Here is a 243,793-nt window from a genome sequence, read left to right on the forward strand (position 1 = left end):
AAGTGTGTGCAGCTTGTGGTTTGTGGTTTTACAACCAAGGTGCCCAGAGGGAGGAGAACACAGCTGGGTTGGTGGCTGTGACCTTCGTTATTTCCATCATCATCATTAGGCAACAAAGACACTGTACATTTTGGGGTGCTGAACCCCACAAGTGTGATCCAAATATCAACTGCCTAAATATTTCTAATTCTCCCAGATTACTGAGGTCACAAGTCCAGCCTCAGTGCCAACTGGGAAACCACCATCCTCAACTATGTTCCTTATCTCCCCAATCTCTAAGGATTCCTGGGGTTGCTATTTCTTATTATTCTTAGTCTCTGCTCTGAATCTTACCTTATGTGACTGCTTCTCTTGTCTTCATAGCACTTTGCCCCATATTGGACACTGGTCTGCTTATTTCAGTTCTCCAAACTGCCAATAACACAAGGCTGAGCATGTGGCAGACTTTTACTTTGAGGGTATTTGCTATGGACTTAGTGTTTGCATCCTACCCAACTTCACATTTTGAAACCCTAATCCTTAATATTATGGTGTTTAGAGACGGGGCCTTTAGGAGGTAATGAGGTCATGAAGGTGGAGCTCTCAGGATGGGATTAGTGCCCTTTTAAGAAGAGACAAAGGGAGTTTGCTTCCTCTTTGCATGTGCACACCGAGGATAGGCCACATATGGACATAACCAGGAAGAGGGGCCTCACCAAGAACCCAATCATACTGACATCCTGATCTTGGACTTCCACCCTCCAGAACCATAAGAAATAAATGTTTGTTAGTTAAGCCACCCAGTCTATGGTAATTTGTCATAGCAGCCCAAACTAGACAGTAATAGAGTGATTACATGGTATAACTGTGGAGACAAAACAAGATATAAAATATTAATCATCATTGTTCTAACATTCATTACCAATTTCCTACCTTCACATAATTTTTGCTATACATATGACCTCCTTTTGTTTTGGCTGCCTTAATTTTTTGTCTCTGGTCCTCTCTATCTGCTAGCCTCTAGCCCCCAAAATTCCTGTTAATTTTTAGGCAATATGATTTAGTTTTTGGCCTGCTACTCTAAACTAGACATGTAATTGAGTATGTTTTAACAGAAATGATTTTCTACTGTGGGTGACCACTGTTTCATAGCATACTTTTAAGAAGCTCTGCTAACCTAAAAGGCTTTCTACCACGGGTGTCTAAAATTTAACAGTAGAGGGGGAAAAAACTAGAAGAAGCTCTGTAATTTTTTTCTTTTAACATGATCAGAATTTTAGAGAAGATTTCCTCTCCCTGGTAAGAGCACAACACATGGACTTTTGTTCTCCTTCCTTTAGAAACACAAATTAAACACAACGATCCTTATAGTTTTAATGATAACAGACTGAAACAATTCAGTGTAAAGGGATAAATAGAAAAATGTATTCATACAAAAAACTTTAAGTGATTTTATGAATCAGACTTTGTTGTCGAGATTTTCACATACCCAGTGTCTTTAATTTTTTACAACCACCTGGTGGGTAGTTTTTAGTCATTTAATTTCACGTATTGCTAAGGTATTGAGTGACATTCAGATAGAGATGTTGACCAATGGGCCACTACATTTCAAGTTATGTTCTCAGTTTGACAAGTTAATAATCTATTCAATTTCATATACTCTAAAATGATCTGGATTTCAGTAACAGATTCACACTACCTTAATCCAAAAAAGGCTGTTATATGATCCAGAATGCCAAAATTCTAATTTATAATAGGACACATCCCTCGCCAGTGAACATAACTTTTGTGTACTATATACTTGGGGACTACTTCCTTCCTCCTGGAATCAATGTATTTTGGGGTCACACTATTAATCAGAAATATATCATCAGAAAATAGGAAGAAGTATTGCTTAGAGATATTTTACCTAAATTCAGAAAACCTTGATCAGCTACGAGTATCCTAAAGTCTCTTCCAAGGAGACATTTTCCATGCAGGCCACCCTCTTTTCCTTGACACATATTTTCTTAAGATCAGTTAATATTACCGGTTAATACATAATCTAGACATTAATTCATGGAACTGAGAAAGAGTCCAATCCTCAGAGTGTTGGATTGCCCCAAATCATAGTTTATATACACTACAGAGAAAACAGAAGGCTGAGATTAAGTGACTCATTCAGTGTCCCAAGGGGAGCAGGTGCTTGTGTTTGCTTGTATACCACAGAGGGAGAGCCACTCTTTAAGAGAGGCTACAGCATTAAGAGCTATTCTAGGGGGAAAATGAAACAATATGAATGAGTAGACCCTTGATTTATAAGAGGAATAAAATTATTAATATGTAATCAGGACACAAAACATTGCTAAATGTATATTTATAGTCTGTTCCCTCCTTTCATTCTCATCAGAGGAAAAGATTCTTGCCCTCTGCATCAGACTCTGGGCTCTCCTTTGGGGTAGAGAACCTTAGTAATGGGCAAAGGAGAGAAAGAATTTAAAGAGATATCCAAGAGGCTGAGTTGATTTACCTAAGAGCTGGGAGTGGGGGAGGCAGAGGGGAGAGCAAAAACTTTTATGGGCTTTGTTTTTTTTTTTTTTAAAGATTTTATTTATTTATATGAGAGACAGTGAGTGAGAGAGCACAAGCAGGGGGAGAGGCAGAAGAAGAGGGAGAAGCAGGCTCCCCGCTGAGCAGGGAGCTCGATGCAGGGCTCAATCCCAGGACCCTAGGATCGTGACCTGAGCTGAACACAGATGCTTAGCCAACTTAGCCAACTGAGCCACCCAGGCACCCCGCTTTATGGGCTTTTTATCAGGAGAACATATTTTGCTACAAAATGGCAAGTGAGAAGCAAAGAATAAAAGATTCTAGAGCAGCTTCTATAAAGGAAGATCAGAGAACAGAAACCAGGAGTTTAAAAATTGTAACTTAGTGTAATGAATTAGATTCTCTTTATTGGTCTTTGCATAATGCAAGCAAAGAGTAGAATTATTCTTAATTACACTTGGCTACTTTACTGGCTTGTGTTTCTTTGAGTGAGATATCTTGGCAAGGCTAGGTCACTTGAAGCCCTGGGATTTATTTGGGTCATAGTTGGAGAAAAGACACATTGTACCTGAAAATTCATTTATTTGAAATAGGGTTGGGGCTGGCTTCATGGGTATGTGGCCAGTGCAGTGGCACAGGCCCCTTTATGCATAGGAACCCATGTTTGCCAACTGTAGTCTGAAATTCTTGATAATTCTATCTCAGAATTTGTGTTTTGTAAGTGAGGTCTGATGGGACAATGGAGCATGGGTGTAAAGATGGGCTAGTTGGAGTCAGGCCATGTCTGGCATAGTGGGTCATAGTGGTGGCTGTCCTAATGCCAATGATATGGAGCATTAAATGGCACAGCAGAGTACAGCCTCCTGTCCATTTTGATTCATGAACTAAGCAATTCCTGGTGTAGAGGTTTTAAGATCACTGGGGTCATTCATCTGCCCAGAGTTGGGCCAGTGGGAAGGGGGAAATGCTTGACTGACTTTCTTTAGGGTGGCTGGTGGGATGAGGAACCCTTGCTTGGGACCTGACACAGTGCCTGCACATGGTCCACTTCCCAAGGCCAGATCTTAAGGCCTGGGGGTGTGGGGTGGGAGTGGTCTGGGAAGGTCTTCTTTCTCCCCCTACAAGTATTCTTGTGGCCTGGAGTGCTCCTTTGACCGACTTTTCATTTGTGGGCATGCTTTTCCTGCTTCCTACCGCCTGTGTTTGACTTGTGCTTGTCTCTTCTGGTCAGTTCAGAGGACCTATGCAAATGAACCACTAAATACAAACTGAGTAATTCTGGTGATTCCCCACAACAATTAAATACTCTAATATTTCCATTTAGAACTGGCACTACATAGTATAAATATGGATGGTAACATTCGGGCTAGTAATTTAAAATTTTAGTTTTTCTTTACTTAGGATGACATTAAGTAGCACATATAAAACAACATGATAAGTAGAGAGAAATCATTGGGAAAATGACAAAATTTTATATTTTTATTTCATTTAATGGCATCCCTCCCCCCCTGTTTTTTGAACAAAGGGCTCTGTTTTTGGGGGGGTTGTTTTTGTTTTTCTGTTTTTTGCTTTGTTTTTGTTTTTTTGTTTTTTGTTTTTTGTTTTTTTTAAAGATTTTATTTATTTGACAGAGATAGAGACAGCCAGCGAGAGAGGGAACACAGGCAGGGGGGAGTGGGAGAGGAAGAACCAGGCTCATAGCGGAGGAGCCTGATGTGGGGCTCAATCCCATAATGCCGGGATCACGCCCTGAGCCGAAGGCAGACGCTTAACCGCTGTGCCACCCAGGCGCCCCAAAGATTTTATTTATTTATTTGACAGAGAGAGAGACAGCCAGCAAGAGAGGGAACACAAGCAGGGGGAGTGGGAGAGGAAGAAGGCAGGCTCCCAGCAGAGGAGCCTGATGTGGGGCTCAATCCCACAACGCCGGGATCACACCCTGAGCCGAAGGCAGACGCTTAACCGCTGTGCCACCCAGGCGCCCCCCCTTGCTTTGTTTTGTTTTGTTTTGTTTTTTTGCACTGGGACTCCCAAATTATGTAGCCAGCTTTCATGAGGGAAATTTGTGGCTAGACATTGCTAGAAGAAGGGAGAAGGCTGGCAGAAACTGATTCAGGCTTAAGGTGGAAATGTAGTCAAGATGCTTTACCACTGGAAATGATGGGATTACTTTGAGTGGATATAGTGATGCAGAACACAGGATCCCACTAGGATTCTATGGTATGGCATTTCAAGCTATGACTTCTACAGTGTATTTATGGAACTTTCATTTTTTGGGAAATGAATCATTCCATCAATTGCAGCATGGGGTGTTGCTTGAATACAGGGGCTATTTGAATATATTGACACTGCATTTTCCCGAGATCTTTATATAATTAGGATGGTGTTTGTGAGGTTGTCTACCAAAACTTGTGTTCCACCTTCCATAATGTAGAGTTGTCACTGCAAAGTAGCAACCCAGCTAGGGACTACATTTCCCAGTCCCTCTTGCATCTAAATAGGATCATGTGATTAGTTCTGGCCAGTAGAAAACAAATAAATGAAAATAAGAGTGTCATTTCCAGGCAAAAGAGTTTAAGAAATGAGTGTACTTTCCTTGCTTCTTCTTTACTCTTTTGTGGGTCAGATGCAGAGAGATCCAAGGCTTAGGGAACAGTAGAGTCACAAGATGAAGGAAACTTCAGTTCCCTAATTGACACACAGAAGAAATCTACCTGAAATGTGCTTATTGAACTTGGTCATGTAATGACCAGTAAATAAACTTCTCTTGTGTTAAGCCTCTAAATTTGAGAGATTTTGGTATTATATAACTGACCTACTCTAACAGCTTTCACCAAAATCTGTAACAGACTGTCTGTAACCTTTAAAAAAATTCAGTCTACACTCTGATTGTACAGATGAGGAAATCAAAGTCTTGGTACTTAAATTACTCTTTCATATAAATGTAAATAGCTGCTAGCAGAAGCAGAGACAGATACTAGAGCTCCAGTCTTCTAGTCCAGCTCACTTTCTACTTTCTGGTGATAAATTCTAAACTTAATAACTATTTACCTACGGCATGCTCTTGGAAGCATTATTTGGTAGAGAACTGCAATAGCATTTCTTACTTAAAAATCAGAATAGCACTAAACTACTCAATATATATTTTTTCATGTTATATTATTTAATTTTGTTAATCATAAAATCTTTTCCCTTTAAACATAATTTTAAAAGTTTCATAAAATTTTAATCTTTTGCTATGCATGTTTAATTTTAAATGAAAATCAAGAGAGAGCTTGATTCACTTACGAACAATTTTCTTTACAGCAAACTTTGTTAGAATGTGCATTAAAATCTTCTAAATGAAAAAAGAAATGCCAGTTATGAATGCTATAGTTTAAACTTGAATTACATTTTTGGAGACTGCCAAGAGATTTCTATGAACTCCATCACCAAAGATTCTGCTTCATCAAACAAAGGAATCAGATCAAGAAAGAAAAAAGCACAAGAGAAAGAATGTGGAAGTTGTCTCTCTGTTTGAAAATTGAATAGGAAAGAGTGAAAATAGTCTTGTGCCTCTGAGTTTTGGGTAAAAATCTTGGTCAAAGAATACTTTTGTAGGAAGAGAATGTAATGATAGGTGCTAGTATTAGTATAGAAAAATATTTTGGGTGGAAAATAGTGATATGCAGTATATGTTGAAAGTGGTTCTCCTGTGGGAGGATTAGGAAGTTTTCATCCTCTGTTAAGTATTTCTGTAATAATAGAATTTTGAGAATTAATAACTGCTTCCATAAACAACAAACTGTAATTGAGGGACAGAGACTTGAATCAGACTACGCACTGTGTCAGTTCTGCAAGATATTGAGCAAAGTGTTCTAAAAGTCTGTTGTATCTCATAGTTAAGGAAACTGCCAGAGGTGAAGTTTTAAGGCATAAAGTTGTCCATTTGAGAGAATTTAGAAGTGGTAACTAAAGGCTTCTGGCTAGCTAGCTAGATAGTTGTTAGGATTTTGTTTGTGACGTGGACATATCATCATGCCTTTTACTCAAATCTCCTTTCCTGGTTATTCAAACTCTCTCATAACTATTTTCACAGTTAACACTGGTTTTACTACATTCTTGGAGTGGGGGTGGAGATGGAGACAGGAAGGAGGAGTATTAACTGAGAGAGAAAGCATTCTTCAAGGCAGGCTATGATCTGCAGAAATATCTCAGAGGTATCTCTCTAAGGCACCCCTGTTCTTAATTTTTGTTGAAACCATGAACACCTCTTTGATGTATTGGGTCTAGTAATACACACCTTCTTCCTTTCCAGCCAGCCATATGAATTTATTTACATCACAAGCTTCTGCCAGAGGCCAGGAAAGAGATCTGTATAGTAATTCCAAACGCAGTCAAAAAAGGAAGTGGCTCAGTAGTTTTCATAAAAGTCAATGACACCTATCAAATGGCATTAGAAATATTTAGGAAGGACTATTCACAATTGCCTCAAACTGACATGATAGTACCTGTCTCAAATGAAATTGCACATCACTGGATGGTCTTTTAAACATTCGTTCAAAGTCATGCAGTCAGCAAAACAGTTTCAGCTGCCCAGAAAAACGGATGTTAAGTGGTGATTGTGCTTTGAAATAGAAATGAAGTCAAGGGTCTTCTACTGCTTTTGAGTATCCGAAAAATAAAACAATTTAAACGAAAACATTCTTTTATATTGCAGTTTTTTCTCATAACTCACATTGTGTTGTCTGTGTGTACAGTTCTAGCTATTTCTATAATTAGGAGAAAATTCTAAAAGCAGTTTCTACATAGAATTGCTAGTAAAATCAGCTGTATAACATTAAGCCTCTACTCACCTTATTATATTAGAAATAAGCTGTTAATTATAAAAACAACTCTATGCTGGGTAGGCAAGCATTAGATGATCAGCTCTTCAATTTATAAATTAAACAACAATAAATGTGCCATAATCCATCATACATTGATAGCTCCATTTTTTAAAACCAAGTTATCTTTTTTATCTAAAAGAAGTTTTGGTTGTTTTTTTTTTTTTTTTTTTTTGATTCTCAAAATAACACTCTCCTTTCTAATTTAATCACTAATTCTTATGTACTGAATTCGGACATGCTCAATAGTACCAGGAAGCATTTATTTTTGCTCAGTTGCATTCTTTTAACAAGTCTTAGGATTCAAGCTTTTAAAAAAGTAATTTGCTCTCATAATCTGTGCTTCTGCGATATTTCAATCCAGCAGCTTGGAGAGTCTTCCAGTCACTCTCGTGTGAATCACCCTCAGACCTTCCTAAATGAGAACAGAAGTCTCACTCAGCATTCTTTCCTCACTTTCAGGTAACAGTGACCTTTCCTCATTGTTTGAAGGCAACCCAAACTCATGATTAAGATGAAATCTACCGAGGATGTAGGACTGATGTCTAGCACTGGATATTCAAGGGAGTTTGGCCAACTCGTGTGTATCTGGATGTTTGTATGCATACATATCATATGTATGTATTTGTATCTTTAGAAGAGCAATATATATTTACATAACACTGATTTTAAAGGACAATTAATCTTTAGATAGTAATGAACATCTTCTCCATGATTATACAAATTTCTGAGGTACAATTTAGTCCAGTACTGTTTTGGCATGCAAAACACTGACAGCCAAAATCCTGTTTATCAAGTCTTAGGCTGTTGTTCACATGTTTCAAACAGTATTCCATATTTTTAAAAAAATGTATTAGAGCACTTCCTTAGAGATTGTATTAATAAGATTTTCTAAAATTTGAAAACCAAAAATTTAAAATCATCAACTGAATATATATCCCAATACTCATATTTTTGGCATTATATATTAAAACACCTTGATATTTTTGTAGAGAACTCTTATCCTAATGTTTGAAATCAGGTAGATATGATCTATGTTAACTATGAAAATAAGCATTCGTCTACAAATGGCCTTGACTTTGCCCAGGACTTTGCCCAGCATATGCTTAAAGGAATTAGGCAATGCATTTAATGGAAGTCAGGTGTTATGCCTTAAACACATAAAGTAGATTCTTTTCATTACCTAAACATGGGATTTTATGTTTGAAAGAGACCAAACTGCTATTGTTATCCATAGGTACTAGAATTTTCTTCGACTAAGTTCCATTAAATGGTAAATATATGGTGATTTGTCTCACTTTTTTTTTTAACAACTGTCTCTTTGTTACACATGCCTTCCTCCCTTTATATCTCCCCTTCATCAAGTTTCATTGGATATATCTGCTTTGTTCTGCCATCAAGACTTAGAGAACCAATCATGGTTTATTTCCTCAGGTCCCAAATCTAGGTTCTTAAAGAACCTAAGCTGATACATACAGATGGCTAACAGACACATGAAAAGATGCTCAATATGACTCATCATCAGGGAAATACGAATTAAAACTACAAGGAGATACCACCTCACACCATTAAAAATGACTAAAATGAACAACAGGAAAAAACAGGTGGTGGTAAGGATGCAGAAAAAGGGGAGCCCTCTTACACTGTTGGTGGGAATGCAAACTGGTGCAGCCACCCTGGAAAACAGTGTGGAGGTTCCTCAAAAAGTTAAAAATAGGGTTACCCTACAATCCAGCAATTGTACTGCTAGATACCAACCCAAAGGATACCAAAATACTGATTCAAAGGGTTACATGCACCCCAATGTTTATAGCAGCATTATCAACAATAGCCAAATTATGGAAAGAGCATAAATGTCCACTGATTGATGAATGGATAAAGAAGAGGTGATACACACACACATACACACACACACAATGGAATATTACTCAGCCATCAAAAAAGAATGAAATCTTGCCATTTGCAATGACGTGGATGGAACTACAGAGTATTATGCTCAGTGAAATAAGTCAGTCAGAGAAAGACAAATACCCTATGATTTCACTCATATGTAAAATTTCAGAAATGTAACAGGTGAATGAACACAGGGGAAAAAAAGAGAGGCAAACCATAAAACAGACTCTTAACTATAGAGAACAAACTGAGGTTTGCTGGAGGAGAGCTTAATGGGGGAATGGGTTAAATAGGTGACAAGTATTAAGGAGGGCCCTTGTGATATGCACTGGGTGTTGTTGTATATAAGTGATGAATCACTCAATTCTGCACCTGAAACTAATATTACACTGTATGTTAACTACCTGTAATTTAAATAAAAACTTGGGGAAAAAATAAAGAATTTAGGCTGATTACTTTACCCACATTAATCAACACTAGTATATTGGTACATTACCCTTTCCAGCTAAGCTCTTTGCAAACTTTTAATGATGATCCTCTCTATTTCAGTTTCCAGACTGGTTAGGTAGTAGAACTGAAAGGAATATAGAATTTGTAGTGAAAATATTTGGGCCAAATTCTGATTTTGCTACTGTACCCTAGGCAAGTGAACCTTCCAGAACTTTAGTTTTTCATCTATAAAACGGAAACATGGAGAAGATCCTGCAATATGTCACAACATGGAAGAGCCTGGAGGGCATTATGTTTGGTGAAATAAACCAGGAACAGGACAAATACCAAATGGTTCCACTTATATGAGGTATCTAAAATATTCAAACTCATAGAGAGTGGAGTGATAGTTGCCAGAGGCTGAGAGAGGATGAAATGGGGGGTTGCTAAAAACAGGTATAAAGTTTCACTTATGCAAAATGAATACTTTCTAGAGATCTGTTGTACAACATAGTGCCTATAGATAACAATTCTGGATTGTACACTTAAAAATCTGTAAAGAGAATAGATCTCATGGTAAGTGTTCCTAGCACAATACAATAAAAATTAAATTTTGAAAAAGCCAGTACACTTATACTTGCCTTAGACGTAATGGATACATTTTGGGGTTATCTGCTTAACTTATTACAAGCCAGTTGCTCTGAAATTGCCCACTGCCCACAGGCAGGCCATGGCAGCCATGTTTACAGTACCTGGCCCCAGCCTGCTGGCCAAAGATGATTGGACCAGGAAAGGATATCTTTTAAACTGGGCTGATTAGAGCTATACCCTCCTGGGAGCTTGGAGTCGGTACTGAGTAATTATAATTCTGCTGGTCTGGTCACTTGATCAGAGGAGGAATAAACTGGGAGTCTTGATGGTCAAGTTGGACATAATGAAACAGATGTACAGAGAGAAACAGAGCCAGAGATGAAGAGTGCAACCGTCAGGTCCTCCTGGCCTTCCCAGGTCCCAGTTCCACCTGTTTGTGAGGCTGGTTGCCCTTTGGGTTTCATGAGATGATGATGATGATGATGATGATGATGATGATGATGATGATTTTTTTTCTTAATGTTTAACATTGGTTTCTTTTATTTTCTACAAAAAGGCTTGACTGAGCCATCATAGATATGCTATGAGGATCAAATCATAATATTTGGGAGACTTTGTAAAACCGTATTGAACTATATAAATATAAATATATATACATATATATAAAGATTTTATTTATTTATGTGACAGAGAGCCAGCGAGAGAGGGAACACAGCAGGGGAGTGAGAGAGGAAGAAGCAGGCTCCCAGTGGAGGAGCCCGATGTGGGACTCGATCCCAGAATGCCGGGATCACGCCCTGAGCCGAAGGCAGACGCTTAACGACTGCGCTACCCAGGCGCCCCTATATAAATATATTTTTTAAAGATTATTCATTTATTTATTTAGAGAGCAATCGGGGGGAGGGGCAGAAGGAAAGGGAGAGAGAAAATCTCAAGCAGACTCCATGCTGAGCCCAGTTCAAGGCTCCATCTCACGACCCTGAGATCATGACCTGAGCCCAAATCAAGAGTTGGTGGCTCAACTGACTGAGCCACCCAGGTGCCCTGAATTATATAAATATTATCTATGATTATTATTAGAAAATGTCCTAATATTTAGGTGGGATGAATATTAGGACAGTGTGGGAGGTACTCAGAGGCAGATAGGATACTTCAAACCTTTTCAGTGTGCCATGTAGGTAGGTATTATTCTACTACTTCTAGTCAATTTTGTTTTTAGTCTAGAGATAAAGTGAAAAGAATAAATCTGGCCTAGAATTGGAGGAAAGTAGCCCTGAAAAATTGGGAATTGCCTAATTTAACATTTTTTTAAAGATTTTATTTATTTGAGAGAGAGAGAGAGAGCACGCGTGCGCACACAAGCAGGGGGAGGGGCAGAGGGAAAAACAGACTCCCTGCTGAGCAGGGAGCCTTAGCGGTGCTGGATCCTGGGATTGCAGGATCATGACCTGAGCCTAAGGCTAGACACTTAACTGACTGAGCCACTCAGATGCCCCTACTTTAACATTTTTAAGCCAAATATTTTTTGTCATCTAAATATTTTTGAAAGTGATTGGCAAAAATTTAATAATATAATAAACTGGGAGAATTACTGGAGATCCTAAATTTTCATATATAAAAACAGATCAACCAATAGAACTGAAATTAGTGATTGAGAAATGGAAGCATAATAGCAATTGTTAACAAATATGCTTTTTAAAAATGTTTTTTCTTATTTTTGTTTGTGACTTATAAATACATATTTTGTGTTCATTGTTTCCAACCTGAGGGCCAAGGATGCCTGCCTGAAGACATGGGAGTTCAGAGTAGATTTAGAGAAAATGACCTGTATATTCATATATCCATCAGGTATTATCTATAGATGTGATAAATACTTTGTATTAAAAATGGCTAACATTAATTAAACAATTACTTACTGAATTATATAATTTAATTCTCACAACAAACCTAGATTTTATTACCATGTTATAAATGAGGTATCTGGGACCTAGAGTGATTTGGTCAGTGTCAAACAGTGGTAGAACTGATTTACACCCAGTCAGCATGACTCCCAAGCTCTTAATTCACCATAATCCATTACTTCCAGTATAAACTTTATTAGGTTGAACCATATTAAATTGCCATTTGTATAGGCTGAGAACATGCAAATATTAGCAATTTCATGATTCAGCATTATTATTTTCTATTAGCTTACGTAAAGCACTAATTCATTTGGAAACATAATTGAATCTAATGTAGTTTAGCAACATATATTTTCCCATAATGAAGAAATTGAAAATACAGCTAATGTCTTATGAACATTAATGTCTTTGGTTTAATTGGGAGGTGACGTCTCGGAATAACAAGAGTAAGGGAAAAAGAGAAGTAAAGTAGGGAAGAAAGAAAAGCAAATACTATGTTGTAAATTTCTGAGCTGGCCGCAGCTTAACACATGCACAGACACACATGTACACAGAGCTAGTTACTCAGGCACACGGGGAATCTTTCTGTGCACACTGTACTCAGAACAGTCTGTGAGGGACTTGAGGACAAAGGACTTCATCTGCTGGTCACATTGTATTTCCCAACTCTCGCTGAGGTACCCAAAAATCAAAGTTCAACCTTTCTAGGTTAAGTTATTTGGTCTGTTTGGGAAGATCTCTCTCTCATCATCTGAGTCTGGAAATAGTGGGAAAAGCTAGAACCCTTCATGGGTTTGGTCTGACAGGCCTATATCTGCTATTGGTTTTGACACAGTAGGTTGAGTGAAGGTGGTGCTGACACCTAGTTCTCACTTGGGGGAACCCTGAGACAGCATTAGACTATAAGGCCAGGGCAGCAACAGCTGAGGCACTCCATTCAGCAACCAGTTGAGGACCAGAAGGCTGGGGTGAGCCAAGCAAATCTGGGCAAGCTCATAAACTAGATCTGGTATGGGAGAACCTCAATTTTATTTGAAGCTTTGAAGAATTCCTAGTAATCTAAAAATCATAGAAAAACATAGCATTTTCCCCCCTGTTAATAGGTTATTTTCTATTTTTTTTCCTTGGGTTGCCTGCAATCAGTAATTCCTAATGAAACCACAGTTTTATACTGTATGGTGACTAACATAACATAAAAAATTATTATTAAAAAAAGAAAATATTCTTTTTTTTTTAAAGATTTTATTTATTTATTCGACAGAGATAGAGACAGCCAGCGAGAGAGGGAACACAAGCAGGGGGAGTGGGAGAGGAAGAAGAAGGCTCATAGCTGAGGAGCCTGATGTGGGGCTCGATCCCACAACGCCGGGATCACGCCCTGAGCCGAAGGCAGAGCCTTAACCGCTGTGCCACCCAGGCGCCCCAAAAAAGAAAATATTCTAGGAAGCAATTAAAAATACAGCAAAAATCTAAAATAAAAAAAAAGAAACCACAGTTTTAATATCATGCTTTTAGAAATAATATAAGATGACCCCCCACCCCCTGAAATGATAGCAAACAAACAAACAAACAAAAACTAGTGTGCAATTTAGGAAAGATTGATTAAGACCACTTATCTGGTATAAAAAAAAAGAATTACATCATTCATAAATATTCAGGGCTCATCTCTATTTGAGAAAAGATGTTTGCAATTTTTAAAGCCTTCCAGTGACCATCACTTTGCCTTTTTTTTCAGTGACCACAAATTAAGTTTTATTGGAATATAGTCATGCTTACTTGCTTACATGCCATTTTTGCTTTTTTTTGCACAAAGAAGAGTTAAGTACTTGCAACAGAGTCCATATAACTCACAAGGTCTAAAATACTTCCTATCTAACCCTTTATAGGAAAAGTTTGCCAACTTGTGCTTTAGGTTGCTATCTGTATTCTGAGATTCCCCAAAGATTCCACTGGACACAATTTTATATAAATACAGCTTGCCATCAGGTGCCCAAAATAATTTTAGAATTTAGCTAAGATGCAAGAACATTACTAATTACCTGTTCTTAAAGCTCAAACTTATATTTGATTTTCTGAAAAGGAACTGGCATATGTAAACAAAATGCATACATGTATTCTTCTATCTGAAACAACTTAAAACTAGTTGAAGACTTCGGACATATGTTTCTTCCCACAGATAATTTAGAGCAGTTCAGAGTGAATCTTCTCAATTGGACACGAGCAGAATAAAGACAGGGTGTACTATTGGCCAGTTGAGAAGAGTTGGTTATTTTTTGCCCTGACAAGTCGTCCCACCTCTGGCTTTGAAGGCTTGTCTGAGTCAGCCACCTTTTCTCTAATTTCTTTTCCTAGACTCTTCCTGCCCCTCAAGATCAAACCTGTTTCTCAGATAATTTCACAAGCTAATCAACAGTCACTGTTCATAAGGGTGGGAAGGAAAGTGAGCAACTAAAACATGACTTTGCCTTTTATTCTTATTGGAAAGACAGCACCTTTCATGATACAGTGCCCCCAAACACTGCTATATGGAATGGATCCTGAGAAGTATTCATTTCCTCTAGACAGTACTTGCTCACATTTCTATTGTTGTTGGATAAGCCCCATTTCAGTATTGGCCAGAACTGACCTTTCATATAACTATCCATTCTGAATAGCCCATGGCTTGAGGTGTTAGGATGTCAGCCAAACTGAAAGAAATATAATCCTAGAACAGTGTGTATTTCTCTTTTTTTTTTTTTCTCTTTAGATAGGTTTTCAAGAAGAACGTAGGGATGGGCAAGTTGAATGGGGAGGAAGAGGCAAGAGAATGTAGAGTAAAAGGCATTTTCCGTAATCCTGTGTTATGATGTTGCCATTATAGTAGTAGTCATATGATGGCTGTCAGTAGCATTGTCCCTACTGCCCTGCTCAATGATATGACAGCAGTCTTTTCTGGTGAACAATTGACAAAATGATGTGTTTGCCTGTCTGAGTATGGAGCCTGCATGTGAATACAACAGTTACTTTTAGAAAAATCTTGCTTTTTCTTTTCTTTCATGAACAAAAATCCTTTTCCTACTTAAGACCTGCCACAGAAGACAGACATGATAGAAAGGTTCCCACACAGGGGTCTTTGGGTATCTGGAAACCTCATTTACTTGGCATGTGCCTTTCAAAATTACTGTGTTTTCTAGTTTTAAGACTATTTGTTAACTTTAATTGCAATTCACTGTGAAACTGGCTAAAATTCAATAGCTAAGAGGGCTAAAATTCAATAACTAAAAGGTCAAAATACAATTACATAAGGAGTGGGCAAGCTAGACCAGTTTGGAATTGGCTCAGGTTTTCATCTTATTCTTTCATGGTCTCAGATTTAAGTATTTCTTAAGTTTAGAACAGAATATTTAAAAACCATATACATAGGGGGGGGAGGAGTTAAGATGGCGGAGGAGTAGGGGACCCCTTTTTCAGCCGGTCCCCTGAGTCGAGCTGGATAGGTACCAGACCAGCCTAAATAACCACGGAATCAGCCTGAGACGCAGGATGATGCATCTGGATCTCTACAAATGAACATCTCCAGCGCTGAGTATTGAGGTACCAAGAGGGGAGCTGTAAACCGTGCACGGATATCGGAAGATAAACGGAAGGGGGAGGGAGCCGCCGCGTTTGGGCGCCGGGAAGCGGCAGCCACCTGCACGGGGGAGCGGGCAGACTCACAGAGGGCACCCGCGAGAGAGCGGACTGAGACTGGTGAGCTGTGAACGCGCGCGCCACCAGGCATCCCCCGGAACACCGGAATCCCGGTGTGCTCACGGGATCCAGACTGAGACCGGGAACTCCCGGAGCGCGCGCGGGGCGGCTGGCGGCTGGCGGGCCACCTGCACGGGGGAGCGGGCGGACTCGCGGTCAGCACCCGCGAAACAGCAGACTGAGACCCTGAACCGGGTGCACGCGCCACCAGGCTTCTCACGAAACTCCGGAATCGAGGTGTGCTCACCGGGCATAGACTGAGACCGGGAGACCCGGGAGCACGCGGGGCGGCCGGTGGCTGGCGGCATTAGAAACACAAAGGACAGAGACGCGCCGGCCCTGGAAGTGAGGGCAGGGTCGCCGAGTTGGTGCGCACATCCCGGGACGCCGCAGGGTTGAGCAGCACCAACAGTAACAGAGTTAAAGTGGCCAGAACATCAGTGGAGAACGGGCCGCAATCCCTCTGTTCTGCGACAATGCAGCCTCTGCTGCTCTGACCCTCAGAAGAGGCATAGCCGGCCGCCAGGGAAAGCCGCCAGAGAACAAAAGCCTGGAAATACCGGCTCAGAGAGTGCCCATCCCCATCCTCCCTCGCAGGGGACACGGAGACTCTAACCAAACAGGGTTGCCTGAGTATCGGCGCGGCAGGCCCCTCCCCCAGAAGGCAGGCTGAAAACTCAAGAAGCCCACAACCGGAGGCGCCTGGGTGGCGCCGTCATTGAGCTCCTGTCTCCGGCTTAGGGCGTGATCCCGGCGTTCCGGAAAGGAGTCCCTCATCGGGCTCCTCCGCTGGGAGCCTGCTTCTTCCTCTCTCACTCCCCTGCTTCTGTTCCGTTCTTGGTGACTGTCTGTCTCCCTCTCTCAGATAAGTAAATAAATAAAATCTTTAAAGAAGAAGCCCACATCTCTAAGATCCCTATAAAACAAGAGGCACGGCCTGGGACCCAGTCAATAATTTTGGGCTCTGGAAACCCCGCAACCTCTCTTCATCAGAATGACAAGAAGGAGAAGCCCCCCCCCCCCCAGCAAAGAAAAGACAGTGAGTCAGTGGCCTCTGCCACAGAAGTAACGGATATGGATGTAACCAAATTATCAGAAATGGAATTCAGAGTAACAATGGTCAAGATAATGAGTAGACTTGAAAAAAGTATTCAGGAAAATATTACTGAGAATATACAATCCCTAAGGGCGGAAATGAGAGCGAATTTGACAGAAATTAAAAATTCTATGAGCCAAATGCAGGCAAAACTAGAGGCTCTGACGGCCAGGGTCACGGAAGCGGAGGAAAGGGTTAGTGAATTGGAGGATGGGTTAATAGAGGAAAAAAATAAAAATAGAAGATGGTCTTAAAAAAATCCACGCCCACGAATGTTGGCTACGGGAGATTACTGACTCAACGAAACGATCCAATGTTAGAATCATCGGCATCCCCGAGGGGGTGGAGAAAAACAGAGGTCTAGAAGAGATATTTGAACAAATTGTAGCTGAAAACTTCCCTAATCTAGCAAGGGAAACAAAAATTCGTGTCCAAGAGGCAGAGAGGACCCCTCCCAAGCTCAACCATGACAGACCTACACCACGTCACGTCATAGTGCAATTCGCAAATATGAGATCCAAGGAAACAGTATTGAAAGTGGCCAGCGCAAAGAAATTTCTCACGTACCAAGGCAAAGGCATCAGAATTACATCAGACCTGTCTACACAGAGCTGGAATGAGAGAAAGGGTTGGGGGAGCATTTTTAAAGCTCTTTCAGAGAAAAACATGCAGCCAAGGATCCTTTATCCAGCAAGGCTGTCATTCAGAATTGATGGAGAAATAAAGACATTTCAGAATCGACAGTCACTAGCCAATTTTGTAACCACGAAACCAGCCCTACAGGAGGTATTACGGGGGGTTCTATAAAAGTAAAAAGGCCCCAAGAGTGATACAAAACAGAAAGTCACAGCCAATACAAACAAAGACTTTACTGACAACATGGCAGAATTAAAAGCATATCTCTCAGTACTCAGCCTGAACATTAATGGTTTGAATTCTGGTTTCAAACGCCACAGGGTTGCAGATTGGATAAAAAGAAATGACCCATCCATTTGCTGTCTACAAGAGACTCATTTCGAACCCAAAGATGCATTCAGACTGAGAGTAAGGGGATGGAGTACCATCTTTCACGCAAATGGACCTCAAAAGAAAGCTGGGGTAGCAATTCTCATATCAGATAAATTGGATTTTAAACTACAGACTATAGTTAGAGATGCAGAAGGGCACTATATTATTCTTAAAGGAAGTATTCAACAAGTGGATATGACAATTATAAATATATATGCCCCCAACAGGGGAGCAGCAAGATACACAAGCCAACTCTTAACCAGAATAAAGAGACATATAGATAAAAATACATTAATAGTAGGGGACCTCAACACTCCACTCTCAGAAATAGACAGAACACCCTGGCAAAAACTAAGCAAAGAGGGGCGCCTGGGTGGCACAGCGGTTAAGCGTCTGCCTTTGGCTCAGGGCGTGATCCCGGCGATCTGGGATCGAGCCCCACATCAGGCTCTTCTGCTATGAGCCTGCTTCTTCCTCTCCCACTCCCCCTGCTTGTGTTCCCTCTCTCGCTGGCTGTCTCTCTCTCTGTCAAATAAATAAATAAAATCTTTAAAAAAAAAAAAAAAAACTAAGCAAAGAATCAAAGGCTTTGAATGCCATACTCGACGAGTTGGACCTCTTAGATATATATAGAACACTACACCCCAGAACCAAAGAATACTCATTCTATTCTAATGCCCATGGAACATTTTCAAGAATAGACCATGTTCTGGGACACAAAACAGGTCTCAGCCGATACCAAAAGATTGAAATTATCCCCTGCATATTCTCAGAGCACAACGCTCTGAAATTGGAACTCAACCACAAGGAAAAATTTGGAAGAAACTCAAACACTTGGAGACTAAGAACCATCCTGCTCAGGAATGACTCGATAAACCAGGAAATCAAAAATCAAATTAAACAATTTATGGAGACCAATGAGAATGAAAATACAACAGTCCAAAACCTATGGGATACTGCAAAGGCAGTCCTAAGGGGGAAATACATAGCCATCCAAGCCTCACTCAAAAGAAGAGAAAAATCTAAAATGCAGTTTTTATATTCTCACCTCAAGAAGCTGGAACAGCAACAGAGGGACAGGCCTAATCCACGCACAAGGAAGCAGTTGACCAAAATTAAAGCTGAAATCAATCAAGCAGAAACCAGAAGTACAGTAGAGCAGATCAACAGGACTAGAAGCTGGTTCTTGGAGAGAATCAATAAAATTGACAGACCACTGGCAAGACTTATCCAAAAGAAAAGAGAAAGGACCCAGATTATTAAAATTATGAATGAAAAAGGAGAGGTCACGACGAACACCATTGAAATTGGAAGGATTATTAGAAATTTTTATCAACAGCTATATGCCAATAAACTAAGCAATCTGGAAGAGATGGAATCCTTCCTGGAAACCTATAAACTACCAAGATTGAAAAAGGAAGAAATTGATTTCTTAAACAGGCCAATTAATTATGAAGAAATTGAGTCAGTGATAAACAACCTTCCAAATAACAAAACTCCAGGCCCGGACGGTTTTCCTGGGGAATTCTACCAAACATTCAAAGAAGAAATAATACCTATTCTCCTAAAGCTATTTCAAAAAATAGAAACAGAAGGAAAGCTACCAAACTCATTCTATGAGGCCAATATTACCTTGATCCCCAAACCAGGCAAAGACCCCCTCAAAAAGGAGAATTACAGACCGATTTCCCTAATGAATATGGACGCCAAAATCCTCAACAAGATACTTGCTAATAGAATCCAACAGTTCATTAAAAGGATTATCCACCACGATCAAGTGGGATTCATACCTGGGATGCAAGCGTGGTTCAATATTCACAAATCAATCAGCGTGATACATCATATCAACAAGAAAAGACTCAAGAACCATATGATCCTCTCAATCGATGCCGAAAAAGCATTTGACAAAATACAGCATCCTTTCCTGATTAAAACCCTTCAGAGTGTAGGAATAGAAGGTACATTTCTCAATCTCATAAAAGCCATCTATGAAAAGCCTACTGCAAATATTATTCTCAATGGGGAAAAGCTGGAAGCCTTTCCCTTAAGATCAGGAACACGACAAGGATGCCCACTCTCGCCACTATTATTCAACATAGTACTAGAAGTCCTTGCAACAGCAATCAGACAACAAAAAGGGATCAAAGGTATTCAAATCGGCAAAGAAGAAGTCAAAATGTCTCTCTTCGCAGATGACATGATACTCTATATGGAAAACCCAAAAGAAGCCACTCCTAAACTATTAGAAGTTATAGAGCAATTCAGTAACGTGGCGGGATACAAAATCAATGCTCAGAAATCAGTTGCATTTCTGTACACGAATAACGAGAACGAAGAAAGAGAAATCAGGGAATCCATCCCATTTACAATAGCACCAAAAACCATACGTTACCTTGGAATTAACTTAACCAAAGACGTAAAGGACCTTTATTCTAGAAACTATAAATCACTCTTAAAAGACATTGAGGAAGACATAAAAAGATGGAAAGATATTCCATGCTCATGGATCAGAAGAATTAACATAGTTAAAATGTCCATGCTACCCAGAGCAATCTACACTTTCAATGCTATCCCGATCAAAATACCGAGAACGTTTTTCAAAGAACTGGAACAAATAGTCCTTAAATTTGTATGGAACCAGAAAAGACCCCGAATCTCCAAGGAACTGTTGAAAAGGAAAAACAAAGCTGGGGGCATCACAATGCCGGATTTCGAGCTGTACTACAAAGCTGTGATCACAAAGACAGCATGGTACTGGCACAAAAACAGACACATAGACCAATGGAACAGAATAGAGAGCCCAGAAATGGACCCTCAGCTCTTTGGGCAACTAATATTTGATAAAGCAGGAAAAAACATCCGGTGGGAAAAAGACAGTCTCTTCAATAAATGGTGCTGGGAAAATTGGACAGCTACATGCAAAAGAATGAAACTTGACCACTATCTCACACCATACACAAAAATAAACTCCAAATGGATGAAAGACCTCGATGTGAGACAGGAATCCATCAAAATTCTAGAGGAGAACATAGGCAGCAACCTCTACGACATCAGCCAAAGCAACCTTTTTCATGACACATCCCCAAAGGCAAGAGAAACAAAAGATAAAATGAATTTATGGGACTTCATCAAGATTAAAAGTTTCTGCACATCCAAGGAAACAGAAAAACTAAGAGGCAGCCCACGGAATGGGAGAATATATTTGCAAATGACACTACAGATAAAGGACTGGTATCCAAGATCTACAAAGAACTTCTCAAACTCAATACACGAGAAACAAATAAACAAATCAAAAAATGGGCAGAAGATATGAACAGACACTTTTCCAATGAAGACATACAAATGGCTAACAGACACATGAAAAAATGTTCAAAATCATTAGCCATCAAGGAAATTCAAATCAAAACCACACTGAGATACCACCTTACGCCAGTTAGAATGGCAAAAATAGACAAGGCAAGAAACAACAATTGTTGGAGAGGATGTGGAGAAAGGGGATCCCTCCTACATTGTTGGTGGGAATGCAAGTTGGTACAGCCACTCTGGAAAACCGTGTGGAGGTCCCTTAAAAAGTTAAAAATTGAGCTACCCTATGATCCAGCCATTGCACTACTGGGTGTTTACCCCAAAGATACAGACGTAGTGAAGAGAAGGGCCATATGCACCCCAATGTTCATAGCAGCAATGTCCACAATAGCTAAATCGTGGAAGGAGCCGAGATGCCCTGCAACAGATGACTGGATTAAGAAGTTGTGGTCCATATATACAATGGAATATTACTCAGCAATCAGAAAGAATGAGTTCTCAACATTTGCTACAACATGGACGGCACTGGAGGAGATAATGCTTAGTGAAATAAGTCAAGCAGAGAAAGACAACTATCATATGATTTCTCTCATCTATGGAACATAAGAACTAGAATGATCAGTAGGGGAAGAAAGGGATAAAGAAAGGGGGGGTAATCAGAAGGGGGAATGAAACATGAAAGACTATGGACTATGAGAAACAAACTGAGGGCTACAGAGGGGAGGGGGGTGGGGGAATGGGATAGACCGGTGATGGGTAGTAAGGAGGGCACATATTGCATGGTGCACTGGGTGTTATACACAACTAATGAATCATCGAGCCTTACATCGAAAACCGGGGATGTACTGTATGGTGACTAACATAATATAATAAAAAATCATTATTAATAAAAAAAAAAAACAAAAAACCATATACATAGGAAGAAAATAAGATTAATTCCTAGTATTGTGTGGTGATATGATCCGTGACAGCATGGTTTTTAAAAGTTCATAGTAAGAACTTGAGCAATATATTATATTTCATCTGCAATTTTTCTCCATCCCCCAGAATTGCACTACTTTTTTGAGGCCATTTTGGTTCCTCTGTATTAATCCATTTTTGAAATATTAGGATATGAAAATAGTCACACAGGAAATAGTGCATGCAAGTTGAAGGAAAAGACTGAAATATGAACATCTGGCTATGGTTTATTGATTAGCCCGTGACAAAAATTAAGTCCTAGAAATAGCTTGGGTCAAAGTACTGGAGGTTAAAATAAAATGCCAAATGCTTGGCATCAGTTAACTGAATTCAACATTATTTTCATTTTTTTAAGCATTTAATGCCTGACCAGTGATCTGGAAGAGAAGAGAACGTATCCAACTCTGTCATTGCCCTTGAATAAAGCAAGACACAGGAGGTAATTAGTGACCCTTACAAGGCAAAATGGGATGTTGTACAATTCCAAAGCAGTTCATATTTTTCCAAGACCCTCACTTCACAACAAGTGAGACATAGCTGGATCACATGTTATTTCTAAAATTTTACAGATAGGAAAACTGAAATTCCAAGGGAATATTTGATTTGCCCAGGATTATGCAAGAATAAATGGTGTACTGTGAGTTAAATAAGGTAACATTTTTCAGTGTGGGACTTCAGTGATAATGGACACAAATGTTATGAGCCAAAGGGCAGGACATGACCACTTAGACAAAGCTAAACATATAAAAAGAGGTTAATGGCAGCTATTTATGAATTGTCTTGAGTGAATTGTTTCCTCTCCTGAAGCTAGAACTGCTCAGCTGGCGCTCTAAAGTTCTAGCATGCCCGTTGCTAAAAAGAAGCATGAAAATAGGAACAGACAATTCATGGACTGTGTGTGTGTGTGTGTGTGTGTGTGTGTATACACATGTGTACATACACACATATATATACACATATATTCGGTAAACCAAGACATACATTTTTGTACTTCATCAATCATCTACTTTGTGCCAGACATTGTTCCTGGGTGCTAGGAGTACAACACTAAATAAACAGTAATATAATAATAATAATAATAATAATAATAATAATAATAATAATAAAATACATATTAAATTCATAGTTGGATATAATTTTTTTTGTTTCTGAATGGCAAAAAAAGTTTCAGATTATAATTTTTTCAAAGACTTATTTATTTATTTATTTGTGTGAGAGAGCGAGAGAGTGAGAGCAGAAGCAGGGGCAGCGGCAGGCTCCCCTCTGAGCTGGGGAGTCTGATGCGGGATTTGATCCCAGGACCCGGGATCATGACCTGAGCAGAATGCAGATGTTTAACCAATTGAGCCATCCAGGCATTCCAGTATAATTTACAAAATCATAAAACACTCATATACCATTTATGAAAACATAAAGTGGTACCAGTTTTTTAGAAAGAATTTTGGTAATATATTTCTAAAGCATTCAAAATGGTAGCTTTAGAACCAGCAGTTCAATTTCTAGGAATCCGTCCTAAGTACATAAGGATGTACCCAAATACTGTATATTTGAAAGTTGTTTAGGAGAATAGATTTTAAAAGTTATTATCACAAGAAGAAAAATTGATTACTGTCTGTGGTTTATTAACTCACTTATTGTGTTGATCATTTCACAATATATATACCTTTATCAAATTATTATGTTGTATACCTGAAATGAGTACAATTATATCTCAAGAAAAATTTAAAAAATGAATCTGTGGACCAGATCAAGAATTGTATATTGGTGGCCTAAAGGAAACCTGAAGCCCACAGATGTGTTTTGTTTAGGCTGTATATTTGTTTTGGTTTAGTTTTGGGGGGCAATGAATTGTATTAAATTTGCATTAGGTACACAAAGGTGAGGACAGGCTAATTCTTACTATCCCACACCCTCCAAACAAGACAATAAAAAGAGGAAAATTTGGGTGCATCCTGAGGGAATTTGAGCAGGGCTGATTTGAGCTATGTGCTACTTCCTGTACCTAACCACCTGTGAGATTAGGTCCTATGCCAGACAGCTCAAAGCATGGGCACGCCACTCTCCAGTGGTGACATGGAGTGTTACTCTCTACATCACCAATGGAGAGTGACAATCTTCTATTGTTCTTGAAACCCAATCAGCATGACCTTTCCCTGAACTTCTGTATTTGTTGTATGCCCAAACTATTGTTTGGAAGATCACAGCAATGGTCACTGTGTCAGTGCAGAGTTTGATGATTCCCAAGGCAATTGGTGCTTGCTGGAGAACCACTTACTGAGTTTGACAGCTTTGGTTTTGCTTGCGCTGTGTTCTTCTGTGCATAAGTAGAAATATCCTGAAAAGTTTCACTTGGTTTACTGGAATACCAAATATATGAGAATTTTGGCAAAACTGTAAAACATCTTGATACACTGGCTATTGTTGATAATTTGGGAAGGTTCAAAATATTCAACCAAACCTTCAGAAAATTATTATTGTTCTGGACTCTGTTAGACAAGTGGCAAGTTCCCTGAATTTACCAAGTTGGAGAGTCATGACCTTTTTCCTGATATCTTTGGGTGTTCGGTATATTCAGGCCCATTTTTCCAGGAACATGTGACTTAGATTATGTCCAATGAACCCATCAGTGTCAGCAGCAAATGGATGTCCCAAACCTACTTCAGCAAGGAAGATGAACTGAAGGGACTAACAGAAAGCAATTATTATCCCACTTAGTTACCGAAAACCACACAAATTAAAGTGACTGTTAAGTAAGATCATCTGAAAGCTGGAGTGCATGTATTAATACTCCAGGGGAGTTCTGTTCTAGCTAAGCACAAATCAGCCTTGGAAATCTGGCACTGGCAGTGTTTCATCTTGCGTTCTATTTCCTTAATCTATACACCTGAGATAGTTACCAGTGAAGTGTGAAAGGCTGTAGACAAAGTACAGTATTCTTATATAGAGAGACCATTGTAATGTATGTGTCATGCTTGATAAAATTGTGATGATTAGTGCTTTGGCTATGGTAGTACTTTTCCTATAGCAGATATTATAATCAAAAGAAAAGGAATATGAATAGTGGCATTTCCTTCTCAGGATTTAGGTCTTATGAATACCTTTAGTTATTCACTTAAATGCTATTTTTAAAACAGAAGAGAGCAGAATGGTTGAGAACAAATTTCATTAGTTAGGTAAATTGCATTATGCAAGGAGAATTAGGTAAAATGATTAGTCCCAAGATCAGGGAAATTGAAATATCAATTTGAAATTAAAAAAAAAATTAATTAAACTTAAGAATTCTGCTATAATTCAGTCACTTTTGAATTTCAGAGATATAAATGAAGTATTTGCTGTAAAAGGTATTGCAATTGGATACAGGAAATATTTACTTTTAGATAATATATCACAATAATAACAATCTAAGTGTCCATAGATGAATGGACAAGAAATGTATATATAGAGAGACAATGAAATAGTATTCAGTCATAAAAAGGAATAAAATACTGCCTTCTGTGACAACGTGGATGGACCTTGAAGGCCTTTATGTTAATTGAAATAAATCAGAGAAAGACAAATACTATAACATCTCACATATGTGGAATCTAAAAAAAGCCAAACTCATGTAAATAGTAGAATGGCGGTTATCAGGGTCTAGGGTGGGTTGGGGAATGGGGAGATGTTGGTCAAAGGGTATAAACTTCTAGTTATAAGATGTAGGTTCTGAGGATCTAATATAGAGCATGGTAACTGTAGTTAACAATACTGATTATATAGTTGAAAATTACTAAAATAATAGATCTTAAATATTCTTACCACAAAGAAGAAAGGTAAGTATGTGAGGTGATGGAGGTGTTAATTAATCTTGTTGTGGTAGTTATTTTATTATATATATTTGTATCAAACCATCACATTATACACCTAAACTTACACACTGTTATATGTCAACTATTTCTTAATAAAGCCGGAGAAACAATAACAAATATTGTATTTTAGATAGTTAATAAGAAAGTAATCATTAAAATGGAGAGAATTATACCCAAAAGAGACAAAACTTGATAAATTACATATAAAGTTTTTACACTGAGAAATATATATTAAAAATAGGAAATTAAGATGCATGCTTTCTGATTAATATACTCAATTACTTTGAAATGCTCAAAAATTAGCAAAGTAGAATGTGATACATAAAAAGCAAACATTTTATAGACATTAGGAACTACTATAATGGCAACGAGTATTTTTTCAACTATGAATTTGGCATATGTGTTTATAACTGATGTGATCTGATTCACAAACTCAGTACCATTAGGTGGACAAATAACAAATTTGTCCTTTGAGTAGGAAGCCCAGTCTTTTCTGCTTCCGAATGTCAGGTGAATAAGTTTGTGCCTGCCATTGCTGCTTAACTCCATGTGCTGCCACTGTTTCTTCAAAGATTGCCAGAGGCTTGTTATCTTACAATGATGTCTCAAACATGAAGTACCTTATAACTAGAAGTGTCTCAGCCTAGCAGGAGCATCACTGCAAGATGACAAGTTTTTTTCTACTGTCTTGGTGGATTGTCAGTAGTACCTTTTCCACTTAAAAGCATCATGATTTAAAAAGAAAATACACAGCCTCCTTAGTTTTTAAGGTCAGTGTACTACCTATTTCCACTGCACTTATTTCTCCTCAGATTATACTCACTTAACTAGAGTTGTTCTTTCCAGAGAGCTGCCAGCATCAACTACATTAACCTTTACCTCTGAACCTTAGACATTTGCTTGAGCCTGAATCAGAAGCTTAGACTCCTCCCTTCCTAAGGTTAATATTATTTCAGAGATCTCCTTGCTCTTCTGTCTCTACTGGCCCCGAGGTCTTGATCTACCCCAGTTGGTCTCCCTAGCTTTAAAGCCAGGTTTGGAGCCTCTACCCTAAAAACCTCTGGACTCACTGTGGAAATGTCTATCACAACCCCTGTGGTTAACTTCTCACATCAGCCCTCTCACATGATGTAACAGGTTTGACAAAGCCCCAGAAGATTTTGTAATAGCTAATCCTGGAGCAATGAATGTCTTGTTCTCAAGAACAATAAGCAAGAGGGCCATCCACTCATGTGACCCTTCGTAAGACAATAAAAGATCAGCTTTTTTTCATTTAAAATAATACACTACTTAACAATGAAAAAATAAATAACCCAATTAAAAAATTGGCAAAGGATTTGAATAAACATTTCTCCAAAGATGTATGAATGGCCAATAAGCATTATGAAAAGATGCTCAACATCATTAGTCATTATAGACATACAAATTAAAACCACAGCAAGATACTACTCATACCCATTAGTATGGCTATAATAATAATAATAATACCCAGACAAGTGTTGTAACGATGTGAGGAAATTGGAACCCTTATACATTGCTGGTGGGGTTGTAAAATGGTGTAGCCAGTTAGAGAAAATTTGACAGTTTCTCAAAAAGTTAGACTTAGAGTTACCCTATGGCCCAGTAATACCCAAGAAAAATAAAAATTTGTGTCCACACAAAAACATGTATACAAATGGTCATAGAAGATTATTAGTAATTGCCAAATGTAGGAACAACCCAAATAGCCATCAACTTATGGGTGGATAAATGAAATGTAGAATATCTATATAATGGAATATTATTCAGCCATAAATAGGAATGAAATACTGATATATGCTACAACATGGATGAAAACACTGTGCTAAGTGAAAGAAGCTGGACACAAATGGACAAATATTGTTATGATTTCATTTATATGAAATGTCTAGAATAAGCAAATATATAGAGACAAAGTAATTTAGTTATTTCCAGGGGCTGGGAGGAGAGGAAATGGGGAGTGACTGCTAATAAGCATGATTTTTTTGGGAAGTGATGAAATTTTCTGGAATTAGATAGCAGTGATGGTTGCACAACTTTGTGAATATACAAAAAACACTGAATTGTACACTTTTACAGGGTGAATTTTATGATAATGTGAATTACATCTCAATTTTAAAAATATATTATGTTGCTTTGAGTCATTGGATAATTTGGTTTTAGTTCAAGACTGATGAATTGTTGTTAATGAGTTCTTAGAGATGACGTTAAATCTAGAACTAGAGAGTGAAAGAAGTGTTCTGTATAAGGCAAACTTCATTTGCTAAATATCCCTTCACCCTGCTGCCTTTCCTCCCCTTCACACACCTTATACAGAATTTGTATTATACTTCCATTACATGTAATGTAATTCTTTTCAGATTGGTCTATCCAAGTAATCCTACTATAATATGAATACTTTTTCTTAAAAAAGAAGATTATAAAATAGGTAAACCTTTAAGATTACTTATTGTCATTCATTTTTCATAGGGTTTCCATTAAATAGTGAGATTCTTTTTTTTTAATAGTGAGATTCTTATAATTTAAAATATGGTATTCACAAAAATTGATTTGGATATACCTTAAGAGGTACATGACAAAAAAGTCATCACTATATGATAATCAGTCTTCTGAAAGGGGTTGCAAACTGGGAGCTCCAGGTCAACATCTGGCCTGCAAAGATGTCATATATTCACCTCAACTCCCTGATTCTATAGGTATTTGCGTTTATGACTTCTTTTGAAAATTTGAGTTTATCAGAATTATTGGTATGGTCTTTTTTCTTCTTCCATTTCAATTTTGTTCCTTTATTCCCTTGCTCCTTTCCATTCTTCTTTCCTTTCATTTTCTTTGTGCTTGCAAACTTGTGTCTGTCATGTAATTAGCTCAAATTCAGAGACTGGATTTAGGCTCATTAATCCCTTTATATTTGGGTCAGCATAGCCCAACTTGGGTAAGTTCATACATACAGAAACTCCCAATATAGCTTTCCATACAGATCGGGAGATTCATCCCTTTCTGTATTATATTAAAATACTTACAACTCTTATTATGATGGTAGTGACAGAGGTATCTCCATTTCCGCTTCCACTTTAAGTCGATTACAGTAATGATTTTTCTCTGTTACGTTACTCAAACAGAAGCACAAAACAGAGGCACTGGGAGCTTGGAGTGGCTAATGAGTTTAAGAATATTACATAATTTTCATAGATATGATCATCTGTCCTTCACTTAAAAGGTACATTTTTTCACATTCTCTAGTTGAGTTAGACAAAGGGTACTTAAATGTGAATCTAACATGGTCACACATTTGGTGTTTCTGGAAGGAGACTCTGAGACTGAGTTTAGTGTGTGGCATATTTACTGAGGAGTGCCCTGAGGGATGAACACCTGTGGAAGTCAACCTGTGATACAGGCCCTTGCACAGGAGCTCTGCAACTGGAATGGTCCTTCAGAATTGTTTCCCATTAGGCCAAGATGGCCAATCCTTTATAGCCCCACATCAATAAATTATTAGATGTCAGTTGTCCCAGTTAACCTTGGATAAGGAGATTTTCTGCAGCTGAGACAGTCCCTGATGAGACTGACAGCTATCTGCTGATGGAACTCCCAGAAGCTGGAGCAATAGGTCCTTCCTTCATTGAAAGGTATCTAGATGGTACATTACAGTCACCACCACAAATCACATGTAGAATATTGCTATCATTATCAAGCAATTAATGAATCAATCAATAGCTGGTTTATGCACATAGGAGATATTTAAGGAAATGAACTTCATTTTGTTTTTAGTCACTTGGTGATTGAATTTTAAGTCTTTTGCTTTCTCCTTTTCGTTTTTGAGCTGGGAAATCCGTGTGAACTGAAATGCCAACAACATACACTTCAACTCTTTGGAAATCATAATTAGCTTGTCCAGGAATCCTCTCATCTAAATACCAATACCCTTTTTAGGACTAGGAAGAAAAGTAAAATGAAGCTAATAAAAGCTGATCCCAGGAAGTATGAGCTCTTCAGGATGTGTCTCAGTCATGATACATCTGCTTTAGGTGTTCAGTATCTGAGCCCTTCTGAGTTTGAGTGAAGCTGTGACAGGCAACAGCTCTTCTCAATCTGGCCTAGATTCATTGATACACAAAAGGCTTGGTGAGCTGCCTGGGAGAGGACCACTTACTTTTTTGTTCTTTTTGTCTTTTTCTCCCTCTTCTCATTTTCTGCAACCCTCCCAACAGTATGTTGTATTTGAGAAACTAAAACAATAACTCACAAGTTCTGATTTGTGTCATCTCCAGAATATGAAAAAAAAAAAACCCTTGGGCAATGCCAAACTAAATAAATTTTTTCCCGTTCTGTGCTTCATTTGAAATGATTTATGCAGAACCTTTTTTAATAGTAATCTTTACGTTTCAAAGACTGAAATATTTGTTTTGGTTTTGAAATAGTCTCACAATCTTTGTCTTTAGAACTATACTTAATGTCTTTGCAAATGTCAAATCTTTTACATAAGGCTTTTCCTTATATTATTGAATACTAAATATGTATGCAATGAATAAAAACTTTACATTACACTTTGAAGTTCTTAAGCTTGCTAAAATTTATTTTAAACATACTCTGGATGTTAATAGGCCTGATATGCATGTAGTTATTTAAAATAACTTCTAAACCAGAGTCATAGTCAAATTCAAGACTTCTGAAACCACAGTATAAACTTGGATATAAATTTAAGCCAGATAATCTGCTTTTTACAGTTTCCCTACAGCAGGTTTGCTCTGAATCCTTTTTTTCCACTTTATTTCTTTAGGTGTGGACTTTATGTGTCTTTATTTTTAGTTCGAATGCTTCTGATATTTAAGAAGAAATCTTCCTCAACAGAAAAAACTATTGTGCTCCCTCCAATTTATAGTTTGCATGAACTGATTCCTTTGTATCTCTCTTACCTCTGCAATCCAGGCTACTTCTAAACTTTTATCAACCAGCGTCTTAGTTAAAATATTCAAAAGTTAGAAATAATGAATCCGTTTGGAGTATACATTCCTCTCTGTGCTTGGATTGACAAAGTATACTTAAGGATAGTTTGTCCACTCTAAACTTAGTTCTGTTCATCTAGTTACAATGCATATAGTTGTTATAGTCATTAATCCTTATAAAGACAGAGAATAAAAAGGTTATATCAATTAAATACAGACCAAAACTACACATTAAATACGAAATCAAAAATCAAAAGCTTGGGAAGCCTGGGTGGCTCCGTGGTTAAGTGTCTGTCTTCAGCTCGGGTCATGGTCCTAGGGTCATGGGATCAAGTCCTACATTGGGCTCCTTGCTCAGCAGGGAGCCTGCCTCTCCCTCTGCTTGCCACTCCCCCTACTTGTGTTCTCTCTCCCACTCTGACAAATAAAAAAATAAAATCTTTTTTAAAAACTCAAAAGCTTGCATGCCCTAGGGCATTGGGAGATAACTTTTAAGTATTTGACTTAATACTTAAAGTACTTGATTTAAGTATTTAAGTACTTGTCATTAGTTTGAATTGTAATGGGACTATAGGGGGCAGGGAAACATTGTTAGAGTATAGTTTCAGAATGGAGAAGGTGAATGACAAAGAGAAATCACTTGCTTGTTAAGTTTTATCAGGTACCACCTCAACATTTAGAAATACATAACTTTTTTACATGTACTAAGTTAGAATAATTTCTTTCTTTACTGGATGTTGCAGTACCATATCTGTGTTATTCCCGCACTCCTCCACCTTTTTTTTTTTTTTTGCATGCAGGGAAATGCCAGATGAGTTGGGAGAAGTGAGCCTCCTACCCTCCATAATCAGTGTCTGTGAGGGGAACAGAAAAGATTTACTGATGAGCATAATTTCACTACCAAATCACTAAGAAAATATTTCATTTCCAAGAACACTAACATAAAAAGAAAGCAAACTCATATATTGATGATGATTCAGTGTTGGCAAGGAAGACTACAAAGGCTTTTTCTAATAATGAATCATATGATAATGTCATGTTAGGTGGCAAATAACTCAATTACTCTTAATAATTTACAATTCCAGTGGTCAGCTTATATGTTGCAGATGTGAGATACATTAAAAACACATTTCATATTATTGCACAACATTTTGGTTAGCTTTTTCCATAAAGCGTGAATGCTTTTCTCTGCATTGGAGTTGAGTAAAAATATCCACTACTTCTCTAATACTCTGTCTTCAATCCCTGTCTTAGTCTGCTTGGGCTGCTATAAGAAAAATACCATAGACTGGAAGGGCTTAAAACAAACATTTATTTCTCATAGTTCTGGAGGCTGGGAAGTCTGAGATCAGGATGCAGGCAGATTCTGCGTCTGGTGAGTCCACTTCCTAGTGGTTCTCTTCTTGCTGTGTCCTCATGAAGGAGTTCTGTAGGATCTCTTTTATAAGGTCACTAATCCCACTCATGAGAGCTCCAAACTAAATCACCTCCCAATGGCCTTATCTCCAAATAACATCACGTTGGGGATTAGGTTTCAACATGTGAGTTTGGGGGAACACAAACATTTAGTCAATAGCAGTTTCCTTTATAATATACATTTTTCCCCACTCTTAACCAGAAAATATTTCAAACAATAAATTAAGATTGTTATTTTTTGAGGCACTCTCTGTATATCCCCTTCCCCTCCAGTTTGTGTTTGCAAATCTGTTAGACACTGAGAAAATATAATAGAATTAAAACTTGTGTTTCCTATTGGGGCTGCCTGTAGCCTATAACGATTCTTTGTGCAAATTTGAAATAGGTGCCCCTTCCCCTGGCAGCCACAGCCCTGCACCAGGGCCAACGCTGGAGGGCAGAACACAGGCAGATTGCAGTCCCTGCTTCACCTTCAGCTGGGCGCCTGTTTGGCATGACTTGAGCAGCAATATACAGGGCCTTGTTTCCACCTTCCTTTTAGGAGTGTTCACTGAAGTTGGTAGATAGGCAACAGGTGGAGCAGTGTTACTATTTACATTTAGTAAATGTGGGATAATGTGATATTAACTTGGGGTAGAAACCCAGAGAAGATCAAAAACATAGTGGAGACCAGGAAGACTGAATTTCTACTCTAAGTAAGAACTTTTGATTTTATTTCAAAACATGTAAGTCCACTTGGGTCTTGCTAAACATGGCTCAAGATAACCCTGGCTACCATTTGTTGAGAAGTAGAGGCTTCTTTCTAAAGCCTATGGGCTCCTGAGTTTCATCTACTCTCCATGAGAGAAGGAGGGGACTTTCTAAATGACTGTTATCAGACTTTCCACCACATGTTGGCAGATGGAGGTTCAAGCCAGTTCTAATTAAATCTGAGAAAATCAAGAAATGCCAGACATTATGCTAAGAATTTAACATATACTTGCTCAAACGATCCTCAAAACATCCTGTGAGGAAATTGCTTTTCATGTCATCCTCATTTTACAGATGGGGAAACTGAAATCTAAAAGAGTTCAGTAATTTACCCAAGGTCACCAGATGGTAAATGATAGAGCCTGAATTTAAACTGAGGCAGTGATCACAGGTATCACCACCTGGCCACCCTGCCTGGCTTTATCAGGTCTGATTCCACAAGTCTTACAGTAGGCACGCAAGCTTGGCAAGCGACTCCATGACCCAGCAGTTCTAGCATAAATCAGAAGGACTTACATTAAGATATTGGTATTATGAACAGAGTAGAAATAGCAATATGTCAATATCAATCGTGTGCTTGTTATTTCTTGAGGTGGACAGATACTGAACTGGGTCTGCTTATGGTATATACTACAAGATAAGCTATGCGTAGATGGCAGATGTGTAGCATATCGTCAACACATCTATAAAAACAGCTCAAATGTTCCTCAAAGCCCTTAAGGGCTTCCCTGATCCTATTTGTTAATTGGTGATCTTTTGAGTTAACATGTATTTTATGGCTTTTTCACGTATACTGCCATTCATACCTGCTATCTATGCCTTCCTTCTTCTTAAGCAGGAAAAGGCATGGGTGTAGGGGTCTGGGTAAGAATTAGGTATTAAGTTTGAAGCCTGGGGAATGTGCACAAGAGCCAATAGGAGGCGATACTCAGACTGGTTGAGGGGTCTTGCTGGTGTGGGTAGAGAGCCTGAGGTGGGAACTCTGAGGCATGAACCCATGGAGTTCTCGAAATGCACAGGCCAGAGAAGGAGGCTTCTCAAATGACTGATATTGGACTCCACACCAATTTCTGACAGATTTAGTTTCAAGTTGGTTTTAACTGAATCAGAGAAGGAAAATGAAGGAATGTGAAATTACCTCCATCCTCAATATCATAGGGAGGGAGACCACAGAATTTATAATCCAAGCTGAGATCCTTTTGAAGGTAAAAGGGCATTCTAATTGAACCATGAGAGACTATGGACTCTGGAAAACAAACTGAGGGCTTCAGAGGGGAGGGGGGTGGGGGAATGGGATAGGCCAGTGATGGGTATTAAGGAGGGCACGTATTGCATGGTGCACTGCGTGTTATATGCAAGTAATGAATCATGGAACATTACATCAAAAACTGGGGATGTACTGTATGGTGACTAACATAACATAATAAACAATTATTATTAAAAAAAAGGGCATTCTGTTACTATCGGCACGAACTCTGTGGGTTCCAGGCACATCTGCCATATCCATAGTTGTTTATCTTTGTGCAGTATTTTAGAGTTTGGTAGCATATCCATTACCATATATAGAATATAATACCTGTTTCACTATATGCATTTGTATAATTTATAAAAATAATTCCCTGAGCATCAACCACCATTGGCTCAGTTGAACAGCCATCTCCTTCTTGCTGGGTCATCCTTTAAAAAATATTTCTATTTGAAGTTTGTCAAGAGTCCCTCAACCTCAGCAATATGTGCATTAGTCTATTTTATAAATTGGGTTATCCAAAATCTGGGTCAGAAAGTTAAAAGTGAGAGGAAAAGCTAATCAGGGAAGTCAAGTCAAATCCTTAAATGCACACTACTCAGCTGGGTCTTCAAAGTCCTTGATAATGTATCCATCTAGCCAGTATTCCTCCTGCTTCTCTGTTCTCTCAACTCCTCTACCCCTGCCTTTACCACAGACTTATTTTTTATTTAAAGTGATTTATTTGAATTAACATTTTACCGTATCATCCTGAAATCACTGAATACAATGACTTATACAGAACCAAACTAGAATATCCAGAAATTTCTCTAAACTTTGTCTGAGAGCCTGAACTTTGTGGCAACACTGGCTCCATCTCTGCTACCGTGCTAAGCACATTCTGTCAGTGCTCAGAATGCAATGAAATTCATTAGCAATTATCAAAAAGAAAAATGTGAAGAACATTATAAATGAGCTTTGGGATAGTTTTCTATAATAATACTTACAGGGTTGATAAAAGCAGCAAACACTGAAAAGTGCCATCAGAAGTTTGTATTATCTATTGTGTGGTGAAGCAGAGCATTTTACATAGTGAATGATGGCCGTAACCAGACTCTGAGCAGTGTGTATTACTGTATTCTCTAGGCAATAAATCATTATCAATGTAGTTTCAACTATGCCTTTACCACACTTACCTTAATCTGCCTACTAACCTCCAAAATACCCTACTCACTTCTGCATTGGACCTTTGATCAAACTGAGAGGTACTGGAATGCCCTTTACTCCAGATCTCATCTGCCCTAATACTTGCCTAGCAGAACGCTATAAATTCCAGTTCAAATGATCAAATTATTGTAGCAGGATTATCTCCTCCTTCCCCAATGCCATGTTTCTGTGTTCTCCTATACTATTTATCATAGACTATTTTCTCTCTAGTCTATGGGTAACCATGTAATTTATTATCCAAATCAGGATACTTTTGAAAATAAAATGATGTGCTGAAAATAATTAACAGGTGTTAACTGATGTATAATAGGTATGAAACAAGTGAGATGTCGCATCAGCCAATTAGATATGTGCCTATCTGCTCCCACTAGAATGGGAGCTCCAAAAGGCAAGTATATTGGTCAGGATTGGTCACATTTACACTTCAGTAACAAACAACTCCAAAATTTCAGTGGCTTAATTAAAAAAAAAATCGCACTTTATTTCCAGCATGAGGCAGTGGAAGAACTAGTCCATACAGTTTCTCAGAATTCCAGCTGGTAGAGGGTCTATCATGGCACTGTAGCATCTAAAATAACTTTCTTGATTGTCAAGGAAGCAGAAGAGCAACAAGGAAAGTAATGAGCCAACTCTTTCTATGCTTTGGCCTTTCTTTTACTCACAGATAATTGGTAGAACAAGCCACATGGTCTTATCGAATTCCAAGAGGACTGAGAAATGCAGGAAAGCAGATCAAATGTTTCATGGGCACCATTACCTCTGTCAAATAAAAGATCCTTCAGGGCTGTATTTTTATGCATTTATATCCCTACAGTACCAAGCATAGTGCTCTATATGTAGAAAATACCCAGTAAATGTTTGTCATATTGACTTTGTTGAGTGGTTTGACTTGACCCATTTGCTTTCCTTTTGTATATTGTTTGCCTACTTTAAGAGGAAATCTGAATTTTTGAAAGTGAGGTTTATGTCTGGAAAACATACCTCTGTATATCAGAAACAAATGTTTTAAAATAAAACTGAAAAAAAAAAAAGATGAGGAAAGGGTGGGAAGTGATTCTTACCGTGAGACACTGCCACTCATCAGCATAAGAAGGCTCTTCTCTTTGCCAAAACATCTGTTTGCTATTGTGTAGACATGGCCTCCCCAATGTGATCTACATTTAAAAGTATGTTATTGTATATTGATCTATGACTAAAGGTCACACGTGGAATCTTGTGAAATTTACTGATGGCTTTATCACTGGGAGGTAGAACATAAAATTCATTCAAGTAACTCTCAAGCTGAATTTTGAGATTGTGTGCAAAGAGCCAGAGATAGAAACACATGTTTGTTCTATACACATGGGCAGTGGTACTGCATATGGGGTGCAGAACTTTTGGAGCATCTAACTGTGAGAGGACTTCATCTATGCTCACTTTGTATGGGACTGAGATGGGAAGTGGAAGGGAATTAGGGAAGAAACAATCTTTGATAGTATTGACAGCTCTTAACCCCTTGGTCTTTGAATTTATTCCTCTTTTTTCTTCTGTGACTCTCCTTCCTGCTTCTCCTTTTACTGCTCTAACCACTTTTCCTCTTTTTTTTTTTTTAAGATTTTTATTTACGCGTGATAGAGAGCACAAGCGGGGAAGTGGGGCAAAGGGAGAAGGAGAAGCAGACTTCCTGCTGAGCAGGGAGCCCAATGTGGGGCTTGATCCCAGGACCCTGGGATCATAACCTGAGCTGAAGGCCGATGCTTAACTGACTGAGCCACCCAGGCACCTCACTTTTCCTCTTTTCCTAGCTCCTCTTCCTTCAACTTCCCATTTAATGTAGTCCCCAAGGGAAGTTTATCAACTTACGTTTTATGTTTTTATGGGTTGGTTTTATGTGTTGCCTTTCTGCAGCATATCCAATCTATATTTACAAGCGATAAGTGAAGAATTCCAGTTTCCTAGTGCTCAGTGTCTAGGAAATACCAGCATAAATTTCAGAAGGCATAAGTCTGGTTCTGGCCTTGTAATTATCTCCCACCATGGACTTAGGACAAATTATTTACCATCTCCATGTTGTTTCCTTTTATGTAAAATGGAAATAAAATTTGCTATGGTTACTTTTGCAGAACTGTAGTGCAGGTAATACATAAAAATGGTGAGAAAGTACTTTGGTTTAACGTATAGAACTATTAAAAACATCACTCTAAATATTGCCAAGGCAAACAAATGTAAAACTATAACCCTGACTACTTTCCTTAACACCAGTTCTAAATTTGCATCTGTTTGCAGGACATTTATCTCCACATGGTTGTCTTCCAGGCACCTCAAATTCAACATTTTCAGAAGCAAATTTTTTTGGTTTCTTCCCATGGGATTTCCCTTCCCCTTGTCCTCTGCCTCCTGCATTTCTTCTTTTAGTTAAGGCATCGCCATCTTACCATTTTTCTCGATTGGGAGCCTTGAGGACATCTCTAACCCATCTTTCTACTGAACCTTCATACTTGCTTCTCTAATCAGTTTATATATCTTGTGGCTTCTTCCTCTAAAATGCCTCTTGAATACACCCACCATTTCCTTCAGACTGCTGCCACTTTTTTCCCCTATTCAGATTCTGATCTTTCTTTCTTTGTTCAATCTATCAAGAGTATATTACCTCTAGATCAATTATGGCTTGTTATGGGAGAGGACTAGTGCTTTGTTTTGGCAGTACCTGTGGACACAATCTATGCAATAAAAGATAGACCTGATATTTCAGTTCTTTCTGATGTCACTATGTGCCTCAGAGTCTGCAGTCATGATATATCTCAGCCAACTGAAATACTTTCCCTTAAATAATATACAGAGGCATCCTTGATGCCCTGGTCCAGGGGACTTGGCGCATGGTAAATCTTCTGAGGGTGGAAATGGGCTGGTATATTCCCTTAGTGCAACCAAAATTTTACCTGCAAACAAGGACAACAATTATGGGATAGCAGCAAAGCAACAGAACTCTGCTGGTGTCACTTATTTCCAGTACTAATGTCCATGAATTACAATGGGATTTTGGTTACTTAAGTTCAGGCAATGGTCTCCATATCTTATGTCTCAAGTTGTGCATCTTTGTACCCTGAAATATGTATCCATGGCAAAAAAAAAAAATCTTGTATTTACTTTGTGAGACCAGAAACAGATGAAGATAAAACAAAAACCAGCCTCAAAACTTTTTAGTGTTTATTCTTCATCTGTATGTCTCCTAAAACCCCTCATTTTTCACTTTTTATATGAAAACTTGTGAATCAATTAAAAACAACATCAAGTCTCACATGCAAACAGAAGAGTTGCTCTTTCTTCTCCACGTGTTTCAAATTAGTTCAGTTTGTTCATCAGTGAGAAATAAAACAGCAGACTAAGTTCCTGGCAGAGACTAATCTAGAGATATCAAAGTATTGAAAGATTAATGCAACGTTAAGACCCAGAATACAACATTAAGACTCAGAGTTGATAAGTTTCTTTTCCTTGGAATTCATTTGAGATCTTCCACAATGGTACATTGTAGTATTTCTAAAATGCTGTTTCTTCTACTTTCTGTTCAAGTGAAAGATTATACTGTAGGAAGGCACTGACCTTTCCAGTTTTATATTACTGAGGATATTGAGCTAAGAATTCATCTCAAAGTTAAATTCATAATCTTGAGATTGGTTTTGTTTTCTACCAAATCACAAAATTATAAAAATTAATTATAGCTTTAAAACTTAGACCATTTATCTTTTACTTTCAAAAAAAGCCTCCTCTTTAAAAGAGAATACTTACATAGCTCTGACTCTGTCCAGTCATTGTTCTAAGCCCTTTACATATATTAACTCATTTAATAGTCACACCAACTGTATAAAGTAGACACTGTTATTTTACCCAATTACTTATGAGGAAACTCCCATCTTCCATCTCATCTTGTTCCAACACGAAACTCCAAAGACCCACAGACTTACTCACTACACTTATTTATTCCTGTGTTTACTTAGGAGTTATTGTGGCATCATTCATTCGTTCTACAAATATTTTTAAGCACAGACTGTGAGCCAGACACCAAATAGACCTGGAGAACAAAGATAATGGCATGGACCCTGTCATAGAAGAGCTCATAGTCCAGTGAAAAGAATGACAAGCTAAAGGATGACTGCAGAGTGAGACCAGAGTGAAAGTGTAATGGGATCCTCAAACCAGGGGTGGGGGTCAGGAAAGAAAGTAGAGTGACCTGTGTCCTTGAGATCAAGTATGGGAGGACATCTGGTCCAAGGAACAGATTGCAGACAGCATGGAGATGGGAAAAGGCATTTGAGTAGATCTCTGTGGCTGGAGCGTACAGCATGAGAAAAGACCTTGAGCTTTGGAATTCAACTGAACTTACCTCTTCTACTACGTATTTGACAGATGACTTAGGACACTTATTCTAAGCCTCAATTTCCTTATCTGTAAAATAGGGGTAATAGCTATCTCAAAAAATCATGAGGATTAAATGAGATAATATATGTATATTTGTTTCCTATGGCTGTTGTAAAAAGTTACCACAAATTTGATGGCTTAGAACAACAGAGATTTATTCCTTCATGGTTCTGGAGACTAGTAGTTTGAAATCAGTATCACTGGACTGAAATCTAGGTGTCATCAGGGCTGTACTCCTTCCAGAGGCTGTAGAGGAGAATCCATTTCTTGTCTCTTCCAGCTCTTGGAGCTGCTGACATTCCTTGGCTTTTGGCCACATCACTTCAATCTCTACTTCCATGGCCACATTTTTTTCTCATCTTCTGTATTATTTCCCTTTGCCTATCTCTTATGAGGACACTTATGATTGCATTTAAGGCTCTTCTGGATAATCCAGGATAATCTCCCCATCTCAAGATCATTAATTTACTTTCTCTCCTTTTCCATATAAGGTAACATTTACAGGTTTCAGGTATTAGGATCTGATATTTTTAGACAGTCATTATTCAGCTTACTACAATATGTAAAAGATACTGGCACATCGGAGGCCTTCAGTGCATGCTAATTCTACCATCCCTATATTATGCTTTGACTGGGTCATTGATGGGTCCTAGTCTCTTACACCTGCTGGCCTTTCTATTTCTAAGTGATGGTTAGACAACTTTGGTATCCCAGATAAGTCTGTCACTATAAAGATAAAAGGAACACAAAGATTAGTAGCTTTGTGTTAATGGAGGAAATAATTCTTATTTATTTTGCTAATGCAGTCCAAACCATTAAGATTATTATGTTGAGGACCCAGTGGTGCATTTCAGAGAGGGCTTTTCTTCCATGTTTTATTTTGCCAGGCATGCCAATGGGCTTTGTATATGATTAGAGTAGATATATATTGATCTTTTTTTCTCTACACGTTACTCATTCTTCTTTGCCGATCAGTGTATGGGAAGAATAATCACTGCAGAGGTCAAATAGCACTTAGGAACAATTTAAGAGTCAAAGCACTAGGCTATGAGATTTGAGATAATGCTCAACTTTACACAGACTCATCAACTCCTACATTTATTTTGACAAAGAGACAAATATTTTCATAACTCACCAACCCTAAGTCAAGAGGGCAAACCGCAAGGATTTGAGATAAAATATTTATTGCCCTGAAAAAGTAAAAAATTGAATTCACTTATAGAATTACTGCTAATGGGATAATGAAGCAATTGTGATTCTTAAACAAATAATGACTAAAAGGATATATAATGTCAAGGATGTGACCCACTCCAGGTTCCAAAATTTGGCTGACTTGAAATTCTTTTACTTTGACCATTGGGCCTAATTTTCCACATTAGCACTTTAAAAGTCATCTCTTTACTCAAAACTGTGCCTCCTAACACATTTGCTGCCAGTATATTTGTTCCATATTGGTAGTCATCTTCATCACTCCTTTTTTTTTCTTTTACTCATATTGTATCAATAAATATATCTTGGGTAACTTCATGTGCTAGAGACATTAAGCTTGCCTCCAAGGAACTATTAGTGTTTCCCCCGAAAAGCAGAAGCTAGGGTAAGGACTTGAGGACAAGTGGTTTATTTGAACAGTTGATCCCAAGGAACAGGAGTGTTGTACTGAGAAGTTAAAACAGGAACTGAGGAAAGGCCAGTCCAAGAATTGTGATTAGGCTAGTTACTGCTGTGGGCAATTGCTGTGGGCAATTGAGCAAAAGTTATTGCTGAATCTTCCTTGGGACTCATTGAGGATTCACTTGGAAATTTTGGCTCAGGAGACAGTAAAGAGGAATATTTATTCATTGATTCCTGTCCCCCATTGGTCAAGGGTTCCTTGTACTTCCATGTTTGTTCATGCCATGCTTCAGAATGCCTGAGTGGCTCCCTGCAGCAGGTATCCCAAGTGATGGTGGTGCAAGTGCACTGGGGCAGAAAATGAGAGAGTTAGTCCTCTTAGCTGAGATGGATGAGGTGCCTCCAAGTTACACTGGCCATAGGTGATGGCTGCACCAGTGTCTGAACTGAAAAGATAGGCCATGAAAATGTGAGGCTGGGCATTATGCCCAGTACCTACATAGACAGCTACGAGTGCAAAGTATAAACAGTAGTTTATGATAGCTAGGTACATAATATCACAGGGTATACAGAAGTTATTGCCAAAGGAGTAATAGAGACAGAAAGTATATTTGAGAGTTTATTGTACAGTTTTTCAGGACTGGATGTTCAAAGAATTTTAACCAAAAAGGGTGGGTTTCAATCTAGAACTTGAAGGAGGAGTAACATAGTGGACATAAGTTGTGTTTTCCACTCAGCGTCCACTTGTTCTTCTTTTGGTAACCAAATAAAATTCTCTTTAAAGGATGTCTCCTCCTTTTCCCCTAGCCTTGTGCTTTGGCTTATTCCAGCCCAGGGGTAGAAAAGACAGGAGCCTATGCAAATCAGAGCATGGTGCTCCCTAGCCACTGGGATTGAAGATGAGAGCAGTTAGAATGAAATGAGATTTTCCTAAAATTTCTGGGCAAGAGATTTGCCTTATTTGCTGGATTTAAAGCCAAGATGATGCAAGGTATAGACTTGTTATAATTAAGCTGTTCCTTTAAGGGTAAAGCTGCCTGAGGAGGTGGAGTTGAGAAACAGAGAAAGAGAAACTAAGACCCAGAAATGATGTTTGAGTCCCTTGCCTCAAGTAGTACTTGAAGCCAGAAGTTCCTCTGGATTTTTCAGATCTATGAACCAATAATCTCCCTGTTATGTTTAAGTCGGGTTTAGATGGATTTTCAGTTGCTTCCAACAACAAAAACAGCAACAAATCTTATAATTCAGGCAACTTTTAGGCACTTTTGTCTTCCCTATGATTTATTCAAATTTTTAAATTTTAATTATAATGATTCCAGTGTTTTCTTCCTCAACCTTTTCACTTGAGAATGAAAAAAGAGAGGAAAATGTCTATTTTCAAAGCACAAAGAATCAAAATAGGGTAGAGGTAGGTAAAGTGTGACTTGGAAATTTGATTATATAATTTGGCAGACAGATCGTGTGCATGTCATATTTATAAGATATCTTGTAGTTCTATCATGTGGAAGAAAAGTACCCAGATTATAGTATCTTTCTCCATATGCCTGCACTGACCCTATAAATTTGTTGTTGGCTTTATATGAATACTGTGAAGGTTGCACTATCAATCAAGAGTCTAAACCAGACTGTCTCTGAATGACCTACAGTTCCAAGCAGGACACGAGAAAAGTGAAGATGAATTTGCAGAAAAAAAATTTATCCTAATGCCAAGAAAATCTTTAGACAATGAGATGGTTACTTACTTATTATATTTATTGGATTTTTCCTATCACTTACTAGCTTCTAGCACAGTTGTGCATCAGAAATCCTAAAGGTTGAATGGTCATGTCTGACGTTATAGCTCAGTCTATAGTAAACATAAAAAGTAAGCTTGAGATGCAAATAGCATTTCAAATAAAGCCAAGTAGAAGCCCTAGGAAGGAAATTGGCCATGGCCGTGCTGGTTTAGGATACTCAGTGGAAGGAAGCCCCATCAAGCTCACTGTAATTTCAGATTCTTAATATGAACTGGAAATGCAGCTACCTTTGTATTCAGACATTATTTTTTCATTGGGGTTGTCTAAACAGCTAGTGAACCATGACCACTCTACACGATCTTGGCCTTTGTCCTCTATGACGGACTTTACTCTTAGTATTATTGTTAGGAATGATTGAAATCACATGAGCAGCCATTTGTGCTGATCACATTTAAAGCTTCTATCTTATGGAAAACCCATATCGGATGGTCATTTTTCTTGACAGAAGTCATATTAGAAGCAGGACTATTACACTTATATATCTATAGAGTAAAAGTTAAATTAGAAGATTGAAGCTATTTTCTTGGATCCACAACCTTGGAACAATCTGGTTTGAAGGTCTCCACTGTCCAAATCAATCTCTATCCATCTTTTTAAAAAAACCCATATTAGGTCTTTGCACACACTTAGAACACAATACATGTATCTGAACTAAATTAATGATATAAAATGTGAACCTTCTTTCAGTAGCAGAATTTGATATTGTGTCCAAGTCTTGAGTAACACACTTAACATTTAATTTCTGTTATGTTTTAAAATAGATGAAAAAGAAGCTATTTTAGAGATAATATCTTTAATCCTCAACCCTCATATATAGTCATCTAATATATCTCTAGTTATACCAATATGAGTAAGAAATGATTTCTGAAACAAAATGAAATTTAATTTTTAAAAAAGGAATGCTATGCAATATTTGGCATAAAAATCGAAGAAGTTCATGAAATCAAATAACATGCCTCCCTCTAATAGAACAAAGAATCATTGCTTTGAACTAATGAGGAGGTGGCTTGGTTAAACAAAAATATTTATTTTGATTGGTTTAGGTTCTCAGAAATACCATATTAACATAGGGAATCATTTTGAAGATGATTTGGGTATTTAAAATTGCTCACTGAATAACTTGAATCTTTTCTGGTGGGACATTTCACTAATCTGATTTTTGATTTTGTTAAACTCCCGAGTCCTGTGTTTGGCCACATTAACCTGAGAGCATGATTAGAGTTAGAAAAGCAACTCTGTAAAAGCTGTCACCTTCCTACTGAACCATATCTGCAGCTCCCCTTGTGTCTCTGGATCACATCTGTTTACTGACAGAGGTCCAACCAATGTCCTCATTCACTCACACGGAACATCAGTGAGGGTTGCGTGTATGTTCTGATAATACATGTTGGCCCCAAACACATGTTGTACTACTGTTAGTCTTGAAGTCCATACAGAAATGACCTGGATTTTATCTACTCAACTCTGTACATCAAAATAGCTCCCATCCAAGTTCCTATCCTTGCAGCTTTACCTTCATGGCTGTAGAAAAAAACAACAAACCCAAATACTGCATTACAATTTGATTTTCAGATCTCAGGGCTATTTTAAGCTTGCTGAAATAATTAAGTTTGTATTTCTAGCAAAGTAAGCTGCTTTGGTAGAGAAGTTAAAATTTACTGGGTAAAATTAAAGGTCTTTCTTCCTCCATATTTTCCCCCCACCAACCCTTGACACCCACAAATAGAGTTAATTTTTTTTTTTTTTAAAGAGGAGCTTCTGGAGTTTAAAAAAAAATAAGACTATGGACTCTGGGAAACAAACTGAGGGCTTCAGAGGGAAGGGGGTGGGGAATGGGATAGGCTGGTGATGGGTATTAAGGAGGGCACGTATTACATGGTGCACTGGGTGTTATACACAAGTAATGAATCATGGAACTTTACATCAAAAACTAGGGATGTACTGTATGGTGACTAACATAATATAATAAAAAATATTATTATTAAAAAAAATAAGTATGAGATACTGCCTCAGATAATTTCAGCATATTTTATAGAGAAAGAATATAGAGTGTTTGATGATAGATACAGAATCCTACTTTTGTATTCAAGTAAATAGTTTTATTTAATGTGCTTTTCTTTATGATAGCTAAAAATAAGATTATGCCTTTTCCTTTTAAGACTGGCATAGATCTTCTCTTGCTTTGGTAACTTTTTCTAATTTTAAAAAAGAATATCAACATGTAACTATTTAACTTTACTTTTACTTAAAGCATATTGCTGTAGAACAGCAGTGGATACATAATGATTAACATTATGGTGACCTAGTTTGAGCCAAATTCTTTCTTTCTGCTTATGAGGAAGAGAGAGGTATGCAAATTACCACAGTCCCATGGGCAGCAAATGTAAGTAAAAGTCAAATGAGAGCCTGTGATTGCACCCAGGACACCAGTCACACACCAGTCTTTGCAAACGCATTTATTTATATGGGAAATAAAATAGATAGAAGCATCTATTTTCAACATAGTATTTCTTTTTTTTTTATTTTTTATTTTTTTATTTTTATGTTTTTTTATTATATTATGTTAGTCACCATACAGTACATCCCTGGTTTCCGATGTAAGGCTCGATGATTAATTAGTTGCGTATAACACCCAGTGCACCATGCAATACGTGCCCTCCTTACTACCCATCACCAGTCTATCCCATTCCCCCATCCCCCTCCCCTTTGAAGCCCTCAGTTTGTTTCTCATAGTCCATAGTCTCTCATGCTTCGTTCCCCCTTCTGATTACCCCCCCTTTCTTTATCCTTTTCTTCCGCTACCAATCTTCCTAGTTCTTATGTTCCATAGATGAGAGAAATCATATGATAATTGTCTTTCTCTGCTTGACTTATTTGACTTAGCATTATCTCCTCCAGTGCCGTCCATGTTGCAGCAAATGTTGAGAACTCGTTCTTTCTGATAGCTGAGTAATATTCCATTGTATATATGGACCACGACTTCTTAATCCAGTCATCTGTTGAAGGGCATCTTGGTTCCTTCCATGATTTAGCTATTGTGGACAATGCTGCTATGAACATTGGGGTGCATATGGCCCTTCTCTTCACTACGTCCATATCTTAGGGGTAAATACCCAGTAGTGCAATGGCTGGGTCATAGGGTAGCTCAATTTTTAACTTTTTAAGGGACCTCCACACTGTTTTCCAGAGTGGCTGTACCAACTTGCATTCCCACCAACAATGTAGGAGGGATCCCCTTTCTCCACATCCTCTCCAGCAATTGTTGTTTCTTGCCTTGTCAATTTTTGCCATTCTAACTGGCGTAAGGTGGTATCTTAGTGTGGTTTTGATTTGAATTTCCCTGATGGCTAATGATTTTGAACATTTTTTCCTGTGTCTGTTAGCCATTTGTATGTCTTCTTTGGAAAAGTGTCTATTCATATCTTCTGCCCATTTTATGATTTGTTTATTTGTTTCTCACGTATTGAGTTTGAGAAGTTCTTTGTAGATCTTGGATACCAGTCTTTTATCTGTAGCATCATTTGCAAATATATTCTCCCATTCTGTGGGCTGCCTCTTAGTTTTTTTGACTGTTTCCTTGGATGTGCAGAAGCTTTTTATCTTGATGAAGTCCCACAAGTTCATTTTTTCTTTTGTTTCTCTTGCCTTTGGAGATGTGTCATGAAAAAGGTTGCTTTGGCCGATGTCGTAGAGGTTGCTGCCTATGTTCTCCTCTAGAATTTTGATGGATTCCTGTCTCACATCGATGTCTTTCATCCATTTGGAGTTTATCTTTGTGTATGGTGTGAGAGAGTGGTCAAGTTTCATTCTTTTGCATGTAGCTGTCCAATTTTCCCAGCACCATTTATTGAAGAGACTGTCTTTTTTCCACCGGATGTTTTTTCCTGCTTTGTCAAAGATGAGTTGCCCAAAGAGCCGAGGGTCCATTTCTGGGTTCTCTATTCTGTTCCATTGGTCTATGTGTCTGTTTTTGTGCCAGTACCATGCTGTCTTTGTGATCACAGCTTTGTAGTACAGCTTGAAATCCGGCATTGTGATGCCGCCAGCTTTGTTTTTCCTTTTCAACAGTTCCTTGGCGATTCGGGGCCTTTTCTGGTTCCATACAAATTTAAGGACTTTTTGTTCCAGTTCTTTGAAAAATGTCCTCGGTATTTTGATCGGGATAGCATTGAAAGTGTAGATTGCTCTGGGTAGCATGGACATTTTAACTATGTTAATTCTTCCGATCCATGAGCATGGAATATTTTTCCATCTTTTTGTGTCTTCCTCAATGTCTTTCAAGAGTGATTTATAGTTTCTAGAATATAGGTCTTTACGTCTCTGGTTAAGTTAATTCCAAGGTAACGTATGGTTTTTGGTGCTATTGTAAACGGGATGGATTCCCTAATTTCTCTTTCTTCAGTCTCATTATTCGTGTATAGAAATGCAACTGATTTCTGAGCATTGATTTTGTATCCCACCACATTACTGAATTGCTCTATAACTTCTAGTAGTTTGGGCGTGGATTCTTTTGGGTTTTCCATATAGAGTATCATGTCATCTGCGAAGAGAGACATTTTGACTTCTTCTTTGCCGATTTGGATACCTTTTATCCCTTTTTGTTGTCTGATTGCTGTTGCCAGGACTTCTAGTACTATATTGAATAATAGTGGCGAGAGTGGGCATCCTTGTCATGTTGCTGATCTTAAGGGAAAGGCTTCCAGCTTTTCCCCATTGAGAATGATATTTGCTGTAGGCTTTTCATAGATGGTTTTTATGAGATTGAGGAATGTGCCCTCTATCCCTACACTCTGAAGGGTTTTAATCAGGAAAGGATGCTGTATTTTGTCAAATGCTTTTTCTGCATCAGTTGAGAGGATCATATGGTTCCTCAGTCTTTTCTTGTTGATATGATGTATCACGCTGATTGATTTGCGAATGTTGAACCACGCTTGCATCCCAGGGATGAATCCCACTTGGTCATGATGGATAATCCTTTTAATGTACTGTTGGATTCTATTAGCCAGGATCTTGTTGAGGATTTTGGCGTCCATATTCATTAGGGAAATCGGTCTGTAATTCTCCTTTTTGATGGGGTCTTTGCCTGGTTTGGGGATCGAGGAATATTGGCCTCATAGAATGAGTTTGGTAGCTTTCCTTCTGTTTCTATTTTTTGAAATAGCTTTAGGAGAATAGGTATTATTTCTTCTTTGAATGTTTGGTAGAATTCCCCAGGAAAACCATCCGGGCCTGTAGTTTTGTTATTTGGAAGGTTGTTTATCACTGACTCAATCTCTTCATAATTAATTGTCCTGTTTAAAAAAATCAATTTCTTCCTGTTTCAGTCTTGGTAGTTTATAGGTTTCCAGGAAGGATTCCATCTCTTCCAGATTGTTTAATTTATTGGCATGTAGCTGTTGATAATCAACATAGTATTTCTAAGCTAGAAATGATTTGCTACATGACTGGTAAATAAATGGATGAGGAAACTCAGGAATTTTGTGAGATGATGGAGCAATTTTACTCTTCTTTGATTATATACTGGTTTCTCAAAGAAAATGTGGACTTCTTAAGGCTAGGTACCATGTTGACTCAGCATCTGGTGTGCAGATTACTATTTAAGAAATTACAACCCATGCATTTATTCCATGTATATTTATTGAGAATCTATTATGAACTAGGCGCTGTGTTAATTGATGAGTATAGGGTAGTGAATGAGGGGGATGAAGAAAAGGATATCCTTCCCTAGGCATTGAGATTGTAATCTGTTTTGTAAATTTGGAAGAAAGAATCAGGCATAGCCAACTGAATGCTTCCTTCTATTTGGAGTCATCCTCCTGGCAGAGAGCATGTTTTATGACCAACCTTTTACCATGAGCTAATAGTGACCTTTACCTAGAGAGGGAGGCCTGATGTTTCCTACCTAATTACCAGATGAGTAAGATTCCTGATTTTGGAATGAAGTATCAGCATGCCTGTTTGATCTTATGCCCAAGATGTTTTTCTCACAAATATTCTCATCATTCAAAAAGTTAACACTTTTTCTACCTGACTTGTAAGTCTATCTCTTTCTAAATGGGTTCTAAATTTGAGTGGATAAGAAAAGGATAGTAATATTGACTCCTTAAAACACCAAGATAGACATATCTCTGGCACTAAACAGCGGGATGACCGATGTCAAATTACTTAACTTCTGAGTTTCTTTATCTGAAAATAAGACTAGGAAGTGATTTCTAAATTCCATGCCTGCTCACATATTCTGTGATTCTATGATTATTTATGGTAAAATTGTTTTAAAGTGTAATTGATTAAAATAATTTTTTTTTATTGAGAGTTTAGAAAATTTTTAGTTTTAAAACTTGTTATTGGTTGTGCAGTGCAAGTCCTTAGGACTATGGTCAAATTTGGGAAAATACCTGTCACAGTTTCTTTTACAAATGAACTGTTGTTGCATTGCTACAAGTTGTGCCCTATAAACATAGGAATTCTGCGAAATTTTATTTTGCATGATTTCTATCAAAAATTTTTAAGTATGACACATTTATCACTGTATTCACTATATTATTTAACACATTCTAAAGGAAATTTGTATATTGAAGCCTTAACCCCCAATGTGAAGACTACTTGAAGATAAGGTTTATGAAGGGTAATTAAGATTAAATAAGGCCATAAGGGTAGGGTCCCAATTCATTAGGACTGATATCCTTATAAAAAGAGGAAGAGACACAGGGATATTTGTATATACATAGAAGAAAGGCCCTGTAGGACATAATGAGAAAGTGATCATCAACAAGCCAGGGAGAGAGGAGTTAGGAGGAACCAAACCTGCCAACACCTTGATCTTAGATTTCCAGCATCTAGAATTGTGAGAAAATAAATTCCTATTATTTAAGCCACCCAGTCAGTGATATTTTGTTATAGCAGCCCTAGCAGACTAAGACAGAGGGGAAAGTTAAGTGGAAAGAGTCCATGATCTTAATTGATTTTGATTAAAATATCTTAATTCTGAAAGTTTTGCAAAAATATATGACTCAAGTTGTGTTTCTACTCAGGATGTAACAAGATGCGAGAGAACATTGACCCCACCCTGACAAATCAGAAAAATCTGTACAATCTATAAACTTACAACTTTTTTTGAGCCTATCAGAGAGTGAGATTACAAAGGCAACTCCGTGGGTTGAATTCCAAAGGGTGACAAACCCCCCTATGAAAGATGGACATAGGAAATATTTCACCTTTGACAGAGCATTGGAGGAAGAGATAGCCACCATAAAAGAGGGTCAGAAGAAAACAGCTGAAAATTCAACAAATTCTCAATGGCAGAGTTCAACTTAACTTGACAGTGTAGAGCAGGGGTCAACAAACCTTAGCCCATGAACCAAATCCAGCTTTCTGCTTACTTTTTATATTTTTAAATTATTGTGAAACACTCAAAAGAGTAATAGTTTGTGACATATGAAAATTACATGAAATTCAAATTTCAGCATTTATAAATAATTTTTTGGAACACAGCCACCTCATTGTTTACTTATTGTCTGTGTCTGCTTTTTGTACTACAATGGCAGAGTTCATTCATTGCAACTGACTGTATGTTCCGCAAAGTCTAAAGTATTTACTATCAGGACCTCAACATTTTTTGACCCCTGATTTAGAGCCCTGTGAGCCCTGGACACATAGAAGTTACACTTACTTGCCAGTTCTTTTCCATGCCAAGTGTCTACCACGTTCTTATGAGAAAGATTGGGCAGGGCAAGAGAACAGAAAAGTCCCTTGGTGATACGCAGACATAAAACTACTTCCTCTTCCCCAGAACTTTCTCTCATATGAGGAAAAAGCTGCAATTGCCAGGGGAATGCCAGGAAATCCTTCCAATCTCTAGGTCAGGAAAAGAGTCAGTACCTCTGAGGCAAGGGTAGAAGTAAACCTTCTGACACTAGGGGAGTTGTGGGGAACTCTTCTGCTCCCCCAGTCTCTGGTCCTTACTGAGGAAGAGGTAGAAGCAAAAGGCCTCTATTGCTGTTGGAGAGTAAGGAAACACTCTCATGCCCTGGGTTCTGTATTAAACAAAATAGAGATCTACTACCACTGGGGGAAGACTAATAAATTCCTCTTGCCTAATACCTCTCAGCTATACAAGAACTGTTAGACTGCAATAGGGGGAAGGGACAGAAATGCCAAGAAAGTCCCTCTTCTGAGATCCAGATGCACGGAGCCTGCCTAGACTGAGGCTGGACTGGAACAGTAGAGAACTATGCCTACCCACCATGAGCCTTGTACTAAGTAACCAGCAGTATCAATCTACTAGTTGGGGAGAGAAACTACCTACAAAGAAGCACTCTGTGTGATGTAGGTGTACAGGACTTGCTGAAAGGCATTGGTTGATCAGGACCATGGAAAAAGAAAAATCCTCCAACACTACAGGTCATGAATTGGGTATAAGATAGGAGCTGACCACCACTGGAGGAATTTGAAGTCTGTGGTGCATTGAAAGTAACTCAATCAATGGCAAACCCAAACTCAGCTCAAGTATTGAGTAAATTGACTTAACTCTCTGCGCTAACAGTGGTTCAGAAGAGGTATGTCCTGTTCCAACTGTAAGTACCACTTACCTTGGTCTCTACTAGTTTTTGTTTTTGTTTGTTTTTACATAAAATATTCAAAGAACTACGGAAAATTATGAGATATATTTAAATAGCAAGAAGAAGAAAACTTGACCTATTGTCAAAAGAAAAAAATAGTCAATAGAAGCTGGTGACGAGATGACTTACATGTTAGAACTATCAAAAACTTTAAAGTAATCATAATCAACATGTTAAAAGCCTTATGAAAAAGATGAATAAAATGAATAAACACATAAGACATTGCAGCAAAGAGATGAAAACCTAAAAAAAATTAAATGGAAATCCTACGAATAGGCACACCTGGGTGGCTCAGTTGTTAAGCGTCTGCCTTTGGCTCAGGGTGTGATCCCAGGGTCCTGGGATTGAGCCCCGCATCAGGCTCCCTGCTCTGCTGGGAGCCTGCTTCTTCCTCTCCCATTTCCCCTGCTTGTGTTTCCTCTCTCGCTGGCTGTCTCTCTCTATGTCAAATAAATAAATAAAATCTTAAAAAAAAAAGAAATCCTATGAATAATTGAAATATTATAGTTGAATAAGTCCTTTGGTGGGTTAATTAGCAGACCAGACACAGCAGAAAAGAAAATCAGGGATAGTCAATAGAAATTATGCAAATTGAAACATAAAGAGAAAAAAAAAACCAGCAAAAAAGTATAACAGTGCATCGAGGAGGTCTTGCCCACCATCTAATGGGCTAACTGTGTAAATGGAATCCCAGAAGGAGATTCGAGAGAGAATGAGGTGGAAGAAATATTAGAAGAGTTAATGGCAAGAATTTCCCCAGCTTAATGAAGACAATAAACCACAGATCCATGAAACTCAGAAAAACCCACAGAGGATATATACAAAGAAAAACACAGCCAGGCACATCTTAGTCAAGCTGCTATAAACCAAAAATAAAGAGAACATCTTAAAGGTAGGCAGAATGAAAGAATTCACTGCATGTAGACAAACAAGATAAGAATAATAGTAAACTTCTTGTTAGTAACTATGCATATCAGAAGACAGTATAGCATTATCTTTTAAGTACTGGGGGGAACTCTCAAGCTAGAGAAGACACAAATTATAAATTATGAAGATGAAGAATGAAAGAGAAGTCATTTGTATAGATACTACAGGCATTGAAAGGATAATAAGAGACTATTTTCTATCTTCTCCTTTTCTTCTTCACGTGCATAGATTTGATACCTTAGATAAAAAGGACAAATTCACTAAAGGCACAAATTCCCAAGTTCTTGCAGGAAAAAAAATAGATAATTTGAATAGCCCTGTACCTCTTAAATACACTGAATTCATATTTTAAAAAATTTCTTATTGGTGTATTTTGCTAAACATTTAAGGAAGAAATAATACCAACTTTGTAAAAAATCTTGAAGAAAATAGAAGAGGAAACACTTCCCATCACACTTTACGAGGTCAGCATTACTCTGACACAAAAACCACAGATTAATATTCCTCATGCACAAAGAAACAAAAGTCTTCAAAATATTAGTAAATCAAATTGTACTGTATGTATCATGATGAGATAGGTTTATCCCAGGTATGTAAATTTGGTTCTAAATAACTGATCAATCAATGTAATTTACCATCTCCATATACTAATAAGAGAAACCATATGTTCATCTCCATAGATGCAGGAAAACCTTTGACTAAGTTGAACAACCATCAGTGATAGAGTCACTGGAATATAAGAAAACTTCCACAGCCTGATAAATGGCATCTATAAAACACCTGCAGATAACATCATATTAAATTGTGAAAAAAATTAATGCTTTCCCTCTAAGATAAGAAACAAGGCAAGGATTTCCATAAAGGCATACAAGTAGGAAAGAAAGAAAAAAAGTCTTTATATAAAAATGACCTCATTGTCTGGAATCTCTCTCTCTCTCTCTCTGGAAAATCTAAGGAATTTATGAAAAAATTAGAACTAATAAGTGACATTAGCAAGGTCAGCACACAATTTTGCAAAAGAACAAAGTCTAAGGAACTATGCTGCCTGATTTTAAGATTTAATATAAAGCTACAATTATAAAAACAGTATGATATTAGAGAAAGAATAGGCATATAGATCAAATGAACATAATAGAGAATTCAGATTTATTAAGTCAGAATCTGCATCTTAATAAGATTCACAGGTAATTCATATATACATTCAATTTTGAGAAGCATTAGGCTAGAATAAGAAGAATGAATGGTGTTAATCTACAATACAAATGATCTCTTATTGGTTCACATCTCTTAAAATGATTTTACCATTGACTAGGTCCTCAAGTCTCCAACTTAGGTGTTTTCCCTGATTTTTCCCTTTGCCTCACCCCTTCGTCCAAGATCATATCTATCTGCAAGTTATGTTTGTTTATACCTCCCAAACAGGTCTCAATCCATCCATGTCCCTATTCCATGGCCACTGTATTCTAAGACACCATTTTCTCCCCTGTATTACTGTGGCCTTCTGATTTCTTTACTTCTTCCCCCCCCCCTACAGACAAGTTATAAAACAGCCAGAGTGATCTTCATGGAGCTTGTGTTCAAGTGGAGAAGACAGAATAAACACGTAAGTAAATAAATGAAAACAATCATTATTAACTGTAATAAATGCAATGAAGGGCATCAATACAGTGATGTGATAAAGAGGAGGCTACTTGCCTCCTGTAGATGAAGACTATATAAGTAAACTTGGGTTGTCCTAACAAAATACCACAGACTGGATGGCTTGAACAACAAAAATTTATTTTCTCACAGTTCTAGAGGCTGAAGTCTAAGATCAAGGTTACCTCAGAGTTGGTTTCTGGTGAAACCTCTCATGTCTTGTAGAGAGTTACTTTTTGCTGTGTTCTTACCCTGCCTTTCCTCTGAGCCCATGTGGGGCATGGAGTATACTCTTGTATCTCTTCTTCTTCTTTCTTCTTTCTTCTTTCTTCTTTCTTCTTTCTTCTTTCTCATTCTTCCTTCTCCTTCTCCTTCTTCCTTCTCCTTCTCCTTCTCCTTCTTCTTCTTCTTCTTCTGACACCAGTCCTATCAGATTAGGGCCCTTATGACCATTTAACCTTAATTACCTTTTTACAGGCCCTATCACCAATAGTGATACTGGGTTTAAGGCTTCCATGCATGAAATTGGGTGGGTGGAGATACAATTCAGTCCACAACAGGGAGACTGGGAAGGCTGCTCTGTAGAGGTGGGATCTGAGGATCTGAGATTTGAGGTGGAGCCAACCATGTGAAGAATAAGGAAAAAAGCATCATGGGTAGAGGGAACTCATGGACATAAGACACCTTCAAGTATTGGAGTTTTGGGTTATCAGGAAAAAAGTAAATCTAGCTATTTCCATCCTGGTCAGAGGTAAGACTTTACAGTCAGACCTGACATCTTCATATTTCTATTCAAAGTCACTCTACAGCATTTGAAATTGGCATTTGGACAAGGACAGAAAGAACAATCACAGGCAGGTGGGAATTGCAGCTTTATTTCCAATCCAGAACTAACACCTCTCTCCCTGAGACTGGTTCGCTTAAAAGTCATCTCAATGAAGGATGACTTCTTGGGACATCTCATTAAGTATTCAATGGCTATATGCCTGTTCCATTGATGGTGATTTAAAAGCATTACCATGAAGGAAGAGTCCTTAGACAGTTCTGAAGTTCTCATTGGCTGATGTACATGGAAATTCTTAATCTCAGACTAAGTCAACTGAAAAATATTTGACATCACATGTCAGCAGAAACTTCTTACGGGTGCCGCCTGCAGCTCTCCACTGTTTACCCAAGCAGCAGCACCCAGCAGACTATGGTTGAGACCTGCTCCAAGGCTGGAATGGGGAATGTGAAACACTGAAATTTTTCCACGTTTATTCAACCACACCCCATTTTCATTATCTCTGTGCAAGGAGGTGAACAGAGAGAACTACTAAATACCACAATAAGCATGATTTGTGCTTGATTCACTCTTTCCCCACTCAGTGTGATCGTCAATAACATCTCAGTGATACAAATGGGCATTTTGCTGAGTTCACTCCCAAAGAAGGATTGCTTTCATGGCAGGACTCTAAGGGATTGAAGTCTTAACTTAGACTCTTTGTGTGTTGTCCTACTGTTACTTTTTGGCAATCATCTGACCAAAAACTGTATTTAAAAAAATTATCTTAAATATTATTATAGTGCATAGATGCTGTTGTTTGTGAAAAAGAAATATACAAAAATAATACACACTGTATGTTCCATTGCCAATGGATAGGTTGTATTCTTTGATAGATTCTATGTCATACTGCTTTGGTATATAGTATCATTGGCTGGTTTTCTGAAGTAATGGCCAAGAAAAATTAATATTTATCTTTCTTTACATTGCATTCTGTGCAAACTCTACTTATATAAGTGATAAGTAGAATAGGACTATGTTGCTTATCCAGTTTTCTGTGGTTTAATTTGTATTTAGTTGGACAAAATTGGAAGAGGCTTTTATCAGATAAAGGGCTAGTATCCAAAATCTATAAAGAACTTATTAAACTCAACACCCAAAAACCAAAAAAGAAAAAAAAAAATCCAGTCGAGAAATGGGCAGAGGTCATGAACAGACGTTCTCCAAAGAAGACAGACAAATGGCTAACAGACGCATGAAAAAATGCTCAGAATCATTTGTCATCAGGGAAATACAAATCAAAACCACAATGAGATACCACCTCACACTGGTCAGAATGGCTAAAATTAACAACTCAGGAAACAACAGATGTTGGCAAGGATGCAGAGAAAGGGGAACCCTCTTACACTGTTGGTGTGAATGCAAACTGGTACAGCCACTCTGGAAAACAGTATGGCAGTTCCTCAAAAAGTTAAAAATAGAAATATCCTATGATCCAGCAAGTACACTACTGGGTATTTATCCAAAGTATACAAAAATAGTGATCTGAAGGGGCACATGCACCCCAATGTTTATAGCAGCAATGTCCACAATAGCCAAACTGGAAGAAGCCGAGATGTCCATCGACAGATGAATGGATAAAGAAGATATATATATATAATATGAATATTGCTCTGTTATCAAAAAGAATTAAATGAAATCTTGCCATTTGCAATGATGTGGATGGAACTGGAATGGTTATTATGCTAAGTGAAATAGTCAGTCAGAGAAAGACAAATACCATATGATTTCACTCATATGTAGAATTTAAGAAACAAAACAGATGAACGTAGGGGAAGGGAAGGAAAAATAAAATAAGATAAAAGCAGACAGGAAGCAAACCGTAAGAGACTCTTAACTATAGGGAACAAACAGGGGTGTTGGAGGGGAGGGGAGTGGGGGGATGGGGTAATTGGGTGATGGGCATTAAGGAGGATACTTGATATAATGAGCAGTGGGTGTTATATGCAACTGATGAATCACTAAATTCTGTCCCTGAAACTAGTAATGCACTATATGTTAACTAAATTGAATTTAAATAAAAAATTCAAAAATAAAAATAATGAGAAAAAACAAACCTCTGGAAACCATTTAATTATAATTATTACAATCAAACAGAATCTTACATTTAGGATTCAGTGATATGTAAAAATATCTAGTTACACATGAGCCTGAACTTTTAAAGTTTAAGTTTGTATGTTCAAATAATATACATGTTTATTTCAATTCAGCTTCTTTTCAGTGAATGCAATTTTTCTATGTCTATTAAAATCATTGAGAATCATTTAAGCCATTATTCCGTGAAACAGATTACCTTAAAACTAATACTGTAGATTGCTCAATTTTGGATGATACTTATTTAGTTGTAAAATCCACTCGCTGTATATGTTTTCAACAAAGCCTGTGTATTCTTCTTGGTTTTCTCCAAGGACCAATTTTGGGATCTTTTTCTGTTTTTGGTTTGTACTAATAATCTTTTTTTCTTACAGGTAATTCAAAGTTTACTTTATTACAGATGGTATTTGTCTATAGCTAAAAATACTTTCTAAGATGCACCCTAGCTCAATAGACTAGTTTAAAAAGCATCTTTAATGAAAACAACCAGTCACAACAGATTAACCAGAATCAAAACCCCAAAGAGCATTATAACTGGCTATTTGCACTTTACTAATCCTAGTTTCTTAAAAAATTAATCTAGAATACAAATGGGTAAGAAATAGAAAATCAATTGTGTCACTATATACATGATTTAATGGGACATGGTAACTTGAAGGGCTGCCACTGTGCTGTGTTAAAAACAGGATTTTGCCCATCTCTCTAAACACCAGATAAAACTGATCACTGAGTTTAATACAGTCTAGATTACCAAGTATGGAGTAGTTTTGGCTAAAACCTTGGACAGTTGGTTGAACAGGCAGAAAAATTAATTTTTCTACAGTCAAAATTTTATCTTTAGATTTTTATATCAGCATGAAGCCATAAAAAAAAATATCTGAGTGCCTACTATTTATGAACTGAACTAGATATCACAGAACAAAATACATATGACATATGATATGTGACATTAATGTATGTTATTATATATCATGATATATATTATATATTTTTACTTATATTATCATGAAAATATATATCAGTGAATAAAATATAGATTATCTACAATCATTAATTAAAATATGTAAACATCTGAAAGATAGTTTCATCCCTGATCTTTTATCATTTAAATGGGAAATGAATTGCCTTTATGAAAAGATTGTTATTGGAGTTTAAGAAAATGAAATAAAAATTCCAATTTCAAAAATAATGTGTTCAACTGGCAGTATTAGGTTGTTCTGAACATGTACTGCCACCCAATGGAGATGTGCCCCAATGGCACCAGTGTGTAGGTTTGGAGACCATACATCCTTTTGTGGAAATAATACATGTGCCAATCATTCAGTGTGGTAGGTTTTTTGGTTTAGAATGTACTAGACTGCCCTTGGGGAAGGAGGAATGGCAAACTTTAGGTAAAAATATTTTCTTCCATAAGCCCAAGGAAAAAAAAGCCTTATCCAAAATCAGATATGAGGCGACTATAGTGAAATAGTAAAATTGCCTATAAATATCTTCAGCGATATCAAGTAACAGTGACTGTCTCAGAAACATTACCAACATGCTGATAATAACCTTTTTGTATTATGTAGAAGTTGTATCATGAAGAATTGAGGCTGGGAAAAAAACATTGGAATAAACCACAAGTCTTCTGAGCTGCAGTCTGAATTTTCAGCGTGATCCTTTTGTTTTGGTTTTTTTTGTTGTTTTTTCTTAGAATCAACTGGTTCTTATCAAGGGTAGTTTGTAAAGAGTTCTGATTGCCCTAGAGGAGGAATGGATTAGAATGTCCCTCAGGGTCCCTTCCGCCTTCATGATTACATTTTCAATGCCATTGTTCAAGCCTCTGACAAAAAGTATTTAAAGATGGAAAAAATGTAATTCACCTCCAAAGTTCTTAAAATGACTTACGTTAGGTGCTTTTTAAAAGGTGTTGAATAGGGATTTTCACATTTTTATTGATCCAGAACTTGAGATAACAGCGTATCGTCCCATGGCAAGTTTTTAAATAAAAAGGTGTGCTGATACAGAGGCTTGCTTTGTTTAGGAAATCTTTCATTCAGTAAAAGTTAAAGTAATTTCCAGTTCAATGATAATGTTACTGTGGAGGCTCTTAATGTTCAAAATGCCACTTCCATTTTTCACATAGACCAAAGAAACAGAGGGGTTTAGGTGTTGGAACCAGAACTTCTTTTTTTAACTTTAGCTGTTAAAAAGGTCTGAGCTTAGTAATATCATTTTGGGTAGGCTGCAACATTCTCTAAGGCAACAACCGCATTACTGAATTTATAATTGGATTACCTTAACACCCTACTCGCCAAAGAGAGTAATTACCCAATAATGCATATTATGTGACTATTTAAGTTACAGTATGAAATGTGATAAGAAAGATTAAATTGGTTAAATGAAAAATGTTATGGTAAATTTCTTGTGTAGATTTCCTGAACAAGTGATTGAAGCTATGCTTTGTGTAGGCTTTGCAGTGTTTTTCTGTTTATTGAAGTCAGAAAGTGACAAACATGGAGGCGAAACTGATGGAACATTACATCAAATGATCATCAAGTGAATTGGTACATTGTTGCTATAATTGAAAATTACTGTTCCATTAAAAAATAACTATTACATTTTTTACAAAAATTATGCCAAAGATAGCATCTTTTAGCTAGAAGAAAGTTTCCATGATCAAATCAGATTACTTTAATAATGGTAAGGTACTCTACTAAAAAAGTTATAAACGTTGTATGTATGTAAGATACATAGTGATACTGTAATGACTAAACACATGGGAATGCAGTTGCTCTACGGGATCCTCATTAATAAAATTTGTATCAAAGGAAGTTGCTGAAGGACTACAGGGGAATCTAGATGTCCAAGATAAGGGCTCTTGTATCTCACTTGCAATTCACTGGAATTGAGAACCACTGGAGATGTGCATGTAAATCCTGACCATGCTTTTGACTTGCTCAAGTCACAAAAGGATCTGTCCTACCGCCTATTTATCTTACTCTTGGCCAGATTCTCGAAGTGCAGAAGTCACTTCCATTTTAATTCTTACAAGCTCCTCAGGGTACCAGTTAAAAAAAAATTGCTTTTACATAAATAGCTCTCAAATGACCTTGGAATTGAAAACTTTCTAAAATTGCCCAACTGACTCCCAGAGAGTAATTTATAAACAGAAAGTTACTGGTTTTGATCTGCATGGGGCCTACTCTGTAGATCAGAAGGTGAGTGGACTAATAAATATCTTCATAGACTATTCATATTTTGGATTTTCATGGACGGTTCATGTTTACAGCATTAGAGTTAATTCAATTTGCCTATTTTTTTCTATTATCTCTAACTTTGACTCCATCATTAATAACATCAATTATACATCCACTGTTTGTAGAACCCTCTGTCTTCCTTCTAGATTTCTAACCCCTTTTAAGGGAGATATTTTGTTTTCTTTTGACAAAATTTATATCTGTTCTTCTCCCTTCCAGTGGACTGAGAAAACAAAGTGTTCTATGGGGAAGAAATATTTAATGTGAAAAGATTTCTATTCTGTGACCCCATGTGGACTTTCTAATTTGGACAGTATATAATAAAATTGATTATTTGGGAGGATAAAAAAGAATGTTTGGATTCTTTTAATAAATCAGTCCTTTATGAATGGGCAAAAGAACACAACTAGTTAATGAAGGAATAACGGGTATTTCAAAAATTATGTCATACTTCATTTTACTTTTAGTAACAAAATGAAAACATTTAGAGTATCTTTCTCCAGAGCCATGCTTATCTTCCACTCCCCACAGATGCACTCATGAAAATCACCTTATCCTTTTTTTTTTAATTCTGAGACTTTTTCTGTATCTTTAAGACCATGTAATGTTTCTTGTTTGTCTGTTCCTTCCCGTGGTCATTGCCCAATGACACCAGATCCAGCCAACTTCCATCCACAAGGATCTGGGTTTGTCCATAGCTTATGTCTTCCAACTGTCCCTGATTTCTGTTCTCAGTTCTGTTCTCTGTGTCCTCAGCTGCAGCTTGTCCCTGGAACTATTCCCAGTTTTAGGAACTAGCCAAGAGAAGCTGACCCACAAGATGAGAGAAATAGAAGAGAGATTTCCTCAACTCTCTTAATTCTTTGGACCTGGGCACTGTTGTGGTAGGTAGTAGGAGCATGTCAAGTTCTAGCAATGCCCTTCCACTCTCACTATAGGCATTAGTCCCTTGAGTCTTCACAACAGTTCCATAAAGTGGATAATTCTTTTACACATTAAAAAAATGAGATTTCAAGAGGTTATATCTCACACTTACAATGGCACAGCCGATAAGAGAGCCAGGATTTGAACCCAGTTGTGCCTGACTCCAAGAATCATGCTCTTAATCACTATAGGTCACTGCATTCTAGACATCCAGATGTATAAACAGCACCTATGACATTCAGTTTTACCAGCTAAGCAAGTGAAATGCAATACAAATGACCTAATCAATTATATTTTGTTTAATATATTTGGAGTTTAGAGCTTTTTGAATTTAATGTATGAATATATAGTAGCTCATATTTTTGTGTAGTTATTGTGTTCTAGGCAAGGTATTTTACATATATTTTCTTCATTTAAGTCTCATAACCACCATGTAGAAAGGCAGGTACTATTATTATTTCCAGTGAAAAAAATTGAAAACAGAGGCACAATATGCTTAAATAATTTGCCCCAAATCAGAGAGCTGGGAAGAACCGAGAGTTGAACTACAGGTATTTCTTACCCACTGTACTTTACCACTTCAGATAGAATTTTATGGCTTCTATTATAAATGCTTTCTATGAGTAGATATTATGCAAAATGTTGTTTATGTTTATGCCTTGAGTCCTCATATAAACCTAGAGAGGTAGTACTATTATCTATCTCTTAAAGCTGAAGAAAACAAGGATAAGAGATTTTTAGTGACACAATAATAGGAAATAATAGTAGAACTAGTATTTGAACCTAGATTTGATTGATTCAAAATTGATGCTTATGGGAAATAATCTGAAAAATAAGAGGATGGTCCAAAATGGTGGCGTAGACAGATCCGGAACTCACCTCTTCACATGGACACATCAAATCTATATCTATATATAAAGCAGTTCCTCCTGAAGAAGAACTGAGGGTTGATTGAACAGCTTGTGCACAATAAACAATAGAGGGATCGTGTAGAAAAGGGTAGGAAAGTTGGAGACATGGTACCAGTGGGAACGCCACCTTTGACATGGCACTCTGCAGTAGGGAGGGATATCACTGAGGGGCCCACATGCACTCACTCACTTTGGGGCACAATGAAAAAAAATAATAGTATGGAAAACAACTAGACTGTAAGTGAGGGAAATCCATTTACTAACTCTGCACATCAGCCAAATGGGTGGGGAAGTGCTAGAACTCTCTCTGGGGTCAAGGGCGCTGATGAGGGTCACTTTTTTTGCTCTCCTTCTACCCTGATAGTGCCAGTAGGAGCAGCATACAGGTGCTCTAACTGGTCTGCTAGGCCACCCTGGCATGCCCTGGACCATTTGCTCACAACAGATCCAGCCCTTTTGCCAAGGTGGCCCCAGGACATAAAACTAAAAACTGGTTCTTTGAGAAGATAAACAAAATCAATAAACCTCTAGCCAGGCTCATGGACAAAAAAAAAGAGAATGCCCCCAAAATAAAATCAGAAATGAAAGAGAAGTTACAACTGACACCACAGAAATACAGAGAGGATCAGAAGAGACTACTACTAACAATTATATGCTAACAAATTGGAAAACCTAGAAGAAATGGATAAATTCCTAGAAACATACAACTTGGCAAGACTGAACCATGAAGAAATAGAAAATCTGTACAGACCAATTACAAGAATAATATTGAATCAGTAATTTAAAACCCCCCAAAAATAAAAGTTCAAGGCCAGACAGCTTCTTAAGTGAATTCTACCCAAATTCAAAGAATTAGTACCTATCCTTCTCAAATTATTCCAAAAATTGAAGAGGAAGGAATGCTTCCAAATGCATTTTATGAGGGAAGCATTACCCTGATACCAAAACCAGGAGACACTGCAAAATAAGAAAAGTATAGGCCAATACCCCTGATGAATATACATGCAAAAATCCTTAACAAAATATCAGCAAACTGAATTCAACAATACATTAAAAGGATCATACACCATAATCAAGTGGGACTTATTCTAGGGTTGCAGGTATGTTTCAGTATCTGACAATCAATCAATGTGATACATCACATAACAAAATTATGGATAAAAATTATGTTCAATAGAAGCAGAAAGAGCATTTGAGAAAATTTAACATCTATTTATGACAAAAACTCTCAACAAAGTGCATATAGAAGGAACATACCTCAACATGATAAAGGCCATGTTTGACAAACCTATAACTAATATTGTACTCAATGGTGAAAACCTGAGCTTTTTGTCCAAGATCAGGAACAACACAAGGTTGCCCACTCTCACCACTTTTATTTAACATAGTTTTGGAAGTCCTTGCCATAGCAATTAGGCAAGAAAAAGGAAAAAAAGGGAAAGGAAGGAGTAAAATTTTCACTGTTTGGAGATGACATGATATAGAAAACCCTGAAGACTCCACTAAAAAATTATTACAACTAAGACATGAATTCAGTAAAGTCTCAGGCTACAAAATTAACATACAAAAATTGGTTGCATTTTTATATAATAATAACAAGCTATCAGAAAAAGAAATTAGAAAACAATCGCACTTATAATTGCATCAAAAAGAATAAAACACCTAAGAATAAACTTAAACAAGGAGGTGAAATACCTATATTCTGAAAACTATAAGATATTGATGAAAGAAATTGAAGATAGCACAAATAAATGGAAACATACTTGTCATCATGGATTGGAAAAATTAAAATTGTCAAAATGTCCATACTCCCCAAAGTAATCTACAAATTCAATGTAATCTCCATCAAAATACCAAGAGCATTCTTCACAGAGTTAGAACAAAGAATCCTAAAATATGTATGCAGTCACAAAAGACCCTGAATTGCCAAAGGACTCTTGATAAAGAACAAAGCTGAAATTATTACTCTCCCTGATTCCAAACTACACTACAAAGATGTAGTAAATAAAAAACAATATGATACTGGAATGAAAACAGACATGTACATCAATGAAACAGATTAGAGAACCCAGAAATAAGTCCACACATATGTGGCCAATTAATCTAAGACAATGGAGGTGAAAATATGCAATGGGGGAAAAGTCTTCAATAAATGGTGATGGGAAAACTGGACAGCTACATGTCAAAAAATGAAACTGGACTACTGTGTTACATCATATTATAAAAATGATTTCAAAATGGATTAAAGACTTGAATGTAAGACCTGAAACCATAAAACTTCCAGAAGAAAACATAGGCAATAAACTCTTTGACATCATATACATATATATAAAACCAGTTTCCTCAGGCAAGGGCAACAAAAGATAAAATAAACGGGATTACATCAGACTAAAAAGCTTTTGCATAGCAAAGGAAACTATAAAGAAAATGAAAAGCAACCTATTGAATGGGAAAAGAATATTTGCAAATCACACATCCAGTAAGGGATTAATATCTAAAATATAAAAGGGACTTATATTTAATATAAGACAATTTAATATAAAAAAACCTCAACTCAATTAAAATATGGGCAGAGGGCTTCAACAGAAATTTTTCCAAAGAAGACATACAGATGGCTAACGGGAACATGAAAGATGCTCGACATCTCTAATCATCAGGGAAATGCAAATCAAAGCCACAATGAGCTATTACCTCACTCCTGTCAGATTGGCTATTGATACAGCCTTGAAAAGGTGGTGTCTCCCTTGCAAAACATGAAGCAATGTTAGATACACCGGGATAATTGTCTCCCAACACATAAAAGCAGTCTTGTAACAAACTGAATCTGTTGTTTACAAGGGGGACAAAAAGACCAAAATAACAAGTGTTGGTGAGGATGTGGAGAAAAGAGAATCCTTGTGCATTGTTAGTGGGAATGTAAATTGGTGCAACAACTGTTGAAAACAGTATGGAGGTTGCTAAAAAAAATTAAAAATAGAACTACCATATGATCCAGCAATTCCACTTATGAGTATGTATCTGAAGAAAACAAAAACACAAATTTGAGGAGATATATACCCACCTGTGTTCATTGTAGCATTATTTACGATAGCCAAGATATGGAAGCTACCTAAGTGTCCATCAAAAGATAAATGGATAACAAAGATATGGTATATAACATGATGTAATATTTCTCAGCCATAAAAAAGCATAAAATACTGCCATTGGCAACAGCGTGGAGAGAATTGGGGGATATTATACTAAGTGAAATAAGTCAGACAGAGAAAGGTAAATATGATTTTACTTGTATGTGGAATCTAAAAAACAAAACAAACAAATAAACAAAACTAAGCAGAAACAGGCTCATAGATACAAGAAACAAACTATTGGTTACCCCAGAGAGGAGAGAGGTTAGGGGGTGGGTGAAAGAGGTGAAGGGAATTAAAAGGTACAAACTTCCAATTATAAAATAAGTTGTGAGGATGTAATGTACAGCACAGGGAAAATAGTTAATAACATTGTGATAACTTTGTATGCTAACAGATGGTAGATTTATTGTGGGGATCATTTTGTAGTGTACAAAAATATTGACTCACTGTGATGTACACCTGAAACTAATAGATATTGTATGCCAATTATAGTTCAATAAAAAGTAATCAATCACTCACTCAATCTCCCAAAATAACTTTAAATAAATTCCTGAAGAGCAGATTCCAAAAAGACCTCCTTCATCCTCTGGCAAGTGCAGTCATCTTGGGTTTCACTTGAGGTCTTCACATAGCTTCTGCTCACGAGCAGTACTATTTGGAAGATGTAGTGTTTGAAGCATAAGAAAATATTTATTGAAATGATTTCTGCCTGTTGGTCATAGTTAAACAGTCATGGCATTAGCATTTTATTTTTACCTTCTATTTGTGGGATTAGATTATTCATTTTAATGCTTTGAGTCTTAATTGCACACAGGTTGACTGTCATAGGCAGACCATTAAAATGGCTGTCGCCTTCCACCCACTCCATCTTCCTAAAGTCCAAAAACCTTTCTACTGTGAGTGGTGTCTAGTCACCTGAGGCTATTTAATAGATCTGTTAATGCAGTTCTTCTGGCTTTTCTGGAAGTGCCACTAGCTCATTCCACGGTGCTATTAGAGTGGCCTCACATGATTATTGACCTGATGTGCCCCTCTGTGGTATTGTTCCTACCCTGTCAGCTACATACTCTGGCTTTATAATATTTGCAAATATGTAAAGTTTTAATCTCCACTCTTGGAAGTGACAGACCTTATTTGGGAATGAAAAGTACTGTGAGTTTTGTTACTTGCTCTTTTTTTTTTCTTCCTTCAGGCCAGATTTTGGACCCTTTTCCTGTTTCATATCATAATTCCCAATTGTATTGACATTCATATTTCCAAGTTGAATTTCATTTCACAATTTTTTCCCCATATTTCTAGCCCCTCTTTTTCATGGTGAATTACATTGTCTGTCGTTACAATTTTAAACAGCTGCCAACTCAACACATTTATCAAACTAGCAGGGGATATTGTTTACTCCCTGCCCTTTACCAGACCATGAATAAAGATATTAAAATAACTTGGTTCCACTCCAATACTATAGAGACCTTACTGGACACCTTCCCCTGTTCAGGGATGGCCATTTATCACTGTTTTTGGATGTGGTACTCTAGCTTATTTTCAGCCCATCTGACAGGGCTTCCATATAAATACATCTACTTCAAGGGAGATTTTTGTGTTGCAATATATTAGCTGTGATATTGCAGATCAGTTCTATTAGGTCTACTGAATTCTTTCCTTCACACTGATCTTGGTAATTCATTCAAAAGAGGGATTAAGTGTGCCTGGCATTATGCACACTGCATTTTGTTTAGAGTTCCATTATTCCAGATGTTCCAAATAAGCAGCTATGGGTACTTTTGATGAGAAAAGTAAAATATTCCCAGACACCACATTATGTGTACATAAATGCCAGAAGTGGTTGCTGACTATAAATATATATATATATGTATTTATGTATATATTCACATATATGAATTTATATATGTATATTCGTATATGTTCTCTGAGAGAGCATATGGTAGTGTGTGAAGCAGAACTATGAAAGAGGGAAAACATTAACCAGGTTGTCAAGAGATATTTCTTATACTTTAGGTTCTGATGCTAGATAGCTATTTGACCCAGTTTAAGACAATGATCTTATAAAGTCTCACTTTCTTCATATGTGAAATGTCTAGGTGGGTCATAATTATTTCTAATGTCCAATGTGGCATCTAAATATATTGTTGCATATCCTCTTTCTTTTTACCTTCAATTTTAGTATCAGGGCAAACAACAGTCCTTTGAGGTAGCCTGGGCAAACTGATGTGTTACATCTGAGTCTATGTCTTTCTTTTCCCCCCGGCATTAGATTAGGGGATTCAGGCTTTCTTGGCATATTAACAGAAAATATTTGATTCTGGAACTAAACCATACAATGGGAAGAAGAGGGAGGAGTTGCCAATACCATTTTGGTAGAACAGATGAGCTGCATTATATACCCTGCGCCGGAAGATTCACTTTTAAGTTTGCTCCTAAGGGTTCCTGAGAATAAAATGGAAACTTCCTTGTCTTTGCAGAGCTTCTGCCTTAGAAACTGGGAGCATATTTCTTTTTTTTTTTTTTTCAGATTTTATTTATTTATTTGACAGAGATAGAGACAGCTAGCGAGAGAGGGAACACAAGCAGGGGGAGTGGGAGAGGAAGAAGCAGGCTCATAGCGGAGGAGACTGATGTGGGGCTCAATCCCAGATCGCCGGGATCACGCCCTGAGCCGAAGGCAGACGCTCAACCGCTGTGCCACCCAGGCGCCCCTGGGAGCATATTTCTAAGTCAACTATCCAGTCCCTCATTTTAGGAGACCTAACTTCTTACAACTCCCAGTGTAGGGCTCTTTCCTCTGCATGCAAGGGAGGGAAAATCAAGAATTTATAGCCAAGGGGTGACCGTACCTTCAAGTTTCACTTGGAGCAGGAGCTGAGGACCTGCTAACTGCAGCTGGGTAAGCAAGAGGCACAAGGAGATGCCTCAGACATTCTCTGAGAGGGAGTAGGGAAGAATGACAGGGTCAACTCCCTGTCAACTGCCCCCCCCCCAAAAAAACAGAACAGAGGGCTTTGTCCTTGGATTTTCATGAAGGTTTAATTCACAATTTAAAGACAAGACAAGTGGCCATGACTTCTCACCCTGGTATTTCTCTCACAGTTTATAGTTCAGTGAAAACAAAGGTGAAGCAAACACTGAGGGGGCATGCTCACCCTCCATCCCCAGCCAAAGTGCAAGAGAGTTACAAGGTTATTTATTCATAAAAACACTAAAACCAAAGGAGAGTCTGTACTGTATTTAATCAAATGCATGTTATTTGAAAGCCAAGTTTCCCAGAGTAAATTATGTCCATTTCTATTACCAGTGAAATTTCCGTATTCTTTAATTAAGTCATCTGCAACACATGAAGTAATGAGATGCTGAATGTTTCAAAAATTATACAAATATTTTGCAATCACTGGATCTTAAAAACAGTTTCATAAACTATCGAATATACTAACTAAAAATGAGAAATAATCACCCATTTTTATAAAAAATGTATAATTGCATAGGAAAGTTACTGGGAGTATGCTCACTAAGATATAAAGTGTTTACCTCAGATTTTTAAAGTTTTGGATAATTTTTACTTTCTCTTTAACCTTTTCATGTATCATTTAAAGGGCATATATAAAAATTATTTTCTTACTCTAAAATGACAAAGCTTATATCTTTGAGAAGTATTAATAGAGGTCTGGCTTTCAGGTGCCTACAGATTTTTTACCTTGTGGTTCATGATAGGAACTTCCATTTCCCATCCATTCAATTTCTTCTTAAACCTCCATTATTCCTCTTCAACCCAAATCTAATGAAACTCCTTTTCGAATTTACCAATGATTTGCCCTTTTAAAAGACCTGATGTTATTTTATGTGTCTTAATTCCCCGAATTTTCTGTAGTCTAGAGCCAGCTGGCTATATATTCCTTGAATATTTCTTCCCATAATTTTTAATGACACCGAAATTTTCTCCTCCTCCTCCTTCATCCTATGTGAACATTCCTTCTCTATGCTATCACTGAACTGTAGCTATATCCCCCCCCCCTTCATTCACATCTTTGGTGACCCCATCAGCTTTGATGATTCTAACTCCTCAGGATTCTACCACATGGAAATTGATAGCCACTAGATGCCAGACATTGTGCTAGGTGATGAGGAGTCCATCAGAGATAAGACACAGCATCTTCAAGGAACTCACAAGAAAGGGGAGAATATTAGATTATTAGCTTGCTAATTTTAAAGGTAGAGTCACACAGGGAAATCCAAGGAAGGAGTACTTAACCCAGCCTGGAAAGTGAGGAAAACCTTCCTTAAAGAAATGGTCAGTCATTTTAGAAATACAATGCAAATCAAGAAAAGGAACAAAGACATGAGATAGCACAAAGTGCATGCTGAGCTATAAGCAGCCTGGTGTTGATGAGCCTGCAAGGCAGTTATGCCCACAGAGAGCAGACAGTGGAGGGCCTTGTGTGATGTGCTAGTGCTATGGACTGAATTGTGTTTCCCTCAAATTCATATGTTGAAGCCCTAACTCCCAATGTGACTGTATTTGAAAATAGGGCCTTTATGGAAGTAATTTTAGGTTAGATGAAGTTATAAGGGTAGGGCCCTGATCTAATAGGATTTGTGCCCTTATGAGAAGAAATGCTAGAGAGATTGCTCTTTCTCTGTACCATGTGAGGACACACAGAGAGGGTAGCCATTTGTAACCGAGAAGAATATACTTGCTAGAACCTGATTATGCTGGCACCTTGATCTCAGTCTTCCACCTTTCTGAACTGTGAGAAAATAAATTCCTGTTGCTTAAGTCCCCCCACTCTGGTATTTTGTTATAGCAGCCTGAGATAAGATAGCTAGGGAGTTTGAACTTCATCCTGCAGACCAGGGATTCTTTACAGAGAAGTACGACTGCCAGGGGCATTTTTGAAATTTGAGAGAGGGTGTTATTTTTTGGTTGTCACAATGATTGCCAAGTGCTATTGGCATTTACTGGGTAGGGGCCAATGGTGCTAGATGTCTTCTACTTCACGGAGCATTTCCATACAATGAAGAAATGTCCCACATCCAAGAAACATTTATGTAGGCGAAAAACCTATTTATCTGGGTCCAGAACCAATCTCCATTTTACATAAAAGTACCAAGTGTTTTTATGTAATTTAATATACACTGAAATTTTCAGGAAGGTCACTACCCTGTAAATTGAGAAAAATGTATTTTTAAAATGTGTAAACGTTATGTACAATTGCAGAAAAACATGCTGCCACAATAAAACCATTCTTGGTATTTATCTTTCTAGTTTGTGTACCTATAGCAGTCAGCATTTGCAATTGTCACGTGTGTGGTGTTTCAACATATAGGTGTAAACATATGTCTACTTTATTAGGTCTTTTAGTGGTTTTGTGTCTAGGCATTTACTATTGAAAGATATTTTATTATGTTACTTTTTAAAATTTTTCCTTCATAATACAGCTAGAAAAAATTCTAGTTTTTTGCTTTGTTTTGTTTTAAATGTGTACGGGAAGATTGTACTCTTGTGTAAATTATATATGAGGATAATAAAAAGGACATGGAAAAATATTTGTTATAAAAATGGAAGGATTAAGATCTATTGCTCTAGAAGATGGGGTCCTTGTGAAGAATTTTAAGACAAATATTTATATAACTGTATTCAGAGCCTTTAACTTCTTTGCCCAAGAGTTCAGAGGTGGGAAAGACACAAAAGTTCCCTATTACCTCCTTCCCACCCCCGTGTACTGTTGGCATAAGAAATCTTTGAAGCTCCCACTCTGCAAGTCACTGGATTGAGCCTTGGGCTTGACTATTAGCGGCATAAACCAAATGTAGGAGGAAGTCACTACTCATTTCAACATTACTTTAGCCAACCTCATCAAAACCCTGCTCCTGGCTACTGTCAATCTCAGAGGGATCATGATAACCCAAAGAACCTTCTGTCCCTTCTCTTGAGGAGGCACTTATTTCAGGATGAATCAAATTCTGCACTCATAGTAACCTTGGTTTTTTGCTCAGCACCTCATAGCACTCTTGATTTTGTGCTCAACTAAGGTAACGAAGTGATCGGTGTGTCTGATGCCACACTAAGTCACATACCAACAGCTCTGTGAATTGAATATCAATACCATGTAAGGGTCTCATGGAGGTCCACTCCCAGTTACACTGCATAATTCAGTTTCTTTGCCCTAGCCTAGTTCTGTGACTGCTGTTCTGGGAAAGTCTTAGGATTGTTCCATGCGATGAATGCATAATAAAAACTGAAAACACTGCTTCTATGGGCCGGTGGACTTTGCCTTGATGTCAGATATGAGACTGGCAAAAGGATCACATTTCACTCATCATCTCTCCCATTCCTACCAAGAGGAAGAGCATGTCTTTTTTTTTTTTTAAAGATTTTATTTACTTATTTGACAGAGAGAGAGACAGCCAGCGAGAGAGGGAACACAAGCAGGGGGAGTGGGAGAGGAAGAAGCAGGCTCCCAGCAGAAGAGCCCGATGTGGGACTCGATCCCGGAACGCTGGGATCACGCCCGGAACGTCGGGATCACGCCCTGAGCTGAAGGCAGACACTTTTAACGACTGCGCTACCCAGGCGCCCCGAGGAAGAGCATGTCTTGATGCTAGTGATTCTGGCCCACCCTCTCTCTCATTGCTCCCCAGATCCTACAGTGGAATCAATTCTGCTGCATGTTAAGGCTCAGATCCCTGCAGGGGAGTTAGAATGCTAGTGGATTTCCTGAAGATGGGCATTTGCTCCAGGTTGTGACAATAATAGATTCATTGGCATGGGCTGCACCTTGATTAGTAGACCAGGCACACTATCTACCCCAAGGGTCTATCTTGCATTTGAGATGTACAAGAATATCTTCAATACTTGTTGGGTTAGTGACCTAGGAGACCACATTCACTGAAAGAGATGTAGGGGAAATCCTGAGATGCTAGGACCATTGATCATGTGCTCCCCACATCATACTTCAGTCTTCACCTTCTGGCTAGAAGTCCCTAACTTGCTCTTCTTGTAAATGGGCTATACCTTTTGATTTTTTTCAGCAAAGCAATTCTCCTGTTAGCATTGTCTTGATTCTCCTACAAAGCCCCATGTAATCCCTGTGTCATAGGTTTTGAGTAAACATGCCACATATAAGGAAGCATATCTCCCAGTTATGGTCTCCTTGCCCCTATTTTCATATGAGTAAAAACTTTATGATTGACCTAGGGTCCATCTTCAAGGCAAGAAGATAACACAGCATCTTCTAACCAACCTCTTTTAAGCTTTTGCAATTTCTTTGACACAAATTTAAGACAGAATTTATGGGGCTCCCAACTATAATTGTGAGAGACATAGCATTTTCTGTGAAGAAAAAGTCTGTAAGGCTCTTTTCTGGAAATAGACTATGGCTTAAACATGGTCATACTCTTTTAACTGGTATCAATTTCCCTGATTCCTAAGCCCTTGGATCAGATCGTCAGATGCCCTCCAGAGATTTTTCAACCTCATCTAATTTTGGAAAGGTGATAAATGGAAGGTCTTGCAGACATGCCTTGTCTAGTATGAGTATACTCTAACACTATGTGTAGTGGAGGCTACAATGCCCCACCCAGATTCCCCCTCAGGAATGAAGGATTTATTACCCTAGCTGCTGGATGAGCTATCAAAAAGTTTTGGCTGTCAGCCTTCTTCAGGGTTTGCCTCAGTGAAGAGAATAGCCTTACTCAGTGTCATAATCCCTTTCTGGGGTAGCTAATATTCAATGTGAGGGAGCTATAAAAACTTTGTCCCTTCTTTCCAACTTGGGACTTCTAAAGGATTATCCCATCTTCAGAGTAACCCAGAGGATTAGCTGAGGCTTCTACTGATGCTGCATCTGAAATTGGCTTTTCCCTTTAACTGATCTTGCTTCTTTCCTTCCTTTCCACAGGTCCTGATCCTAAGAGCACTACCTACTAACATCCTATATGCCAGTCTTTGTCTCAGAGTCTTCTTCCCAGGGAATACAAACTTCAGTAGTTGGTGTTGGGAGTGCTCTGAGAAAGCAGATACTGGGATGTGATTTTGGGGATGGGTCACCCACCATTGTCCTGAACTGGGACAGTATGCATTGGACTAGATTCTGAGGGTACTGATCAAGAGAGAAGAAGCATAGGTTGAAAAATGGAGAAGTTCTAAATCTGGGATCACATTCCTAAGATACAGCATTTAACACCCTGGAGATGGTGCACACTAGTTACTAGGAGGACCCCTAGAAGCATGGGAAAGTGATGGCCCACTCTAAGTGAGGTGGAAGTGCCAAAATGCTATGGCTGGTGGGAAAGAAGAGTTTGGAAGATTCAGAGAAGTGGGCATGCTGGAGTGAATATACCATAAGGCAGAAAACCACTAAGACTGTGTTGCACAGGGGGGTTTGGAGGATAAAACACTTACTCAAGCAATAAAGCTCCCAGTCAGTCTACTGGATCCATGGAATATCCTGTTGCCATTTCCCTGGTCTCAAACGCATAACTGAAATAAACTAATTGGTACTTGTGACAGCCTGTATTGGTCCTGGGCCTCTGGAGTAAGAGCAGTCATAGTGGGAAAGGTCAAGTGGAGCCTCTGAAACTATCCCTACTTAAGTCAGGAGAGTAATCTCATATCTGGGGGTTAGACCAAAGCTATCTTTAAAGACCTAAAAGGTGCAGGGGTAGTGGTACCCATCATATCTCTGATTAATTCAGGAATCTGGTTCCTGCAAAACTCAGATCAAGAGGATAACAATAGATTACTGTGAAATCTACCAGCTAGTAGCCCCCATCCAAGCTACTGGGTCAGATGTAGTACTTTTTGCTGGATCAGATTAACACAAATCTGAGAATGTGGTAATTTGCCATTCATTTGCTGAATAAATCCTTTTTTATCCTTATCAGAAAGGAGGTTCAAGATCAGTTTGCCTTATTTGGGATAAGCCACAATATACATCTTCAGTCTTGCCTCAAGGCTATATCAACTCTCCTGGCTTTTGTCATCATATAGTCTAAAAAGATCTGAGCTTACTAGACATCCCGCAGAATATCACATCAATGACATCATATTAATCAGACTATGTGAGTACAAAGTGGAAGTACATTTGAAGGCCTGGTAAGATACAAGCACTTCAGAGGGTGGGAGATAAAACTTATAGAAATTCAGGGTCCTACCACCATTTTGGGTACCTGGTCATCTAGGGCATGCTGAAATATCCCTTTCAAAGTGAAAGCTGCATCTACTGCTTATTGTAACGCCCACACCAGTAGCAATTCCACTCCTACTAATACCGCTCCAACTAATATGGTGTGTGACACAAAAACTGCCAGGTTTGAAAGGGGTCCAGAGCAGGAAAAGACTTGGCATTAGTTCCAAGTTGCAGTGCAAACAGATCTACTGCACTGATCATATGATCTGTAAGACACTATGTTATTAGAAGAATAGCTGGTGGGAAAAGACACTGTATGGAGTTTATGGCAAGCTTCAGTGGGGAAATCATAGTGCAAACATCTTCAGTTCAGCCATGCCTTCTGTAGTAGCTTCAGGTGTGCTGTTGGGCCCTGGTAGAGACAGAGCACCTCACCATGGGACATCAAATGACCATGTTGCCAGAACTACTCTTGTGGGTATTGTCAAACCTACAAAACCCAAAAGTCAAGTGAGCCCAATGTCAATAAATCTTAAGATGGAACTGGTACTTCCAAGAAAAAGCACAAGTAGGACCAGTAGAGGAAATGTAGGTGCTGTGAGCTGGTAGGCCAGACCTCCATGTCATCTACCACTGTTGCACTTGTACCTTCCTCAGCTTACATTATGGGGGATCCTTAATGACCAAAGAATGAAGGAGGAAGAAAAAGTCCAAATTTTGTTTGCAGATAGATCACGTTAGGAATGTGAATGCAAGTCAAAAATGGATGGTGGCTGTGCTGCATCCTCACTCAAGTGTGGCTTTGAAAGTCAATGATAAAGGAAACTCTTCATAATGGACAGAGCTTCAGGCAGCAGACCTGGTTATTTACCTTATCTAGAAAGAGAAGAAGCCTGAGGTTAAAATATACATAGTATACACAGACTTAACTGGCTGTGCCAGATGATTTGGCTCCATCTTCAGGAGCTTGGAAATGAGAAAGTTTTGAGCTGTAGTAAATGGACCTATGGGAGTGGACATAAAGTGTGAAATGTCTTTGTATCCTATGCTATCCACCAAAGAGAACAGAAGAGGCACAAAATATCAGTTAATCAAAATGACTTGACAGTAAATATCAGCCAGACTGTGCCATTGGCTCCCCGATGCTGTCACAATGGACATGTGAATGGAGTGGCAATGTTGGCAAGGATGAAGGGTATGTGTGGACCCAACAGCATGAACTTTTGAGGCTGAACTAACCATTGCTAATAACAGACTAGTGCTGAATTGCCAATGGATTATTAGATATATGTGTCTGAAACCTAGGAAGAAAGGGTAGGATAGTGGTATACATTTGGTAGTTTACTAGTATAAGATTAGTATGTTATAGGCTCTGATCAAGGGAAAGATGGTAAAACTTGGGAAATAGCAATAGTTAAAGGAAGAAAAATTTTAAAGGGAGGCTGAGAAGGAGCTGTTAGAAGAAAAATAAATCAAGAGCCAACGGAGAAGAGGTTCATATAGAAAGAAGTACAAACAGATTAACTAAGTTGTGAATTAGAAAATATCCGTTGGTTTTAGCAACAAAGAGGACATTAAAAATCTTGGCTGGCGGGCGCCTTGGTGGCTCAGTTGTTAAGCATCTGTGTTTGGCTCAGGGTGTGATCCCGGCATTCTGGGATGGAGCCCTGCATCAGGGTCCTCTGCTGGGAGCCTGCTTCTTCCTCTCCCTCTCCCCCTGCTTGTGTTCCCTCTCTCACTGGCTGTCTCTCTCTCTGTCAAATAAATAAATAATATCTTTTAAAAAATTTTTTTGGCTGGAGCGATTTCAAAGGAAACTAGAGAATAGGGGACCTGAAATGTGATTGGTAACTGAAGAATACGATGAGTGTTAGTTGAGTTTTTAAAGCAAAGTACTACTGTGGGAGAAGAACAGAGGGGTGGTACATAAAGAGGAAAGTAATGAAGGTTTGAAATAGCTGCTATAGAAAAATAAGTTGGCCAATCATGTACACAAATAAAGATAGTCAAGCAGTGCTAAAGCCAAGCCAAAGTTGAAGTCCACAAATCTGCGTTGGCACCAACCAATTTGATTTATGTGCTTTTTCACTGGTGCTTGGCTTCTAGAAGTAGGGTCCAGAAAGCACATGGTTAGATTGATCTAGGAATTGGTATAAAGGTAAAAGTTTTTACAGTGGGTATAGTGGGAAAAAAATGGGCCACAATGTTCAGGATCTTGGCAAGTAAGATTATAGTATGATTCATCGTGTTGGAAAAAAAAAAAAGGGAAACCATGAGAAGGTGATGGTCTAGGAAGCAGAGAGAGAGTCCAGATGTCTAAGACCAAGAATTCTGGAAGCTAGGGAGTGAAAGAGATAGAGGTATGAGAGGTTATGGGCATACAGATGTGATACACTGGGGTTTGTTTATGCTTTCATAGGTCATTCAGTTCCTGCTGATGGTAGTGTCTACCTTGAGATGACAGTATACCATGAACTAGAGCCTTTGACGGACCACCAGCCTGGGTAGCCAGTGGCTAAAGTGCAATTAATTTGAAAACTGTTAGAAGTAAGGAAGTCAACAGAAGTTAAATATGTCTTCAACATAGATGCTGAGGACAACCAGAATAATGATAGTAATTAGCTTTGAACATCCCAGCAGCTAAGGCACAATGGAGACCCTTTGTCTTATTTAGTTCCTATCTCCTTAAAGAAAGTATCATATTGGTCTGAAGAGATGTTAAATTCTAGAAAAAATGTATTGGGTGAATAACTTTAAGCTTGACTCAAATGGAGTCTGACATTGCTCCAGGAGCAGCACCCGAGTTCTGTAACAGCCCGAGAGAGTACCACTACTACTCTTAGCATGTCCAGCAACTGGAAATGCTCCATCTTCTTTTCTAATTAGTCAAAGTGTAAAATTGCTGTTTTCTTTAAGTGCCCAAAAGATAATAGTAGGGATGTGCAGATAGGATGCCAATCATGTGGCTAAGATGTCTTCAAGAGCCTCTCTGCTGCTTAAACCAAATTCCATTGTCTATGGGAATTCAAAGACTTCCCAAGAGTGTCTTCTGATTCTGCAGGTGGTTTCTGTTTCCTTAGCCTCCCCTAACTCTTAGATTTCTCACTCACCTACACCATTTTGACCCCAAAGTGAAATTCAGTCTTTTCTGCAGTTTTTGCTAGTAAGACAACCACAAAGAAATTTCTCAAATTAACTATTCTTTCTGAGTCAAAACTTTAATATACAGCATGTAATGGGCGGAAAACCAAGAGATAGCACATAGAAAGCCATCTCAAGAGAGCCAAGCCATAGCCTAAGTAAAGTTTTGCTTGTCAGTTCTAAAATTTCATGTTTCTAAACTCTAAACTCTGAGACTTCATCATGATCATGATGATATCCAACTTTATCAACGTTTTCTTTAATCACTTGGTAATGCAAACAGAAACTTCCTTGTCTGTAAGTAGGAATTTTGTACCTATTGCTTGAAGGCATAGATATACATCATTTTGTTACTAACAGGAGGGTTTATAGGCCAGCCTATTTATAAGCCAGACTATTCTGTCTAGCCTGAATAAATAGGAGAAGGGCAGACTGAAGATGCTATGTGTTGGTATAATAAAAAATTTGCTATGGGGCAAGAGAACTTCACTGTGCAAAGTAATTATAGCTACAATTCTTAGAGGAGCTGGCAGGGGGCAAATGATTCTTTCAGTTTTATAACAAGAATGATCTTCTTAGGGATTACTCATTGTAGCCATACTTGATACTGTTTGCAGAGTGCACATGTGCTTAGAGAGTGGTGGTATTCCCTCCTAGGTATCAGGATAGGTGAGCAACTAAAGGATGCTGTGATGAAGAGAAAATCCACCTATTAGCCAAGTGCATATTGTTTTCAACTCTTGCCCTAATCAGATTTCCCCCAAACTAATCAGTGGTACTTTTATTAACTTACGTAGGTGGATGCTGTTTGGCAAATTATGAAACAGTTCGTTACACTTTTAAAAAAGTCAATAACACAACATCTGATTCTTGTTAACAAAAAGTTTCTTCCCTTGAATACTTTCATTACTTTTGACCGTGGACTTATAACCAGTTGTTATTTCCATCGACTAACCCAACTTTTCTAGTTTCTGGTTCCATGTAACTGGAGCCCAATAGATTTAATCACATTTAAAGATGACTTAAGTAGCTGAACTTTGCTTTAGCTTGAAGCTGTGAGTTCAACTGTGCCTTGATATGCATTAGCTGCCTAATCAATCACTCAGCTGGCTACACATTGTACCGTAGGAGAGTTTGTCTATGTGTTCATGTGAAAAATAATGGAACTGGTCCAGAAGAATACCCGGTGGACTCTCAAATCATTAATTTTTGGATTAGGCCTTTACTTTGGCAACATGTGTACAAATAAACAAGCATGACTGAAATTAATTTATTGCATTCAAGAGACATCTGTAATTCTGCAGTTACTCGGTGAGAAAGAATTAAACAATTTCAGCTTTGACCATTTCCCTTTTTATTCCAGCTAAACAAACCTCGCCTTCCCAAATTACTCAGATCCTCTCTTCCAGCTGATAGGAAAACAAAGGGACTCATAAATGAGCCTTTCTTTGTATTTGTAAATTTTAACACAAATAAAAACACAAGAACGACTTTAAAGTGTCCTAAAAGATGAGTTTAGAGACAAATTAAAGACTAATGCTCCTTGCTTCAAGTGGATCTTGGGCATCTGTGCCAAAGTAGTACAGCACATGCTATGTGAGAGAACAGGATCTGAGCGCATCCCTTTCAGTTCTGAATTATGAAGGCTGGTATACAAATCACCTCTGAATATCTTGTGGATCCTGAAAAGTTATATTCAACAAGACCTTATTTCAGATTTTCCCCCCTATTTTAATTTACTTCCCTTTTTTTAAAAAAAAAATGGGGGACTCTATTACTGGAGAAAGGTAAAATATGCAGTTTGTAAGATTATCATAGTGCCCTCTTATCTTATTAGGGGCACCCTCACCAAAACTCCCAGCTGGCTAAGGGATGGGTTGGCCTCTTCTGACTCGGGACAAGTAACCTAAGGCTAAAGGGCCTGATGCAGAAATGCATCAGGATAAATGACAGTCCTATTCCAATAATTGACAACTTAATATTCCAGGGTATTTGAGATTTCTGCCAAGATTAGCAAACTTTTTAATTCCAGGTGGCTAACTGGGAAGCTGTCCACAGGTACCAATATGTGTTATTGGAAGGCCTGCAGGAAGAAGGGAGAGGGAGAGAGAGAAGATAAATCCAGGTGGTAGGATAATGGAAGAGGAGAAGATGGGAGCCATTTAATAATGATGGAAGGAAGCTATCAACCTATGAACAGGCAACCTATAGAATGAGAAAAAATATTTGCAAACCATGTATCTGATAAGGGGTTAATATAAAAATATATAAAGAACTCATACAACTCAATAGCAAAAAAATACATAATCTGATTTTAAAATGAGCAAAATACCTCAAAAGACATTTTTCCAAAGAAGACCTGTGAATGACCAACAGATGTATGGAAAGGTGCTCAATGTCACTAAGCATCAGGGAAGTGCAAATATAAACCACAATGAGATACCACTTCACACCTATTAGGCTGACTATTATCATTCATTTACTGTGGTTGTGGTGGGGGGCATGAAGATGGAAAGAGATTTAAAGTGCATTTTTTTCCTTTCTACATAAGAATCTTTTTGTCACTTCATATTATTTTGGGAACTTTGTGGAAGTACATTGAATGGAATAAGTTCCACTCATTGAATACCCACTATGTATTTGCTCTTACAACATCATAAGGAGTCTTATCTGAATTTATCTGGGTTTATAAGGAAACTAAGCCTCCAAGAAGTTAATACATTAAGAGATTTATTCAAGTCAAACATATAATGGAAGGAGAGTTGGGCTTGATTGAACCTGGATCTGGCTTCAAAATCTGAATACCTTATAGTGGCCCCTTCAAAGTGCCAACTTCCCTGACTGCAAATTAAAATCTCTGCATTAGGTATTTAATTGTTCAAAGAGATTATCTTTCTTTAAGTAAGATTTAGTATTTCATTATATGAAAATGTCATTTTTTTTTTAAAATAGGCTCCACGCCTAGTGTGAGAGACCAATGCATGGTTTGAACTCATGACCCTGTGATCAAGCCCTGAGCTGAGATCAAGAGTTGGCTGCTTAACCAACTGAGCCACCCAGGTGCCCCACAAAATGTCATCTTCTTAATGTGGGTTCTATTCCATAGAATATTATTTTGTAGATTCATTTAGGACTTGGAGGACAACAAAGTGTCGTAGAAGGCAGACAGAGGGTCAAAATCCATTTAGCATTGTTTGGACAATTTCATGGTACATAATTTGCGCTTTCATTTTATTTTAGCTTGTAGAGTTAAAAATATGAAATGATTATTGACCTACCAAGTTCAAAATAATTTGTAACCCATCTTGTTCGAGAAAGGATTTCAGTTGACTTGAATAATTAGCTAAGTATTTCTTTACTCCTTCATCTCTCCTAACTAGATAGTTCCAGTCTTTGGGGCCAGCGAGTATCCTAGCCATCTTTATTTCTCCAGCAGTACCTAGTAGTTCCTGATATGGTAAGTGACCAACATTTGTTGAATTTATTCTTGCAGAGATGGCTTGACAATGGAGTGTACAAAGAAGAAGGACTTCTATAGAAAAGAGCTGTACTGATTGTCTCTCAAAAGAAATAGAATATTTTAGAATCACGGCTAGATGAAATGATTCAAGTTTGATACTCTTTACAGATTAGTAGTTGACCCTTTTGAGTGTTCAAATATCAATAATTCACATTGAATGAAGAACATTTCTATATTTAGATCTATCACTTTATAAATATTTTCCTAGGCCAGCAAGAATCATTCTACACTTATATTGTAATAGATACTGTTATTTCTGCTCTTTTATAAGGGAACAAAAGAGACAGGTGCACTAAGAAGCAAGCACATAGACTGTATTTATCTCTGGGCTCTGCTTTTATCTATTGACAATTTTATAGATGGTATTGGCTGCCTTCTACTTGTATTCTTTTTGCTTTTTATTTGTTGGCAGCTCTTGTTTATAGTTTGAGAAAATAAAAACGCTACCTGACAGACTTTGGTTTTACTTTATTCTTACGTTGTTTTTTACTTGCACAATACGAGTGCTATGATTAAAATGGCAATTAAAATTCAATACTACATTATATATTTAATGCTATATTACCCGTGACACAGTGAAAAATTAATAAGTGATGATGGATTAAGATTTCACTTGCTGTTGGGGCACCTGAGTGGCACAGCGATTAAGCGTCTGCCTTCGGCTCAGGGCGTGATCCTGGCGTTCTGGGATCGAGCCCCACATCAGGCTCCTCCGCTATGAGCCTGCTTCTTCCTCTCTCACTCCCCCTGCTTGTGTTCCCTCTCTCTCTGGCTGTCTCTATCTCTGTCGAATAAATAAATAAAATCTTAAAAAAAAAAAAAAGATTTCACTTGCTGTTAACTTTGGACAAGTTGTATCACCCGCCCCCCAGATTTCAATTTTAGCATCTGAAGAAAGAAGAGATCAAAGCAAATAATGTACAAGGACCATTGAAACCTTAGCATCCTAAGAATGACTGCACAGTATAGATTAGTTCATTACCTCTGTTTTTCCACTAGGAGAGTCAAGTTGCTTGTAGTTTTATGGCGTAGATGAGTTTAGAATACAGCTTTACCATTTCTACTTTCTTAACCAGAGATCAGCTTCAGGGCAAATCATATTAAGGTATTTTTTGTAGTATCATAAATACTCTTCCTTCAACCACTTAGGGTAGGCCTAGAAAGAAATTCTTTTTGCCATGCTGTTCCAATAATGGGGTAAAAGCTTTCAGAAATATTACTACTCTCACTGATACTCATGCTACTCTGACTATTAAAAAAATTTTTAGCCTCCTAAAACTGCCCAGTAAGGAGAAGAAATAGCCAGAATCAATCTAACTTTAGATGAAATCGTATGCTGATCCAAATACAAGTTAACTTGGAAGAAATTAAATGTCTTCACAGTGAACTTCTAGACAAAGTCTGTGAAAGTAGTTAATATTTTTCATAAGGGTATTGGGTGGGGAGACAACCTAGCTACAAATTATACTATAAGAGCTTATAAGTCCATAAATTATTTCTAAAAGATTATTGGTGATATTCTTTTGTTATGCAGAACAAATTTCCAGAAAGAAAATTACCAGGGTTGATATCTGATATCCAAGCCAGTTAAAAAACAAAACAAAACAAAACAAAAACAGGAAACTTATTACAAGTGCCAGTAAAATACTCGCCATTTCCCCTTCTTTAAATATGATTTCTTTTACTTTTTTCTTTTATGGGCTTCACTTTTCTGATGCTAGCGATATGTGATCAAAAAAATGTTATATGCTCCAAAGATGGAGATGAATTGCAAAAGCCAGCCAGGGAATTTATTTTAATACTTTAGACTACCCAGAGGATTAGAAAACATATCTTAGGTTTCTAGGGATTCTGGAATAAATTTGGATTATGCTGCTAGCAATGGGTAACTAATACTTTGTATACACTGCTAATATACACTATATTTTTATTGAGATATGGAAAAATCTCTAAAGAGCCCCTCATATCTACTTGGTCCAGAACACTCATTGTTGGGGCTCCTGGGTGGCACAGTCGTTAAGCGTCTGCCTTCGGCTCAGGGCGTGATCCCAGCGTTATGGGACCGAGCCCCACATCAGGCTCCTCCGCTAGGAGCCTGCTTCTTCTTCTCCCACTCGCCCTTCTTGTGTTCTCTCTCTCGCTGGCTGTCTGTCTCTGTCAAATAAATAAGTAAAATCTTTAAAAAAAAAAAAAGAACACTCATTGTTGCTTTCTTCAATTAGCAATAAAAGAGTTGCTAATCATTGGCAGATGACACTAATCAACTCTGTAAATATGTTCTAAATTCATTTGAATTTTATATGGAAATCAGTATGTTCTGAGTTATGTCCCAACCATCCAAAATGTAAATACCCAACTTTGAAATTAATGTTTACATATATGCTTATGTATTAATACTTAGATTTTTTAAAAGAAAAATCTACAGATAGTTTAAATAAAAATGTCTCATGAATGGATGAATGAAGTGCTGTTTGTATCTTATTTTATTTTATTTTTTAAGATTTTATTTATTTATTTGACACAGAGAGAGAGCACACAGCAGGGGGAACGACAGGCAGAGGAAGAAGGAGAAATAGGCTCCCCGCTGAGCAGGGAGCCCAATGCAGGGCTCCATCCCAGGACCCTAGGATCATGACCTGGGCTGAAGGCAGATATTTAACTGACTGAGCCACCCAGGTGCCCCTGTTTATATCTTATTTTAAAAAGTTGTGCCATAGTCTTATAATCTGCTCCATTATTGTGTGCTACTGTTGAAAGAGAACAGTAAATATTCAGAAATGTCATTGCCTTCCTCAGATAGCCTGAGTTTTGGAGACTTTTTGTTCTTGAAGGTTATATACAATTCTGGTAGTTTATCCCATGAGAAGGTTATGGCCTTTGTAGCCTCTCAAAAACAAATAAAATAAAGACCACTTTCTAAACTGTGATCACAGAAAGATTTGCAACCACTCGAGTCTGAAGGGCAGTTTGAACTGATGTGCCATTGATTAGCAGTCTCTCCCTACTCTGAATTTAGCAGACAGCCCATACGGACCTTGACTCAAAGAGCAGAAGGGTGACGGACATTTACAATGTAATTTGGATGCCCATGGATCATTTTAGTGTGCAAAACATTGGAACTTGGTAGCATAAATGGAGAAAGATTGGTAGATAGGTAAAGAGACGTGTAGATGGACAAAGATCACCAGAAATGATTTTTGTGACATTGATTTAATTCACACAATGAGAAATAATTATTTTTAAAAATACCTTCTCCAGCCAATCTGTAGTTCCTGGTTTTGGGTAGAAATAATAGGTGCCTGGGACTTTCCTATGCCCTAATGAATGTCAGATGTTAGGAAAATCTTGCAGGAGATCTGCACCAGGAATTCTTGTCTCTACAGAAAACTGCCCAGGTTTGGTTGGTACCCGTGGTACTGTCATCAAATTATACTTGACTTTTAAGTGCTAGTTTGATCTAAGGCATGGCTTCTTCTATTTGTAGTGATCCTTGCGACTACAGGAAAATCATGATTGAAGGTTATGCTGCATGCATCTGCTTTGTATAAATACTTTATTTCACTTGGAAAAAGTTCAAATTTTTGAGTGACCACAATTTTTGAGTATTATAGACAGACAAATGAGGCTCTGGAGCTTCAAGAGATAATAAGGAAGTGTTTAGTTTTTCAGGGATAACTGAAAAACGTCCCTTTATTTACATAAGATGTGGTTATCTTAGAGGGCACACATTGTTTGCTTTCTCTCAACTTTGAGCCAACATACACATCACTCTGATTTCCTGGAGTTTCTTCACTCCTCCTTCTGCCAAATTATATCCCAGTCTCCTTTCAAAACTATTTGTAAGACACACATCCTTCAGGGAGCTTTCTGGACTAACCCCCCAAGTTCCAGTTGCTTTCATAATATTCCTGTTGAGTTTTACTTTTATTTTTAAAGACTCAATCATTCATTCATTGATTCATGTAACATACGCACCAACTCTATGCTAGGCATAGTTCTAGGCACTTGAGATATATTAGTGGACAAAAAAAGAATTTCTTTCCTCTAGAAACATATTTCATTTAAAGAGAGTGTGGTGGTTAATTTTATCTGTTACTTTGCGTAGGCCATGGCACCCAGATATTTGGTCAAACCCAGTCTAGATGTTATTGTAAAGGTATTTTTATAATGAGATTATTCAGACTTTGAGTAAAGCAAATTACCTTTCATATTTGGGTGAGACCCATCCAATATTTGTAGGCCTTAAGAGAAAAAGACTGAGGTCTCCTGAAGAAGGAAGTCTCTCTCCAGGCTGCCTTTGCAGTCAGCTGCAACATCAACTCTTCCCTGGGTCTCTAGCCTGTTGGCCTACCTTGCAAAATTTGAACTTGCCAGTCCCCACAGTCAGGTGAGCCAATTCTTTAAAATAAGTCTCTCTCTTTCCACACACACACACACACACACACACACACACACACACTCAATTGGTTTTGCTTCTCTAGAGAACCTTGGATAATACAGAGATACATACAACAAATACTTAAGTAAATTACCTAGTATATTAGAAGATGATAATGTGAAAGAAAAATATGAAAAAAAGTAGAGCAGGATAAGGAGGACTGGGAATATTGGGGATGGGACTCAGGCTGTTTTATTAAATAGAGGAGACCTTGTTGTGAATATGAGATTTGAAAAAATATCTGAAGATACGGAAAGAGTTAGCCAAGGGGCTCTCTAGAGAAAGAGCATTTCAGGCAGACTGATCAACTGAAGCAAATTCCTAAGGCAGGAGTGTGTCCGGTATATTCAAGAAATACCAAGGAAGTCAGTATGGCTGGGATGGAAAGCACAAAGGGTAGAGTAGTAGGAGATGTGAGCAGAGTGGTAACAGAAAGCCATATGAGTTAGAACCTTACAGCCCCCTGTAAAGTGAGCCACTGTAGAGTGTTGAGCAAAAGAGTGATATAATTCTGATTTATTTTTTTTAAAAAGTTATTCTTGTCTGCTGTCCGGAGAACAGACATTAGAGGCCAAGAGTAGCAGTAGGGATGTATGTTAGGAAGCTGTATCCATCAGCTATTGTTCAGTGAAAACCATCCCATATTTTAGTGGCTGAAAACAAGAACCATTATTTAGCTCACAATTATGTGGATTGGCAAATTCCACGGGGCTGAAGTGGGCAGTTCTACTGGTCTTGCCTGCAGTCAGCTACAGGTCAGCTGGGTGGCTCTGCCTCAGGGAGCTGCCTAGCTGTTGACTTAGACAATAGGGATGACTGGGCCACATGTTTATTCACATAATGGCAGCAGGGTTTCAAGAGAACAAGCAAAAGTGTGCAAGATCTCTTGAAACCCAGGCTCAAAACTGGCACTTCTATCACTTGGGGGGCTATATTATATTAGTTGAAGCAAGTCATGAGGTTTACACAAATTGAAGAATTAGAGGAATAAATCCCACATCTTGATAGAGAAGCTCCAAGGCCAAATTACAAAGGGGTATGCTATAGCAAGGGGAATAATTGCTGCCATTTTTGCAAACAATCTACCATGGAGGCTATTTTGGATGTCCAGGGGAAAGATGGTGGTTGCTTAGACTAGGATGGTAGCAGTAGAAGTGGGGAGAACTGGTCAGAGCCCATATCTGTTTTCAACACTGAGGCAACATGATTTCTTGATGGATGGTAGAGAGGAGGGAAAGAGAAGAGTCAAGGGTAAGTCTGAGGTTTTTAGCCTAAATGACTGGAACGGTGGAATTGCCTTAAACAGAAATAGAGGAGATTGTATGTAGGACAGATTCCTGAGAGAAGACCAGGACTTTCATTCTGGCCATATTATTTAAAAAGTCTGTTAGATATCTAAGTAGAAATGTGAAATAGACAATTTGATAATAAGACTGACATTTGAGAGATAGGTTTAACCTAGAGTCCTCAGTGCCTAGTTAATATTTAAAACCTTGGGACTGGAAAATATCACTTCAGGAATGACTAAAGATAAAAGGAAAGGACCAAGGATTGAGCCCCAGAACTAATACACTAATACAATACTGATGCTAATACTAATATGATACTCCTGTTAGGAGTTCAAGAAGAAGAGCAAGAACTGATAATGGAGGCTGAGAAGGAACAGACAGTGACACAGGGAAAAAACATACTAAAAGAGGGCAGCATCCTAGAAGTCAAAGGAAGACAGTGAATTGAGGCATTTAAAATGACTATGTCAAATGTTGCTGACAGATCACCTGAGATCATTGCCAGCCAGATCATTTGAGGATCTTTGCAAGAGCAAACTTTGGGACTTTTCTGTTGTATTTTCTGTCAAAAAAGTATTTCCACATGGGCTATTACAGGAGTGGCAGTGGTAGTAGTAATGTAATAGTTGTGGTAGTAGTAGTGATGGTAGTAGTTGTAGTAGTAATGTAGTAGTGGTAGTAGTAGTCGTAGTAGTAGTGTAGTAATAGCAGCAACAGCAGGGCAATAGTGGTAGTATGGTAGCAGTAGTACAAGTAATAGTAATGGTGGTGGTGGTAGTAGTAAACAGTGTGGTGGCAGCAGCAGTAGAAGTACTATAGTCTAGTGTAGTAGTAGTAGTAGTAATAGCCACAGCAGCAACAGTGGCATGCTCCAGTCACTGTTCCACATGCTTCATGTGGATTACCATTGAATCTTCACAGTAATCCTTTTCTTTATGAATGAGGAGACCGAGTCACAGAAAGGAAACTAACTTTTCCAGAGTCACACAGCCAGTATGTGATGACTCCAGAAGTCACATGCAGACATTATGATTCCAGAACCTTTCCCCTCACCACTCTGCTATACTGACACTCAGGAAGTAGCAGCAGTGGCCTCCTTAGTGCTGGGGTTACAACACATTACATTTTAGGCATCAGATTCAATCGTCATTTATTACGAAAGCCAGGCTCCTGGTCCTGTAACCATTCTTCCAGCATATCTTGTTCTTATTTATTTACTTAATTATCTTCACTTCAACCTAAAACCAATTTGAAGCAGTTTGTACAAATTATCCAGCATAACTAAAGAATAAGTGATGGGCTGGGGCAGACACCTTGCTTTCATAGGTTATTCTAATACCTGACATACTTCTGGTAGGGAAATGATAACTTTTATTGCCTCAAAATTTGCTTGCCAACCAGTTTAAGAATGTTATATATAAATTTTGATAAAGTCTTTCATAATTGTCCATTTCTTCATAGAATAAGTGGTAAATGTCCTATATCAGTAAGTATAAGCAGCATGTCAAACTCTTTGTACTTTATATAATCAAAATATTATCTTTGAATTATAAACACATTGTAATTGTGAATAATACAAAGAATAAATACTGGTTTTTTTTTTCCAATTCCAATTTGGCCTTAGAATCACTTCCATCTATTTCATTTTTCTCTGAAAAAGATACTAACACACCTCCTATTCTTTCTAATAAGATAAAATGATTTGACACAATACAAAAATATGCCTTTGGCCATAAAATATTTTTGTCATGGTGGCCATTTAAATCCACTGTTGGAAGTGATGAAGCAGAGATGATGGTGGGGTATCTAAGTAGAGGTGTCTGTAGGCAGGTAGGTTAACTTTGGGTCAGTGTTGCCCACCTATAGCATGGTGTGGTGAACAAAGTGTGATTTTAAACCCATTTGAAGACAGGAGAAAAAACTGACACAAACTCATATTCCCGTCATCAAACTCTGCCCCACTTGGAAGTGAATACGTGTTTAAATGAGACATGTTCTTAATCTTCCTTGTTGCCTCTAGTCTCTCTGCTCTCAAATTCATTCTTTTCACCACCTTCAGATCAGTCATATTAAAGTCTCACTCTGTGTTATTTCTCTTCTTAAAATCTTTAACAACTATCTGTTGCCTGTAAGACCCATACAGTCCTCTGTAGCTTGGGCAGATGGCTAACTAAGGCACTGGCCATCCCCAACACTTTTCTTCTTTGCCAGTCCCACTATAAATGCTGAAAAGCAGAAACCTCTTTGTCTGCCTCTCCTTCAGCTGCAAGTGGCTGTTGACTCATTTTTAGACAGATATAAGACTAATAGGGATCCTGAGGAAGACTTTGCTTTTTTGATTAAAAGAACATATGTGGTACTTAGTATTCTGTTTTGTGTCTGCAGTGTAAATATAATGCCTGGAACTTCTGCATCCATCTTGTGACCATGAGGAGACATATATAAAGATAAAAAGTCCTTAAGGATGGCAGAGCAGAAGTAGAAAGATTCTGGTCCATGAGAACTCTGTTGAACTGCTGACACAACACTGAGACTGCCTGTTTTTAGATTTCTTGTTAAGAAAACAATAAATGTCCGTATGTTTTAATTAGATTGTCTGTTTCATCATTCCTAAGTAATACACCTTGGCATTCAAACACCTACACTATCTGATTTAAAGCTTTCCTTCCATATACAACCACCTTTTCTACTTGATCATTGTGTTTCAAAAAATCTTTACTAGTTTCCATTTCCAGAACTCTTCCTGGCTTTTCCTGCTTCAGTGGGTTAGCTCATGTTATTTCTTCCACTTGTAATTCTTTTTTTTTTTGGTATTCTCCCACCAACACCCTTCTCCCTTCTTTGTCTCTAGCCTTGCTATATGGTCTAGTCTTAGATGTCCAGCTTATGAAAACCATGCTGATCTTTCTGGAAATGATAGCTCCTTTCTTTAAATTCCTATGGAAGTTGACTGTGTATAATGAAGATCATACCAAACCGTAGAATATAACGACATATGTATATATCATCTCATCTTCTAAATTATAATCTTTGACTAAAATTTGACCCATTCGTCATGGGTAGGGGGTGTTGAACTTCAGAGTTCAATTTTTTTCCTAACTGAGTCAATGAATGAATAAAGAATTGGATTCTAAGTTTCTAAAATATAAAGTAGTATGGAACAACAGAATTCAGAAGTGGTGATAGAGAGAGGACTCCCTAGATAAAGCCAAAGAGCAGAGTATTCTCTCACTGCTAGAGGCCACAACCAAGTCCCCTCAATTATGGGACAACCTAAGTGAGGTTTTGGTCAATTGCAAGAAATGAAGCAACTCTTTGGTCTTAAGTCATATTTTGACTGTTGGGTGGTTGTGCTTTTCTGCATCGTTTTTGTTACATTTAATGAGAATTTGGCACATAATTCTATATATTCTACAAGGGAAACTGGGCCCATAAAATATTCTAATTAAAAATTGTATTCTTTGTGGTTTTATTCACATGTTTTCTTTGTATTATAACCTAATATGCTTGCTTAGAAAAACACATTTCATTGTTTTTGAGTCATTTCTCCATCTTGAGTTTATTAAACTTGAATTAAAATTATTCTAAAAACAAAGCTCTGTTTTCTACACTGGAACTTGAAAAACTTTTGAAACTAAATAAAGTTAAAATTCAAAACACCAAGCAAATATAAGTCTTAAAAATGCTAAGGCCTTGCCCATCTCAAATATAGACATTTATTACAGTAACATGGGAATCATTTTGTTCCTTAGTCTTTTCCAGTCGAGGCTGATTAATGTGATGTTAAATGCCTAATATTAGGTAATGAATTAAATTACTCATCCTGTGCCTAGCCCCTTCCCACCCACTTGTAGCAGCAAAGGGTGACTGAAGATAAACAATTATGTGAGTGGAAATAAATATACTTACCCATATGTACAGACAGACATATCCATGGCCTTGGAGAAAGAAAGAGAGAGAGAAAGAGAAAAGCTTCGGGGAAAAAATCTTTCAAATATTTGCCTCTCTCTCCCCATCATGTTTCATAAATATGTATTACAGAAGAAATAAAAATGCTTAGCAAATAAGGAAAGCCCGTTAGCACTCCCTAAGGACTGCTGTCACTACTAGATCTTGATGACAGCCAGCATTCTGAAGAAATATATCTAAATCATGGACTTTTTTTTTAAGTTAAGAAATCCAGAAAAGTCATAGGTCCTGATTACAGATTCTGGGATGAGCTCAGTAACAGTTTTTAGACATAGTGTCCTCTCAGTTGTAAACCCACATATGGGTCCTTTACTGGCCAACTTCAGAGCCAATTTCTTCATGCAAGCCTGGAACTCTATCTAGTCCTTTCGTATCTTTCAACAGTTTTCAAGGAGTCAGCCTTCCTTCTTTCCAGAAAGCAACCACCCATTCTTTCAACTTCATGTCACTAACATTACTCATCACAGAGGAGGAATAGACAAGGGTAATCATATATTTTTTTAATTTTGGAAACAGCCCAAAGGTTCCAAATTTCTTTCAAAATGATCTAAGTAGCTCCCTAGTATGTGACTGTCAATTTTTTCAGAGGTTATTAGAAGTGGTTTTTTTTTTAACTTTGTTCATTCATTCATTCATTCATTCATTCACTTCTTTATTCACCAAATATTTATCAAGCACCTCCTATGCAGTGGGTACTGTTCTGGACTTTGGGAATATATCAGGGGACAAAATCCTAATGGAGTTTGCATTCTAATGGGAAGAGATGATTACAGGAAAATAAACAAAAAACCAATATACCAGGTAGTGATAAGTAATATGAAAGAAACAACCAGAGTTATGGAAAAAGAGTAAGCTGGGTGGGAGTACTGCTATTTGCATTGTGTGGTCAGTAAAGGATGCTCTGATGATGTGCACCAAGCAGGAAATGAGGGGTATACCATGCAGATACCTGGGAGAAGAACCCTTCTGACAGAGCAAACAGGAAGTACAAAGATCCTGAATGTGTTGATGTGTTCAGGGAATGGCTGGAGGCCAGCATGGCTGGAGCAGAATGGCCAAGAGGTGGGGGTTGAAGGAAATGACGTTAGATATGACATAGCCGAGGCTAGATCAAGACCTTGTCAACCATTTTAAGGATTTTGGCATCTATTCCAAGTGAGATAGGAAGCCATGGAAGAATTTTTAGAAGAGGAGTGATATGATCAGGTTTAAGTCTTAAAGGGATCACTTTGTTGAGAATGGGCTGTAGAGCTCAAGTTCGGAAGCAAGGAGACCAGTTAGGAGACTACAACAATAATTCAAATGCTAGATGAGTTCTTGTCTTAGAAATTTATATATCAAGCCCTGTCTGCATTAGATGTTTAACCAAGATGCTAACCTCATAGCCAGCTTCTGGTTGTAGCATTTCCTCAGAACCATTCATAACCTGCTCTGATCTCACTTCTGTACATGGACCAACATCTCTTTTACCTACCTATATTCAAGTCAGCCCTGTGATACTATCCCAGGGAAGGAAGACATTTAGCTTGTAGGCTCTCAAAGTCTCTTCCTCTGGGCCTTAAATGTTTTTGAAAGAACCTGGCATTTGTATCTTTCTTCTCTTCCCGGGTATTTCTGATACCTCCAGTTTTGATACTTCTTCTATCTTTGGTCCACTTTTTAAAATATTCTTTTGGTCTTACCCATAGCACATTCAGCTATATGTTTCTAAAGCAAGTTCTGGCTTTAGTTGGATTTCAGTCTCTTTACCTGTTCTCAGTGGTGCCTGAAATGAGTCTTTCTGAGCTGATGTGTGTCCTGTGGCAAGTGACATCGTCCTAGGGGCACCAGTGCCTCATTCTTCAGCATTAGCAGAATTTGTCCTGCTTTCTTTGCCCCTCAGACTTCCTACAAAGTTCCTATTTCCAGTCTGAGAGATGCCTCTGGTTCAGAGCTCATTTTAGGAGCAGTAGTGACTGACAGACCCCGAGCCTTCATTCCATTTTTCAGTTCCGACCACCTTCTACCATTACCTATGCCAGAGGTTGCTGGCAATCCACCAGCCATATCAGCTCACAGATGTGTTTCATTTGGCCTATACAGTGCTGTTTAAAAATTTTGAATAATTGCCAACACTTAGAAATGATGAGATTTATATAAAAACCTGAAATTTTCATTTCTCTTGAAAATTGGAAGACTTGGCTAAACTAGGTATGCACACTCACATAGCACCAGTAAATGGGTTGAGTAGCAGCTGCGTCATTTGATGAGGTGTGTACTCTGCAGTTCTCCCCTGCCCCACCCAGCCCATTTCACTGGTTACATTCCCTGCCTGCTGATCCCTCTGGATACTTGAGTGCAAAGCCTCTCATTCTCCCAAACCCCAGTAGCCTTTCCAAAATTATTCTAGAAGTCTCCAATCCCTTGAAGAATTTTTAAGGATGAGAGTAATCATTTAAAATTATACCTTAAGGGGCACCTGGGTGACTTAGTTAAGCGTCTGACTCTTGATTTTGGCTCAAGTCATGATCTTAGGGCTGTGAGATCGAGTCTCACTTTGGGCTCCACACTGGGCGTGGAGCCTGCTTAAGATTCTTTCTCTCCCTCTACCCCTCTATCCCCCCCCAAAAAAATAAAATAAAAAGATAAAATTATACCTTGAAATAAAATTAACACCTCTCACCATATAGAAAGAATAAGAGGTATAATTTTATATAGGAAAGTACTAATTTCTTATACCAAAATAAGAATCTAAATTGATAACTGGGTAGTTGTCCAGTTTAATGCAACCTCTATAACCATTGGACATACGCCTTGACCTTCCCCTTGGCCCAGCCCTTCCCTGCTCCATTCTAGCAGTCTCCTGAAATAGGATTTATAGAAAGACCAACAGTGCAGTGCAACTGTAGACAGAGATACTGGTGCTGAATTTGCTATTGCTACTTCTGACCTAATGCCAAAGTTTTTATTGCTCCTTGATCCATTTTCAGGTGTCTGTGTGGTGAAGGAGGAATTCTCCAATATACCACTAGAGTTACTGAGTAGTCTCAACTCAGTGGGGGTAGAAATACATAAAGGTTTTATTTCTCCCAGTCACTGCCTTCAACCATGCCTTATTCATTTTCCATTTCTTGTCACTTAATACCATCTGGGATAGATTCCATAAATTTCCAGTCACTTTGAGCCATTAAAACTCAGTTATTTTAAAGTATCAATCTCAAATTTGATTTAAATCCCTTCCTTCCTTTGTGATCTTTCTTGTGTGGTCCACGTATGAGTCCTTCAGAGGGTCCTGTAGGACCCACCCACTCTGCAGTTCACTCTTGAACTCCACCTCTTCCACCTCCCATTTGCTTGTACCATCACCCTACAGCTTTTTGTTACTGGAGTCCCTTTGCCAGGAGGACACCACTGTGGGCATGGCCAGATACCTAAACCTGCTACTTTCTGTAGTATTCATTTGACCCACAGTCAACTCGCTCATCTTTGCCACCAAACAATAGTAGAAGAAACTGACCCCTCTCCCCCTTTGCTCTTTCTCTTTAGATGCTTTCTTCCCACCAGATAGGCACAAGGACAAATCAACCAGTTCACTGCCTAAGCAGTCATTTCACCAGGGATCCATCCATTTGGCCCTCTGCTCTGAGCTGTTTTCTTGGAGCCTCGGAGTCACATGCCTTGGTGGAGTCACTTCTCTTCTCCCTGGTAAAGGAGGAGTGAATCGTCTCTCATCTAAACCCTATAGTTTCCCTGAGTGAAAGGAATCCATTGACTCTCACCCTATCCTCTTCCCATCAGACTGGAGGAGGGAGGCAGTCACATGTGGGTGGGTCAGTTCTGCGGACTCTGTAAATCCTGAGGGAGGTGTCTGGCTGCTCTCTTCAGAATGCAGGGACTTCATGATTTCACATGTGTTGTTCTCTGTTCTGAGACTTGCTGCCAAGTTAGGAAAAGCCTGCTCAATATGCTGCTACACTGTTGTATTTGAGCTGGCTGAATCAGCTAGGGTACCTCCAGTTATGAGTGACCGAGAACTTGACATAAAATGGCTCAGCTAGTAGGAAGTATATTGTCTCACATAACTAAAAATGTCAAATAAAAAGACCTGGCTTCGGGCCCTATTGATTCCTGGCCACAGTGGTATCCCCAGGGTCCCTATCTCCACTCTGTTTTCTCTGGATAATAAATGGTAGGCGGAAGAGTCTCAGGGTTTTTATGGAGGCCCACTCAAGACTCATGCCATCACACATCAGCAGTGGAGAGTGTGCTTTCCCAGTTGCTCAAATAAAAATCCTGAAATGTGCCTTGGGTCATGTGCCTATCCTTGACCTAATCACAGTGTTCAGAGATGGCTGACGACACTTTGAGAGCCAGTTAAAATTTGGAATTAACTTTCCTTTATCTTTCCCACTTCCTATGATAGCCATCAAAGGAAACCATGGATTTCCCAGATCCACCCTTGTCCAAATATAACCTGTGGGTACTAGATACATCCCAGGACCTGATTCCAAGATGTAAGCCTGGTAAATCATGGAGTTCTTGCTGGGTTTCAGAGAGTCATGAAGAATAGTGGTTAAAAGTTTGGGGCCTGGGAATAAGATAGACCTGTATCCAAATCCTGGCCCTCGTAGGGCAAGAAACCTTGGGGAAGTCCTTCTCTGCAACTCAGTTTTCTCAGCTATAAAATGAGAGTATTGGTAATACCTAAATTATTGTGTTGTTAAGAGGATAAAATAAAATGTGCATGGTACAATTATTATTGCATAATGCCTGGAACAATTAGGAGCTCAATAAATACAATTTTTATTGCTAAACACTTCCTCCTTTGTGCATAGAGACCAACACTATGGAAAAACATGCTAAATTATGAAAGTCTTCCACAGTTCCTAGAAAGGACCAATTTGACACTGTTATCCCAGGGGGTAAACAGATTTTTCTGCCAATTCTCCTATTATTCTTTGCACACAGCAAGTGGAGGACTCAGTGTGAAAGACGAAGGGTGGAGGAGCCCTAAGTATGTAAAATGTCTTAAGTATTGAGAGTGTAGTGTGTGTGTGTGTCTGTGTTGTGTGTATACGTACTAGGAAGCTCATGCTAGGATTAAACTAGCAGAGATTTACTGATCATTTCCAAAGAGCAACATAGGATACATTGGAGTATCTGCCAAACTTAATTCACCTATGAATTCAGCAACACTCTCAAGACCCTGCTGAGGCCTTCTGCTCTTAGATTTATCCCCGTAAAAAGGGGGAAATTGAGGCATGTTGGTTTTGTCATTTAAAGCAAAGCAATCTTGCTAAATTTCACATTTGGAATAAACTGTAAAAATATTGATAGCATGAATTCATTTTTCTAAAGTACATTTTAATATTTATTTAAAAAAATTAAACAATACTCGACTTTAACATGAAAGATTTTTTTTTAATGGATTGGGAATGCACCTTCCTGAAACCTAAAATGTTCTTTTCTTGAGAGACAGTAAAAATGAAGGTGATCTTCCCAGGTATACTGTGTGAATTATGTTGAAATATTCGGTGTAACTACGTAAGTACAGAATGTAACAACAGCCCATTATTTCAAACTGGTATTTCATTTATTGAGAATAAGATATCAATTGGTGCCCTCTTGTGGAAGTGATTATGTTAGGTGTTGGAAAGGAAGATCTATAGACTATTGTGTTATACCTGTCCTAGATGTGTTTTTTCCAGGCGCTTTTGATGACTTCAAATTAATATGTAGTTTTGTTTACACGTGACGTGCAGGAGAAGATTTTAGCATGTAGCATAATTAAGGTCTTCACAGATTCACACTGTAAGACTATTTTTTCTTGAGTAGATCTTGATCTGTCGTCTGATTCAACTGTTCTAAGAACTTTAATCAGAATTCATTTATGTACATTTACATTTTACCTCAAAAAGTTGAACCAAATAAGTATATTAAAATACTAATAAATATACTTTCACAGGCTTTAACCCTGTTGTGCCTCCATCAGAATTTTTTCCTTTAGCACCTGCCCTGCTAAAGCTTCTCTTGATGGTTTTCCTCCAGGGATAGCTGGAATAGCTGACCCAGCTCCTGAACAAGTTCTGATCAAGTGAGAAAGCCTCTACCAACTTCATGGCCATGGCCACCTCCATCTCCTTAGTGGCTGGTCATCCCTACTATATGTGTCATACGAAAAAGAACAATTAGACTAGCCCAAGACTAAAAGTGATTCCTGAGCTATGGAATTCTCTAGTATTCAAGGAGTAGCTGGCCAGCTGCTGAGTAGGCTTATGGACGATTGCATTCAAGCTTGGTTATTTGGATTCAGTGATCTTCACGGTCTCTTTCAACTCTGAGATTCTAAAGCTCTGCCTTTTATTCTTTTTTATTTTTTTAAAAGATTTTATTTATTTATTTGACAGAGATAGAGACAGCCAGCGAGAGAGGGAACACAAGCAGGGGGAGTGGGAGAGGAAGAAGCAGGCTCATAGCGGAGGAGCCTGATGTGGGGCTCAATCCCATAACGCCGGGGTCACGCCCTGAGCCGAAGGCAGACGCTTAACTGCTGTGCCACCCAGGCGCCCCAAGCTCTGCCTTTTAATCTGATGGCCAACCCCACCGAATAAACTGACCACTTCAGTGGCTCCTCTCCAGTCCCAAGATGGCTATGTAGACGTGAACCTACCCCTCACAGCAATGGTCTGTACATTCCTGTGGAATTGCTCTATCAAGTAAACCCTCAGAACCTTCAAAGGGCCAGTCAGAGCGTACATTAGGGCAGTGGACCATAATAGAGATATGAAGCCCTTTCACCATTATTTTAAAACAGTTATAAATAATCAAGGAATGTATAAATTATCTCTAGCAGGCAACTGTCAGGCAGAATTATAGGTGGGATGCTGATCCGTATAGGAAAACAGGCAACATAGAAAGTGTAGGTATACAGATTCAAAGGAGTGAAGCTTGATGTGTATGCTTTGGATCACAAAGGACCCAGATACAAACCGTAGCTCTGTTACTCATGAGCTGAATGATACTAGGTAAATGTCTGAGCTTCCTTCACCTGTAGAATAATGAGTATACTTACCCTGAAGGCTTGTGGTAAGAATTAAATGGCATAAAAAATGCAAAGCACAGAGCACGTTATTTAGCACATAGAAGGCTCTGCAAAAATGCTGGCTATTCTTATTAAGGGAATAAATAATATAAAAGGTAAAGTCATGGCCAGAAATGGTCCTTGATGTTTAAGGCCTTAAGAGGCATGGAAAAAAAAACACTAAATAAATATTTCTTGTATATAATTAAATTATGTTTACTGAAGATCTCTAATACGCTTACCTTGTGAATCAGCAGACTATCCCTCCATCTTCCCAAGTATTTTATCTTTGATTATTGACTGGGGCACATTTCAATCTCTCAGCATTTGGATTCACACAGTGTAAGCACCCTTACCTGACTCAGAACCATGTATCTGTACAAGCAGAACACTGTAATTTGTACTTCACCTAGCTTTTCATTAGGTCATCTCTGAAACCTGACAGCAACACCTTTCAGGAAACTACAGCTTTAGACCCCCACAGGGAGAGATCTATGGAGAACCTTGATGGATGAGAACTGACTATTCTTCAGTTCAAAATCCAAACTGTAAGTTTGGTCAGGTCTATAAATTGGTGATTACAGTTTATTCAGTAGAGGATAATTTCTGGAGACTTAGTAGCATTCAAAGGATACAGAACTGGAGAAAAATTCTGTTGGAGAATGATATTTATAATTATTAGCTAAAATGGTGCCATCATCAAAAATTAACAAAACAGGAAACAACAAATGTTGGTGAGGATGTGGAGAAGGGGGGGGGGTCCCTCTTACACTGTTGATGGGAATGCAAGCTGGTACAGCCACTCTGGAAAACAGTATGGAGGCTCCTCAAGATGTTAAGAATAGAGCTACCTACAACCTAGCAATTGCACTACTAGGTATTTACTCCAAAGATACAGATGTAGTAAAAAGAAGGGGCACGTGCACCCCAATATTCATAGCAGCAATGTCCACAATAGCCAAACTATGGAAGGAGCTGAGATGCCCTTCAACAGATGAATGGTTAAAGAAGGTATGGTCCATATATACAATGGAATATTACTCAGTCATCAGAAAGGATGAATACCCACCAGTTGCGTTGACATGGATGGAACTGGAGGGGATTACGTAAGTGAAATAAGTCAAGCAGAGAAGACAATTATCATATGGTTTCATTTGTATGTGGAACATAAGGAATAGCATGGAGGACATTAGAAGAAGGAAGGGAAAAATGAAGGGGGGCGGAATCAGAGGGGGGGATGAACCATGAGAGACTATGGGCTCCAGGAAACAAACTAAGGGTTTCAGATGAGAGGTGGGTGGGGGGATGGGTTAGCCAGGTGATTAAGGAGGGTACGTATTGCATGGAGCACTGGTTGTTATATGCAAACAATGAATCATGGAACACTACATCAAAAACTAATGATGTACCCTATGGTGACTAACAACATAATAAAATTAAAAAAAAAAGAAAAAAGAAAATAAAATGGTGCCATCATGTGGCAAGAGCAAAAATAGCATGCACTCAGCCAATTCTGAAAGTAGCAATTCTTGATTGATTTTAATTAATTGATTTTGATAATTGGATTAATTGATTTTAATTAATTTCAATTTAAAATAACTTATTTCTGGGGCACCTGGGTGGCTCAGTGGGTTGAGCGTTTGACTCTTGGTTTTAGCTCAGGTCATGATCTCAGGGTGGAGAAATCAAGCTCCTTGTCCAGATCCATCCATGCTCAGCAGGGAGTCACCTTCTTTTCCTCTCTCTCTGCCCCTCCCCCTGCTCATGTTCTCTCTCTCTCTCTCAAGTAAGTAAATCTTTATTTACTTTTTTAAGATTTTATTTACTTATGAGAGAGAGAGAGAGAGAAAGAGAGCACCAGCACGGGGAGGGGCAGAGGGAGAAGCAGGCTCCCCGCCCAGCAGGAGCACGATGTCGGGCTTGATCCCAGGACCCTGGGATCATGACCTGAGCTGAAGGCAGATGCTCAACCAACTGAGCCACCCAGGCGCCCCTAAATAAGTAAATCTTTAAAAAATAAAATAAGATGTATTTCAGATGTATTTCAAATACTATACAAAGTGAAACTTTATTATTGTTTTTTATTTGGTTGACTTTAAATACACATAATTCAACTATGCATAAAATGTAAAAGCCTTTTAATTTAATTTCTGTGATCTGAACCTAATGTAGACAACAAATGATAAATTGGACTCCTGAAGCTACGTGAAGCATGAAGTCTGGGGGAATAATGTTAAATAAATATTCGATTGCTTTGCTTTGCTTAAAACTCTACTAAATAGTTTGATTCCTGAGTAAAAATAAATATATAGAGTGCTAAGAGAATTGACCAGCATTAAAAATATAAAGGCCAGCTTTTGTGGTCAGTATGGCAGGCTGACTGCATAAAATTGATGAAATTTCAACAGGAAAAATTCTCAATGAGAAAGAGAGAAAGAGACACAGAGAGAGAATGAATAGGTATCAGTGAGTACCTGGAAGAAAAAGTGCAGTTGGAGGACTTGTAACTAATGAGCATAGAGGGAGTTGTAACAGTCTAGAATGTCTAAGGAGAAGGGTACAACTGAGAAAGTTTAGATTAGGCCTCAGAAACCTGGAGCTGGAGAAAAAGCCCAGTGGTGTGTGGAAATGAGAACACACAGCAAAAATAAGATTTTGGGGGTAGTCAGGTGATGGGTATGAAGGAGGGCACATGTTGTGATGAGCACTGGGTGTTATATGCAACTAATGAATCATGGAACACTACATCAAAAACTAATGATGTACACACAGTGGCTAACTGAACATAATAAAAATAAATAAATAAAAATAAAAAACTAATTTTATACAAAAATATCAATAAAATCTACACTTAGAAAAGTTGACCCCTAAATTCCCAGTCACCACCCTCTCTATATGCACAGAACTCCAGGTAGCCAGACACTTATGCCCCCAGAAACAAATTGGAATATATTTTTCTGGCTTCTATTCCAAAATGCTATGGAAAAAGCCTCTTCTTCTGGCTAAGATGAGTAACATGGACAATATTTACCCTTCCAATTGAAACAACTAAAAAAATGGACAAAATATATGAAACAAGTTCTTAAGATATTGAGAAAACCTTAAAAAAACGACAGAGGGGGAAAAGCCACAGTAGGTATAGAGAAGCAAAGATAAGGTAACAGAAGAGAAAATAAAAACTAGAAAGCCATGGAGAAACAGTTTCAAAGTACCAAAAAAAAAAAAAAAAAAAAAAAAGAAAAAGAAAAAGAAAACCCAACTCAACCTAGAATTATGCAATTGTTGGATATAGTGTTCTATATGTCAATGAGATCGAATTGATTAATTGTTGTATCCAAATCTCTATTCCTACTGACTTTTGTCTGCTTGTTTGTCTATCAATTGATAGACATGTACTGATAGACATGTGTTAAAATCCCCAACTGTGATTGTGGATTTATCTACCTTTGCCTTTAGTTCTGTCAATATTAGCTTTGGTATTTTAAAGCCATGTTATACAGTATATACTAATTTAGGAATGTTATACCTTCCCCTTGAATTGACCTTGTTTTTTTAAGGGGGGAGTACAGAGGGAGAGGGAGAGAGGATCTTAAGCAGACTCCTTGACCAGAGTGGAGCCTGACTTGGGGCTCAATCTCACGACCCAGAGATCATGAGCTGAACCGAAATCAAGAGTCAGACACTTAACCAACTGAGCCATCCAGGTGCCCCTTGAATTGACCTTTTAATTATGATGTGATATCCTTCTTTATCTCTTACACTTCTTACTTTAAAATCTATTTTGTTCTTTGTGAATATAGTCAAACCAGCTTTCTTTTGTTTAGTGTTTGCACAGTATATCTTGTCTTCACTCTTTTCTTTCCGATCTGCCTTCTCTCTTCTTGGGGTCTATTTCCCTGTGCCGAGGTTTGGAAAATTCCCTTAAGGAGAAAGCTTACCACATGTGCTTTCCTTCCCTCAATGACCCTAGCTCTTGGAACCCAGTGCGTGCAGACGGTTGTTTAATATATCTTTCCAGATTTTAATTTTTTGGGAGAAGGTAAGCCTCAATCCAGCTACTCAATCATGACCAGAACTGGAAATGTCCCATCTACTGTCTAGCTTCCAACACTTTTCTTTTGTTGTCTTTCCTATTCTCCTCACCCTTGTGGGTTTATGCCATTTTTTTTTTCTCCTTTTACCATAGTTTTTCAGGCAGAGAAGAGGTAAACATACATGTTCAAACTGCCAGGTTTAATAAGACACTCTCATCTATGTTATGCTGAAGTTTTGCCTGAAATCGGTTCCTTGCACGTTGCTCGCTTTCTCATCCTTATTTTTCCCCACTTCCTAACCAATAGTTTCCTAGGATCATTTCCTTAATAAATATATGTGTATTTAAATTCTCATTTCAGCTTGTGCTTCTGGGGAACCAGGCCTAAGGTATTTTATTATATGGTAGTATTTACATCTTAAATTAAAATATATTTACATTTTCTGACCGTAGTTTACATGATTACTCAAGTTTGGTTAAATATTTACATGGATTTAAATTTTGCCACCAGTCTTTTTTCACAATGCCTTTCATTTTTATTTCTTCTTTGGTCAGATTTTGAGGAAGATTTTACAATACGGTACAATGTGTAATATATTTCTCAAATTCTTTCATTTTTACCTGTTGTCTTTTTTTCTTTGAATGACAATATGTCTGAATGTGAAACATTTTAGGCTCAGTTTCTTTCCTTCAGCAGTGGTCCATGTCTTCTGTTGATAAATGTTATTGTGAAGAAGTCAAAAGGTAGCTCAATTTTCTTCCACTTCTAAGTAACTTAAAAAAAATTCTTGAATATCTGAAGAAATTTTATCCTGAAAATTCAATAAAGACGAGGGAATATTTTCTTGTCCATTGTGATGTTTCAGAATTTTATTAATATACACTGTGCCCTTTGAATCTGCAGCATAAATTCCTCCTGCATTTGGGATAATTATCTTTTATTATGTTCACTGTAATTGTTTAACCTCTTTTTTTCTCTGTGTTCATTATAATATTCTCCAGAGTGTCCTCTAGACCTGTACTTCCATAAATAGCTACTGGCCATATGTGGCTATTTAAATCTAAATTAATTAAAAACTTCTCATTGTAAAATTTAGTTCCTTGATTGCATTAACTACATTTTAAGTGTTCAGTAGTCATTGTGGCTATTCTATTGGTTAGCACAGTTATAGATCATTCCAATCATTGCAGAAAGTTCTACTGGACAGTGCTACTCTATACTAATAATTGAGTCTCTGCTGCTTGTTGTATTTATGTGATGTATTTATTCTTTGTTCTGTACTGGTCATATGTTAGTCCATAGTTAATTATATTTCCATATAATCTTTATTTCTATTTTGTATTTTTAACTTACCCTTGAAGTGTAAGGGACACAAATTTGTGTCCTTATAAATTCTCTCATAAAGTACTCTGGGAGAAGGTGCAAGGGGTTTGCTTTCTACTATAAGATATTTTTTCATCTGTCATTTACATACTACATTTTTTCATATTAGTTTCCATCAATTTTTGCTGAAGTATATTTTCCCTTGTTTTTTATACTTTGTTTTCTGTTTCTCAATTTACTGATACTTAACATGTAAAGATTTGTCTAAATGTATTTATGCCAATTACAATATGACTGAATTCCCCTTTCCTCCACCTCCATCCTTTTCCCTCATTTTATGAGTGACACTGCAAAGGTCAGCAAATATGGCGTGTACTACAAATTGGCCCATCTCCTATTTTTGTAAATAATTTTATTGAAACCGAGCCACACTTCTTCACTTACGTAGTGTTACTGGCTGCTTTCGTGGTGCAATAGCAGAGCTGGATAGCTGTGACAGGATCACATGGCTTGGGATGTCTAAATATTTACTATCTGGCGCTTTACAGAAAAGGTTTGCTGACCCCTGAGGTACAGAGAAGGAAGCATCTATAGCCTGAGGGCATGGGGTGGGCTGAGTAAATGGTTGGAAGAGATTTTTTTCAGCTAGGCCTGTGTGCAGCCTCTATTGGCCAAACTAGGCTCTGTTCTCTTGCACTTTTATTAAGGGTCTTCATCTGGGTTAACTTTATCTGGGTTAACTATTAAAGGTCTCCATCTGGGTTAACTTCATAATATCTAGGATATCCCTTTACATCCAGGGATAAACTTGAGCTTCAGATCCTCCTCAATTTCTTGTTGAATTTGGGCATCTGGAACTTTTGCCACTTCTGAAGAAAGGCAGTAATACAAGAGGTCTTACCGTGTATTCAGGCATCAGTTGTTTCTACTTTAAAATTGCTGACTGGTATGTGATAGGTGGGGTTGACTCACTTCTTGCACACCTTTAAGACAAGGAGGACTTTTCCTGGGCTGTCCCTAAGGATTCTGGGCTCAGCCTCTCGCTGCTCCTGCAACTGCCTCAAATCAATTTTTTATGTCTGAAGGGATGTGTTTCCTATTTTTATAAAGATTTCTTTGTCACCAACTCTCCTTTGGTAAGATTTTTCAGGTTTTTGTTTTCCTCAGTTCTCCCTCTTAAAGAGTATTAAGAAAGTCAGTAATAGGAGCTTTCTAGAGCCCACTCCACGCTCCTTAAAAGAGCCTTTGTACTTTTCATTGGCTAATAACCCCTGTGTGGTGTATTTTTCTGTTTTTTTTTTCTTTAACTTATTTGTTGTGCATATCTTAGATTATGGAGAAATGAAATTTTGAGATCTGGTTTTCCTCTGCCATCTAAAACTGGAAGATTGTATATTGGCTTTAGAATGTGGTCAGTGAAAAGCTGACCATTTGCTAAAAGCTCTTTCGTATTTGCTTTCCACTTACACGGTGAAGGATTTGCAAGTGGAATAGCTAACCACAAGGGGGCGTGCTTCTTTTGACTCATTGCTTTGAATAAACTATCGTTTATAGTGTATACAGGTTTTTATGTTTTTGTTGAAAACAACCAATGAATAAAATTACACAAGAAGAATGTGTTATTTTGTAAATAATTTCATTCCATTGCAAAACTGCATCAACAATATTTTGTATACCTACAAGGTGCAAGGCACTCTGGTAAGCTGTTTATTAGTTGGGTAACCTGTTAGAAGAGTAATTCCAGATGAGTTTATGTTGAACTAGTCTTTCAAAAAATAACTATTGCATAATCCATTTTTTAATGAGAATGTCAAATACCACCAAAAATATATTAAAGATATTAGTCAAGTGTCTACAGATCTCACACCACACAGTTGAAATTTCTTCAGATAGAGATATTTTCACTTTTCACAAGTCCGGCTACACCTAATAATAAGGGCCTGCATATGGACTGAGACTTGAAAATCTATTCCTTCTTTTTTTAAAAAACCTTCCAGAATCATAGCATTTTATTTTTATTTTAAAGGTTTCACACATTTGAGAGAGAGAGAGAGAGAGCAGGCACACGAGTGCGTGGAGGGGCAGAGAGAGAAGCAGACTCCCTGCTGAGCAGGGAGCCTGATGCGGGATTTGATCCTAGGACCCCGAGATCACGACCCAACAGACGCTCAACCCACTGAGCGACCCAGACACCCCTATTCCTTCTATTTTTAAATATAGTATATGAGAATAGTCTTCAACTTGCCTAAAGTCACTGAAGTAACATTTCATTAAGAGTTCATGCTAATGAGGTAAAATATATTACCAGATACCTAGGACTAGACACTATTTAATAGCTGAAAATTATGGCAGGAAATATTTAGGAAAACTAAGGAATTTATTGTCTCACATAATTAAAAAGTCCATGGATAAGACTTCATTGGCCTTCTTTTTATTTTTTTATTTTTTTAAATGATTTTTTATTATATTATGTTAGTCACCATACAGTACATCCCCGGTTTCCGATGTAAGGCTCGATGATTCATTACTTGCGTATAACACCCAGTGCACCATGCAATACGTGCCCTCCTTACTACCCATCACCGGTCTATCCCATTCCCCCACCCCCCTCCCCTCTGAGGCCTGCAGTTTGTTTCTCATAGTCCATAGTCTCTCATGTTTCATTCCCCCTTCTGATTACCCCCCCCTTTCTTTATCCCTTTCTTCCCCTACTGATCATCCTAGTTCTTATGTTCCATAGATGAGAGAAATCATATGATAGTTGTCTTTCTCTGCTTGACTTACTTCACTTAGCATTATCTCCTCCAATGCCGTCCATGTTGCAGCAAATGTTGAGAACTCGTTTTTTTCTGATAGCTGAGTAATATTCCATTGTATATATGGACCACAACTTCTTAATCCAGTCATCTGTTGAAGCATTGGCCTTCTTTTTAGACTTATTTGTGCTCAGCCTCCTCAAAATGGCTCAGAGCAGATGCAGAATCATATCTTTAAAAGTGTGTGTGTGTGTGTGTGTGTGTGTGTGTGTCTTTGAATGTGGCTTTCCACTGAAAGTAAAAGCCATACTTGGCTTTCAGGACCTCCCAGAATCTGTATGTCCAGGTTCCCTTTATGCTCTTCAAAATCATCTCACCAGGCTTGCTTGCTTGCTCTCTCTCATTTTGTATTTTTTATTTTATTTTAGTTTTACATTTCAGCCACACTGGCCTCTCTTTTATCCTTCAAACATGTGGAGTCTTTCCTACCCAAAGCCAGGTTGCCTCTTCCCCCAGCACTGCACACAGCTGGCTCCTCTCATCCTTCAGAGGTCATCTCAGGTCAGGCGATGTTCATTCCCCCCTGATCCTAACGAACCTGTAACCTGATCCTTCCCTACTCATTTCCTTCCAAGCATTCATCACAAACTGTCCTTATTTATTTATTTATTTATTTATTTATTTATTTATTTACATACAGTGTCTTCCTAACTAGAATGTAAGCTCTATGAGGCAAGGACCTTATTTTTACAGTTCATAGACATGTCCTTGGTGCTTAAATAACAATAAACACTCAATATATATTTATAGAATAAACAAATTACTTCTAAAATCAAGCAACACAAACTTTCAAAGAAGAAAGCAAAAGTATTTTTTAAGTCATCCGTAATTCCACTGCCCAGATACAGTAACTATTATCATTTGGTGAATGTTATTCCATCCCTTTTCTCTGGGCATTAAAGTTACATTGATATAATTTTTTAAAAGATTTTATTTATTTATTTGACAGAGAGAGACAGCCAGCGAGAGAGGGAACACAAGCAGAGGGAGTGGGAGAGGAAGAAGCAGGCTCCCAGCAGAGCAGGGAGCCCAATGTGGGGCTCGATCCGAGAACCCTGGGATCACGCCCTGAGCTGAAGGCAGACGCCTAACGACTGAGCCACCCAGGCGCCTCACATAGATATAACTTTTAAATGCAATTATACTTTGTACTATTTTTCTTTTTTAGATTTTTCTTTTACTTCAATTTAACAACAAAGTAGGGAATTACAAATCATCAGATTATTATTTATCCACAAGACATAGCTGCCCCTAAAGGATCCTTCTAAAATTAAGAAACAAGATTATGAAAAATATTAAGAGGCTTGAATTGTATTTTGTAACTACATGTTCCAATTTGGGGCAGTTTCTATAACTTTTTAAAAATTATTTCAATGTTATTTACATTTTATTGCATAACCATAATCCCACAATTGCTGTCTTTGTTTTATTAAAATTTAAATGGATTAAAATCTCCAGTTGCTTTGTTTTTACCATTAACTTCTTTATTACTGAGTTTTAAAGCTTGATTACTCTCTTTATTGACTGGATTTTTTGCCTGAGGAGATTTTGTAAGAAGGGCTCTTGGATATTCTATTTTTTGAGATTTTGCAGATTTAGGAGTATTAGGCTATGGCCTTTTACAATACCCATTTGGCGGTACTTAACATTTTGGGTCATGCTTTTGTTCTCAGCCTCTTTTAGATATTGCACTGTCTTCTGGCATTAGCTCTCACCGAGAAGTCTAAGGCTGATGTCATCATTCCCCTGTTTTCCTATGTTTGTGAATATAATTCTTTATCCTTGATGTTTAGCAACCGTATAGGAATATATGTTGGTGTTAGTCAGTTCTTGTCAGTTTTTCCTCCCATGGCCTACTACGTGGTATCTAGCCTCATTTCCAATACTTCTTGCAGGGGGCGTGTCCACTTTGCCAACTATTTGCCCTTCTGTGAGCTCATAATGCTGCTTTATATCCCTCTGGCTTAGTACACCTTAGTGAAATTCCCTCATCCCTACCCTCACTCTGACATTGCTGCTACTCATTCTAGCAGATTTAGCTTAGGCATGCCTCTGTGAAGACTTCTAGACTATACTCCTCAGGTGACCAGCCACTTTCCCCTTACCACCCCTGTGAAATGTAACATGTACCTCTAGTATTGCATTTGGTACACTGACTTACCATTAATTGTTTATGACTGTCTCACATCCAGCACTGTGAATTCCAAGGGGAGGGGCGCCTAGCTTATATTCACAAAACTGTGTAAGCAATTTAAAACAGAGTTCTTGCTGATAAAAAGTTGGAAATGTTGGATGGATAGATAGCAACTGGACAAATTACTAAGCAGCTAGTAAACCGGGAAAGTGTAAATCTGACACAGTTCGATTGCTCTGATAAATTGAATGCTCTGCCTATGAGGGACATTAATCATATGCCGGATGTCGGGGTAGATAAGTATCAAAGACAAGCCTACAAGTGAACGAGGGGGAAAGGCGAACTTCCATGACGCAGGTGACAAGCGTCCAGTAGAGACCGATGTCTGCTCCCCCGCACTTCGGCCTCTCATCTAAGACGACGAGCATGAACGGCCAGCCCTTCCCGCACTGCAGGATACCTACAGCTGAAGCTCGCCACCACTACCCACCAGCAAGTGAAAATTGAGCTTTTCGCGGAGCGGTCCGCAGCTGGAACCCCGCAGTGAGAGCAGCGGGGCGGAGCTAGTTTTGCGCAGGCCCTGTGTGGGCGGAAAGAGCCGTCAAACTGCGCCTGCGCTCTCAGTCGGCCCTGCTCCGCTTCCGCGGCCGGAATACCAGACCCGGGATCCGGGCGGGATGGTGTTGCGATGTCAGGTAAGGGTGGAACGCCCTCACCCGTGCACCTTCCCCCTTTCCTTCCTCCCTCCACAGACCTGGCCCTGCTCAGCCAGAGTCGAGTCTTACGTCCGGTGCTGCGCCCACTACCACCAGTGTTGCCCCTGCTGGCTGCGGAGACTTTACTTCGGCTGCCCGAACGTAGGTCAGGTCCTCTCCGCTAACTCTTGGTCTCCGAGGTGACGGCGTCAGAGGTTTCTAAAGGCACCCACCACTTCGCCCCATGCTTCTACGCTTGTACGTTTTGGCAAAGACAGTTTTCAAGTTCATGCATTTAACTAAGAGTTCTTGTGAAAAAAGGTGCTTCATATATGCATTTGCAAACCCTTGATGATTTGCAAACCTCTATTTCGTAGAGAATAATTTGCACACTGGGACAGGTGGGTTATTTAATTGGCCGGATTACTTAGATACCAGGCTGACGGCATAGGTTTGTCCTAGGATATACCAGTTTAACCTGTATATCAAACCCACCTGCCTTTACAAACGTCAGGGTTTGTATGTTGCATAACTTAATCCTTGGCAGCTGGGTTCGCTGTAATGTGGGCCGGAATCAAAGGTCATATGACAACCGTGAGAGACGTGTCTCATATTCTTGGTTATTTATTTTATTTGTGTAATTTATATCTTGACTCAGACATCAGTTCACTGCTTAAGTGTTTATAAAACGTGCTATAATTTTATGTCAAATAAAGAACAATTTCATGGTTTTTAAGAAGGGTTTTGTTGTGTCATACACTCATAAAACTAAACATTTGGTAATTAGTCTGAATTGTGCTTAAAACGAAGAGTTTTGAAATTTTGAACTTGTAATTATACTAACATTTTTTTGGTGTGATTTAATTATCCCTAACTCATAAAATTTGCCTTTGATTAAAGTAAGTGGAAAGAATATATTACTGTTATTGTTAAAGGCATTTCCTCTCCTTTACAGGTTGAAGTGTTGTATTTTGCAAAAAGTGCTGAGATAGCAGGAATTCGCTCAGAGACGATTTCTGTGCCACGAGAAATAAAAGCGTTTCAGCTGTGGAATGAGATAGAAGCGCGGCATCCTGGGTAAACATTTGCAGAATGCATATGATTAGCACTTTTTAACATTGAAAAATGTGTAAATGATTAGAGAAAAAAAGCTAATTTTTATTAATGTAAAAAAGTAGACATATTTTTCCAGGACTGCTAATAAATTCTGGTTTCTAAAAATGCATGATTTCTTAAAGTAATTTTACTAAAAAAAAAACCACAATGAGCTGGAATACTGCCAAATAATTTACAAAATACTGATGTGGGTTCTGCATTTTTATAAAATTAAATGAAATTGTTACAAATTAGGTTGAAACCCTGTGCTTTAAGTTTTATGTCCCGCCCCTTCTTTAGAGAACTCAAAGTAGAAATTTCTGAGATTAAAAGAAAAGTGAAAGCTCACAAACTGTAGCTACTGCTGAATCGAGGATTCATAATATTTGATTTTTTCTGGTTCTTGAAAATCTGTAATTTACTGCTATTGTTCCTACCTCAAGTCTCTTTTGCAACTAAGTGTAATTATGGCTTATTTGAAGGAGTTCCAGGAATTTTAATTGTATTACTTAAGTCTGTATAGATTTTAAACTGGGAAGTCCTAGTGCATGGTAGAAGATACTCCACAATGTGGGTTTAATGGGAAAACTATTTCTTCATTTCTTATCTTTTAAGTTGCGCTTTTTTTTTTTTTTTTTTTTTTTGAGAGCATGGGGAAGGGGCAGAGGAGAGGGAAAGAGAATCTTAAGCAGGCTCTGCACCCAATGTGGAGCTCTACTCGAAGCTCGACCTCACAACCCGGAGATGGTGACTTGAGTGGAAATCATGGGTTGGGCACTTAACTGAGTGAGCCATCCAGGTGCCCTTTGAGTTGCTTTTAAAGTGCCCTGATAATCAATGAAATTGGGTGGGGCCTCTGTCCTGCTCTATCTTGAACTTTTTACCTATTGGGAGACAACTGGTCTTGTGGGGAAATTCTGAGATACACTTAGTATACTTGTGTACTGAGAAGATCTTCTAGGGAGGGAATGTGCTGATTTGGAAATCTCTCTCTTTTCTTGAACTGGTCTGAATGTTGTATATAATCTAGTCTTTTTTTGGGGAGGGTTGTTTAAATCCCTGAGACACAACACTCATTGAAGTGTTGTTAGCAGTTTACTGTGTTCTTTGTGGTGAATATGTTCTTCAGGGGAATTGTACTTTCTCTGCAGAATATGAATTGGTTTAATTAGTAACTTCGCAGGTGGTACTTCATGAAGTAATATTTAATGTGGTATTTTTAGTTGCAGCTGAAGAGATTTGAGGTCTAACACAACATTGATACTTCTAATTATACTTTTTTCCCCTTCAGATTGGCTGATGTCAGAAATCAGGTGATATTTGCTGTCCGTCAAGAATATGTCGAGCTTGGAGATCAACTCCTCCAGCTTCAATCGGGAGATGAAATTGCCATTATCCCCCCCATTAGTGGAGGGTAGTGCTCAGGAGCCACTTGGGTGTGTGAGCTATGTTTTTCTTAACCAATTTTGTGGAAAAGGATCACATAGATGATAACTTGTACATGATTTGCTTTAAGTATATACTCTTTGTAAGTCCGTGTGCACCAGTAAAGAGTTCTTGCTATAATAGTTGATGTAGACAGACTTACACATACCTGTGTATCATCTCTACATTTGTTCTCTTATAAGCAGTTTAATTGTATGTCAGTTTGACATGTTCATTTGCTCCACTTAAAATGGTTTATTGAAATTTTATTATGTGTCAGGCACAGTGCTGGATGCTGGAGTGTTAATATTTCTATTTTGCAGAAAGGAAAACAAATTCAGAGAAGTTAAAAGACTTGTCTGTGATCACATGGCTAATAAGTGGCAGAGCCAACATTTGAATTCAGATTATTGGATTCTGTGTACTTTTTCACAAACATGTTTATTAATATAGGATAATAGCTGTCCTGGGTACAGAGAAATGTAGAAAAATTGCATAGCCAAGAAGTAAAAAGATCACTGTGCCTAACACGAAAGCTTACCATTTTCCAGGTATAAAGAAATGCTTGATTATTATAGCTGTGTTGCAGGTAGCTCTAGGACCCAGTGCATCTTCCCAAACAGCATAGTCTTTATTGTAAGATGATGAATAAGAATATCTCTTAGTATAGTCTGAGAGACAGACTGAGGCTCTATTGTCAACTGAAGAACAAATAATGTAGAAATTAACGATTATCCCTAATTAAAAAAAATTTTAAAGTTAGGAATGAAAGAAAACTTTCTTAATGTGATAGAGCTTTTCTCCAAAATCAAGAGTAAATACCATACTCAATCGTAAAACCTCGGTTTCATTAAAGAAAGGAACATATCAAGGATGCCCGTAATTTTTTTCACCAATTTTTTTCTCCTCTCTGCTGGAGGGCATTGCCCCCCTGCTCAGAGTGAAGAATATATATTGCAAAGCAGATTGCCCATCTTGCTGATAAAACTGGATCTTTCGTAGTCCTACTATTTGGAAATAACAGAATTTCTTGTTAGATATGTATCTCAGTTTTACTGGGAAACTGGTCACCATTCACCATGATTTTAGAAAAATGCCATTTTTTTTGAGTTTGGAATTTATTCAGAAAATAGTATGCTGCCATTAAAGGTGTGTGTGTGTACATGTGAGGGAGAGAGAGAAGATTAAAGGTGTTCTTTGGAAAGATTAGGAAGATGAGTCAAACAGCATTATGTATTGTTTGAAGGTGTTTGACAGGATTTGTAATGTGGTTTTAAAATCCATGTCCTTATAGAACCAAGTTGTAGGAATTTGGTATGGTTCCAAGTTCATAGAGCATAGGCCATGTTTGGGTTACCTATGAAGTTCTTGTAAGAAGCTTAGGTGGCATGTACAGAAGGTTGAAACATCTTAGAATGTGGAATGTAAATATTTGTGCTTTTCTTTCTTTTCAGTAGCTGGAAGTACAGGGAAAAGAACGTTGCATTTAGTGAGATTCCCTGATTGGAATCACCTTGAATGAGTCCTTAACTCCTCTGAGCCTTCTTTCCCAATGTGCATAAAATCCCTTAGGATTTATAATTCTATCCAGACTCCTCATCCTGCAAAGTCCCACCTGTGTGCCCAGTCTCAGTCCATCTGTTCCCTCCTTTGAACCCTGGGTTCCAGCCTCCCCTTAGGTTCTGGAGCACACCTTGGTCTTTCTTGTCCCAAAGGCTTTGCATTTGCCATTCCGTCTGTCTCTGCCTGGGAGCATGTTCCTCTGTTTCCTTACAGGACTGCTTGTTTATCTTTCAGGTCTCACTTCTAAATACTATCTCTTGAGAAAGGCTTTCCCCGATGCTCTTTCACAGCCCCCTTCCCTAGCATCTATCCTCTGTCTTAGAACCCTGTTTGTGTTACCCCTATGTATAATTTTTCTTTATTGCTTTGTTTCTTCCATTCCAGTGTACGTGCCCTGAGGGCAGGAGCCAGGTTTTTTGTTCCCTGGTCCTTGTCTAGTGCATGGGGTTGGTCTCTTAGTATGTAATAGATGCTTGATGACTGAAATGAGAAGTGCATGGCAAAGGGCTTTGTAGGACATCTGGCAAGAGGCACGCAGTTCATTTCCTTATTTCCTCAGTTACTTAACTGGGATTATGTCCAGTTGTAAAATGAGCCCAGTTTCTGTGGAGTCAGCATTGCTTCTCCTTGTCCTCTTTTTGGTTTAGGTGTGGTGCACGGAAATAGAGTGGTTAGAGGCGCTGTGCTTGTGGATGGAGGTGTCGCTGTCTGACCTATACGGTGATGGGAGATAAGAGCAGCAATTCCAGAATTTGGAATAAAGTGGCACATGAGAGGTTACATTTTAAGTGATCATGTTAAGGGTAAATTCCTTTTTATAGACTGCTTGAGTCATTAGGGATATTTATAAACATGCTGAGTTTTGGTAAAATTTTACACTTGCTTATTTTTATCATTCTAGCCCATCTAATGTACAAAAAATATAAATTGAAAAGCAGTCTGTAAGTTGGGTGTCTTGCCTCTAGTACCAATGTTAAGGTTTATTAATATCTTCTAGGGAAGATCTGAATGAAGTTGAAGAGAAATCTAAAGATATAATAAAATTCACTACTGAGAAGCTCTCCATAGATGAAGTCTCACAGTTGGTGATTTCTCCACTCTGTGGTGCATTATCCCTATTTGTAGGTGAGTTGTCATTTTCACAGTATCTGTTGACTGCACAAGACAAGAGAAATTAGCAAGTGTTGCCCACTGAGAACGGTAAGTCAAGATTACCCGTGGTGGTGGGTAGACATTTTTTTGGTTCACATTTTGTTTTAGTAATCTTCAAATTAACCTATGTTAAAGGCATTAAAAGAGTAGGATAAAAGTCGTAATTAGCAGGGAGAATTCTGTATTTTCCAAATATTGAGGGGGAAAAAGTGGTGATGATACTAACAGCGATAATTCTGGGAGTGTAATGTTTCCCATCTTCGTTTGTCCTATGAGTATTTTTGGTATGCTTGCCTAATCAGTGCCATTTTATTTCCTTATCTTTGTGATAATTATTTTTTCTTTCTTTTTTATTTTTTTTAAAGATTTTATTTATTTATTTGATGGAGAGAGAGAGCACAAGCAGGGGAGCAGCAGGTATAGGGGGAAGAAGAAGCAGGCTCCCCGCTGAGCAGAGAGCCTGATGTGGGACTCGATCCCAGGACCCTGGGATCATGATCTGAGCCAAAGGCAGATGCTTAACTTACTCAGCCACCCAGGAGGCCCTATTTTTTATTTTTCTAACCGAGTTTTTATTTTTAGAAAATTTGAGAGCAATTTTTAGACAAATCGGCATGCTGCTTATCTATTCAAAAATAATCCTCTTTTCTATTAATGTGTTATTTCTATTTTAAGGAAAAACCTTATTTTAATACTTTTCTTTCTTTTTTTTTTTTTTTTTAGGGACTACAAGAAATAACTTTGAAGGGAAAAAAGTCATTAGCTTAGAATATGAAGCATATCTCCCGATGGCAGAAAATGAAATCAGAAAGATCTGTAGTGACATTAGGCAGAAATGGCCAGTCAAACACATAGCAGTGTTTCATAGACTTGGGTATGATTTTCTTTAGCAATTTAAAAGTTAATTTTAGTTGTTTTCCATCTTTGTACTGATTCTGATTCTGGAATCTTCCATAGGAATCCTGTATTACCATGAGAGGAAGGTTTGTGTATTATTTTGGCAGACAGAGTGGAGACACTCTGGGTGTTACATTGTAACATTTGGAGAGCGGCTGATGCTGTAACAAAGTCCAAACGTGCCCAAACTCTAAGGCTGCAACAAAGTCTAAACGTGCCCAAACTCTAAGGCCCCAGCACAGATGGCTTGTGCTAATGTGTGCTAAAGTCCTGAAGGCCTTTTAAGAATCGGTTCATAATCTGGACTCAGTTTGTATGACAAGTTATTACTAGATTATTTTTTTTTTATGTAAATGCCTTTGAAGGTCACTAGATTAGTTTACCTTTTCGTACCACTAAGAAGAGTGGAGTTCCACGCTTTAAAAAGCACCCAGCAAACAAACTGAGGGCTTCAGAGGGGAGGGGGGTGGGGAATTGGGATAGGCCGGTGATGGGTGTTAAGGAGGGTACGTATTGCATGGAGCACTGGGTGTTATACACAAACAATGAATCATGGAACATTGCATCAAAAACTGGAGATGTACTGTATGGTGACTAATATAACAAAAATTATTAAAAAAATAAAAAAAAGCACCCAGCAATAGAGACTCCATTCTGTTATTTTCCATTAGTTGTTATTTTATTATTAATAATGATAATTTTATTAACAATTTTATCAGTTCTATTAATATTTCTGTTTAATATTTTAAATTCTACATTATACTCCTGGCACCGTGCCTTGTTTGAATCAGATAGAATCAGTGAAAGGCGTTTTTCTCAGTGCCCACCAGACAGGTTTAATGGATCGATGCTAACCAGTTAGCCACAACCTCAGCATCCCCTCTGCTGAGTGCAGTTGGGGTCAATTACTGTTTTTTTAACTAATCTGGAAGTTTATATAACAGAACTGGATGTTTAGTTATAAGAATGTTTTACTGGAATTGTTTTTTCATCTGTTTAGTAGCTTCTTTAACTAGATTCAGAAGAAATGGCATTTTTTTCCTTCATTTTGTTAAAGCTTAGTTCCAGTGTCAGAAGCAAGCATTATCATTGCTGTGTCCTCAGCCCATAGGGCTTCATCCCTCCAAGCTGTGAGCTATGCCATTGATACTTTAAAAGCCAAGGTGCCCATATGGAAAAAGGTAAGAAAATACCTATTTTTGCCATTTGGATATGATTTTTGTCACAAATTTTTAAAAGATAAGGAACAAGATTACATATAGAGCTTGTATTCATGGGTCTTCTCTCACTATAGAATCATGTTTTCTTTATCTATGAAATAGGGTTTTTATGTAATATTTCCTTTCTAAGGTTTGTTAAACATGAAAAGAACATGCCCCAAAGAATGCGTGGCACAGATTAGGGCTCAATAGATGGTAACAACTAGAATTCCTAGTCGGGACTGTTCCATTGGTTCATACATGAGTTCATTTTTTTGGATTAGAATTCCCTTGAATATCTTTTGGAGAGTGGGAATAAATGCACGGCTATTTATGCAATAGCTAAAAAAAAAAAAAAAGTTTCTGAAGGCAAAAGAATGAAGAACATTCTAGAATTTCTTTTTAGGAAATGAAAACGGTGGAGTATTGCCTCTTCGGAGAAAATGCATAGTTAGTGGATTTTTAAAATATAAATAGGAAATTCTAGCTCATTTTCTGTCAACACATCAAACCAATTAATAGAAGCAAATCTCTGGTTAAAGAGGACCTTTTTAAGGGATGAAAAGCCCCAACTCCCTAATTTCTTCCCTGGTGTCATAACAACAGTGGGCTTATTCTGAATTTCAAACTCTTAATTGCACTTAAGAGTCTAGAATTGCCCACAGCATTTTGGCTGGTGGCAAAGCTGAGGAATGAATTAACTGCTCAGATGAGAAGGCCAGAGCAGAGGACCAGAGGGTGAGTCTTTCCTAGGATCCTACCACCTCAGTGGTGGAGATGAGCAAATGGGACTCTGACCCCGGGCCTGTGAAATTCAGTGACTGTATTTTCTGAGTAAAAACTGAAACCCGTTCTTATAAGGGGATACTTTGAGATTTGAAGATAGGATATGTGAGAGAAAACTGTCTTAGTGAAGCTCAGATAGATGGCGGCTTTGCTCTGAACAAAGTTGCCGCAATTTTGATGGACTACATGAGGCGGTTCCCTGAATAGAGTGAAGTAGGAAGAGCATTCTACATTGAATTGTGAGCCTGGGAGGCAGAGGTGGTTTTCTTTACCAGGGAGGAAGAGGGGACAGGCAGCCGGTAGAAAGTAGATGAGAGGGTGGGCCTCCAGGGTGAGAGTGGGCAGGAGTTGGGGCATCGTCTCGTTTTTATACTTTGAGGACGAGCTGAGCTTTCTATTTACTTTTCTGCCTATGGAGGGTGAGACAGGTAGACAGGTGTTCAGAGGAAAGTCGAATTTGGATTTCTGTCCCTCAGAAATAGAGTCTGACAGGAGAGTGAGACGAAAGAGCTATACATTCTTGTTCCCCTCCCTTCCAAGAAGTATCTAAATTGTTGTGGGGGTTCTAGTCCCACCTGGCTTTGAGGTCACTGGTGATCTAGGCAGGGGGTAGGCAGGTGGGTGGGGCACACTCACAGCTGTCAGCAGGGTGCAGCCCAAACCCGCTTAGGAACTTCTGAGGGTGGTCACTTAATTTCACACCGAGGGAAATACCCCTGCTGCCTACAGAAAAGCTTGTTTAGAAATGTTGAAGTAGTAGATATGTTTGGAAAGGAAAAAAATGTTTAAAACTAAAGATCTTCCATTTTCCCTGCACGACCTTCTTGCTCAGGCTGTCTCCTGACATGGTTCCAAATGGAATTGTTTATTCCATTCTGTGGTTGTACCTTGTCTTGTTAGGTCTTCTTGTCTGTTGTTTCTCCCACTGGATTGGGAGTCCTTAAGTGTAGGGAGCATATTTATTCATTTTTCTACTCTTAGGGCCTCATACAGACGTCTGTTGGATTGTTAGAAGAGTGGCAGATTTAAATAGGTGTGATGTTCATTTGCCTCAGTTATTCAGGTGGAGTTGACTTTATTAAGCCACTCTGTTTTGAATACCTGTTATGGTTCTGTTTTTCAGGAAATGTATGAAGAATCCTCATCATCTTGGAAAAGAAACAAAGAATGCTTTTGGGCAACCGGTGATTAAATCACACATTTTTCAAGAGTACTAAAATTAAATGTGGTAAACCTCTGTCTTTAACCATAGTTTGATTTTTTCTTCTCCAGAAGTTAAGATAGTTTAATGAAGTATAGTCTCATGTTACACCAGTAATGTGTGACAAAAGGGAGACAAAGAAGTGGGTGTTCAGGATGAGGGCTTATGCAGGAACAGAGATGGAGGAAGGGCGTTGGGGAAAAAGTGAGAGAGCAATTGAAATGTGAGGAAGGATGCCTGTGGTAGACATACTCTCCCAGAAGTAGGAAGTTCTGATTTCTTATGATTTAGGTGTTTTTCAATGAGAAGCAAAATGAAAAGGGTTCTGGTTTCTTTGAAAGTAACAGTAGATGGTCAATGAGTGAAGTATTTTGTGATTTTATGGATGGCTTTGTCCTTTGGATATGATGTTAGGAGCACGGTGTATTTCAGTTTGTTGTGAGAAGTAGTGGTCAAGAAGCCAGTACTTTTGAGTCTTGATCTCTGACCCACTGCTGCGTCTCTTATCCAGGCCAGCACTCCATTTCTCCTGGACTGCTGCTGTGGCCTGCTGACAGTCCCCTGCTGCCATTCTTCTGCCTCCTACTGAGTCACTTCATCCTCCTGGGAACCTCCTGAGAGCCAGTCCCGTCCTAGAACCCCGTAGTCCCCACCATGGCCTACAGTCTGTGATTGGGCCCCCCTGCTTTGCTGTGGCTGGTATGCAACAAGCGTATTTTGTTGTAGGGCCCTTACTTGTTCCTTTGTCTAGGATGCTCTTCCACAGTCTGCTTCCTCACTTTCTTTCCATCCTTGGTTACATGTTACCTCCCCCGAGAGCCTTCTCTGACTATCCTCCTTCAGACTGGAGTCCTGTTCCCTTACTCTGCCTTCTAGCTTGCTATGGCCCTTCGTGCTACCCGATGTACTATATCTGTTAGTTTTCTCCATCGCTGGACTCTAGACTTGCTGAGGTCAGGGAGTCTCCGTCAAATGTCCCGCCCACTACCATGCACTGCAAAGTGCTGTTCGTGTTCAGTATTGTGCCCCAAATTAAACACACCTGACACGTGTAGTTGTAGCACTTACAGTTGTGTGTAGGTATCAGGCTAAATGCATGAGTGGGTGGGTTTCCCCTCCGCTTCTCCCCCCACTCCCATCCTATGACGTCTTACATAGTCCCTTCATGTGGAGCATGGAGTTGTGAGGTCTCTTAAGGCGGGAATGATCTGTGATGTAGTTAGTAGCTGACCCAGCAGAGGGCAGTAGAGCCGGGGCTACAGTAAGAGCCACTTGAGTCAGATTCTTAGTCTGTTACTTTTCTTTTGCATAGAACCAGAATTTCAATTTAGTTAGCCTTTTTCTTTAAATTAGGTTAGAGTGGTTCTTAGATGAAAAGTAGTGTGTGACTTTGAGGAAGATTATTTCCAGGGTTTAATTGGTACCTGAGTTTAAAATATTGAGGGGTTAGGATAGGATGCGGGTGGAATTTTTAAAAATGCTGTTTATAGTTTTTAATAAGTGACATAGAATAAGTAAAAGGAATTACTTTTAAAATATGAGTAAATATAAAATTTTCTAATTTGGGACAAAATGGTAGCCTTAATATATAGATCTATTCTGTGACAAAGCTAATGTTCTTTTTCTTCATAGTTGTATTTTAATGTACGGTGTATACCACTCATTGGTGGTAGTTCTGCAGTAAGCTGCCCTTACAGCTTGGGTCACCAGAACTGAAATGGGCAGAGTTGAGGAAGGCGTTTGAGAGATCACCTGATCTGGGAATGGGAGACATTTGTGCATCAATGTAGATGGAAGCACGTGCCACCAAACCTTTGCATGAATGTGCCATCCACACAGTGAGGGTCAGTCGGTAAGCTTGCTATGTATCTTTCCTAACACGTAATCACTTCAGCATCTTTAATCCTTAAAATATTTAAACTCTCCTGCTTACTACTAATAGAAACTTCAGATGACTGCTTTGGCAGGTTGCAACAGTTTGGCTAACCTTTTTTTCCCTCTCTATTCCAAGCACACATTTCAAGAGAGTAGTTTACTTTAGAGCAGTGCTTCTCAAACTTGAATATGTAATGTAATATGAATCATCTGGGGATTTTGTTAAACTTCCCCTTAGAATTCAGTAGTTCTGGGTGGCGCCTGAGATACGCATTTTGTAGCAGGCTCTGGGTGATGCAATGCTGCCTATCTGTGGACACACATTTAGAGGCAAGGTTGACACCTAGTCCCTAAACCATGAGGGTAGTTTAAGGTTCTTACAAACATCCTGTGGTCACTGCTAGTAATTTAAGAGATTAGATACATCCTCACTCTTACTTTGCTTCAGGATGTGTTCAAGACTCAATGGGAGCGCCTAAGATAAATTTAGTGAAATAGACAAGCCATAGAATTAAGTAAGTCCAAAGTAACATAACTGTATTTATTTTCAAAACAATTTTAATTCAGTAATGTGGTATGAAAAGAGTTTACAATTAAGAGTTTTTCTCATGTTAATGTTGATTACTTTTCCAATTCGATTCTTTCTCAGAAATGTACAATTTGATGCACATACATACATTTTTATATTTTTGGTGGAGAGAAAAAAGGCAAAAACCAGTTAAAAAAAGCAACTATACTTAAAGATTTACACTTTACATGAAGGAATATATCCAAGACAATTTCTCTTTAAAAAATATACAGTTCTAACATAGTTGTGCAATATATACATTTTTATTTTGACTTTATCTGTCAAAGTCCAGCACAGATGAAACCATCTTTTTATATTTACATATGGCTACATTTTCATTATTTAAGGTTCAAAGACGTAATGAACATTTTTATTTCAAACTTTACCCTCATGTTTGCCTCTGGATGTTTAGTCTTTCAAATTGTTTAAAATGGGTATGGTCAGTGGACCTGAGGGGTATCATCCCGAAAAGTCGTGGATGCAGGTGTTATCTGTGTGCAAACTGAAGTAGCAAAGATGGGCCAGGGTGCTGAGTTTGAGGGATCCTGCTTTCTGCTGAATGTCTGAATTGATGAGATTTTTAATATATTAACTTATAGCTGTATATCAGAATAGATAAATACATTATAAAATTATAATAGCTTTTAGTATAATCACTTGGTGTGATTATGATAAATTGGTTTTAGTTTTCTTTTCACAGTTAATAGATAACTTCTATTTTATAAAAAGAACACTACCAGCTAGAAATAATTTCTTTCCAGTTGGGAGTTCTCCTTTTGCTGCTAAAATGAATGATGCACCATTTCAAGTCTCAAGGCGGCTTCCTCACAAACTATTTCACAAACGGCTTGTGTGGCAGCTGTGCATGAAGCAGCTCTGTTTTTAATCACATTGTACAGATCTTGTCTACATACCATTTATGAAATGGAAACTTTAAGATGGTATCTTTTAAGCCCCATATTATACTTTTAAAACAAAAGTATGGCTGAAGAGGAATACATAACTTTTTTTCAAGCAGTGGGATTTGTTTTTAATTTCTTGGATAAATACTCGCCTTTGCTTGAAAGTGCTTAGAGAAATACTCACTAGAGCCCCTGCCTCAAATTTTGATCTGATGACAGAAGTTGTGTATTTATATTTAGGCCACTTGCTCTTAGTGTAGTGGGGTTCTCAATTGGGGCGATTTTGCCTCCCAGATGGTGTGATACAATATCTGGAGATATTTGTCACAACTTGGGGGAGAGGATGTTCCTGGCATCTGGTAGATGCCAGGGATAATGCCCAGGACAGTCCCCTGCAAGAATGAATTACTGGCCCCTCCTGTCAGTAGTGTGCAGGCTGAGAAACCCTGCCCTAGGGTAATAAATGGTACAGAGACAAGTAGCTATGTTTTTTAGTTTGTAGTAACCCAGCCACTTTATGGAGACAATGCCGACAAGGTGGATTTCCTAAGGCATGGCTTGGCCAGAGCTCTCAAACTTGCCGTGGGTATGTGACCTCCGTTTAGTGCTTCTGTAAGAAAGGTGGGGCAGAGTAAAATGAAGGACCTGCTAGAATTCTTTGTGTAGCACCCTGAAGAACTAGTATGTCTATGTGTACAGTAGTTACGTGGTTTATTAAATATTTTATCAACCTAGTGATGTTCTCCTCTACTCTTTTAAAGAAGTTTTGGACTCAAAGCCCACACAACTGTTATAAGAATTGGGCTCTAGCACATCTAGAGAATATCATGTTTTTGCTATAAATCCCTGACATTTTATGGCAAATTTTCCCTCTAGTTTTGCTTTGTCAAATACAAAATAAATCACTAAACAGTGCTGATAGCTTTAGATAGCTCACAGGAGTTGGGCCAGGAGGGCAATTGGGACCAGATGCACACAGGCATATACCTGTTTTCAAAGTCAGGTTTCTGGAGAATTGTAATTATAAGAAATCCGGATCATAGACTTTGAAAGCTAAAAGCATTGCTGCTGAATTCCAACCCAGGCTTCCCATTTTATAATGAGGACGCTGCAGTGTAAAGAGGCAAAGTGACTTGTCCAAAGCTTTAGGTATGCAGTTTCTGACATAAAGTAGTCCCTGTGCCTTTCTCCTAGTCCCTCCTGGAGAATGTGTGGGCTCAAACAGAAAGTGCAGAAGGAGAAATGAGTGGTGTATCCCCAAGACAGTTCATTTACATCAGTGACTGGGATGCTTGTTACAATACAGACTAGTGGGTTTCATCCCTGTCTGACCAAGTAAACGTCTCAGGAGTTGGAACCCGACAAGCTACCTAGGGAGCAAACGTGCCCAGGTGGGAGTCATTCTTCTGGAAGTTTAAGTCCTCTAGCAACGCACAAACACAGAGGCTGTACCTGCTAATTTGGTGGTTTCCAATATCTCCTTGTAGTTTCTTACAAATTCCTGAGATTTTTTTTTTAATCTTCTTTACACTGCCTGACATTCCAACAGTTAGAAATTCACTCTGGCTTATTTTTCTTACCTGTTTACCAATAAAGGAAAGTAGCTCCCTGGAGTTAAGGGGATTATTCACATAAGTACGTGAGATGATTTTTCTTCCTCACACCTGGTATAGAGCAGCTACCCCCTCCCCCCAACCAAGGGGAGATTTGGACGAGGGCCAGGGGAAGGTGGCTAACTCTGGATTACTGGAGAGGAAGGCATGCCTCAGGGAGCTTCTCGAAGATGGGGACACCAGGAGGTGGGAGAGTGGTTTAGTATGGGAGGAAGGATGCCAAAGAAATTAATCCTTTTCCAAAAATTCGAACTGGGTCCCTGCCAGCCAGTCAGGTTAGCCAGTTGAAGGAGAAAGGAAACTTCCTACTTCTTGTAGCATAGGCTGGGCCCCTAGCAGATAGGATTTTACCATAAATGTGATATTACAGATTTTAAACAAAATTTTGTGCTTTGGCCTCTAAACTGCTACCCCCTCTCCACCCTTAAATGGAGGTTTCTCCTCCAGGAAGTGTACTCTGATCTCCTGCAGGGTGTGCAAGCATGTTTTGATAAGTACATCCGGCAGACGGCACTGAGGAGGCAGCTGCAGGCTGGCAACGGCAAATTTCACCCTACTTTGTTAAGAAAATCATCACTTAAAATAACAGTGGCAGCTCTGGATGAGCAGCCTAAGTTGAAAACCTGTTTTTTTTTCCCTATCAACCTCAGTATCCAGGCTAATTCTGTATCTATGCCAAGTCCTTCCACTCCTGCTGTAACTATTTAAAAACAATCATTTTCAATAGTTGGCGTTCCCGCCCCCCCTGCCCAAATCTGAGAAAGGTTATATTTTTCTTTGAGACTTCTCATGTTTTTAAGCATTTCATTTTTCTGACACAATGCACATTATAATGTAAACTCTGGACCAGCCAGTGGAAAGATCACTTTTTTCCCCATATAAAATAAGTCTTATACCCTTTATACTCCTAGCCACCCCCCCCCCCCGCAATTTCTTCTTTCCAAACTGACCTGCAGTTTTCGTAAAATGTCAGGCTAGTTTACCTATTACACATAAAACACTGGGATTTAAAAAAACAAAACATTGCATTCATGCAAATCACAAACCCGGGCTGCAACACTGCCCGCTGGTACTGCAGGGAGACTGCGGGGGCTCAGCTGTTGAGTTCTGTGGTCTCGTCAATCTCATCTGCATTTTTGGACATTTTTTCATATTTTCTTTTGAAGAAGCCGAGCTGCAAGATGATGGTGTAAAAATTTTATCACCTGTGGGCTCTTTTGTTTTGGTGTCTTTGCCCCGCCTGGGAATCTCTGGGCTCGGGAGAGGATGGTGTGCAGACTGTGACCTGGTATCAGCTTTTCAATGAGGAAATAACACCCAGGGAGTTGAACTGAATCCTGAATTGCATAAAGTTACATTTCTCAGGGTCTACGTACTTGCAGCTGAACAAAACATCCAGGGGTCTGGACGTAAGGCAGGCTAGAAGAAAAAGTATGGGGACCAAGACCGAGTATATAAAATCCTTACTGATCGCTTTCAAGGACATAAGGGAGAATTTGCAAATAAATCTGCATTTCCTTTTCTCTTATGATGGAGGAGGTACTATATAAAAATTGAATTTCCTTATCAAACGGTAACCTTAAGTCAAAGGTCTTTAGGAGCCTCATGTTTTTAAATATGAAAATTTTCTTACCTTCCATAAAACTGCAACCAGAGCTAATAGCAAAAGGATTCCAGCAATTACACTTCCTACTATAACTCCAGTTGGAACTTCAGCTTTCTCGTGGGGTTTCATTATCGTGATGGGAATCTGTAAATGTATATATGCAACAATTGAGGTAACTGTAGCACCCGGCGAAAGTGAGATGGTCTAGTCAAATTCTCTAATTTGATAAGTGGTGGTCCAGAAAGGTGACGTGACTCACTCGATCTCATTCCTCAACTAAACGTTGTGCAGTGTAATTTCTAGGGAAAACGCTTCTGCACAGTACAGGCAAGGAATACAAGTTTTCTCTTTAATTGTGTATTTAGTGGGTATGTCACCTCTGACAACCTCACATGCTTTATTTATGAAATAGGAACTTCGGTTTCTGGCATAGTCTCATTGTCAAGTGACAGCATTTGGAGTCCAGACTTGGAGAGGGGAGTTGAAGACTAAACTAATTAACCACCCCAGATCCCTTGTGATTAAGCAACAGCAGCCTTGTACTAGGATCCTAAATATTGCTTTCACTTACTCAAGTTATCTGATGTGGATTGTTAAAAAGTGGAAGTAACAGCTTAGGGCTCAGGTTGATCTTTTCAGTGATAAACTGACCTTGAGGCTACTTGTGATTCTTTATGTCTACTTTCTGGGAATCTTTGGGACATTGTAATAGAATGACTGCCCTAAAAGTTCTAATGGTAAAACAGTATCTTTTATATATATATATTTTATATATACTTTTTTAATTGCAGAAAGAATCACTGCCATTTCCTCCACAAAGTATATTAAGAATATTAAGAGCTGCATTTTGGGGAAAACAAGTCGACAAAACCCAATTTATTGATTGATTTAACACTACATTACAGTGGCAGATAAGCTGCTTCTCGTCACAGAATTTATAAGTTGGGCTGAACTTTTGTCTTGCCTTTTGGTAATTATATTTCTTTTCATTTATATTTTCAAGAGCTAAAATGAGGTTTTATAATTTAGGAATAAAGTAACTGAGTTCATATAGTTCACTGCTTAATGGCAGTAATACCTCTAGTCTCCATTCCAGAATTTCCCAGTCCTGGGGTCCATGGATCCAAAGGGATCCGTGAGTATAAAAATTTTTGTATCACATATTTAAATGGACTGGGTTTTGAATAAATTTAAGAATTGCTCATCTACCTAAAGGGATATGCCAGTTTATTATCTGGATTCCAAATATTATTCAAAAAATTATCCGATTATTTGGATTCAAAATGTATTTTCATAGACAATAGTTGGCCTTTGTTATTTATCAGTATTGATAAGAGAAAACCAAGAAAAAAATCTACAGTGTTCATTAAAATTGTTAGACATATGTATTAATTGAAAATTGAAATAGTGCTTTCTGAAAAAAAAAATAAAGACCTCAGCAGATGTTCAGAGAGTCTGAACAGTACGTTTTTCTAAAATGAACTTTTTAAATATCTATAGTACTGCTAAGTTCATAACTTTGAATTTGAAGTCCACATTTCCTTTGGCTCCATTTCTGATTTTCCATGCCCCAACCTCTGAAGAGAGGATGTGGGCCTTTGCTGAGGGTCATAAGCCAGGGGCCGAACAGCATCCTTTCTTGGAATCCTTTCCCCTGGGACCAGAGTGGGACACCAGTGCTGTGAGGTCCAGAGTTCACAGGGCCATGGGCTTTTTAATGGCTACAACAGTGGACTGAGGCCAGCTGCCAGGCTGGTCTTGGGGCAGAGTCTTAAACTGGGGTTTCCAATTGTTAACAAAAGCATTGGGAGGAAAATGCTCAGGGCTCTCCCAGCAGATTAGCTGAGCTTGGAAATTCCGCTATATCTAAATATGGCCTATTCCAGCCAGAGGTTCACTGCAAAGGAAAGTTGTCCTGTGCCAGCCCTTGGAACAGTGAGCCTTTGTTTTCTCTGAAAGTACGTTTCTTTACAAGACTTTTTTTTTTTTTTTTTTTAAATCAAAGGGAACATTTATAGTTTTCTAGACTATAAGAACTAATGAATGGACACTTCACACAGTGCCAGTATCTAGCTATATGGAATACTAAACAAAAAAAACCCCCCAAACCCTCTAATAAATGCCTTATTTATTAAGCATACTTAAGCACTTCTCTTTAAACAATAAAATATATGATTTAAATAAGCATGATTTGAATGTCATAGCCTAAGATGTAGATTGTGCTGTGAAAGCAAGAGGAGAAGGGAAGAGCTGGTGGGCTGGTTGAGGCCTGGATAGGGAGCCACAAATGGCAGGAGCCCCTTTTGTTGTGTCTTGCAGCGACTGTCCCCTCTGATCCAGCTTCACCAACACGGGTTGGGGGCTGTGGGGGAGTGTGGAGGGCGAGTATATCACTGAACTTTTTAAAGTAGAAAACAACTTTGCCAACAAGCCTAACGTAGTAAACCTCAGGCTTTTAGAGTTTCACTAAGAGACTTGTACAGATGTGTAGGTGAGAAGAACCACTACTCTTAAGTTTTCAGAAACGAATGCCCATCAAAGACTAGTGCCCCCTGGGGTGACAGGATGCGCTCACCGTGACTGTGTTTTCTTCGATTACGTATATCTGAGGGTTATAGGTGTCGATTTCTGCAGATGCTGTCAGCTGTATGGTCTGGAAAGTTGACTGGAACATAAGAATAAAGAATAGGTTTTATCCTAACAGAAGTTAAATAATAAACATGCCAAAGTTTTGTGTGTTATTTCCTTGTGGAAAATGATAAGAGCAAATGGCACCTATGAAGCCCCAAGAATCTCTGTGTTCCTAAATCGCTGGTATGTGTAGGACCACACGTGGGAAGCGGCTGGGGAACTGAAAACGTGTGGATACCTGGGCCATAATCGCAAATTAAACCAAATCTTGGGGGGTGAAGTTCAGGCATCAGCAGGTTAAAACCGCTGTCCAGGTGATTCTAACTTCAAAACAGTTGGAAAACAAGGACTTAGAAATTAAGTTTTTAATTGGGGAAAGATCATGGTTCAGATTTTTAAAAATTTTATGAAGTTGGCATCGTGATGGAAATTTACAAGCTTTAGGTTTTATATATTTACCTGAGTAAGTCAAATAATGGAATAGAAAATCAGAATAAAAACAGTAAAACTACACTTGAACTTGACCATACATGTCAGCAGCAGACACCCTGAACCTTTTGTCATGCTACCTAATGAGTAATTTCGGGTTTCCTAATCTAAGTGTTTCTATAAAATACTGGATTTGGGGCAGGCATGTAGGAAGGACACATTTTATGCTGTTACTAGTAACCTTGTAATATGAAATAACTTCACATGTATTCCTGGATCTAGTTACAGAAAGATAATTTTTCAATGAATACATTATTGATGTGTATTTTGTTTTTTTCTATAATGCAAGTGTTGGTTTTTTCTATAATGCAAGTGTTGGGACTGATGCTTACTTTGAAACAGCATACAATGCCCAGATTTGAGAACTGCCTTCCTATGCTCTGGCTACTAGGATTCAGTTTTTCTGGTTACCAAGGTGCATGTTTCAACATACTCCGTGAGGTAATTTGCTAAATTATATCTGGGAGCATATCCAAAAAAGTGAGCAATTTATTTCCCTTCCCCCGGCTCAGTCTGATTAGTTTTAATTTTCTCAAGATGGAAGATTGCATCAGAAGTTAAGCCTGATCCCTTGTGTCTTAAGCACATACTATTGGGGAAACATTCACAGTGTTGATAATGGTATCCTTTAAAAAGAAAAGCAGCAATTAAATGAGGCTGGTTTCATAGTCCCTGCAGACTAAAAAGAATTTCTTCACAACACTGATCGACCTGCCCTCCCAAGCCTGCCCCCTCGCACAGCTGTGCACATGACATCCTGCAGGGTTAACAGTGGTAGTTACACCATGGGTACCTGGGCGACTGAAGTAACACCTGCCTTACAAATGGCAGCCAACCATGCCATGGATGCGGAGGCCTGAGCAATCACTTCATGATGAAATCATGGAGACGCTCACTTGCAGTACCTCAGGAGAAGGCTGAAGGGCAGTATGCTAATGGACTCTAATACAGGAAATGAGATTTGTATTTCACACTGGATCTCCTAGGTGGCCTGAGAACATCCATTTGTTGAAATAGCTGAAAACAAGGTGGGAATAAACATTTGACCTTTCATGGAGGAGGAAGGTGTGTGGACTCCACAGACAATAACTCTCATGGGGGTTTTTACCTTATCCGTAACCACTGAAAAAGGATAAATACAGTTCAGAAATTTGCTTCCAGAAATGAAACTGCTACTCCTGACAACGTTTGGGAAGGTACTTCTGAAAGTCTTACAGTTAAAATAATGTAGTTTTAAACAAACTCAAGAAAACCCAGATGCTTTTTACAGAGCCAGCATGATTGCGTTTTGACTTGCAACAGTCCGTTTTCCTTCCCAGCTGGCAAAGGTTGCTAGGAAAACATTTGTTCCTCAAATCCAAGGAGACAAGAACCAATTGGTGAAACCTGGCCCAAACTGCATCATCTGGGACGGTGGTATAACTCACTGCATGCTTCCCCTCTTATAGGATTTAGAGGGGTCTGAAAGGCTTGCAGGCAAATGTAGCCAACAACAAAATCAAGCAAGAAGTAAACCCAGTTCCTCCCTCCTACACTCTCCCACTTCTCTGTTCCTCTCCCTGCCTTTCACTGTTCCTCTTTCTATTATGTCTTTATCCAATAATATGGCTCATATTTTGGTTCCAGAGACAAGTTTGGAGGGAATTCAGTTCTCTAATCTTAAAACTCCATAGCAGGGAAAAATGGGGTTGTTGGAGAGATCATGAAATGGTTAGAAAATAGAGTGTGGTTGGTAAGCACCTTGAGGATTCATTATTCGTTTTTTTTTTTTTTTTTTTTAAAACCCTCAGCCACGAGGACCTCTGGAGGTTTCAGACTAATTTTTATTTTGCTGCCTCGGATCAGAGCCAGTGTTGATAAAATGAATACCTAGCTACTTACATAGTCAGCTTTAAGGAGCCCTATCCTTCTATTTTTCATGCCAGACTGAGATTCTGGCTACCGAAATCTCAGCTGAAAGCAGATATGACTACGGCAGAGTCACACCTGCCAAATGGAAAAAACACTGATGTGGTTTTGACACTTTCTTTAAACTTTTCATGAGATGGGAAGGACTTAAAAAAAAGATGTACACTGGGCTTTCACCAGAGAAAGGGTAAAACAGGAGAGCAGAGTGGCTCCATGGCTCGAATATAGGAAGATAGATCCTTATGTTAGATTCATCTACGTGGTGGACTGAGATCAATTAGCTGGGAGCTCAAGGAAGGAGACGGAGACGTGCACTTTGTGATTTGGGCGTGTTAGAAGTGACTAGGAAGGCAGAAATATCAAGGGCACGAGGGCAAAGACAAACCAGGTGGCCCATTGTGCCCCAGGACAGCACAGGGGATCTGGACAACATCCCAGAGATTCTGATGTAGTAGGGTGGCATGGAGTCTATGAAGCTGATGCTTTACAAGCATCCCAGGTGCTTCTGAGGCATAACCAGGTTGGACAAGCTTTGGAAAGGGATCAGAAGCCTATCGCTTTCCAGGGTAGAATTGCTCTGAGTCATCCCGGCATTGCTGTATCGGTCAGAATGCTACTTTTGTCGACGGATATGAATTTATTGACAGTGAAACCTTATGCATCCTTGCTATTGATAAGCCCAACAAGTAAAGCTTATACTTACTGCTGCAAAAGTCCCGTTCCAAATTCTGGTCGACACGTTAAGGAAGTACTCTCCTTTGACCTGAAGGTCTTTCAGCCAGCAGGTAACATTACCACATGAAGCAGTTCTGCAGTTCTTTCAGGTTGGAGTCAATAGTAAAAGGAAAGAGTTAGTATGGGCTTAAAAAAGTAAATGCTAAAATTTTACAAAGATAGATAAAACCTAATGCTGGGAAGGATCTAGGAAAACAGCCTCATGAGCCTTCTAACCCTTCTTCAGGTGGTTGTGGCACTGTGCTCAAAGGTAGAAAGTGCATGCCCTTTGGTCCAGCTATCTCCCATCCGTCTGGACAATGGTAATCAGAAATGTGTGGGGAAGAGTACGTCAAACCTGCTTGTTGTATTATCATTTCTGAGAGTAAAAACCCTCCCCAAAAGAAGTAATTTGTGTTTATCCATAATGTGCTAGTTAGGTAAATTACTGAATACTCATGCACAAAGTGCATTTTGTGTAATTTAGTCATTAAACATAATTGATAAAGATGCATTCTTTAGATTAAAAAAAAGCTGACAGGAAAAGAATTATGGTTGCCAAGAGTTAGGGAGGAAGGAAGGATGAATAGATGGAGCGCAGAGTTGCTTTAAGGCAGCGAAAGGATTCTGTTCGATACTGTAATTGTGGATACAGGTCATTATACGTTTGTGAAAATCCACAGACTGTCCGACCTCCAAGAGCGAGTGCGAATGTAAACTGTGGGCTTGGGGGGGTGATGTGTCAGTGCAGGTTCATCAGCTGTACCACTGACGCGGGCGGGGATTTTGAGAGTGAGCGGAGGCTGTCCACATGTGGCGGGACAAAAGGTATTTGGGAAATTTCTGTACCTTCCACTCAGTTTTGCTGTGAACCTAAAACTGCTCTAAAACATGAAGTCTATTTTTTAAAAAAAAGTCGATGTGGGGGCGCCTGGGTAGCGCAGTCGTTAAAGCGTCTGCCTTCGGCTCAGGGCGTGATCCCGGCGTTCCGGGATCGAGCCCCACATCGGGCTCCTCCGCTGGGAGCCTGCTTCTTCCTCTCCCACTCCCCCTGCTTGTGTTCCCTCTCTCGCTGGCTGTCTCTATCTCTGTCAAATAAATAAAATCTTTAAAAAAAAAAAAAAGTCGATGTATTGACCTATTAAAAAAAAAAACATGGTCCATTTATGTAACGGGATACATGTATCTAGATGTGGATTAATACTTGGGGTATAGAGATGGATGGTCATTAAATACTGAGTGGTCGGCGATTAGATTTCTAGAGGACCTTAGTTTCTTTGTTGTTTGTGTTTTACGTTGTTCACAGTGAGCAGATGCCATTTTTACAAAATCAAAACATTTTTACAAAAATAAGGAAAATGCTCAGAAGTGTATTTTGGCATACCCTGACATGAGTTTCTCCTGGGCATTTTTACATAGTACTATATAGATTTAAGCCATATTTACACTGTAATTACACTATAAAAAGAAACTATTTCATTCTATTTTCCTGTAACCCCACTCCCATCCATCACAAAATAATTTCAATAAATGAAAACCAGAATTTCAATGTTGTTCTTAGAGGAGAACTAAGGTTTGTTTAAGGTTGCTGTTTGCTACATGTTTACTATTTGAGTTCTTAATATGGGCCAAGTACCACACCAGATGCTAGACTAGCCTCTTTCTCAAGGAAAGGCAAATCGCTCTGGAGCAGGAGATAATGAAGTATTGGAAAACTGACAAGGATGGCCAGAGAGGCATTTTAGCAGCTAAATAAGACCTCAGTGATTATGTGGAAGGGGGACGTAAGGAGCTTCATCTTCAAAACCCATGCTCAGTTCCCTCACGGCTCTTCGCAATGCTGGCAAAGTGCCTGATACAAACAGTTTCACATGGAGTCCTTTTGATTTCACAACATCTGGTGCATGGATTTTATAGTACCAGCATAATAATCCCAATAACCTAGATTTGAGAGTATTTTCTAAATCTTGATTCATACAGGCCATCAAAGCTAAAATGAGAAAATTCTGTAATATGAGGTGATAGGAGAAAAGAAGTGCATTGATTTCCAGGTAAAACAAACAGTAAATCACCCAAAGAAATAGTCACCCCATTAACCTGTCCTCACCAATTCTTTTATGTGCCGGAAATTTTCATTCTTGAAAGACACAGAAGGAGATGTGTGTCCTATTTTCAGTGGATTTATTTCGGCATTACAGCTGATGTCACCAGCCTATAAAGAAGGACATCAAATCAGTCTCAGGAAGCAAAAATCATTTCTGATGTTCCTTTTAACATGTTAGGAAGTCCTATGGTCACATGTTGGGGCGGGGTAGGGACTTGAGGCTTCTTTGACCTCACCGACCGTGCCCCACTTCCAGTAACCATTCATGTAAACTTGGACGTATTCAGATCCTCCTGATGTGTCTCGCTGGGGTGGCACTGGTTCTTACAGCCTCGTATGTAACAAGACCATTTTCAATGATAATAGACTGTGACAGACTGAATTCAGGGTTCTCTGTGGACCATTTTAAGACTGATTTCGTGTCATCACCTGTGCACACCACAGGACTAACGCTACCAGAGAGCCAGCTCTAAGTGCCAGACTAAGGCTGAGCCAGTGTCAAGGGGTTTGGCTCAACGGTGCTGCTCAACCTGGGCTGCACGTTAGAACTACCTGGGGGTGGGGGCTTTTACAGAATCTTTGGTGCTAGAGCCTTGTCCTGAAGATTCTGATTTAATCAACTGCGGGTGGGCCTGAGCCCGGGCAGGAAGTCCTGCTGATAAAAATGGGGAGCCAGGGTTGATCACTACCAGGTGAAAGTCCAGGCTGGCATCTTAAAGACCAGCTACTAATTGCAGCTGTGTAGTCCAACTGGTCTCCCATGGTGGCAGTCAACTAACTTCTCCAGAAACAGTACGCTGACAAAGTCAGATCTTCACCTGGCCAAGACCGAGCTTTAGGAATAATTTCTGCCACCTATAATTATTTCCTTAGGACAATAACCTGCTTCTAATATGAAACTGACTGCTAGTTAGTTGGTACTCAGGATGCATAGCTTTTATCTTCTCAGTTTTCCATCCATAAGATATCAGACACAATCACCTTAACCTCAAGGGGTATTTCCATATGGAAAGTGCACACGTTTGTAGGCAGTGTGGTTGTCCTTACCTGATCTGTGTGCACCCCAGTCAGGTACATCAGTGGGTTCTTGTCTTTGGTGTACTGAGGGATGTGGATGATTACAGATGCCATGCTTACTGGAACACTTCCTGTTGTGACCTGCGTGGTACGGAAGAAAACATTCTGGTTATTGCTACATCATGCACATGTTGTAAAAATAATAATCATCACCTCTGTGTTGATGTAAGGCAACCATTAAGCGGTAAGATTGAGTCCATTTGAAAGTAAGCCTCGTTACTTGGAATCATGCTTGGGCCTCTGTGTCTCACCTCTTCGTGGAGAATCTCAACATCTACAATGTGAACTGGTAAGTAATTTGTGACTTAGGAGTGGGTTAAAAACACTTACTGTGGAGTTGGGCTACAGGGCTGAAGTCCCACTCTGCCCTTGACGAGCAGTGTGGCTTGGGCAAGATACTTGACCTCTGTTTGCTTCAGTTTTCCACATTTGTAAAATAAAAATAATCAGCAACTTAGTGGCTATGTGCAGGAACGGCGTTTGTTCTCATTGGTGGGGAATCTAATTGGCCAGTGCTCATGTCCTTCTGGTTGTTAAATATTTTTTAAAAGATTTTATTTATTTATTTCTCAGAAAGTGCTCACAAGCACAAGCAGGGAGAGCTGCAGGTAGAGGGAGAAGCAAGCCTCCCGCTTAGCAAGGAGCCTGATGCAGGACTCGATCCCAGGATCCTGGGATCATGACCTGAGCTGAAGGCAGATGCTTAACCGACTGAGCCACCCAGGTGTCCCTATTAAACATTTTAAATAACAACCATGGGGGGCACCTGGCTGGCTCAGTCAGTAAAGCATGCAACCCTGGATCTTGGGGTTGTGAGTTTGAGTCCCACATTGGGTATAGAAATCACTCAAAAATAAAATCTTAAAAAGAAAACAACCATAGGAATAATAATCCTACCAATCTTATAACTAAGCTGGGAATTAAATGGGTTAATACACATAACATATTTGATTCAAAGTGCTGATACTTACTATACCCTATGTTATTTTATTGTTACTACTAATCAGATTAAATATCCTATTAAATAAGTAGTTGTCAAAAACTAGCCACATGTTATACATTCCAGTATCTGGATCACAAATCAGGACTTTTTTTAGAGATTTTTTTTTTTTTAAATCAAATCATCATCAAATCACAGGGTTGTAACCATGTAACTGACTAGTAGGAAATGTTAAAAAAAATAATAAAATGGTATTCATTTAAGGTAGTGGATGAATTCTTTTTACCTTTCATATTTTCTATATTATAAAATAGCAATTTTTCACAAATTTATATAATTGATACAATCTTTAGATTGTAATTGCTTACGAATGCCAATGCAAACTGACTGAAGGTATTTGTGTGTAAATGGTTAGCTTCTCAAGTAGAAGTGGTCTCCAAGGATAAACTGACATTTTAATTATATTCCAGAGACTTTTGCCCACAGTAATACCATTATATTAACACTTCGTTGATTAATGTTGAGCACTTGCTTTCAAAATATATCAATTATTGGGGTGCCTGAGTGGCTCAGTCGGTTAAGCATCTGCTTTCAGCTCAGGTCATGATCCCAGGGTCCTGGGATTGAGCCCTGCATCGGGCTCCCTGCTCAGCGGGGAGCCTGTTTCTCCCTCTCCCTCTGTCTCCTGGTTTGTGCTCTCACTCTGTGAAATAAATATTTTTAAAAACCCAAAACATATCAATCGTTTCTTACTCAGAACACGTAGCTATGCACAAAGCCCAGCTGTTTATGTATTGAGAGCTCTAGTGGTCCTCAAAGTACAGCAGCAGCACCAGCAGCATCGGCAACACCTGGACACTTGTTAGACATGCACGTTTTTGGGCTCACCACAGACCTACTGAATCAGAAACTCGGATGATGGAGCCCATGACATGTGTCTTAATGTTCCTCCAGGTGATTCTAATGCATACTCAAGTTTGAGAAGCACTGGTATAGTTCAGCTTTTCACTTCTCTTCCTGGTCTCATCCACCCCCCCACCCCTGGTCCTGACTTAGTATTCTTATGACAGGCTTACCAACCTTAATGGAGAAGGTGAATTTTGGACCAATATCTTCAAAACTGTGCACGATAGAAGGAACATTCCCATCTGAGGAGACTTCATAAAAGTTTATGTTGGTGAATCTGTTGGATGATGTTTATAAAGCCAAATATTTTAGTTTTGCTGTTGTTCTCGAAGCTTAATACTTCTTTTGAATATCTTCTAGCTTATATTACAAGTGTCTATATTTAGTATAAAAACATCCTGAAAACAAGTGCTACCTAGAGGCTAATGTTCCCAAGACTAAAACAAATTCCTTTAAAAACATATCCCTTCATGATCTTTCCATAAGATTCTTTGTGTTCCATGTTTACCAGTTGTAAGGTTTCTAAAATAAGTGCAAATGCATCACTTTAGAACTGACAGAACTCAAGACTGCTATTACACCGACTGGTGTGCTAGGGCAGTGCACACCTGCTCCTTGTTGATCGGATGGCTGGATTGATACGCCAGAGGATTTGCCATCACTGCCGAAATGCAATGATAGGGTATTGGGTTTTAGCTCCTGCAGTATTTTGTACTGGATGCCTGTAAAAGAGGGCATACATCTTCCTTGTTATTCCTTCTCCCTATCTTCTGTAGTTCCAAACCAACTCTGATGCTTTTGGTCTGAATTGAGGTTGGTTGGTCTGTTTCCATGACTAGTGTGGAGACCACGTTTATGAAGGCTGACCCAGAGGTTTTATTAGACTAAACTTAGAGGTATCAGATGATTTGATCTCTTTGCCTGGGGTTGCCAACTAAGGTTTGCAAGTGAAGTGAGCACCAGGTCAGAGGAACTCCAACAGGACCACTCATAACTGGATACCCTTCCCTCTCCTCCTCACTCATTTCTGGGACTAAGGCTGGATTCAAACAGGATAACTTCATTGGGACTGTGAGGGGTCGGTAGCAGGCATAGGAGTCTGAAAAGCAGTATTTCTTCCCCCTGGACAGTGTATCATAATTCTCAGATGTTGATTCTATTTCCTTAAAAAATTTTTTTGAACTGGACATTTTCTGAGATAGTTTTTGGGCTTCTTTATGAAACTCCTGTCTTTTTTAATGCTTTAAAAAAAAAACTTTTCCAAATTCTCAAAAGGAAAATATGTCCTAGGAGACTCAAATAGATGTGGCATTTGTCAAGGTTATGTAGATGAGAGGAAACAATGATTTGTCAGCCTCACATGGAAAGTGGGAACACTGACTAGAATTTGAAACAGAAAGCCTGGCTGTATTTGCATGAGTTAGTCCCTTTACCTTCCAGAAGACCTTTGTGTGAGCCCCTAAGAAGAGTTAGTTTCTATATTCGTATTTTCTGTTTTTGAATTTTAAAGCAATCTGACATTTTTCCATTTGTTACTTAAGTTTTCCTTAAGTTACTTAAGTGTGGATGATCAATGTATTTATGAGCAGTTAGCTATACTCAGGGGCCTCCTGTTTTAGAAATAAGTCTATCATCATGATTTCCACCCCTAATATTTGTACAGTATAACTGCACATTTATCAAAGTGGTTGCTAAGGGATACACTCAATGATTGGGTAGGACTGTTTCAAAAAGTTTTCAAAAAAAAATTTTTTTTTACAGTACTTGTGATGGTTAAACAAAATAAATCTGCAAAACAATCAACTATCTTATTAATCATGAACTGGTTACATCTGATCCAGCCAGGAATAGGATAAGTTAGATCTGTATGTCCTGATAGAAAAACTTCTCTAAGATTACATAAAAAGCAAGGTTCGAGAAGGATTTTATCGTTCCATTCAGGGAAGTGTGTGTGTGTTGCATATATCCTGGTAGACAGACAAATCTCGCATCTGGAAGGTGTTCTGAAAAATAGCTGAGTCATCTCCGGAATGGCCAGAGGGGCGGGAGGGATGACTTCACTTTTCATTGTCTATCTTTCTGTAGTGTTTGGATTTTCTATCCATGTCTTTCTTTAAAAAAACACCAAGAGGAATTATCTGGGTGGTGGGATTAGGAGCCATTTTAGTGTTTACACATAATTCTCTATTAATTTTTAAAGAAGCTTTTTGATATCTTTTGAAGAACATGAGACAGTCTTAAAATCCAGTTTACCATCACGAAAATACAGGGCTAAAATGTTACTGAAAGTGAAGTCCCACTTCAATCTTATATTTATTTCATGTTAAACTATCTGGAAAAATTGGCCGTGGTTCAAGAGTAGAATCCTATAAAGGCTGTGTTAAGAAAAAGCATTTAGGGTAAGAATCAGTGTAGGTAGGAAAAAAAAATCAGGTAATGTGGTAATAACAATCTCTCTGGATGAACTGGTCTTCAGTTCTTTTAGCCCTGCGGGGCCTTTTGGAATCTGTAGTTACTGATTAATTTTTCAGGGATGGACGGCTTGGGCTGTATTTTGTTCTGCTTTTGCTGTTTGCAGCTCTCTTGATATAGAAGCATTCTTTCATCTTTGCTCATGTGTCTCATGCTCTAGACATAATGACACATTTTCCTTTTTGTTTTTGCTCAGTGACCTAGTGCATGATCTGTGTGTTCCGTGCTTTTAGGGGTTGGGGCGATGTGGCAAGTGGGAGAAATCCGCCGTGCCTAAACACCGTTCGCAGCCTGGCTTCTTGGCAATACACTGCAGCACATTTTCCAGGCATCACTGGTGTGTGCTAGGCAGCTGCCTTCGTGCCTCAATAGGTGGAAAACCCTGGTTCCCAGGCTGGGAGGTGGGCTTTGCCTTCAGCCTGCGTACCTGCAGAGCTGTGCTCGGGGGTGTCTGCGCCCACGAACCTGCTTCACTTTCTGGTGGGAGCGAAGGTGATCAATCACCCTATTCGTGCCTTTGGTGTTCCACGTCTTAGCCACTTCTCAAGACACCTGTCCCTCTGAACAATTCAAGATAGCTGGTACCGACCAGTATCATTTTGCCACTGCTTTCAGCTATGCTTGCTGGGATCGGGCAAGAAAAGGGAAAACAGCATTTCTTCGTAGATGACCTCCTTTGGGAAATGCCTCATTTCCTCTGGGTTGGAAGAAACCCCTCGTAAATTATGTCAGGAATTTTCCACCCAGAAACTGATTTTCTGTGCCAAGATTTCCTATTTGTGGTGGACCTACTATGTGCAAAGCGTGTGCTTGGGGCTTCAGTGTTTGGGAGGGGGATCTTGCTTGCGAGCTCATGGGGATGGTAGGAAGCAGGCGTGGAGAAGGAAGTGGCGGCAACTCCTCAGGGCCCAAAGAGTTCTGCTGTGACCGCTTGGGAAAGTGTGCACCGCATCTGAAGCCCGCGGACATCCTTCCCTGCGGCAGGGGCAGGGGGGCTGCCCCTCTGACCCTTCCGGTGTTGCTCTCAGTCCGTAAACCTACATAGTCACTCGGGGTTCTCCTAAGGACTGACTTGTCCCTGGACTTCCATTTCAGTTGACAAGGGGGAAATATTTAATTCAATTTTTCCAGTTAAGAATGAACATAGAGAGAACTTCTTTAGCCACGAGCCAAATGTGTCATAAACCAGGTAGTATCAGTGGCCAGAGGCTACTCACTGTGTCACCTACCTTGTTATGTGAATATCGGCGTCATACCGCAGAGGAATTTTGAAGCTGACCGAATTATCTGCCTCGTTTTCTTCATGGCTTTCACTATTGAAGCAAACATTAGGAAACTATTTAGAGAGAAATATTATTAAAGCCCTTCTGTCATCAATTCATAACTTCATTATGTTTTACCTTGAGGCTTGGAAACTGACAGATGCCTGATTCTGAAGGCTTTGAAGATTGAAGTCAAAGTTAATAGTGAAAGTCACCTGTACACAGAATTAAAATTCATTAATCTAGGGTGGTTCATACTCAAGGACCAATAAAAAAACAAAAGTTTCCCAGAAAAGCAAGCTCACCCCAATTTGATTCTGACTGTAAGCTTTCAGGCTTGTAGAGTATCTGTTCACGCCCCTTGCTATACTTAGCATACCTCACCTTCAGCCTTAGAGGGCTTGCCTTTTGAGTCACGTGTACAGATCATGACATCACAGGCATATCTACTTGTCAGAATTTGAAAGTTCTGTGCTGATGTGAAACTTGCTTACCAGGGGTTAACTTAGGATACCTGTGACTCTGGATAGCACTCTGAATAGTGTTGGTCAACGTATTCAGGCGGAAAAAAAAAAAAGGACTCTCCCTCTTGTATGTGCTTTTGAAATGAATTGTGTGGGGAAAATCCACTTTTATTAATAACTTAAAACATTCAGATATTTTAGAAACTTCCTGTAAATATGCAGCTGGTTATTTTGTGACGCCTGTCAAATGATGTTACCTAACAATGAAGATGAAATGGTGGTGAATGAACACTAGTGCTGAGAGGGGCTAGTGTGGATTTGAGGACGAAATGCAAGTTGTACCTGTTGCTCCCTCTTCAAAGCAGGGTAGCCAACGTCACAGGTAACAGTCCTCTGAGATGAAGCAATCTGGCATGTTACTTCTGTCCCATCAACCTGAAGGAGAAGGAAACAATGATCAATTAATATGTGGAGTGCGTGTGTGTGTGTCTGTGTGCGCGTGCGCCCGCCCGTGCACATACATGCTGAAGGATGTATAAACCACGTGAGCATTTTAGCAGTAAAGCTGGTTCACGATGAATTTATTGTCCCCCAAGACTCGAAAATCTTATATTGTCTTAGATTGTCCAGTATAAAATACTATACTGTTTTTATTGCTAAGCAGGACCTCCAATAAACCAAAAGTGAGATCAAAATACTAGAATTTTCCCCCAGAAGTAAATCATAGTTCTTATATTTCAGAAGCACAAAATAACTTTAATCCAATATTTAGAAATGCTGTCTTTAATACATACCTTTCTCTCAATACATTTGAAATTTGTACTTTCAAGAGAAGAAAACAAATCATATGTTGATATTTGTATTTTAAATAATTTAAAGAAATCTTTTTTAGTTCTCCTTGGGTTTTCCCCCCCTCTTTAAAATAAGTTCTCATTTGGCACAGGGAATTGAAACACCGAAGTCAGAATAGATTTAGAACACTAAATCTGTTACGTTCGTGTTGACTTTAACTTGGATGATGCCATTTTAAATCCTTTTATCAAGTAGTGAATTTGGCAAATCTCAGCTTTTCCCTCCTCTCCCTTTCATTGCTTGGTGGCAGCGGAGGGGCCAGAGGGGCATTCGTGGCCAAGTGTGTTCCTGGTATAGTGATCAAGTCAACGTGATTAACTGACCTCGCTGGAATGCATCATCTTGGCAGTAGCAAGACTTGTGGTTACAAAGCTTGGACTGGGCTATGGGACTCTAACTTCCCAGAGCAAGTGCAGCTCGAAGCATGTGTGCTACGACCACGGCAGCCTCATCACACAGATGGCTAGAGAAGAGTTATGGTTGTGTCTGGCCAAGTCTCAGGGCAGAGGAAAAACTGACCAAGCTGTGCAGCAGAACTGGTCTAGATACAGAGCCAGGCTACATTCTCATGTGGTTTAACTAGTTGGGAGCCCCAAAGTTAGGACTGATGGCACTTAGGAGTAAGATGCTTCTTCAGGTAGCATACAGCACACGGGGTTTTGAGTGTGAGCAAGACGGTCTTGAACAACAGGCAGAAAACACAAGAGCGGTGAGCCCAGAGTGTTGGAGTGTAGTCACCTACCGGCATCGACCAGGAAGCAAAAAACAAGTTTTCTGAAAAACCAACAACAATTTCAGTGTTGTATGCACTTTCCCTTTTGTTTTTCAGTGTTATTGAAAATGTTAACCTTCTGTTTTGGTTGCTGACAATAAAGGCTTGATCTCTGTTAAAAGAAAAAAGGAAAAAAAAGTTAAGGTTAAAAAGGCTGGTGTTCAAATACTTCGTTGATTTTTAAAATAAGAAGACAGAACTCTTCAGATTCGGAGGACTGAGAAAGTTGTTTAATAGTCCATCTTCACAGTGAAATGATGCAAACAACAACTAAGTCAATGCTATTAGATTTTCTTCTTCGTTGATTTTAACTACCTTGCAGGGAGAGGAACCATCCAAGTACAAACGGTTTGCAATTTCTTACTGTTTTACTCTTTTATGGATGGAAGAAATTGAAATTCAGATTTTAAGGGTCTTTATTAGTTATGGATGTTTCTTTTGTAGAACAAAATCTCCATAAACATTCATTTGAATAAAGTGATCTAATGTGTCTTATTTCTACATTTTACACTGAGCTCAAAAGCAGACTTACTGAGCAGCTGACAGTTGTTGGACATCTAGAACCAGATCCGAGATACAAACTCCATCATCCCCACAGTCCTTGTAGAAAGGGATCTACAAAAAGGGAAAAACATTCCAACACATTTGCTTTTGAGTTAAAAACCAGATTGTGGAAGAATACATGTAGAATTATGCCATTTATACAAGCTCGAAACCATGCAAAGCTAAACTACATTTTAGGAATATACACGTTTAGCAACATAGGAAGAAAAGCCTCAGTAAAGGCCAAATTCAAGGTGATGATTTGCCTGGGGGAGCAAGATGAACGTGAACGTGATGGGGGTAGGGAGGGATGCAGAGAACATAGGTATTGGTAACATTTTTTTAAGTGGGTGGTGAGCACGAGGTGTTTGACTTTATGGTTATTTATTTCTTCAACAAATATTTATCAAACACCTATGGTGGGCCAGGCACTGCTCCAGGAGCTGGGAATAGAGCAGTGAAGAAGACAGAAGTCCCCGTCCTCGGAACTTGCATGCTGGTGAGCTTTGCACATAAAGGTATTTCACTTAGAAGACTAACAGTTGAAGAGTTATGTCCTAGGTAGCTTCCGACCACGATGGCAGCGACTATGAAGCTAACCAGTCTGAATTCCAGGAAGGGCAAACCGCACTTACACTGAAGACCTTGGCCTTCTCAGAGTAGGCTTCAAGGGCGGGGCTGGCGCCAGGGTTTTCCAGACTGATGTTCACACACAGATCCAAAGAGCTGACAACGTCAGAGGGCTTCTAAACACACAGAGACACAGTGAGGCAGTTTACCAGGGCACAGCAGCTTCAAAACAAGAAAATGACCACAAATGTGTTCACGATTAAGAACACAGTCCCCTCTCAATTGTGGAGAATATCCTCGTTTTGAATTTTCCACACTCTTGCTTCTTCTCTGTCTTAATTCTGCTCTTAGCCTCTCCACAACCAAGAAACTTAGAGACTTGGGTTCAGTAAAAATCTGAAGCAGCAGTTCTTAGTTAAGCTCACCAGTGATCTTGTTATTCATATGCAATTTATAAATATTTAGAGGATATGCCAGTTTTAATACTTAAAAGTCCTATCAGTACATAGCTCTTGGGTTGTTGCATACGGTCTTTCCAGTTTCTACTGCCAAGACTGAGGAGTCCTTAGGTATCCTGACCAAATCTCTGGGCGGGCATAGTATGACCTAGATGGGAAGGTGCTCAGGGCTGCTCTCAGGAAATGACAAGAGAACTCCCTTCCTTAGTCAGAACCTAACTCTGCTCTACAAAACCAGATGAAGGGGGTTTCCTCAGCTGGCTGTAAGGCTGGCACATAGGATGGGCTTGGGACTGATATCCAGTATGGTGTTTTAACTGAAACAAGGTCTCTTCGCTGACCCGAATCACACACATCTTCTTAAATACTTCACAACTACACATCAGCGTGAATGGGGTATATGTGTGAACAACAGCTTGGCTGACTTCATTCCCCCAGAATGCACTGAGGGTTTCATTTGATCTATGACTTAGCACAAAAATAGGAGAGAATGAGAGCTGGCTTTTAGCCCCTTAAAGAATGTGTATAATTGTCATCTTAACAAAAAACATCCAGGCCTTCATAAACAAGTCTTTTAACATGAACAAGAAATTAAACAATGCAATTGATTTTAATTCCTCTATTAACTCTGTTTTTCCAACTCCTATTTAGTAGTTTTTGATATGTGATCTCCGTATCTTTCATCTATATCAAAAATATCTGGGAGTACTTAAATCTGCGTATACCTTGGACCTTCAAACCCAAACTTCTGGTGGTGGGAACCCAGAATATGCATTTTATGAAAGTTCTCTTGGCAATTCTTATGCATCTTGAACTCTGACAACCATGTTCTAGGAAAGTTCTTAAGCAGCTCTTTTAAAAATGGTTTCCTGAGGAAATCACATTTTCAAACACCATTACATCATTCTGGGGGGAACAGTCATATAATTTATAAAATCAATTTTCTGTTGGAAATTTCCCCCTGAGAAGCATTTTTCCTACTTGTGAGATTTTCAAACTTCATGTCAACTACAGTAACTATGGCATAAGATTGGAGTAAATAATTTTAACCTCATCCTTAACCTATATTAACTTAAATCCAATAGTGGAAATCTCACAGTTGGAATTGTCCTTTTCAGCAGCTTAAAAATAAAAATTTTCCCTGATAGGAAAATGCTAGAATTAAAATTTACTGTCTACTAAAAGCTTTTCCTGTTAAATGTTTAAGAAAGCACTGTATTTGCTTTCTGTAAGAACCTTATTTTTAGCCTTTGTTGTAATCCCAAATAAAATTTCATGCTAGTAACATAATAGAAGGTGACCACATACTAGCATAAAGAATGTGGGATTTCCTGCTCATAAGATTAGACAAGAAAAGCATTAATTAGAAGGGCAAGCATTTTCTAACTCCCAAGCTTCCTTGTTAGACTTTGGCCATTCATTAGTCATTCAGAGGAAAAGATGAAGAAAGGACTGAGGCCTCACCTGTATGTGGATGTCGTACTCGGCGCAACTCTGTGCTTGGCTTACGAGCATATTCCTTTGTAGGCACCTTTCATTATTGTCTTTAAATAAACCCCTGGAGGTTACTCTGGATGAATATAGGTCTGCATCAATTGTGATGTTGTATAAAATGGCTATAATAAAAATCACAAAGAAATGTTATTGCAAATAAGTCTTTACAGAAAAACCATCCCTGCCTTCCTGCATCTTACTGGGCAAAATCAAGGACCTCAAGAAAATATAAAAACAGTCTTTATGTGGATGGATTGTGAGCCGTGGACAGCCACGACATTTGTAATTCAGGCTCTGGTACAATGTAGGGGACTGTGGTTACCGAGAGATGGGATTCAAAGAAGCATGGCTTGAAGAGTGGGGAGCAAAGTGGGCTTGCCACCAGGAAATCTACTGAGGGAATTTGGTCAAGTTACTCACTTCCTCAAGGATCGATTTCATCATCCCTGACACAGTGATGTGATAAAGAAGCAGTTCCTGAGTGCCTGCAGTTGAATACATTCTCATATGTTCCCTTATTCAGGTTTTACTCTCAACCTGGAAAGTGGATATGATCTCATATTTCAGATAACAAACATAATAAAAGAGGTAAAATAAACCAACTCCATTCACAGAGCTAGGGCATAGTCAGAAATGAAACGGGTAATTTTGAAATCAGGGCTCATGTTCTTTCGGCTTCCATTCAGTTGTGAGGATTAACTGTTACTTGAGATCAACTCTGAGGGAACACCCTAGATGCTTATTTGAGGGGGAAGGCATGTAACTCTGCAGTAAGAAGTTTGGAGTCAAAGACTTGGTTTGAGGGGCGCCTGGGTGGCACAGCAGTTGATCGTCTGCCTTCGGCTCAGGGCGTGATCCTGGCGTTACGGGATCGAGCCCCACATCAGGCTCTTCCGCTATGAGCCTGCTTCTTCCTCTCCCACTCCCTCTGCTTGTGTTCCCTCTCTCGCTGGCTGTCTCTGTCGAATAAATAAAATCTTTAAAAAAAAAAAAAAAGGCTTGGTTTGAATTCTAATTCCACCATGTATGAGCTCTATGACTTTAGGCAATTTGTGTAGCCTCTTTGAACCTCCATTTCCAGATACTACTACTAACCCAGGGGAATGAAAATGAAAAAAAAAAAAAAAGCAATAAAAACTGATGTCAGTAGCCAATATACAAAGTATCAGAGCCTTCAACTAGAAACTGCTGCCCAAAACTGAGAAAGAAGAGCATTAGCTGTCTTATCTGGGGTTATTCCATCTTATTTTACGATTTTAAAGATTTTAAAGTTTGAATAGACTTCCAAAATAGATTAATTCTACAGGTTACCTTTAAAATATCTATTAGAGATGTCAAATAATTTTTCTTGCTCCAATGACTTAATGAGGTTAACAAAGATAGATAAAATGTAAGTGAATCAAATGAACTAAAAACAAGTGGTGAAAATAATACAAAGGAAAAACAACGCCAGGGAGGTGAACGTAGCCAGGATAGAGTTAGTACACATGGTAATACTAGCTCATTTTTCTCCAGTGGCCTGGTGAAAAGGATGGCCTCATAGGCAATATATCAGTTTTTTAGGTTATTAACTTTAAACTGGCGTGAGCACCTGGTACAATAAATAATCAAGACCATATGCTTTAGAAATTTACTTTTCAGAGTTGTGAAGATGGGATTCTGGTCTTACATACTATTATTGCCAGACAATTAAGTGATAAATGATCATGACTGGGTAGTCTGTGTGGACCTGAAGACGTCAAGGAAAAGGTGCCCAATGGGAAGAAAGCCCAGTGAAGGACATTCTCTGAAGGTGGAAACCTGCTTTCGAGTTACAGCAACAGAAGGGGGGAAGCCCCACCAAAAAGAGGAAGATTTAGGAGACAAATCCACGCTTTCAGGCCAGGAGAGCTAACCAGCCAGCCATTTCTGCCAACTAATATATTTCTCAAATTAATGTTTTAGGCACACTAGCTACTTAATTCCCCGCCCACCCCCCAGCTTTGTTGAGATGTAATGGAGATATAATATCGTATCAATTCCAGGTATACAGTGTAGTTATTTTGTATATGTAAACATTGGAAAATGACTACAATAAGGTTCATTAACAGATCGCCACCTTACACAGTTGCAATTCTGTGTGTGTGTGTGTGGTGAGGACGTTTAAAATCTCTCTTAGCAACCTTCAGATATACAACACAGTGTTGTTAGCTATAGTCTCCATGCTGTACATTACATCTAGCCACTTAGTCTTTATACGGGAATGGTTTTTGACTCAGCTCTCCCGGCTACTCAAACGGACCTGCTACAAGGCAGGTCTGTGAGATGTGCTACGCGGAGTTGGGTCAGCGTTTGAATGCCTGCAAGGAAAAATGCCAGAGAGATATGAGAAGTAGGAAAACATGGAAAGCATGGCAAGATGTGAATCTCACTTCTGCTTTATGTTTTTAACCTATGTATTTCTTGGTATGGCTCATGACAAAGACTGAAAATAGAGAGGCAGATTAAGTTGGTTTGTTAACCACTTAATGAAACATGTGTAGGAACTACAGGTGTCTGAAGGTTAGAGCCAAAATCTGATGGAAGGGGGATGAGAATCCACGAAAAAGCAGCAAGAGAAGGAAGGCAGGGTTTAATCAAGTGCTAACTCCATTGCCATGCTCTTCGAGCACTGGAGCAGGAGAGATGAAAGGGAGGGGCAGTGGTTAGGAAGGACTCGGTCACACCCTGAAAGAAGACGTGCCAGTCCAAGAGAAAGGACAATTCCTGGTGACATTTGTCCAGTTTTCCTCACTCTTTCCTGCTGGCAGGACACATTTCGGATTTTTACCTACTTCTCCAGATTATTTAGAGCATTTAAGACACTGGGCACAAACTAGATATTGTTTATATTTTCTCTATTTCATGTCTATTAATTGCTCAAGAATAGGAATATTTGGTACTTGTGCTGAACACACTCTATCTAGATCATGTCATAGCCGACATATGGCATAAAATAGGGGCGTAACATCAGTGTCATCTGTGTGTGCCCAAGGTTTGAGGTAAGGAGCCTGTGGGTAAAAGACACTTGGTTAGAGCTGGGAGAGCCTGGGACTAGGTCACAGAGTTAGTAACTTTCTGCGGCAGACTGTTACCTTCTAGAGACAATAGAGGAAGATCTAACCACATCTTCCATGTCTAATTAACCATTCTCAGGCACCTCAAATGTGTGGCAATTTAAATGTCTGCAAGACCCTTTTTCCTTTTGGTCCATAAGCCCAAAGTACAGGTTATATTCAGGACTAAAACTCTACAAGCAAACCTGTCTCCACACAGATTATTTTAGGTCAACCCACCCACTTGATCATTTTGCTTAGTAGGTCTAAACTTGGCACTGAAACAGAGGGTGAGTTTTATATCAGCATTCTTGCTGAACAAAGTAATTTTTTCTGGTGTGAACGAAGCATCCACAGACACATCAGCAATACTTTGTGACCTGAAAGACACAAATGGAAACAGGTTACTACCAAGTGCACATGTTAGAATCTTTACCTGGAGGACCCAGGGCCAACATTATCAAATTATTCTCTGCACGATCTAAGCACTTGAGCAGTATTTCATATTTGAAAGCCTTAAAGTGGCAGGTAGGAATAATGTCTGTGTTTGTGACTGTACTGCCAGCCCAATCCACATGTAATATTTTTTTTGTTCGATGCATGCATAAGTGCAGGAGGTGAGTCTGCAGCCTCTTGGCAAATCAAGTACAAAGTCATGATCCCTGTTGTGTAATGCCAGCCACCAACAGTGATGTTTGCTCTTCTCACAAAGGGACAGCAGGTGGCAAGGTGGGAGTGGCACAGCTGGAGGAACGTGGCCGGGCTGTCTCCTTGTTGCCTCCCTTAATGGCTGGCAGCAGTTCTTTGATGTGTGGCGTATGACCATGACGGTGGCAACTAGCCTGGTACCCGAAAACGGCTGGGGAGTTTCTCAGGCAGGGCACTGAAGACTTCTGACTCTGGCACAGCCCTCCAGATATCTAAAAAGCTTTCACATACACGTGGCCTCATTTGCTTCTACAGCACTCCTGTGAAATAGATATTGTCTCCCTTTATTGATGAAAAAGTCTGAGACAAAAACCATTTAGTAACTTGTCAGTTTACCGAGTAACAGTTAGCACGTGAGGAGCTAGAGCTCATGATCTCCTAGTTCCTCTGCCAGCAGAATTTTGTACGTTATCGTACTGACCCTTCGGGCACACGCTCCATTATTCACAGAGAGGCAGGTAGTAATTAGTAATTTCACCGTTTTGAGAAGTACTGCAAGAAAATGCGGAAGACTTTTTTTTCTTTAACTTCAGGTACCATCTGAAGGACCTGAGTCAATTGAAAAATTGTTTCATCAGTTAATCATGTACTTATGAGGCCCCCTAATAAGCAGCCATAGAACATCTAACAACAAGTATAACATGTCCTCAAACCTACAAGATCTAAAATGTCTAAGTGAATGGTTTCTGTAAGTCAATCTCTTTAAGAGAATCTTTTATCCCAGTGGAGATGGCGGCATTGATTGAAATGATTTTGTAAACTTGTTTCCTAAAAATTACTCTCAGGAAGTTACCCAGAAAATCCAGTCTCAGCACCTTATAGGAATGTGACCACAAAATGCCAAGAACCTAGCTCGACTGATCACCTCAATAAACTGATCTGACGCCATGTGTCTTGACTTTTATGAAGAATCAAATCCACCTTTAAAGAAAAGTTTGGCCATCGTTGGAGATATTAAGAGGGAGTATTGGGGTGCCTAGCCGGCTCAGTTAGTGGAGTATGGGACTCTTGACCTTGGGGTGGTGGGTTTGAAACCCCCAATGGGTGTAGAGATTACTTAATAAAATCTTTTAAAAACAGGGAGTGTCATAGTATAGCAATTATATAGGCTATGAAGGATGTAGCCTAGCAAGATGGCTGGAGGGTGATGTTCACTGAAAGGTAGGATTTTTTATAAATTTTTTAAAAAATAAGTCCCGTGACTATGTTACCACACCTTGTATTTTTCTAATGGCATGCTACTCTTAACTGATTTTATTTAATATATTTTTTAATGTGTCAGTCTTAAGTATGATCTGTACTTTTCCCCCCACATGAAGTTTTCTTTAAAATGATGCACTCCAAACAGTGCATTTCATTTTTTTAAAAGCACATGTGAAATATTATAAATAGTTTAATGAAATTCAGAAACAACACATCAATATGTAATGTTTTTCTGTTCTTGAAATATTTGAACATTTAAAGCACATTTTTCAACAGAGACAAATGAATGAAATATATTTTTTGCAGGGGGAGCTCTTGATCGAATTCTCAATTTCTTTCTGATTCCAATCCCTGGCCAACACAATATATTTATTTCTGTCCTTGAATCACACCGCCCTTGAGTCCTTTATTGCTCGTCCCTGCTCTTCAACTTCTACTGAGGTCAGTGAGAGGTCAGCTAAACCTAAATAAGGGCTTCTTGTTTCTGACTAATAATTTCAAAAGTTACTTCATAACCACATGAGAAGTTATACTTCACTTGTGTGGTCTGAGTATTCAGTATTTTTAGAGCATTCTCATGAGGCTTCCTTTCTGTGAGCTGAGGTAAGGTTATTGGGAAGATAATATTCAGAAATATCTTGGATACCATTTCAAAGACTCTGTCTTTTCTAGGTCCTTTTCCTGCTCACCATATAGAGAAGAGGAACTTGACAGCGATGTTAAGCAAGTATTTTTCTTCTCCCACAAGGAAAAACACATTTCTTCCTTTGATACATAAACTATGACACATAATTGTCCTGGAGTCTTCTAGGATGCATGTGGCATTTCCACAATTTCAGCACAGCTATCTGCTCTACTTAAGCAGGTCAGTTTTTAGTTCATTTGTATCTGGCTCTCAACTGACTCACCAGAGCTGAACCACTTGCCCAAAGGCACCAACGGACACGTCGGTGATGGAATCCCCATTTAAATCACCATAACCGTCCAAAGATCTCCCAAAGTACTGCAGCTGGCTCCTAAAGGCTCCATCGGATCCCAAGATTTTCTGAAAGAGCAAGTTTGACATGAAATTATAATGCATAACAACTGAAATAGAAACAAAGGGAGCTTCTACACTGCACCGTTCGATTTTCTATACAGCCACTTCTCAGGTTGTCTTATTCTCCACAAAATTCCACTGATTTTTCAATTGCAGCTTTTCTCATCTGTTTGTCATGCTTGCAGCCACATTAAAGAAACAGCACGAATCTTTTAAAATAAAAAAAAATCACAAAGCAGCAACAGATCAGTGGACTGAACAACTGAACAGGATTTGATGCAAGCTCGGGTGTGACTGCTCTCCTAGCCCACATCTTTTAGGATTTCACTGGGAAGTTGCCTGATCAATGAGGCCCCCTTGGACACCCTTTAAAGTACCTAATAACTCCCATCCCTGAACATTTAAAAACATTTTTTTTAATGCCTTATCATTTATTATGTTCTGGAACACTCTTTCTCACTTATCTTATTCTCCCTCTGTCTCCTCCACAAAAAAAAATGGAAGATCCACAAAAAGCAGAATTTTATCTGTCCTGTTCTTTACAGTGTCCCCAGAACCTAGGACAGTGCCTGACACACAGTAGGAGGTTCACTAAATGTTTGCTTAATGAACGAACAAAGTTCTAAAAATAAGTGGGATGGCTCAGATTGTCTGCATGGTACTCTGTAGTTCTAACACGTGCATACATCACTATGGAACTCACGGATTACCTGGGAATACCTCTTGCGAATGGTGCCCTCGTGACCATTGTAGATGTACACAGCTCCAGAGTTCTGATTTTCCAAAGGTGAACCAACGATTACATCATTAAAGCCATCCATGTTGATATCTGAAAGAGCTGCAATCGCTGAACCAAACCGAGCATTTTCAACACCCTCGGGGCCTTCAAGAAATTGGTGCCAATTCAAAACACCCTTGCAAAGGGGAAAAGAGGGATGATTAAAGAAAACCTTCCAACTTTTATCACTAAAATTCACAGCAAATGATGACCGAACCAATTTGGAAACTGTTAAAAGTAGACAGGATTGTAAACCTAAATTACAAAAATTCTCTGATGAGAATTATGAGAATTCTAGCAAGTAAGCTCATAGGATATGTGCTCATAAACTGAGGTGAAAGCAGTGAATTCTCTTTACTGTGACTGCACAACGTACATAACACTATCCATATCCTTACCTCCTTTCCCCCTTAATATTAGGATCTTTACCTGTTTCAAAACTTTTGATTTAAAATTTGCTGATGCAAATCTACTAACATCTTGAATAAAAATTAAGGTGGAGACACAATAAAATCACTGAACAGTGACATCATTATAATGGTACAGGAAGTAGGAAAGGAGACCGCTAGGTTCCAGTGCAAGGCAGCAACCCTGAACTCACCCCTCCCTGGAACCCACCAAGTTACACTTATTGATAGAACAATTCCTCCTAAAAAACAAAACAAAACTGAGGGCTGACTGAACAACTACTGAACAGCCAAAGATGGAGAGAATGACAAGAGAACACAAAGAGAGACGGAGACACAATAACAAAGGGAAACTGATGCAGTGGGGATGCAGGGTACTGGGAGGGCAGGAACAGATTCCTCTGTCCTTGGGCACAGAAAAGAAGCCACAGTTTAAAAGAGCAATTAGCATCTAAAGGAAATAACAGAACTCCGTCACACGGTGGAGGAGCTGCGGGCTAAGCTCTCCGGAGGGACTGGAGAATGATGGTTTCCATTATTACCATTCCACCTTAAAACCTCAGTCAGAACAAGGTCTGATCAGCAGAGGGGCAGGTCTGGTTGTCTCAGTGAGCTCTGCCTCATCGACCTCAGCAAGCCCAAGGTCCTCAAGCCCACACCAGTCTCAGTGGGCTGTGCTGTGTCCCAGCACAGGAAAAAAGCATAGTTTAAAAGAGCCAAAGAACTGTGGGCCCACTCTCTCCCCCTCCCCCTTTAAAGCCCAGACTGGAACAGGGTCTAAATGCAATAACCAGTGGGTTTAGATGCTGTAACGTGCAGGTCCCAGCCCTATAAATGGCAGGGTTCAGTCATCAGAGGGGTCTTGCAAATCAGCAAACCCGGGGTCTGTAAGCCCATACCAGCCTCTGTGGTGCCAGGGCATGGAAAACAAATTGTAGAATTTTAGAGTTTTGTTTTTCTTTTAAATTTTTAAATTAAAACAAGTTTTTATTTTTAAATTTTAAAAAAGCCTTTTTTTTTGCTTTATTTCCTCTTCTTTCTCTTTCAAATTTTATTATTTTCTTCTTTCTGCAGAAAGCCACAGTTTAAAAGAGTAACTAGCATATACAGCCACAGCTCAGCCAGCAGCAAATCACCAAGCACACATAGTCTGCAAAGGGACACCATCCAAGTTCAGGAGCAGTAATCATTCTGCCTAATCCACAGAAACACATGCAGAAAGTCAAGCAAAATGCAGAGACAGAGGACTATGCTCCAAAAGGAAAAAAACAAAACAAAACAAAACAACAAAAAACAAACCTCAGAAGAAGAACTAAATGAAACAGAGATAAGCAACATGCCTAATAAAGAATTTAATAATTATGAAGATACAGGGCTAGAGAAAAAAGTGGAAGATTTCAGTGAGACTTTCAATAAAGACATAGAAAGTATTAAAAAGGACCAGAGTTGAAGAATACAATAACTGAAATAATGGAATCAACAGTAGATTAGAGGATGCAAAAGAACATACCAGCACCCTGAATGGCGAGCAACACGAGCTGAGCAGCAAAAAGAGAAAAGAATTTTTTTAAAAAAAATGATAGGTTGGAACCCTCTTACACTGTTGGTGGGAATGCAAGTTGGTACAGCCACTTTGGAAAACAGTCTGGAGGTTCCTCAAAAAGTTAAAAATAGATCTACCTTATGACCCAGCAATTGCACTACTGGGTATTTACCCCCAAAATACAGATGTAGTGAAAGGAAGCGCCATACGCACCCCAATGTTCATAGCAGCAACGTCCACAATAACCAAACTGTGGAAGGAGCCAAGATGCCCTTCAACAGAGGAATGGATAAAGAAGATGTGGTCCATATATATACAATGGAATATTACTCAGCCATTAGAAAGAACGATTACCCAACATTTGCAGCAACATGGACAGGACTGGAGGAGATTATGCTAAGTGAAATAAGTCAAGCAGAGAAAGACAATTATCATATGGTTTCACTCATTTGTGGAACATAAGGAATAGCAGGGAGATCGTTAGGAGAAGGAAGGGAAAAATGAAGGGGGCTGGAACAGAGGAGGAGATGAACCATGAAAGACTATGGACTCAGGAAACAAACTGAGGGTTTTAGAGGGGAGGGGGATGGGGGATGGGCTAGCCCAGTGAAGAGTATTAAAGAAGGCATGTATTGCATGGAGCACTGGGTGTTATATGCAAACAATGAATCATGGAACACGACATCAAAAGCTAATGATGTACTGTATGGTGACTAACATAATTTAAAAAAATTTAAAAAGATTAAGAGCTCATGGACAACATAAAGTGAACAAACATTTGCATTATAGGGGTCCCAGAAAAAGAGAAGAAGGTGTAGAAAACTTATTTGAAGAAATAACTGAAAATTTCCCTAACCTACGGAAGGAAATAGACATCCAAGTCCAGTAAGCACAGAGAGTTCCAAATATGATGAACCCAAGGAGGGCCACACCATGGCACGTATTAATTAAAATGTCAAAGGTTAAAGATAAAGAGAATCTTAAAAGCATCAAGAAAGGAAAAAAAGTTACTTAGAAGGGAAAAATCTATAAGGCTATTGGCTGATTTTTCAGCAAATACTTTGAATATATCCTGCCACTTTCTTCTGGCTCACAAAGTGCTGAAAGGAAAAAAAAATCAAAAACCTACAGCCAAGAATACTCTACCAGGCAAGATTATCATTCAGATCTGAAGGCGAGATAAAGGGTTTCCCAGACAAATGAAAGAGAAAGGAGTTCATCACCACTAACCTGGCCTTAAAGACACATTAAAGGGACTTAAGTGGAAAAGAAATGGCCATAATTAGACATAAGAAAATTATTAATAAAAGATGTAAAATATGACAACATACACATAAAATGTGGAGAAAGGAGTAAAAAGGGAAGAGAAGGGGAAAAAGAAAAAGCCCCCCCCCAACTCCTGCCACCTTTGGAATGCCTTTGAACTTAAATGACCAAATTAATATAGACTGCTATTTACTTGGAATGTTATATATGAACTTCATGGTAACCACAAGCCCAAAACCTATGATAGACACACAAAAAAGAAAGAGAAAGAAAGCTAAATATAACACTATAGAACCTCACCAATCACAGAAAGAAAAAGGAACAATAAGACAACCAGAAAACAAATTTTAAAAAATGGCAAAAAGTATATATCAATAATTACTTTAAATGTAAATGGTCTAAATGCTCCAATCAAAAGACATAGGGTGACAGTGTTGATTAAAAAAAAAAACAAAAAACAAAAACAAGCACCCATCTATATGCTGCCTACAAAAGATTCACACGTCTGACCTAAAGACGTGTGCAGACTGAAAGTGAAGGGATAGAGAAACATTCACCATGCAAATGGAAGTGAAAAAAAGCTGGGGTAGCACTAATTATATCAGACAAAATAGACTTTAAAGACTAACAACAATTATTACATAATAAAAGGATCACTCCAACAAGAGGAGAGAACAATTATAAATATCTACACACCCAACACTGGAGCACCCAAATACATAAAGCAAACATAAATGGACATAAGTAGAAATTTATGGTAATACAATAATAGGAGGGGAATTTAACACCCCACTTACATCAACGGAGAGATAAGACAGAAAAAAAAAATCAATAAGGAAACAATGTCTTTGAATGACACAGTAGACCAGTTGGGCATAACAGATATATATGGAACATTTCATCCCAAAACAGAATACTCATGCTTTTCAAGCACACATGGAACATTCTCCAGAATAGATCACATATCAGGCCATAAAAGAAGCCTTAAAATAAATTTAAGATTGAAATCATACCATGCATTTTTATCACGACAGTATGAAACTAAAAACAAATGACAAGAAAAAAAGGGAAAAACACAAACACAAAGAGACTACATACCATGATACCAGACAACCACTAGGTCAATAAAGCAAAAAAGAAGAAATAAAATACATGGAGATGAATGAAAGTGAAAACACAATGGTCCAAAAATCTTTGGGATGTAGCAAAAGCAGTACTAAGAGGGAAGTACACAGTATACAGTGATAGAGGCCTACCCCAAATAAGAAATAAGAAATAAGAAAAAGTTCAAATAAACAATCTAACCTTACACATAAAGGAACTAGAGAAAGAAGAACAAACAAAACCAAAGGAAATAAAGATCAGAGCAGAAATAAATGGCCTAGAAACAACAATAACAACAACAAAGGGAAATCAATGAAACTGAGATGGTTCTTTGAAAAGATAAACAAAATTGATAAACCCTTAGCCCAATTTGTCAAGGGAAAAAAAAAAAAAAGAGGACCCAAATTAAAAAAAAAATCAGAAGTTTAAAGTAACAGAGGAGGGGGAAAGATGGCGGAGGACCCTATTTCAACCGGTCCCCTGAATCAAGCTGGATATCTACCAGACCATCCTGAACACCCACGAAATCAGCCTGAGACATAAGAAGATACATACAGATCTCTACAAATGAACATCTCCGGCACTTGGTCTCAAGGTACGAGCAGGGAGCCGAGAGTCTGCATGCAGATATCAGAAGATAAACAGAAGGGGGAGGGAGCCGCCAGGCTCGGGTGCCGGGAGGCAGTAGCCTCCTGTGCTGGGGGGTGGGCTGGACTCAGGGACCGGTAGCCTCCGGAAAACCAGACTGAGACCAGGAGGCCCGGAGCACACATGTGAGCCAGGGACAGCTGGCAGTTTTAGAAACACAAAGGACAGAGACGTGCTGGCCCTGGGAACGAAGACTGAGAAAGCAGCTGTGGGGCGCACAACCTGGGACGTTGTGGGGTTTTTATCAGCATGGACAGGAACGGAGTTAGAGCGGCCAGGAGAGCTCAGTGAAGAGCAGACTGCGATCTCTCTGTTCTGAAACAGAGGTTTGGATATGGTCCCTGCTGCTTTGACTCTCAGAAGAGACACAGAAAGCCACTAGGGAACAAAAGCCCTAAAAAACCAGTTCTTACTGAGCCATCTCCCCACCCCCACCCCCCTGCCAGGGAACAGGGCAACTCTGCCCAAACGGGGTTGCCTGGGTATCAGTGCGGCAGGCCCCTCCCCCAGAAGGCAGGCTGAAAGAACAAGAAGCCCACATCCCTAAGGTCCCTATAAAACAGGTGCATCTTGCTTGGGTCCTGGTCAATAATTTGGACTCCATACATTCTGCAACCACACCTCATCAGAATGACAATGGGGGGAACCCCCAACAAAGGAAAGAAACAGAGACTGTGGCCTCTGCCACAGAACTAATGGATATGGATATAACCAAGAAGTCAGAAATGGATTTCAGAGTAACAATTATCAAGATGATATATAGGCTTGAGAAAAATATTAATGAAAATACAGAATCTCTAAGGGCTGAAATGAGAACAAATCTGGCAGAAATTAAAAATGTTTGGAATGAAATGCAATCTAAACTGAATGCTCTGACTGCCAAAGTAAACAAGGCAGAAGAAGGAATTAGTGAGAGGATAAGATGATAGAAAAGGTAAGAGGTAAAATGGGAAAAAAACCCTCCAATTTCATGAAAAAAAAAAAAAAAAGCTACGGGAGATTACTGACTCAATGAAATGTTCCAATGTCAGAATTATTAGGATCCCCAAGGGGGTGGAGAAAGAGAGGTCTAGAAGAGATATTTGAACAAATTGTAGCTGAGAACTTTCATAATCTGGGGAAGGAAACAAGCATTTGTGTCCAAGAGGCAGAGAGGACCCCTCCCAAGATCAATGAGAACAGACCAACACCACGACATATGATAGTACAATTCGCAAATCTTAGATCCAACGAAACAATCTTGAAAGCGGTGAGGGGGAAGAGATTCCTCACGTACAGAGGGAGGAACATGAGAATAACATCAGACCTGTCTACAGAGACCTGGCAAGCCAGAAAGGGCTGGCAAGGCATATTCAGAGCACTAAGTGGGGAGAACATGCAGCCAAGGATACTGTAACCAGCAAGGCTGTCATTCAGAATGGATGGAGAGACAAGGAGCTTCCAAGACTGGCAGAAACTGAAAGAATATGTGACCACCAAGCCAGTCCTACAAGAAATATTAAGGGGAGTTCTATAAAAGAAGACCCCAAGAGTGATACAGAGCAGAAATTTACAGAGACAATCTATAGAAACAAGGACTTCACAGGCAACATGACAACATTAAAATCATATCTCAATAATCACTCTCAATGTGAATGGCCTAAGTGCTCCCATAAAATGCCATGGGGTGGCAGATTGGATAAAAAGATATGACCCATCCATATGCTGTCTACAAGAGACACATTTTGAACCTAAGGATACATCCAGACAACATAAAGGGATGGAGAACCATTTTTTCATGCCAATGGACCTCAAAAGAAAGCTGGGGTAGCAATTCTCATATCAGACAAATTAGATTTTAAGCTAAAGACTGTAGTTAGAGATACAGAAGGACACTATATTATTCTTAAAGGGTGTATCCAACAAGAGGATCTAACAATTATAAATACCTATGCCCCCAACAGGGGAGCAGCCAACTACACAGGGCAATTGTTAACCAAAATAAAGAGACATATTAGATAATAATACATTAGTAGTAGGGGACCTCAACACTTCACTCTCAGCAAAAGACAGATCATCTCAGCAGAAAATCAACAAAGAAACAAGAGCTTTGAATGACACATTGGACCAGATGGCCCTCATAGATCTATACAGAGCATTCCACCCTAAAACAACAGGATACTCATTTTTTTGTTTCTTTTGTTTTTGGTTTTGTTTTTTGTTTTTTTCTCCAAACGCACATGGAACTCTCTCCAGGATAGACCATATACTGGGTCACAAAACAGGTCTCAATCAATACCAAAAGATTATTTCCTACATATTCTCAGACCACAATGCTTTGAAACTAGAACTCAACCACAAGAAAAAAATTGGAAGAAACTAAAATATTTGGAGTCTAAGGACCATCCTGCTTAAGAATGTTTGGGTAAACAAGGAAATTAAGGAAGAACTTAAGCAATTTATGGAAACCAATGAGAACGAAAACATATCGGTCCAAAACCCATGGGACACTGCAATGGCAGTCCTAAGGGGGATATACATAGCCATCCAAGCCTCACTCAAAAAAACAAAAATCTAAAATGCAGTCCTTATACTCACACCTTAAACAGCTGGAGATGGAACAAAAGAATAGGCCTAAGCCACACACAAAAAGACAAATGATTAAGATTAGAGCAGAGATCAATGAATTAGAAACCAGAAATATAGTAGAGCAGATCAAGAAAACTAGAAGCTGGTTCTTTGAAAGAATTAATAAGATCAATAAGCCATTGGCCAGACTTATTCAAAAGAATAGAAAAAGGACCCAAATTAATAAAATTATGAATGAAAAGGGAGAGATCACGATGAACACCAAGGAAATAGAAACAATCATTAGAAACGCCATCCCAATAAAAATACCAATGACATTTTTCAAAGTGCTGGAACAAAAAATCCTAAAATTTGTGTGGAATCAGAAAAGACCCCAAATCACCAAAGAAATGTTGAAAAAGAAAAAACAAAGCTGGACTCACAGGGGAATTCTACCAACACTTAAAGAGTTAATACCTATTCTCCCTCAAACATTCCAAACAAAAGAAGAAGGAAAGCTTCCAAATACATTCTATGAGCCGAGTATTACCCTAATATCAAAAGTAGACAAAGACACCACAAAAATAAAACTATAGGCCAATATCCCTGATAAACATAAATACAAAAGTCCTCCATAAAATATTAGCAGATTGCATACAATATGTTAAAATGATAATTCACCACAATCAGGTAGGATTTATTCCAGGGATGCAAGGATGGTTCAATATTTTCAAATCAATGCCATACACCACACTAACAAAATGAAGGGTAAATGATCATCTTAATAGATGCAGAAAAACATGTGACAAGATTCAACCTCAATTTGTGATAAAAACTCTCAACAAAGTGGGGTTAGAGGGAATATACCTCAACATGACAAAGGCCATATATGAAAAACCCAACGCTGACATCATACTCAATGGTGAAAAACTGAGAGCTTTCCCTCTGAGGTCAGAATAGGATAAGGTTGTTTACCCATCATTTTTATTCAACATAATACTGGAAGTCCTAACCCCAGCAATCAGACACAAAGAAGAAATAAGCAGCATCTATATTGGTAAAGAAGAAATTAAACTGTCACTATTTGCAGACAACATGATATTATATATATATACAAAACTTAAAGACCACACCAGAAAAAACCGGAGTAATAAACAAATTCAGTAAAGTGGTGGGATACAAAATTAATACCCAGAAATCAGTAGCGTTTCTATACTCTAACAAAGAAGTCACAGCAAGAGAAATTAAAACAAACAAACAAACAAAAACCCCACCAACACCATTTACAATTGCACCCCAAATAAAATATCTAGGAATAAACTTAACCAAAGGGGTGAAAGACCTACCTGTACTCCAAACAGTATAAAACACTGACAAAAGAAATTGAAGATGACACAAACAAATGGAAAGACACTCCATGCTCATGGATTAGAATAATTAATATTGTTAAAATGTCCATATTGCCCAAAGCAATCTACAGATTCAATGCAATCTCTGTCAAAATACCAACGTTTTTCACAAAACCAGAATACTAAAACGTGCACAAAACTACAGAAGACCCTGAATAGTGAAAGCAATCTTTTTTTTTTTTTTTAAAGATTTTATTTATTTATTCGACAGAGATAGAGACAGCCGCGAGAGAGGGAACACAAGCAGGGGGAGTGGGAGAGGAAGAAGCAGGCTCACAGCAGAGGAGCCTGATGTGGGGCTTGATCCCATAACGCCAGGATCACGCCCTGAGCTGAAGGCAGACGCTTAACCGCTGTGCCACCCAGGCGCCCCCTGAATAGTGAAAGCAATCTTAAGAACAAAACTGAGTATATTACAATTCCAGGTTTTAAGATATACTACAAAGCTGTAGTAATCAAAACAGTATGGTACAAAAACAGACACAAAAACAGACACACAGATCAAAGGAACAGAATAGAGACTCCAGATAAACCCATGGTTATATGGTCAATTGATCTATGACAAAGGAGGCTAGAATATAATAGGGAGAACACAGTCTTTTAAATTAATAGTGCTGGGATAACTGGATAGCTACATGCTAAAGAAGGAAACTAGACCACGTTCTAGTACTGAACACAAAAATAAACTCAAAATGGATTAAACACATATATGTGAGACCTGAAAGCCAAAAAAATCCTCCTAGAAGAGGACACAGGCAGTAATTTCTGACATTAGCAATAGCAACATTTTTCTAGGTAAGTCTCTTGAGTCAAGGAAAACAAAAGCAAAAATAAACTATTGAGACTACACCAAAATAAAAGGCTTCTGCACAGGGCGCCTGGGTGGCTCAGTTGGTTAAGCATCTACCTTTGGCTCAGGTCATGATCCCAGGGTCCCAGGATCGAGCTAGTGTTAGACTCCCTGCTCCCTCTGCTCCTCTCCCCCACTTGTGCTCGTGTTCTATCTCAAATAATTAAATAAAATCTTAAGAAACAAAAATGAAAGACTTCTGCACAGCAAAGGAAACCATTGGCAAAACAAAAAGACAACCTACTGAGTGGGAGAAAATATTTACAAGTGATAGATCCAAAAAGGGGTTAATATTTAAAATGTATGAAGAACTTAAACACCGAAAAAAACCCAAACAATCCTATTAAAAAAATGGACAGAAGACCTGAACATTTTTCCAAAGAAAACATACAGACGGCCGACATGAAAAGATGCTCAACATCACTCATCAGAGGAATACAAATCAAAACCACAATGAGATAACACCTGACAACAGTTAGAATGGCTAAAATCAAAATGACAAGAAATAGCAAGTATTGGCAAGGATGTGGAGAAAAAGGGACCCTTGTGCACTGTTGGTGGGAATGCAAACTGGTGCAGCCACTGTGGAAAACAGTGTGCACATTCCTCAAAAAATTAAAAATAGAAATACTATACAATCCAATAATTTCACTATTGGGTGTTTACCCAAAGAAAGCAGAAACACTAATTTGAAAAGATCTATGCACCCCTGTGTTTATTGAGCATTATTTACAATAGCCAAGATATGGGGACAACCTAAGTGTCCATCAATAGACAAATGGATAAGGAAAATGTGTACACACACAAATATTAAACAACTATAAGGGAGATCATGCCATTTGAGATAACATGGATGGAGCAAGAGGGTATTATGCAAAGTGAAACAGGTCAAAGAAAGACAAATACTATATGATTCCACTCATAAGTGGAATCTAAAAATAAAAAAAAATAAAAAACAAAACCAAAAAACCCAAAGGAAATGAATAAGCAAAAAGCAGAATCGGACCTATAAATACAGAGAACAAACTGGTGGTTTACAGAGAGGAGGGGGATAGAGCATCAGGCAAAATGGGTGAAGGGGAGTGGGAGATACAGGCTTCCAGTTGTGTAATGAATAAATCATGGAATAAAAACCACAGCATAAGGAATATGGTGAATGATATTATGATGTAAAGGGACAGACGGAAGCTACATTTGTGATGAACGCAGCATGATGTATAAACTTGTCAAATCACTTTGCTGTACACCTGAAACTAATGTAACATTGTGTGTCACCTCTACTCAAAAAAAAAAAAAAAAGTGAGACTGTTAATGTCACATTATAAAAAATAATTCTGCCCAAAGAAAGACATTTTCTTGTTTTTCTTTTTCTTCCAGATTTTGAAATCAGGAATGGAAATATTTCATGACCTCACAAGGAAGCGATGCTCTTCAACCATGAAACTAGGTCAGTGCTGATTCTTCTCTATAATAATCTTATGGAAATCACTTTGTAACTGAGATTGACAAAGTATTAGGAAATCTCCTCATCCAACAATTAATGATAATTCAGAATGTTTGAGAAACAACATTTAAGAAACTAGGGATTTGTTAAATTTTTAGACAAATATTTATGCCCCTCTCTTACTGAATATTCAATTATACATTCTTTATATGCTTTAGAATTTTTTTTAAGCGGGGGGGGGGAGAGGGAGGGAGGGAGGGAGAGAGGGAGAGAGAGAAAGAGAGAGAGAGCAAGCTGAGCAGGGGGTGGGAGGGGGAGAGGGAGAGAGAGAGAACCTTAAGTAGGCTCCACAGTCAGAGAGGAGCCCAACATGGGGCTCAATCTCATGACCCTGAGATCATGACTTGAGCCAAAATCAAGAGTTGGATGCTCCACTGAGTTACCCAGGCACCCCTGCTTTAGAATTGTTTTAATTGCTTCTGTTTGAGGGCTAATTTTTACATTCATTTAAATAAATGAGGTAGGACAAACTATCACAACAGCAAATCATAATATTTACTATCTTAATATCAGCTACCCTTTCTTTCCCCCATCCTTTCTACAGTTTTCTATGTCAACTTGTGTCTTTGATTTTAGGTTTTTTTTCAGCTCCAAGCGCATTATACTATGGGTGTGGATTTAGAGAACTCAGTCTGGTTACAGTCTGCTAATTTTTATGTGCAAGGACTAAAATTTCCAAGAGCTGCACGTATACATACCTCACTGTTAAACTAAGCAACAGAATTTCCTGACAAACTAATGTAGAAAACAACCCGGATTAAACAAAAATTTGCAGAGTACCTGGTACAATTTTTTTTTTCACTGTAAGATGTTAGGAAGATAGTTTGTTCTGTTATTATGATCCCTTTACAGTGAAGAATAATTGAAGGAGATACTTAGGAAATACAGATTTTTGTATGTACATGCATTTAAAAAATGACAGTACTTTGTCTGGATATATATTATATATTCAAAGACTTTTCAGGGAAAACAGCAGGGCACTATGCATTAAGCTCTTTCTCTAAAGATTATGCTTTTTAATGTGTTTTTTAAAATAAATTAATGGATACATCCTCAAAATGGTGAGATACAAACCATACTACATATGAAAATGATCATTCAAGTCTTTATTCTGCAAAAATGCAGATTAACTTTTATTTACCAATACTGAAGCAAAGTAAACTAAGTCAGTTGAATCGTTTTTCTTACCCGTGTGATGGTAAACAGGTAGACTCTTCCTTCCTCCTTCTTTAGGTCATTCATGTACGTTGGTGCGCCCACCAAGAGCACGTCTGTGATGGTGTCTTTATTCACGTCGACTGAACACAGCACACTCCCAAAATAGGAGCCGATCTGGAACGAGAAAGCATATTAATTCCTAGAACTCCTACACTCCTAATGTTACACTGAACTTTCATTTACTCATTCAACAAACAAAAATCGAGTGCTTACTAGCTGTAAGGTGCTAGAAGCATTAAGATGGACAACCCAGTCCGCTCTCTCAGGTCGTATCATGATAGAACACTGGTTGTTAAACCTCAGTGTGCACACAAATCAAGAACGTGTCTTTAAAATACAGATTGTGGAGACCCATTTCCAGAAACTCTGAATGGGTGCAATCCAGAAAACAGTCTTATTTTAAATAAGCACTTCAGGTGTTTCTGATGCTGGGGGCTCAAAGACCACATTTAAAACAGAAACACTTAGAAGGTTCTGTGAGGTGTGCTGTGGAGAAAGGCAGGAAGGGGAGAGGGAGGTGGTGCCCGGGCTGTGTGGTCAGGCATGTTCCAGTAGAGGCAAGGGCCAGATGCTGTGTGAGCCGAGTGCAGAGGGCCCAGGAAGGCTCGGAAAGATTAAATGTTCAGGGCACGCCCCGTGAATACCTCTGCAAGATTCAGAAATGGGTAAGAAAAGATTCATTCTAGAACACAGTCCTTGTTTCTCTCAAAATAAAAGCACCCTTCTTTAAAATAGAGAGGAGGCGAGGAAAATATGTGACCATAGCTGGTTTGTGGTCAAGGAAGTCAAAGACTCAGGTCCTCTTATTCCTGGAAAATCCATAGAGACAGTAGAGACATCACACTTAATCCCAGAGAAGGGAAATCTAAATGGTTGGTTTTTTCTGACTCAAGGAAGGACAATTTCTGTTGGTTGTCAGAGATCAGGGTTGCCCATTTCAAATATGTGCCAAGCCCATGGGTGCAATCTGTTTAGTAAGGAAATAGGAGTCCGTCAGCTGGCCTCTGCTCCAGTGAGCCATGACTGGGAGTCATCAGCTGTTCTGACTACCAAACAGTCATGCTGAGAAGAACGTGGAGGAAAAGAAAGTTGCTTTAATTTTAGAGACCTCAAAGCCACAGGACACCTTGACAGGCCCAGACAGGGTAGCTTAGTCTTGACAATGCTGTACTGCTCTCTTCTCATTTTTCCTCCCGATCATTGGCTCCTAGGAGGAGCTTGCCAACAAAGCTGTGGTTAGGTGCTTGTCATGAGGATTAAATAAAACCCATGTTTTATTAATCTGGGGAGTCAAAGACTTGCAATTGAATGTAGCCAAACAGTACAGGCTTTGATGACAAATCAACCCCATGAAAGCTATTTGACCTTAGGAAGGTAAACTCTCAGGAACCCGTTAGAAGAGGACGGTAGGTCTCAGTATTGTGAAAATTTGAGGAATTTTAAAATTTTATTTAAATTCAATTAACATATAGTGTATGATTAGTTTCAGAGGTAGAGTTCAGTGATTCGTCAGTTGCTCATTCACGTGCCCTCCTTAATGGCATCACCCAGTTGATTTAAGGAATATTCAAGTAAATACAGATTACAGAACCAGCCACAGTTCGGCATTCAATAAACGCTAGTTTCCATTTCTATCAACTCCCACTCCTCATCTGCCCCAGTTGTCCCTGCAGTTAATTTCACCTGCTACACAATGGCATTTACCTGGTCACCTCGGTGAGCCTGAATAACTGTGACATTGCCATTCTCATTCACACTGTAGAGCACGATCTGGCCAGTATAATTTGCCCGAGGAGCGCCAGCAACAAAGTGGATATCAGTTCCAGTAGAAATCGCTGCCACAGAGTAACCTAGGAGAAAAAGTTACAGAGTAGGTCCTATTGAAACGCTCAGCCACATAAGCTCTCAAAGTTAGTAGAGAGGACCAGAGGTCCTTTTTTTGTTGTGGGGGTGGGGCGACGTGTTAGAAGACGGAGGAGGGTCAGTAATGTATCCTTCCAGACTGAGAAGGTATTTTAATGCTGAAACACAAAGCAAGCTACTCTGTATTGTTTAGAGTTTCAGTCGGGCTAACTTACTGATAAGAGCAATCCGGCAGGCAGGCAGGCGGGCGGGCAGACACGCGGGCACGCACGCACAGACGGCCGATTCAAGACACTACGCAACTACTCTCCACCCCAACTCAGACCTTCAACTCCAGCTTTTATGGAGCAACGGGCATGGTGGTGAGGTCACGGGGTCGTTATCTAAAGAAGCCCCACCTGTGCCAGAGAGCTCTCTATTGTTTATCTTAAGTGTTGGCATCTGTGCCCCAGAGGGGAAGTTAAGCAGAAGGCCAACAATGGAGTCAGTGTTGTCAGCACTCCTTCCGGGGGATGCACGGTTCCTAGTGTGCCTGGGCACATCACTGCGGGCACATCTTCCTTTTTCTAAGATGAACTGCTCCTGCCCTCTGACTGGCAGCACTGCCCTGCAGAGATGGGGCACCTACCTATAAAGCAGGCCCTAGATTCAGGGTTGTCCCATCAGTCACTCATGAACGTGGCACTGAACAAGGATTTCTTGAATGACTAACTACATGAATTTAAAAGGTAATGTCCCACAGTGTGAAGAACATAGGCTTTGGAGTTAGACTGCCCCAGGTTCGAATTCTGGATTTGCCACTAAGTTGTTTACCTTTGGGAAAGTTATTAACCTCATGGGCTCTCGAAGGTAAAATGGGGATAATAATACTTTCTTCAAAGAATTGTTAGGAGGATTTTTTTTTAGTTAAGCAGGCTCCATGCCCAGCGTGGGGCCCAATGTGGGGCTTGAACTCACGACCCCTGAACTGAAATCAAGAGTCAGACACTCAACCAACTGAGGCGCCCAGGTGCCCTGGAAGGATTAAAATGTTTGTGTAGATAGAATTGCCAGCTCAGGAACTGTCCCATCGCAGGTGCTCAAAATCAGTGGTTGCTTATTATAGGAATAAAAAGACTAAGAACTCTAACGTAATATAAGACTACCACTTACTATATTGGCTTTTAGGAACTATTTCCATTTTAGAGAAGCACAATCACAGCTGCTTGAACAGCCAGAAGAGATCAGCAAGTGTAATACAGTGTGTCATTAAAGAGTTTTAGGATACGGCCCGATTTGCAAAGAGGCAACATGAACACGTACAATAAATATAATTAGATGACACTTCAAGGGCTTTGCTGAACGGATCCCGAGATTCAGCAAGGGGCTCGTTTATAAAAAGGGAACTTAAATTTGCTGAGTCAAACGCTGCTATGCCTTACCTAAATATGAACTGTGATTTTTATCTTGCAGAATTTGGTCAAAGGCTTGGTTAGGAAAGATCAAATGTCCATGAGATGTCTGCTGGACAACAGTCCCACTCCAGGCATAAGCTCCTACTGCACCCAGCATCAGGATGTCCTAAAAGAGTTGAAAAATGAAGATCATGAGAACAAACTACCTTTGAAGCACAGGAATGCAACGTAGGCAAAACATCGAAATAAATGGTCTAGATTTAAGGAGAAAATGATGAAGTAAAATGTATATGAATATATGTTGATATGTGTCCACATTGTTTTACTGTATTTTGTGCTGGAAAACAAGCCTTCCCCCAGGCCATGTTATCTTGCTACATTCTGTAGATAAATCTCTACTACACTATGGGAGGAGCACATAGCCATCTTCTAATTTCCATTGAAAGGTGCACATGTGCAAATGCCAAACAGTTGTGAGCCTCCTGTCCCATGTATTCATGAGAAAAGCTCAGGGTGGGATGTGAGGCATGCTTGAGAAATGGGAAGTGCGGCTGACAGAGGGGGAGAGGTGGGCCCCACTGCTATCCAGGCATGTCCTCGTAGGAGGACCTCTTCTGACCTGTTCTATTTTCAACTTTTTCCTCTTTCCTCTTGACTCCTTCTCAAATGTTCCTCCATCATCTATATCCTAGTCCAGCTATTGGAAGACAGCACAGCTACAAAAGGTAACTATAGTATGACATTTCATCTCCTTGGAGGAAAATAGCCACTGGTCAACACAGCGCCAGGAGGGATTGGTACACAAACCAGGACAGGCTGCTCTGGACTGACTCAAAATCCAATCTGAATCGTCAAAGCTGTAAGTCAACGTACAAGGCAGGGTTTCTCAGGATGGGATTTATTATTTTTAAGTTTTTGATCTTAGATCTCAGAAAACAACAAAGATATAGATTTTGGATTGAAAAATATAAGCCATTAAAAATAGAGCAAATAGGAAAAAGTGTCCCATTTTGAGGACAAGAGACCATGAAATTGTGTGAATGACGGTCATAAATTTGGGACTCTGCATCAGGGGTGCAGGAAAGGACTTCAGGACATGTAAAACACCTCAGGAAGTTATGTGCAAAATTCTCTGTGTGTGGGTTCATTTATATTCCTTCCTAGGGAAAAACCCATAACTTTTATGAGCATTCCTAACAATTGGTGATCCAGACAAAGCACCTTTACTTCTAGGGAAAAAAATAAGCCATTCCTGGTCCTTCATTCTGGCAAACAAGTCATCTGAGTTCATACTGTTCCCTAAGCTTTTCCAGTGTCCTCCATCTCTGTGTCCCTCTGCTTCTCCACTGGGACCCTGAGGAGAGTTGGAACCAGAGCCCAGGGAGGTAGATGTTTATGAGAAGAATGGATTTTCTGAGCTAAGAAAGCTTCCCAACTCACATGTTTCCTAACTCCTCACATTTTTCAACCATCTTGTGTCTCTGCTCTTTGAAAAGAGAAACTCTGGCATCTCAGAATTCAACAGTGACAGTGATGACAAGAATTTGTGTTTTGTTTTTTTAAAGACCTATCTATCTATCTATCTATCTATCTATCTATCTATCTATCTATCTATCTATCTATCTATCTATCTATCTAGAGAGAAAGAGTGTGTGTCCATGAGCTGGGGGAGAGGGAGAGGGAGAGAAAGAATTTTAAGCAGACACACCGCTGAGCATGGAGTGGGCTCAATTCCAAGACCCTGAGGTCATGACCTGAGCCAAAATTGAGAGTCAGACATTTAACCGACTGAGCCCCCCAGATGCCCCAAGAGTTTGTGTGTTTAATAAACTTTTCCAGTAGTTAATTGATTTAAAGCAAATTCCTGCAATGATAATTCTTCGAATTAATATAGTGCCTGCCCTTTGGAGTACTCATATGCTTTCTTGCCTATTACCATTTTTTTCCATAAAAAATCCCTGTCAAATAGGGAAGGGAAGGCATTATTATCCTTCATCTTTTAGATGACAAATCAACAGCACAAAGAAACTGAATGACTATGACTGGGAATCAGAACCGTTGATCACTAGATGGCCGTTTTTTCCATTCTATATATAAAGTTACCGTGCCCTGAAATGTTAGGTCAAATGACAGTGTGGCTGGAAGTTATCTGATATACACACGTTTTGAGGAGAGTAATCTGCGCTGAATCCCACTTGTGACATTTCCATCTGGAAGTTGTCTCCTCCTTGAGTAGTACCTGGGAGATGACAATTTCAAGAATTATTATCACTGTCACTTTTTAAATCAAATTTTCAAACACACGTGCATGCACACACACAAGTGAACACATGCACACACACACATATACAGACATACACACACTCATACACCCACAACGTTCTGATGTTTGCTCGAAAACATAAAGCTGGCAAATTCTGGGAGGGGGAAATCACTAAGGAAGTGTTCCAACAACAACCCACAAGACTTCCAAGGTAGTGTTTGAGGTTGGTGTTAATCTCAATTATGCATTAATGTGCTTATTGGTATGCGTATGATGTTCCTGATATCAAAAATACTCGACATAAGGGATGAGGTAAAATAAAAACTGAAGTGATGGCCTTTTCAAAAAAATATTATGACTAGCTAAGAAACTAACTGAATTTTTAGCTTTTAAATATTGGTACTGGTAAATGTACACGCATCTCAGATGCAGTTGGAAGAGCCAGGCAGTTGATGTGTAGTGAAGAGCAGACAGAGATATTTGGGTTAGACTTCAGGATCCAGGATTCAAGACTAGGAATTTTAGCAACTGGGAAGCTTGTCCTATTTCTACATACGTGCTTGCCTCTGACAGTCAAACCGTAGGACTCAATTAGTATTCATTTCCCATACAGTGTGGTCAACATGGTTACATTTCATTACTCTTCACAAAAGATTAATAAATTCCTGGACTACCACTTTGATATGGAGAGTGATATATATAATGTATACCATACAACACAGTCACTTGTTTAGAAGATGAGATTTACAGGATGAATAGAGATAATTTTTTAAAGATTTTAAGTAATCTCTACACCCAGCATGGGGCTCGACCTCACAACCCTGAGATCGAGAGTTGCACGCTTCACTGACCAAGCCAGCCAGGTGTTCAAGATAATTTTTAATAAAGTAGAACAGTGCTTCCCCCAAATCCAAAATAGCAGATAAGGCACAAAATCACTTCTAATTAGCATTTAGGTTGCACTGTGATTATTCATGTTCATGCCACCACAAACAAGCATAAGTCATACCATAGGTAGCCAAATAATTTTATATTATCTCAAGCCACATTAGATATTGATAATGATTTCAATAACTTAGAAGTACCATTGGATGTTTAAAGAAGCATAATATTTTGGGGGTAGAAGTCTCCAGTGGCTAATCAGGAGGTAAAGATAAGACTGAGAAATGAATGCTTAATTTATGCAATGCCCTTGGACCCAGCTTCTGAAAGAGTACCTGACATATAGTAGGTGCTCAATAAAATAGACTCTTTATTGCTGAGAGTTATTTGGGTTAACCACCAGGAACCAGAATTTGGGTCATGTGGGACTTTCTGCCAACTGGAAGTATGTTCCATACAGTGAGTTCTTGAACATTTGGTATTTCTACACTGACTAGACCTTCCAAGGCCATTTAAGTAAGTTATTATAGATCTGGTAAATAACGTTTCCTTGAAATCTGAACTATTAAAAATCTTCACTATGTTTTTGTAATTTTAAAGGTATACATGTTCGCTGTAAATGAATTCAAGAATTTCAGAAATTATGTAACAGTAAAAAAGGTAAAACTTTTTATATTATAAAAACTACGCAAGGGTAAAAAAGCAAAACTATTTACAATTATAATAGGAGATATTACTAAATTGCCTTCCCCCCAAAGCTATATAATTTATAATCTTATCAATAGTGTATGAGCTTCTTTGGTTCCCCATAATATCTCCAAGATAATATATTACTAATCTTTGTTATATTTTAGGCACAAAGTAACATTGATTTAATTTATAATTTAAAATAATTACTGAAATTGGGAATATTTTCTTATGTTTATTAGCCATTTGTATCTTATCTTTTATGAACAACTCATTCATGTTGTCTGTTTTTCCTACTGATTCACAGGAGTTCTTCTCATATAAGGTATACAAGTTAACATTAATAGAGCAAGACTACAGTAATAAAATAAAGAATTCTTGAAAAAGGTTTTTGAAAGATGGAGTTCTTTTACCTTCAATGCTAAAAATTTGTTCTCCTAGTGTCCCAGCCTTTTCTAGTAGAGCTGCTTCATCAGACACGTTGAAAAAATATCTTTCTGTTGGAATACTGGCAATTGCTTTAATTTCTTTTATTAAATTTTTAGTATCAAGGGCATTTCTGTTTAAGTACCCAAGAACCTTGAAAATAGAGGAAGAGGGGAAAAAAGTCATCACAGCTGTACTCCAATATCCCTACTAGTACTTTCTAGTACTTTATTTCTGAACACAATAGGGCCTCTGGAGAAGTAAGTCCACACCCCCTAAGTCAATAGGACTGAAAATCAGCAAGAAGCGAGAGAGTGAAAATCTTTTCTATAAAGCTGAGAGCAGCGAATGAGAAAGTGCAGTTTTGGGAAGCGATGTTATAAAGGAGCACTTACCCATCAACTGAAAGACAACTAAAAAGAAAATCTACTTACTGCTATGCCAAACCTCAGTATATTGTCATTGTTGCATTGATCAATCACGGCTTTCAACATTGAACCATCATGCGATTCACCATCAGTTACAACCACCATTACTTTGGTAGCACCTGGTCGTCCTCCAGCCCCTGCTGCATAAGCGAAATCTCTGTGGCAGATAAGATTAAAGACTCGCTATCAAAAGATGAAGCTAATATGTGGACCTCTGGTTAGAAATATAAATGTGAAACTAACTTCTTTGAGCATGACCTACTGTGACTTAGAATTTCTCTCTATATCAGGTCTGGTGACATATTTACCAACATTCTATATGCAGTTTATAGGGAAATATATATAAATCTTGCTTGGCATTAACAATAATTTCCATAGTTTCCATGGTGTGTGTGTACGTGTTTGCATGTGTATATGGTGTATATGTATTTACATCAAGAATCCTTAGAATTATCTTCTGATAAGAAAATTAAATTCATTAATACTAATCAACAGAGCAAAGATATTCAGTCCTGTCACCAGTTTTATTCACTGGATCTGCATTTACTTTCTCAATACGAAACTGTTTTTTTAAAAAGTAATAAACACACTTGATAAAAGAATTTCAAAGCATTTGGAAAGGTATAAAATAAAAATCTGACACCAAGCCACTGTTCCAAAGGTAACCACCTTTATCAGTTTATGTCTCCTTATAGAAAATGTTTTATTTAGATGTATACGCATAATCTACTCCTCAAATGTTCATGCAAATGGGGGCATAGTCTATACAGTTATTTTTCATTTTGATGGAGGTCTTTCCATATAGGCATATACAAAGCTCCCCCCCCTTTTTTTTAAAAGATTTTTATTTATTTGAGAGAAAGAGCAAGAAGGAGTACACAAGCGTGGGGGGGAGGGGCAGAGGGAAAGGGAGAGGGAGAAGCAGACTCCCCACTGAGCAGGGAACCCAATGTGGGACTTGATCTCAGGACTCAAGATCATGACCTGAGCTGAAGGCAGACGCTTAACTGACAGACACCCAGGTGCCCCCCAAGCTCTCCTTTTTAAGGGCTGCATAATATTTCATTATTTGGGGGTAACCATAGTTTAACCAATTCTCCATTATTGTGCATTTAGGCCATTTTGAGTTTTACAAGTAATACTGTAATAAATGTCCTTGTGTATATATCTTGGCATACTTTTCCAAATGTAGCAATAGGATAAAAATCTTAGCAGTGAAATTACTGAGACAAAGGATTTACACATTTCAAACTTTTACCTATTTATATTACCATAATGTAAAAGAATGCAAGGTTCTCCATCTCCTTTCCTTAACAATGAGGATTATTAAACTTTTAAATTGGGGACATTCTGATAAGTGAGACTATACAATTATTTTAATATGCCCTTTTTTTCATTATAAAGAGATAATGAACATGTTATATTTATTAGCCATTTGTGTTTTTCTCTATGAACTCTTGATTTTTCTTTATCTTTGCCCATTTTTCTTTGTATTGTTCATTATTTTCTAATTAGTAAGATCTCTTTGTTAATCAAGAAAATGATCTTTTGTCATATACATCATAAATATTTTCCTCAGTTCATTAATCTTTTACATTTTAGTGGTATTACTTCTGTATAGAAATTGTATATTTTGGCATCAATTTCATTGATTTTTTTTATGTGTGCCTTTTATATTTGACATGGTATTTTAAAAGGACTTCTTATCTCTAAGTCTTGTTTCTTTAAGGACTCAAGTTTCTCATAGTCCTTTCATAATTCCGTTTTCTTAGATTTAAATTTTTGGTGCAGCTGGAATTTATTTTGATTCAATGAGTGAGTCAGGGATTCAGCTTTATTTTGTCTCTAGATGGGTATCCAGTTGTCCTTCAACTTTTTTTCCTGACTATTGGATTCTCCTGTTCCACATTCTTTCTGGGGAATGCCACCCACTCCTTTGGACTACCTACCACCTATAAGATGACACCTTAAAGTCTACTTCTATTTCCATTCATCTCTCCCATTTCAAATTTATGTATCCAAAACCTGCTGAATATTTTCATTGGAATGTGTAAGGGACTCTTTAATTTCAACATGCTTAAAACTGAGAATGTCATTTTATTCCCTAAAACTTTCCTGTATTCAACATAGCAGAATGTAGACATATAGAAAAATATTTCATATTTGTCACCCAGACAAATTTGAATACAGTACTCACATGAAATACTTGTTGAGTGAATTATACTCTTTATGACACATGGTAGAATTCATGTATGATTGTAAGATTTCTGAAGGTAGAAACTGCCTCATTTGTTCTGATTGCTTTCAGGTCTTGGAATAATAAATTGCAACCATAGGCAGCCAATGAGATAAGATAAATGGAAAATGGTAATATTTACTAAAAGAGTGTCAGAATTCTATTTGATGTTATAAAGAAACAGACAAAAAAAAAAAAGAGAGAGAGAGAGAAAGAAAAGAGAAAAAAAGATAATTAACTCCTGGAAGGTGTGAGTAAGAAGTTAGGTGATTCTCCTAACAAAGGAAAGGCTTCTATTAGCTTGGGAAATAGTGGTAAGAGCGAGATGATGGCACAGGAGAGAAAACCAAAGTTCTGAAAAGATGATAAAAGCCAAAAAAGTCACATCTTAACAGACAGTGGCCATTTTTCTTGAGAGGAGAGCTTACCAGGCAGTCCCCTGAGCTCCTTCCAGGGAAAAATACCACATCCACACTTCCTGCTGAAAACACAGGCCCTCTGCAGTTTGTAGCTCCTTCTAGGCCATTTTCTATGTCAACCTACTCTTCCTCTGAGTCTAGTTTACTAGGACATAAAGGGCGCTTTGACAGATGGCAACTGACCTATTGACTAGCCACAGCCTGTGAGATGGCGTGGCCCAAAAGAACATCTCAATAGGGACAACAGAGATTAACCAAACTGATCCACTTGTAGAAATCCACCTTTGAGACATATAGGGAAAGTCCCCAGTTGATAGAAACAGCAACTAGAATATACACCCAGAAAAAAGGAGGAGCAGATACAATAGGAAATGCAGAAATAGAAAAGACAGGATGTGGTGACTGCCCAGATGTATGCTACTAAGGAAGAAGAAAAAGAGTAAAGAAAACCAGTAAGTGCTTACTTTGAATGACTAGGGGGAAAGGCGGTAGCATGAATCAGAATGGAAAAGTTGTGAGCATGGGTAGGGAAAAGAATAAGGCTGGTTTAGGATGTATTGAATTTGATAAGTGAGCCAACACTCCAAATTAAAGATATCCAGCATCAGCTGGATGCCTGTGTGAATTTGGGAGAGTTCAGAGCTGACCACGTAGCAATGTGGTGACCTACACAGGGCTAATGCAGGTGCCATGAGAGTGGAGACAATGCCTAAGAGGAAAGGGAGATAAGAAAAAAAGGGGGGTTCTGTTGTAGTGAAATAAAAATAGGAAAAGGAGCCAAAGAAGAGGCAAAATTGTTGACAAAAAGTTGGCAGGGATTCTAAAAGTCTGTGATGTCATAGCAACTGGGGCTGGAATAGCAGTGTGTGCTCAGCAGGAGCAAATGGTAAGGGAAGCTAAAGAGGATGAGGTTTGAGGCAGGACCACTGGGTAGTTGGCTGATGAAGAGGCCCACGTTTACCCGGTGGCATGCCATATGTTTCAAGGAAGTGGAGGGAGGGAGTAAAGACAATTTTTTAAGGAGTATAGTAGTGGAAGGAAGAAATACACAACACGAAGACAAAGGCAGGAAGTAGGTTTAAGGGAAGGTGAAGTTTTTGTTCTCATTTATTTTTTAACAATAGGAGACTCTCTCTCATTTTTGTAAAGGTATATGATTAAACCAGAGTGAAGATGAATGCAGGATTGCTGAGAAAATAGAGAAACTGAGCTAAAAATTATGTAGTTGTCACATTCACATTGCTCCGGATTGTAATAAACATAGTGAACCCATTCCATTCAATTCTGACTCCTAGGTCATTAACATTTAAGATTCCATTACCCTTCTTAATATGCATGAAGCGCTCCATTAGCTCAAGTTGTCTGTGGCCTTGATAAATATTAACAAATAATTGCATTTCCTACTTAATCTAAGGTCTTTTAATGTCATTTCATGTACTTCATATAAAATCTTTAAAAAATCATGGAATATCTTGTAGAATTCCTAGAAATCAAAGATTTTAAAATTTCATTTCCTGTTGCCTTCTCAAAGTGTTCGAGTGACAGAATGCTTGAACTTTTCTTCTTTATTACTTCTGATTTAAGTGTAAGTACCAGGTATGTTATTTTTGTCTTTTTTTCTTCTTTCTTACTTACAGGCACTTCTATTTTATCAAAATATTGGGCTATTAGCATCATAACTTACTTTGCATATTGAATTGCTTTGAATGTATTTGTGAGGTCTCCACCATATTGGTATGTCTGGGATGTTGCTTCAATCATTTCAGCTTTCGTTTTGAAAGTGTTCAGGTTAAATACAACTCTTGGTTTGTTGGCATACTGAATTAACCCCACCTTCAAGAAAGCAGAAGTTCATTAAAGGTTTGTCATTGTTATAAATAATTTCTAATTAACCAATATAATCAAAATCAAAAATGCATCTGGATGTGGGCTGATAGTATAAGGGAATCATTTCCAATTTTGTTCTTAAGAATAGTTATTTTTCTTCCAATGGAATGACTTTGTTAGAGGCTGTGAGTATATAGCAGTAGAACTTACTGATAAGCAAGATGATGTCCTAAGAGGTATGATTTGGTTCTCAAGAGTAATAGTTATAAATTTTCAACTATAATGGTCATAGATTATCTAGTAATTGATTTTAAAGCACTGTCTTATAATATTTTAATATGGATAAATATTAGAATAAAGTTCATAACAAGATTAAAATTATATATATTTTCTAACTAACAATGGATATAAGCATATAAACAATTACAAGCAGTCATGGAGAGAGAATAACAGCTCATTAATTGAGAATATTTGCTTATTAAAGAATTAGACTTGAATACAAAAAAAAAACACAACAAAAACAAAACCAGTGAGCTAATCAACACAGTTAATTTGGATGTATTTATTGTTCTGGATTTCCTCTAATCACAGACTTCAGCATTTTTGGAAGGAAGCTGCTATATGAGCATGTGGGCAAGAAGTTTCTGGACTTCAGAGGAAATGCCCTTAGAGGGAGTCTTATCTGAGAGATCTGACAGACAGAACAACTTCTGAACAAGATGCTGGGGCACATATCCTAACCCTTTAGATCAAGAAGGCCAAACACTTCTATGAACATCCTCGTTCTCAGCACTGAAATCATCCTCTATGCCTAGGAGTTGGGGGCTTTCAGAAAAACAGGAAGTGGCAATAGGAGATCAGTGGTAAAAAAAAAAAGGTCTCTAAAATAGAGGTCAGTAGGTAAGGAAGGTGGAAGGGGCAAGGCCTGGATTTCTGAGTTCAATCAGCTACTTTCGCTAGGAAGCAGTCAAGTAGGCACTGGGAAGACGTGAAAAATATGATACTGCTGGAGCAATGTCTCTTTAGGATAGGATGTAAGACTTGAGAGGGAGGATGGGTCAACAATAACTCTAAGGATTTAAAAGTCTAATATGAGAGGAAGATGTTAATAACTCCGGTGACAGCCCCAGAACTTCTTGTGAGAAAAGAGAATGATGAATAGAAGACTTAAAGAAATGTGGCATATTAGGACTTACGGAAAGGCCAAATTTAGATTGGAAGAAAAAGAGACTCTGTAAAGCACCTCTAGAGATGAAGAAGGTGCATTGGGGTGGGAAGACGAGAAGAGGAAGGCATAAATTCCGTTCGAGAGACTATTAAATACAACAAATCTCGCTATGGGGTAATCCATTTAAAGGCAGATAAAATAAGCAGATACTTACGAAAACTTCTCCTATGATGGGCTTTAAGAAGATGCTATACAGAAATCAGTGCTATACCTAGTCTTCTTTTTAAAAAAGATTTTATTTATTTGAGAGAGAGAGAGCATGAGCTGGGGGAGGGACAGAAGGAGAGGGACAAGGAGACTCTCTGCTGAGCATGGATCTTGCCATGGGGCTTGATGCGGGGCTCCATCCCAGGACCCCGAGATCATGACCTGAGCTGAAGTTAGACACTTAACTGACTGAGCCACCCATGTGCCCCTATACCTGTCTTATTCACAGAATTTTCTGGTAAAAGCCCACAGTGAAACCTCCAAAGTTTCAGTGGACATTAGTGTCTTATTGGTATTGAAAAGCAATGTCAATGGGGAAAACATATAATACTGTACAGGAAAGCAGAAAATCAAATTTCAATATAGCTAACTGCAAAGCATTTAGGGGAAAATGTTCCAACAATTGTTACTAGATGTTGGACACTAAGGCCTCAGATGACAGGAACAACCCCAAAACATACACTGGTTAACTGTGAACTGATCCTTGTTGATATTGGTTCAATGTGCTTCTACAACCAGAATGAGCAATGAAATGGCAAATCCAAGAAGAAAGAAAGAAAGAAAAAAGACCCAGAACTTTAACAAGAAATGCTATTCAGTTTTATGAAAGCAGGAAGCTTCTGTTCCTGAGTTTTGGATGCCTATCTCAAGAAGACAGAAAAGCAAATTAAAGACTCGTTAAAACACAGCTACACAAAATTATTGAAAAGACTTGTCCTGTGTAAGAAAAGAAGCATAGACTAAAATATAATAAAAGACTAAAAAATAACAAAAGATAGGATTATGCTGTCTATGGACGTCTTTATAAAAAATCCCAGAATTCGAGGACAATTGTTTTACCAGCAAACAATAAACAAAAGAAATTAATTACTAGTCCAAATGGCTGTCAAGAAAAAAATACATAATAGATTTTAAAATGTATGAATAAATTCATGAGTTATAGGAGGGAAAAATAAGAAAAAAAAAGAGGATTAAAATGCTACATCCTAGGGGCACCTGGGTGGCTCAGTTGGTTAAGCATCCGACACTTGTTTTCAGCTCTGGTCATGATCTTGGGGTTGTGAGATTGAGCCTCAAGTCAGGCTCTGTGGTGGGTCTGGAGCCTGCTTGAGATTCTTTCTCTCTCCCTCTGCCCCTCCTCCAACTCCCACTCTTTCTCTTTCTCTTGCTCTCTCACACACAAAAAATGTTATATCTCATATCCGATGCCTGTGTCAGAAATAGAAATCTCAAAGCTTAAAGACCAGCATTGAGCAATATCATGGACAGCACAACTCAATGTAGTGCAAGTTTCAATTAACTGTCAAGATTACCATTAAGTGCATTCAATATGGGGATCTGACAAATATAAAAATTAAGACCTCATATCTAATAATATTTTCTCAGAAAGAAAGTTGTGGGTTAGTGTATGTATTATTCAAACCCATACCTGTGTTTTTTTGGGGCCTATATCCAGGCCTTGGACAAATTTTTCCAAGAAATTCTTTACTGCCTCCCAGGGATAAATGCTGTTTGATTCATCACACACAACCACAACATCTATGAGGGCAGGGCAGGCTACACAGGAAAAATGAAAGAAACAGATTCCATAGGTAATTCAGTCTTCACACTCATATGCAAATGGAACAAAGTAAAATGCACTGGAGGAATTGGGTGGTACTTGATAAATCCCGCCTTCCCCCTTCACATAAGGCACTGCTCATACCCTCTGCACATTCGTCACTTACCCTGAACTGCAGGTGCGAAGCTGGTTAAGAGCTGAAAATCGGCACTGACGTCAGAACAAACACCAGTTGTGTAATATTGGCTTCCACACTGCTGTGCCCACAGGGGACCACAGGTCTTCAAAGAGAGAGCAATGACAAAGCATACAGAAAACATGAGTCCTCTACTTTTCCATTTGTGAAACTCAGAGATCAGTTCTGTGACTTTACAGGATACTAGGAATTGTCAACTCTTATAACTTGCAGGTTAAAAAAAGCCTCGGAAAGAGCAAACAGAAGTAAGGGAGAAAGAAGGTGGCAGCTGGACTGGGAGGCTGGTGGTGGTGCAGGGAAAAGCCCCTTGGGTCATCCCCCAAGCTTAGAGAAAGAGGGTGCTTTCCTTCATCTTCCGTCTCTCAGTTACCGAGGCCTCAGGGACTGAATCTGTAAATGAGGATACATCATACCTACTATTTTTTAAGGTTGTTGTAAAGATTATACATATAAAACATTTAGAACAGTGCGGGGTAAATAGCAAAGGCTACAAAATTGTGAGCCAGCACCATTGCTGTTGTTATTCTTGAACAAAGATTATATTGTTCACCTATATTTTATGCTCTCTATATACCACTTATACTATTCAGCAGAAACCACAGGCCCACAAGTACCAGGACCAGGCAGGAACCTCGGAGTGTTCAGGCTCGTGTAGACTCCGTAATGAATGAAGAACCCAGGCCTCATACACAGGGGCAGGTCACCGCGGCTCCTGCCCATTGCCAGCCTTGCCAGATCTTTCCAATTTTCAAGGAGAGCCCGACAGGACAAACTCTTTGTGAAAATCCAGTTAAAATAAACACTCTACGGGCTAAACAAACACAGTGAGTTCAGGAACTGCCAGTTTCTAACTTTGTTATCGAGTATTTATTTGAGGACTTCTGATCCCCCTATTTCTACTACCTAAAACCTTCATCCTTGCCCACACCAGACATACTACAATTCTTCTTATTCCCATCAACCCAACCTCAAATCTCTCCTTTTCAGCAGCCCCTGAACGCCAAGAACTCCTGCTTCAATTGTGATTAAATCATACAGGAAACATTACATTAAATAATACCTAAATTGCTGGATGTGAAAGGACAAAAACGGGAAAGAGAAGTCCAGTCAAGGTCTTAAAGAGCATCTACAAAGTGTAACGTTAGGTAAAGCTGTGGATCAATTATTAGAACTTAACAAAAAAGGGTGAACTTGCAAAAAGCAATTGGAAGAATAAAAAGGAATTTATTTGACCCGATTTAATTGTTGGTTGCTCAAAGGAAAAGCAGCTGTGCTCATATTTCATGCTCAGTGAATAAGCCATAGTTCTTCCTTCTATAAAACTGGTTCATTTTGCCAATTAGTCAGGGGAAAATCACGATCGATGCCTTTGGTTAGTTTACCAAATAACAGATACATATCATTGATTCCTATATCCCCATCTCCAATTGTTTTTTTTTTTAATCACCTTGAAAAACAATAACTCATGCAGTATTCAAGACTTTTTTTTTGTTTTAAAAGCAATGGAAACAGCATTTAGAACTTGAAATTAGAATGTGCCAATTGTTAACGCCAGAACTACATTCCTGCTTTAAGCCCAGAACTTAAGAAGTTTCAAAAAAATGTGATGATTGTCAGTCTTTTCCACATAATTCTTAAGAGTATCTTAAGATTTTGACCTTTTAGGTATGTAAAGGAAGCTTAGCCTTTTTTTTTTTTCCTTTCTTTTTTCCTCTCTCTCCCTCCCTCCCCCTTCCCTCCTTCTCTGGTTGCTACATTGGTTGTTAAATTAGTCTCTTAAATTTTCTAGCAATTTAAATTACTTTATCTCAAGTTACACATTAAAAATTTTGAAGTACATCCTGTAATCCCTATATCTCAATATTTTCCTCTTCCTGAATTTATTCAACCTTAAAAACAAACAAGCAAACAAAAAAAGAGGAAAGCAACCCTATTATAAAGACTTTAGAATGTCATAAACCATGAAGATTCATTGCAATATTCTATTTTGCTTTGAATTACACATATTATAAGCAATAACTGATGTCTGAATACCAATGTCTGAATGCTAGTATCTATTAGTAGAAGTAGAATGACATTGTTAAAAATTGATTATATTTTTAGAATAATTCAGAGTTATACATATCGGCTTTTAAGTTAGCATGTCAATGGTATAGACATAACTAATGTAAAGTTAAATTAAGCATTCTATGGCTATAACAGGGTGATATACGTAGGATCATCTATGAGCTGGTGGAAATGTCTAATAAGATTGGATTTTATTTGCCTTAAAATTTTTTTTGGTATGTGATGGTTTTCATTTTTTTTTATATAGTCAAATCTTTTCAACAATTTCCTATATTATTTCTTCTGTTAGTTCTAAGCTCAGAAATTTTTCCTTCTTTCAGAAAATTTCCATTTCTTCTAGTTTTTTTATATTAACTCTTTAATTCACTTGAAAGTATACTTGGATACACAAGTTATTTACCAATTAATTGTCCCAGACCACTTGTTAAAGAAGGTATTTTATCTCATTGATTTGGAATGTCTTTTCACAGCATTCTAGAAACTAAATGAGAGTAAACACTAGCATGAAATAAGAAGAGACCAAGCCATGACTTCGAAGATACCAGATTTGCCAACAGTTATAGCAAAGGACTAAAGACAGAAATACTCTTCAGCTTTGAAATCCACTCTCTGAATTAACAGTACCTATCTTGAATGTTCCTATGGGAAGGAGAAATGAAACCTGGAATTCTGCTATTATCAACAAATGCTAGGCATACTTTCCAAAGGCAAAGAATTGGTATTCCTTGTGCTGCTTTTTTCTGAGACATTCTGTGGCAATGGTTTTGCTGAATATCTTAAGAAGTCTATACATCAACAGATGGTATTTCATGTTGGATATCCATGTTGTATGATTTATCCGAAAGCAAACTCTAATATTTAAATGTCAAGATTTGATTTGATAGGTGGGATGGTGAGAAGACACCAACTTCGTACTTTCTTGAAATGGATGAGAATTTGAAAGGTAAACACTCACAAGAAATCCTCCGGTTCCCATGTTCCTTGTGAGGGTCAAGCCAAGGCTCATGTTGGTTTTCATTTCGGTAACATTGGGAATGCTTGTGGCAGCTTTCAAAGGGAAAAAGATTTAAAAAATCGAATAAATCTTCACCATTTATTTAAACTTGTTAAAAAAAAAACCGCACACACTGATGTTTATGTGTAGCATTGAATTTACTGTCATATACACAGTTGCTCACATTATATAATCCCATGTAAAGAAATGAGGGACCTTCAGTGATCTGGTAGCTTGTATCCTTAAATGTGTGAAGTTACAGAATGTCAGATATTAGGGAGTGGTGTGTGGAAAGGGCATGACTTATAGGTATTTAAATTAAAAAATTTTTTAAAACAAAGTGCTGGCCAAACAAAACACATTTGAGGACACGATTTGGTCTCCAATTTGCCAACCTACTCTTTTCAAGGTCTCGACAGCTCCATCTAATGCTTTATTCTAGATCAGAAAAAAAAATCCTTAAAGTGTTATCAAAAAATGCTATGCAGTAGAATCTGGACCAAAACATTAGTGAGTGAATTTTAAAAGGAAATCATGAGACTAGTCATGTAAAATAATAAATACACCTCCCCTACCTCCTCTCTCCCACTGAACTAGGGCATCATCCACTGTATCCATTCTTGAGCTACAGAACATTGCAATTCTCTTCAATAGTATTATATGCTCAAGTTCTCTAATCTTTGCCAAGCCAACATTGTCACTTTGATTTATCCCCCTTGACCCAGGGTGATTGTTTTATTATCTTTATTTAAAGGTCATTCTTGGAACTTCCTCCTTGTTCTCTCTTTCCTTTGTGTCTTTGAGAAGGGAACAATCTTTTTTTTTTTTTTAAGATTTTATTTATTTATTTGACAGAGAGAGAGACAGCCAGCGAGAGAGGGAACACAAGCAGGGGGAGTGGGAGAGGAAGAAGCAGGCTCATAGCGGAGGAGGCTGATGTGGGGCTCGATCCCAGAACGCCGGGATCACGCCCTGAGCCGAAGGCAGACGCTTAACCGCTGTGCCACCCAGGCGCCCCAGGAACAATCTTTCTAAGTCTAATTTTTCCATGGACCAGTGAGTGATGTTAATTCCGACCAGTCACTTCTTTTTTTTTTTTTTTAAGATTTTATTTATTTATTTGACAGAGACAGCCAGCGAGAGAGGGAACACAAGCAGGGAGAGTGGGAGAGGAAGAAGCAGGCTCGCAGCGGAGGAGCCTGATGTGGGGCTCGATCCCATAATGCCGGGATCATGCCCTGATCCGAAGGATCTGCTTAACGACTGCGCTACCCAGGCGCCCCCCCCCCAACCAGTCACTTCTATTCTTGACTAATGGTTACTCCTTTTTATTACCTCCTTCTACTCTTCCTACACACAAGATCATCTCCTTTTTATTAGGAAAGTCTTCACTCAACCCTGCTACTCCATAGAACTATTTTCCCAATTCTCCTTCACTCCTCAACTTCTGGAAAAAAAGGTCTACCGTTACTTATAGAACTTGTTCATACCTCACATGCTCCTAAATTCATTGTGACCTATTTTCTCCCCTCAACACTACTAGATTCATATTCTCGGCAAGAAAGTTGCAAAATGTGATCTGCTGGAGTGCAGAAAGAAAATAATGGAACTGCTATGTGTGTGTTTTCATTCTTTTACATGTATTTTTTAAAACTTTGTTTCAGGAGTAGAATTTAGTAATTTATTGCTTACAAAAAAACCCCAGTGCTTATTCTTATAAATTCTTTTATAATATTTTAAAAATAAAAAATATATACATTGAGATGACTGTTCAAAAGTTATAGGTGATATGATACATTGGGATGTTATAATAAAATGAACTATATAATAAATTGTTTGAACATTCACCCTTAATGTATACATTTTTATTTTTAGAAACATGTATATGTATATATATTTATAATACGTATTACTTATGTTTTATGTAGATGAGTGTTCAAAATGTTTGGAGAGCACTGATCTAGTTCACCCATTATCTCCCTATAGATGCCGACGATCTGTACTCAGTCTTCATCCCCTTCAGCCCCTGTAGCATTTGACAGCACTGATATTCCTACCACCTCATGTTTATTGAACTCCTATTATATGCCAGAAATGATGTTAGAAATTAGGTACGCAGAGATGTGCAAGAAACATGCCCTTACTTCTAAGTCTTAATCACTGTTTTTGAATCTCTACTTTCCCTTGATTCCTTAACGCTGTATTTTCCTAATCAATGCTTTAGTTCTTTGGAACTCTAAGACTCCTCAGTGCTGTTTTTTCTGTTTTGTTTTGTTTTGTTTTTGCATGAGGATGATGATTCAATTGAGTAATTTTTTAGATGCATCAAGAGATATTGCATGGAAATATGACTTGTTTAGCTTTTCAGTCTTGCATCTTTAATAATTTTTTGCATTAATAGAGAGCATCTGAGATATGGATAATTAAAACAGCAATTCCAAACACTTACAAAGTATTCCAAAAAGTGACAATGTTTTTTGTTGGAATGCAATCATTTAGATAAGACCAGAAACAGGTGTTTCTCAGCCTCTCTAAATGCAACATTAGTATTGACAGGTCTATACCTAATGGTTTAAGGAGGAAGAAAGGTATGGATGGACTTAGTTATCTGTAAATAATCAGGAAAATAATCCTAAACATTGATGGAAACTAGTCCACAATCTGGGGGTAGATGGTCCAAAAGGCAGCACATTTCTCATGCATCTTACTAAATCAGGTTTTTAAGCTGTGCTGGAAATTTGGATACAATTGGACCCCACATGACTAAAGATATAAAGGCAAAAAAGTTGTCTAGGTTTCTTAAGACAGACTATGATTTTATTATTTTTTTTAGTTAGAGTTATATCAAATGAGATCTTGTTATTTGTAAAACATCAGATTGCTAGTTACCACTTACTTTCCAAATTCAGTTTTTCACATGTAGCAGTGGACAGATCAACAGGACATTTATACACATCTCCCATTCGGTTCGCAGGAAAGCCACTCCAAGGTGAACCAACCAGTAACCTAGAAATAGGAATGTTTTTTCATTAGATGTAAAATCTTAGTATAGTTTCTTAAAGATTAAAACAGACCACAAAACAATGAACAAAATGCCCCATATTTAATTCAAATTTTTAATAAGAAAATAGTTCATATTTGTTCAGCTATAATTTGTTCTTTTTCTTTTTCTCTTAGCTGATCAAGACTTTAATAAATATCCGCAATACATTATAGAAATATAATGCAGGCCACAAATGTGATCTGCATATGTTAATTAAAAATTTTCTAGTAGTCACATTAATACAATAAGAAGCAAAGGTGAAATTCAATTTATTATGTTTTATCTAACTTGATATATCCAAACTAGTATGTAATCATTATAAATAAAGATTATTATTGAGCTATATGACATTCTTTTTTCCATACTAAGTCTTTGAAATTCAGTGTGTATTTTAACCTCAGAGCACAAATCAGTACGGAGAAGTAACATTTCAAGTGCTCAGTAGCCACATGTGGCTAGTGGCTGCCATATTGGTCAGCACAACTTTAAAGAATGAACAATATTAAAACCAAAAGCAAAAACTAACATTTGTTGAGCGCTTTTCTTGTCCTAAGTATTTTCATATGTTAATTTACTTAGGGAGCAGATGAGTTATCTAAGTGGTTTTATTGTCTATATAAGAGGATCCTTAGCAAAAACACAGAGCAATATACTATGGAGCCTTCCTTATGTGTAACATGTTTGTAGCCAGGACACAGGATGCAGAGGCTGGAGACTGGTGTTCACATCCTCCTTTTGGTTAGTTTCATTTCCTACAGAGCTTCTCCAACTAGAGACAAAGTGTTTCTCGGTGGAGTCACTCACCTAACATTTCTGGTCACAGAAGAATAGACAGAAAGTGTCCATTCTTATCTTCAGAATCTATAGTAGGTTAATTACTCAGCAGCATTCAGTTACAAAGGAAGCATATTTGATTCAATGTTTTTTTCCTTGTCAGGGTTGGAAGATTAGATGAAACTTAAATTCTTTCATGAGCCGTCTGTATAAATATTTTATCATTGTTGATTAAACAACATGTGCCTCACACTAAGTGCCACAATGGATACAAAAAGACTAAGGTGCGTGCCTGTCTACTAAATCTAGTAAAGCTGTTGAAGATGCATGACAAGTAAAACAATAACAATACAAATGAACACAAAGATATAAATAAGTTCCTCTCTGGAACAAATATTAGAATTGTCAGAGGATGTAAAAATGGATATTGAAGGATGAAAGTGGCAGTCATCATTCTCAGCAGAGGGAAGAGTGTGAATAACCATGGAAAGAGGAAAATACAGATTATTTTGAAAGACAGTTAATGATTCACACAGTTACTGAGAGCTATGTGTAACTGATTCTGAAGCCCAAACTCTTAACCCTTAGCTTATTCTCCTTCCTCTTAGCTGCACAAAGGCCTGGCATAGGGCCCAGATTGGGTAATCTATCTGGACAAATGGGCTGGGTTCCAGAATAATAGAGGAGTAGATCTGGAAATGGATAATCGGGACGTGCCTACCGCAATGAGGGTATGGCTGTGTGGTGTGTAAGGAGGCTGTGGACTGGAAGGACACCAGCCAAGGTCAACTTGTAATAGCACATCCACACTGTGGGCCCAGGCTGTACTGTTCATAATGTAGGTAAGAGCAGATTATGTTTAAATAGTACTAAAGGTGGTAATTTGGGAGACTTTTATTATGCGTATTTTCCATCCATCCTCACCAGCCCAAGAGCAAGAAACACACTGAAGAGTAAAAGTTAAGTGTTTCTCATCTAAAATTTAACCATCTTGTTCTTCAGAGCTTTCAGCAGTAAAGCACCATCAGCTACCTATTTCTCAATGAGAAAGCTCAAAAGGCTACTTGCTGTTTCCCCTTGACTAAGTGTTCTCTGGACACATCCCCATCTCACTTCCTCCAACCTCACCAAAGAGTTTGGGATTTGATAATCTCACACTCAGGAGGGGGTATGACATCTCCACTACTGCTGTGAGAGCTGTGGCCTCCTACATGAATCAAATGGGAAGAAGAGAGAAAAAGAAGCATCTGCACAACTGTGTGCCTCTTTACAAAAAGGATGTGAAAGTACTTGTAAATCTCTTGGAGAATACATGTAAATCTCTGGCAGTATGATGTCATATTAAACTCTTAACACACGACAACAGATAACAGTGGAAGACCAGATCATCTTGGTGACTGGTAAAGAACCAGGGTGTTCTCATAATCTATGACTCATTCTTTCAATATGGCGAACGACATTAGTCAGTAGCCTCCAGGTCATGCTAGTGACTACAGAGAATGTTTCAAGACCATCATTAACTCCTTTATTGGCAACGTTTCCAGTAGACTCTCCTCACTTCTACATGCAGGCCTCAGTGAAATCCTGGTTCCTGACAATTCATCCTCATAAGGAAAGGCTATGACATCACCGGTGGCTACTCCAAGGGAATTGTGACATTCTTATATTAATCAGACAGGAAGAGGAGGGAGGCTGGTATTTTTATCTATAAAATCTTCTGTAATCAGCTGTAACAGGAAGAAACATGCCAGGAGGAAACGTTACAAAGGCGGGGGATAGGATAGGTGAGTGGGTAAACCCTGCTGGACTATGTTAAAACTTCTTTGAAGGAATGGATTTAACATAATCCCAACCAGACAGAAGAGCTGCATGAACAGTCATGTGTGCTGATTCTCAAAACAAAACAAAATCCCAAGATATAAACTCTCTTTCCTACAGTGAAACTGGGAATTCTTCCAAGACGACTTAAAATAACACTTACTGTTCAATTATCTTGTGGGGAAATAGTGATTATGAGAGTTCCAAAACATAGCCAATTTGCCCACCTCCAGTGGAATTCAAAATACTTTGTTTAGTTAGTAAACAGTATTTATGGTGGTGTAGGTAGTTTTAAACCCACAATCCAGGGGCTGTTATAAATATCTTCCTTTGGTCTGTGAGTCTATAAACCCTCCAAGTGTTCCTTTAATACTAGCGATTTTTCTAGAGATTATTGACAGAGGTGTACTTAAAATAGTAGGGCAAAACATGTTTTCTTTGATTCGACAAACGTTTATTGAGATCCTGTGGGGCTGAAATTTTGCACAACTCCAGAGGGTACCATTTCCATATAAATTCTATTTATATGGAAGGCTCTGGCCTTGTTGAGTATGCAAACTGTGAGGCTGTACATGGTGGCCAGACCTACTATGTGCCAGACTTGATTCTAGGCACTGGGGATACATTGGTGAATAAGTCAGTCAAACATTTCTGGTCTCATGGAGCTGACATTCTAGTGGGAAAAGATAGACAATAAATTTAATAAGTAAATAAAACACATTGTGATGACGATCAGTGCTTTGTGGCAAAGAGCAGCAGGATAGTTAGGAGTATGGCGTGGAGGGTGTTGTAATCTTTATTAGAATGGTCAGGGAGGGCCTCACTAAGAAGGTGCCATTTAAGCAAAGACTTGAAGGAGGTGAAGGAGTAAACCATAAGACTCGGGTGGAAGATTACTAGGCTGTGGGAACAGCTAGTGCAAAAGTCCTGTGGTTGGACCACAGTGTATGAGGAAGAATGTGGGAGGTGATGCGGTCAGATTGGTAATGAGACCAGATCCCATAAGATAGGGACGAAATTCTAAGAACATGGCTTTGCCTCTTAGTGACATGAGAAAGCCATTGGAGGGTTTTTAGCACAGTAGTGATATGATCTGACATATTCTAGAAGGATTTTGAAGACTGCTTTGTTGAGAATTATTGTACTGGGCAAAGGTTAAACAGGTAAAGCGCTTCCGAGGCAAATGCAAAATCCAGGAAAGAGGTGACGAGGGGCTCCTACAGGGCTGGTGAAAAGTGATCTTAATTTTGGTTATATTTTAAAGGTAGGGCCAGCGGGATTTCTTGAGAGGTTAAGTTTTTAAATACGCACACCCATACACACGCACGTGCGCACACACAGAGTCAAGAACGACTCCAAGTTTTCTCTGCTAAGAAACTAGAAGGAAATAAGTGGTCATGATCAGCAAAGGGGGATACTCTCAGTACAGCAAGATTTTGAGTTAGGGTGAGCTCAAGAGCTTAGTATGAGCTATGTGAAGTTTGAGATATCTATCAGACATGCAAGGGGATATTTACTTAGGATTAGAAACCTATTGTATGTAATACATTAATGTAAGAAATTTCAAAGTCTAGAGTATAGAAGTATAAATATTGTTCCTTACATCGTTTAGTTCCAAGGCACCGATGACACAAGGGGTCTGGTGAGTTCTATATAGCTACTTGCTTCCTGCTTGTAATGTAAAAGGAGTTTATGATGCAAAGAAATCACCCATGAAGACTTCAAGTCTCCAGGAAGGAGGAAGACAGGTAAAGAGAGTTCATTTTTAGCTCCTGGTTGGGAAATACTGTTGTTATAAATTTAATAGTTAAACCCTTTGGCATGTGTTGAAAGGCAATTTTACTTTCTAAGCTTCATTATGCTACCTCAGACTCCTTCGGCTGCCAGATTGCTTCCTTAAATAGGGGATGGCTAAACCCTCAAGGTCTTTCAGTTGGTGGAGTCCACCAACCTCATTATTGCTAAAACATCTTAAGCCTATTGTTCTGTTTCATAAAAAGCCTGGAAATCAGCTTTTGCACTGGAAGCAAATGAATCAAATAAAAGCTGATTCTGTTATGTTGACTCATCCAACATGAGGTTTTTCTAAAGTTAAAATCAAAAGCTGGTATATTCAATTTAAAGCCTTGTGATGATATAATTCCACATTCTTCGAAGGGAAGGAATGACTTTTAAGACCACCACATTTTTCTAAATCAAAGCCCATGAGATAGTACCTTTCAACAAGGTGTTTCGGCAGATGGTTGTTTTATCAATGATAAAATTTGGAAAAGCAACATTTATAAACTGCTTCATAGTTTATAAAGTACGTTTTATGCACACTGTCTTCTTTGATCCTTATAAATAGAGGTCAAGTGTCACAACTATTCCTGTTTTCCTATAAAAAACCAAGTCTAAGTGTCTAATTGGCAACAAAGTCTAGATCTGCACCAGTGTCCTTTCATTCCAAACCCCTGATTCTATCATAGTAAGTTCTACTTAGAACTCTTCTAGAGAGCAGGTACTCTTGTTTGCCCATCTTATTGGCCATAAACAAATTAACAGTTTCCACCTGTGCCACTTTGTATTCCCCAAATCCCTCTTCGGATGGAGCTAGACTGATGGAAAAGTTTCAGACAACTGGCCACCAGGAAGGTGTGCATGTGTAACCCTCATTCACTTTTAAATGAACTTTGTTCCCGGAACAGACATTCAGGCATTAACATAGTGGAAAGCTTTAAATTATAAGACAAGCTAGTGAGGCATGGAGAATTTTCACAGATCACTGAAGGTCTCCAGACATTTGGAAGTAGCAGATCTATCCTCTATGCAAATCACAAAAGATGGGTGTGTATGTGTGTGTGTGTGTGTGTGTGTGTGTGTGTAGGTATACACACAAATTTGTGTCCAGAGTGGGGGAAGGGAGAAAGAAGTCAGAGCAGGGGATATTTAAAGCGCCTTTTCTACTACAGATTTTTACTTATGATAAATAACAGAAACCATGGAAAAAATTTAGCTACAAATTTTATTTAAACTTAGTGGAAAAGAAATGAACAATCAACACCAGGGTGGTCCATGGGGTTCTGAAAGGTACTTGGTTCACTCTTCTGCCCCTACTGGCTGCCTAGAGAAGGCCTTTGTTGCTAGGAGACATGCCATTGTGCACATCTGTATTCACAGTGTTGAGTGATGGTTTAGTTATATGGCAATAACATAATAATTATTTATAAAAATATTAAGTTTTGAAGCTTAAAAGTATAAGACTATTAGAGTCAGACTTCTAATGCCTTTCCAGAATCAAAAATTGGACTAAGTTACAAGTTAGTGAAAATAAAATGTAATGAAAGAACAAAATGGAATATATATGCCATGGGTTTAAAATGAAAGCGAACTCTGAGAATAAACAAAGTAAGCATGTTAAATGGCACTGCCAGGATAACCTAATGGCAAGAGAATTTTATCTTTGGAAAAAGACATAAAGGATGATATTGGCTAATATTTAAAGGCCATAATGAAAGACAAAGACATGATTATTTTGGAAAAGGGATCAGAATAGCATTCTTGGCCAAGAAGAAGAAGAAATGGACTGAAGCTAATCCAATATTCATGGAAGCTAATTGATGACAGATGAGAAATGGCTGAGAAACAGGCGGTGGAGAGAGGTAGGGAGGAACTTGTTATTAAAAATCCTGATTTTCTTCCTATGTATTTTTACACAGTGCTAAGGAGAGTCTTTCACATATGCATAGTGACTTCGTGGTTTTTTTTTTTAAATGGTGGATATATTTCTTTTTTTAAAAAACAGTGGATATAGTCTATTTCTGTTTCTTTTTTTATTTTTATTTTAATTCCCATTAGCATGCAGTGTAATATTAGCTTCTGGTGTACAATATAGTGATTCAACACTTCCAAACATCACCCTGTGCTCATCACAAGTGCCCTCCTTAGTTCCCATCACCTATTTCACCCATCCTCCCACCCCCCACATCCCTTCTGGTAACCATCAGTTTGTTCTCTATAATTAAGAGTCTGTTTCTTGATTTTTTTCTCTTTTTTCCCTTTGCTTATTTGTTTTGTTTCTTAAATTCCACAGAATAGTGAAATCATATAGTATTTGTCTTTCTCTGAGTTATTTCAATTAGCATTATATTCTCTACATTCATCCATGTTGTTACAAATGGTAAGATTTCATTCATTTTTATGGCTGAATAATATTCCGAGATATATGCATATATATGTGTGTGTGTGTATGTATATATATATATGTATATATACACACACACACATTTTCTTTACCGATTCATCAACAGATGGACACTTGGGCTACTTCCATATCTTGGTTATTGTAGATTATGCTGCTATAAACACAGGGGTGCATGTATCCCTTTGAATTCGTGTTTTTTTTTTTTATTCTTTGAGTAAATTCCCAGTAGTGCAATTACTGGATCATAGGGTAGTTCTATATTTAACGTTTTAAGGAACCTCCATACTGGTTTCCACAGTGGCTGCACCAGTTTGCATTCCCACCAACAGTGCGAGAGGGTTCCCCTTTCTCCTCATCCTTGCCAACATCTGTTGTTTCTTGTGTTGTTGATTTTAGCTATTTGTACAGGTGTGAGGTGATATCTCATAATAGTTTTGATTTTCATTTCTCTGATGATAAGTGATGATGAACATCTTTTCATGTGTCTGTTGGCCATCTAGAGGCCTTCTTTGGAGAAATGTCTGTTTATGTCTTTGCCCTTTTTAAAATTGGATTATTTTTTGGGTGTTGAATTCCATATGTTCTTTTTTTTTTTTTTTTTTTGTAGGCTCATGACCCTGAGATCAAGACCTGAGCTGAAATCAAGAGTCAGATGCTTAACTGACTGAGCCACTGGGTGTCCCGAGTCTCATAAGTTCTTTATATATTTTGGGCACATTAATCCTTTATCAGATACATCATTTGCAAATGTCTTTCCCCATTCACTAGGTTGCCTTTTAGTTCTTTTGATTGTTTCCTTCACTATGCAGAAGCTTTTTATTTTGATGTAGTCCCAATAATTTATTTTTTGCTTTTGTTTCCCTTGCCTCAGGAGACATATCAAGAAAAAAATGCTATGGCTGATGTCAGAGAGGTTACTGCCTGTGTCCTCTTCTAGGATTTTGATGGTTTCCTGCCTCACATCTAGGTCTTTAATTCATTTTGAATTTATTTTTGTGTATGACGTAAGAAAGCTTCTCTCTTTTGTACGTAGTTGTCCAGTTTTCCCAACATCATTTGTTGAAGAGACTGTCTTTTTCCTGTTTTACTGACGATTAACTGACTGTATAGTTGTGGGCTTATTTCTGGTGTTCTATTCTGTTCCATTGGTCTGTGTGTCTATTTTTGTGCCATTACTATACCGTTGATTACTATAGCATTGTAATATAACTAGAAGTCTAGAATTGTGATGCCTCTAGCTTTGCTTTTCTTTTTCAAGATTGCTTTGGCAATTCAGGGCCTTTTGGGGTTCCACACAAATTTTGGGGTTGTGTGTTCTAGCTCAAATAATGCTGTTGGTATTTTGATAGGGATTGTACTAAATGTGTAGATTTCTTTGGGTAGTATAGACATTTTAACAATATTTGTTCTTCTACTCCATGCGCATGGAATATCTTTCCATTTCTTTGAGTCATCAATTTCTTTCATTAGTGTTTTACAGTTTTCCAAGTACAGAAGACTGTACTCTTTGGTTATTTTTCCTAGAGTGGTTTAGTGTTTGAAGTGCTTTACTTTTTTTTCCTTTTTTAAACTAAACTACAGATTTTATTTGGATTTCACCAGTGAAGTGCTTTACTTTTATTCTCTCACAAGGTGCTCAAAACATTCCAGTTTGGTAGGGATGGCCCTCTCTTTGTGCTCCAGAGAGGTTATGTGACTTTTTCAAAGTCACCCAGCTAGGTCTGGGGAAGCTGAGGGTAAAACCCTTGTGCTCCGGCTCCTAACTTACATGACAAATCACTGTCTATGAGAGAATGAAAAGACAGATGGTAACTGCCATCTCTGTCCAGGCAATGCTGTTTTGTAACAGAAATTTTAATCCAAAATACTGAATGAAGTTGATCTTAGTTTATAAAGTTTATATGACAATAGAATTAAATATTTTTTATAAATGCCAATTACCTTCTGCCACTCTCTTCCTTGGATACTTAAAAAATATGTACACTTGAAACATCTTATCTCTGTTTTGCATTAATCTACCAAATGCACATTACTTCTTAGCTCTGTAATCTTAGGCAAACTACTTAACATTTCTAAGTCCCAGTACCCTCATTTGTAAAAGGAGTAATAATAGAGCCATTGTGGGTATTATGTGTTTGGCAAAGAAAGAGTACTCAGTACTTTTAAATATTGCAAATATCAGTAAATACCAAGTACTGTTATTACCAACCTACATGTGGCATACTCTTTGATATATGTCATAGAATGAATGTTTCTTATTCATCTAAAATTCTCTTCCATATCTCCTATAGACAAGCTGTTATATTTATAACACACATAGAGCTTTATTCCTATTTTTCTTAGTTAAAAAGTTAGAACTATAATATCAGCTCATATATGAATGGAATTTTTTATTGGCCATAACATGTTCATTATATTTCTCTTCTTTTCTTAAGGAACAAGTATGCACTAGTCCTTGCTGACAAGAAATTACATCTCTCCCGCTGGAAATACCCCTTGTTGCCAGACAGTTTTTGTTACACAAGTGACTGTTCTAAGGTTTTTGAGTCATATAATGAGCTCAGCCTGTTCATGCGGCAGGCCTTTGGATTAGACAAACAGAGACAGTACATATCACCACAAGCTTCCAGGAAATGACTTTAAACATATCTCAATCCTTTGTATAATTGCTTCTGATAAGAATTGCATCATCTACATTTGAACATCCTGTGTGTACAATGGGGGCCTAGGAGTGACATTGAAGGGGGAGCAGACCACAGCTTTACTTAGAGAGAGGGGTGCTCTGCGGCTCTGCTTGGGAGGTAATCTTGCATTTAAAATCATGCAGCTTGTCTGAGACTGTTAAAAAAAAAACCTTTAGAATTCTCAAAGCCACATCACCACTATTTCTAGAATGAAAGTCCACAGTGTAATAAAAGTATAATAAATAAAATAAGCAAAAGCATCCAGATCATTTTGTTAAAATCTTGTGCATCCCAATGTAAACTATGCCTATAAATTCTTAGAAACAAGGGATCTATGGGACAGTTGAAGTTGTACTTGAAAAATAAGGAGTGTGGTTTAAGAAAACTCAGAGCCCTAAGTGAGATGTCAGAAGGAAGGAAAGGGCTGAGAGATAGAGTTGGGGCTCAACAATACTGACCATAAAGAAAGTCAAAGAAAGCAGAGGAAAAACTATCCAAACAGCAGCTTCAAAACAAGCAGTAAGAGAGTAAAAACAAAAAAAATAAAAGGGTGTGTGTGTGTGTGTGTGTGTGTGTGTTATATAAGTCCAAGAGAAAAAGACTCACAGTTATTAAAGGAATTCACAGTAATCCCACTTTCTGTGCCCAAAGTTAACTTGATTAGTATCAGGAGGAAAGTTAATGTTTAAACAGTCCTTCCCACATCTGCTACTTCCATAATGTCTGTGCAGTTGTCATAAATTAGGAGTGGAGAAGGGCACAGTGCCAATTGTCAAAACAAATAGGCAATTCTGGATTCCAAGTTTCATATTATTTTCCTTGAGCCTGAGAGCTGTGAGGGCTGCCTGTCCTCGCTGTGGCCCACTCCAGCCCTGCAGTGGGACATGCCATCCGCTGGATCCTGCCACAGCCTTGTCCTCCACGGCAAAGCATGTTGGCAGGCCCAGGGTACTGAGAGAGGGACCAGGAGCAAATCTTGTCCCTCGAGTGTCCCACACCTTGGGAGGAGAGAACGAACTTTTAATAGTAAGATAATACTATCACTGAAAGAACACCAACACTATTAACCACATGGGGTTGGCCTTTATTATATATCTTTATAATATATCAATATATCTATAATATCTATAATATATCTATATTATATCTCTGGTATTACTCATGGCTGCTAGCTCTGCATATCAATCATCCGCTTTGACTCTACTCCACACTCCTTAAAGGGTAAGGTTGATGTTTTCTGCTTTGCACCTCACACAGGATCCAGCCGGTGGGGGATTAGCAGATCATGTCCCTGACGCGGCCTCTTCTGCTTCTTTGCTTTAACAAGGTCAGCACAGTGAAAGGACAGACTGGCACACCAGGCCAGCTTTGGTTCTCTTTCCTTCCAGCTTTGCACTGCCACAGGATTTAGCCTCTCAGGTAAGACAGGTACTCTCCCTTCTCCTCTTCTTGTGTTCTGGGTACACTCTTACCAGCTGGTGTTATAGACAGGCTTGAGGGAAGTAAGGCTAACATTACACCTTACCAGAAATCTCTACACTGGAGCTTTAAAAGCACTAGCCCAGCCGGTAATAGAGCTGTGCTTGTTCCCCAGTAGTCATTGTTCTGTGCTTATACGTCTTTCAGGAATGTCATGAGAAGGCCACGGTAGGACTTAGGAATGTCTGCGGTCCTTGGTCTGGACATAACCTGATCAGCACCAGAATCTCATCATAATTTGCTAATACAGTCATCTTTTAATAATGTTTTACATGCTCAGAGAGAATCATGGAGGGAGAAAGGATGTATGGCTGCCTCTTACTTTCCCAGGACTCTGCCTGCTAGATTCCTGTCAACATTTTGTCCCTGTTGGTCTTGCTCAACATCCAACCTCCTACTGCCGTGTGGCTAGTAGTTGAGTTGCCTTCCAGTCCTGGCTAGGCTTATCTTCTCTAATAGCATCTCCTACTAATGGTGGCTCTTTCTCTCAGATTAACCTTGTCCCAGAAAAACAACCTTTAGCTTGTCACTTAAAAAGAACCACCTTAAGCTTGATGGCACATTGTCCTCAGCAAGGCCATACTTATGAAGCGCACCATCAGAGTCCCTCCAAAGGTCTTATTCAGCTCATACTTAAGTCACACTACTGCAGTTCACTCTGTAGAGGACGTCAGGTGAATCACTTGGAAACAGGACTTTCATTCAGTCATTCCTCAAATAATCACTGATCCCCTACTTGGTGCCAGATAACACTCTGTGTTCTGAGTACATGCCGTTGAAAAAAACAACATGCCTCTTTTCAGAGACAGGGCAGAAGACAGACAATGAGATATAAACAAATAAAGGCGATTTCAGATACTAATAACGACTATAGAGAAAACCTGCGTGGAAGGCAGGAGAGTGGCTGGGAGGTGTGCTGAGTGTTCGTTTAGGAAGACATGCTCTGAAAGGTTTCTATGAGGAGGAGACACTTGAGCTGAGACTGAAAAATGGGAACCGAGCAGCCAAGTGAAGATCCTGGGGAGAAAAGCATGTGCAGAAGCTTTGACGTAGTAATGAGCTTAGTATGTTCAAGGGACAGACGGAAGACACAATTCACGGAGCACAAGGTGAGGCAATAAATCATGAGATGGGACAGGCCGACTGAGACCAGATCATGGAAGATCCTTTAAGGAATTTTAATGTATTTTTAATTGCAGTAGGAAGCCACGGAAGGTTTTAGTCGAGGCAGTGGCATTATTTGAATCACGTATTATGAGTTCACAAGGCTGACCTGAGGGTAAGAAGGGAAGCAGGAGGCGGGTTGAGAAGTGGTTGTAGCAGTAGCCACAAGGGCTCGTGTTGGCTTTGAGCAGGGGCTGCAGGGAAGACGGGGGAAACCAACAGTCTGTTATCATATGTATTTTGGTGGTGGCGTCAACAGGACTGGCTAATGGATGAGATATGGAGGAGGTGACAGAAAGAGAGGAGTCCAGGATTTTTGGTCTCATCAGCTGGTGTAGAAAATCAGATATGATAAACTGGGTATGTTTAGTAGGCATTAACGTAGTAATGGTTATGGGTGTCTACAGTTCAGGAAAGAATCCGGGCTGCACGTATAAAATTGTGGGCCATCAGCAACCTCATCTGCTAGATTTCAAGGTCAAACTATACCAACCATAGCATCTTTCTAGCCTTTTGACTACAGTTTACAGTTATCAAAGCATAATAAGCTAATTGTTAGAGATGCCCTCTCATATCCTTAATGATGTCAATAATTTTTACTCTTTGGGTCTTCAACCAGACCATTCTTATCCTCTGGCCAACTGACAAACCACAACATACCTTACCTTCCAAGTCTCCTCATACTAGTTAATGCTTTTCTCCTGACTATTCATCTCCTCCCCTTAAGACCCACCTCATGATTCACCTCCTTCAAGATGCCTTCTGAGACACAATACCCTCTTCGGTGATAATTTCATTTTGTTTATCACACAGATAGGCATGCTCCAAAATGTGAATAATTTGGATTTTAAATGTGTCTTTTTTTGGGGCATCAAACATAAAGTTCTCACAGAAAAAAGAGTATTAATTATAGCTCTTACTTGATAAGCCAACAATAGCCCATTCAATCAGTGGAAGGAACTCTAAAAGATCCAGATTTGAAGCTCCAGCGTAAGTGTGGAACCTTCTGCGGCGACAGGGAGTTAAGGTTCTAATGGCAGGACTCTTGTGACCAGTGGACATCAAGACTGGCAAGAGAGGAGCTACAGTTCTACCTAAAGACAACTTCCAGAATCATCTGAATTCCCCTGCATTGATTTTCATTATTTTTTATGGGAAACTTAAGCCAGCAATGAGGGTATATATTTCCACCCATGAAGGTAGTGTATATAAATGTAACCATGGTTTAAATGTAACCATTAAACAGTATTAAATAGCTGGGGGCACTTCCATGCAAAATCAAATGATGCAAATGCACTAGAGAAAGGTAACTTCGTGAATTTTGCACAAAGGCTTGTGAGGGTCCTGTGCCACACAGAGGAGGGAAGGTGGATTTAGAATGAAGCCAGCAGACAAAGCCTTGCTGAAGGAAAAAAATTTAGGGAAAAATTCTGTCATCTAGAAATGGCCAAGAGGCAGCATTAGTTAGCTGACCATTTACAAAGCTCAAGGGTGGATACCAGTTTACAGAATTAGATACGAAGACAACTCTATCCATCTATCTATCTATCCAGCTATCCATTTATCCATCCCCCCCCTATATATCCCCTTCTTCTCCTTCCCTCCTTCCATCTATTAATTAAATGGTCAAAACTGCTACTATGAATTTACTATGGAATATTTAGGGAAAGTTTTCTATCCAGGTTTTTAAAAAGTACCATTACACCCTCTCATTTATTATCAATCTGAAAGTTATCAACTCTCAAGGATAGATCCTTCATTTAAGGATATTTGAGGGCTATTTATTAATAATACATTCATGGACCCATTTGAAAAAGCTATGAGAGTCAAATATTAAATTTATTTAGTATTTTTATTGAAATCATAAAAAGAATATTCTTACCAGTTGCCTTTTGGATTTATAAACTGCTGCACTGCATAGCCAAACTGCTCACTGGAAGGGCCGGAAAATATCTTTGCTTCTAGGAGACCGACATTGTATGCCATACAACAATTTAAAAGGCCTGTTAAGAAAAACGAAAACAGTCCATATTTACAATTTGTGAATATAAGTTTGTAATATAATTCTCAAAGGCCACTTAAAAAAACTTGTTTTATATAATAATTATTCTCCCTATTAGTGTTTACCAAGAAATAATAGCTACTGCTTTTTAAGTACTTCTTTGGTGTCTCTGGTACCATGCTAAAATACTTTATATGTACGGTTTATTACCTCATTCATCCTCATAGCATCCCTAGGAGATCATTTTTAATATTACACTTATTTTGGAGAGATTTCTAGGTTCCTGGAGATAAGTATGTCTCACAGGTGGAAAGGGATAAGGGTATGGGCAGGATATGAACACAGGGCTGCCTGATTCAATAGCTCGAATTCTTAAACCACATCTTACCCCTAGGGACTCTTAAGTAACTTCAATTCTGTTTGCCCTTCTTAACACAATAAGGCTCCAAGCTGCCCAAGGGCAGAAGGTGAAGGCCAGCTCCTTTTTCTCCTAAATTCCCTTGAAGATTTTGACATGGACTCTATATGAAATATCTGTTGGAAAAGCACTGCTGACTACATCAAAGGAGGAAGAAAAATCACAGCTCCTTGAAAACGACATCATTTTCTTTCAGAAGAGATCATTTTTGAGAATGAACATGTAGGGGATGGTGTCCTATCACTCTTATTCCACTGAGAACAGATAAAAGTGGTTTTGGTTTTTGATGCTTCTTTCTGAATGCTCAAGAAACGATAATCAGTTTCGAAAACAACAAAGACTTGGCTAGGATAAGGCCCTGATAGACTTTTTTGAAAAACCTTTTTTTGTGATGGAAAGGGGAATAGGGGAAAGAGTAAGACTGATGGCTATCTGTCCTTTATTCTGGAGAAAGCTGTGTGGATATAAATGCCGTCTGTGGGGAGGAAGTGCACTTCATGCTGTTAGAGATCAGTCTTTCTTTTTGCAGACACTGAAGGCAAAGTGGGTTCCTTAAAACTGACATCCAAGTTCTATTAACAAGTGTTTTCATGAAGGAATATCCCACTTTCTGGACACCAGTGAAAGTACAGAGTATTTCATCGATCTATTGTTTCAGGCACGGAGAGGCTGGAGGACAAGGGCCTCCTCCATGGCGCCTGCGTAAGTCTGGGAGCTGATTCTGCGCAGGGCGCCCAGGGAATTACGAAGTCAGTGATAAAGCCTTAGGGACTTGAAGTAGTTAACGTGCTTCTCTATGTGGCAAAGTCATTCCACCATGGATCTGTTCATTCAAGAGAACTCAGCTCATTATTTCTTAGAAATGTGGTCAGCCAGGAAGAGGACAAATAGTAATTTTGGAATACTCCATGACAAAATCTACATAGCTCTACATTTGCAAATTTTCTCCTTAACATCTCCACATGTACCATTGCTCCTTCTTATTTTTCAGGAAATAAAATGCAGAAGAAAATAATGTAGCAAATTAATCATGGAACCAGAATTGACATTCAGAATACTGGTGTTTTCAATCAACAGTTTAACTTCACCCCACTGTGCAGAACTCAATAAATGCTATTTAATTGTGTTACCAATTATCTAACATACTAGTAAAAGCTTGGGGAGATGATGTCAAATGCTCCTACTTTTCTAATAGAGAATGATGGAAAGGCCACATATGACTGTAATGACATTTTAATTAATTAGACCTATTAATTAGACCTCAGCGATCATGTAATGACACAAAATCACATTGTAATTCATTTTATCTAGCAGTTAAATTTCAATTTATATATATTGTATGCAAATATATTTTATATTATATTAATATGTAAATATACACATATTATATATATGTATGTATATACATACATACATGTATAGACACATGTATAAAAATATTATTCAAAAATATAAATTAGATCATTTCATTTCTTTGCTAAAAATATCCCAGTGTCTTTTATTTATTTATTATTTTTTCTCAAGTATAATTAACACAGTGTTCTATTTCTTTAAGGCACACAATATAATTTAACAATTCTATACATTACTCAGTGCTGATCCCCATAAGTGTGCTCTCAGTCCTTTGTATCTATTTCACCCAACCCCTTGCCCACTTTGCCCACCTCCCCTTTGGCAACTACCAGTTTGTTCTCTGTGTTTAAGAGTCTGTTTTTCTGTTTGTCTCTTTTTTTCTTTGTTCATTTGTTTTGTTACTTAAATTTCACATATAAGCAAAATCATATGATATTTGTCTTTCTCAGACTGATTTTTTCACTTAGCATTATATCTTCTGGGTCCATCCATGTTGTTGCAAATGGCAAGATTTCATTCTTTTTTTATGTCTGAATAATATTCCACAGTAGTGTGTGTGTGTGTATATATATATATACACACACACATATATACATATAAATGTATATATAAATATAAATGTGTGTATACATAAATGTGTATCTATATGTACATACATATATACACATACCACGTATTCTTTATCCATTCATCTATTGATGGACACTTGGATTGCTTCCACATCTTGGCTATTGTAAATAATGCTGCAATAAACATTGGGGTACATGTATCTTTTCCAATATGTGTTTTTGTACTCTTTGGGTAAATATCAGTAGTGGCATTACTGGATCAATTGTAACTTTATTTTTAATTTTTTGAAGAATCTCCATACTGTTTTCCACAGTGGCTGCACAAAATTACATTCCCACAACAGTGCACAAAGGTTCCTTTTTCTCCACATCTTTGTCAACCCTTGTTGTTTCTTGTGTTTTTGATTTTAGCCATTCTGACAGGTGTGAGGTGGTATCTCATTGTGGTTTTGATTTGCATTTCCTTCATGATTAGTGATGTTGAGCACCTTTTCATGTGTTTTTTGGCCATCCGGATGTCATCTTTAGAGAAATGTCTGTTTATGTTTTCTGCCCATTTTTAATTGGATTTTTTTTTTTGGTGTGGAGTTTTATAAGTTCTTTGCATATTTTGGATATTAATCCCTTATTGGATATATTACTTACAGATATCTTCTCCCATTCAGTGGGCTGTCTTTTTGTTTTGTTGATGGTTTCTTTCACTATGCAGAAGCATTTTATTTTGGTGTAATCCCAATAGTTTAATTTTGCTTTTATTTCCTTTCCCAGAGGAGACATATCTGGAAAAATATTTCTAAAGTGATGTCAAAAAAATTGTTGCCTATGTTTTTATCTAGGAATTTTACTGTTTCAGGTCTCACATTTAGGTCTTTAATCCATTTTGGATTTATTTTTGTGTATGGTGTTAGAAAACGGTCCAGTTTCCTTCTTGTGCCTGTAGCTGTTCAGTTTTTCCAACACCATTTGTTGAAGAGACTGTCTTTTTCCTATTGTGTGTTCTTGCCTCCTTTGTCATAAAAATATCTCAATGTCTTATGAGTACACTGAGAATAAAACCCAATTTTCTTACCATGATTTCGAAGGTCATTCATGATGTGACCTTGTGTATCTGGTGACTTCACTTTCACCACCCTCCTTCCTCACTATGTTCCAGCCACACTGGCTTTCCTTCTGTTCTTTGAACACAAGCAGTTCATTCTGCTTATGGCCTTAGCAGCTGCTTGACCCACTGCCTACAACACTTTCTTCCCCGTTCAGCATCTATGTCTTGGCATCCATTCATTATTTTGGTCTCTGCTCTCCTCATAGAGACTTCCCCTGACTCTCTATCAAGCAGCAACATTCTATTCCATCAATATACCACTATCACAGCCCTAATAACCTGAAATTATCTTACGTATCTGCATTATTTTGTGTCTGTCTCTGCCTAATAAGACCTAAACTCCTTGTGAGCTCAGATTTTATTTCTTTTATTTACTCTTATTTTCTCAGCACCTAGTATAGTTCACTTGTTGAATGATGAATTTTTAATTAATATATGCTCTACAATGATACTTTGGAATATAATAGAGAAATTTAGGGGAAGAAAGATCACTCACAGTCATATTATTTTAATGCAAGTACAGTGAATTTGGATGTATTTTCTTCCAACATTTTTTCCTCTTACTTAAACCATAAACATGTATCATACTCTTTCTTAATGCTACGTCTACCTACCTATTTCAGAATCATTTTGACTCATTTAATCTCCCATGAAACCTTGTGAAAAAGCAAAATATAGCTATTATTACCAATGTATAAATAAGGAGGTTAGATACCATTCTTGTTCAGTGTCAGACATTTGGTGGCTGAGCTCTGAGTCTGGGTCTGGCTCATTTTCTTAACCCTACTGTCCAGAACTTCCTTTGTAAATGGTCTGCTCATTTCCTAACAAAATATGTCATTTTCCTTTGACGTTCCTTATTCCATTGATCCTAAATCTCTACTTTCCTACTAATTCAATCCTCCCCTCAGGACCATGCCTCTTTTTATAAACCTGGACAATCTCAGCTCACTATACTTATTTCTCTTCAAATATATATCTACAACTCACTATTTATGTCATCATTTAATACTTAGCCTATGATAGCTAATTAGCTTATGTAAATTTAATGTAAATATTCTAATTCAATATCTATTCCTTCTTTACAGTCCCTACTGTGTGTAGAAATATGTTTCTATATCTGTTCTCATAACTTAACTGGATAGTATGGAAAATAACAACCATATTAGGTTCATTGTGATCCCTTCCCCCACAACCATGGCCATATGTCTGAACCCACTAATAAACGGATCATTCAAAACATATTTATCTAGCTCCTTTGTGCCAGGCATTTTCTAGTCCCTGGGGATATAGCAATGAACAAAACAGACAAGATCCCTGTTGTCTTTGAGCTTCTTTCTGGTAATTTGAGTAAAAAACAAATAATTACATCATAATGGGATAAGTATTAAATTTCAGAGAACTACAAAGAACCCTAAACCAAAAGTTGAGAAGAAGGTAAATCTAAGTTTGAAGGCTTCACAGAAGAGGTGGCGATTTGGACCTTGGAGGATTATCTGAAATTCATGACATAAAGAAGAAGGCAAAGGTCATTCCAGGCACAAGGAACATCGTGCTCAGCAGTATAGAGATGTGAAAGAGTAGCTCTATTTTCAACTTTTTGTGGAACCTCTATTCTGTTTTCCAGAGTGGCTGCACCAGATTGCATTCCCACCAACAGTTACCCTACGACCCAGCAATTGCACTACTGGGTATTTACCCCAAAGATACAAATGTAGTGATCCAAAGGGGCACCTGCACCCCAATGTTTATAGCAGCAATGTCCACAACAGCCAAACTATGGAAAAAGCCCAGATGTCCATTGACAGATGAATGGATAAAGAAGATGCAGTATATATATACAATGGAATATTATGCAGACATCAAAAAATGAAATCTTGCCATTTGCAATGACATGGATGGAACCAGAGGGTATTATGCTAAGCAAAATAAGTCAATTGGAGAAAGACAATTATCATATGATCTCATTGATATGTGGAATATAAGAAAAAAACCCCAGAAGATCATAGGGAAGGAGAGGAAAAATAAAACAAGATGAAACCAGAGAGGGAGACAAACCATAAGAGACTCTTATTTACAGGAAACAAACTGAGGGTTACCAGAGGCGAATGGAGTGGGAGGATGGGGTAACTGGGTAATAGACATTAAAGAGGGCACGTGATGTAATGAGCATTGGGTGTTTTGTAAGACTGATGAATCACAGGCCTGTACCTCTGAAACCAATAATACATTGTATGTTAATTAATTGAATTTAAATTTAAAAAAAAATTTTTAAAAAGAGATGTGATAGAGTATGGGATAAAAAAATGGCACAGAATGTCATAGATTGTTTCATTAATTTATACATTTCCAGTTCTATGTTAAATGCAGTGAGTTTCAATGTGACTTGAGCTTTCCCCTGCCCAATATCACTACCCAAAGTGTAAATCTTCCCTCCTTGTCCTTATGTGAATGCCTGTGAATGCAAGAATAGTGCAGCAAACTCAAAGTACTTATCAAAGGTGACTTTCCTGTGCATTTGTTAACAGTAATGAAGTCCAAGTATTCTAGTGAATCTCACTAAAATTTACTACAAATATAAGCACTGTATCCCCTGGAAGTCTAACTCATTTCCTCTATGTCCACAGCCCTCATTGATTATAACCTGGCTTGTTGCTATTTTAATACCCACAGTCTAACAGAATAGATAAGCACACCTTGATAAATGCAGAATTCATTTTTCTTCCGTTCATTTAAAATTTTTTTGAGAACCGCCTGCCCTGAGAATTCCTGCTCATCTCTGAAATAAGTGTTTGGGGAGCCTTAATAATTTTAAGAATTAGTTTCAGCAAATGTGAAATTCATTCTCCCACTTTATTCTGGAACCCAATGGTAAGTTACAAGATAATTCAAAAGAGAACTATATGTTTGGGGATTAGATTAGTTAACCCAGTTTTGTTCTCAAAATGTAGTGAAGCTCAGATAGGAAAAAAAAAAATCTTTTGAAAACCAGAGCAGAAATGAATGTATGAAACAAAACAGATCATTCTATACTCAACAACAAAAGTTTGGCAGAGGAAGTTTATTGACTTCCAAAATATCATTGTGAGAGATTAATGACACATATTTGTAGTAAAAGATGGCAGAAGGAGGGTCTAATTTGTGTGGTCAATGCAAAATTTAAACATGTCTACATATGTTGAAGGGCTGCTGGGGCAGGCTTTTGAAGGAAGGGCTTCATTTGCAAAAAGGTCCAGGGAAATATTAGGGAAGAAATTCACATTAAGAGAAAAAATTCAAGGCCAAATGCAAGAGGTAGATTTGGGAAGAGTGTGGTGTTTTTAACTAGGGCGCTCAGATTGCACTCTGGCCCATTCCTGCAAATGTATGTTGACATTTTACCGGGGAAATACCTCTGTTAACTAGTAAACAAAAACATAAGAACTCTCCCAGTGATAAAATAAGTCATGGAGATGTAATGTACAGCATGGTGAGTACAGTTAAAAACACTGTATTGTATATTTGACAGCTGCTGAGAGAGTAAATCTTAAAAGTTCAAGGAGGGCACATACTGCATGGTACACTGGGTGTTATATGCAGGTAATGAATCATGGAACTTTACATCAAAAACTAGGGATGTACTGTATGGTGACTAACATAATATAATAAAAAATTATTTTAAAAAAATGTCCCTTAAGCATGTGAAATGATGTTTGACCTCACTCATAATTTAAAAAAGTGCAAATTAAAAAAAAAAGTTCTCATCGTAAGAACAAACTTTGTAATTATGTGTGGTGATAGATATTAACTAGACTTATTGTGGAGATCATTTCACAATACATACATATACAGAATCACTATGTTGCACACCTGAAAGTAATATAATGTTATATGTCAGTTACATCTCAATAAAAAATAAAATCCAAATTAATCATTATATAGATAGAGATATATAAACTAGTCCTCCTCAGAAGCTACAGAGGATTGGCGGGAGCAGGGGCACAGGGCAGTGAGTCAGGCATTTCAGGGAAAGCAGGAAGGTCTAGCAGTCACCAAGACACAGGAGAACACTCGTAGGGGACAACAACAGTTCCCAGGAAAACTGTGCTTAAGAGTCCAGGAGAAACACTCTCATCTAAATCAGGGACAGGTGAGACTCCGGATGTGGTCTGTCCTGGGGCAAAATTTCTCTCCATCTGTGGGTCTTTGAACCTTGAAAACAAGTTGTCTACTTCTAAAATACAGTGGTGTGACAGGTATGTGACAGACATTTCTATTTCAAAGGGAGAAATTAGAAAGAAAGAAGGGTCACAGGTACCAAGAAAGTTTAATTTAGCAGGTCAAATTCCATTAGGTTTCAAGGCCTGAGAATAATCCTCTGATGCTCAAGGCTCTGTCCCTGGGGGGCCCACAATAGCTCTACTGGCCTTTGCGTCTCTGTCCCCTTCAGTCCCAGGTGGCAGCATTTCTGCTGAAACAACATTCCTAAAAGCTTGTAGTTCTCCTGTGTACATCATGGGGATCTAGGCCATTACACAAGAGTGCTCTCCACAGACCTTTCCTGGATAACTCCATCTCTACCCCTGGCCTCTGCTGAGATGGTTCAGATGATCCATGGATCACATGCTTAATCTGTTCTGCAAAATTTTCCAACCACACCCTTGGCCTTTTCTTCAGAGCAACACTTTCTTAACAATGAGTCTCCTAATATTAGCTTTTATTTTTGTAATCTGGATAGGCCGAAAGTTTCTCATATCATTAAGTACTGTTCTGTTTTGTTGAATAGTTTCTTTCTCAACGTATCTCTTTTGTCTTGCATTTTACTACATTCAGCAAGGAAAAAGCGGGTTGCACCTTCAACATTTTAATGGGAAATCTCCTCAGCCAAACATCTACGTTCATTGCTTGAAATCTCTGTTTTCCACACAACTGCAGGACACAATTAGTCCAAATTTTCTGCCATGATATAACATGGATTACCTTCCCTCCAGTTTCCAATAGCATGTTCCTCATTTTCTTCTTGAGAACTTCACCAGAAGCAGCTTCAACATTCCTGTTTCTACCAACGGTCTCCACAGGCAATCTTCAAAGACCCTCTATCCAAATAAGGTAATATACACAGATTTTGGGGGCAAGGATGTAGACATATTGGGGGGGCACCATTCAACTTCATACAATGGGTATGCCAAGAATGTAAGATCCTGACTGCTGTTTACGTCGGCCATTTCTCAGGATTGTGTTTACAGTGAGCAGCCTTGATGGATGAGGTAAGATCTCACTCCAAGACAAAGAATAGGCTTGCTGACTTCTTGCTGTAAAATAGCATGTTCCTGTCTTGTAATGCAACCTAGTGTGGGTGCAGGCGTCCATTTGGACCCCTTTACACAGTTCCCATGAGACTTCATGGAGAAGCTAAAGGGTTCCTGATGTAAACATAATCGTGTGCATGCTGCTGTTGTGTGGTAATAAAGTCCTTTGTCTCTGACTCAGAAATCTCGTGTCATCTGTCGGCATCAATTAAACGGTAACAGTATTAGCTCGCACATAGGACACAATCAAATACTAGACCTGACAGAATGGAGAACAAAAACTCCACAGTCAGGAAGTTGGAGGTTGAATGACGATTAAAATGGATACCTCCCGGGAGTTCAGAGAACTCTTGGGAGAGCATTGTATTTTCCTATAAGGGTGGAATAGGAATTTGAAGGAGTCTTATCTCAATTTTAAGAAGCAGAGAGACTCCGGTTAACATCTGGGTAATAATTTCCTGCCTCATGGTTTGTGTCTACCTTTAAAAAAAAATCAGTGTGTGCATGTATCATTTATTTAACAACTACTCTGTGTTCATATTAAAGATATATGTGCACTACTTCCATGGCCAGAGACAAATCCATTAATATATTATTAAGGCTACAGGGGTGTTATGGATGAATTGCATCCCCCCAAATTCCTCTGTTGAAACCCTAAGTCCTAATGTGACTATATTTAAAGCTAGGGCCTTTAAGGAGGTAATTAAGGTTAAAAGAGGTCATAAGGGTAGGACCCTAATCTGATAGGACTGGTGTCCCTATAAGAAGAGGAAAATTCCCAGAGAGTTCTCTCCCCATGTGATCACTGAGGTATGACCATGTGAGGACACAAGATGGCAGGAGTCCACCAGCCAGAAAGAGAGGTCTCACCACAAGCCAACCCTGAGGGCCCCTTGGTCTTGAACGACCAGTCTCCAGAACTGTGAGAAAATAAATTTCTGTTGTTGAAGCCACCCAGTTTGTGATATTTTGTTAATCGTAGCCCCAGAAGACTAAGACAGGGAGAAATCAGTTTATATCAGAAAATTTCAATTTACTATTCTGTGTTTCAAAGATAATTCTGTCAATCCATATATGTGCATATATAAATACAGGAGAGATATATACTAACTCCACTTATATCATCTAAAGTTCATATTTTGTGTGAAAAAAAAATCTAAGTTTCTTCCTGACAAAGTAACTGCATCAAGTCTTGGACTACTGCGGCATGTAGTTGGATGATTTTGAGGTCCTTTCACATTTTTTGATCCTGCAGGCAATGAACATCTTCAAAATTCTCCTTAAACTCATTTATTGTGACTTAGTGCCTCCTGATAACTCAATAGATTCTCTTTTTTTCATAAAGATGCCATCTGGCAGACTCGCTGTCTCCTAGTGGCCAAGAGGACTGGGAATACCCACTCATCAATCCACTTCCTATTTGCACACTTTATTCCTAAATTCCTTCTGTGTGAAAGGAGAAATTCTCCTTCACTCTCTCACAGAATAACATTTTTGTGCATTTAGCAAGTCAATGCCTGCTGAGTAACTTACTCAGTAACAAGATATGCCTCATATATCCTGAGGCAATGTATGGAAACAACAGGCATAACTGAAGTGAATATTTCCTCTATTAAATCTCTATTCACAGGCCACTTCTCTATAAACTTTGCTTCTGGTCTTCCCCTACCATTCAAGCCTGCATACACCCTTCTAACACCCTTGAAACTCCCCATTTGCATCTCTTGTTGTGGTATACTTCCTTGAAATGTCCCTCCACTATTCTCCTGTGTGAGTTCTTCCTGGAGAGCTATGTCATCATTCCCTCCCCTACCTGTCTGATCTCACCTCCTGCCCTATCCCCATAGCCCACTCAGCTGGACTCTGGCTCTTCCTTAAATACACTCTGACCGCCAGCCTTTTCCACTCTGTCCCTTGGCATGGAATATTCTTTTCCCAGAAAGTGTCACCTTCACTTTTGCTGCCCTTCTGTTTGCATCAAACATCAATCCATCAGAGCTGTCATTCCTCACTACCTGTGGTGGTCAGGGGGCTCCCAATGATCCCCATTTCCTCTTATTCATGCCTTTGTGTGTCCTCTCCCCGTGACTTCAAACCAATAGAACTGAAGATTCAAAACATAGAATCAAAGTCTAGGATAGATAACTTCTGTGATTATATTACATGAGACTGTAACTTCTGTCTTGCTAGCAGATGCTCTCTTTGTCTTTGATGAAGCAAAGAGGTCCACAGGGCAAGGAACTCAGGTCAGCCTCCAGTGGGAACCAGAGACGAACTGAGACCTTCAGTCCAACAGCCCTGCAGAAAATCAATTCTGCCAAGAATCAAAGTGAGCAGAAGTGGATCCTTCCTCAGCTGAGCATTCAGATGACATCCCAGCCCTGGCCCACACTTTGAGTGAAGTTTTAAGAGATATCCTGACACAGAGGACTCCAGTGAATCCAGGCCCAAATTCCTGACCCACAGAAATTATAAGATAATAAGTGTATATAATTTTAAGTCATTGCCTGTGTGGTAATTTGTTATGTAATCATAGATAACTAACATAACCCCACGTAAAGTGATACCTGCCCTTTCCCACCCCCTGCCCAGCATTCTCTATCCCCCTTACTCTGCTGTGCTTTGAATCACCACCTCACATGTTATACATCTATCTCTTTTATTTGTCTGCCTCCCTCATTAGAATCTGTACAGGGAGATCTAAGTTTTGTTGGAATTGAAACTTCTACAATTGGGGGCAGAGTGACTCTTTAAGGAAAAAAATTACAAAATGATGAAACAAAATTCAGGTATTAAATACTTAATTAGGATGAGAAAAGCAATCCTTGCAAATTACATATTTTTAAAAGCTGAAACATCTGGGGGCGCCTGGGTGGCACAGCGGTTAAGCGTCTGCCTTCGGCTCAGGGCGTGATCCCGGCGTTATGGGATCGAGCCCCACATCAGGCTCCTCCGCTATGAGCCTGCTTCTTCCTCTCCCACTCCCCCTGCTTGTGTTCCCTCTCTCGCTGGCTGTCTCTATCTCTGTTGAATAAATAAATAAAATCTTTAAAAAAAAAAAAAAAGCTGAAACATCTGAAAAAACAATATATATTTTACTGATTGCCTAACATACTTCTGTAATACCCCTTTCCTACAGTTTTTGGCCTCTGTGTCTTTTAATCACCTCTCCATTTGACAATGTATAAAATCATATTTTCTAAAAAGTATTCAATATTTTTTGGCATGGTAAGTTGAATCTTTTTTGAAAAAGATTTATTTATTTATTTATTTATTTATTTATTTATTTATTTATTTGAAGGGTGGGTGGGAAGGGGCGAGGGAGAGAGAGTCTTAAGCAGACTCCACACTGAGCACAGAGGCTGACTCAGGGCTCGATCCCACAACTCCAAGATCACGAACTGAGCCAAAACCAAGAGTAGGATGTTCAACCAACTGCACCACCCAGGTCCGCGGACACAGTAAGTTGAATCTTAAAAATGTTTATTATTTATAGTTAAGAGAAGTTCCTTTCATTTTTATAACTCCTATTTATAATGTCATGAGAATGTTTAGGACTGTTTTCCAATATCATACAACTATAATATTTTAAGTTCCCTCAAGTTTTCTTTACAGGGATTAATCCAGAAAGTCTTTGAATTGGTGACATTTCTTAACCAGTTTGCTGTTGACATCTTTGTTGAAATATGCGAGGGCACAAAAGAGACAGTGACCTCAACTTTCGCATGTCAGGCTGTGTGAACACTTGGGAAGGGCCTGCAGAGTGAGGGTCCTTAAAACATAAGCTTCTCTTGTTTTATGGTAAATCTGTCTTTGTCCTTAAGAGTAAGGGAACCTGCCTATTTTATTTACTGCTGTATTCCCCAGTATTCAGAAGAGTGCCCAGCCCATGGTTGTGGATCAATAATAATCAACTGAACTGACAAACTGCTGATTGTTTCACCTTGCTATCTAACAATAACATATAATGGGAGACCAATATCTAACAATAACATACAATGGGAAGTGAATAAAGACCAGCTTAGTTAATAAATATGAGTTCTGGACTCGTTCAAAGGAAGATGCTTGAATGCAGGCTACTGAGAAGCTACACAGATAGATGAATGAAAGGTAGATTAGTAAATATGTATACGTACATAGACGTATACACATATGTACAGACAAATATACAGACACATTTTATTTTCTATTTAGAATTTTAGAGAACATTTAACTGTGCTTTTTTACCTAGCTATAGGTGAACCCTAAAAAGCAGATGAACTATTTTGGGGGGTGATGGGGTAGCAGAAGTACGCCAGTGCTAGAAGTATACGGATTTTTTTTAACCGAAAAATCCACATACTGGGCAAGACCAACAGTATCTCATAGTGCCTAAGAGCTTAGCGTTTGACTGGCTCTGTGACCTTGGGCAAGTTCTTCATCCTAAATAAGCCACCACTTTTTCACCTGTGAAATAGATATAACACACAAATCTACCTCATCGTGATCAGACAATGCATTTAAAACCCCCAGCCCACTGCCTAGCAAACGATGAGCACTAGTAAAGACAGCTGATTTTGTTTGTTTTGTTTTGTTCACTATTAGCACCATTATACGTTACCAAGGACAGCATGATTTTTGTGACGTTTACAAAGTCATACCAATTTGTGATCCCATCTTCACCTCTACCATGAAAAGCAAATTCTAAATGAATTTCCATTTAAGTTCCTGAGAACTCGTGTATAACGGGTAGGAGGACGACACATTGCTGCATTTTGCTGAGGCATACCCAAAGTCTGCCACGAAAGCCAAGAAAACAGTATCAGTTGGTGGATCCTTCAGGAAGTTGCACAATCAGGAAATGGGGTTACTCAGATCCTGACTTTAAACTTTGAAAACAGACTTCAAACACTAAAGTGTAGCTAATCATTACTTAGCATATTTATGACAATGACAAGTGGTCATAGGTCACATTAGATCATTTGAACACATACGCAGCCACAGGAATTCATTTTCAATAGCACTGTCTTCATGCTAAAAGGACAAAAATGCAGACATAATGTAGAAGGCCCTCTCCTGCCCCTAAAAAAACACAAAGCACGTAAACTTGGAAATTATAGACCCTCTAGAAATGACCATATATCATATACAGATTTAAGCTCTGTGATGGCTAGCTTACAGCTATAGTGCTTAAAAAAAAAAAAAAAAGATAGTACAAAACCCAAAAGCATAAGATGACATTTACAACTGCTTTTAGACTATAGTGGCGTAACATTTTCCTGCTTTCATTAAGAAAAATGCAATTTTTCTTTAAAAGACTGTTTTCAGTGTTAAATTTAAATTCAGTAAGGATCTAGCTGCTACCCTTTTGCTCCACAGGTGATGTTAGAAATGAAAAGCAGGGGCGCCTGGCTGGCTCAGTCGTTAAGCGTCTGCCTTCGGCTCAGGGAGTGATGGCGTTCTGGGATCGAGCCCTACATCAGGCTCCTCCGCTGGGAGTCTGCTTCTTCCTCTCCCACTCCCCCTACTTGTGTTCCCTCTCTCACAGGGTATCTCTCTGCCAAATAAATAAATAAAATCTTAAAAAAAAAAAGAAATGAAAAGCAGAGCTCTTGAGGGGCTGCCTTGACTCCTCCAATTCCCCCAGGGTCTGACACAGCTGCCATAGGATAGGACTACATAAAGGTTCCTCAAACAGATCTCTTCAATAAATGAATGATAATAAAAATAGATGAATACCAAGTATACGGATTTTTAAAAAATAGCTTCATATATGCTTTTCCTGTTTGCAAGATACTTTGCTGTTCATAAACCCCTTTGACCCTCCCATTGACCCAGAAAGGTAGGGAATAGGGAATTCGCCTGTGATATGTAAAGTCACAGGGAAAAGTGGGATTCAGTTTACTCTTCAGGGCTGGAGTTCTTCCCACGAGGCCATGAACATTAAATGTGCCTAAAACTGGCACACTTCGTTGTATTGCCTTCACTTTATTGAGTTTTATGTTGCATTTTTTACCAATTGAAGGACTGTGGCAACCCTGTGTCTTGCAGGTTATTGCTCACATTTTTCCAACACCATTTGCTCACTTCATGTCTCTGTGTCATATTTTGGTAATTCTTGCAATATTTCAAACTTCTCCATTATTATTATATTTGTTACGGTGATCTGTGATCAGTGATTACAACTTGCTGAAAGCTTAGATGATGATGAGCACTTTTTAGCAATAAAGTATTTTTAATTAAGGCATCTACTTTTGGGGGACATAATGCTGTCACGCGCTTAAGAGCCGACAGTATAATCTAAACATAACTTTTGTATACACTGGGAAACCAAAAGAGTGCTTAACCCACTTTATTGCAATATTTGCTTTATTGTGGTGGTCTAGAACTGAAGCCCCATTATCTCCAAGGTACATCTGTACATGTTTGTTTAGTGTAGTGGCTCTCGACTGGGAGAATTTTGTTCCTCGGGGGCATTTTGTAATATCTGGACATAGTTTTGGTTGTCACACTTGGGGGGTAGTGGCTACTAGTATCTAGTGGGTGAAGACCAGTGATGTCATTCAACATCCTACAGTGTCCCACAGGAATGATCTGGCCCCGACGTCAATAATGCCCACGTTGAGCAACTCTGATGTAAACAATGAATGGTCTTGTAAGCACCATTAAGTTACCGTGGTGGTTTTAAAATCTGTCTGGGAATTACTTGACACTCTCCCCATCAAGAGAATAAGTCTCCTCCCTCAGAATCTAGGTGAGACTTTATGATTGTTTTGATGAATAGAGACAGTTGCATGACTTCTGAAACTATGTTAGAAAAGGCCAGGCAGGGGGCGCCTGGGTGGCACAGTGGTTAAGCGTCTGCCTTCGGCTCAGGGCGTGACCCCGGCGTTCTGGGATCGAGCTCCACATCAGGCTCCTCCGCTATGAGTCTGCTTTTTCCTCCCACTCCCCCTGCTGTGTTCCCTCTCTCGCTGGCTGTCTCTATCTCTGTCGAATAAATAAATAAATAAATAAATAAATAAATAAATAAATAAATAAAAAGAAAAGGCCAGGCAGTTTCTAACAGTTGGGGGCGGGGGGAGAAGAAACACACATCTTTGGATCCCTGAGTCATCCTGCAGGAAGTCAGGCTATCGGAGGGTGCCGTGATGGCAAGGCCACTTGACGGGGCCACACAAAGAGAAAGCTGCCCACCCTCTGACAGTTACCACATGAGAAACCTCAAGCCAGAACTGCCCAGCCAAGCTATTCCCAAAGTCCTACTCAAGAAACCATGAGAGATAGCAAATGATGGTTGTCATTTTAAGCCACTAAGTGTTCGGGTGAGGGCTTACATGGCAATAGCTAACCAGAACATTCTCCCAATCCAATTACTTGAAGTCACGTGCTCTCTTGAGTGTTCTCTCTCCCCCCCTAAACGGGGTCCGACCCGTGGAAGAATGGAAATCTTAACTAGAGGACTGCCACTCTCCAAGTGAAATGGATTATAATCGGCCTGTGGGAAATAGGTCACCAAGAGGGGTTTGTCAAAGATTTTCAGAAGAAATTCTGAAGAGCATTTTGAAATGATGGACAGCACCCTGCAGGTGGGAGTCTTGGGCTTTAGTCATTTCAAAAACTGATTATTATAAAACTGAGGCATTTGCTAGATGACCTTTTGATGTTCTTCTAGGCCTAAATTCGAGAGCATCCTAATCTACACATATTTTTCAAAAGATAGGCATTTTTAAATTGTAACTAAAAAGTGCATTCTAATGAATATAAAGAAGGAGGATTAAAATAAATATGAAGCATCACTTCACATCCACCAAACTACAAAATGTTAAAAAAAAAAAACTACAAAAGGGAAATTAAAACCTAACATTGGTGAAATTTGTAAATTCACACATTATTGAGGCCTACACCGTTCAGTACACAACAAAAGCTAAAAAATACACATAATCTTTGACCCAGTAATGCCTCCTCTGGAAACCGTCCAAAAGGAAAAAGGAAAGAAAAAGCTTCTGGCACAATGATATTTATAGCCACTTTATCTACAGTAGGGGAAAAAGCCCACAGGAAACAACCTAAATATTCAACAATGAAACAATAGTTTACCACAATACGGCAGGATGCATTAATGCAAAACTGTAAACATGAGGCCCGTATAGAAAAGTATGTACAAAAGATACCAAGTGAAAAAAGCTATATATTTTTTTACCAATCATTTTCACATATATGGTAAATATATCGATAAAAAGTTACTTTCACACTGATAAATATCAAAAGAGAGAGCTACAAATACTTTTTCTGTCAAGATTAACTATTTTAGTATGTATCATTTTTCTGTAAGGATAGTAAAACATTCTACTTTAATGTTCTCAAACTATTAATCAAGTTTAGTATTTCAAGGGACATATGTACCTCACAGTTATCTGAATGTTAGTTTTATGTTTGTTTGTTTATTTTTTTATTTAAAAAAATGTTATTTATTTATCTGTCAGAGAGAGTGAGAGAGAGCGCACATAGGCAGGGGGAGCGGCGGGCAGAGGAAGAAGTAGGCTCCTCACTGAGCAGGGAGCCTGACGTGGGACTCGATCCCCGGACCCTGGGATCATGACCTGAGCCGAAGGTGACTGAGCCACTCAGATTTCCCTAGTTTTAGGTTTATTTTTTAAATTTTTTTTTACCAATCGTTTTTTTGAGCACTTACTATATGCCAGGTCTCGAGGACACTGTGACAAATAGGATTGAAGGTGATTTTAAAGAACGTATTCAGTGGGAGAGAGGGTCCAGCTGAAGTTAAATTATGGGTGCTGCTTCATGAGAACAGAATAGGGAAATGGGACAGTGCGTTGGGGACAAAAGGATGTCTGCACCGTCCTCATGGTTTGATTCGTCCTGTTACTTGTCAATAGAGCTAGCCTAATTGGACATTTCAAAGCAAAGAAGAAACATTTTAAAAGCAAACAAAATCTGCCAAAGAAGTGAAGAAAAAAAAGGTTGATGAAAGAAATATTTTAGCCAATTCAGATAAATCTGCACAGAGAGACTTTTTTGCATCTTCTAATTGGAGAGAACTAGGGTTTTCAGCTTGGCCTTCATTTAGAAAGTGTGCCTTTCCTCTGTGTTACAGGAGCTGTCATACATGTCTCAAACTGTCATCACTCACTCAACAAAGTTCAGCTGGGCCCGAGTGAAAAGGACATGGGCCCTGTCTTCTCAGAGTTTGCAGTCGATGGGGGTTAGAGCTGAGTAAATGGATTTTTGAAATAGAAAGTGACAAGTGCTATGAACGTGCAGAGAGCACACCCAAACTGGATTGGGGTTGGGAAGGTTTCCTGGGGTGCATGAGCCTCAATGATATTGACACATAAATGATGTGCAGAAGATGGGTTGGGGGATAGAGAGTATTTCAGAAAGAGAAAACACGGACTAAGGTAAGAGACCATGGGACTGTACTCTTAAAAAGAGTTAAGGTCATATTTCACTTAGAGCATAACAAAAAAGTAATGATAAAATGATGTCCAATAATTTCAGGGCAAAAATTAAATACTGTGATAATAAAGGGGTTCCTTAATTATTATGTGCTGTGGTCTGAATGCTTGTGTCCCCCTTCCCCACCCCAACTTCATATGTTGAAATCCTAACCCACAAAGATGATGGTGTTAGGGAGTGGGGCCTTTGAGAGGGGCTTAGGCTTCACCCTCATGAATGGAATTGGTGCCTCATTAAAGAGGCTGCAGAGACTCCAGCCCCTTCCACCAGCTATGAACCAGGAGGAGGCCTCTTGCCAGAACATGAACATGCTGGCGTCTTGATCTTGGACTTCCAGCCTCTAGAATCACGAGCAATAAATCTCTGTTGTTCACGAGCCACCCAGGCTGTGGTGTTTTGTTACAGCAATCCAAATGGACTAAGACACTATGACATTTACATAAATTATCTATTTAATCATCTTTTGATTTTTCATTAGGCTTTTTTATTCAAGCTATTATATTTTTATGCTGAAAAAGTAAATAAGGATCACATATAAGTATCCCAATTTCCAAGGCTAAGTTATTCTTTTTTTCCCCTCAACGATGTTAATAAGTACATAGAAAAACTAAGTCAATTGTTCTGAAAGATCTATTTATACACTAGCATTTGGAATACGGCTTTGGAAAGGTTATAAAATCCAAAAGATGCAGTGTCCACATTCTAACAAGCGGCCGGGGAGCTATTTGGTTAAGGACCTGAAGGTAACTGGTAAACAATTTGGAATAGAGTTATCTGACTGAGCTGAGCAGAAGCCAGCTTGCATTCAGTCTGCATTTCTGCACCGTATCCATGGGCATGAGATCAGGCGTGCACAAAGGCAAACAAAGGCCACCTTCAAATGAATGAGAGGGAGTGACAAACTGCCAATGTTCAAGGCAACCACGGGCACAAGAGCTTTGCTCACGCTTTTCAAAACACAATGAAATAATCTCTTACGCTGACAATACAGTGTCCATCACCCCTTTATTTCCATGGCTCTGTTTAAACATTAACCTCATTTTTATACAGAGAGCCTTTCAATGATCAGGAGTCATGTACAGCTTCTGTAGTAAAAACTGTCTCTAGTCACTTTAAACTACTAAAAGGAAGATGTGCAGTTACTCTTTCCGAACATCGAATAATAATGCGGGAATCTTCACCCACAAAAGTGCAGTTGCTGTGACAGACAACTCTTTCAAAGGAAGAACAATATATTTCAAAACTATTAACAGTCCCAATATCCTGTCGACCTGAAAACATAGCAAAATATGCAGTTCAAGTTTATACTGGTTAGTAAATGTAATTTATATGTACAAGAGTGAGCAGGCACAGACTGGAAAAAATACTTGAATATAAGCACTTTGAACTAATTATAACTTTAACAAAATTAAGAATCGACATTAATTTCTTTTCTAATTTGTATGATTAAACGAAAATGTTTTAAAACACTTTGAAAACACCACTGAGTTATACAGAAGAAAAGGCTCTAATATTTTCCTAACAGAACCTTTCAAAGCCAATTCCAATTCTCTGTGTTGTATGGGACTATGATTTCTGAAAAGATGACTCTGAGGATCTTTATGCTGGATAGAAATAAAGAACTAAAAGCTTAACTGGAGAAGCTTACTTATAACTCTAAAAAAACTTCCTTGTTTCTTATGAAATCTGACTAAGGCACAGATATTAATTCTTTGACCAGAATTTGAATACTGTTATATATTATGCACCCTAAAAACCATGCAAAGCTTATTAATCACAGCTATTTTAGCATGGTAAGTCTGTTCTGAAATAGACAACATATACAAGGGCTCTCATCAACCTAAGCAGCCACACTGGGGGCGGGGGTGCCTATTCCCACGGCTCACCTGTCTCCCTCTGCCTTCAAAGTCACTGACTTCATCTCTGTCTCACCAGTTCATGTCTTCTCCATGTCAGACCCCAGAACCCACTCTGCCTTCCTTCATACGGTCATCTGTGGCTTCGAAGCTGTTGCCAGAGTGGCTGCTGTTGTGGCCTTACGAATCTGCACCCCCACTTTCTCATGGACGTCAGCGCTCCTTCTGTCCGGTAGTCTCTCCCCCATTAGGCGCCCCTGCCACATACAGATGCCTCAGTGCAGTTCTCAATAATCACAAGGAGACCATGCAATAACATAAGTAACAGAGGTAAAAAAATCTCATCACCATCATTTTTATGCAAGTCTCTCCCATCCTGTCCATCAGCCACTTCCTCTCCTCTTTTACTGCCTAACTTCCCGACACTGCCTGCATTTCCTCACAGTGCACTGACTCCTCAGACCACTCCACTCTGGCTTCCACTTTGGCCCCATGGAGACGGTCCTCGTCAAGGCTGACCAACATGTTTGACATCTGTGAAGACGCTGATCCTACTGACCAACCCTTCCCACTCAAAATATTTGTGTGGTGTCCTACTTCCTGCAGTCTTCTTTCTGCTTACTGCTCCCACTGCTCCTCTCTCCCTGGTGTCTCCTCTTCCTCACCTGACTCTCGCAGGTAATCTCTCGTGTTGTGGCCAAAGCTGTCTTCTGGTCTCTGCCTGACTCGTCAACGCCACGTCTTCAATGACTCTAGCTGCCTCTCACTCCTCAATCTCTATCCTCTGTTGTTCTCTCTCATGCTTCTAATACTGCTGTATATAGAACTACCTACTAGACGTGTGCACCTGGATCTCTCAAACAACCTTTCAAGGTGAACTGATTATCTTTTTCAACTAAGTTGCCTTTTTTCCTTGCCTCCCCTTCTCTCAGCCAGTAGCAGCTCGCGGAGTTGTCTACAGCCAAAACCTCGGCTCCAGTCTTGTCTTCTCCGTCGCTTGCTGCCACCATAGTAAATCCTTCACCAAATCCTGTCCATTCTCCCTAACTACTTTTCTTTTTTTTTTTTTTTTAAGATTTTATTTATTTATTTGACAGAGATAGAGACAGCCAGCGAGAGAGGGAACATAAGCAGGGGGAGTGGGAGAGGAAGAAGCAGGCTCATAGAGGAGGAGCCTGATGTGGGACTCGATCCCAGAACTCCGGGATCACGCCCTGAGCCAAAGGCAGACGCTTAACCGCTGTGCCACCCAGGCGCCCCTCCCTAACTACTTTCCAAACCTATCCCCCGTGAGCGTTCTCTACTGCTACTGAGTTTTAGCACCATCACCCTCCAACTGTGGACTAAACTAAAACTAAGACCAGAATGAGTTTTTCCCAAGTGCTTGTGGTGCCTGCAGTCTGGCCTCCATTCAATCCACTATCCTCCTTGCCTCCAGGGTGATCCACCCAAGGAGCCAATCTGAGCATGTCACTCCCGTGCTTAAGGCCCTTCAAATCCTTCCCATTGTGCTAAAAAATCCACAGTTTACAAGGCCATTTAGGGTCAGGTGCCTACTAACTGTCAGCTTTCACCCTCTGTGAATACCTTGAACAGTGTGTTCTGGACATAAAGACCTTCTCCTTTCCTATTCAAGCATCTAAAACATCTGATCCAGGAACTAGGATACTGGGGACCCATTCATGGTTATGTTACTCTCCGTCTTATGTTATTATCACTGACGTCCATTTTAAAGGGGGAGAACTAGACTCTGAGCTCTGAGGTCCTTCACAGTTTTGTAAATTGATCTGAATTGTAAAGATTCTTTCCTGTCCCCATGGAGACTTGCCAGGAGGCTTGATACTTAAATGCATCACAGTGACATTTCTCCATTTTCTGAACTCAATATTAAGTTCTGTACCACCCATTTAGCAATTAATTATATGTAACCAAATGATATCTATTACAATATAGAAACTTATGTTACATATCTCTGTTATAGACAACAGAACAATATGACAAAAACAACATAACCAAGTTTTAAATTACACGGACATTTTTTTAGGCACAAAGAGATGGCTCTAAATTTTAATAATTCAGAAACTCAAAGACAGTTTCAAGGGCCTGCTTTCTGTCTTTCCACTAGGCCAGTGTCCTGGCTTTACCCTCAACCTAGCCGACACCATGGCTGTAACATGGCTGCAGCTGTCTCAAGCTTCACCGTTAGACCTGGCAGTATGTTTCTTAACCAGTGTCACTCTAAAGAATGAAAAATTCTTTCCCCAAAGTCTCCAAGCGTATCTCCCTTCATATCTCATTGCAATCACATGCCCATGTCCAAATCAGGCACTGGAGAGAAGTGCAATCCCCTCGAGGTCCCCCGCTCTCCTAGCTGCACAGAGGAAGAGGCTCTTGTAACTGCATTTCGGTCAGAAAGGAGGATGGCAGGGTCTGAAATTGCTTAGGTACCTTCCGGGGGCTGAGACAATGGACTTCCCTCATGTTTGGATTTGTTTCCAAATAGACTGTGAACTCCCTGGATGATGTTTCAAGTTTTCTATGGCTGGGCCTAGCCCATTGCCTTCCATGAAACATTACTGCATAAAAATATGTTCCAATACCAGTTTTATGGAATTCACCACAGCCGCATGAACAAAGCACCTATGGATCATCTGAAGGGGCATCATAGGAATCACATTCACACACAGAACCTCTTGTTGTTTCAGGATTTGTAGTATTAAGATTCTTCTCTTTAGAGAGACATTCTTCTGTGTATTCAGGTAAATCATTAGTCACCATAACAAATGAAAAAAAATAACAACCCACAAAAACCCTCCTATCTTTGACTTGCCAATTAGAGTGACAGCCTTCTGTGGTTTTTTCTCTTTTATGCTGTCTTGAATCTTTCAGTAACATCCCAAGCTAAGCAAGGCTGACAGTCCAGACCAAAACTTTTGACTTAAGTGGGAACATTCACATGACATCAGGATGATATTTTTGGTCCCCAATATTTTCCCCATTCATCCTGAAATACTTTATTTTTGACATACTAACTTGAATCTGTGTTTTTATTTTGCTGAATATCTAAAATTCCATCATTAGAAGCTCATCTCTTTACATTAACAGGCTTCTCCCTTTTAATAGGCCCAAGGCCATTAGCACATTAAGACAGGAACAGTCATCACCCACTTTAGAGGGAATTCATTTGAACTGACGCATTCACTGTCTCTTGGTGTTGAAACCTGCTTGTCTTGGTGGTCATCTCACAACAAGGTGGTACAGGCAATACTGGAATTTTAATTTGTTAGGAAAGATGAGATACAGCCCTAATATTTAAGCAATTACTTTCAAATCTGGCTGTACGTCAGAAACATAAGAATAATTATTCTTAAATACTGATCCTGAGCCCGAGTGCATGAATTTAAATCAAACAGAGGCTCATGAACCAGGACTTAAGAGAGAAAAGCATAGTTGTAGTTGGGCAGGTGTAGTTGGAGACCCATGGTTTGGGGAGTTACTTTATAAGACAGTGGTTTTCAGCTGTGGAGGTGCTGAGGATAAGAGGGTGGAGGCAGTTTAGGGTCAGTCCCAGAAATGAGAGATGACCTCAAACTTCCCTTTTAGTCATAAAAGAAAAACTTCCCTACTTTATAATTTTGCTTGGCGTTGTCTTAGGACAAAGGTGAGTTGCAAAGGAATAAGAAGAAAAGGGAAAAAGCATCAGGGCAGTGTAGGCAGGATGAATATTCTGGAAAATAACACTAGCTATGGTCTGATCCAGTGCAGTCAGAATACAGAAGGGTGTGTGTAGATGTGTCTACACAGCTTCGGGGCGTGTGTATCATGTCCGTGCCTGTGTGCAGTATGTGTACTTGCCTCGATGTGTGTGCATGAGGAGCATAGCAGAGAAAAGCCCGAATAGGCAGGCCAGCCTACAACCAGATGGAGAAGGACTTTTTAAGTCAGGCCAAGAAATCTGGACTTTACCCGACATGAGATGGGGAGCCACCAGACATCTGAAGGAAGGGGTTGATTGGATACAAATAAGTGTTTAGAAAGATAACCCTGGTGACCACGAGAAGAATGGATCAGAGGGATAAGAGATAAAAACAGGAAAACCAGTTTACAGTTGTCCAGACACAAAGAAAGAAAGGGCCTGAACTGGGTGGTGGCAGAAGTTGCATAAGATGGGGAGAACAGACAGAACCTGGAGATGGGCTGTAAAGTTGAATCAAGGGAGAAGATTCATTGTTTTGGTGTTTGCATGCAAATGCTGCTGCCCAGTAAACAACAGTAGGTGATACAGGAGAGAATTCTGGAGGCACGTGCTGATTTCAGTTGAGGACGCATTGAGTCCATGCTTATTTGACATTGGGTGGAGATGGTAGCCAATGGAAATACTGATAGGGAACAAGAAGAGGAGTCTGGCCAGGGGTCCTGACTTGAGTGGGGAACTGGCCCAGAAAGAACTGGGAGAATGAAGACAAGGATCCAGGGTGGAACTCTGAACACCAAGAACTGAGCTAAACAGACAAGCCTGTGAAAGAGAGTGAGGAGGAGCTGTTGGGGAAAACAGAAGAAAAATAAGGAGAATAGAAGACAGAGGTGGAAGGTGTTTTAGGAGGACAGAGCTGCCAAATTACATATTAAAAGAAGGGTTTACTTATTCTGAGAGAAATTAGAATACTTATAGCTTGAGGGGCATTAGGGAGAGGATTGGAAGGTGTTTGGTAAAGAGGGGGTGACTCTGGGGCGGGGTGACTCTGGGGCAGGGTGCCAGAGATAGGGAGAAAAGATGGGGATTATCTGTGGTAAGTGTCACTGTGAACTTTAAAATTACATTTTTCTTTCTTCTATGGACTTATTATTTAGATTATGAATGATCTAGGCCCTTTATGGCCTTTCCCTTCCATCCTTCATCTGCCAGTTACCATTTCAATGACTTCAAGCACTTAAACCAAGGAGTGATCAATGCAAGGTGATAAATAGGAAACTGAACGTTGAGCACTGCTTTTTCTTAAATACCCATGAGAAAGTTTACAGAAATTAGATTTGATTCTAAGTGTTAAAATGAGATTTGAGGGTTTTAAGTTTCTACAGTGGTTGGCATGTATGCTGGAGACAATGTGAGATGTATAAATACATATACACACACGTATGCTTTTTACATTCTCATTTTTGGTATATATTTATATTACACATGTACTTATATACATTTTGGTATATATTTATATATATACATGTATATATTTTATAAACACCTATATATGTATGTATAAAGTAATGACAAATACTCAAAAATTGTACATACCTAATGTAATGCCAAAAAACTTCAGCTATCGCTGATCTAGAGATTTAATTATTCATGTTAATTTGGGATAGTCATGGCATCACAAAATGATGTTGTTTCCCTAGGAACCTGGATTGATATCACGAATGACCAAGCTTGATTATGATCATCCTGAATTAAGAGAAAACTTGTTTCTTGAGTATGCAAATAACTGGAGCAGAAGGAAGGAACAAATATAAAAAAATCATTTGTACGGATGTCATTTCAAATCACCTCCGCCTGCTTGCACTGATTTGTCCTAATTAACTACCTCCAGGTTAAAAGTCTCTATACCTGACTTCATGCCTCGCAGCAACACATTCCACTAAAGTATTTCTCACTGCTCTCTAAAAAACAAGCCTCAACACTTGGAAGATAAGAAAATAATGTTAGGTTTCCATAGCTTCTGTTAATAATGGGTAATTAATGAGAGATGAAAAGCTTGGATTCAAACGTCTATTAGTTCTTGGGAAGGTTGTGGTGTTCCAGGGACCGATTTTCAATGTGAATTCAACTTTATTTGAAACCCCTAGATTAGGGTTGATGGTCTCTCAAAACACTCTTTGGGTCCCAGCACAGAACATCCACAAAGCACCAGAGAAAGGGTTGGACAGAAAACCTAATGATGCCTAGTTTCTGCTGGGGGTGGGGATGGTGGTGCGATTTCTGTGTTATCTCTGACAGGGAGAAAGTGCTACAGGATTATCTGGATTAAGGTTTCTTCCATAATAAATGCCTCAGAGGAGGATAAAAAAAATTTATATGTATTAGGAAATATTTATATTCTTTGTAAAAACACTTGAAAAACAGAGACCATTTTTTTTGTTTGTTTTGATAGCTGTTTAAACTTACAAAATACAAATGTGATTCCCCCCACTCCTCCCAGTAAACTAAAGTGCTTACAGTAAGCACACACTAGGCTCTGGAAGAAGTCTGGGGAAGGTAGACTTGAAGGATCAGGGTCACACAACTTGGTGCAAAAGGCGATGGGTGGGCCTCGCTCTCACCGCCCTGCAGCTGGAGCTGCCGCTTTACTTAATTCTCTTATTGGCAGCAGCTAAGATCAAGAAAGTAAAAAGAACTTTTCCTGGCCTAAGTTTATATTAAGTTGAACAAAAACGTTACAACAATTAGAGGAAGGCAGAAGGGAAGGAAGAATTCCCCTCTGCCAAGTATTTAAGAGACGCTAGGTTTTCTGTGTCCTCTAAGGTTAGAAACATCCTTGCTGCAGCCTGAAGAAATGGGAACGTAATTCACACCCTCGGGTTGAAAAACAAGCATTTCGGGCTCCCAGGCTCCTGCAAAGCCACCGGGCATAGCGCTGAGGTGGTGCATGCTGCCTCCCAGAACCGGATTCCCGGGACCCGAAGAACCTTGTGGTGCTGGTCCCGGGCGGCACCTGCTCTCTAAACCGGGCTGCAGGGCTTTCCATCTTCAGGACACCCCTTAGTCTCCACTCCACTCTGTTCATGTGTGTGCGCGCGCGTGTGTCTAAAACCAAAGCGCGCAGTGAGCTGACTTTGAAGGGTGCTTCACAAACAGGGTGAGACATGCCTTACGGGGACACCAGGCGGGGGAGAAAGAGAGAATGGGGAGTCTCTCTCTATCCTGCTCCGGATGGCTGGGAGCTTGGGTCCACGTGGAATCCGAGCAGAGAGGCGGCTGCCTGCCCCCTCGTCCCGCAAAACTCCTCCCTCCTGCCCCCGGGACCCGCGCAGGTCTCTCCCTCAGTTGATGGAGAGCGAGCTCCTCGCTTACCTTGACTGAGCACTAACACCAGCCGCAGCGGCGCGCCCCCTGCCCGTCCTGGCCGCATTCTGAGCCTGCCGGAGAACGGTAGCTGCTCTCGGTTTGCAGAAGGACTCCAGAACGCGGACTCCAGAAGCTGTCCCGAGGGCTTCTCTCGCCCGCCGGGGTGAGGGCAGGGAAAAGTTGCCTGGCAGCTCCTGGGACGCCAAGGCCCGCCCCGGCCCGCCCCTCGGCCACGGCAAACACCGGATCTGCCCCGCCCCACCGAGCCCAGTCCCCGCGGCCCCGCGGGCACCTGCGCGCTGCCACACCCTTGGAAACCGCACCTTAACTCCCCCGCGCGGTCCCCGCCCCCGCCCCCGCCCCGGCCCCGGGAATCCCGGAGGCCGCGGGACTGGGGTCCGCGCGCCTGGCCCTCATCCTGCCCTGCACCGGACCCGCCCGGCACATTCGACGGGCGGGAGCCGGCCTGTCACTACCCCGCCCCTGAAGGCCAGCCGCCCGCCCACAGGAGCCCCCGGTGCGCCGGAGAACCTTGGCCCTTCTGCAGCCCTTTGTGGCTCCGGGCTCCAGACAGAGGTGGAGGGCAAGGGGTGGGGGGTGGGGGGGCGCAAGCAAGCCCAAAGCCACGCTTTTACGGGTGGCGCGGTGCGTGGCTCTCTCTGCTTTTCTCAAGTGGGTGGAGGAACGGACAAAAATAAGTGCAGAATGACCAGGTTAAAACCAACTCCACAGGAAAGAAGATCTGCTCACAAGTTATGATTATCCGAGGTATATTTAAGCAAGACCTGTTGCAAGAGCACCGTGTGTGTGTGTGTGTGTGTGTGTGTGTGTGTGTGTGTGAGATAAATCCTCATTCATTCCTTTCCTCCAAGATAATAAGCAGCTGATTTGATTACTAAGTTTAAGCGATTTACTTCAAGACACAAGAGGAGTGAGAACCCATATATGAACTTGTGACTCTTCCTCTTTGTCTGTATTACACCATGACTATTTTATTCCATTATTTTAGTCTCAGATCTGGAAAAAGGACATTCTGTAACCATATCTGAGATTTTTAATTACAAACCTAAGAAATAGGATATTCACCTTTCTTTAAATCTGATTTTTCCTCCAAAAGTTCACCCACAAATTCTCAGCACATTGCTGAAACCAGAATTCTTCCAGTGACCACTTTTGTGAAATAATAAAATGTTTTAATAAACTTAAGGAACTATTAGACTAATCATTATTATTATTGCCATTCCAAATCTTTATGGAGCAGCTACTATGAGCATTATGGAGTATGTGGGATATTGCCACTCAGAAGCAAAGTGGTTCAGGGTGGAAGGACTTAGTTAACTGGTAAAAAATCAAATGCTCTCCTTTACCATAGCTGAGGCTGGAGTCTTAAAGCACTAAATTGGTACTCATCAGATGTTACTGCTACTCACCATGACTATAAACTCAGTATCTTTGAACTCAAAATGTGTGGCCCCTGGTTCTTTCCTGTTTTCTTATCTGTCACTTACTAATTCTACTTACTAATCCTGAAAAACACCTGAAGGCATTTTTTTCTAACCTGTCTATGGTACTCACCTGCTTACTAAGACTCTAGATATCACCTGAGAGCTCTTAGGTGGCCGTTCATAACCCTGACACCCACCTTGCCTCTCCTCACAGACTTCTTGCAGGAAGTCAGCCAGGTTTCAGGGAGATGAATATCTGTCTGTTTCCTTCTGACTCACTGAAATGTGAGTAAGTGTTTGGAACCGACCCTTGTTTGGGAGGCAGTATAGTTCCCTTCATGTGAGACAGGAATCTGTGCTTTGTCTCTGGGTGCTGGAGAGGAAAATGCACCCTTCTTTTCTGTCGTGCTCAGAACTGGACAAATTAACATTATGCTGGCATGAGGTACAGAATAAATCAGGAGCTATATTTTTCCAGAGCAGGCAAACTTTCAAAGTTCAAGAAACAAAGAGTTGACTCCTGCCCCACATTAATTTTAAAAGTATAAAGGGTTCTTGATACAAAATAGTTTGAGAACTCATGCCTTTATCTTCCTAGGAACTATTCTGCCTAGGTGTAACTGTACTGGACACCACATTCTGAGGAAATAAGATTAAGGCAGGGCTTTTAAAACTCTTTGCTCTCAAGGAGCCCTTTGCACTTAAAATTATTGAGAATCTCTCAGATGAATGAATAAAAAGATGGTGGAATACGTATATGTTTTCTAACACTTCCAAAGTCCTATATTGGGCCAAGAAAGCTGGGAGCTGCTCTTGGAGTGGGGTCCCAGTCCCGGTCTGGAGTCTCCAGGTCTATGGTGCCTCTGCCTCTGTTCATAAGTGGGGCAGGTTGTCTCTGACAGGCTACTGAGCTCGCTCCTTCAGGTATCCCCAGCCCTCCTTGCAGTACTCCTGGTCTTGGAGGGGGGCACCGAGAGAGCCAACATCAGCATGATGATGCCTGAATCACAGGACTTAGGGATGTGAGAGTTAAACTTTGGAGGCACTAGGAGCTGGGGTATCTTCACACTGGTCTGCTCACATATGTACTGACTGAACTGGTCCACGGCTGGGTAGGGGGGAGGGGTGCTACCTCCTCAGACTTCTGAAGGGTAGTCTGGCTCTTGTCACTAGGCCCCAGCAGCTGCTGGTAATACACCATAGATGGTGCCCCCAGCCACACTGCCCTTGATGAGGAACCTCCTCAGTGGCCATGCTTGGGGCACCATGGTCACTCAGCTCTGTGTGCAAAGACCAAAATGATGGAATATTATTCAGCCATAAAAAAGAAGGAAATCTGCAATGACGTGGATGAACTGGAGGACATTATCCTAAGTGAAATAAGCCAGATAGAGAAAGACAAATACTGTATGATCTCACTTACATGTGGAACTAAAAAAGCCAACTCATAATACAGAGACTAGAACGGTGGTTACCAGGGGCTGGAGGTGAGGAAAATGGGGAGATGTTGGTCAAAGGGTACAAATTTTTAGTTGTAAGATAAATAAGTCCTGGATGTATAGAGTACAGCATGGTGCCTTTAGTTAATAACATTGTATTGTATATTTGACATTTGCTAAGAGAGTAGGTCTCAAGTGTTCTCACAACAACAAAAAAGTGGTAACTGTGTGAAGGGATGGATATGTTAATTAACTTGATTGTGATAATCAGATCACAACGTATATGTATATCAAAACCTAATGACGCACACCTCATATGTATATACACAAATTGTAATTGTCAATTATACCTTATTAAAGCTGGAAAACATATGGAGGATCCCAAAGAACTTTTGTTTATATGGATTATTTCTACCTGTGTTCATCATGTAAGAAATTGAAACAGATACATTTTCTAATATATAAGTATTAATTCAACAATAAGGCTCTTACGTGTTAACATAAATAACATTTTTTACAAAAAATAGCTATTACAAAAAATAGCTATATTTCCCCAAATAAGGAAAATCATGAGACGAATGGCGTTGTCTTACAATTTTGCCAGTCTTTTTCATGTCTGGCTTAAAAATTAAACACTTGATTTCTCATATCTGCTCCTGCATTCAATCTGTTGTGATAGGTAGTTTCAGTGAAACTACATTAATTTGAAGTTAATCTGGTATCACACAGATGTAGTTAAAAAAAAACAGGACATAATTGTGGATATTCCTGATACTGCCCCCAAACTCAAAAAGTGGTAGTTTCTTCAAGACCAGTTCCAGTGTGGAATCTGAAACCACAACAATAAACCTTTCCTACCCTACTGTTGATTTGCAACCTCAAGAGTTCCTGGGGTTGAAATCTGAAACTGGCCTCCATAGATGGAGGACAAGGAGAGGGAAGAGAAAGAGATCTCTTCAGATTGGGGGGTTGCAGTTTAAATAAACAAGGGAACTTATATGCTAGGTTTGTCTGGAGTGGCCACAAGATGAGTGAATTTCCACACTGCTGCCAGAATCTCAAGTTTATGTATAGCCCTTAACAGGCAGGGTTCAGTCATATATACGGTTTGGATAGTCTCAATAACTTTCTCAAAGCTGTGTCCCTGAAGTGGCTCCTAGTGTGGGAGCAGTAGGCAGAACCTACATTTCAAGGACAGGGGAGGGGATAAGGAGCCTCCAATTACTGGGTCTAACTTGCAGGTCAACCAGCAGTCTCATCCTCCTGATAACCTCCTCCAAACTTTGTGCATTAAAATTCATTGGTCTATTGAGCACTTTGAGTAGATCTTTTACCCATGTAAAGTTTTGTCCCATCATACATTGGTCATTTGGAAAATATTGGTTCACTGAGTTATGCAGATTTCTCAATTGTTGACACATTTCAGTACACAATATCAAAAAAATCATATCATCACCTATCTCATTAGAAAAGTCTCCACATATTGGGAAGCTGTCAAACTCATGCTGGCACATACACATTTTTCCAAAATTTCAATTTTCATTCAAAAGCTTGAATTTTATCATGGGTAGCACATACTATCAGCTGTTCTATGTGGAAGGCCCACTTCGTTCATTTTTGAGAAACGTCTATCCAATACCCAAGTCTAAATAATCGTAAAATATCTATCAATTGTTCTTTCAAGTAAAACTGGTGTTCCATGAAAACTGTGGCTAGTTCAGTTTACGGATCCTTGGGTCTTTGAGACAACCATCCTATTTCAGTGTGCAACACAAGTGCTCTATGTGTATTACTCATAAGGTTTACTCATGCAAAATGTTTAAAAGACATGTACTCAAGAGTTGAGATTTAATAAAGGTAGTTAATTTTTACTGCTTTGTCAAGAATATTCTTTTTTTTTTTTAAGAGATTTTTTACAGAGAGAGAGCAAGCGCATGAGAGCACAAGCAGGGGAGGGAGGGGTCAGGGCAGAGGAAGAAAGAGAGCCAGAATTCCAAGCAGGCTTCAAGCTCACATGGAGCCCAAAGTGGGGATCCATCTCATGACCCTGACATCATGACCTGAGCCAAAATCAAGAGTCAGGTGCTTAACCACCCAGCCACCCAGGTGCCCTGTCAAGGATATTCTTAAGTGAGACTAGCTCTCTACTTCCTTCCTTCTTCCTTCCCTCCTTCTTTCCCTCCTTCCTGGTTTCTTCTCTCCCTCCCTCTTCCCCCCTCCTCTGTCTTCTTCTCCCATATTTCTTCCTTCCTTTCTCTCCATTGCTCCCCTTGCCCTCTCCCTCTCATTTTTTATCTGTGAGTGTCCAGTGGTGAAGAATGCAGTGATTACTCTTACTGGTCATTGTTCTTGCACCATAGGGCAAATGCGAACACAGTGAAAAATGCAAATAATGTCTCAGTATTAGTATGAAAAGACCAAAAGTGTCTTGAGACACCAGAGGCCACATTCTGAGAATTGCTAAGGGATGGAGTGAGGCCTCTCCACTCTTTTCTTTCCAACTCTAGCCTGGAATTTTTTAGGGAGGAGGCTCAGATGAATTTTCCCCAGCATTCTCTCTGACCTCTTTGTATCTTCAAATCCAGCTCTTTTTTTTTTTTAAATCTCATTCCCCCATGTACAATCACCTAAACTATAAGCCTCTGTTTTCCATCCTCAGGGCTACCACCAGGCCTCCCTGCCTCCACACCATATCAATTTTTTCCTTATCCCTAACATAGTTATCTATCCATTTTCTACTTTCTATGTGCACTGCTACTCTCTTTAGTTCAAGCCCTTCTGGTCTTTCCCCACAATGTCAGTCTTCTATGCAATCTCTCTGTGCTTCCTCCTCTCCTGTCTCCAATCCACTCTATACCATCATCACAGTTCTCTTTCCAAAACGCAAGACTGATTTGCTGAAAATCTTTGGAAGTCTACAGGATGAAGTTCAAGCACCTTAGTGTTTAAGCTCTCAGTTGAACTTCAGCCTGCCTCTGCTATCTCTCTTACCAAAACTCTTTCTTTTGTATGTATTATGATATGACTTGACTTTAGTTACATATGTATACTCCACATAAATGCTAGATCTCTGAAATCTTACATGTTTACATCACAAGTGTCTAGTCCTGTACCTGGCAAATAGTTCCTAAAAATAATTACTAAATTGAATTTCTGAAGAGTTCTACATTCTTCTCCCTAGACCTGAAAAGGGTAGGGAATGTGAAGTTCTATGTTATTCCTGGAAAATTTGCTATGGAATAACCAGTGACTCCTCAAATGTTACCCAGAAAATCCATGACAAGACTGAGTAAAGTTCAGAATCCATTGGGTTTGACTCACCCTCAGGTCTCCCGACACCTGTTGAGTTGCGTGATGTCCAGACACTTCCAACTTAAAAACAAAACAAGTGTTAAAAAAATTAAATAATTCTCTGTTCCTCAGGTCCCTGGAACCATCAATTCATCTATGCATTTTATTCATGCTTCTGTTCTAGCACTACTAGGATTAACTGTCCTTATTTGTTTTCATGTGTGTGGCAGACATGCAAAGCAATTGGCCAGCTCTGCCCACAGGTTGTTCTCAGAGTTTGCCATGATTTCCCTCTGGGAGTCACCCTGCCTCCTAGTGATACAGAGAGACACCTGACCCAAACTGGATTGATTAGATTTTCTCCTAGAGAGTTGTACTCAGGGTACAGAGATTCTAGTGGGTCCTTGCTGGCCACATGGACTAGGAATTCATGTTCACTTGAGGCAGCCATTTTTCAAATGAGCGTAGAAAAAGCCAATAAGCAACTATTCATAGAAAACAGAAAGGAGAGAACAAGATACTGAGGCATGAATAAATTAGAGCGAGAGAGAAAGAAGAAAAGAGAGAGAGAGATTGCCCTAGTTCCTATTCTCTTTCTGTTTTCTGTTTCCAGTCAGTTGAGAGATCTGACTGCCCATTCCATGAAATTCTCTGGTGTCCTCCTAATATTTTCTCTTTTTATTTTTCCTATTGGACATCCTTGAGGACAGTGACCATGTCTCATTGACTTTACTCACAGTCCCCAAAACAGGACCTGACACATAGTTGGTGGTCAGTAAATGTTTCTTCCATTAATGAATAAACACATTTATTCAACTAACATCTAATTATTAAGATGAACCAGAGAAAAGGAGAAGTTAGGAAGTTTATCTCTTAGAACATGGAAAAGCTCAATGAAGGAAAACATTGTTCACATGTATTTCAGGAGATTTTTTGTTCAGTTTTTTGTTGTTGATGCTTTTTTTTTTTTTAAAGAAATGTGTCTTATGATGGATCAAGCCAGCTATATGGTTATTTGTTACTCTGCTGTCTCTGGAAAACTTGGATGTTTCAGTTAGAGATAAAGATTGAAATGACTGTATTTTCCAAGGAGGAAAACACAATCTTACTTAAACAAGCCTAAGTCAAAGAATTGAAGGGATCTGAGGAAATTTCAAAGAACCCAAAGATGTGAATCAATTACAGCCTGGTCTCAGGGACCTAAAGTGGAGACTGGAAAAGGCAAGAGCATGTATCATTTTATACAGCTTTAAGCATTGGTGTGAGTTGTTGGCTTTGCCTCCCTGCCTGTACCTGCTTCATTCTCCTCACTGTGGATTTATTTCCTCTTTAATTTCTCATCACTTCCATGGCCCTATATCTTCAAACTTCAAGTGCCTTTAGTTTCCATGGCACATCTCTAGCCTTGATTCTATGAGACCTAACTTTAACTCAGTACATGGTTTTCTTCAGTTTGACACACTCATAAGACCAGCTCACAATGACAACTTTTTTCTTCAGTCCTCTGCCAAGAATACACAATCTTTGATTTTGTAGGCAGTTTTTATTCTTTTGTGAAGCCAAGACCTCTCCTTTCTCAACCATTTTGCAATTTAAGTGCATCCTCTGAATCCCAGTACCTCTTCTTTGAAGTAATTTTGATTTTGTCAGTTAGATTGGAGTCTGTCCTTTTAGACAGAAACACATTTCAAATGTTTAAAATCAAAAAGTCAAACAGAGCCAATTTTGCCATTAGGATTTATTTGACTGGCAGGTCAATGCGCTTTGTTTATACGTCAAAAGAATGAAATCAGTGAAGACGGGAGAGCCTCAAAAGATTAGGAACTTAGGTTTTGCCAGGAATCTCCATCTTAATCATTAAATCTTTTCTGCTTCTACAGCCTCTATTACGCTATATGAGAAAGTAAAACTTCTATTCCTGGCTCACAAACTTTGGTCCATCTTACGGTCTTCTAGTATTTGTCTTTAAGTTTTCTGCATAATTCTCCTCCAGACATCTTACCTCTTTTTCCCTCTTACATTTTTATAATTTCTAACATGTTCCTTTACTTGGATTAAATTGAGAATCTTGCAGAAGCATCACTTTTGTCATTTATTCATTTACTTAACACATACCTACCATGTGCAAAGTAATAGTCTAAGCAGTGCGGTGGGAAACAATATGTTCTCTGGCTATCCTCTATGAGCTTGAAATCTCATTACAAAGTATTATCTCCAGAGTCTTGCTATAGGTGAAATCATATGAGATATATAAGCAGAAGATATGGAAGTTTGGTCTGGTTTATGCCATTTAGTGGAATGAAAGAACATTTAGCCACATTTTCTTTAGATTTGGTATGAACCTTTATAAAAGTACAGTTATGTGGAAAGTGGTTTCTTCTATCAAAAACCTCGAGATCTAAAGGTAAATGAAGACGTTTCAAGGCTTAAATTCGTGGAGGCCTAAAATTTTTTAAAGTCTATAAAACCATACATTTTCACATGGTATAGTATAGTAGTGTAGTTCATTTTCTTCTGAGAGTTGTGGCCCATGACATATACACAGAGATAGTAGCTTTCACACAGTTATAAACTGAAACTCATCAGCCTTGCCAGTCTCTGAGTGCAGATGAGATCCCATTCATGCAAATGCCCAAGTGTCTTCCTTTCACTGTTCCTGCTTATAACTAGGGCCCTCAACCCATGAACTATTTCTTATGTCCATGGGTTATGACTTCCACACATTTACTGGGAGATCAGTGCTAGTTGCTGTTGGCTCCTGCTGCTTGAGGCCCGTGTTTTCCCTCACCGCTGAATGGGCATAGATCCTTTTCCATTTCAACAACTTAGGATGACTTCAGTCTTCATGTTGCCAGGTTTGCTTGGGACTCTGCCTTAAAATAAGGAGGCTGCTACCTCCCCTTAGACTGACATTCTCTTAGAGGGAATCCCCAGAAGGCTTGCATATACCCCAGTGCTTTACAAGATCCAGTTAGATTTACCTGTGGCCATTCTTCCCTTCCCAATCTTCCTAGGATGCATAGCTGTGCCCAGAGTAGCTGGGTCACAAAGTGTTCAAACAAGTTACCACATTTATCCAGAGACGCTATTTCCTCTTGACCTTTGGCTCTGTTTTTGAGTCTGGCTCAGAAATTTTTTCCACCATATTTCCTTGCAATTTGGCTTCTGTTCTTTTCCATTCTCTGCTTTCTCCTTCCCAACTACCTAATTCCATATGACATATATGACTAAAACTCAGCTCTAGCCCTAGCATGAACTCCTTCCATATGTTTATATATATATTAAATATAAGATTTTAATAGTGGTTATATTCATATTTTCTTTAACAGCTGCATTGAGGTATAACTGATATACAATAAACTGTACATGCTTAAATTGTTCAATATAATAAGTCTTGGCATTGCATATCTATATATTAGCACATTTTTAAATAATATTAAAAGATTTTTAAAAATACATGCTGTTGTGTAGGGGTGTGTGTGTGTGTGTGTGTGTATACTCATGTATGTGTGCATATTTGTGTGTCCTTCAACTAGAGGGCATGGAGGAGGCACTCACAGAAGGCAAGCTAACTTGAGGACCCAGATGGAGACTGGAGAGTTAGTGTGGCAGACCCATATATCCAGGGAAGGAACACCTAGGAGAGAGTAAGGTGTAAAACCTTAATCCAAGAAACAAGAGGTTTTCAAGGGGCAAGATTAATTTGAGTAAAACGAGGTGTCAGTTCTAAATCCTGGAGTGTGTGGGGGGTGGATATTAAAAGGATTACAAAACAAAATGGTAAAAATGGTACTAACATTCCAGTGATAGAGTAAAAGATAGTGATACATTTTTGGCTAAGTTATAACACAAACGGAGTGGTAAATATACTCTCATATCAATAGAAGCATTACTGGATCATGAACCAGAGGAGGAAATGACTGTAAGTTAGAAGCCACTGAAATGGTTCAGAGTACACCACCCCAAAATATGCTGCTTTGACATAAGGATTATTTTGATGTAAAGACAATAGAAAGTAAGCAGACACAAGAAAATCTCTCTGCCTTTTCCTTTCTACCAGGAAGGGCAGGACAATTCTTCATCACCTGGGACAACTCTAGACTCTTACCCGCCTGGAGAGGGCACCAGAGAAATCTGCATAACCAACCTCATGCACTAGCTCTTAACTTCATGAGTTTCTCCATGTATTTATCTTTCCATTATTTGCCACCCCTAAAAGCCTAAACCACTTTTCCTTTGTCTTGTCATTTGTCTATAAAATTGTTGTTCTTTGTTAAGATGCTATATAATCCCCAAATTCTAACCACCACTTTGAGTTACCATCACTGACTTTCTCATATGAATGCTTGATGAACATGTTAATAAACTTCTGCTTTGTTTTTCCTGTTAATCTGTTCTTTGTCCATCTAATTCATAGGGCCCTAGCCATAACATCTAGGAGAGTAGAGGGAAAAATTTTTTCCTTCCCAAAATCACCAAGCATGTACAATGATCAACACCAAGAACAGAAGAAGACCACAATGAGTAGGGCACCATGTCATGCAGTCCAGGTTGAAAGCTGGGACCCTCACGGTAGTTAGAGGAGCCAAGGAAAAGGATGACAGGAGGACAGTGTTGTTGCTAATTGGTATGTGTGAGATATACATTCTAGTAACCCACAGAAGATCAGAAGGAAAGATTTAGGCCTGAGGTTCCTACACATCTCTAAGTAGGGCTTGGTCAGAGAAATGTTACTGTAATACTATAAGCTAACCACTGCATGCTTCAGGCTGAGAAACCAAGATATATGCACATCTGCTTGGTACATTGTACATTACTGTGTATAATTGGCCTTTTATTTTTGATTATAGTCTATTTCCATCCCACCTCCCAAATTAGGGTTACTTTATATGCTCCTCTTATTGGCTCTCCATATCTGAAGCAAAGCATCAGAACTTCCTGTTTTTATCATCTTTGGGTTGTAAGTTGCAGAGATGAATATGTGGATGAAGAAGATAAGTGACAAACATCAAGGTTGATCACAAAAGATTAGATCAACCAGTTCTGGAGTCAGTTTCTGTACATTAATATATAACTTAATTTGAACCAAAACAAACACCAGCTGTTGCTATTTACATGGTTAGAAGAATATAGATGCATGTTCTTATAAACTGGGGCAAAAAGAAAATGTGCATATTTTTGACTAAAAAATAATCATTTGTTATTGCCATCCACAGTGAGAATCACAACAAACCATTTAAAATAGTTTAAGTAAGTTATTTGGAATTTAAAGGAAAAGCCCTAAATTGTTGCCCCAAATTATTACAGAAATTAAAAATACATATATACCAAAGAAACTACTCAGGACAGGGAGCTGAGAAGAGGGGAGTAAGATAACTATTTACTGTCTACCAAGTGCTAAGAATGCCACATGTATTATTATTCTACATTTATTTTATTTTGGCTTTTCATCACAACTTATGGGCTGGTATTATGTTCTCTACTGTGTGAGTGAAGAAGCTCATTCCTAGAAAGCCAAGGTCAGGACGCTCGTCCAAGCAAGTGCAGCTAGCAGTGCCAGAGTGGGCATGTGGACCCAAGCCTCCCTGATTCCAAAGTTCATTCTCTTTGCACTATATTAGGTGGCCAAATTATACTCTGAGATACCATATTTCAAAATTGCTTTATAAGGAAAGGAATCACATACATTTATCAGGTTGTTCATGAAGCATATAAAATCTGAGTACATTTCAGCTCAGGCAGTACAAGGCATATAACTATGTTGAGTAGTAGGCATGATTGTCTTTCAAGGCCATATTGTCTCATAGGGAATATAAACAAAAATAGCCAACTATAATATAATCACAATCCCTTCCTGCCACCACCCCTGTAAGTTTCAAAGACAATAAAAACTAACTAATAAATATATCATAATCACAAAATACATCCATACAATGGAATAATCTTCAGCAGTGAAAAGGAACACACTGATATATAAGCAACATGGATAAATCACAAACATGTTATGCTGAATGAGAAAAGGCAGATACAAAAGGCAGATACTTTATGAATCCTCTGATATGACCTTCTGCATAAAGCAAAACTAAATGGACAGGAATCAGATCCATTGAGGAGTCTGGGAATGTGGAGAGGAAAGGGACTAAAAGGAGCATGTGGAAACTTTTAGGGCGATAGAAACATTTTGTATCTTGATTGTGGTGGTGGTTTCATGATTGTGTACATTTTTCACAACCTGTAGAACTGCTGATTTGAAAAGGATAAACTGCTGTATGTAAATATCTGAATCACCACTATTTAAAAACTTTTAAGATCCAAAGTAAAAAGAGAATATGTTTATAGAGAGACAGGTGGGGTGACGTCTGGGCTTCAGAAACGCCATCTGGGGAAAGAGGTCTGGGGGAAGTGAACTTAGGATGTGAGTTAAGGAAACAAAATGCCAATGTTTATGCCACAATGTCTAGGAAAGGAAAGAAGAGAGACTAATTCTTCATATTTAATTACATCTTTAAAAGACACTTTCAATGTAAGCGCATTTGCCTGACTTGACTAAAAATTAAAGAGAATGGATGTTTCCTTTTATAGTCAGTGGAAGTAATATTTACACATAATGCAAATGCCTCATTGGAGAGGTAGGTAGCCCTAGGATGTCTGAACAGTCTCCTCTTCCTCTCTTATTTCTGTCACTTCAAGGGTGCCTTCCTGACAATGCCAATCAAATGCAGTACAATCAACATTTCTGGGAAAATCTCGCATTCATTTTCATTTTTGCCTCAGCTAAGTTCTGAATTCTGTGCAGTGAGAAAAGTTAGTGTCTTCATGCTAAATAGGTCCAGTCACATTCAATCCAGCACATGTTTACGGAGTACCTATTGTGGCTAACTACTGCACAGAAAGCAGAGGCAGGGCAAAACGGAAGTACAATGCCTGCTGCCCTCAGGAAGCTGATAGGCGACTTGTAGTATAAGACATACTTAGGCAATAAGGGCCCCTGCTTGGACTTTGTATGTGCAGGTCTAAAGGACCGAAGGGAGAATTCACCGGGAGTCAGTCTGCATTCGGGTTTGAGGGGCTTTATAAATGGAGTTACCTTAATGGAGGAGATAGATAAAACAAGGTCTGGCATCTGAAAGGAGGGCAACTTTGATTACAGAAAAGTCTGTCCTGGCTTCTATTGGTGGGTTAAAATAGAAAGCATGTCTTTTTTTTTTTTTTTTTTTTAGTATTGGGACCACAAGGGTATCTGAGAGAAATATAGACAGAAGGAAGGTATTCTCATCCCCATTTCAGAAGAGAAGACAAGACAGTACCTTTGTATTGAGGATGTCATCAGCGAAAGATGCCACAGGCAAGACCTAGAGGAAGAAAATGGCAGACACCACTTGATAACCAAGAAGTTGTGCTCATGAACATGAGACAGCCCTTTGGGAATTACAGAAATAATTGGAGGGGGTGCATTTTTAAGGGCCAGGAATAGGAGGACTCCAGGTCAAAGAACAAAGGATTGGACACAACGAGGGATATTTGTAACTGTTAATGTGAGCCCAGTTTATCTTCAGAAGGGCCTGGAATAGGTATAGATGGGTAAATGTATATGTATAAAATTAAAATGTCGTTTAGTGCCATATGGACCGGGACAGACTGGAATTACTGTAGGAATTTAGAGAAGGGAGAAATCATAGTGTGCCATTCAGTAGGACTTCCTTGAGAAAGAGAAACTGGAGCTTGAGAGTCAACACATTTAACTCACAACTCTGACAAAAGCGTTTTCCAAACAATTGTCAGGAAAGAATCACCCTCAGATAAAAACCATCTTTTGATATCTCTTTGAGGGAATGGGGACTGCTCCTCAGTTTTCAGGTATAAAATTACTTACAAACAGTAGATACTTAATAAATGTCTGTTAAATGAATATTTTTATAAATGAATAAGGTCTTAAACATTTTATTTTTTAATATTTTAAAACAATGTCACTGTTTTAGAATTTTAAATATTAGACAAGTCTTACAAAGACACTATATAGATTCATGATATATTATGAAGAACATGGATTAAATCATCTTGAAAAATATTTCTAATTTTTACTTTGTACTTTCATAGAGTTTTGGAGTGGAAAGTTTCTCAGAGATCCTTCCTGGTCTGAAGTTCCATTCATATTAGAATAAACTTAATAGTAATCATGTTGATTATATTTGAAATACCATTTGAATGGACATTATGAGTTTAATCACTTAATACCAAATTCCACCCAACTCATCTCTTACTTCTGTTATAGAGGCTGGAAGTTAAATATTCTATTTCCCTTGTAATGTGGAATGGTCATGTAACACCATTATGCAAGGTATAAGTGAAAGCCTGCTGGGAAGAAGAAATTCTGGGAAATGTTTTACAATTCTGATTTTTTAAAAAAGAATGACAGATTGGCTTTCTACCTAACTTCTTCAAGCTTGGGACCCAGATGTCATTCTGTAAGGGGTAACAAACTGGCTTGTGACGAAGGCCAGCAAAAATGCCAAGAGAATCAGGATTTCCAAGAACTGACCATTGTATCTAAGATCTTAAATAAGTGGTACTAATTTCTTGACCTCTGGCAGTGCCATACAAGAGCTAATATATTCTTTGTAAAATGCATTCTTTCATTTTATAAACTCTCATATTCTATCAAGAACCTACTTGTCACTATGAAAAAAGATTGTTAGATGCAAAATATACCATAGCTGTGTTGTATTTTATGTTTGCACTGTCATATGTTGTCTTGATTTTTAAAATAGTTTATCATATAGTAATGATCTTAATATCCTAATATCCAATTTTGTCGATTGGATTTTTTTATTTTTTGGATAAGTTAAAACACTTGTCTGAGAGTCCTGACAGTTGATAGAAGGAAAAAAAAAATTGACAGACATTAACTTGAGAGGCAATTTTAGACATTAAAATAATACGAAGACAGAAAAATTAAACTAAGTGTTACTTTGCACAAGAAGTAGTAAGTTTATGGGACTTAATACTCTAAGATACAATTAATAGTTTAAAGAATATCTACTTAAATGAACTAACACTTTGGTTAATACAGAGTTAATATTAGAATTTGAGTTATAAGGGCATGCTTTCAAACAATTAGTGTTTCTCAAAAGCAGAGCAGGATTTCCAGCTGGAGTAGTGAAAACCTCAGTCTTGGAAGAGCCTAAAATAGGCTGGGTCATACTATCTGGGTTGTTGTAGAGAAATTTCCAGTACTGGATGACTTTTAAATTGCCTTCAAATCTATGAGTCTATGATTAGTGACCATATTATATGTTCATGGTTTTCTTCCCAAAGAGATATAATAGCTAGATAAATAACACTTTATTCAGATTATCATTTCTTGCATTCATTCAATAATAAAAAAAGTTTTCTAAGTACCTACTATGTGGCAGTTACTACAATGATAGTATGCATCTCTGTGTTTTCATTTCTCTTCCCGTGACTTCTGAAATCCTTGCTGTTGGGGGAAATGACTTTGGAAACAGATAGGACTTGGTTTTTATTTCAACATCATCACTTAGTAGCTTTATAACCTTGAAGTAGCCCCTTAACTCCTGTCTCAGTTCCATCACCTAAAAAACAAAAATAATAATAGTATCACCACAGTGTTAGTGATAAGATGAAATAACATGTTAGAAAATTGCCTGATATGTGGGATGTAGGCAATAAATGTTGATTTTCTTCCTTTTTTTCTCTGCTTGTAGAAAATTGGGAGACTTCACCCAGCCCCATCAGTTCCACTCAAAACTACCTGCTTCACATGTGCCAATTCTTATAGCTCTTAGAAATACAAATGACTTCATTCAAACATACAATCTTCATTCAGGAAGATATGGTCCACCTTAGAAGGTGAAGAACTGCTGTGCTGTCAAATAATACACTAATTGGAATCTTTGCAGAATTACCCACCTTAAAATGATGAGGTATACAGAATGGGTGGGAATGAAAGAAGGGTTTGAAAAGTGAATGAAAAGGAATAGCAGATGGTACTTGGGTGCTAATAGAATATAAAAGTCTGAGAGTAAAGGAAGGAAGAAAACAGAAAATGAGAGACTCAGCATATGAAACTAAAGAGCCCTGGGCATTTCATCGAGGACGCTTAGAATCTCCAGCATGGCTAATTTCAAGCTCCACTAATTATAGTCTGATGACCAATTCTGGAGACTATTCTTTATTTACCAGGTTGAGGCATTTCCACTCTTGCTTTTGGAATGCCATTTGGGATTGTGGTATCTAAATGAATTCTTGCCACACATGCTTGGTTGAAAGATACTACAAAAACAAAAAAAATAGCTGAGCAAAGTGGAAGCTAAAGACCAAACCTGCAGATGTTTCAATGCTGCTTTTATTAATTCAAGCCAGTTCTTGCCAGTCAAGTACTAACTGGAGCACTGGCAGATGACCAACCCGCATTCATCTGTGAAGTGGCTGGCAGCCTGGGTGCCTACAGACAATGGTGCT

The 243,793-nt window shown here is 38.8% G+C and overlaps 2 protein-coding genes, 1 long non-coding RNA gene and 1 pseudogene across 3 annotated transcripts; 1 reads left to right on the top strand and 3 right to left on the bottom strand.

The window, feature by feature from the left end:
- The first annotated feature begins 109,330 nt into the window (after positions 1-109,330).
- Positions 109,331-118,733, top strand: MOCS2 (molybdenum cofactor synthesis 2). The gene is made up of 7 exons (XM_045815358.2): positions 109,331-109,370; positions 110,326-110,447; positions 111,757-111,901; positions 114,451-114,578; positions 115,329-115,479; positions 116,560-116,683; positions 118,611-118,733. Exons 3-7 carry the CDS (start codon positions 111,804-111,806, stop codon positions 118,677-118,679), a joined length of 570 nt encoding a protein of 189 aa, XP_045671314.1. The 5' UTR covers positions 109,331-109,370; positions 110,326-110,447; positions 111,757-111,803; the 3' UTR covers positions 118,680-118,733.
- Positions 118,734-121,103: 2,370 nt separating this feature from the next.
- Positions 121,104-227,365, bottom strand: ITGA2 (integrin subunit alpha 2). The gene is made up of 30 exons (XM_045815357.2): positions 227,143-227,365; positions 199,912-200,032; positions 185,781-185,890; positions 182,846-182,937; positions 179,794-179,908; positions 179,496-179,623; positions 176,489-176,637; positions 172,156-172,306; positions 171,709-171,874; positions 169,626-169,702; positions 167,491-167,629; positions 165,911-166,056; positions 164,177-164,320; positions 151,643-151,846; positions 150,802-150,938; positions 148,223-148,362; positions 144,879-145,030; positions 143,022-143,132; positions 142,376-142,458; positions 141,814-141,955; positions 140,562-140,654; positions 139,894-139,970; positions 139,723-139,806; positions 136,196-136,298; positions 134,146-134,256; positions 133,102-133,206; positions 130,984-131,097; positions 127,828-127,917; positions 125,280-125,396; positions 121,104-124,820 (listed from the first exon to the last, which is right to left on the bottom strand). Exons 1-30 carry the CDS (start codon positions 227,198-227,200, stop codon positions 124,740-124,742), a joined length of 3,540 nt encoding a protein of 1,179 aa, XP_045671313.2. The 5' UTR covers positions 227,201-227,365; the 3' UTR covers positions 121,104-124,739.
- Positions 227,366-227,961: 596 nt separating this feature from the next.
- On the bottom strand, positions 227,962-230,157 carry LOC148108862 (MICOS complex subunit MIC13 pseudogene; annotated as a pseudogene).
- A 2,023-nt stretch (positions 230,158-232,180) lies between these two features.
- On the bottom strand, positions 232,181-243,515 carry LOC123803700 (uncharacterized). Its single transcript, XR_006782948.2, has 3 exons — positions 242,711-243,515; positions 240,619-240,663; positions 232,181-233,392 (listed from the first exon to the last, which is right to left on the bottom strand). It is a non-coding gene; the product is annotated as an uncharacterized LOC123803700 (long non-coding RNA).
- Between the last annotated feature and the right edge of the window lie 278 nt (positions 243,516-243,793).

The sequence above is a fragment of the Ursus americanus genome, chromosome 15 (assembly GCF_024610735.1).
Source record: "Ursus americanus isolate L20-20 chromosome 15, mUrsAme1.1.p, whole genome shotgun sequence".
In the NCBI taxonomy this organism is placed as follows: Eukaryota; Metazoa; Chordata; class Mammalia; order Carnivora; family Ursidae; genus Ursus; species Ursus americanus.

Bases quoted from the DNA above. Each gene is read 5' to 3' on its own strand.
- ITGA2 (XM_045815357.2), bottom strand. From the start codon at position 227,200: ATGCGGCCAGGACGGGCAGGGGGCGCGCCGCTGCGGCTGGTGTTAGTG. The intron at 145,031-148,222 runs GTGGGTTGACCT...TTTTTATTATAG, and splicing joins TAAGCAAAATGATCAAGTGG to CCATTTTATACAACATCACA. The intron at 140,655-141,813 runs GTAGGTGACTAC...CTTCTCCTTCAG, and splicing joins TTGCTTCCTGGTCGATGCCG to GTTGATGGGACAGAAGTAAC.
- MOCS2 (XM_045815358.2), top strand. From the start codon at position 111,804: ATGTCGAGCTTGGAGATCAACTCCTCCAGCTTCAATCGGGAGATGAAA. The intron at 115,480-116,559 runs GTATGATTTTCT...ATTTTGTTAAAG, and splicing joins GCAGTGTTTCATAGACTTGG to CTTAGTTCCAGTGTCAGAAG. The intron at 116,684-118,610 runs GTAAGAAAATAC...TCTGTTTTTCAG, and splicing joins AGGTGCCCATATGGAAAAAG to GAAATGTATGAAGAATCCTC.